Below are 288,358 nucleotides of genomic sequence, written 5' to 3' on the forward strand. Positions count from 1 at the left end.
TCTACATATAGTTAATAATATAGATTCTAAATGTATTTATACTCACTCAGTGTGAAACCTGGGCCTGTTTCGATAAACACAAAAGGGATATCCTAGCAGGAATGGTGGAAAGACACACACGAAGCTCTTCCTCAACAGTTCTCAGTCTCTCCCTGTTTTTAGTTTTTATCGCAGTCAAGCTTGAGAAGCCCAGCTCACATAGATATGTGGTCGAAAATGGGAGCAATGTCAGAATAGCTTTGTTGGCCAGAATGGGGAACTCCTTGGCAACAGATAACCAAAAACTGTCCAAAGGAAGATCAGCAAACTTTAGCTTTAAACCGCGATCTTGCTTCAGTTCAATGAGTTCCTCTTGCTCCTTTAAAGTCATGTCCTTTCCAGCAACGGATAATGAGCTGTATGGGTCCCTAACCCAGTCAAGGCATTCTGTGAAGGTTGAAGAGAAATAAAACAATAACTTCTCCTCAAGAGTTTTCAAATGTCTGCCAATCACCTCGCACATTGCAGCAGTGTTGTCATCATGCAGTTTCTCGGTGAGCGGGAACATCTGAAGGTTGCCACCCTGCACATGTTGCTGCCAGAGCTGCACCTTTAAACGGAATCCGTTCATTTTATCAGTGCTTGTAAGCAGGTTTTCATTTCGGCCTTGCATCCGTGTGTTTAGTTCATTCAGATATTGAAATATATCAGCCAGGTATGCCAGCTTTGCACACCACTGATCACTTGCAAGCAGCTTTGAATAATCGGACCTCTCGTTTGTCAGAAATATTTTAAGTTCCTCTCGCAACTCATACACACGGGCCAGCACTTTGCCGCGTGACAGCCACCTGACCTCCGTGTGGAGCAATAAGATTTTATGTTCCGCTCCCATTTCTGTACACAAAGACGCAAATAAGCGACATCTCAAAGGTCGCGTCTTCACAAAGTTCACTATGCGCACAACATCATCCAACACAGGAGCTAGATCTGCTGGTAAGGTCTTTGCATCGAGGGCCTCACGGTGCAAGAAACAGTGGGTAACAAGAACATCTGGGTTTCTTTCTTTAACCCTACTTACAAAGCCTTTGATGCGCCCGACCATGGCTGCGGCTCCATCAGTGCAGACACCTGTGCAGTTTTCCCACGTAAGCCCACTTTTATCAAGATATTCCGATGTGACCTGGAATATTACCTCTCCTGTTGATTTTTCTGGCAGTGCCTTGCAAAATAGGAAGTTTTCTGTAATGGCTTCTCCATCCACAAAACGCACATTGGCCAACAGCTGACAATGTCCACTGATATCCGTCGACTCATCAAGTTGCAAGGCAAATTTCTTACTGATGCGCACTTTTTCCAAAACAACTGTTTCAATGTCCGCAGACATGTCATCAATCCGTCTGGCAATTGTGTTATCAGAGAGAGGCACTTTAGCTATCTCTTTGGCTGCGTCAGGGCCAAGCATCTAATTTACAATAGCTTTACAAGCTGGCAGTATTAATGTTTCTGCCACAGTGTGGGACTTTTTTGATTTAGCTATGAGTTCAGCAACAATGTAGCTAGCTTTGAGGGCTCTCTCATTTACCTTTGTGCTTTTTCTCAAAAAAGTTGCCCCTTTCTCATTGTTTGTACGTAAGCGTACAAAATACTCCATTGGCTTGTCTTGAACGGAAGGGTGTTTCGTTTGGAGATGGCGTTTAAGCTTGCTTGGCACCATGGCGCTATTGGATAGCTTCTCACCACACACCAAGCACAGTGGTGTTGGTGCTGTCGCATCCCCAGTGAAAGTAAATCCAAATGAAAGATAGCTTTCACTGTATTGCCTTGAGCTCACCGTCTTGTCTTTTTTCTTTTGTCGACCTCTCTTACTAGGGCCTTCATCTGGGATAGAATTGTGTCCAGGGTCCTGTTCGGCATTTGCCTTTTCCATTGTCAAATACTTCTCCATCACTGCTGAGATAGTGTGCGCAGCCACACACTAAAATAGAAGAGTATTACATTATATCTGGCACACTTAAAAGACCTCTGCCAGGCATATTTCACTCTTGAGGGCATGACTGCTGAAGACCGGCAAAATATAATTTATTATTCCACACATACAGCTCTCACGGAGTTCACTCTTGGGGGTTTTAAATCCGCTTCTTATCACCATCAGAGCTGCTTTTTAAGCCCTCAAGAGTGAAATATGCCTGGCAGAGGTCCTTTCAATAAATTATTTATTTTAAAAAAAGGGAAATAATAAGGATAACCCCCTCATATATTCAATCCCATGTAACCTCATACATACAGTCCCATGTATTCTTATATATATTTATATATATATATATATATATGTATATATATATGTGTATATATATATGTATATATATATATATATATATATGTATGTATATATATATATACAGTCCCATGTAAACTCATACATACAGTCCCACGTATATGAGCACATAATTATCAGCACCATATACTGTGGTGATATGCACTGTACAGCGCCACAATATATGGTGCTGATAATTATGTGGCTCATATACTGCAATATAAAGGGGTACAATGAGAAATACTATGGCCATGAGGCCAGAGTACAAGTGCCAGCTCATATACTCAGCATATGAGCTGGTACTTGTAGTACTCCAGCCTCATGACCATAGTATTTCTCATTGTACATTTCTCATTGTTATATGCATGTCCAGATTTGTGCCCCCATACTGTCCAGATCTGTGCCCCCATAGGGGGCACAAATCTGGATAGTATGGGGGCACAAATCTGGATAGTATGGGGGCACAAATCTGGACAGAATGGGGCCACAGATCTGGACATATGGGGGCACAAATTTGGACAGGATGGGGGCACAAGTCTGGACAGTATGGGGCCACAAATCTGGACAGTATGGGGGCACAAATCTGGACAGTATGGGGGCACAAATCTGGACATTATGTTATGGGGGCACAGATCGGTGCCCCCATAATGTCCAGATTTGTGCCCCCATATGTCCAGATTTGTGCCCCCATACTATATATATATATATATATATATATATATATATATGTATATATGTCAGTTTTGCTGTTGCCCCTGCCCTGGCCGCTGCTCCCTCCCCCTCCCCTATCATGTATGGCTGTAGTACAGTGTATGCCCCTCCACCCGGTCCCCGTGGACCCTTTAAGATGAATTACTACCGACGTCTGACGTGTCCAACCACACACGCCACCCGAACTGAGTCACCGGCACTACGAGCGGCGGCGGCAGCATGTCACACGCTCAGAGCCAGACTGTGACGTCAGCCGCTGCTGGCGCTTCCCTGATGCGGAAGTGCCAGCGGCGGTCAGACCGCTGAAGGAAGGGACTCAGGCAAGGGGGCACCATAGTTTGGGGAACGTTCCCCGCGGCACACCCGACCATGTGTCGCGGCACACTAGTGTGCCGCGGCACACTGGTTGAAAAACACTGCTCTGTAGTAAGCTCGGTTCTGATCCCATATCTCTGTAGTAAGCTCTGTTCTGCTCCCTTATCTTTGTAGTAAGCTTGGTTCTTCTCCCATATCTCTGCAGTAAGCTCGGTTCTGCTCCATATCTCTGTAGCAAGCTCAGTTCTGCTCCCATATATCTGTAGTAAGCTCAGTTCTGCTCCTTATCTCTGTAGAAAGCTCTGTTCTGCTCCTGTATCTCTCTAGTAAGCTCTTTTCTGCTTCTTTATCTCTGTAGTAAGCCTCTTTCAGTGCCTATATTTTGCTCCAATATCTCTGTAGTAAGTGCGGTTTTGCTCCCATGTCTCTCTAGTAAGCTCGGTTCTGTTCCCATAGCACTCTAGTTAGCTCGGTTCTGCTCCCTTATTTTTGTAGTAATCTCGGTTCTGGTCTGATATCTCTGTGGTAAGCTCGGTTCTGGTGTTATGTCTCCCTAGTAAGCTTGGTTCTGCTCCCTTATCCCTGTAGTAAGCTTGGTTCTGGTCTGATATCTCTGTAGTAAGCTTGGTTCTCTCACTTATCTCTATAGTAAGCTTGGTTCTGCTCCCATATCTCTCTAGTAAGCTCTGTTCTGCTCCCATATCGCTCTAGTAAACTTGGTTCAGCTCCCTTATCTCTGCAATAAGCTCTGTTCTGCTCTCATACCTCTTTAGTAATCTCCTTTCAGTTCCTATATTTCTTTACTAAGCTCGGTTCTTCTCCCATATCTCTGTAGTAAGCTCTCTTCTGTTCCCATATCTCAGTTCTGCTGCCATATCTCTGTGGTAAGATCGGTTCTGCTCCCATATCTCTGTAGTAAGCTCCTTTCAGTTTCCATATCTCTGTAGTAAGCTCGGTTCTGCTCCCAGATCTCTGTAGTAAGTCAGTTCTGCTCCCATATCTCTCTAGTAAGCTCAGTTCTGCTCCCATAGCTCTATAGTAAGCTCGGTTCTGCTCCTATATCTCTGTAGTAAGTTCGGTCCTGCTCCCTTATTTCTGTAGTAAGCTCGGTTCTGCTCCCTTATCTCTGTAGTAAGCTCTGTTCTGCTCCCTTATCACTGTAGTAAGCTCGGTTCTGCTCCCACATCTCTACAGTAAGCTCCTTTCAGTTCCCTTATCTGCATAGTAATCTTGGTTCCGTTCTCATGTCTATGTAGTCAGCTTGCTTCTGTTACAGTATCTTTGAAGGCAGTAAACTTGGTTCTGCTCCCATATCTATACAGAAAGCTCTGTTCTGTTGCCTTATCTATGTACCAGCCTGTATTTAAAGCTTGTTATGCTGCTTTAATGCAGCGGCCAGAGATAAGCAGGGCAGAGGTGGGCCATCGCCTTGTAATTGCCCCCCTAGCTGAAAAGTAACAGCCAGCCCCTGGACCTTAATAACAATAATAATAAAAATAATCTCTTATTATATAGCGCCAACATATTCCACAGCGCTTTAAAGTTTTTGCACACATTATCATTGCTGTCCCCAATGGGGCTTACAATCTAAATTCCCTATCAGTATGTCTTTGGAATGTAGGAGGAAACCGTAGAACCCGAAGGAAACCCACGCAAACACGGGGAGAACATACAAACTCCTTGCAGATGTTGTCCTTTGTGTGTTTTGTACCCAGGACTCCAGCGCTGCAATGCTAACCACTGAGCCACCGTGCCCTTGTGACAAGCCGACTTGTTGATTCCAATGTTTTTCCTGGAAGTCCACCTCTTGGCTTTTGAATGGGTGCACAGACTTCATTTCATATTCTTCAAACTGTCATGGCAATTTTCTTGGCTGACAGAACGCTATCGATGAGCTGGATTATGCCGTTTCTCTTCTCTTGGGAAATCTTCTTCATGGCTGCTTCTTGATTCCAACCAGTGACTTTTCTCTTAGGAATAATAATAATAATAATTTTATTTATATAGCGCCAACATATTCCGCAGCGCTTTACAAATTATAGAGGGGACTTGTACACACAATAGACATCACAGCATAACAGAAATCACAGTTCAAAATAGATACCAGTAGGAATGAGGGCCCTGCTCGCAAGCTTGCAAACTATGAGGAAAAGGGGAGACACGAGAGGTGGATGGTAACAATTGCTTTCATTGTTCGGACCAGCCATAGTGTAAGGCTCGGGTGTTAATGTAAAGCTGCATGAACCAGTTAACAGCCTAAGTATGTAACAGTACAGACACAGAGGCTATTAACTGTATAAAGCGTATGAGAACATGATGCGAGGAACCTGATTATGGTTTAAGTTTTTTTTTTGTTTGTTTGTTTGTTTTTTGAATGGGCCACACAGGGATAGTTAGGTTAATGCGCTGAGGCGGTAGGCCAATCTGAACAAATGAGTTTTTAGGGTACGCTTAAAACTGTGGGGATTGGGGATTAATCGTATTAACCTGGGTAGTGCATTCCAAAGAATCGGCGCAGCACGTGTAAAGTCTTGGAGACGGGAGTGGGAGGTTCTGATTATTGAGGATGCTAACCTCAGGTCATTAGCGGAGCGGAGGGCACGGGTAGGGTGGTAGACTGAGACCAGAGAAGAGATGTAGGGGTGGTGCTGAGCCATGGAGTGCTTTGTGGATGAGGGTAGTAGTTTTGTACTGGATTCTGGAGTGGATGGGTAGCCAGTGTAATGACTGGCACAAGGTAGAGGCATCGGTGTAACGGTTGGTGAGGAATATGATCCTGGCAGCAGCATTCAGTACAGATTGGAGCGGGGAGAGTTTGGTAAGAGGGAGGCCGATTAGTAGAGAGTTACAATAGTCCAAACGAGAATGAATGAGTGAAACAGTAAGAGTTTTTGCAGAGTCGAAAGTAAGTAAAGGGCGAATTCTAGAAATGTTTTTGAGATGCAGATAAGAAGAGCGAGCCAGTGATCGGATGTGGGGGGTGAATGAAAGCTCGGAATCAAGGATGACCCCAAGGCAGTGGGCATGTTGCTTTGGAATCAACCTAATAACACACTGAGCTGTCAGGGAAGGTGAGAACAGGTTGTATTTTGTAATATATAGGAAGAAAAAGTTTTTTCCACCACCAGGAACAAAACAGTAAGGCTAGGTTCACATTGCGTTAGGGCAATCCGTTTAGCGCTAGCGGATTGCGCTAACGCAATGTTTTTGTAGGGGCCGCGTTTAGTGGTCACGCTAACGTCCCCGCTCTCGCAGATCCCTGATCTGCGAGAGCGGGGAACGGACCTCGCGCGCGCCATGGACGCTACAAGCAGCGTCCGAGGCGCGCTACAAAAGAACGGCACATCGCTAGCGCGAGCCGAAAAAGGCACGCGCTAGCAATGCGCTGCAGGCGAAATTTACATTGCTGTCAATGGGTGCGCTAACGGACCCGTTGCACGGCGTTAATTGCGACATTTTCGCCGTGCAACGCTGTCCGTTAGCGATCACCCACTAACGCAATGTGAACCTAGCCTAACAATGCAGTGACATGGCAAGAATCGTTATAGCTAATTACATGCAAAATAGTAGCAAGTAATATTTATGTATGAGATAGCTGAAATGATTGTCTATAAAATGATGGTAGTCTCATGTTCGAAGCAGTAGTGGATGGTGATAAATGGAGCCTGAAAGTCACAAGTTCAAAACATTGTTAGCCTTTTGCTTGTCATTGTTAATCTGTAGGTTAATAGCATTTGGGGACATGATAGGTTCCTTTTAAGATCAGGAAAGTGTGGCTATAATCACCACTGTCATACCTTATTAGCTATAAGGGAGGACATTGTGAAGACAATATTTAATAAGAGAGGATAGTGTGGCGGCCATGTACCATAAGGGAAACAATGTGGGTGTTGTATTTTGTGCCGGGAGCAGAGTGAAGGGTAATTATTTTATCAGGAGCACCGTGTAAGGCAGATAATTTTATTCTGTAGCATTATATGACACTTCTCTTTTTAAGGGCGCCATGTTGGAATATGCAGCAGAAAAACAGAGTAGATGGAAGTCTGCAGAGAGGAGCTGTAGATTTTAAAAGTCATCACGGCATGCGAAGAAGATGAAGAAAAAGAGAAAGGCTGCAATTAAAGAAGACGTCATCAATTCGATACCTGAATGTAAGTATTTTTTTGTGATACTGCCTATGTCTCATAAGTACTATGGTTCCTGTATGGTCCGCAGTCTGATGATGGCTGGTAACAACAACTCCCAATATCTCCTTACCATTGATAAAGATACTGTCAGGACTGAATAACTGTGCAAACCAAGCACAGGTGCTCAAAGCATCAAGGCGGGGCTAAATATATGAGTGCACTTTTTCACTTGCTTGTTTTCCCTCTCTTTCCACCAGCTCTGGCTTCATCATGGAGCTAGTAAAGGGCAAAAATAGAGAAAACAAGCAGGTGGGAAGTTGCACTTAAATGTTTGGCCGCTCTATGACGTATTAAGTGCCTATATTTTGTTTGAACAGTCATTCAGTCCTGACAGAGACCTTTTAAAGGACATACTGAAAGTTGTAGGTTTATGCAAAACAAATATATATGGGGCTTACCTGATATTACAATTGATTACTGTACTGAGCTTGACGTTGTATCAATGTTCCGATGGTGGTTCTGGTGACGTATTCATGTTCTGATGATGGTTCTTGTGATGCATTCCTGTACTGATAGTGGTTCTGGAGCTGTGATCCTGTACTATTATTGGTTCTGATCCTGTACAAATATAGCAATCCATATCTTGTCAGATAACGTGACACATCGCTATGTTAATAAAGTATTGTGCCATTTAACAAGTTAAGGATTGCTACATATGCATTTATGTTAAGAGAATAAATGTTAAAATCAAGCACTGTGACATTCTAAATATAGTGTGCAATATGCTCACTATCAGGATTCCGTTCTGCTTAGACTACTTTCACACTAGTGTCATACGACGCACGTTGCAATGCATCGTTTTGGAAAAAAAGCGCATCCTGCAAAATTGCTTGCAGGATGCGTTTTTCTCCATAGACTTGCATTAGCGACGCATTGCGACGGATTGCCACACGTTGCAACCGTCGTGCGACGGATGCGTCGTGTTGCGTCGGACCGTCGGCACAAAAAAAGTTACGTGTAACGTTTTTTGGTGCGTCGTGTCCGCCATTTCCGACCGCGCATGCGCGGCCGGAACTCCGCCCCCGCCTCCCCGGACATCACAATGTAAAACTGCATCCACTGCCCCCGTTGTGTTTTTCTTTCACAGTTTGTGTCGGAACGTCGCCACGTCGCATTGCGACGTGCGTCATACAACGCTAGTGTGAAAGTAGCCTTACCTGTTCCACCGGTCACCATGTGACCAGTCATGTAATTTTCATACTTACGGTCACCTATTGACGAGCTTCTCTCAATGAATCACGGCCTGTAGTTTTCCATTGAACAATGAGTATGAGTAGATTTTTGCCCTGGAACCTAGGAAAACCTAGATCCGCCTCTGAATAACATCTTGATGTATTTCAGTCATTATGTAGTGTAAGGTGGAAGGTGATCTTAGTGATGATTGGTATCTACTATGACATGGTCACAGTAATGGGGTAATATTGGTCTTTTTGATAATATGTTTTTTATTCAGTATCTGTTAAAAGCAGTCATTATGTAGTGTAGTGAAAGGTGTATTGTGATATTATTGTTAATATCTTTTTAATTTTGAAAAACACATTGTCTTTGTACAGTGTGATTTTTATGTAGAGATAATGGTCATGTGTACTTACCATGTAGTTGGAATGGTAATGGACTTTGTGTAGTGGTATTAATTGGGTCTTGTATAGTAGTAGTTTTAGTAATATTGGTCTATGTATAGCGTGTTTTAGGGTTTACAGTGGTACACAATAATTTTATATGTATAGATCTTCTTTTACGTAGTGGGAGGGGGATTGTATGGGGAGCCATGTTCATTGGGGTTTGGGCCCCGGATCTTTTAGGACCTGTGGTGCATTGACCAATGTTACAGCCAGGGGGCGCTGTGTGTGCACTTCAAGATGCACTTGGAGGCATAGTTGTGATGAAACAGTGACTGGCAGTGTTGTGAATGGCCGATATGTATCGCAAAGGTGGGTGGGCCCTGTGATAGAAGCCTGGGTATGTTTTGCTCAAGCAGATCTACTGCTGAGGGATTTGTTTACATTGGGAAAGCTTCCAGGTGATTGGAGAGATGGGTGGGACCAGTCACCTACAAACCCACCCAAAGAGGCGTGTCTGAACACGTAAGGCTACGTTCACATTTGCGTTGTGCGCCGCAGCGTCGGCGCCACAACGCACAACGCAAACAAAAACGCAGCAAAACGCATGCACAACGCTGCGTTTTGCGCCGCATGCATCCTTTTTTTGATTGATTTTGGACGCAGCAAAAATGCAACTTGCTGCGTCCTCTGCGCCCAGACGCGGGCGCCGCAGGGACGCATGCGGCGCAAAACGCAAGTGCGACGCATGTCCATGCGCCCCATGTTAAATATAGGGGCGCATGACGCATGCGGCGACGCTGCGGTGCAGACCGCAAATGTGAACGTAGACTTAGATGGTTTTGTGTGTAAGGACCTGTGGTGATGTCACGCTCACATGACTGGCCATGTGACAGGTACCTGGGTGTGGTTACACCTATGTAAAGGAGGTGTGTGTAGCACATGGTGTGAGTGTTTGGGAGTCTGCAAGTGTGGACAGACTTCCATGTGTTCTGGCTGGACACTGCAGAGTGGCCTGTGTGTTGGACAGTTCCAAGTGGGGACAGACGTCCTGAACAGCACACAGAGACCATATTTAGGCTGGAGAGCCTGCGTGCTGGACATGGCACAGCCTGTGTGCCTACAGGTCTGAGAGAGAGCGGAGCTCTACAATGGACATTGAGGATTCATCTGTCTAATGTAAGACTGTTTATCGTTTGTTCATCTTTCTATGGTTTATGGAGTTTAATAAACCGGATTTGACCATATTTGTGAGAGGTACAGTGCCTGAGTGCTTAAATCCTATGCCAAGCGAGTGTCCCCCAACACACTCAGGTAGCGTATCACCGCAGACCCTAGCAGCACCCCTGGGCCCTCGTTCTGTTCCTTCTGTTATTGAACGGGCTACCTAGGCACGAATATAGTAGCATTGAAATTACAGCTCGTATTGCAAAAACACAAGTCCACATTCAATCATGTTAACTGAAAATAAAAAACATATAGTTTTTTGAAGATGAGGAGGAAAAATCAAAAGCGAAGAGGAGCCCACTGGGACGCTTTCGCTCAAAGGCTCACAAAAATCTGTAGTTGGTTACTATTAATTTTCTCATTGGACCGCAAACTGATTTGTTTCCAAAAATATAGAAAATGGGTCCTAACATCTCAGATGGAGATCAGAACAGGATACAAACATTGTCAGTTCTTACAAGAAAAAAAAAGAGCAGCAGTCCATTTATGGTCAAGGACTGGTGAAGGGGCTACTTAAAACACTAGAAAAATCCTCCTGCCCTTAATGGCTAAAAATCCCTCCAGCTAAGATGATAATTAGAAGCAGAGAACATTGTCAGTACTTGTTTATGTGTTCAGAATATACTATGATTAAGAAAAGCCGGCAAGAGAGATGCCTTACAGCAAGAAAAATGAGACAATTGACAAGGATGTGAAAAACGGTAGTTCCCAAGTCAACGGCTTCTATTGACTGTATTTACAAAAATCATGAGAAATTCAACCTGAGAAAGAAAAGCGCAAATTAAAGCCAAATGTGAAGTTAAATGATCAGCAACGTAAGGTCAGTGGATGGAATCAATTTAAAAATCACTCTGGCCAAAGTGACTGCATTATGACTACACCAAAGAGAAGATTCTTGTATCCTTGGATGGAACTGAAGATGTGTGTCGGACCTCTGAGAATTTACAGACTGACCCTGTCAGCGCTGACAGGGTCGCTTACAGAGAAATGGTAACAGCTACATTTATTTCCAGGAGAAATAAAAGGTGGGACTGCACAATGCAGATTTCTAAGGAAAAACGAAGAATTGTTATTCTATGGGAATTATGTTCCATAAAACAGATGTCAGAAAAACTAAGCTTGATTTTACACATCAGATAGTTGTCAGAGAAATAGACTGATAACTATCTCTACTATTTCTTTTGACTCTTTCATATATTAGCATTCGACTTAGGCGGGGGGATTCATGCATTTTTGACAGGGAGAGAAGAGAAAGCCACTTATAGGCAGGAGAAAGCGATGGAGACAATAGGACGAGGCATTGAAATTCCAATTGTCTTATCGAAAGTGTTAAGAGGCCACCATACGCATCACAACGCCGTCTGGCCTCATTAGAATTGGTTGGTTTGGCCAACTTTTAACTAATAGGGAAAATAAGCCATTGCTTAAATCAGATTTTTATGTTAAATGTATTTTTTTTTAGAAATGTTTGGCAAATTTTCTTTTTATGATACAATCTGTATTAAAAGTAAAAATTATAAGTCTTGCAATTTTTATACTATCCACAGGTTGTTTTTTTTTAAGACTTTAACTTCCATTGTTATAGAAATCAATACATGTACATTAGCCACAAAAAAATAGATCCCCAACCCTATCTGTTCTATTGAAGCATCTAATGAGCGTATGCAAAGGTCATTATGAAGGTAGGGAGCTATGATGTCACCTATAGTGACAGGTGGATCCTGTGTTATCAGCTGTATATAGAGTGTTAACTATCTTGCCTCTGCAGATAAGGAGACTGCTGAAAACTCTTCTTGAAAAGACAGAAGGTATAAGGCTACTTTCACACACAGCGTATTTGCTGCGTATTTTTACGCGCGTGTATTTTGCTGCTGCTTTACCTGCGTTTTTTTACGCAGGCAAAAAACGCAGCTGCTTTCACACACAGCGTTTTTTGCTGCGTTTTTTGCAGCTGCGTTTTTTTCAGCATTGTGTACTGAAAATAAAGTTTGTTTGAAAAAAAAAAAAAAGGGGAAAAAAAAGACTCATTGAGGTCATTTCCTGTCTTTATGACTCAGAATACAATACACACTGGAGTTAACATCATGTCGATTCTGCCAGCTGCAATGGCCTTGAGCCAAAGACGCCTCAGCAAGCGGAACAGACATCAGCTGGGGTTTACTAACCCCACTGTCACTAACCCCAGGTTACTAGGGCAGGCGTCAGTCAGACGCCCCCCCTCGTAACCCTGTACGGTAAGGGTATGTTCACACGATCCTGATTTCAATCCTTTTTTTTCAGGACAAAAACCGCAGCTCTTGGCAGAAAACGCAGGTGCGTTTTTGGTGCGTTTTTGATGCGGTTTTTGATGCGGTTTTTAGTGCGGTTTTTTATGCAGTTTTCTCTGCAGATTGTCTGTGTTTGACACAAATAAAGCTTTAACTGCAGTGGGGAAAAAAAAAAAAGAAATGATGTCATTTCCTTGTCCAACCCTTTTCTTCTTCCATCCTCCATTTTGGGACTAAACACCAAAATGAGTGGACGTGTTTTGAATGACAGCGCTCCGCAGAGTGCTGAGCGTAGGCCAGATCACAGCCCGCGGATCCAGCTCTATCCAGCTATTTAAGTCTACGTTCACATTTGCGGTCTGCGCCGCAGCGTCGCTGCATGCGTCATGCGCCCCTATATTTAACATGGGGGCGCATGGACATGCGTCGCACTTGCGTTTTGCGCCGCATGCGTCACTGCAGCGCACGCATCCGGACGCAGCAAGTTGCATTTTTGCTGCGTCCAAAATCAATCAAAAAAGGACGCATGCGGCGCACAACGCAAATGTGAACATAGCCTAAGTGCCACGTATTTAAGTGCCACGTATTTCTTTGCCACGTATCACGTATTTCAGTGCCACGTATTTCAGTGCCACGTGCCACGTATTTCAGTGCCACGTGCCACGTATTTTAGTGCCACGTGCCACGTATTTTAGTGCCACGTGCCACGTATTTCAGTGCCACGTGCCACGTATTTCAGTGCCACGTGCCACGTATTTCAGTGACACGTGCCACGTATCAAAGTGCCACGTATCACGTATTTCTGTGCCACGTATTTAAGTGACACGTATCACGTATAAGTGCCACGTGTCACGTATTTAATTGCCACGTATTTAAGTGCCACGTATCAAGATTTTCCATGGAGAACAGACACATCCAGAGATATGTCTGCTCTCCACGGCTGCAGCAACACACTGACAGGAGCCATAGTTCCTGTCGGTGTGTCACTGCGCATGCGCGAGCGAGTTTACCGGCGGTCATTGACCCCGGCACTCTCGCTTAACGGCAGTGCTGCGTGGGAAAGTTCAACGCAGCTGTACTGCTGTTAACCGAGACGCCGGAGCCATTGAACTCCGGAACAGTACGCGATACACTGCTAGGAGCTTCGCTCCTGGCAGTGTATCGCCGGAGAGCAGGGGATCGGCGTGGGACACTCGTTTTATGGATTCTGCGGACAGGGAGTATGAATTTGGTTTATTATTTTTGGATTTTTTCCTGGAGGATCGAGGGCTTCGCCTTCAAGTGTGCTGTTGGTGAGTATATACTCTGTTATGTGTTGTATGTACTGTACTATGTGTCATGTATGTGTATTGTGTGTAGGTGTTTTGTGTAACTTTACAATTGTGCTAAGTCGCCGGACACAGGGACAACTCTCCCATCCTAATACCGGATGGGAGTAGTAGTCCCATACGGCGACTTAGCACAATGGTGGCACTAGCGTCGCATGGGGACACACACACACACACACACACACACACACACACACACACACACACACACCAAATCGATCAGCAGCCCCACGTTTATGCTCATTCTGTTGAAGGACTCCATGCTGCTTCACTGGGGGGCGGGGGCTTCCCTCTTCCTGTCCGACGTCACGTCCGGTCCTGGGTGTCAACCCTTCCATACAAAGACGCCGACACCCAGGACAAAGGCGCTGTGTGTGGACGGTAATATGGGGCCCTATGGGGATACGCAGACACGCCGCTGCGTAAAGAATTGACATGTCAATTCTTTTTACGCCGGCGTGTTTGCAGACAAAAGCGCCGCGTTTTTTTGCGGTGTGTCTGAACGGCAAAGTGAATTTCTCATTCACTTTGCCGGCAGACGAAAATGACATTGCGCATTTTTGAAAAGCGCCCGCAAAATAGCGCTCAAAAATGCGCTATGTCTGAAAGTAGCCTAAGTCTAAAATAACCTCAGTGGCCAGTGTGAAAAGTGCAAGATTACTAATTTTGGGGTTTTTTTATGTAAAAATTTTAGGAATGAGCAGACTCGTGGAAGTTCGGGTTCTGCTGCTTCTGCCGAACTTAAGAAAAAACGTTTGGTTCGAATACCAGAACTTGACCCGAACTTCAACCTGGACCCAAATCCCATATCAGTCAATGGGGACCTGAACTTTGGTGCTGTGAAATAGTTGTAGTTAGGGCTAGGGGGTTGCAAAATGAAGCAAATAGAGGTAAGAGCAGGTCAATTGCCCTGCAAACAAATGGCAGAGGTCCAAGTGGAGGAGAGAAGCAGTGCCTTGCATGTGTATTTTACTGAACTCTTTAAATAAATAACTTAAAAAAAATGATGTGGGGTCCCCCCTATTTTTATAGCCAGCCAAAAGAAAGCAAACAGCTGGTTTTATTATGCTGGGAAGGGGCTAATATCCATGGACCTTCCCAGCTTATTAATATCCGCACACAGCTGTCTTTTGCCTTTGCTGGTTGTTAAAAATGGTGAGACCGAAAAAATGATGTCTGTCCTCCCTATTTATAATAACCAGCTAAGGCAAAGCAGACAGCTGCAGGGTGTTATTAATAGACTGGGAAGGGCAATGGATATTGGCCCCTTCCCAGCCTAATAAGACCAGCCCTCAGCCACTTCAGAAATGGTGCATCCATTAGATGCATCTATTCTGGCTCTTAGCCTCAGCTCTTCCCAATTGTCCTGGTGTGGTTGCAATTGGGGTAATGATTTTAGGGTTGATGTCAGCTCTGTAATGTCTGCTGACATCACTCCCAGGGGTTAGTAAGATAGAAGCGTCTGTCAGACACCAATATTGCTAACCTCGTAGTCAAAAGAAATAGACACACAGAAAAGTCCTTTATTTGTAAAAATCACTCCCCTACAAGTTCCCCCTTTTACACATTTATTAAAAAAAATCCAAAGGGTCTGCCGCAATCCAAATAGAGTTCCCACAACAATCCCTGTCTTCTGTGTCCAGTCTACGGAACCCAGTTCAGAGAACGCACCTCCATAGACTGGTGCAACATCCACTGCCGGGTCTGGTGTTGCACTTCGCAAAACCCAGTCGCTGTGAACTGAAGTGTTGTCAGTAAAGTTACCTCAGCTCACAGCAGCCAGTTCTCACAAGGGCAGCGCAAGTGCCGGACTGATGAGCAGTGACGTCACCGATTATCAGTCCGGCACTCGCGCTGCCCTTGTGAGAATCAGCTACTGTGAACTGATGTAAACTTACTAACATCACCTCAGTTCACACCTTCAGGTTAACGGAGTTCACAGCCACTGGATTTCTCAGCAGCTGTGAGGCCTGGAACCCTTAAGGGAGACTTTAAGCATACTGGAGTTCCCAGTTGCTGGAACACTTGGAGGCTGTGAACTCTAATAACCTTAGTTAGTTATACTTGGCATGGCTATGATGGGGCAGACGTGCCCACAGCCTTAAAGCTTGTTGATTGGATGCACTGCAGCCTTTCAACAAGCTTTATTAGTCTGCTGAACCCAAAGAGTAAGGCTTCTTTCACACTAGCGTCGTACTCGGCCCGTCGCAGAGCGTCGGGCCGACGTACCGACGCTAGCGTTGTTTGCGCCGCACAACGGGTGCAGTGGATGCTGTTTTTCCAGGCATCCGCTGCCCCATTGTGATGTGCGGGGAGGTGGGGGCGGAGTTCCGGCCGCGCATGCGCAGTCGGAAATGGCTGTCCGTCGGCAGCAAAAAACTTTACATGTAACATTTTTTGCAGCCGACGGTCCGCCACAACATGGCGCAACCGTCGCAATGTTAGTCAATGGTGAAAAAACGCATCCTGCAAGCACTTTTGCAGGATGCGTTTTTTCGCCAAAATGACGCATTGTGACGTATTGCAAAAAACGCTAGTGTGAAAGTAGCCTAACACGGACGTAAAGTAAGTCCTTGTTCGGAGTTCGTACCAGACGCTAGGTGTCCGGAACAGTCCTGGATCGCTCATCCCTTAATATAATGTATTTTTTTAAATATTTTTTTTTTCACATGTCACACAATCACCTGTCAGCTCAGTATTGTGAGAGGGACAATGTATATGATGCTTATAAATGTCTGCTCTGCAAAGGGACTGGTTTTGTATTTAAAATTCGCTATCAAGAAATGAAGGAAATTCCATTCTCCAATTGTTTGTTATTGCAGATATGAAATGTATACAGACGAGAAGTTGGCTGGCGCTCTGGCTGCAGTTAACAGCTTACAGTTCTTATTAATTGTAGACAGTGGACTTAGGTTTCATATAACTGGTCCGAGTGAAAAATAAGCAATTATATAATGAGCTTAATTATTTACTTGCTTTTATTGTGCCTGCTTGTTTAATTAATTGTACTTATTGTTTCAGTAAAGGCATACAGTAGGTTTACTGCTCTCGTGCCTCACAAAAAGGTAAAACCATTTTTGGGCACATTCCGGTCTAATAAGTCCAAAACTGTATAGATTCTCCTGCTCTGTAATTTAAAAAAATATATATATTTTTTAAAGGAAAGTTCCGCTTCATCCGTTTTCTGTCAGCACTGTAGGTGTTGGAACTTCTTTTATTTACTTCCCAGTATGCATTGCTCAAGCCATTGTCCAATGGCTTGCCTGTTTTGAACTGAAACCTGGACTCTCTATTAAGCCTATATTCAGTTTGATGGACAAAAAGATGGAGCAGTGACAAAGAGACACCACAACTACCTGTAAAGAGATAAAGCCCCATGTCCTCTAGAAAGATGACCCCCAACACTTCTTACAGAGAGAAAAAGAACAGCCCCCAATTTCTGTAGAGAGATAAAGATCCGCCCCCACTTACTGTAGAGAAATAAAAACCTGCCACCACTTCCTGTCAAGAGATAATGCCCCACCCCCACTTCCTGTACAGGGAAGAGATCCACAAGAATTTCCTGTACTCCATCTGTGTTGCTTGAAACTAATTACATTTGACAACTGGAGGTAAGCAGAAAGTTAGAAGGGAGAAACTTAGTGGATGGCACCTTGGAATTATTTTATTAATACATGACAACGTACCGTATAGTAAGATATAATGCCCTCAATTATAACAGCAAAAGTAATAGCGCCACTCATAAAGAGTCTTGTGTGTAGCGTGGGATGTCAGCAGTTTGGCCAAGTAAAAATGCCCATTGAGAGCTCCCGTTAAGGTAATAATGCCCCCTTAGTGCCAATCATAAAGTAATAATGCCACCTTTATGCCTCTGCCCATAATCTATGTGAGTCCACATGTCCCCCCCCCCCCCCCGCACACAGACCAGGCCACTACAGGTGGTGCAAGGCAGTGACGCTGTGACGCTCATATCCTAATGGCCGCAAGCCTGCAGGTCAGAGACTGGTAGGGCAGATCCCTACTCTACCACAGGATACAACTGAATTGGCAGTATGTTAACGCTGGTGCAATAAAAGTGGCGCTCGCGCAGAGATCTGGGGTGCCCAGACTGAAGTCCTGAGCATATTGTAGTGCAGCCGTGTCCTCGCTGTGCAGTGAAAAAGGCAGTGACACGGCAAAAGTTCAAAATAAAGTCTCGTTTAATGTACAGCGTACTCACAAACAGAAAGTAAAGCAGATCCTCCGGATCGCAGTCAGGAAAACTGAGACAGTCCATGCCCGATTGCAAAGGTTACAGCACAGCCGTGTATGCTGAGGTTGCCAGGTTTTTTCACTCTGCTTGGCCCTGTGTTGCCTCACACAGGTAGGGCTCCGCAGAGCTGTCTGCTCTGCCTGCTTGCAAAACAAAACTGACACACCCAACCCCCTACTGTAGGGGCTTTAACTTGAATCTGTGGCCATGGGCCTCATGGAAAACTCAGAGCCGGGGAGGAAACGGACCAACCCCACTAATTTTTTGTAGTCCGTTTAAAAAATAAAAGTCCATGTCAGGTTTTACCTAAATCTGCATTGGACAAATAGCTTGCACAAAGCTACACTTACTTTTATTCTGCATTGCAATCACAGTTATGCCTATGACTGCAATGCACTCCTACGACCTCCATATGCTTCTTTGTACTTCCTGGGGGACACATAGCGACCCTCGCATATAACACCGGTCACTGCCTCACAATATGCACTGTCCCGGATGTTTGAGACTAGTGACACCATTTCTACTTTCATATTTTTTCTTGTACGTGTAAGAATTTTGCACTTCAGATCAACCACCACATTGACCCCTTGATAGAATGATCTAATGCTTGTACTTGTGAATAAAGAAGTTCCAATTGAAATCGATTTGCAGGTCCAGCGGCCATGTCAGTATTTCATGGTTGCCAGTTGAAACTCTCTGAACCACCTCTTACCTGCCGGAATCCGTGGCTCCTTTTCTGATTTGTTGGCCTGGAGCTACATCATCGTTGTGGTGTTATACCATGCCTGTTAATCAAAGGAGATATCTGGGATGCTGGCAGGTAGGAAGAGGTTTTCATGGCTCCTTTCCCCTGGACTTTGGTCCTGCAAATTGATTTGCTCACCTCTTATTTCAGATATATCATATCTATATTTCCTCATATATCAGTGAAAATGTATTTTATTTTAAGAAGCAGATTGTCGTGTAAATTGGTCTAAAACTACAGTCTTTTGCTCTTCTATCTCTTCTGCAGAACAATTTGTGCTAATATTGTACAGACTGGACATTTGCCGAGCTTTCCGTTAGAGCACAATTCTTTTCCCACCACACCCGGATAAGTACACGACTACAAAATGTTCTGCTTATGAACATTTCGATTTTATTTTGTGCTTTTTTGGATGTTTTTTTCCTGACTTTCGAACTCCACTGACAAACAAAGCTGCACTTAATGACAATATATTACCCCACGTCATAATCTCAATGGATGAGATATATGAGATATTTGGTGTTTTTCTCATTTTCAGCTTTAATTGACTTTGAGGATCTTCGTTCTTTTGTGAGAACGACTCCTCGATTCTTACATATTGTTAGGAGCAGTCTACAATTACTAACACGATTAATATGCTGTGCCTTAAAGCAGGGGTGGATAACATTTTATGGTACACTGGATACAAATTGGGCCCATCCCTTTTGAGTGAAAGATGGAAAAAGCAAGGTGTTAAGACTATGCATTGCACGGGCGTGCTGTACAAGTTTTTGAACTGCCTTATTATTGGCCCTATTATGGCTTAGAGAATGCTACTGAAATTCAGATTGATATGTCTTTAGTTTACTCTCCCACAACATCTGAAAGTTTCCCCAAAACTAGGAGCTGTCCTAGAAGAGCAGTAAAGTTTGCAAGATGCACTATTGTGGCACCCCAGGAGTTCGGGTACCACAGTAGTGCTGCCTTCCTCTCGGGGAGGGTAGTGCTATGTCTGGAGACAAGCGGGATTCCCTTTGGTAGGTTATCACACACACAACACCTTCCAAATCCAGGCCAGGAGGGGGAGCTGTTTTAGGGCAGCTTCCCTGGATAAAGATCCTGGTTTGGAGGCGGAGTGAGTTCAGTTAGTGCAGACAGTCTGTGTGCGAGGACAGACATGGATGGAGCACAGGGGAAATACAGGACTCCAGGAGGCCACGAGTAGGCCCCAGGGAGTCAGTGCGCAGAGAATCCGGGAACCGGGAGCCCGAGGCTTATGTGGATTATAATACACAGAGCAGAACCAGAGGGCATTGAATTACACGGACTTTGCCCTGTGGCACAGCAGCACTTTGGAGCTTGGAGTCACCATGAAGGACCCCAGTAGGCACGGCTCAAGCTGCCTGCCATACAGGTACCTGTCACAGGACAGGAGAATGAATAAGGACCTTGTTTGAGACACTTAGTGGCAGCAGGAACCTCAGAGACAGTAGCGCAGAGTGGAAGGCCCCTACCTGACCTACCCAAGTGACCCCGCTTGTCTCTGGACTGCCCAGACTCCTAACAACCTGTTGCTGGTACCCTGGACTGTGGCCAGTCACCCACAAGTAAACCAGGTAAAGACTTATCACTTGTCTCCTCCATTTATTCACCGGCTACACCATCTATGCCACATACACCATAGGACCCCTGGGGACCCCACTTCACCTGTGGGAAGTGTAACATCTGGGCTGCCGCAAGATCCCCCAGGGGACCCCTTTAATGCAGCATTGGTACTGACCAAACTCCACAGCAAACCTTTAACATTTAACCCCTTTTAACGTTGATGCCCAGGACCTGGTACCGAGTACCCTACTGCCCTGTGTGCACGTCACTGTCCTGACTACTTACATATCTGCATTTCTACAGTTGCTTTCCTCCCAGGCTCCTCTTCCCACAATATCATAATACTGCGTGTGGTGACAGGATGTTGTCTGCAGCAATGCCCAGGAGTGAAGATGAAGGCAATCTGTAGGAATTATAGGGATGAGCATCTGCAAATTTTGATACTTGTCTATGAGAGATCTTGTCTGGGTTCTGTGTCTGTTTAGATACTTCAGTTTGCTTTGGGGCCTGTATTTCTTTAGGGGTCTTGTTTTTGAAGTCATACATGCAGAAATACATTCAGCAACTGTGTGGTTTGTCTCTCTGTGCATTGCATTCTGTTTGTAGATCTTTTGCTGCCTGACCTTGGACCTCGTTCTGACCATCCATCTGTTTAACCCCTTCTGCTATGATCTGCTATCCTCCTGGTATTCTGACCTTGGAACATTACCTGACTACTAGGGTTGAGCGAAACGGGTCGATCATTTTCAAAAGTCGCCGACTTTTGGCTAAGTCGGCGTCTCATGAAACCCGATCCGACCCCTGTGCTTGTCGGCCATGCGGTACGCGACTTTCGCGCCAAAGTCGCGTTTCAATGACGCGAAAAGCGCCATTTCTCAGCCAATGAAGGTGAACGCAGAGTGTGGGCAGCGTGATGACATAGATCCTGGTCCCCACCATCTTAGAGAAGGGCATTGCAGTGATTGGCTTGCTGTCTGCGGCGTCACAGGGGCTATAAAGGGGCGTTCCCGCCGACCGCCATCTTACTGCTGCTGATCTGAGCTTAGGGAGAGGTTGCTGCCGCTTCGTCAGAAGCAGGGAGAGCGTTAGGCAGGGTCCACTAACCACCAAACCGCTTGTGCTGCAGCGATTTCCACTGTCCAACACCACCTTCGGTGTGCAGGGACTGTGGAAGCTATTTTTTTTTTTTTTTCCCCTCAGCGCTGTAGCTCATTGGGCTGCCCTAGAAGGCTCCGTGATAGCTGTATTGCTGTGTGTACGCCACTGTGGAAACCAACTGCTTTTTTCAAAGCACATATCCTCTTGTTCCTTCCTTTCTGCACAGCTATCTTTTTTGTTTGTCCACACTTTTTATTTAATTTGTGCATCAGTCCACTCCTATTGCTGCCTGCCATACCTGGCTTACATTACTGCAGGGAGATAGTAATTGTAGGACAGTTTTTTTTTTTTTTTTTTTTTTTTTTTGTGGGAGATTAAGATTGGCATTTCTGCTACAGTGCCATCCCTGTGTGTGCCATCTCTCACTGAGTGGGCCATAGAAAGCCTATTTATTTTTTCCGTGATTTGTGTTCTAAAATCTACCTCAACACAAAAACACTACATCAATCAGTGGGAGAAAAATATTGGCCTCAGTCAGGGCTTGTGTGCCACTGCTGTGTGTGCTATCTCTCATTCAGTGGGCTATAGCAAGCCTATTTTTTTTTTTTTTTTTTAATATTATTTGGTTTCTAAAGTCTCCCTGAAAAAAAAAAAAAACCTAAAAAAACAGTGGGAGAGTAATATTGCCCTTTCAGCTTGTGTGCCAGTCTTGACTCCTGGGTGTGCCACCTCTCTCCCTCTCATTCAGTGGGCCATAGAAAGCCTATTTATTTTTTTTTTAAAATATTATTGGGTTTCTAAAGTCTCCCTGAAAAAACAAAAAATACATAAAAAAACAGTGGGAGAGTAATATTGCCCTTTCAGCTTGTGTGCCAGTCTTGACTCCTGGGTGTGCCACCTCTCTCCCTTTCATTCAGTGGGCCATAGAAAGCCTATTTATTTTTTCCGTGATTTGTGTTCTAAATTCTACCTCAACACAAAAACACTACATCAATCAGTGGGAGAAAAATATTGGCCTCAGTCAGGGCTTGTGTGCCACTGCTGTGTGTGCTATCTCTCATTCAGTGGGCTATAGCAAGCCTATTTTTTTTTTTTTTTTTTTTTTTTTTAATATTATTTGGTTTCTAAAGTCTCCCTGAAAAAAAAAAAAAAACCTAAAAAAACAGTGGGAGAGTAATATTGCCCTTTCAGCTTGTGTGCCAGTCTTGACTCCTGGGTGTGCCACCTCTCTCCCTCTCATTCAGTGGGCCATAGAAAGCCTATTTATTTTTTTTTTTTAATATTATTTGGTTTCTAATTCTCCCTGAAAAAAAAAAAAAAACCTAAAAAAACAGTGGGAGAATAATATTGCCCTTTCAGCTTGTGTGCCAGTCTTGACTCCTGGGTGTGCCACCTCTCTCCCTCTCATTCAGCGGGCCATAGAAAGCCTATTTATTTTTTTTTAAAAATATTATTGGGTTTCTAAAGTCTCCCTGAAAAAACAAAAAATACATAAAAAAACAGTGGGAGAGTAATATTGCCCTTTCAGCTTGTGTGCCAGTCTTGACTCCTGGGTGTGCCACCTCTCTCCCTTTCATTCAGTGGGCCATAGAAAGCCTATTTATTTTTTTTTTTAAATATTATTGGGTTTCTAAAGTCTCCCTGAAAAAAAAAAAAAAACCTAAAAAAACAGTGGGAGAGTAATATTGCCCTTTCAGCTTGTGTGCCAGTCTTGACTCCTGGGTGTGCCACCTCTCTCCCTCTCATTCAGTGGGCCATAGAAAGCCTATTTATTTTTTTTTTAAAATATTATTGGGTTTCTAAAGTCTCCCTGAAAAAAAAAAAAAAAACCTAAAAAAACAGTGGGAGAGTAATATTGCCCTTTCAGCTTGTGTGCCAGTCTTGACTCCTGGGTGTGCCACCTCTCTCCCTCTCATTCAGTGGGCCATAGAAAGCCTATTTATTTTTTTTTTTAAATATTATTGGGTTTCTAAAGTCTCCCTGAAAAAACAAAAAATACATAAAAAAACAGTGGGAGAGTAATATTGCCCTTTCAGCTTGTGTGCCAGTCTTGACTCCTGGGTGTGCCACCTCTCTCCCTTTCATTCAGTGGGCCATAGAAAGCCTATTTATTTTTTCCGTGATTTGTGTTCTAAATTCTACCTCAACACAAAAACACTACATCAATCAGTGGGAGAAAAATATTGGCCTCAGTCAGGGCTTGTGTGCCACTGCTGTGTGTGCTATCTCTCATTCAGTGGGCTATAGCAAGCCTATTTTTTTTTTTTTTTTTTATATTATTTGGTTTCTAAAGTCTCCCTGAAAAAAAAAAAAAAACCTAAAAAAACAGTGGGAGAGTAATATTGCCCTTTCAGCTTGTGTGCCAGTCTTGACTCCTGGGTGTGCCACCTCTCTCCCTCTCATTCAGTGGGCCATAGAAAGCCTATTTATTTTTTTTTTTAAATATTATTGGGTTTCTAAAGTCTCCCTGAAAAAACAAAAAATACATAAAAAAACAGTGGGAGAGTAATATTGCCCTTTCAGCTTGTGTGCCAGTCTTGACTCCTGGGTGTGCCACCTCTCTCCCTTTCATTCAGTGGGCCATAGAAAGCCTATTTATTTTTTCCGTGATTTGTGTTCTAAATTCTACCTCAACACAAAAACACTACATCAATCAGTGGGAGAAAAATATTGGCCTCAGTCAGGGCTTGTGTGCCACTGCTGTGTGTGCTATCTCTCATTCAGTGGGCTATAGCAAGCCTATTTTTTTTTTTTTTTTTTATATTATTTGGTTTCTAAAGTCTCCCTGAAAAAAAAAAAAAAACCTAAAAAAACAGTGGGAGAGTAATATTGCCCTTTCAGCTTGTGTGCCAGTCTTGACTCCTGGGTGTGCCACCTCTCTCCCTCTCATTCAGTGGGCCATAGAAAGCCTATTTATTTTTTTTTTAAAATATTATTGGGTTTCTAAAGTCTCCCTGAAAAAACAAAAAATACATAAAAAAACAGTGGGAGAGTAATATTGCCCTTTCAGCTTGTGTGCCAGTCTTGACTCCTGGGTGTGCCACCTCTCTCCCTCTCATTCAGTGGGCCATAGAAAGCCTATTTATTTTTTTTTTTTAATATTATTTGGTTTCTAATTCTCCCTGAAAAAAAAAAAAAAACCTAAAAAAACAGTGGGAGAATAATATTGCCCTTTCAGCTTGTGTGCCAGTCTTGACTCCTGGGTGTGCCACCTCTCTCCCTCTCATTCAGCGGGCCATAGAAAGCCTATTTATTTTTTTTTAAAAATATTATTGGGTTTCTAAAGTCTCCCTGAAAAAACAAAAAATACATAAAAAAACAGTGGGAGAGTAATATTGCCCTTTCAGCTTGTGTGCCAGTCTTGACTCCTGGGTGTGCCACCTCTCTCCCTCTCATTCAGTGGGCCATAGAAAGCCTATTTATTTTTTTTTTAAAATATTATTGGGTTTCTAAAGTCTCCCTGAAAAAACAAAAAATACATAAAAAAACAGTGGGAGAGTAATATTGCCCTCTCAGCTTGTGTGCCAGTCTTGACTCCTGGGTGTGCCACCTCTCTCTCTCTAATTGTGGGCCATAGAAAGCCTTTTTTTTTTTTTTTTTTAATATTATTTGGTTTCTAAAGTCTCCCTGAGAAAAAAAAAAAAATAAATTAGGTGGGAGATTAATATTGACATTAGTGCTTGAGTGACAGTCCTGCGTGTGTGTCATCTCTGTGATTTTGTGCCACAGAAAACAGAGTGTGTAACATTGTGCCTGATTTTCCTTGTGGTCTCACCAACCTGTTAAGGGATATTGAAATCATACTGAAGTTATAGCTCACCGTGTAAGTTGTTTGACAGCAACAAATAAAGTTACTTTGGTTAAGATTTTAAAACAATGAGGAAGTCTGGTGCAAGAGGTCGTCGTGGGCGTTCATTGTCAGCTGGTAATGATGGTAGTGGTAGAGGAGCATCAGGTGGTCGTGGGGATAAAAATATTCCACCTAAGTCTGGAGCTGTGGAGCCAGTTTCGTCGTCAGGCTACACAAGGCCTCGAACGCTCTCTTTTCTGGGAGTAGGAAAACCGCTTTTAAAGGCGGAGCAGCAACAGCAAGTTTTGGCTTACATTGCAGACTCAGCCTCTAGCTCTTTTGCCTCCTCTTCCGAAACTGGTAAATGTAAAAGCAGCGCGTCGCTTGTGGATGTTCACGGTCAGGGACAAGTCGCTTCCTTGTCCTCCTCAGCAAAAACTACAACAAGAGAGAAGGATGCAGCAGGCGACACAACGGGTCACTCCATGGAGCTCTTTACACATACCGTCCCTGGCTTAGAAAGTGAAACATTTAACAGGCCATGCCCATTACAAGTATATTCTGACATGGAGTGCACTGATGCACAGCCACAGCCAGAGTACTATGCTGCTCCTTTGACTCAGACCACCACATTGCCCTCTCAGGGTACAGATCCACAATCAGACCCTGATGAGACTATGTTGCCCCGCCACGAACGCTATACCACCGACCGACACAGTGACACAGACGAAGTTGCACACGAGCTCGAAGAGGAGGTAATAGATGACCCAGTTATTGACCCCGATTGGCAGCCATTGGGGGAACAGGGTGCAGGCGGCAGTAGTTCAGAAGCGGAGGTGGAGGAGGGGCCGCAGCAGGCATCAACATCGCAACAGGTTACATCTGCCGGGCCCGTATCTGGCCCAAAACGCGTGTCAAAGCCAAAACCTGTTGGAGCACAGCGTTGCCATCCGGTTAAAGCTCAGTCTGCAATCCCTGAAAAGGGATCCGAGTCTAGGAAGAGTGCAGTCTGGCATTTTTTTAAACAACATCCAACTGATCAGCGCAAAGTCATCTGTCAAAAATGTTCAACTAGCTTAAGCAGAGGTCAGAATCTGAAAAGTCTAAATACTAGTTGCATGCATAGACACTTAACCACCATGCATTTTCAAGCCTGGACTAACTACCAAACGTCCCTCAAGGTTGTAGCACCCTCGGCCAATGAAGCTAGTCAGCAACGCAACATCCCTTCCGTCACTGTAAGGCCACCATTTTCCGCACCACAGGCAGTATCTGTGCAGGTTTCTTTGCCAGCCAAAAGCAGTCAGGGTCAGGGAATCACCAGTTTTGTAGGAGGAAATATTGCATCTAGGGCACCGGCGGAAACAATACCGTCTCCAACCGTCTCTCAGTCTGCCATGTACACCGGCACACCCGAAAGTTCCACGATCTCCAGCTCTCCAGTCCAGCTCACCCTACATGAGACTCTGGTTAGAAAAAGGAAGTACTTATCCTCGCATCCGCGTACACAGGGTTTTAACGCCCACATAGCTAGACTAATCTCGTTAGAGATGATGCCCTACCGGTTAGTTGAAAGCGAAGCTTTCAAAGCCCTGATGGAGTACGCTGAACCACGATACGAGCTACCCAGTCGACACTTTTTTTCCAGAAAAGCCATCCCAGCCCTGCACCAGCATGTTAAACAGCGCATCGTCCATGCACTCAGGCAATCTGTGAGTACAAAGGTGCACCTGACTACAGATGCATGGACCAGTAGGCATGGCCAGGGACGTTATGTGTCCATCACGGCACACTGGGTGAATGTGGTGGATGCAGGGTCCACAGGCGACATCAATTTAGGGACAGTTGTGCCTAGCCCACGGTCTAGGAAACAGTTGGCTGTAGGCGTTCGCACCCCCTCCTCCTCCTCCTCCTCGTCCTCCTGCAGAAGCTACAGCTCTTCCACAGAACGCAGTCTGCCAACCACTCCATCGGCAGATGACACTGTTGCACACCAGTTGTCCCATTATGGGCCAGCTACTGCCAAGCGTCAGCAGGCTGTATTGGCTATGAAGTGCTTGGGCGACAATAGACACACCGCGGAAGTTCTGTCCGAGTTCTTGCAACAAGAAACGCAGTCGTGGCTGGGCACAGTAGATCTTGAGGCAGGCAAGGTAGTGAGTGATAACGGAAGGAATTTCATGGCTGCCATCTCCCTTTCCCAACTGAAACACATTCCTTGCCTGGCTCACACCTTAAACCTGGTGGTGCAGTGCTTATTGAAAACTTATCCTGGGTTCTCCGACCTGCTCCTCAAAGTGCGTGCACTTTGCTCACATATCCGACGTTCGCCTGTACACGCCAGCCGTATGCAGACCTATCAGCGGTCTTTGAACCTTCCCCAGCATCGCCTAATCATAGACGTTGCAACAAGGTGGAACTCAACACTGCACATGCTTCAGAGACTGTGCGAACAGAGGCGTGCTGTTATTTATTTGTGGGAGGATACACGGGCAGGCAGTAGGATGGCAGACATGGAGTTGTCAGGTGTGCAGTGGTCTAAGATACAAGACATGTGTCAAGTCCTTCAGTGCTTTGAGGAATGCACACGGCTGGTTAGTGCAGACAACGCCGTAATAAGCATGAGCATCCCCCTAATGCGTCTGCTGATGCAAAGTTTGACGCACATAAAGGAGCAGGCGTCTGCACCAGAGGAAGAGGAAAGCCTTGATGACAGTCAGCCATTGTCTGGTCAGGGCAGTGTACAGGACGAGGTAGCGGGCGAAGAGGAGGTGGAGGACGAGGAGGATGATGGGGATGAGTATATTTTTAATGCCGAACCTTTCCCGGGGGCACAGGAATTTGGTTGCGTGTCACGGCCGGGTTCTGGTTTTTTGAGGGACACAAGTGACGTAGATTTGCCTGCAACTGCCCCTCAACCAATCACAACCGGAGATTTGACAACTGGAACTTTGGCCCACATGGCGGATTATGCCTTACGTATCCTAAAAAGGGACACACGCATTACGAAAATGATGAACGATGACGATTACTGGTTGGCCTGCCTCCTTGATCCACGCTATAAAGGCAAATTGCAAAATATTATGCCACATGAGAACTTGGAACTAATATTAGCAACCAAACAATCAACTCTTGTTGACCGTTTGCTTCAGGCATTCCCAGCACACAGCGCACGTGATCGTTCTCACACGAGCTCCAGGGGGCAGCAGACTAGGAGTGTTAGGGGTGCACACATCAGAAGTGGCATTGGACAGAGGGGTTTTCTGACCAGGTTGTGGAGTGATTTTGCTATGACCGCAGACAGGACAGGTACTGCTGCATCAATTGAAAGTGACAGGAGACAACATTTGTCCAGTATGGTTACTAACTATTTTTCATCCCTTATCGATGTTCTCCCTCAACCGTCATTCCCATTTGATTACTGGGCCTCCAAATTAGACACCTGGCCAGAATTGGCAGAATATGCATTGCAGGAGCTTGCTTGCCCGGCAGCAAGTGTCCTATCAGAAAGAGTATTCAGTGCTGCAGGTTCAATATTAACCGAAAAAAGGACTCGTCTGGCTACCCAAAATGTTGACGATCTAACATTCATTAAAATGAACCACAACTGGATTTCGAAATCTTTTGCCCCACCTTGCCCGGCCGACACCTAGCTTTCCTATGAAAAGCTCTTGCCTGTGAATTACTTTTCTAATGTCTAATTTGCTGCAGCTGATTGTACAGCATACGACATGTTTACACCTCCCTAAATGGCAAAACTCCCCACACGGGGCCGTGGTATCGCGACTTGGCGCAAGCACCCGTGAGACTGCTGTTTGTCTGAAGAGGTGGGTGTGCTCGCTTTTGGTTGACGGCATTGCTACTGGGTCCCTCATAGTACAATGTAGTGTCTCTGGCGGTGGTGGTGCGCACCCAACGTCAGACACACCGTTGTAACATGAGGGGCCCTGGGGCGGTCCCGCCGGCCTCAAGAGAGTTCCCCCCTACCCCAGCTCAAAATGTGCTCTACCACGTGCAAAATTATGTCGCACAGCTCCACCAATCTTTAGTCTATTCGCTGACATCATTCAATGTCTGGCACTGACAATACAAATTTGTAGACATCTATGATGCAACTTAAAGTAGTCTGTGTCTGTGTCCTATATTGGCACCATTAAATAGTTACTGCCAAATTACTATGTCAGAAACTCAGTAGATGAGCCCACCCCTGTACCTAAGTATGCCACCTTTTTTTTTTGTTTTGGTTGTTTTGCGAGACATTAACATCTATTTATATTTTGGGAGTACTGGGACAGACACTCCTTGCACTACTCCTCCACTCACCACCAAGCTGCCTGTGTATCCATGTAACCGCTGTAAAACTGCCATGAGCCTATTGTTTGTTATTTTAGGCCTTTGATAGCCTGTCTGCGGCCCCTACTTGCAATACTCCTCCACTGACCACCAAGCTGCCTGCCCGTGTATCCATGTAACCGCTGTGAAACTGCCATGAGCCTATTGTTTGTTATGTTAGGCCTTTGATAGCCTGTCTGCGGTCCCTACTTTAAATACTCCTCCACTGACCAGACCACTGCTGCCCGTGTACCCCTGGAACCAATTATAAAGTGCCTACAGCCAGCCCATTTTCTTATGTTAGGCCTTTGAAGCCTGTCTGCGGTCCCTACTTTAAATACTCCTCCACTGACCACCAAGCTGCCTGCCCGTGTATCCATGTAACCGCTGTAAAACTGCCATGAGCCTATTGTTTGTTATTTTAGGCCTTTGATAGCCTGTCTGCGGCCCCTACTTGCAATACTCCTCCACTGACCACAATGCTGCCTGGAGTGCCTGCCTGTGTATCCATGTAACCGATGTAAAACTGCCATGACTGCCTACTGTTTGTTATTTTAGGCCTTTGATAGCCTGTCTGCAGCCCCTACTTGCAATACTCCTCCACTGACCACCAAGCTGCCTGCCCGTGTATCCATGTAACCGCTGTGAAACTGCCATGAGCCTATTGTTTGTTATGTTAGGCCTTTGATAGCCTGTCTGCGGTCCCTACTTTAAATACTCCTCCACTGACCAGACCACTGCTGCCCGTGTACCCCTGGAACCAATTATAAAGTGCCTACAGCCAGCCCATTTTCTTATGTTAGGCCTTTGAAGCCTGTCTGCGGTCCCTACTTTAAATACTCCTCCACTGACCACCAAGCTGCCTGCCCGTGTATCCATGTAACCGCTGTAAAACTGCCATGAGCCTATTGTTTGTTATTTTAGGCCTTTGATAGCCTGTCTGCGGCCCCTACTTGCAATACTCCTCCACTGACCACAATGCTGCCTGGAGTGCCTGCCTGTGTATCCATGTAACCGATGTAAAACTGCCATGACTGCCTACTGTTTGTTATTTTAGGCCTTTGATAGCCTGTCTGCAGCCCCTACTTGCAATACTCCTCCACTGACCACACCAATGCTGCCCGTGTACCCCTGGAACCTATTTAAAAGTTCATAGAGCCTAGTTATATATTTTATTTACTATTAATAAGGCCATGATGGACTACGCTGTACCACGCTACAAGCTAACCAGTCGACACTTCTTTTGCGAGAAAAGCCATCCCAACCCTCCACCAGCATGTAGAAGACCGCATTGTCCATGCACTCTGGCAATCTGTGAGTACAAAGGTGCACCTGACAACAGACGCATGGACCTGTAGGCATGGCCACGGAAGATTACGTGTCCATTACGGCGCAATGGGTTAATGTGGTGGATGCATGGTCCACAGGGGACAGCCTACTAAGTCTGTCTGCAGTCCCTAATTCAAATTGTCCTCCACTGTCTAAATCGGAACTTCCACCTTCTGGCTTTCGGCCTATAGTATCAGAAATTAAACTGCATTTGGCCTTCAACTTTGGTTAGGGCCTACTAACGGCTTCTGCCCCTCCCTGGTGTTGCCCTCAACTAAATAAAGCTGAGCTTCAACCTTCCGGCTCTCATTATGTGGTTTAAAAAAAAAAAATGGTGGTTAGGGCCTACTAACGGCTTCTGCCCCTCCCTGGTGTTGCCCTCAACTAAATAAAGCTGAGCTTCAACCTTCTGCTCCAAATTACCATTTTAAAAAATGCAATAGGCTTTTCAGGCCTACTAAAGGTGTCTGTCTGTGTGCCCCTCCCTGGTGTTGTCCTCAACTAAATAAAGCTGAGCTTCAACCTTCCGGCTCTCATTATGTGGTTTTAAAAAAAAAAATGGTGGTTAGGGCCTACTAACGGCTTCTGCCCCTCCCTGGTGTTGTCCTCAACTAAATAAAGCTGAGCTTCAACCTTCCGGCTCTCATTATGTGGTTTTAAAAAAAAAATGGTGGTTAGGGCCTACTAACGGCTTCTGCCCCTCCCTGGTGTTGCCCTCAACTAAATAAAGCTGAGCTTCAACCTTCTGCTCCAAATTACCATTTTGAAAAATGCAATAGGCTTTTCAGGCCTACAAAAGGTGTCTGTCTGTGTGCCCCTCCCTGGTGTTGTCCTCAACTAAATAAAGCTGAGCTTCAACCTTCCGGCTCTCATTATGTGGTTTTAAAAAAAAAATGGTGGTTAGGGCCTACTAACGGCTTCTGCCCCTCCCTGGTGTTGCCCTCAACTAAATAAAGCTGAGCTTCAACCTTCTGCTCCAAATTACCATTTTGAAAAATGCAATAGGCTTTTCAGGCCTACTAAAGGTGTCTGTCTGTGTGCCCCTCCCTGGTGTTGTCCTCAACTAAATAAAGCTGAGCTTCAACCTTCCGGCTCTCATTATGTGGTTTTAAAAAAAAAAATGGTGGTTAGGGCCTACTAACGGCTTCTGCCCCTCCCTGGTGTTGTCCTCAACTAAATAAAGCTGAGCTTCAACCTTCCGGCTCTCATTATGTGGTTTTAAAAAAAAAAATGGTGGTTAGGGCCTACTAACGGCTTCTGCCCCTCCCTGGTGTTGTCCTCAACTAAATAAAGCTGAGCTTCAACCTTCCGGCTCTCATTATGTGGTTTTAAAAAAAAAATGGTGGTTAGGGCCTACTAACGGCTTCTGCCCCTCCCTGGTGTTGCCCTCAACTAAATAAAGCTGAGCTTCAACCTTCTGCTCCAAATTACCATTTTGAAAAATGCAATAGGCTTTTCAGGCCTACAAAAGGTGTCTGTCTGTGTGCCCCTCCCTGGTGTTGTCCTCAACTAAATAAAGCTGAGCTTCAACCTTCCGGCTCTCATTATGTGGTTTTAAAAAAAAAAATGGTGGTTAGGGCCTACTAACGGCTTCTGCCCCTCCCTGGTGTTGTCCTCAACTAAATAAAGCTGAGCTTCAACCTTCCGGCTCTCATTATGTGGTTTTAAAAAAAAAATGGTGGTTAGGGCCTACTAACGGCTTCTGCCCCTCCCTGGTGTTGTCCTCAACTAAATAAAGCTGAGCTTCAACCTTCCGGCTCTCATTATGTGGTTTTAAAAAAAAAATGGTGGTTAGGGCCTACTAACGGCTTCTGCCCCTCCCTGGTGTTGCCCTCAACTAAATAAAGCTGAGCTTCAACCTTCTGCTCCAAATTACCATTTTGAAAAATGCAATAGGCTTTTCAGGCCTACTAAAGGTGTCTGTCTGTGTGCCCCTCCCTGGTGTTGTCCTCAACTAAATAAAGCTGAGCTTCAACCTTCCGGCTCTCATTATGTGGTTTTAAAAAAAAAAATGGTGGTTAGGGCCTACTAACGGCTTCTGCCCCTCCCTGGTGTTGTCCTCAACTAAATAAAGCTGAGCTTCAACCTTCCGGCTCTCATTATGTGGTTTTAAAAAAAAAAATGGTGGTTAGGGCCTACTAACGGCTTCTGCCCCTCCCTGGTGTTGTCCTCAACTAAATAAAGCTGAGCTTCAACCTTCCGGCTCTCATTATGTGGTTTTAAAAAAAAAATGGTGGTTAGGGCCTACTAACGGCTTCTGCCCCTCCCTGGTGTTGCCCTCAACTAAATAAAGCTGAGCTTCAACCTTCTGCTCCAAATTACCATTTTGAAAAATGCAATAGGCTTTTCAGGCCTACAAAAGGTGTCTGTCTGTGTGCCCCTCCCTGGTGTTGTCCTCAACTAAATAAAGCTGAGCTTCAACCTTCCGGCTCTCATTATGTGGTTTTAAAAAAAAAAATGGTGGTTAGGGCCTACTAACGGCTTCTGCCCCTCCCTGGTGTTGTCCTCAACTAAATAAAGCTGAGCTTCAACCTTCCGGCTCTCATTATGTGGTTTTAAAAAAAAAATGGTGGTTAGGGCCTACTAACGGCTTCTGCCCCTCCCTGGTGTTGTCCTCAACTAAATAAAGCTGAGCTTCAACCTTCCGGCTCTCATTATGTGGTTTTAAAAAAAAAATGGTGGTTAGGGCCTACTAACGGCTTCTGCCCCTCCCTGGTGTTGCCCTCAACTAAATAAAGCTGAGCTTCAACCTTCTGCTCCAAATTACCATTTTGAAAAATGCAATAGGCTTTTCAGGCCTACTAAAGGTGTCTGTCTGTGTGCCCCTCCCTGGTGTTGTCCTCAACTAAATAAAGCTGAGCTTCAACCTTCCGGCTCTCATTATGTGGTTTTAAAAAAAAAAATGGTGGTTAGGGCCTACTAACGGCTTCTGCCCCTCCCTGGTGTTGTCCTCAACTAAATAAAGCTGAGCTTCAACCTTCCGGCTCTCATTATGTGGTTTTAAAAAAAAAATGGTGGTTAGGGCCTACTAACGGCTTCTGCCCCTCCCTGGTGTTGCCCTCAACTAAATAAAGCTGAGCTTCAACCTTCTGCTCCAAATTACCATTTTGAAAAATGCAATAGGCTTTTCAGGCCTACTAAAGGTGTCTGTCTGTGTGCCCCTCCCTGGTGTTGTCCTCAACTAAATAAAGCTGAGCTTCAACCTTCCGGCTCTCATTATGTGGTTTAAAAAAAAAAAATGGTGGTTAGGGCCTACTAACGGCTTCTGCCCCTCCCTGGTGTTGCCCTCAAGTAAATAAAGCTGAGCTTCAACCTTCTGCTCCAAATTACCATTTTAAAAAATGCAATAGGCTTTTCAGGCCTACTAAAGGTGTCTGTCTGTGTGCCCCTCCCTGGTGTTGTCCTCAACTAAATAAAGCTGAGCTTCAACCTTCCGGCTCTCATTATGTGGTTTTAAAAAAAAAAATGGTGGTTAGGGCCTACTAACGGCTTCTGCCCCTCCCTGGTGTTGCCCTCAACTAAATAAAGCTGAGCTTCAACCTTCTGCTCCAAATTACCATTTTAAAAAATGCAATAGGCTTTTCAGGCCTACTAAAGGTGTCTGTCTGTGTGCCCCTCCCTGGTGTTGTCCTCAACTAAATAAAGCTGAGCTTCAACCTTCCGGCTCTCATTATGTGGTTTAAAAAAAAAAAATGGTGGTTAGGGCCTACTAACGGCTTCTGCCCCTCCCTGGTGTTGCCCTCAACTAAATAAAGCTGAGCTTCAACCTTCTGCTCCAAATTACCATTTTAAAAAATGCAATAGGCTTTTCAGGCCTACTAAAGGTGTCTGTCTGTGTGCCCCTCCCTGGTGTTGTCCTCAACTAAATAAAGCTGAGCTTCAACCTTCCGGCTCTCATTATGTGGTTTTAAAAAAAAAAATGGTGGTTAGGGCCTACTAACGGCTTCTGCCCCTCCCTGGTGTTGTCCTCAACTAAATAAAGCTGAGCTTCAACCTTCCGGCTCTCATTATGTGGTTTTAAAAAAAAAAATGGTGGTTAGGGCCTACTAACGGCTTCTGCCCCTCCCTGGTGTTGTCCTCAACTAAATAAAGCTGAGCTTCAACCTTCCGGCTCTCATTATGTGGTTTTAAAAAAAAAATGGTGGTTAGGGCCTACTAACGGCTTCTGCCCCTCCCTGGTGTTGCCCTCAACTAAATAAAGCTGAGCTTCAACCTTCTGCTCCAAATTACCATTTTAAAAAATGCAATAGGCTTTTCCGGCCTACTAAAGGTGTCTGCCCCTCCCTGGTGTTGTCCTCAACTGAACAAAGCTGAGCTTCAACCTTCCGGCTCTCATTATGTGGTTTTAAAAAAAAAATGGTGGTTAGGGCCTACTAACGGCTTCTGCCCCTCCCTGGTGTTGCCCTCAACTAAATAAAGCTGAGCTTCAACCTTCTGCTCCAAATTACCATTTTGAAAAATGCAATAGGCTTTTCAGGCCTACTAAAGGTGTCTGTCTGTGTGCCCCTCCCTGGTGTTGTCCTCAACTAAATAAAGCTGAGCTTCAACCTTCCGGCTCTCATTATGTGGTTTAAAAAAAAAAAATGGTGGTTAGGGCCTACTAACGGCTTCTGCCCCTCCCTGGTGTTGCCCTCAAGTAAATAAAGCTGAGCTTCAACCTTCTGCTCCAAATTACCATTTTAAAAAATGCAATAGGCTTTTCAGGCCTACTAAAGGTGTCTGTCTGTGTGCCCCTCCCTGGTGTTGTCCTCAACTAAATAAAGCTGAGCTTCAACCTTCCGGCTCTCATTATGTGGTTTAAAAAAAAAAAATGGTGGTTAGGGCCTACTAACGGCTTCTGCCCCTCCCTGGTGTTGCCCTCAACTAAATAAAGCTGAGCTTCAACCTTCTGCTCCAAATTACCATTTTAAAAAATGCAATAGGCTTTTCAGGCCTACTAAAGGTGTCTGTCTGTGTGCCCCTCCCTGGTGTTGTCCTCAACTAAATAAAGCTGAGCTTCAACCTTCCGGCTCTCATTATGTGGTTTTAAAAAAAAAAATGGTGGTTAGGGCCTACTAACGGCTTCTGCCCCTCCCTGGTGTTGTCCTCAACTAAATAAAGCTGAGCTTCAACCTTCCGGCTCTCATTATGTGGTTTTAAAAAAAAAAATGGTGGTTAGGGCCTACTAACGGCTTCTGCCCCTCCCTGGTGTTGTCCTCAACTAAATAAAGCTGAGCTTCAACCTTCCGGCTCTCATTATGTGGTTTTAAAAAAAAAATGGTGGTTAGGGCCTACTAACGGCTTCTGCCCCTCCCTGGTGTTGCCCTCAACTAAATAAAGCTGAGCTTCAACCTTCTGCTCCAAATTACCATTTTAAAAAATGCAATAGGCTTTTCCGGCCTACTAAAGGTGTCTGCCCCTCCCTGGTGTTGTCCTCAACTGAACAAAGCTGAGCTTCAACCTTCCGGCTCTCATTATGTGGTTTTAAAAAAAAAATGGTGGTTAGGGCCTACTAACGGCTTCTGCCCCTCCCTGGTGTTGCCCTCAACTAAATAAAGCTGAGCTTCAACCTTCTGCTCCAAATTACCATTTTGAAAAATGCAATAGGCTTTTCAGGCCTACTAAAGGTGTCTGTCTGTGTGCCCCTCCCTGGTGTTGTCCTCAACTAAATAAAGCTGAGCTTCAACCTTCCGGCTCTCATTATGTGGTTTAAAAAAAAAAAATGGTGGTTAGGGCCTACTAACGGCTTCTGCCCCTCCCTGGTGTTGCCCTCAAGTAAATAAAGCTGAGCTTCAACCTTCTGCTCCAAATTACCATTTTAAAAAATGCAATAGGCTTTTCAGGCCTACTAAAGGTGTCTGTCTGTGTGCCCCTCCCTGGTGTTGTCCTCAACTAAATAAAGCTGAGCTTCAACCTTCCGGCTCTCATTATGTGGTTTTAAAAAAAAAAATGGTGGTTAGGGCCTACTAACGGCTTCTGCCCCTCCCTGGTGTTGCCCTCAACTAAATAAAGCTGAGCTTCAACCTTCTGCTCCAAATTACCATTTTAAAAAATGCAATAGGCTTTTCAGGCCTACTAAAGGTGTCTGTCTGTGTGCCCCTCCCTGGTGTTGTCCTCAACTAAATAAAGCTGAGCTTCAACCTTCCGGCTCTCATTATGTGGTTTAAAAAAAAAAAATGGTGGTTAGGGCCTACTAACGGCTTCTGCCCCTCCCTGGTGTTGCCCTCAACTAAATAAAGCTGAGCTTCAACCTTCTGCTCCAAATTACCATTTTAAAAAATGCAATAGGCTTTTCCGGCCTACTAAAGGTGTCTGCCCCTCCCTGGTGTTGTCCTCAACTGAACAAAGCTGAGCTTCAACCTTCCGGCTCTCATTATGTGGTTTTAAAAAAAAAATGGTGGTTAGGGCCTACTAACGGCTTCTGCCCCTCCCTGGTGTTGCCCTCAACTAAATAAAGCTGAGCTTCAACCTTCTGCTCCAAATTACCATTTTGAAAAATGCAATAGGCTTTTCAGGCCTACTAAAGGTGTCTGTCTGTGTGCCCCTCCCTGGTGTTGTCCTCAACTAAATAAAGCTGAGCTTCAACCTTCCGGCTCTCATTATGTGGTTTAAAAAAAAAAAATGGTGGTTAGGGCCTACTAACGGCTTCTGCCCCTCCCTGGTGTTGCCCTCAAGTAAATAAAGCTGAGCTTCAACCTTCTGCTCCAAATTACCATTTTAAAAAATGCAATAGGCTTTTCCGGCCTACTAAAGGTGTCTGCCCCTCCCTGGTGTTGTCCTCAACTGAACAAAGCTGAGCTTCCACATTCTGGCTTTCGCCCTATACTATCAGATATTAAACTGCATTTGGCCTACTAGTGTGGTTAGGCCCTTGAAACAGTGTCTGCTGCTCTTGGGTTTGCTACTCCACTGAACAAAGCAATGCCGCCTGTTTAGTCCTGTTACCAATTTTGAACTGCATGTAGCCTACTTTATTCTTTGGCCCTATATCTGTTTCCTCCTCATCCTGCCCATTGCCCAGCCACTGCTAAATGAGTCTGCTGGTACATTGACCTAGACCACTACATTCCCCTTGTACTCTACACAGCCAGAATCTGTCCCTGCTGAAAGTAAGGTTCCCCTTCCCGCATGTTATACCACCTTACACAGGGACAAAGAGGAAGGTGCAGATGAAAGTGCAGGTTCCTTCATCAGGTGGGGGGGCATACTCGTTGGCGACGTCACTGGCACAGGGCCCCTCAGAGTACGCAAAAGTGTCGCTGCTGGTGGGAGGCGCCCCCGCCATGCAAACACACCGCCGTACTTTGAGGGGCCCTGTGCCAGTGGCAATGCGAACGAGTGGGCCCCCCCTGCTTGCTCAGGATCACAGCACTTGCAACTTTTAAATACTTACCTTTCCCTGCAACACCGCCGTGACGTAGTCCGCATTTCCTGGGCCCACGAAAAACTTGAGCCAGCCCTACTCCCCCCACAACTTTCCCCCAATTCCCTATGCCCAACTATTATTATACAGTTAATTAAGATTGGCAAGCTTCAGAAACAAGAATGGATGTTTTTGGCATTAAAATGGGCACTGTAGGTGTTTTCCTGGCCTCCACTCACTGCCGACTATGCTTCCCCATTGACTTGCATTGGGTTTCGTGTTTCGGTCGATCCCCGACTTTTAGCGATAATCGGCCGACTGCACTCGACTCGACTCTGGACAAAATCGGGTTTCCCAAAACCCTACTCGATCTTAAAAAAATGAAAGTCGCTCAACCCTACTGACTACTCCTTTGTCTCTTCTTTCTGTTTATAACGTACTCTCCTGGCTTCTGACTTTAGACTCCTTGACTATCCTGATTCACTTGTCACTGACGTCACACTTGTCATGTCACTGCATTGTTACTGTTATGCTCTTATAAATTTGAATTTTAGTTGTTAGTATTTTGTTAGTAATTTGTATATCCAACTTTGTTTTTCAACATTGCCTGAATCTTTCTGGGTATGCTCTCGATCAGATCCAAGCATGTCTTTACTGAAATCTGATCCCAGGTCTCGTCTACACGTTCCCAAAGTTGGTGGTCGACTCACTTGAGTATGTGTACAGCTTTTTCTTCAACTCTACCCACAAGTATTTGATTGGGTTGAGGCCTGGGGTCTGTGGGGGCCAATGCAGCACCTCTATTTCATTGTCATTAAACCATTTCTTTGCAAATCTTGACGTATGCTTCTGGTTGTTGTCTTGTTGGAACACTATGTTGTCCTTTTCATACCCATAGTACTCGAGTGTGCGAAGTAACTCATTTTGTAGGATGCTAGTGTGGCGCCCCAGGGTCCTGGTCGTCACAGTAATGTCGCTTTCCTCACGGGGAGAATGATGTTACGTTTGGAGGCAAGAAAGGATAACTGTAACCAGGTACCACAAACATGCAACACATTCACACTCCAGGCCACCAGGGGGAGCTTTTGATCCTATTTACTAGGTGACTCCTCATATATATATATATAACTGGTAGTCTGTAGGGAAAGGTAGTCAGTTCCAGACATCAGTCTGAGGAGGACAGAGGGTTTACGGAGCTGTGCATGCCACAGAGCTGCAGCTCCCAGAAAGAGACATTTAGAAGGCAGAATTGATTGCAGTGAGCATGCAGGAAAGAAAGCACAGGAGAGGATACCAGAAGGGGACCAGCCCCGAGCAGGCTGCCTCCTTCTGAGGCGCAGAAATCCGGTAGCTAGAACACCGAGGTTGTAAGGACCTCCACACTTTACATCAGAGACCGGCAGGACAGCTGAACTTCAAGTTCCTTGTCCGACCTAACACTCAGGAGGCACGGTGACACCCCACAGAGCCGGGTCATCTAAGAGACCCTATAAACAGGCTCAAGTCACCAGTCATACGGGTTTTGTCCTAATCTATCCGGGGGACAGAGAGAAAGATAACATCTGTGAGGACCTTATGTGAAGCTTCTAGCAGTAAGGGACTACACCACTACAGCACAAAGGAAGGCTTTTATGCTCCACCTGGATAAGGGGACTCTGGACTTGCCTCCAAACCAGCCAGAACCTACCTGCTCTGTGATCCCGTGCCCTGGACTGTGGCTGCTGAAGTTTTCAGTAAACAAGGTAAAGAGACTGCAAACCTGTGTCCTCGTTCCTTACTGCTCCTCTCACCATTCTACCATCTACACACTGGGAAGCCCTGGGACATACTTCACCCGTGGGGAGCTATACCATCTAGCTGCCCCTTAAAGCAGCGTCGGTCCCCACTGACCGAATACCACAGGTGGCGTCACGAACATAAATTTTATTCCCTTTAAAGACCTGTCCCTTTTACATGGGTGCCATGGGCCACGGACCGGGTCGCCACCTTGACATCCTCCTGTGAACACCGGACCCGAGTACCCCACGGCCCTGGCGGGCGACTCACTCACATGCAGCCCAGCATTGAAACCACCATCGATCATTCAGCGCCTTTGGCTATTGAACCACCTCATATCATCAGACTTCCTCCACCGAACTTGACAGTTCTTTTAATTTATCGACACACTAGCCCCTTTTTTCCTTTGTTTCTTCCAGACCCATTTGCACCCTTCAGAGCCTAGTCAATTGACTTTCATGTCATCACTCAAAATCACCTGTTTCCAATCTTCTACTGTCCAATTTTCAGGCTTTTTTGCAAACTCGAGCCGATGTTACTTATGACGATATTGAAGTCAAGGCTTCTTCACCTTATTTCATGTAACCATTTCAGACTTGTGTAACGTGCGTCGCACCATGCTTTAATGGACATCTGTGATCTCACTATTGCAAGGCATACAAGCCACCTCCAAAGCCATATTTATCATGCCAGAACTGATTGACCTTGTGATGACCTGACTTGTTGACTCCGATATTTTGCTTGGACGTCAACCTCTTGGCTTTTGATTGGATGGACGGACTTCTTTTCATATTCTTCCAACTGTCATGGCACTCATATGGGTGTATTGGAATATTATGCTTAAAAGAACTAAAGCTAATCTCACAAAGAGCAAGCTCTTATTTAGTGAAAGGTCAAAACAAAAAAGGTCTCAAGTGCAGCACCAAAATCGGCATCTGTAAAGAGCTGAAACTGCAAACTTTGTGGCATTTAGTTGCCTCTACATTATAGAGTATGTTCACACACTGTTTTTTTATGTGTTCTTACAGTAAAATATATTCATACCAACCTGATCTCTTGAACTAGGTGGTTCCCTAGTCTATGCCTGCCCCCTAGGATAACCCCAGAGGGTGGAGACACTGGGGTCACATACCTTGCTATGCTCCTATCTTAAACCTTATCTTAAACCTTATGTGTCCCCTACCCCACCCCAGGAGGTGTGACGCCGAAATGTATAGGATTACACTGACCTGGCAGACAAGGGAAGACAGACATGGATGAAAGAGAACAACAATCATACAAATATACTCACAAAACAGCAGAGTGCAACACAGGGGAGGAATAGGTGGGAGAAACCAAATAGGAGATGATTATAAGCATGCAAACCAACTCCACGCAGAAATCTCCTGAACAACTCTCCAACCATTTGAACTTCTCCTCCATCACCTAACCAGTAAGTAACTATCACTGGAAATTTCCAAGTGTGAGTGATAAGTGTATATATACCAGAAGGGAGTGGCCAACACAGAACAGCTGAGGTAATTCAGGATGGATAGCTTCAGGAGATCAACTGAACTGATGCATTCTTGCAATGACAGAGCAAAGAAAACCTGCACTGTTTAATATTATGGTTAAGCAGTTCTAATCAGTGCAGGATGTTGTGTGGCCATAAGGTGCTATCTTCTGGCTCCTCTCTGTCGCAGTATCACTGAGACAGTATCCCCCTCCTCATAACCAGGTTTATCTGGATGTGCAGAGTGAAAAGACCGGACCAACCTGATTGCATGAACGTCAGATGCTGGTACCCACATTCTCTCTTCAGGACCGTAACCTTTCCAATATACCAAATATTGAGATCGTTGTACAAAGCGAGAATCAATATTTTTTGCTAACTGGAATTCCAGATTCCCATCAACGATGACTGGGGAAGCTGGTGGTGGAGATGGTTCAGAGGAAGCAATGTATTTTTTAAAGTGATAGGTGAAAAACTTAAAAGTAGGTGGTAGAGCAAGGGGAAACGCACCTGGATTAACGGCGGCAACTATTTTAGAAGAACAAAGATGGAACCTTCAACATAATGTTCTTCGAGGACAAATACACCCATTCCCCAACACACAGGTATGACACACCAAGGGTCTCCAATCGGCCATACTCTTTTATTTGGACCCGATCTTCTGCAAATTATGAAAGAGGTTGTCCACTACAATGTGTAGTGGGCAGATCGATATAAACTTTGGAAATAAGGTTTTCTTCAAATACCTTGCATTTCCAAATGTGCCTGTAAGCGGAGCTATTGTTGTCCGTTCATCGCATATCATGGTACACCCGGCTGCAGCTACCTCATATGTCCAGTGATGTCATGTCAACTCCTGGAACTGCAAGCTGACTCAGCATCACTGAGGAGGGACCCAGTCTCTCTGAATTACTAGGCTGAGTTTTGCCGCACGTCACAGCCCAGCATCCCACGGGCTTGCTGCATTGTGATAATAAGAGCAGTGCAGAGTGTGGCTCCCACAGCCCAGTCACTCAGGGAGACTGGGTCCAGCCTCGGTAATTCTAGAGTCAGCTTCCAGTTCCAAAAGTTGACATGACATCACCAGACATCTGAGGCAGCTGCAGCCATCATGTGATGGGGATGAGTGGACAGCAATAGCGCCGCTCACAGGTACATTTGGAAATGCAAGGTATTTGAAGAAAACCTTATTTTCACGGTTTATATTGATCTGCCCACTACACATTGTAGTGGACAACCTCTTTAAGAACACCTTGCCATACTGATGTAATAGACGAAGAAAACTGTTCCTCCTCAGGTACTCCTGAAGAATGATTCCTATTGAAGGAGAAGAATTGAGGATGAAAACCTTATGCCCTGAAGAACAGGGATTTACCAGTAGATTCATGACAACGGTTATTCACCGCAAAGTCAGCTAGAGGTAAATAAGAAACCCAATCCTGATTCTCGGACACAAACCACCTAAGACATGTCTCAAGATTCTGATTCACTCGTTCAATTAGACTGAGGATGAAAAGCAGATGAGAATGAAAGCTGAATCCCACATCGAGCACAAAATGCTTTTCAAAATTTGCAAATAAATCAAACCCTTGGTCAGAAACAATATGAGAAGGAATCCCATGTAACTTCACGATTTCTTTAATTAAAATGTGTGCCAAAGTCTTGGCATTTGGTAAAGCAGGTAGTGCAATGAAATGAGTCATCTTGCTGAATCTGTCCACCACCACCAATATTACAGTGTTACCTGCTGATACGGGTAGATCATTGATAAAATCTACAGATAAATGAGTCTATGGTCTACAGGGAATCGCCAAAGGTTGAAGAGCCCAGTACCGATGAGTATATGGGGTCTTAGAACGCACACAAGTACTACAGGCAGCTACATACTCCCGAACATCCTAGTGCACCCCAGACCACCAAAAACGAAGAGTAAGAAGATCTGTGGTTGCTTTTCTACAAGGATGTCCAGCCAAGACCGATTCATGATGTTCACTCAAAATTTTAAGACAGGGGTTAACAGTAACCGTTTAAATGAAGGATAGGCAGAAGGGGCATCCCCCTGAGCCTCTACGACCTCCTTCTCCAGATCAGAATATATAGTAGCAATAACTACCACTTTCTGAATATAGGAACCAGCTCACAATTACCTTCCTCCCCGGAAAACAATGACATAAAGCATCCGCCTTACCATTTTTCTCCCCTGACCTATAAATCACAGAAAAATTGAATTTGATAAAGAATAATGACCATCTTACCTGTCTAGGCATCAGATGTTTTGAAGATTCCAAATACAAAAGATTTTTATGATCAGTGATTACCATGATCAGATGAACTGCTCCTTCCAAAATATGACGCCACTCCTCAAAGGCTCATTTTATTGCCAAGAGTTCCATATTTTCAATGTCATAGTTTCTCTCAGCAGACGACGGTTTCTTGGAAAGTATGCACACAGATGCCATTTACTTGGAGATGAACCCTGCGACAATACAGCCCCTACCCCACCTCTGACACGTCAACCTCTACAATGAATGACTGACACATAAGAATCGATGGCGAAGCAAAACATCTCTTTAAAGTAGAAAATGCCTCACTGGCCGGACTGGACCATTTTGAAAAGTCTGTGCCTTTCCTGGTCATATACATCAGTGGTTTAGCCACTATCGAAAAGTTCTTGATGAACTTACGATAGTAATTGGCAGACCCTAAAAAGCTCTGTAAAGCGTTTAAGTCTTCAGGACGATCACAATCCAGTACAGCCCAGACTTTTGCCAGATCCATGTAAAAATTGGTGCATGATAAGAAATAACTCAGAAAAGGGATCTCCTGAACCGATAACATACATTTCTCTGGTTTGACATACAATTTATTGTCCCTGAGTATTTGTAAGACATGAATGACATGTATCTGATGTGACTCAATATGTCATCCAGATAGACTACCACAAATCCACCTGCCAGATGACAAAAAATGTAATTTACAAAGTTTTGAAAGATGGTGGGAGCATTAGTCAAACCAAATGGCATGAAAAGGTTTTCGTAGTGTCGCTCTGGTGTTTTAAAATCTGTTTTAAAAGCAGTATTCCACTCATCACCCTCCCTTATACGGATGAGATTATATACCCCCGTGAGGTCCAGTTTAGAAAACCACTTTGCCCCGACAATTTGATTAAAGCTGTCCGGAATGAGAGGGAGAGGAAATGACCTCGAACCGTGACTTGATTTAGTTCCCCATCTTTTTTAGTCCCCATGGCCTGCCTGTCCGGGCCTGAAACATTATACAACCTGCTCTTAGGCAATTTGTCCCCAGCAATTAAATAAATCATAAGAAGGATTAGGTGGAAGTTCTTGACACCCCTGTTCCGAGAATACATCCTCAAAATCATAAAGGCATTCCGGCAGATACCAGGTGTGAATCCTGGCTAAACGGGTGCCCCAAGCAGTGTTTTTGACAGTACTCGCTCCACCTTATTATTCCCCGAGTCTGCCAATCCACCACGTGATTGTGCAACTTAAGATAAGGTAGTCCCAGAACCAAAGAAGAGGGCAACCCTATAGCACATAAGAATCGATTGATTCCAAGTGGATAGTATCTACCTGCAGATGTATCTCTCAAATGAGCTTAGTAAAATACCCATGGCTCAAGGGTACTGAATCTTTAGTGATTATAGGTATAGGTCTAGACAATCTAAGTGGATTGAGACCCTGGTCCTGAACAAATCGGGAGTCAATCAGATTAAACTCCACCCAACTGTCCAAAGAGGTTAAAATAACCACCAAACTTTTGCCAAAATAGATCTTGGACGGTAAAAAGAATTGTGAACTACTCACAGAGGAAATATGTACACCTAGGTTGCTAACCTCCCTGCAATCCGGGCTCCTTAGTTTTTCCGTTGGCTGTTTGCGGTTATGTATGGATGGACAGGTATCCACAAAATGACTCTTTTTTGCACAAAACTCCAGAAGGACCGATAAAAATGAGTCATCCCCCCAACTGCATGGGTTCCTCAGTAGGTTCAATTGACCCCTGACCCCCACAAAATTGAGGCATCTCTTTATGTCTCTGATGTACACAGCGATCCACATGGCTAGCTATAGACATGGCCACCTCCAGGGAAACCGGGGTCTCATACAGAGCAAAGGCATCCTTTGCACACTCAAAAAGCCCCTGACAGAACTGACTACTGAGCCCGGGGTCATTCCACCTAGTAACTGTGAACCACCAGCAATACTCCTCCTCTGGCTGGTCTCCCTGCTGAAGCTGACATTGTTTAGACTCCGCCACAGAGACGTGGTCGGGGTCATCAGAAATAAGACCACGAGTGTGCAAAAATTCCTTGACCGTCTGAAGCGAGTGAGAGTCAGATGGGAGATAAAATTGCGAAGCATGATGGTCACCTTGAAGAAGAGAGATTACAATCCCAACCCTTTGCTCCTCGGTACCTGAGGAAAGAGGATGCAACCTAAAATAAAGTTTGCAGGCCTCCTTGAATGCCATGAACGTATCCAAATCCCCAGAGAACCTATTCCGATCTTGGGCTTTTTCAGGGGTTGCCCAGGAGCTGAGGCTCTAAGCATGGAGTTAATGGGCACTGCAAAGCCACTGAGGACGAGTCCGCCACCTCTACACTGAGTTGTTGTAGCTGCTCTGCCATAATGGATCAAAACAGGTATGGCCAGTGATAATGTCATGAAGTTTTTAGGGACGGTGGGCATCTACCTGATCCCTCGAACTAGGAGGCACCCTAGTCTATCCCTGTCCCCCGGATTACCCAGAAGGTGGAGACGCCAGGGTCACATACCTTGCTATTCTCCTATCTTTAATCATATCTGTTCCCTCCTCACCCCAGGAGTTGTGAGGTTGAAGTGTATAGGATTATGCAGCGCCCCAGAGTCCTGGTCGTTGCAGTACTGGTGCTCCGCCGCTAAGGGGGGCTATGGTACGTCTGATGGCACTGAAGGAGTTCTTCTGACCAGGTATCACAGACACCAATACACTTCACAGTCTGGCCTCCAGGGGGAGCTAAGGGTTCTATGTATTAGGCCACTCCTCACAATCTGGTAAAACTGGGGGTTAGGCAGGAAGTTAGTTCAGAAAGCTGACTGGGTTGGAACCAGGCAACACCTTGTGGCAGAGGGTGTTGTAGGGGAAGATTCAGAGGGGTCCCTGTCAGGGGTGGGATCCTGACAGAGGCCTAGCAACCAGAGAGAACGTTACGGGACCGCGTCTGCACGATATAGCGGCGGTACCCCAAGAAAGGACAAGAAGCGAGGTATATTGTGCTGAGTGAGAAACGAGATCAACGCAACAAGGAGAATACCAGTAGGAGTCGTGCTGTAAGATGAGGCAACATCCTACTGAGGCGCATAACCGGTGGCCGGAACGCCGAGGAAGTATAGAGCTCCAAGCCAAACTTCAAACCTACGGCAGGACAGTCAGTTATAGGCGGGCTGTCTCACCCAATTGACCTAGGAAGACACAGGGGGGTAACAACAGGAGTGGGGCGACGCTAGAGTCCCGGAAGAGCTCCGAGCCTCCCCGTCATACGGGTGCGTCCTAACCATAAGATCTGGGGGACGTGGAAGAACATCAGAATCGAGTTGTGAGGGAACACGAGAAACAGACACAACAGTTGTGAGGACTATCCCGTGGTGCTCAGCAGGGAAGGACTACAACACACAAGCGCTAGAAGGTAGGCACAGATTTCCACCTGCAAAGGGAGCTCTGGATGTGCCATCGGACCGGCCAGGCTTGCGCAGCCCGGTTAACCGTATTCTGGATTGAGGATCCTGAAGCCTTCAGTAAAGAGGTAAAGAGACTGCAACCTGGTGTCCTCGTTATTTACTGCAACCTGCACCGCACCACCACGACATCATCACCATCACGCACACCTATCATTGTACGCCCCTCAGCAGGGTCACGGACCGGGTCTAGCCACCGTGACAACCCCAGAACAGAGACTCAGAGGCCCAGTACCGGGTACCCCTCGGCCCTGCGACAGTGGGGGCGCTACAACTTGGCGTCACGAACAGGATCTACTTAAGCTTGAAGAATCAGGTCATGTGTGCCTTGGAACTGTGATTTATTGTACTTGGACTGTGACTTATTGCAAAGGCTGTGCATTGCCATTTGCCGCCCAAAACCGCCGCCATTACAGCGCTGAGGAGAGCGCAGGAGAAGAAGAGGGGCGTGGAGTAGGCGTGGACCAGCTGAAGAGCGCGAAAGACAATGGCCGCCCAGTCTAAATATTTCTGCACCGTGAGGACGTGTCCGTCAGCAGCCGAGATCCGCCTCCTGATTCTCAATGGTGGGCGGAGACAGAGAAAACGAAACCGCCCACGAAGGAGAGAGCGGGAAAAAGACCAGGAAGCGACCCACGAGGAGGACGCCATGGCCAGCAGCTCGGGACCCGAATGTGGGGTTGAAGCAGAAGTCTCCCCCAACTACCCGGATGAGCACCGCAGCCAATTCTCCACAGACAGCGCTGACCTCTTGCAGGCTGAGATGGGGGACTTGATCCACCAGCTCCTCCAGCTGAACGTGAAGGCCCAGGCTCCGCACCAGGTAGTGCCGGAAGGAAGTCCTCGGGCATCGGATCCTGTACCGCTACCGGAGTTGCTGCTGAGGCCCTCGCCAACACAGCCAGCGGAACCCGCCGCGGAGGAGGAGCCTGCACCGACTGGTGAGTCCGCCGACCCCGTCCCGCTGGCAGAGGGCTTGCTAGTAGGTCCCGTCGCGGCACCCCCTCTCCCTGGGACCCATAGACTCCAGCGCCTGTTGCCGTGGGAGGAGGCAATGGGTATGGAACGCTTCCTGAAAGCCCCGATCCCGCCAACTACCCTGCTGTGTGAGGCCCATGTGGAGCGCACGGTATGCCGCTGGGTGAACCCAGGATCCGACCTCATGGGGTTCCCCGGGGTGAAGACACGGGAAGGGGAGATGGTGCAGGCCCTGAGCTGGGAGGAATACCAGACCCAGCTGGAACAGCAGTGGGAGGAGAAGGAAAAGGCGTACCAGGCCGGGCTGGAGACCCACCATCAAAAAGACCTGCCAGTCAAGGACCGGGCCCGCAAGGACCCCACCGCTCACCAGGCCCCGCGCAGGCAGGGCACTATTGTCGCCTTCAAGCTCCGCGGGGGCTGGGGCTTTATCAAAGAGCCGGGCCTATACGCCGAAGTCTTCGTCAACCGGCGGGATGTGGAGTCGCATCTCAGAGAGGGCCACCCAGACCGGGATCTCTACCCGGGGGACGAAGTTACTTATACCAGGCACCTTGGGGAAAAGGGGTGGTTCACCCTGAATGTCCATAAGAAACAGAACCCCGTGACATCCCCGACTAAGGTGCCAGTGAAGCTGTCCCCCATAGCGAAGGTGCCCCCTTGTAGTCAGCCCTTGATTATCACCAAGACCACCGTGGTCACTCCAACGTGCACCATTATCAAAACCACGAACTGCAGCATCGTCACCTCAACCACCGTTGTGGCCAAGGAAGCGCCTCCGCAGGTGGTCAGTGCCCCTGCTGCCCCAGAACTGAAAACAGTGGGTACGCAGACCCCCAGATGGGACAACACTCCCCCTTATGCAGTACCAGGCGGCGGGCAATATCCACAGGGGTTGCCTCCGCCGGTGCTGCCTCCTGAGTGGTTCAAGTAAATGTCCTAATCTGCTGAACATGTAAATAGTTAACTGTTTCTACTGTTTTTGCTGCTAAAACCCGTCTAGGGTTATTCTTAAAGGGATCCCTTTGTTGACCCGGGATCCCTATTGCTTTTTGTTTGTCACCCACTTTTGCTCCAGTTATTAAGAGACTGCCGAATCATGGACGGTGAATGATTCACAAACTGATGCTGTAAATAGTTTGTGCCTTTTTAAGGGTGCTCTCTACTGGTTTTACATAAAGAAAGGACTCTTTGCGAAGACACTGGTCGCAGAACCAGCACCGGAGTCCTTGCTGCGAACAGACTTGCAGCTTGAGAAGTTGCACTACCTCATAGAGACTTGGTCCCCTCTTAAAGGGGATGTTCACCAAAAGCACTTAAAGAATGATGATGTTTTGAAAGAAAGTACCAATAATGCTGATATGTAAAAGTTATATGTAGCTAACTAGTTGATTGTGAGAAATGTTTAATGATGTTGATAAAAGAATGAGGACAGAAAGTGAACCCGTACGGGGTTAGTCAGTGAGTCCTCCTCACAGTCCGCCATACAGTCCGCCATACAGAGATGGCTCAGTAATCCTGAACCGAAAGATGGATGATAAGTTCTATACCGTGTATAGTGGTAGAAAGGCAGTAGGCCCGGGCAGAAAGGGGCGGTCCTGTAACAGAAAGGAGAGGCAGTAGGCCTGGAGCAGTTAGGACAGGCGGTCCTGCAGATGTAAAGAAGGAGAATGCAGAAAAGTTAATTAGCCTTATAATGTTTTATAAGAAGGTCTTTAGTGGATTCAGCGAGTACGTCCTTAAAGGCAATGTTAAATTATTGTTCAAAAATTTGCACTTAGTAGAATACCCGGTTGGGTAAAAGAAGTTATTTATAGTATGTTACTTAAATATTTAACCATGTTTGTAATGTTCAAGTGTCCTCACCTCCCATAAAGGGAAGCTCTGTTAAAAAGTTTACTTGTACTTGCATTTTCAAAATTGTATGTCTTTTTGCTGACATGTATTGTTGTTTTCTTCCCAGTCCATGAGTACTGGATTTAACCGGGGGGGAGTGCAGCGCCCCAGAGTCCTGGTTGTTGCAGTACTGGTGCTCCGCCGCTAAGGGGGGCTATGGTATGTCTGATGGCACTGAAGGAGTTCTTCTGACCAGGTATCACAGACACCAATACACTTCACAGTCTGGCCTCCAGGGGGAGCTAAGGGTTCTATGTATTAGGCCACTCCTCACAATCTGGTAAAACTGGGGGTTAGGCAGGAAGTTAGTTCAGAAAGCTGACTGGGTTGGAACCAGGCAACACCTTGTGGCAGAGGGTGTTGTAGGGGAAGATTCAGAGGGGTCCCTGTCAGGGGTGGGATCCTGACAGAGGCCTAGCGACCAGAGAGAACGTTACGGGACCGCGTCTGCACGATATAGCGGCGGTACCCCAAGAAAGGACAAGAAGCGAGGTATATTGTGCTGAGTGAGAAACGAGATCAACGCAACAAGGAGAATACCAGTAGGAGTCGTGCTGTAAGACGAGGCAACATCCTACTGAGGCGCATAACCGGTGGCCGGAACACCGCGGAAGTATAGAGCTCCAAGCCAAACTTCAAACCTACGGCAGGACAGTCAGTTATAGGTGGGCTGTCTCACCCAATTGACCTAGGAAGACACAGGGGGGTAACAACAGGAGTGGGGCGACGCTAGAGTCCCGGAAGAGCTCCGAGCCTCCCCGTCATACGGGTGCGTCCTAACCATAAGATCTGGGGGACGTGGAAGAACATCAGAATCGAGTTGTGAGGGAACACGAGAAACAGACACAACAGTTGTGAGGACTATCCCGTGGTGCTTAGCAGGGAAGGACTACAACACACAAGCGCTAGAAGGTAGGCACAGATTTCCACCTGCAAAGGGAGCTCTGGATGTGCCATCGGACCAGCCAGGCTTGCGCAGCCCGGTTAACCGTATTCTGGATTGAGGATCCTGAAGCCTTCAGTAAAGAGGTAAAGAGACTGCAACCTGGTGTCCTCGTTATTTACTGCAACCTGCACCGCACCACCACGACATCATCACCATCACGCACACCTATCATTGTACACCCCTCAGCAGGGTCACGGACCGGGTCTAGCCACCGTGACAACCCCAGAACAGAGACTCAGAGGCCCAGTACCGGGTACCCCTCGGCCCTGTGACAGTGGGGGCGCTACAATTACACTATCCAGACAGACAAGGGAAGACAGACAGGTGAATAAAATAATACAACAATCATACAAATATACTCACGAAACAACAGAGTGGAACTCAGGAGAGGGATAAGTAGAAGAAACCAAATAGGAGAAGATGAGGATAAGCATGCAAACTGTCTCCACACAGAAATCTCCTACAACTTTCCAACCGCCTAATCCAAACACTGAATTTCTCCTTTAACACCTAACCAGGAAGAACGATCACTGGCAATTCACAAGTTCCAGTGGCGAATATATATACCAGAGGGGAGTGGCCAATACAGAACAGCTTAGGCAATTCAGGATGGGAAGCTCCAGGAGACCAACTGAACTGATTAACGCATGCAATGATAGAGCTAGGAAAACCGACACTGTTTAATAGGATGGTGAAGCAGTTTTAATCAGTACAGGATTTTGTGCGACCAGAGGCTGCGATCTTCTGGCCCCTCTCTGTCACGGTATCCCTGTCACAATTACTGTGTGAGTATGTGTGTATGTATGCCACCTGTTGGATTTAGCAATCCTAAGGCTGCTGTCACACATCAGTCTTTTACCGTCAGTCTCAATCCGGCGACTTTTGAAAAAAACGGATACGGCGAATGTTGCCGCCGGATCCGTTTTTTCTCATAGACTTGTATTAGCGATGGATTGCGATGGATGGCCTCATATTTAATTTGTCGTTTGCCGGATCCGTCAAAAATTGTTTATCTGGCAGCCTGGGAAAACGGACATTACTAGAATGGAAGCCTATGGCGCCGGATCCGTCAAATGACGGAATCCGGCAACGGATTCCATTTTTTTAACTGAGCATGCTCCGATTTTTTTAGGATCCAATTAGTTGGAACAGCTAGTTGGATCTGGCGAAATAACGAATCCGTCACATCAGTTTTTCACAATCTGCGACCGATCCGTTTTTTTCAATATTCGACGGATTGTGACTGATGGCAAAAAGCTGATGTGTGAAAGCAGCCTAAAAGTCAATATCTATTCTTTATTGAGCCTTGGCACATGACTTCATTTAAGAAGCCTAACCAGACACTCCATATACAGACACATGCTCCTGGGTGTTTGCCCCTCATCAGTGTAAAGCAGGAGATCTTATTTAACTAGGTGAGTGGCCTATACAGGCAAGGTATGGCCAAGACCCTTTGTTGTCAATGTCTGCCCCTGCAGTACAGCCTACACCAGACATAGATGTCTAAACAACAGTATGTCAGTCACAAAAGCCCTCAACAGTATCTTCCAAGGATGGGCTGAACACTGCAAGAAAAAATACCAGCTTGGCCACGAGTGTGTAGATTCACCTTGGCATAGATCAGGATTTTTCCAGCAGTCTAGTCTCCAGTCCACTTACAGATCAAAAGTCGTTGTAATCAGCATTCTGCTTTCCCCTGATGGATTTGCTGCCCAATATTGGAGACTATGAATTTCTATGTACTACACACGGTGATTTAGATAATAAAATCTCAGGAAACACTACTTTACCAATTCTCTTATGTATTTCTGTGTGTTCGCCCAAATTGACCCCAGATTTTGGAACACCATACAAGCAGCTCTAACAGATCTACAGTACATCAATGCACAAATATTTTATAGGAAGAACACAAATGTTTTATTAATTATTTTTATGTTTTTATAATTAAAAGCAGAACATTACAGAATAAATGTAATGTGATTTATTTATAACTCAACATAAATGAGAATGATTTGACTCCAGCTGGAGAAAAACAGGCTTGGACTGAAACACATCAGGCGCCTGGATTTGTGAACAATTGATACTGTGTAGGGATCACATTTTCAAGATGTAAGATAACCTTTGGTGAACTTCAATAATATACTGATTCCTTTACAAGTGAAAGTGTTTGAAGACTAAAGAGAGAAAGTCCCATTCTGGGATCAAAACACGCTATATAACTTGTATAGAATTTCTCTACAAGTGTGAAAAAGTGGGTGCATGACTAAGTCATAATTTACTTCCCAAAAATCAATTACAAAATAAATGTACACGAGTCACTGAGCTTAGCCTTCATTTTCGAAACTCCTGTGGAAAAATGAAAGCTGAGCTCAAATTGATTGAGCAACAAGACCAATTTTACTGTTAAATCGCTTAAATAAATGAGATCCACTGCACCCTAACATAAATCCAAATCTCTTATGTCTATATACGATGTGTTATAATTATAAACAAAAAAATATAGAATTCAAAAGGAATTGTCTGTACATTTTGTATCTGTGCTGGTATATGTATGGTATGTACGTAATGTTTGTAGGTGTCTGCAAGAGGGACGTCCATCAGAGATTTGCTGGTAATACACCAAAACCCTAATATGTTCCAACACGTTCCCTTAACATCAAAGCAGAAAAGCATTGAAGACAATTAATGAGAGTTTCTAAACCCTTTTAACAATTGACTGTTTTGGGGACGCAAACTTATTAACTGGCTATAACATGTTACTGCTTACAACAAATATTCCAAGGAGAAACGATTATTAGACAAATGAAAAAAATGAATATAAAAAAAATTCTAAATATGTAAAACATTTTTTTATAATGTCTCTTGAAAGTGAGTGTCAACCCCCAAATTGCATGTTAATTTAGCTGTGCTGTGCTATAGGGGACTTGCCTCACGTGCCTCTGTAGTGCCCCCACTGCCGCAGGTCCGAGGGGTACCCGGTACCGGGCCTCTGAGTCTCTGCTCTAGGGTTGTCACGGTGGCTAGACCCGGTCCGTGACCCTGCTGAGGGGCGCCCAATGAAAGGTGTGGATGGTGGTGCTAGTGCGGTGCAGTGCTGGTCACAGTAAATAACGAGGACACCAGGTTGCAGTCTCTTTACCTCTTTACTGAAGGCTTGGAGGGACTCAATCCAGAGTACTGTTAACAGGGCTGGCTGAGACCGGCCGGTCCAACGGCACATCCGGAGGTCCCTTTTCAGGTGGGAATCAGTGTCTACCTTCTAGCGCCTGTGTGTTGTAGTCCTTCCCTGCTGAGCACCCCAGGATAGTCCTCACAACTTATTCTGTCTGTCTCTGATGTTCGTTCTCTCCGTCCCCCAGATGATATGGCTAGGACGCACCCGTATGACGGGGTAGGCCTGGAGTTCTTCCGGGACTCTAGAGTCGTCCCTCTCCCACAGCTGCCTCTGTTGTCTGCTTAGGTGTTTAAGTGAGACAGCCAACCTATAATTGGCTGCCCTGCCGTGGTTTGAAGTAATGCTTAAAGTCCCTTACTTTCTCGGCGTTCCGGCCACCGACTGTTTGCGCCTCAGAAGGATGTTGCCTCGATCTTACAGCACGACTCCTTCTGGTCCTATCGCCTTTTTGCTGTATTCCTGTTTCTTCTCACTCAGCACAATAGACCTCGCTTCTTGTCCTTTCTTAGGGAATCTGTCAGGATCCCATCCCTGACAGGTCCTCTCTCTAGCTCTTCCCAGTTACTTCTCCCTGTCTTCCTGTCCAACCCCCAGTTTTACCAGAGTGTGAGGAGTGGCCTACTAGATAGAACCACTCCCCCTGGTGGCCGGAGTGTGAAGTGTAGTGTGAGTGTTACCTGGTCAGGTGAACTCCTTTAGTACAGTCAGACGTAACATCACTCCCCTTAGTGGCAGAGCGACATTACTGCAACGACCAGGACTCTGGGGCGCTGCACTTCCTCTCCCTTGGACACTGTCCACACGATTACCTGCGGCACCTCATTGTTATTAATATGTAGCGTAATGTTTTTGTACTGTGATGTCTTGTATCTGCCATGTACTGTGTATATGTTTAGGATAGATAAGAATGTTAGTTTAGTCACAGGCAGCAAGGGGTTATTCAGTGGGGAGGGGTCAGAACAGAGCAGTACAGAGCAGGGAGACATAGGAAAGGGACTTCCTGTTTAGAATCAGACGCCTGGGCAGTCTGCCCAAGGGCAGAATGCATACAGTGAGACAGTTACAGGTTGTGGGGGTAAAGCTGCGGACAGCAGTAAGGGACCCCAGGCTGTAAAATAGCGCAGTCAGGCACCAGCTCAACAGGACCATCCCCAGGAAGGACAATGGACTGACAGGGAGCTGGTGATGCTGAAGGTACAGATGGGACATGAACTTTCCAACGATGCTGCCTGGATGGCAGAGGAAAGGAAAGAGCAGACAGGACAGAGTCTGGCTAAAGGTACAGCCGTGAACGCCGAGAGTAAAGAGAGAGACATTACAGAGATACTGGAGTCTGCCCAGAAGGCAGAGGAAGGGAAAGGAAGACAGGGAACGTCGCCCTATGTGAAATGTGCTGCCAATGTGAAGGATGCCTTGCTGCATTCATCCAGGAAGATGGTGGCCAGTGGCGCAAAAATTGGAGAGGTGCTGCCCTTTGTAGGCGTCCTGAAGAGAAATGGGCGCCAAAGTGGAGGAGGCCACTTTCTCCTATGACCAAGGCCCGCCTGAAATGGGTACGGATGAAGAAGAAGCTTCAGCCTCTCCAGCAAAGCATGAGGAAATGGGTGGAGTAGCCAGAAGTAACTTCACCCACGATCAGGTGGAGCCCAGAAGAGCAAGGCAGGCGTTCCCAGAAGAGGGACACCATTACCCAGAAAGTTACCTATTGAGAGCAGAGACACCACAGATGCAGAGGAGCTGGCGCCGGAAGGGATGATAGAGAAGCTGGAAGTCGAGGAGAGAGGGACCGTCATGGCTCTGATTCCAAGTTCATGCAGATGCAGTGGAGGACAGTCGCAGCTGACCACAGCTCTGGTGAGTGAGAGGCCTGCGCCTACCTCAGATCCCACACCGCCTTCTGCCAAGTTACCTTCCCCAGCCCCTACATCCTCCCGCGACGTCTATCTGGATGAGCCTCAGATTTCCACAGCAGTAGAGGCCCGTTGAGTGAGGGGAGTGATTGAGGAGAAGTGGTGGGAGCGCCGAATCATAAAGGAAACTGTGCCCGTTGTCGGGTCACAGGAGTGGGAGGCTCCAAGTTTGCTTAGTCGGCCATTGCCGAAGGAAAGAAGTAGGAGGATGTTATGATCTGGTGACCTAGGAGCAGCATGAGATGTACTCTAGAGAAGGTGGTACCTGTACTGACCGCAGACCCTGAACTTAACACCGCAACTAGAAGTAGCCGTGGAATGTACCTATCACTCCCTAGACATCTCGACACAGCCGGAGGACTAATTACCCCTAGAGATAGAAAAGGGAAAACTATCTTGCCTCAGAGAAAATCCCCAAAGGATAGACAGCCCCCCACAAATATTGACTGTGAGAGGAGAGGGAAAAAACATACACAGACTGAAATCAGAATTTAGCAAAGGAGGCCAGTTCTAGCTAAATAGAAAGGATAGGACAGAGTACTATGCGGTCAGTATTAAAACACTAGAAAATATCCACCACAGAAAATACAAAATCTCCACATCTAACTAAAGATATGGAGGGTATATCTGCATCTCCAGAGATACCAGCTTGGCTAAACAAATCCTTATACAGACCAAGCTGGTCAAGACAAAAACATGGAAAAGAACTGAACAATAAGGCCCACAGCATGTGGACTGCAAAAATCAAGGCCTGAACTTATCTTTGTTGAAAAGAACAGCAAAGCAGGAGAGACCAGGCGGGGATGTGAATCCTCCAGGAACAATGGACAACTGGCACTGACTAAAGGGTCAAGCAAGACTAAATAGCCCAGACAGAATTGCAAAAAGTGGACACACCTGATGAATGCTGCGATCCAGAGACAGCAGCGCTACCACTTATAACCACCGGAGGGAGCCCAAGAGCAGAATTCACAACAGTACCCCCCCCTTGAGGAGGGGTCACCGAACCCTCACCAGAGCCCCCAGGCCGATCCGGACGAGCCAAATGAAAGGCACGAACCAAATCCTCAGCATGAACATCGGAGGCAACAACCCAAGAATTATCCTCCTGGCCATAACCCTTCCATTTGACAAGATACTGAAGCTTCCGCCTCGAAAAACGAGAATCCAAAATCTTCTCAACCACATACTGCAACTCCCCATCAATCAACACCGGGGCAGGAGGATCAACAGAGGGAACAACGGGCACCACATATTTCCGCAACAAAGATCTATGAAAAATATTATGGATGGAAAAAGAGGCTGGAAGGGCCAAACGAAAAGACACTGGATTGATAATCTCAGAAATCCTATAAGGGCCAATAAACCGAGGCTTGAACTTAGGGGAAGAAACCTTCATAGGAACATGACGGGAAGACAACCAGACCAAATCCCCAACCCGAAGCCGGGAACCAACACACCGACGACGGTTAGCAAAACGCTGAGCCCCCTCCTGAGACAACACCAAATTGTCAACAACATGAGCCCAAATTTGCTGCAACCTGTCAACCACAGAGTCCACCCCAGGACAATCAGAAGGCTCAACCTGCCCTGAAGAAAAACGAGGATGAAAACCAGAGTTACAAAAGAAGGGTGAAACCAAGGTAGCAGAACTAGCCCGATTATTAAGGGCAAACTCGGCCAATGGCAAGAAAGCCACCCAATCATACTGATCAGCAGACCCAAAGCATCTCAAATAAGTTTCCAAAGTCTGATTAGTTCGCTCGGTTTGGCCATTTGTCTGAGGATGAAATGCGGAAGAAAAAGACAAATCAATGCCCAGCCTAGCACAAAAGGCCCGCCAAAACCTAGAAACAAACTGGGAACCTCTATCGGACACAATATTCTCCGGAATGCCATGCAAACGAACCACATGCTGAAAAAACAACGGAACCAAATCAGAAGAGGAAGGCAATTTAGGCAAAGGTACCAAATGAACCATCTTAGAAAACCAGTCACAAACCACCCAGATAAGCGACATCCTCTGGGAAACCGGAAGATCCGAAATAAAATCCATAGAAATATGCGTCCAAGGCCTCTCAGGGACCGGCAAAGGCAAAAGCAACCCACTAGCGCGGGAACAGCAAGGCTTGGACCGCGCACAAGTCCCACAGGACTGCACAAAAGAACGCACATCCCGTGACAAAGAAGGCCACCAAAAGGACCTACCAACCAAATCTCTGGTACCAAAAATCCCAGGATGACCAGCTAACACAGAACAATGAACCTCAGAAATCACTTTACTAGTCCATCTGTCAGGAACAAACAGTTTCCCCACTGGACAGCGGTCAGGTTTATCAGCCTGAAATTCCTGAAGAACCCGTCGTAAATCAGGGGAGATGGCAGAAAGAATCACCCCTTCCTTCAGAATGCCGACCGGCTCAAGGACCCCAGGAGAATCAGGCAAAAAGCTCCTAGAGAGGGCATCAGCCTTAACATTCTTAGAACCCGGAAGATACGAGACCACAAAATCAAAACGGGAGAAAAACAGGGACCATCGGGCCTGTCTAGGATTCAGCCGTTTGGCAGACTCGAGGTAAATCAGATTCTTATGATCGGTCAAGACCACAATACGGTGCTTGGCCCCCTCAAGCCAATGTCGCCACTCCTCAAATGCCCACTTCATAGCCAACAACTCACGATTGCCGACATCATAATTGCGTTCCGCAGGCGAAAACTTTCGAGAAAAGAAGGCACACGGTTTCATCAAGGAACCATCAGAATTCCTCTGAGACAAAACGGCCCCTGCCCCAATCTCAGAAGCGTCAACCTCAACCTGAAAAGGAAGAGAAACATCCGGCTGACGCAACACAGGGGCAGAAGTAAATCGGCGTTTAAGCTCCTGAAAGACAGAAACAGCCGCAGAGGACCAATTCGTCACATTAGCGCCTTTCTCGTCAAATCGGTCAGGGGTTTAACCACACTGGAAAAGTTGGCAATGAAACGGCGATAAAAATTAGCAAAGCCCAAAAATTTCTGAAGGCTCTTCACGGATGTGGGCTGGATCCAATCATGAATGGCCTGAACCTTAACCGGATCCATTTCTATAGATGAGGGAGAAAAAATGAAGCCCAAAAAAGAAACCTTCTGTACTCCAAAGAGGCACTTAGACCCCTTCACAAACAAGGCATTATCACGAAGGATCTGAAATACCATCCTGACTTGTTTCACATGAACTCCCAATCATCTGAAAAAATCAAAATATCATCCAAATATACAATCATGAATTTATCAAGATAATTCCGAAATATATCATGCATGAAGGACTGAAACACAGATGGAGCATTAGAGAGTCCGAATGGCATCACAAGGTATTCAAAATGGCCTTCGGGCGTATTAAACGCAGTTTTCCATTCGTCACCCTGCTTAATACGAACAAGATTATATGCCCCTCGAAGGTCAATCTTAGTAAACCAACTAGCCCCCTTAATCCTAGCAAACAGATCAGAAAGCAAAGGCAAAGGGTATTGGAATTTGACCGTGATTTTATTCAAGAGGTGATAAACAATACAGGGTCTCAAGGAGCCATCCTTCTTGGCAACAAAAAAAAAACCTGCTCCCAATGGTGAAGAAGATGGCCGAATATGCCCTTTCTTCAAAGATTCCTTAACATAGCTCCACATGGCGGTATGTTCTGGCACAGACAGGTTAAAAAGTTGGCCCTTAGGGAACTTACAGCCTGAAATCAAGTCAATAGCACAATCACAGTCCCTATGCGGTGGAAGGGAACTGGAATTGGGCTCATTGAATACATCCTGGAAATCTGACAAAAACTCAGGAATTTCAGAAGAGGGGGAGGAGGCAATTGACATCAAAGGAACGTCACCATGAACCCCCTGACAACCCCAACTAGTCACAGACATAGATTTCCAATCTAATACCGGATTATGCACCTGTAACCATGGGAAACCCAGCACAATAGCATCATGCAAATTATGCAACACCAGAAAACGACAATCTTCCTGATGGGCTGGCGCCATGCACATGGTCAGCTGTGTCCAAAACTGAGGTTTATTTTTAGCCAACGGTGTAGCATCAATGCCCCTCATAGGAATAGGACTCTGCAAAGGCTTCAAGGGGAAACCACAACGTCTGGCAAATTCCAAGTCCATCAAGTTTAGAGCGGCGCCTGAATCCACAAATGCCATGACAGAAAATGACGACAATGAGCAGATCAGGGTCACAGATAACAGAAATTTAGGTTGTACAGTACTGATGGTAACAGAACTAGCGATTCTCTTGGTACGCTTAGGGCAATCAGAAATAACATGAGCAGAATCGCCGCAGTAAAAACACAACCTATTCTGACGTCTGAATCCTTGTCGTTCAGCTCTAGACACAATCCTATCACACTGCATAGGCTCAGGACTCCGCTCGGAAGACAATGCCATAGTGTGCACAACTCTGTGCTCGCGCAAGCGCCGATCAATCTGAATGGCCAGCGACATAGAATCACTCAGACCAGCAGGCGTGGGGAACCCCACCATAACATCTTTAACGGATTCAGAAAGACCCTTTCTGAAAATTTCCGCCAAGGCATCCTCATTCCATTTAGTCAGCACAGACCATTTTCTAAATTTCTGGCAATATGATTCTGCCGCTTCTTGAGCCTGACACAGGGCCAACAAGGTCTTCTCACCATGATCCACTGAATTAGGTTCATCATACAATAACCCAAGCGCCTGGAAAAAGGTGTCCACATTAAGCAAAGCCGGATTCCCAGGTTCCAGGGCAAATGCCCAATCCTGGGGGTCACCACGCAGCAGAGATATAACAATTTTAACCTGCTGGATGGGATCACCAGAGGAACGGGGTTTCAGAGCAAAAAACAGTTTACAGTTATTTTTAAAGTTAAAAAATTTGGACCTGATCCCAAAAAACAAATCAGGAGTTGGAATTCTAGGCTCTAAAACCGGAGTCTGAACGATATAATTGAAAATACCCTGTACTCTAGCTATAAGTTGATCCACACGAGAAGCCAATCCCTGAACATCCATGCCAGCGCCAAACTCCTGAGCCACCCAGAGGTAAAGAGGGAAAAAAAAACAACAGACTACAGAAAAAAAAATGGCTCAGCACTTTCCTTCCCTTCTTCTGAGATGCGGTTAACTCATTGTTGGCCAGTTGTACTGTTATGATCTGGTGGCCTAGGAGCAGCATGAGACGTACTCTAGAGAAGGTGGTACCTGTACTGACCGCAGACCCTGAACTTAACACCGCAACTAGAAGTAGCCGTGGAATGTACCTGTCACTCCCTAGACATCTCGACACAGCCGGAGGACTAATTACCCCTAGAGATAGAAACGGGAAAACTATCTTGCCTCAGAGAAAATCCCCAAAGGATAGACAGCCCCCCACAAATATTGACTGTGAGAGGAGAGGGAAAAAACATACACAGACTGAAATCAGAATTTAGCAAAGGAGGCCACTTCTAGCTAAATAGAAAGGATAGGACAGAGTACTATGCGGTCAGTATTAAAACACTAGAAAATATCCACCACAGAAAATACAAAATCTCCACATCTAACTAAAGATATGGAGGGTATATCTGCATCTCCAGAGATACCAGCTTGGCTAAACAAATACTTATACAGACCAAGCTGGACAAGACAAAAACATGGAAAAGAACTGAACAATAAGGCCCACAGCATGTGGACTGCAAAAATCAAGGCCAGAACTTATCTTTGTTGAAAAGAACAGCAAAGCAGGAGAGACCAGGCAGGGATGTGAATCCTCCAGGAACAATGGACAACTGGCACTGACTAAAGGGTCAAGCAAGACTAAATAGCCCAGTCAGAATTGCAAAAAGTGGACAAACCTGATGAATGCTGCGATCCAGAGATAGCAGCGCTACCACTTATAACCACCGGAGGGAGCCCAAGAGCAGAATTCACAACAGGAGGAACAGTGATGAGTCATCCTCCAGTGGATCTTCAGGCCACACATGTGGTGCAGGGCCCAAATGTGGCCCATTATTCCCATCAGCGGCCGTGCATAGACTGATGCGGCCTTGTTTAATTGTGTTATGCCGCTTGCATCTGAAGAATAAAGAAGACTGTTCCACGTCTCTGAAAGGACAGTGATCCCTATGTGACGCCAGGACTAGGTGTCAGAGGTGACCAGTACAGTCACGAGCAAGGAACTTTTTGTTTGTGTCCTTTCCCCCTCCTCCAAGTTTTAGTTGCGCATGTTGCACAACCCTTGCTGGATTACGGGGCTGAAACCCTACAAGGCTTAATCACTATGGACTATGTGTGTGGCTGCATTAAGAACTGAACTGTTTTTAACCTTGAACTTTACCCTACTTTGAACCCTTGACTGTCCCCTGTTAAAAGCAGCCAACCGGTGCTTAATGGGCCCGTGATCTAGTAAAAGGAGGGAGGGGAGAGATCTGTGCAGGAGGACCCGAGGAGCGAGCTGGGTCAGGACTATATGGACTGTTGTTAGGTTGGCCACAGAGCCAGTGTGTTGGTTGTAATGTATTTCCTGCGTTTGGATACCCGGAGCAGGAAAGGACTAGCTTAAGGGTCTAAATAGTTGCTGCTGTATATGGGTCCTAGGAGCAAAGGGACTGGGGTCAGTCAGACCCACATAAAAGGAACTTGGATTTTGTGGTGTCAGGGCACCAGCCAGGTGAAGCAGAGGTCACAGTTGGCCCAAAAGAAGTGGTAAGAAAAAAAAGAACTGTATTAACTTAACTGATGTTTACGAATGCTAACCAGTTTTAAGTTTACAGGTGCCGCCATGGTCGGAGATTACCATTTTTTAGCAAGGAGGAGTGTAAGGAGGTGGCGAGGAATTTCACGTGCCTCCTCTCCCCTGGACACTGTCCACACAATTACCTGTGGCACCTCATTGTTATTAATGTGTAGTGTAATGTTTATGTACTGTGATGTCTTGTGTCTGCCATGTACTGTGTATATGTTTAGGATAGATAAGATTGTTAGTTTAGTCACAGGCAGCAAGGGGTTATTCAGTGGGGAGGGGTCAGAGCAGAGCAGTACAGAGCAGGGAGACATAGGAAAGGGACTTCCTGTTTAGAATCAGACGCCCGGGCAGTCTGTCCAAGGGCAGGACGCATACAGTGAGACAGTTATAGGCCATGGGGGTAAAGCCTCAGATGGCAGTAAGGGACCCCAGGCTGGAGAATAGTGCAGTCAGGCACCAGCTCAACAGGATCATCCCCAGGAAGGACAAGGGTCTGACAGGGAGCTGGTGATGCTGAAGGTACAGATGGAACACGAACTGTCCAAAGATGCTGCCCGAATGGCAGACGAAAGGAAAGCGCAGACAGGACAGAGTCTGGCTAGACGTACGGCCGTGAACACTGAGAGTAAAGAGAGAGAAATGACAGAGATACTAGAGTCTGCCCGGAAGGCAGAGGAAGGGAAAGGACAGGAAACTTTGCCCTGTGTGAACTGTGTTGCCAATGTGAAGGATGTCTTGCTGTTTAATAAAGTTCAACTGTTAGAAAGGAACGGTGATTTTGTGGTGTTTCGTGGAACCTGGGAGCCAGAAGCTGGAGTAACAGAGACTGAGGGAATTTCAGCAACAGAAGTGAGTACTCTACTGTACCCTTCCCTCCATGTGCAGGGTGCCAGGGTTCTCACTGACTGTGGCTTATAAGACTTACCCACGACTACCACCCCGTGCCACCTTGTTACATTAGTACTACACATTAGTCTTACTGTGCCTGCAAAATTACCTTTAATGCAAATTTGGGGTGTTTGGTGCACACTTGGTGTAGCCAAGGGCTCAGTGGAGTACACTTGGTATAGCCAAGGGCTCAGTGGAGTACACTTGGTGTAGCCAAGGGTTCAGTGGTGTACACTTGGTGTAGCCAAGAGCTCAGCGGTGCACACTTGGTGCAGCCAATAGATCAGTTCATCATTACACCCCTTTAATGTGAATTTTGGGGAACCCCTCTTCTTCTTAGTTCGCAAATAGATGAACAGTGCTCCAACCAGGTGTAGTAATATCAAAATAAAGAATTTATTCAGCCATGGTGCAGCAACGTTTCGACCAAAATCTGGTCTTTTTTTTTTGGTCTTTTTTCTTTCCCCTCTTCTTATTGACAGTACTAACCTGCCCAAAGTGAGTGCTTCCTGAACTTATTCCATGTGTCCGCTCATGCGCACTGACACTGCTTGTGCCACGCAGCACGCACACATTGTCAATGAGGGGGCGTATATAGTGTGAGCAGGAGCGTTCTTCTCCATGGCTCCTCTGTGAATCGTTCACTACTTTGATATATCCGTAAGTATAGCGACGGAGCCAGGGAGGAGAACACACGTGTGTGCAGGTGGGCTGAGGCAGTGTCAGTGTGTACGAACAGACACACATGTCAACATCAAGTAGCAACAGCTCTGAAAAAGTGAGCACTGTCAATCAAAAGAGGGGGAAGTCCCCAAAATGCAAATTAGGGGGTGTAATGGTGATCTAAGCCCTTGGCCATGCTAAAAAGTGCATTTGCCTTTCAATTAAAAATATTTTTCTTATTTTTCTCAGGCCCTTTACCACAACAGTGTACAGTGGTAATATAATTTTTATATGGACTAAGTCCTCTATATCACTGTGCAGCTAGTTTAATATGCATTTTGGGGGTGACTTTTAATTTTTAAAGTAAAGTGCTAACTCATTGGTGAAAATCCTCTATGTGTGAATTCCTATATTGCAGGTCCAGCTGTTTTTTTCTGAAGCAATCCCAGTGGTAAGACTTTCAGGTGCCCATTTGGCCCCACAAGATGCCATTATTTTGCCATGGTAGCCAAGAGCTGTCACTGCTATATTGGTACTCCTTTGAAACTGGTCTTCACAGGAGACCATCATTTTCCCAATAAATACCAATTCTATAACATTTCAGTATATAGGAGAAGTGATCACAGGTCCTCTTAGGAGATTAAAGAATAAAATACAAGTTTAAAATGTTTTTTTAAATATTTAAAAGTTTGAATGATCCACTTTCCCCTCTTCCAAATAAAAAAAAATGTCTCTTCCGTAAAATTCCAACCCATCAAAATATAGAATCAATTAAACTATACGTTAAACGCCATTAAGAGAAAAAAATTGAACTATCACAATGTCTGTTTTTGATCATTGTACGTCTCTCGAAAAATGCACTAAAAATAATGAAAATTGAATATGTACCCCAAAATGGTATCTATTAAAGTGTCAGCCCAAAAAAAGTCACAAAGGTCCAAAAAGTAAAATAGTTGACAATATACAAACAAGGGGTTCTTTGGGAACTATTGGTGTGGATAAGGGCTTGGTTCACCATTTTACCCATTTCCAGTTCCTAAGTGATTCAGTGTGCAACAAGCAGCTGCTACAGACAGAACAGGGGTACCAGGAGGCACACACTGTCACAGTGGTAACTCACATACATTCCCACTGTTGTGCTACTCACTTTGTTTGCTGCTCTGCTTATTCTCATGCAGGGATTGGATTCCACAGCCAATCACCATCAGCAGGTGCTATATCAGGCAGCACCACCCTCCACGCCTTGACTGAGCTTAGGTTCCACTTTCTGTTAGCATCTAGTTCCCGTTCAAGGTGTTTTGTTGTTTATCCCTCCCATTAGCGACCCGGCTTGCTTCCTCGTTTATGCTGATCTCTCTGCCCTTGACCTTGGCTATGAATTTTGAACCCGTGCTGCCTGCCCTGACTTCAGACCGTCTGACTATATGTCTGCCTTGCCCATCTGTACCCCGTACACAAATCTCTGACCCTCCAGTTAGCTGCTGCAGTCCTAACGGCTGCCCTGGAGTGGTACCTGGTGTCTACCAGTGGCCCAGCCTATCCTCACCATCAGAGGCTCTAGTGAATACTCGGTAGACACTTAGTCATGCCCCTCCAGGGTAAGACCATCCTGTGATGCAGTGGGTCCACACACACCAATGTTGCAATAAGGCTACTTTCACACTAGCGTTAACTGCATTCCGTCACAATGCGTCGTTTTGCCGAAAAAACGCATCCTGCAAAAGTGTTTGCAGGATGCGTTTTTTCACCATTGATTTACATTAAGCGACGCATTGTGACGGATTGCCACACGTCGGATGCGTCGTGCAGTGGCGGACCGTCGGGAGCAAAAAACGCTACATGTAACGTTTTTTGCTCACGACGGTCCGCTTTTTCCGACCGCGCATGCGCGGCCGGAACTCCGCCCCCACCTCCCCGCACCTCACAATGGGGCAGCGGATGTGCTGGAAAAATGCATCCGCTGCCCCCGTTGTGCGGCGGAGACAACGCTAGCGTCGGGAACGTCGGCCCGACGCACAGCGATGGGCCGAACCCGACGCTAGTGTGAAAGTAGCCTAAGCTCAGGCCATGGACCACGCTGACAAGGCGGAATCTAGATACCCAAAGTCTTTTATGCAAGTCCTGTATGAGGAGGTATGTTTGTAACTAGAGTATGAAGACCTGCTGATACAGGCTATTTATGTGATGGCAACTCAGGTGCAGGATTTTGTCCACCTCTTTGTCTGCTGGAGTTGCTAAGTTTCAGCTTCCACTCCCGTCCCACTTTGATGGAGACCCCAAGGAAAGCTGCAGCCTCATAAATCAATGACCGATCCATTTCACTCTCCACACTCATCTTTTTAATTTAGATTAAACCAAGATTGCATTCATGGTCTCTCTGCTGTCTGGATAAGACCCTGGCTTGGGCAAAACGCATTTGGGAGCATGGTAGTTCCGAGACTCGTGATGGTGGGAGATTCTTGAAGATTTTCCAGTGGTATTCGAGGAACTTGGCCACACCTTGTCTTCCACCTCGCCCCTGCTGACTCTAAGACAGGGCATTGATACAGTGGCTCAGTATACCTTACACTTCCTCAACCTGGAACGAAGAGGCCCTGGTGGCAACTTTCTAGCAGGGTTTGTCTGGTTGAATTAATGATCTAACATCCTCTCTGGATGTCCTTATACACCTCGCTACTAGGATTGATTTTGGTTTCCATGGCAAGCTCTGAAACAGGCTCAAGTGTCTCTTTTCGGGGAACCTCTCAAATCGGTTCCAACCTTTCAGTTCCCCTTACTGTCTCGAGCTCCACCTCCTGCTATAGAGCCATTGCAAATAGAGTGACCAAGCTCTCTGTACAAGAGTTACAGCTAAGTTATTGTGACAATGTGTGCCAAGAGTGTGTCACGTCCTCCTGGGAGACCTGAGGTTAGTAAATCATTACATATTGGGAATCACAAGTCTTCCATTTAGCCTGTGCGTTTTGTTTCCTTTTTATATAGATTTTGTTTCCTTCGGTGCTGAAGAGGTTAACGATCCTTTCTATGCTGGTTCGGATCATGCAGCTCCATCTCACAGCTGCTCCTGACCTGCTCATTTCCTCTCTCTATAAAAATCTGGCCAGACCTTTTCATCCTTGCCACCGAGCGCCTAGCCATGTCAAGGGTGCACTGAAGCCCCCTTACTTTTACATGTCAAAAAAACTAATTTTACATAAAATAAAACAGATAAAATCTGTATCACAATTATTAATTGATTGATTTTTATAGGAATTAGTCCCCTATATGAATATATAAATGGTTTAATTTGAGTATTAGCGGTTGACTGACTCCCTTTAAGGGATTTGTGATGCTAGTTGGAGCGCCCCCACTGCCGCAGGGCCGAGGGGTACCTGGTACCGGGCCTCTCTGTCTCTGATGTTCGTTCTGGGGTTGTCACGGTGGCTAGACCCGGCCCGTGACCCTGCTGAGGGGCGTCCAATGAAGGTGGAGAGGATGTGATTGTGGTGTGGTGCCGGTCGCAGTAAATAACAAGGACACCAGGTTGCAGTCTCTTTACCTCTTTACTGAAGGCTTCAGGATCCTCAGTCCGGAATACGGTTAACCGGGCTGCGTGAGTCCAGCCGGTCCGATGGCACCTCCAGAGTTCCCTTTGCAGGTGGAAATCTGTGCCTACCTTCTAGCGCTTGTGTGTTGTAGTCCTTCCCTGCTGTGCTTACGGGATAGTCCTCACAACTGTTGTGTCTGTTTCTGAAGTTCCCTCACAACTCGATTATGATGTTCTGTTTCGTCCCCCCAGATGATATGGCTAGGACGCACCCGTATGACGGGTAGGCTTGGAGGTCTTCCGGGACCCTAGAGTCGCCCCTCTCCAAATGTTGCCCCCTATGTCTTCTTAGGTGATTTGAGTGAGACAGCCCACCTATAACTGACTGTCCTGCCGTAGGTTTGAAGTAAGGCCTGGAGCTCAATACTTCCTCGGCGTTTCCGGCCACCGGCTACGCGCCTCAGTAGGATGTTGCCTCGTCTTACAGCACGACTCCTACTGGTGTTTCTCCTTGTTGCGTTGATCTCGTTTCTCACTCAGCACAATAAACCTCGCTTCTTGTCCTTTCTTGGGGTACCTGTCATGATTCTCAATGGCGAGAGAACATAGCCCAGCATATATGAGAACTAGCTCTTGGAAGATGGAAACTATACTGGCCATGAACTAAACCTGCCGCACAACTAGAAGTGGCCGGGTAGCATGCCTACGTTTTTTTATCCCTAGATGCCCAGCGCCAGCCGGAGAACTACCTAATCCTAGCAGAGGAAAAGACAGTCCTGGCTCACCTCTAGAGAAATTTTCCCAAAAGGCAGACAGAGGCCCCCACATATATTGGCGGTGATTTAAGATGAAATGACAAACGTAGTATGAAAATAGGTTTAGCAAAATCGAGGTCCGCTTACTAGATAGCATGAAGACAGAAAGGGCACTTTCATGGTCAGCAGAAAACCCTATCAAAACACCATCCAGAAATTACTTTAAGACTCTAGCATTAACTCATAACACCAGAGTGGCAATTTCCGCTCACAAGAGCTTTCCAGACACAGTAACGAAACAGCAGCTGTGAACAGGAACAAAATGCAAAAACACACAAGGACAAAAGTCCAACTTAGCTGGGAGTTGTCTAGTAGCAGGAACATGCACAGAAAGGCTACTGATTACATTGTTGACCGGCATGAAACTGACAGAGGAGCAAGGTTATATAGCGACTCCCACATCCTGATAGGAGCAGGTGAACAGAGGGGATGATGCACACAAGTTAAATTCCACAAGTGGCCACCGGGGGAGCCCAGAATCCAATTTCACAACAGTACCCCCCCCTCAAGGAGGGGGCACCGAACCCTCACCAGAACCACCAGGGCGATCAGGATGAGCCCTATGAAAGGCACGGACAAGATCGGAGGCATGAACATCAGAGGCAGTGACCCAAGAATTATCCTCCTGACCGTATCCCTTCCATTTGACCAGATACTGGAGTTTCCGTCTGGAAACACGAGAGTCCAAGATCTTTTCCACAACGTACTCCAACTCACCCTCAACCAACACCGGAGCAGGAGGCTCAACGGAAGGCACAGCTGGTACCTCATACCTGCGCAACAATGACCGATGAAAAACATTATGAATCGAAAAGGATGCAGGGAGGTCCAAACGGAAGGACACAGGGTTAAGAATCTCCAATATCTTGTACGGGCCGATGAACCGAGGCTTAAACTTAGGAGAAGAAACCCTCATAGGGACAAAACGAGAAGACAACCACACCAAGTCCCCAACACAAAGCCGAGGACCAACACGACGACGGCGGTTGGCAAAAAGCTGAGTCTTCTCCTGGGACAACTTCAAATTGTCCACCACCTGCCCCCAAATCTGATGCAACCTCTCCACCACAGCATCCACTCCAGGACAATCCGAAGATTCCACTTGACCGGAGGAAAATCGAGGATGAAACCCCGAATTACAGAAAAACGGGGACACCAAGGTGGCAGAGCTGGCCCGATTATTGAGGGCGAACTCCGCCAAAGGCAAAAAAGCAACCCAATCATCCTGATCCGCAGACACAAAACACCTCAAATATGTCTCCAAGGTCTGATTAGTCCGCTCGGTCTGGCCATTAGTCTGAGGATGGAAAGCAGACGAAAAAGACAAATCTATGCCCATCCTAGCACAGAATGCCCGCCAAAATCTAGACACGAATTGGGTCCCTCTGTCAGAAACGATATTCTCCGGAATACCATGCAAACGAACAACATTTTGAAAAAACAGAGGAACCAACTCGGAAGAAGAAGGCAACTTAGGCAAGGGAACCAGATGGACCATCTTAGAGAAACGGTCACACACCACCCAGATGACAGACATCTTCTGAGAAACAGGCAGATCCGAAATAAAATCCATCGAAATGTGCGTCCAAGGCCTCTTCGGGATAGGCAAGGGTAACAACAATCCACTAGCCCGAGAACAACAAGGCTTGGCCCGAGCACAAACGTCACAAGACTGCACAAAGCCTCGCACATCTCGAGACAGGGAAGGCCACCAGAAGGACCTTGCCACCAAATCCCTGGTACCAAAGATTCCAGGATGACCTGCCAACGCAGAAGAATGAACCTCAGAGATGACTCTACTGGTCCAATCATCAGGAACAAACAGTCTACCAGGTGGGCAACGATCAGGTCTATCCGCCTGAAACTCCTGCAAGGCCCGCCGCAGGTCTGGAGAAACGGCAGACAATATCACTCCATCTTTAAGGATACCTGTGGGCTCAGAATTACCAGGGGAGTCAGGCTCAAAACTCCTAGAAAGGGCATCCGCCTTAACATTCTTAGAACCCGGTAGGTAAGACACCACAAAATTAAACCGAGAGAAAAACAACGACCAGCGCGCTTGTCTAGGATTCAGGCGCCTGGCAGACTCAAGGTAAATTAAATTTTTGTGGTCAGTCAATACCACCACCTGATGTCTGGCCCCCTCAAGCCAGTGACGCCACTCCTCAAAAGCCCACTTCATGGCCAAAAGCTCCCGATTCCCAATATCATAATTCCGCTCAGCGGGCGAAAATTTACGGGAAAAAAAAGCACAAGGTCTCATCACGGAGCAGTCGGAACTTCTCTGCGACAACACCGCCCCAGCTCCGATTTCAGAAGCGTCGACCTCAACCTGAAAAGGAAGAGCAACATCAGGCTGACGCAACACTGGGGCGGAAGAAAAGCGGCGCTTGAGCTCCCGAAAGGCCTCCACAGCATCAGGGGACCAATCAGCAACATCAGCACCCTTCTTAGTCAAATCAGTCAATGGTTTTACAACATCAGAAAAACCAGCAATAAATCGACGATAAAAGTTAGCAAAGCCCAAAAATTTCTGAAGACTCTTAAGAGAAGAGGGTTGCGTCCAATCACCAATAGCCTGAACCTTGACAGGATCCATCTCGATGGAAGAGGGGGAAAAAATGTATCCCAAGAAGGAAATCTTCTGAACCCCAAAAACACACTTAGAACCCTTCACACACAAGGAATTAGACCGCAAAACCTGAAAAACCCTCCTGACCTGCTGGACATGAGAGTCCCAGTCATCCGAAAAAATCAGAATATCATCCAGATACACAATCATAAATTTATCCAAATAATCGCGGAAAATGTCATGCATAAAGGACTGGAAGACTGAAGGGGCATTTGAAAGACCAAAAGGCATCACCAAATACTCAAAATGGCCCTCGGGCGTATTAAATGCGGTTTTCCACTCATCCCCCTGCTTGATTCGCACCAAATTATACGCCCCACGGAGATCAATCTTAGAGAACCACTTGGCCCCCTTTATACGAGCAAACAAATCAGTAAGCAGTGGTAACGGATATTGATATTTAACCGTGATTTTATTCAAAAGTCGATAATCAATACACGGCCTCAAAGAGCCGTCTTTCTTAGACACAAAGAAAAAACCGGCTCCTAAGGGAGATGACGAAGGACGAATATGTCCCTTTTCCAAGGACTCCTTTATATATTCTCGCATAGCAGCGTGTTCAGGCACAGACAGATTAAATAAACGACCCTTAGGGTATTTACTACCCGGGATCAAGTCTATGGCACAATTGCACTCCCGGTGCGGAGGTAGTGAACCAACCTTGGGTTCTTCAAAAACGTCACGAAAGTCAGACAAGAATTCAGGAATCTCAGAGGGAATAGATGATGAAATGGAAACCAAAGGTACGTCCCCATGAGTTCCTTTACATCCCCAGCTTAACACAGACATAGCTCTCCAGTCGAGGACTGGGTTATGAGATTGCAGCCATGGCAATCCCAGCACCAAAACATCATGTAGATTATACAGCACCAGAAAGCGAATAACCTCCTGGTGATCCGGATTAACACGCATAGTCACTTGTGTCCAGTATTGTGGTTTATTACTAGCCAATGGGGTGGAGTCAATCCCTTTCAGAGGTATCGGAGCCTCCAATGGCTCCAAATCATACCCACAGCGTTTGGCAAAGGACCAATCCATAAGACTCAAAGCAGCGCCAGAGTCGACATAGGCGTCCGCGGTAATAGATGACAAAGAACAAATCAGGGTCACAGATAGAATAAACTTAGACTGTAAAGTGCTAATTGAAACAGACTTGTCAGGCTTCTTAGTACGCTTAAAGCATGCTGATATAACATGAGTTGAATCACCACAATAGAAGCACAACCCATTTTTTCGTCTAAAATTCTGCCGCTCGCTTCTGGACAGAATTCTATCACATTGCATATTTTCTGGCGTTTTCTCAGTAGACACCGCCAAATGGTGCACAGGTTTGCGCTCCCGCAGACGCCTATCGATCTGAATAGCCATCGTCATGGACTCATTCAGACTCGCAGGCACAGGGAACCCCACCATAACATCCTTAATGGCATCAGAGAGACCTTCTCTGAAAATCGCCGCCAGGGCGCACTCATTCCACTGAGTAAGCACAGACCATTTGCGGAATTTTTGGCAGTATATTTCAGCTTCATCTTGCCCCTGAGACAAGGACATCAAGGCCTTTTCCGCCTGAAGCTCTAAATGAGGTTCCTCATAAAGCAACCCCAAGGCCAGAAAAAACGCATCCACATTGAGCAACGCAGGATCCCCTGGTGCCAATGCAAAAGCCCAGTCTTGAGGGTCGCCCCGGAGCAAGGAAATTACAATCCTGACCTGCTGTGCAGGGTCTCCGGCAGAGCGAGACTTCAGGGACAAAAACAATTTGCAATTATTTTTAAAATTTTGAAAGTGAGATCTATTCCCCGAGAAGAATTCAGGCAAAGGAATTCTAGGCTCAGACATAGGTGCATGAACAACAAAATCTTGCAAATTTTGTACCTTTGTGGCGAGATTATTCAAACCTGTAGCTACACTCTGAAGATCCATTTGAAACAGGTGAACACAGAGCCATTCAAGGATTAGAAGGAGAGGAAGAGAGGAAGGCTGCAGTATAGGCAGACTAGCAAGTGATTCAATTAAGAGCACACTCAGAACTAGAGGGAAAAAAAAAAAAAAAAATTGTAGAAGACTTCTTTTTTCTCTCCTTTCTCAGCCAGTAATTTAACCCTTTTTTGGGCCGGTCAAACTGTCATGATTCTCAATGGCGAGAGAACATAGCCCAGCATATATGAGAACTAGCTCTTGGAAGATGGAAACTATACTGACCATGAACTAAACCTGCCGCACAACTAGAAGTGGCCGGGTAGCATGCCTACGTTTTTTTATCCCTAGATGCCCAGCGCCAGCCGGAGAACTACCTAATCCTAGCAGAGGAAAAGACAGTCCTGGCTCACCTCTAGAGAAATTTTCCCAAAAGGCAGACAGAGGCCCCCACATATATTGGCGGTGATTTAAGATGAAATGACAAACGTAGTATGAAAATAGGTTTAGCAAAATCGAGGTCCGCTTACTAGATAGCATGAAGACAGAAAGGGCACTTTCATGGTCAGCAGAAAACCCTATCAAAACACCATCCAGAAATTACTTTAAGACTCTAGCATTAACTCATAACACCAGAGTGGCAATTTCCGCTCACAAGAGCTTTCCAGACACAGTAACGAAACAGCAGCTGTGAACAGGAACAAAATGCAAAAACACACAAGGACAAAAGTCCAACTTAGCTGGGAGTTGTCTAGTAGCAGGAACATGCACAGAAAGGCTACTGATTACATTGTTGACCGGCATGAAACTGACAGAGGAGCAAGGTTATATAGCGACTCCCACATCCTGATAGGAGCAGGTGAACAGAGGGGATGATGCACACAAGTTAAATTCCACAAGTGGCCACCGGGGGAGCCCAGAATCCAATTTCACAACAGGTACCGCCGCGATGAAGTGCAGGCGCGGTCCCGTAACGTTCTTTCTGTTCGCTAGGCCTCTGTCAGGATCCCACCCCTGACAGGGACCCCCCTGACTCTTCCCCTGCAACACCCTCTGCCACAGGATGTTGCCTGGTTCCAACCCAGTAAGCTTCTGACTAACTTCCTATCTAACCCCCAGTTTTTCCAGATTGTGAGGAGTGGCCTAATACATAGCACCCTTTTCTCCCCCTGGAGGCCAGACTGTGAAGTGTATTGGTGTCTGTGATACCTGGTCAGGTGAACTCCTTCAGTGCCATCAGACGTACCATAGCCCCCCTTAGCGGCGGAGCATCAGTACTGCAACGACCAGGACTCTGGGGCGCTGCACTCCCCCCAGTTAAACCCAGTACTCCTGGACTGGGAAGAAAACAACAATACATGTCAGCAAAAAGACATACAATTTTGAAATGCAATAACAAGTAAACTTGAACAAGGCTTCCCTTTATGGGAGGTGAGGACACTTGAACGTTACAAACATGGTTAAATATTTTAAATAACATACTATAAATAACTTCTCTTACCCAACCGGGTATTCTACTTAGTGCAATTTCTGAACAATAATTTAACGTTGCCTTTAAGGAAGCATTTCTTACAATTAACTAGCTTTCTACATATAACTTTGACATGTAAGCATTATTCGACTTTAAGTGCTATTGGTGAACGTCCCCTTTAAGAAGGGACCAAGTCTCTCGGAGGTAGTGCAACTTCTCAAGCTGCAAGTTCGTATACAGCAAGGACTCCGGTGCTGTTTCCAAGAACAGTTTCTTCGCAAAGAGTCCTTTTCTTTGTAAAACCAGTAGAGGGCACCTTTAAGAAGGTGCAAACTATTTACAATAAGTTTGTAATCATGCAGTGTTCATGATCCAGCAGTTCTTTTCAACAATGATGAACAAGAGACGAAAACAAAAGCAAAAAGACAAAAATAGGGATCCCGGGTAAACTAAGGGATCCCTTTGAGAGTTAACCCTAATCGGGTTGTAGCAGCAAGAAGACACATAAAAGGACGGACAGTTAACTATATACAGTTTGCAAAGCACTTTAAAGCTTCATAGTAAATTGCAAGACATCAGCCAGTAGTGGACATCTCCTGACCGTGGCGGCTTTGGTCCCTGGTCTCCGGCTGATGCGGCGTCAGTATCGGTGGTTGGTCTCTCGGGTGCAGTCAGGTCACCCGGTGTCTGGATTCGAAGGCTAACCTTGGCTGCAAGCTCGGTAGCTGCAACAAGGCGTACGGTGGCGATAGTAGCAAGATCTGTCAAGTCTGGTTCAATCATGGTCGAGGCAACAGGTGACACCCCCTCAGGCCCACATCATTGGACGTTCCGAGCGCACCATCCTTGTGCACTCCGGTGGCGGGTGTAGGTCACCTGATCCCCCCTTTGCAATAGTGGGTCACCATATCTGTTGCTGAAAGGAGTCTTCACGTTGCAACTGGTAACGAAGACGTCAGTCGGTAGTCCCGGTTCCTGTATGGAGCCCCAACCCCGCTTTGGGTGAAAGGCCAGCACAGTTCCCCGCTTTACCACGTCTTTCCTGCCGTGCGCAGGCTTTGGGTGTTTCACCTTTGGCGCGTCAGTTTGTTCTGTCTCTTTTCGGTTTTTCCAATGTAGGATCAGGCATTGTTTATATTGTTCCCAAGTGAGCACAGCAAGGGTGAGGCCTTCCTCCCGAGCTCCATCTGGCCCAATCCGGGGGGTATTCCACTGAAAGATCACCCCCTCTGAGCTCACATCTAGGGGTTCCCCCATCTTGATCGGTAGCGGAGGCACCAGCTTCCCCATCGTGTCGGGGGTTAGCACCACCAGCTCCGCTGAGAGGAACTGGTCATTGTTGGGGTGAGGAGCGGTCGCGGGAGCGGTCAGGAGAGCAGGATCGGTCGCGGGAGCAGGATCGGTCAGGAGAGCAGGATCAGTCGGGGGAGCAGAATCGGCCGGGGGAGTAGGGGCACCTTCCATACCTGCGCCTGATGTGATTCCACCGATGTCGATCCGTTCTGCTGACAAGGACACTGGAATCGGCTGCAGCCCGGACCGCGGCTCCTCCAAGGTGGTCTCTCGATGTGGCTCCGCTCTCCACGGCTCCACACTTGCTGGCTCCGTGGTCAGGATAGGTAGGCTCGGCTCCTCCGCCGGCGGCTCCAAGGAGTTCAGATCCTTCAGCTGCGGTGGATGCGGGTCCGCCTCTGGTGGGTGAGGGCAAGCCGGGATCACTTTGCCATCGCTCGGGCACCCGCTGATCATCTTCGCTGTCTTGAGATCGGCAGCCGTGCATGCACCTGACTCCGCCATTTCTCCAAGGTCGAGCTCCCTCTTCACCTCGTTCCCGCCGTTGCAAATCAGGGGGCGGTTCTCCTCTGCTGCTGGGCAGGTCGTCATCTCGCAGCAGAAGTCGGAGGGGGCGGTCGCTGCTTTTGGCGCCGCTTTGGTAGTCTCCTCCCATGACACGCCCTTCTTCTTCCTCTGCGCTCTCCTTAGCGCTGTAATGGTGGCGGTTTTGGCGGGAACTTTTGGCGGCAAGTGGCAATACACAGTCTTTGCAATAAGTCACAGTCCAAGTATAATAAATCACAGTTCCAAGGCACACATGACCTGATTCTTCAGGCTTAAGTAGGTCCTGTTTGTGACGCCAAGTTGGAGCGCCCCCACTGCTGCAGGGCCGATGGGTACCCGGTACCGGGCCTCTCTGTCTCTGATGTTCGTTCTGGGGTTGTCACGGTGGCTAGACCTGGCCCGTGACCCTGCTGAGGGGCGTCCAATGAAGGTGGAGAGGATGTGATTGTGGTGTGGTGCCGGTCGCAGTAAATAACAAGGACACCAGGTTGCAGTCTCTTTACCTCTTTACTGAAGGCTTCAGGATTCTCAGTCCGGAATACGGTTAACCGGGCTGCGTGAGTCCAGCCAGTCCGATGGCACCTCCAGAGTTCCCTTTGCAGGTGGAAATCTGTGCCTATCTTCTAGCGCTTGTGTGTTGTAGTCCTTCCCTGCTGTGCTTACGGGATAGTCCTCACAACTGTTGTGTCTGTTTCTGAAGTTCCCTCACAACTCGATTATGATGTTCTGTTTTGTCCCTCCAGATGATATGGCTAGGACGCACCCGTATGACGGGTAGGCTTGGAGGTCTTCCGGGACCCTAGAGTCGCCCCTCTCCAAATGTTGCCCCATATGTCTTCTTAGGTGATTTGAGTGAGACAGCCCGCCTATAACTGACTGTCCTGCCGTAGGTTTGAAGTAAGGCCTGGAGCTCAATACTTCCTCGGCGTTTCTGGCCACCGGCTACGAGCCTCAGTAGGATGTTGCCTCGTCTTACAGCACGAATCCTACTGGTGTTTCTCCTTGTTGTGTTGATCTCGTTTCTCACTCAGCACAATAAACCTCGCTTCTTGTCCTTTCTTGGGGTACCGCCGCGATGAAGTGCAGGCGCGGTCCCGTAACGTTCTTTCTGTTCGCTAGGCCTCTGTCAGGATCCCACCCCTGACAGGGACCCCCCTGACTCTTCCCCTGCAACACCCTCTGCCACAGGATGTTGCCTGGTTCCAACCAGGTCAGCTTCTCACTAACTTCCTATCTAACCCCCAGTTTTACCAGATTGTGAGGAGTGGCCTAATACATAGCACCCTTAGCTCCCCCTGGATGCCAGACTGTGAAGTGTATTGGTGTCTGTGATACCTGGTCAGGTGAACTCCTTCAGTGCCATCAGACGTACCATAGCCCCCCTTAGCGGCGGAGCATCAGTACTGCAACGACCAGAACTCTGGGGCGCTGCACTAGTCACTACTCACGGACAAGCCTAGAGGCTGGATAATCAAAAAGTCCTTTGTCAGAAGCCAGGAGGGTATGTCAAAGACAGAGGGGTGATACGAAAGAATAGTTAGGTCACAGTCCAGGTCTCAAAAGCCAAGAGCGTACATCATAGACAGAGGGGTGAGTCAAAAAAATAGTCTGGTCATGGTCCAGGGGTCTGAATACCAGAAAGACAACAGATCAAGCAAACGGTCAAAGCAAATGGATTGTCAGAACGAAGTCCAAGGTCTGGCAGCAGTAGATCAAAGCACAGAGCAACAAGGCAAACATACACCAGTGAGCAAGAAGTCTGAATTGGCACTATTCGGGGCAGAGAGCTGGCTAAATAGAACAAGAGACACATAGATGAAGCTCAGGCAACACCCAAACTCCGATTGGACAGCTAAACTGTCAATCAAGACAAAGCTCAGCAAGCCCCATCATCCAATTGGGCAGCTGAGCTGTCCATCAAATATTGACAACTCAGCATGCCCCTGCTCTAGATTCGATGACAGACAGTTACTCACTGCATCCAGACAAAGAGAAAGAAGGAATCGTTACAGGATTACTACATGATTGCACATATTTTGGACTGCTCAGAGTATGACAACATTTTTAAATATAGCTGGTATTATGTACGTAAGCAAATAATAGGAGAGGTACTGTATGTCTTAATGGGGATTTGAGGGTCTGTAAATGTAAGGAGAGATCAATTAAGTGGAAAAATAAGTGCCCCTCCTAAAATTCTGGGTCACCTAGCAGAGTTCTGTGCAGGACTGCTTAAATTAAAAATTTTCTATTTTTCTAATTTGGCACTAAGTATTCTATGTTATGATTGAAAGGAGATTTTTTCAAATGATAAAGTATATGGCAAGTAGAGACCAAGAAAAAGACGAGTGTAGGGATCATTGTAGTATGCGGCTGCATGTATTTCTATGCAGCCGCGCGCTCCGGTCCGGAATGCCAGTGGCAGTGCTGGGACATGATGCGAGAGACTCGCACGAGTTTCTCACATTGAACTCACAAGTGTGACCCTGGCCTAAGAGATGTGTTGTTACTAGTGATGAGCGAGTATACTCGTTGCTCGAGATTTCCCGAGCACGCTCGGGTGTCCTCCAAGTATTTTTTAGTGCTCAGAGCTTCAGTTTTCATTGCTGCAGCTGAATGATTTACATCTGTTAGCCAGCATAAGTACATGTGGGGGTTGCCTGGTTGCTAGGGAACCCCCACATGTAATCAAGCTGGCTAACAGATGTAAATCATTCAGCTGAGGCGATGAAAACTAAATCTCCGAGCACTAAAAAATACTCAGAGGACCCCTGAGCTTGCTCGAGAAATCTCGAGTACCGAGTACACTCGCTCATCACTAATAATTAATATTCCTTTCATTTCTGGGCTCTGGGTACACTAGAAGTACCTTCAAAATATTCAGCGGCTGAAGAATCTCAATCATTTTGAAACCAAGGAATCTCAATCATAAAAGAATGTTGGAACTTCAGCTGAAGGATAAAGATCCAAAGGTCAGAAGGTTGGCTGAATATCATTTTGCAGCTGATCTGGAGGTCTGAAGTTTTAGATAGTAGCCTGCAGTCTCGGTTCGTTAATGCTAGAGGTGGTAAGAGAAGAGAAGGGACAGATCTTTGTGTGGTTTGGGGGTTTGGTTTCTGACCTTAATAAAAGCGTCACTCATTATGTCAGAACTAGTTGGATAGAGCTAAATTTTAGGATAAGAACACAGGGCTGTGATCAGAGACTACAATAGAATAATGCTGCATATCATGGACCATGATAAAAAGAGGATCAGATAGAAAATGTGTGATGTACATGAGAGTAATAGGAAAAGTCCATTGTTTAAGGTGAAGGTGATGCCATGGATCACAAAGAGTCCACATCTAAGTACAAATATAAGTTCACCAACAACCTAAGAAGTCACAAAGGCCTTTTCAAGTGCCTCTTTTCTTTTCATTGATGTATGTGAACCTGCCTCAGAACAACTTATGTATAATCAAGGTGAGATAGGTTTAGCACCGAATGTATTATTGGTACTTATCCTTTCCGCAAAGGTCATGCATAGTGTTGCCTTTTCTTTGCCAACGAGCATGAAGAACCACCAACCCAATGACAGGGAGCATGTCAAGGGTAGGAACCATGACTAACGGAGGAGATGTAAGGTCAAGAAAGAGCAAGGTGCAACAGGGTTATCAACTAGTCCAAAACATACTGTTCTACAGTCAAATTGGTTCAGAGACGAAAACAGTTGAAACAAACTAATTTTGTGGTGCTGAAAACTAATCTGATCTTTATAGTCGCTGATTTGTTCTAATCTTCAAGATCCGGAGAAGGTTGTAATTACTTATGACACCTTTCATGCAGGCTTATAAATTGCATATTTATTATTTCAGCATCATTATTGCATTGTCAGAAGCTTGTCTATTGCATCATCTATTTAGTCTATTGAGCCTTCAGTAAAACTGCATGCGCATGCTCAGAGCAAGAAAAAATGTATGGGCCGAGAGCCATCAAAGCGCATCTGCTCGCCCAAGCACTGCAATCACCAAAAATCTGCCCAATGGCCACTTAAAAGGTCATTGAGGGTCTATGCAGGAGTACAAAAGACAAGCAAAAAGGAGTCGTCACTGAATGAGGACTTCATTTTGTAGTGCAATTTCTGTAACTGTTTTCAATTCGCAATAGTCTTTAGACAGGTTTTACTTATTGGTGCTATGTTTCCTCTAAATATTAGAAAACTGGCATAGCAAAATATTCTGCTTCTTTGTATTTGCAAAAATAATAGTGTTTCAATGTACTGAAACTTTTATGCATTAATTATATGTAACAGTAAATGGAAACTCTTTGATATCATAGAAACAAGAGCCAACTCAAATTATTCATTGTCAGATTTGAATTCAGGAGGTAGAAATCCTTAAGAAATGGCTCATTTCATAACTGAACCTGAGAACTTTTAAAAATATGTAATCCAGTGAAATCAGAAAAATATTAAACGGCCTTAAAAGTGCCAAAACTAAAGTGAAAAAATAAACGGCAAGACATTTCTTTTTGTATCTCAAAGATATATGGATCGTCCTCCCACAATGGTACCCCAAGATTGCTAGGCTGGGCTTTGATGATGGAAGCCCATCTTTCTTGTGAACTAGTCCTGGATTATTAGAATCTATAATATTTTGAATTAGATTGACACTGATGGCTTACATCTGGATGTGGATTGTCCAATAGGTAGATCCTTTGGCTTTAAGACCAGGACAAGGTCTACTGGTAACCATGGTGGGTTTTTTAGATTGATCTCCGTATTTCAGTAAGCACCAAACTAATCATATCCTGACACAGCATTATTATCCGTGCTGGTACAACAGCCAACTGGTTCCGCAAACATATTTTTAAAGTGCTTTTTTTTACTTCAATGTATGTATTTGGGTCTAAAAACCATTTCTACTATTGAGCTTCATTAAAAGTTTTGCACAGTTTGGCTTTTTGTCCCCCTCCAAATTCAACTTTGATGTGGTCTATAGTCATAAGTCAGCTCAGAAAAAGACTAATAAGAGTTACAAGCTTCCTGTCAGACTGACATAGTGCTGTCTGATGGTTTCTCGTTAACTCATTCTGCAGCCAGCAATATACAGTGCAACTCAGAAGCTATATGAGATGGAAGGTGCAAAAATTTTTAATAAACCCCAAGTGAAAAAAAATATTTTTAGCCCCAATTACATATAGTTAAGTAAAAAAAAAAGTCCCCAGAGGGGCACAACCCAATTAAAGTCAGTATTCTCCTTTTTTTCTTTGTGTTTTTTCTTGTTTATTTTACTTTCATAAATTGCACATTCCTCTGTTTTGTCCTAAGTGGTTTTGTTCTCCGCCTGCCCTGTCCTGCCTGGAGAGATGGCAGACCGTCTGACTTAAGGTGCTCCTCGCTGGTCATTTCAAGTTATGGTAGCCCTGGCTAGACGGCATATATCAAAGTGATCCGCTGGTGAAATTAGTAACGGGGCAAATCCAGAACCAGTAGTGCCTGTAGCAGACAAATGGGTACAGATAACACCCTGTAAAGTGTGAGCTCATAATGTGCTCTCTTTAATAAACTTTATTGGATAATCTTAAAGAATGCTGTAGAACATTAAAAGCGGAAATAGTATGTTTGTTACTAGGCAGCAATGTAAAATATTTTTAACCTCGGAGAAATTAGAACCATTTTTCTTGGCCCAACATTCTTTCACACAGGCCACGTAACACACAGCAGCATTACATCCAGAATAGTTCCAGGAAACGTTGGACATGTCACAATTTTTCTACTGTAAAAGTTACCCATAAATTATTATTATTTTTTTTAAAGTTTGCTACCAGTCTGCTTCAGCTGTGGCCTGAGTAATCAGCATGTGATAATATACATGGATAATATCGAAGAAATTAGGACGTCACCGTTTCCTAAAAGTAAGAGTCCTGTATTCCATGTTCCGGGACACTTTGCGGTGAGCGGGAGAGGAGTGGACGACACAACGCTTCTATGGGTCAAGGACAATAGGTAGGGTTGCTCTTTTTCCTGAATATTTATCAAGAAAATCATAAGAGGTGTAAATATTATTATATCATTTTAAGAGATTCCAAAATAAATTACATTTATTAACAGTTTCATGTGCTAAACCAAACATACTATACTATACATCTACTATATAATTGTCTAAGGGTACTTCTGTCTGTCCTTCTGTCTGTCTGTCTGTCTGTCGCGGCTATTCGTTCGCTGATTGGTCTCGCCAGCTGCCTGTCATGGCTGCCGCGACCAATCAGCGACGCGCACAGTCCGGAAAAAAATGGCCGCTCCTTACTCCCCACACTCACTGCCCGACGCCCGCATACACCCCTCCGGTCACCACTCACACAGGCTTAATGCCGGCGGTAACGGACCGCATTATGCCGCGGGTAACGCACTCCGTTACCGCCGCTATTAACCCTGTGTGTCCCCAACTTTGTACTATTGACGCTGCCTATGCGGCATCAATAGTACAAAATGTAATGTTAAAAATAATAAATAAAAAAAAAACCCTGCTATACTCACCCTCTGTAGTCCGCTGAGCCGCTCGCGCCGCCCGCCATCTTCCGTTGCAGGTTGCGGTGGCAAAGATGGTATGGCAGAAGGACCTGCCATGACGTCACGGTCATGTGATCGCGACGTCATCACAAGTCCTGCACGCCTGCGCGGAAAGGACCTGACGTGACGTCACGGTCATGTGACCGCTACACGGTCATGTGACCGCGACGTCATCACAGGTCCTGCACTCAGACCAACCCTGGGACCGGAAGCTGCCGTGGACTACAAGGGGCCCTCGGAAAGGTGAGTATATGTTTATTTTTTATTTTTTAACCTGTGACAAACGTGGCTGGGCAATATACTACGTGACTGGCCAATATACTACGTGGCTCTGTGCTGTATACTACTTCGCTGTGCAATATACTACGTGGCTCTGTGCTGTATACTACGTCACTGGGCAATATACTACGTCGCTGGGCAATATACTACGTAATTGGGCAATATACTACGTCGCTGGGCAATATACTACGTCGCTGGGCAATATACTACGTGGCTGGGCAATATACTACGTGACTGGCCAATATACTACGTGGCTCTGTGCTGTATACTACTTCGCTGTGCAATATACTACGTGGTTCTGTGCTGTATACTACGGCGCTGAGCAATATACTACGTCGCTGGGCAATATACTACGTCGCTGGGCAATATACTACGTGGCTAGGCAAAATACTAAATACCACGTGGCTCGGCAATATACTAAGTGGCTGGACAATATAATACGTGGCTGAGCAATATACTACGTGACTGGGCAATATACTACGTTGCTGGGCAAAATACTAAATACTACGTGGCTGGGCAATATACTACGTGGCTCGGCAATATACTACGTGACTGGGCAATATACTACGTGGCTCGGCAATATACTACGTGACTGGGCAATATACTACGTGGCTGGGCACTATACTACGTGGCTCGGCAATATACTACGTGGCTGGGCAATATACTACGTGGACATGCATATTCTAGAATACCCAATGCGTTAGAATCGGGCCACCATCTAGTACATACTATAAAAGAGTTGAAAGGTCCAAATATCACTAAACACCAATGACCACCATGGGACTGACTCATTCATCGATAGCAGGGTTCTGATCTCTATATCCAGCCTCTGCAATTAAGATAAAAGATTAAAACTCTGGGTATCTCAGTAGCTAAATTTTCAGCCTAATGAATGGTTACTGTAGGCAGCCAGCATGTATTATGTCCATCTGAAGGGTTTACATAATTGTTACATTAGCACAGAAAGCACTGCTGGAAGAAGCAATTACAATCCCATAGATCACATAGCAGACGATTACATTATTGCGTGGTATGTGTCTCCGTCTCTGGTTACTTATGTGACACATACTGAATTGATAGGATCATGCTGGGAATTCAATGCAACTTTTATAAATGTCGCTGAACATGTTGCAATAATCATCCTCTCTGCAATATTGCTCATTATTACTAGTACTAGATGGTGGCCCGATTCTAACACATCAGGTATTCTAGAATATGCATGTCCACGTAGTATATTGCCCAGCCACGTAGTATATTGCCCAGCCACGTAGTATATTGCCCAGCCACGTAGTATATTGCCCAGTCACGTAGTATATTGCACAGTCACGTAGTATATTGCCGAGCCACGAAGTATATTGCCCAGTCACGTAGTAAATTGCCGAGCCACGTAGTATATTGCCCAGCCACGTAGTATTTAGTATTTTGCCCAGCCACGTAGTATATTGACCAGTCACGTAGTATATTGCCCAGCCACGTATTATATTGCCCAGCCACGTAGTATATTGCCGAGCCACGTAGTATTTAGTATTTTGCCCAGCCACGTAGTATATTGCCCAGCGACGTAGTATATTGCCCAGCGACGTAGTATATTGCCCAGCCACGTAGTATATTGCCCAGCGACGTAGTATATTGCCCAGCGATGTAGTATATTGCCCTGCGACGTAGTATATTGCCCAGTTATGTAGTATATTGCCCAGCGATGTAGTATACAAGAGACAGGAGAAGTGGAGGGCACATTATATATGTCATATACAGGTCATATCAAAAGAGGAAGAGAGACATACACAAAACCAGGGATCACCAAAAAAGGTAGATAAATATAGTAAATTACAAATTTTATTGTAGTCACACAAGGCACACCAAACAATTAAAAACATTTAAAAACCAAAGCTGGTACATACCCCAACAAGGGGGATGCCCCCCAAGACCACAGAAAGGCTTATTCCACAATGTATATGCATATAAGATACAAAAGGTATATTCAAATAACAATATGTGGTTTATATGGACATAAAAAATATATGCGGCTGCTCCAAAGAATTTGCGATGTAGTATACAGCACAGAGCCACGTAGTATATTGCACAGCGAAGTAGTATACAGCACAGAGCCACGTAGTATATTGGCCAGTCACGTAGTATATTGCCCAGCCACGTAGTATATTGCCCAGCGACGTAGTATATTGCCCAGCGACGTAGTATATTGCACAGCGAAGTAGTATACAGCACAGAGCCACGTAGTATATTGGCCAGTCACGTAGTATATTGCCCAGCCACGTTTGTCACAGGTTAAAAAATAAACATATACTCACCTTTCCGAGGGCCCCTTGTAGTCCACGGCAGCTTCCGGTCCCAGGGTTGGTCTGAGCGCAGGACCTGTGATGACGTCGCGGTCACATGACCGTGTAACGGTCACATGACCGTGACGTCACGTCAGGTCCTTTCCGCGCAGGCGCGCAGGACTTGTGATGACGTCGCGGTCACATGACCGTGACATCATGGCAGGTCCTTCTGCCATACCATCTTTGCCACCGCAACCTGCAACGGAAGATGGCGGGCGGCGCGAGCGGCTCAGCGGACTACAGAGGGTGAGTATAGCAGGGTTTTTTTTTTATTTATTATTTTTAACATTACATTTTGTACTATTGATGCCGCATAGGCAGCGTCAATAGTACAAAGTTGGGGACACACAGGGTTAATAGCGGCGGTAACGGAGTGCGTTACCCGCGGCATAACGCGGTCTGTTACCGCCGGCATTAACCCTGTGTGAGCGGTGACCGGAGGGGTGTATGCGGGCGCCGGGCAGTGAGTGCGGGGAGTAAGGAGCGGCCATTTTTTTCCGGACTGTGCGCGTCGCTGATTGGTCGCGGCAGCCATGACAGGCAGCTGGCGAGACCAATCAGCGAACGAATAACCGCGACAGACAGACAAACAGACAGAAGGACAGACGGAAGTACCCTTAGACAATTATATAGTAGATTACAGGTAACCATCTGTCTACCTGTTTTATTTATTATCTATATAGCACTATGATGTAACTTAAATGTCGCCAGAAGCCAATTGATGAATTTCTATAAACAAGCATCCAAGCAAAAAGCATCTGTACATCCACAAATAAAAAAGCCACTTTATTACTAAAAAAACACAAAATCCACAATCACACACTTTATACATATACCGGTATATATATATATATATATATATATATATATATATATATATATATATATATATATATATATATATATATATATATAAAAGGTACACAACTGAAGAAATAAAGAAACACATGTGAAACGAACCAGGATATGTGTTAAACCTTAGATTTCTTAAAGTAATCCCCCCCTCCCCTTTACATCACATTTTATTCTCTCGAGCAGTTTCGTCACCATTGATGGCTTCCACTGAGAAGGTACTGTATGTCTTGTCTAGAGTTCATTTGTGGAATCACTGGCCATCAGAAGTGTTTGCAACTATCAGGTTTGTTTTGCAGAGATAGTGATGGTATAGAGTTCCAGGTCTAAGCCCTATTCCACATCTGTTCTAAGCTAGCATATGGCAAGAACCACTCAACTAAGTAAAGAGAAGTGACAGTCCATTATTAGTTTTAGACATGAAGGTCTGTCAATCTGGAAATTTGCTAGAACCTTGAAGGTATCCTCAACTGTAGTCATGAAAACCATCAATTGTTGTGATGAAACTGGTTCTCATGAGGACCGCCCCCAGAAAGTAAGACAATGAATTTCCTCTCATGTGGAGGATAAGTTCATCAGTTACCAGTATCAGAAACTTCAAATTGACAGCACCTCAGATAAAAGCCTTCATAAATAATGCACAGACATCAACTAGCAAGCATATCTCAAGATCAACAGTTCAGAGGAGTCATCGAGAATCAGGCCTTTATTGTCGAATTTCTGCAAAGCCACGACTGAGGACCACAAACGAGAATTGACTTTTTTGGGCCAAACAACACGTTAAATGAGTGGAAATCTGTACTGAGGTAATATTTGTGAGACACAGAAACAGTCAGCAGATGGTTTCTAAAAGTGGTGCCCGCCATGAAGCATGGAGAGGGAGGTGTAATGGCATGCAGGCACTTGGCTAATTACACTTTTGGTGATTTATTCTATATTTAGGTCAAATTTACCCAACATGGCTACCACATCATTGTTCAATGACATGCCATCACATATGATTTGGACTTTGTGGGACCATCATTTGAATTGCAATTGGCCAATGACTTAGAAGAGAACAAAACCATGTCAGGGCAATGTGACCAAGAAGAAGACGGATGGTGGATGCTTCAAATTTCATGACCTTCAAAATACCCACCAACCTCAACCCTATTGAAGTTTGGGATGAATAGGATACAGAGTGAAGAGAAAGCAGCCAACAAGTGCTCAGCACCTCTGGGGACTCCTTCAAGACTGTTGGAAGCTAGTCCACGTGACCACCCGATAAAGATGTTTGAGAAAATGACAAAGGGGCTGTAAATTTGTCATCAGTGTAAATGAAGGGTACTTTGAGGGAATCAAGGCTTCTGTTTTTGTTTCAGACTTGTTTCTTTACTCCTTATTTCCATATGTGTTCCTTTGTGGTTTTGCTGCCTATAGTCTGAATTTACAATATGCACCTTCCAATGAGAACAAGGAAAACCAATGCATAAATAGGAGCGTCCAAACTTTTGACTGGTATAGTATATACAGTAAATGTGTATACACAAGTATACACAACTACCAGTACAAAACACATATAAATATAAAAGAATACACAAAACAAGGTACCAACCTACAATCTTGTTGGAAAGCAAAGTACAAGACAGTAATGAGATAAAGTGTATAGATAAAGGCTTTGTCTCCACGAGCAGTGAAGTTGTAAAAGAGGTTCTGAAATATGAAAGTGGATACATTATAATCACATCTATAAAAATCCTATAAAGTTCACATAACAGTAATTTTATGGATATAAGAAGTTGACTAGTGCCAGATGGATTGTGAATGTGCTGCACACATAGTGGATTTTAGAAGTGACATTTTGTATATATATATTGGCTGGTGGCCAAGTTCCTCAACATTGGAGGAATTGTATATATAAGGAAATTTTCTGCTTAATGCTTTTGTAAATGATGTTTCCATAACTATAGACTTGCTAAGCCTGGTCATGTAATTCTTCCCTGTCTGGAGCTGTTGCATAGATATGTTCCCCAGTTGTACCGCGAGTTATATTTTTTCACCAATAACATGTATATTTTTCTCCTCATTTTTACTGACAAAACTCTTGTGTTTGCTGCAGGGGTGGATTAAGGGTAGCCAGGGCCCCGGGCTGTTCAGACTCTGTGGGCCCCCGGTCCCCCGGTCATGTGACGGGGTCATCATATACCTGAACCAGATTATTCCAGAAACATTGTTGCTGAGTGAAACGCCACTTCTCACCTATCACACATTAACAGTTCCCATCACCAGATCACACATATAACCGGCAGCTTTTGTTTTGGCCAAAAGATTTTTCAAGCCGCCACCATAACACGGTAGACACTTTTGGCCGTGCCCTACTCTATTGTAACCTATTAAATATTTGTTAAAATATGCAATACAATTTAGGTATGTTTTTATTTATTTTTCAATTTTTTAAATGATCAATAATATCACATACAAGGAACAAATACAACACCATGACCAGACCACATATTACCACCACATAGTGACCAAATAATGGCACATACAAGGGACAAATACCGCAACACCATGACCAGACCACATATTACCACCAGTGACCGAATAATATCACATACAAAAAAAGAAATACCACAGCACCATGACCAGACCACATATTACCACCACAAAGTGACCAAATTGCACATACAAGGGACAAATACCGCAACACCATGACCAGACTACATATTACCACCACATAGTGACTGAATACTACAATACTGATCAGTAATAAAAAAAACACAATACTATCACCATAAGTGCCAGTATTCACAGGAGATCTGTACTTAGTATGCAGTGTCTGTGTACAGGTAATACAGTGATCACCGCTTATACATAGGACTTCTGTATTTAGTATACAGTTTATAGTGTCAGTGTATAGGTAACACACTGACTCACCAGTGACGTCTCTAGGTGAAGTCCTTCATCTTTCATCCAGCACAGACCACCATCACTTCATCCAGCCAGGACTCGTCTCTGCAGGAAATAACAGTTATCTCGAGCTCCGCTTGCAGAACACATTATTTAATTTTTCACAACTTCTACATTACACCACATGAAGAAAAAAAGGCGACATAGAGTCACTCTGCACAGTAACAGGACCGCCCCCACATTTAAAACAGTATAATCAAAAAATAAAATAAATACATCACTGCAGTAATAATATCCCTTAATTAGCCCCTATGGTAATAATAATATCCCATAGGGGCACGGACCGGGTCTAGCCACCGCGACGACCCCAGAACTGAGACAGAGAGGCCCGGTACCGAGTACCCCGCGGCCCTGCGTCTGGGGGCGCTCCAATAATATCCCCCATCCTGACCCCGTGTATCTCATTCCTGGCTCCAGCCATATGTTCTCGCATCCTGCCCTCATGAGTATCCATCCTGCCCCAAATGATCTCCCAATCCTGCCGCTTCTGTCTCCTTCATATCCATCCTGCCCCATGATCCTGCATGATCTGTCTCCAATCCTGCCCCATGTATTTCATTCTGCCCCGTGCCTCCAATCATGCCTCGTATCTACATTCTGCCCATGTCTCCAATCCTGCCCAATCTGTCTCCAGTCCTGCCCCCAGTGTGTCCAGCATCTCTGCCCCAGTGTCCAGCATCTCTGCCCCCAATGTGTCCAGCATCTCTGCCCCCAATGTGTCCAGCATCTCTGCCCCAATGTGTCCAGCATCTCTGCCCCCAATGTGTCCAGCATCTCTGTCCCCAATGTGTCCAGCATCTCTGCCCCCAATGTGTCCAGCATCTCTGTCCCCAATGTGTCCAGCATCTCTGCCCCCTGTGTCCAGCATCTCTGCCCCCAGTGTCCAGCATCTCTGCCCCCAGTGTCCAGCATCTCTGCCCCCAATGTGTCCAGCATCTCTGCCTCCAATGTGTCCAGCATCTCTGCCTCCAATGTGTCCAGCATCTCTGCCTCCAATGTGTCCAGCATCTCTGCCCCCAATGTCCAGCATCTCTGCCCCCAGTTTCCAGCATCTCTGCCCCCAGTTTCCAGCATTCCGACCCGGGTCACCCGGATTGCTGCTCTCAATAAAAAAAAGCAAAAAACGAGTTCTTCTCACCTGATTGCGCTACTGCGGCGAAGCTCCCTCCTTGAAGCTGAAGCGCGCACTCGCCGGCGATTGACAATGACATCAGACGCCAGCGACGTGCGGGCTGCGGCTGACGTCAGCTGCCAGCCTCCGATTGGCTGGCGGCCGTTAACTATTGATGCGCGGGCCCGCATGTTAATAGCGTTAAACTGCCACAGCGCCGGTAGGGGCCCGGTGAGCAGATGAGACGGGGGCCCCCTCTGCCCACCGGGCCAAAACGTCAGTCAGGGCAGTAATGCCCTGATGGCAGCGGTCAATCTGAGCGGTAGCCCAGGGCCCCCCCACACCACTGGGCCCTGGGCTACTGCCCAGATTGACCTCATTATAATCCGCCCCTGGTTACCCTAGTCATTTTGGGGGCCCGATAGTCCCCTACTCAGTATGAGGGCCCCCACAGCACCCTACTCAGATTGAGGGTCCCTCACAGTTTCCAAGTCAATATGGGGCTCTCACAGTCCACCACAGTCACTTAGTAAAATATCCCCACCTGCTCACTCCCCACTTAGTATTATGGCCACCACCAGAAATCCACTTCAGTATAATGCCTCCACCGCCCCTAACTCAGTGTTAAAGCCCTCATCAGCCCCCCACTCAGTATTATGACCTCTCTCAGTCAGCATTATGGCCTCCATCAGCCATCCACTCAGTATTATTGCCCCCAACAGTTCCTTACTCAGTATAATTGCCCCCATTTATGATTTGCCTCCACCAGCCCCCCATTTAGCATGATTGACCTCTACCAGCCCCTCATTCAGTATAATTTGCCACCAACAGCCACCTATTCAGTAAAATTGACCCTCACCAGCCCCCATTTAGAATGATGGCTTCAACAATTACTGGCATTAAAAATTAGGAATTTGGCAGGATGGAGGAGTGTAAGTGATGTTTTGGGAGGATTGGGAGGCAGAAGCAGTGATGGGTGGAGAAGAGGGTTGGGAAGGAGGTGAAAGAGGCTGGTGGTAGTGGGCAGGGAGAGGAGGCGCGGATGAAGTAGATGGGAAGTGGTATGGGTCAGGATTATCATATTGGTGGGAAGCTACAGGTGTACTAGAGGTGGCAGCAGCAGAGGGGGGGGGAGTACAGGAAACGCTATATCCTCACCAGCAGATACATGCAATGGAATCGGGCAGGATGCTCCAGAGCTCGCGGATGGGACAGAGGGATCCGATGAGTGGGAAGGTGCAGAGGGGTCGGCACTGTCAATGTGTCCCTCGGTGGCGGCTTCCTGAGTGATCGCCCCAGAAGGGTTCAACTGTGCTGCAGGCTCCCTAGTGCTCCCGACGGTGCTGTGGAACAAAAGAGAAAAACAAACAATTAATATACTGTAATTGCATGGCCCTGGCTGTAAGAGCAAAAGAGGTTTAGACATGTTAAACATTGGTTATTACATGTGGTGGGTAAGGCTACTTTCACACTAGCGTTAACTGCATTCCGTCACAATGCATCGTTTTGACGAAAAAACGCATCCTGCAAAAGTGTTTGCAGATCATTAGAAAAAATACCAGTTAAATCAAAATATCCAACTATTTAGAATTACTCTTCCACAAATTACATAAACAGGAGAACCAAGAGTTTACTAAATAAACTATTTATTAAATCCAAAGAATTTTAACAATTTAAGAATGGATATAACATATCAAGTACATACAATGTGAACCACCCAGGTGGATGAATTTTGACCAAAGGTCCAAGGAAAACCAGATTAAGCAGGCTCTTGCAACATACATGTGAGAACAGCAACGACTCAGTGTGATTTTTAAAGAAGACTAACACTTCATACTCAGTACTCATTCAATGAGCCGCCCGTTACAGAATATGAGTAACCTTGAATACAATAGCCTGTTTACATATCAAAATAAAGGTGATAATTACCCATTACTAGTTTCCAGTTCTCCCGGGGACCTCGATCACCCCAACGCGCGTTTCGCGTGCTTGTGACAGCCTCGCTTCCTCAGGGGGCGTGGCTAAATCTAAATCCCAGTCCCTACTTTATACAAAGCCGTTCCGGTCAGATGACCAAACGGCAGCCTATCTGTGCCTATTCATAGTGCGCTTGCGCTGTTTAAGCGTCTAGCTGCCATGGTTACTGCAGGTTTATACTATCAATAGTGTGTAAGCACACATCAATGTGTGTTTGAGGGGATTCGGCGTCATAACGCCCTAGTAACCCATAGCGCCGACCCGCCGTGACTGTATAATCATTGCACATCTCCTACTGCTGCACATACGCAGCTATCTCCCTGCTCCGTCAATATTCTTCCTGGAGCCCCGCCCCCCGGGTCACGTGAGTGAGCCGGCGCCAGGCCCACAACACGCCCCCGTAGAGACAGAGAATCCACCACGCAAAGAGAACGGCAGCAGGTTGGTTGTACTCAGAGATGCGAATTGTGCTGATGTGCTGCCAATGCTGGCACATTACCCGTCACAATTATCAACTCTTGTGATCAAAGGAGACGGCAATGAGTAGTTTAACTATAAAGTGCTATATAGTGCTTACTAATATTGGAAAAGTGCTGATAGTGCCAAACAGCACTTATCCCAATAACTTCCTACTGGTGCAAATATATTATCTATCATAATTATCAGCTAATAAGTTCAGTAACCATACAAAAACACAACAGCAACAGACAGTTCAGTAAAAAAAGTGCTACATAGTGCTTCCTAATGTGAAAAAAGTGCTGATAGTGCTAAATATACCTTTCACAGTAATAAGCTAATATATCCAATCTAATATTATTATAATAATGTATCATTTCAATAGTGCCCAATATTAACCCACGTGACATTTTACAATTCTATTAAGAGTACTATCAATGATATCATCCATAAATAAAAAGCGAATAATTGAATACACATGGAATATAATCACTAAGAAATATATTTTTTCTTCTTTTTATGAGCACAGAGTATGACTCGGAGGCAATAGTCACCATATACTCATTTCTTATCACACAGTCTGTATAATGGCTTTATTTGTTGTGCATCTCCATCCGGTCCTTTTGTTCCATATGGTGCCATGTTCTTATTTTCTATCTTTTGGAAGTTGAAAGGATGCCTCATAATGTGCTTATTTTCTTTTGCGATAATTCATTCATAGTGTATCAATCACAGCTACTAAAAAAGGAGTGACAAAATCAATAACTCACAATTAAAAAACACATAGACTAAGACAAGATTTAAAATCTGGATGGAGTATAATGGGATGGAGAGGGCAATTTATGGGAAGGGATAACCGTGGTTGTTATAAATAGGAAGAGAAACCATGTGTCTCATTCAACCCCTTAGGGGTAAGGGTCCCCAGTGTGGTAATCCACCTACATTCCCTTTGTGCTAGTAGGCGGTGTATATCACCTCCTCTAATCCCACACTGGATATGGTCAATGCCTCTAACCTGGAGCATCCCAGGGTTACATTTGTGATATTCTTTAAAGTGGCGTGGGATAGTTTTTAATTTTAGAATATCCTTTTCTGTTACTGCCGCCATAATGTCCCTGACATGCTCCCGTGTACGGGTACCAAGTCGTCTAGACGTTAATCCAATGTAGATTTTGGGGCAACTACATACTGCATAATAGATGACCTGAGTCGTATTACACGTAATGTGATGTTTTATGTGGTAATTCTTTCCTTCCACTGACTCAAACTCAGATGTTCGACTGATATTTTTACATGAGATGCAGTCACCACATGGAAAGCATCCCATGGGTGGGCCTCTCGAGCCAAATATATTTTTTGGGGTTGAGGGAACGTAGTGACTGGATACTAAAATATCTTTGAGATTTCTACTCCTTCTAGAAGTCATCATTGGACGTTCTGTCAGGAGTCTTGAAAGAGTTGGATCCGTCATAAGTACTTTCCAGTGTTTCTGGAGACATTCTCTCATGGTGGTCCATTCCCCGTTGAATGTGGAAATAAACCGAATTACACTGTCCTGTTTTGGTTTTTCTCTATTTTGAGGATACAGTAAGGCCTCACGAGTTTGAGACTTTGCCCTTAGATATCCTTTTTTGATGCATCGATTGCTGTAACCCCTGGATTTAAATCTCTCTTGAAGGTCATCAGCTTGTTTCTCAAATGTGGTTTCAGAGGAACAGATTCTTCTCATCCTGAGGTACTGCCCAACCGGGATGGCCCTGATCGTACTACCTGGATGACCTGATTTGGCATGTAGCAGGGAATTAACAGAGGTGGACTTCCTGTAAACATCAGTCTGCAGGTAACGATGTTCATCCACTACAATTTTAACATCCAGGAAGTCCACCTCCGACTTACTCATTTGATACGTTAATTTGATATTAAATCTATTGCAATTTAAATCCTGCATAAATTCCTGCAACTCATGTTCGGACCCCTGCCAAATTATCAGCAGGTCATCAATATACCTCAGCCAGCACTGCACATGGTCTGCGGCCCCGGCACCCCCACCGCCAAACACCTCCCTCTCCCAATATCCTAAAAAGAGGTTGGCGAACGAGGGCGCACAGGCCGCACCCATGGCAGTGCCGCGCCGCTGCAGGTAAAAAATATCTCTGAAAACGAAAAAGTTTTTTGTAAGGATAAAGGTAAGTAGTTCCAGTATGAAGTCACACATCAGGCCATCCCGGTTACCAGACCCCAGGAAGAAACGCACCGCCTCCAGGCCATCCTTATGCTGTATACATGTATATAATGATTCAATGTCAGCGGTGACAAGAATCATATCCTCCTCTAGCTGGATCCCATTGATCCTACTCAGCACGTCCGATGTGTCACGGGCATAGGAGGGAAGAGTTTCGACTAAAGGTTTAAGGTAAAAATCCACAAATTTACAAATCGGGTCGCTCAAACCTCCCATGCCCGAGACAATCGGGCGGCCGGGGGGATCAATGGGATTCTTGTGTACCTTTGGAACAAAATATAAAGTAGGCACTTTTGGAAACTTGGTCATCAGTCCGTCATAGATTTTTTTGGGGATCAATCCTTTATCCAAAGCCTGCTCAAGAATGTCCTCCAATTCACGAGAGAACTCATTCATTGGATTGCATTCCAATTTAAGGTATGTCTCCCTATCTTTTAGATGTCTCATTGCCTCTTTTTCATAGAGGACTTTTGGCCATAGAACAATGTTTCCCCCCTTGTCCGCCGGTTTTATAACAATGTCATCATAATCCTTAAGTTGTTGTAAGGCTTTTCTTTGTTTTGCCGTGAGATTGTCATGTTGACGTCTGATAGCGATTTTTTCAAAATCTTGTTTTACCAATCTGGTAAAAATCTCTACTGCCGGACTTAGGGACAAGGGGGGAAACCTTGTTGATTTAGGGTAACAATTTTTAGGGAACCTACCCATAGTGCCCGAGGCTTGCTCCTCCAAAAGATCCTCCAATGCCTGCTGTGCCTCCCTTTCAATTTGGTCATCATTAGATATAGACCCATCCTTTTCAAAAAGTTTTTTTAAGATCAATTTTCTTGAGAAGAGATAGAGGTCTTTGGTAGCTGTAAATAGATCAAAATTATTGGTGGGAGAGAATGTTAGCCCTTTTTGAAGAACATTAATTTGATCATTATTAAGAATATGATGAGATAAATTAATCACCTCTAATCCCTTCTTATCCTTTTTAGTTTGTTGGATATTCTGGGCATTCTTAGATTTACCATTTTTTCTCTCATAATTAAGACCTATAATCTGGTTTTCCTTGGACCTTTGGTCAAAATTCATCCACCTGGGTGGTTCACATTGTATGTACTTGATATGTTATATAGATTCTTAAATTGTTAAAATTCTTTGGATTTAATAAATAGTTTATTTAGTAAACTCTTGGTTCTCCTGTTTATGAAAAGTGTTTGCAGGATGCGTTTTTTCACCATTGATTAACATGAAGCGACGCATTGTGACGGATTGCCACACGTCGCACCCGTCGTGCGACGGATGCGTCGTGCAGTGGCGGACCGTCGGGAGCAAAAAACGCTACATGTAACGTTTTTTTGCTCACGACGGTCCGCTTTTTCCGACCGCGCATGCGCGGCCGGAACTCCGCCCCCACCTCCCCGCACCTCACAATGGGGCAGCGCATGCGCTGGAAAAATGCATCCACTGCCCCCGTTGTGCGGCGGAGACAATGCTAGCGTCGGGAACGTCGGCCCGACGCACAGCGACGGGCCGAGCCCGACGCTAGTGTGAAAGTAGCCTAATATTTACCTTCGTGTCACCATTGTTGACCTGAGGAACGACAGGGCTTGGGCATACTTGTATTTGCTCCTGCGTCCTCCAGATCCACTCGGGGCCCACATCTCTTTGTTGAACTCCTTCTTAAAGCGATCCCGCCACCTTTGTGAAAATCACAATCCTCTCACCTGTTAAAAAAGGAGGACCACAAATTGGTTAGAAACAATACTTAGAATGCATCAACAAAACTGAACTGTGGATACTTACGTTCTTGATTCTGGGCCCGATCATCGAGGTCCTCCCACTTCGCTATAAGCTCTTGGCAGACTTGCTCCCAGAGTCGCCGTGTCACTGTGATATCAGCATGGCGGCGGTCACCCATGTTCCACAGCGGCTCCCTGTCTCGGATAAGATCGATGAGGAGGTCAATATCGAGGCCGACCTCCTCACCGTCAGAATCAGGAGCACACTGTGAAGCCTGTTATAAAAAAGGGAAAAAAATGTAAACAAAATTGTACACAACATAAAGAATAAACCTCAAAAAAAAAAAAACATATATGCTTACACGATGACGGACGCCATGACTCACACGCCGACGACCCTGGGAGCCACTGGGAGGACCTCTGGATTGAGCACCAGAATCCGAACTCTAGAAGAAAAAAAAAACATAACAATTATGTGCTTGTATGTAGCCTTTTTATGTGTTGTGTGCCATGTGATATCTATAATGATCCTTTTTTATGTGTTGTGTGATGTCTGAATTTATCAGTTTGTATGTGTTGTGTTCTATCTGTAAGTATCTTGTGTTGTGTGTAGTGTGAGGTTGTGGTTCCGCGATACATGAAAGAAACATACCAATTGTGATCCCGCTCCACCCCTTCCCTCTTCTTCTGGGAGCACCTCTTGGACTGCGGCAGCAGCTTCAGCAGCTTCCTACAAAGAAGAAAAATGGCAAAATACATTAATATATACACATACTAATAATCTTTATATAGCGCTAACATATTCCGCAGCGCTTTACAGGTTGGGGAATCTAAATTCCCTATCCGTATGTCTTTGGAATGTGGGAGGAAACCCACGCAAACACAGAGAGAACATACAAACTCTTTGCAGATGTTGTCCTTGGTGGGATTTGAACTCAGGACTCCAGTGCTGCAGGGCGGCTGTGCTAACCACTGCACCACCATGCTGCCCGCACACATACACAAAAGAGAGAGAGAGAGAGGGAGAGAGAGCAAAATTATGTAAAAAACATATATTTACCTCAGTGCTCTGCCGATGGGAGGGAGGGCTCCCAGAGGAAGACCTGGCTGCTCTGGTATGGCTTGGCTGGCTGGGCTCTGTAGCAGGTTTATAGCTGGCTGGGCTCTGTGGCAGGCTCCGCTCTCTCAGGCTTGGCTGGCTGGGCTCTGTGGCAGGTTTATAGCTGGCTGGGCTCTGTGGCAGGCTCCGCTCTCTCAGGCTTGGCTGGCTGGGCTCTGTGGCAGGTTTATAGCTGGCTGGGCTCTGTGGCAGGCTCCGCTCTCTCAGAGCTTGGCTGGCTGGGCTCTGTGGCAGGTTTATAGCTGGCTGGGCTCTGTGGCAGGCTCCGCTCTCTCAGAGCTTGGCTGGCTGGGCTCTGTGGCAGGCTCCGCTCTCTCAGGCTTGGCTGGCTGGGCTCTGTGGCAGGCTCCGCTCTCTCAGGCTTGGCTGGCTGGGCCCTGTGGCAGGTTTATAGCTGGCTGGGCTCTGTGGCAGGCTCCGCTCTCTCAGGCTTGGCTGGCTGGGCTCTGTGGCAGGCTCCGCTCTCTCAGGCTTGGCTGGCTGGGCTCTGTGGCAGGCTCCGCTCTCTCAGGCTTGGCTGGCTGGGCTCTGTGGCAGGCTCCGCTCTCTCAGGCTTGGCTGGCTGGGCTCTGTGGCAGGCTCCGCTCTCTCAGGCTTGGCTGGCTGGGCTCTGTGGCAGGCTCCGCTCTCTCAGGCTTGGCTGGCTGGGCTCTGTGGCAGGCTCCGCTCTCTCAGGCTTGGCTGGCTGGGCTCTGTGGCAGGCTCCGCTCTCTCAGGCTTGGCTGGCTGGGCTCTGTGGCAGGCTCCGCTCTCTCAGGCTTGGCTGGCTGGGCTCTGTGGCAGGCTCCGCTCTCTCAGGCTTGGCTGGCTGGGCTCTGTGGCAGGCTCCGCTCTCTCAGGCTTGGCTGGCTGGGCTCTGTGGCAGGCTCCGCTCTCTCAGGCTTGGCTGGCTGGGCTCTGTGGCAGGCTCCGCTCTCTCAGGCTTGGCTGGCTGGGCTCTGTGGCAGGCTCCGCTCTCTCAGGCTTGGCTGGCTGGGCTCTGTGGCTGGCTCCGCTCTCTCAGGCTTGGCTGGCTGGGCTCTGAGGCAGGCTCTGCTCTCTCAGGCTTGGCTGGCTGGGCTCTGTGGCAAGCTCCGCTCTCTCAGAGCTTGGCTGGCTGGGCTCTTTGGCAGGCTATAGCTGGCTCCGCTCTCTGGCTCTTTTGTCAGGTTCTTCAATCTTGGCAGGGTGTGGCAGGGTGTGGGCTCTCTGGCTGACAGTATGGCTGGAAATGAGTGAGGGCCTCAATGGCATTGCTTTATATATGTGTCCTGGGGGCAGGCCAATAGTTTCTGAGCATGATCAGTGTAAAAAGCCGGATCAGGCCACCGGATCTGCCTTTTCCCAGATCCGGCGCAATCCGGCGTCCATAGACATGCATTGTAGGTTATCCGGTTATTTCGCCGCAGACAAAAAATGTTACAGTAGACGTTTTTCCAGACGCCGGAATTGGAATTTTAGCCGGATCCGGAAAAAAACGGAAGGAACAATCCGGCGCGATCCGGCGCTAATACAAGTCAATGGGGATAAAAACGGTTCCGGTTTTTATTTTTCCCGGTTCCGTTTTTTCTCTATAGAGCCGGATTTAGCCTGAAACAAGAAGACGGATGTGTGAAAGTAGCCTTATGATTTCTACATCCTGAGATACTGCTGAAATTGTGATTATGAGGGAGGAGAGGGGCCGGTGGCAAGCAATGCTGGCTATGGGTGGTACGCTCCTGCCTCCAAATTGTTCTTATACCTCCCCCAGCCGTTCTATACATTGAGGCTTTTACTGTACTAGTTATGAGGTTTAAGTCTGATATATATCAGAGCTGGAACAACGGCAACTGATGTAGCAGAGATGGAACAGTGTTGACTGATGTAACAGAGCTGGAACAGTGTTGACTCATATAGACACAGCTGGAACAGCATTGATCAATGTAGCAGAGCTGGAATGGCATTCAGTGATGTAGCAGACAAGTCTGAGTGTCAGAGCTGGATCAGTAGCATTAGTGGACACCCCAGCACCTAATAGTCCCTGATCTGACAGGTTGAGATCACAGGAGCCGGTAGAATTGCTGCACAGGAACAGAGAGATTCTGCTGAAGGGAAAAGCGGATCCAGCACATGGCACAGGAGCCAAGAGGGGTAACAGGAGGACTCCCAATTGTTGCCATATTTGCACTATAATTTTCAACTTTCCTAACTAGTTTTGAAAATTACCAAGTGGGCATGATTTAGTGGGGATGGGTGTCGTTGCCGTCTTTCTGACATACAAAGTTTAATAAGATGTTTATCTATACATGTACTCTTGTACACATGAAACGTAGAGCAAAAACCAGTGGGAAATAAAAGTTACAGTGGCTGTTTGTGAGGGAGCACAACTGTAACACAGCTTTCCCACTGCATTAATGCAAAAGTGGAAGAATAAATAGGAAAATTACTCTGCTGATCTGGTTTAAAAAAACAAGGAGGGAAAAGGAATAAAGGTGAGGAGGAAAGACGTTCGAGACAAGTCTGGGGGGAGCAGACTACATTAGTGTTGCACAGCTAATCTGCTATGGAAAGTGAGGAATACATTGGCCATAACAAGTGAATGATGAAACAATCGTAGGCATGATGAAAGTCCAGCAGCTCTCCACCTGTGCGCAGCACTGAGGCTCCTGTAACACTGTGTGAGGCTAGTTTCACACAATTGTATTTCTGGAAAAGACGGAAAGCATTTAGACCAATGTTATTAAATGGGGCAGTGCAAATGAGCGTTTTTCTTCACGGACTGAATCTGTGTGGGAAAAAGTCGCGGCATGCACTAGTTTCTATCACATGTCGGATAAGACACGTCTAATCAAGGCTATGTGTTCAAACCCCCCCCCCCCTTCCCCAGATAATTCGTATAGAATCTGTTTTTTTTAGACACATTGAGATTCTGTCACACAGAAAACTGTAAATGACCTTGTACATTATTAATAGCTGCTGTGATACAAAAACGGATTGCACATGGATGACAAGTGAAGAAAAAAATATCCTGGATGAAACTTTGATGATTTTTTTATACGCTTGTCTGACCGTAGCGTTAGAAGTAGGCCAGTGTCACACTTGCGAGTGCAATGCAAGAAACTCGTGCATCAATACTCGGCACTGCCGCCAGCACTCAGCTTCATGTATTTCTATGCAGCTGAACACTCTGGACCCGAGTGCTGGCGGCAGATGCGAGAGACTTGAGCGAGTTTTTCGCATTGCACTCACAAGTGTGACACCAGGAGTAAGATCAGGCTTAGGAGGACATAATCCCACTTGCTATATTCTCCTGCCTGTCTGTAACTATTGACAGATTTGTCTCGACAACAGGCAGTGGACAGCAAGTTGCTCAGAAATAAGACAACTAGTGGCCGTGACTTTAGAGTCATTTTTCACAACATTTTTGGTAATTAATGTTTGTTTCACTTTTGATAGTGTCTACATTGGTGACCTAACAAGAAAAAGTTTGTTGAAACGACAACCATTTAAGGGTCCTCTCTAAGAACTAGATTGTCCAAAGTCATCAACCCCTGTCACGACTTTATACTGGAATCTTAGATTTCAGTATAATTTTATTAAATCATTCTATGAAATAAGGTCACCTATTATTTTAGGAGCATTTTCAGTCTTTTTCTACCACTTACAGTATGAACATATAAGTATTACAGGTCTTCCTACAATTGTTAGTGCCACCTTCCTTGCAGACTGCACAGTTCTCCCCTTCTGAAAATGTCACTTGACGGAGAAGCATTTCACCAGACCTGTCCACTTCAAAAAACACAGCTTTCCAGCTTCATTTGAGGGTTTTCTCTGAATTTGACAAGGTTGATCTCCTCCCTCGAACTAAAGCTCTGTCCAATAATACTTACAAGGATAGACATACCGCATGTGAAGTCGGTGCGGCTGCATTGGGGTCCAGAGGTGGAGGGGGCCCCTGCAGGGTGGCTAATAATGATGGCAATCTGGCCTGTTTTTCTGGCCCCGAAGCTCTGGGGGGCCCCTGACCAGATTGCCCTCGTGTGCGTCCCTTAGTATATAGTGTACTTACTTATAATTTATAACACAGTCCCCTAGTATATAGTGTACTCACGTTATGTATCCTTAGTAGTGATGAGCGAGTGTACTCGTTGCTTGGGTTTTCCCGAGCACGTTCGGGTGACCTCTGAGTACTTATGACCTCTCGGAGATTTAGTTTTCATCGCGACAGCTGAATGATTTACAGCTAGTAGCCTGCCTAAGTACATGTAGGGGTTGCCTGTTTGCTAGGGAATCCCCACATGTAATCAAGCAGGCTAATAGATGTAAATCATTCAGCTGCCAGGATGAAAACCAAATCTCCGAGCAGTCATAAATACTTGGAGGTCACCCGAGCGTGCTCGGGAAAACCCGAGCAACGAGTACACTCGCTCATCACGTACTCTCCTCTTTAGTATATGATGCTGTGCCTTATTATATAGCTTCCTCTGCTGTTATGTACAGTGCTGTCTCTTACATAGCGTATTCTTATTATTTTTGTTATTCACAGCGCACTCTTTTATTACATAGTCCACTCTCTTGTTAGATATAAAATGACTGCTGATGGGGGAGCCGGTGACCAGACTACCAGTCCATCAGCTCCTCTATTAGAAAAGAAGCTTTAAAAGGGATGACAATATAGACTGCTCAAAAAAATAAAGGGAACACTTAAACAACAGAATATAACTCCAAGTAAATCAAACTTCTGTGAAATAAAACTGTCCACTTAGGGAGCAACAGTGTTTGACAATCAATTTCACATGCTGTTGTGCAAATGGAATAGACAACAGATGGAAATTATTGGCAATTGTCAAGTCACACTCAATAAAGGAGTGGTTCTGCAGTTGGGGACCACAGACCACATCTCAGTACCAATGCTTTCTGGCTGATGTTTTGGTCACTTTTGAATGTTGGTTGTGCTTTCACACTCGTGGTAGCATGAGATGGACTCTACAACCCACACAAGTGGCTCAGGTAGTGCAGCTCATCCAGGATGGCACATCAATGCGAGCTGTGGCAAGGTTTGCTGTGTCTGTCAGCGTAGTGTCCAGAGGCTGGAGGCGCTACCAGGAGACAGGCCAGTACACCAGGAGATGTGGATGGGGCCGTAGGAGGGCAACAACCCAGAGGCAGGACCGCTACCTCAGCCTTTGTGCAAGGAGGAACAAGAGGAGCACTGCCAGAGCCTTGCAAAATGACCTCCAGCAGGCCACAAATGTGCATGTGTCTGAATAAACGGTTAGAAACCGACTCCATGAGGATGGTCTGAGTGCGCGACGTCCACAGATGGGGGTTGTGTTTCCAGCGCCCCAGAGTCCTGGTCGTTGCAGTATTGTCGCTCTTGCACAAGGGGGAGTGATGGTACGTCTGATGGCACTAAAGGAGTTCACCTGACCAGGTATCACAGTCACACACTACACTTCACACTCCGGCCGCCAGGGGGAGCAAAAGGTTCTATGTATTAGGCCACTCCTCACACTCTGGTAAAACTGGGAGTCGGATAGGAAGTTAGGGAGAAGCTGACTTGGTTTTGCCCAGGTAACATCTATTGAGAGGAGAGCGTTGCTTGGGAAGACTCAGGGAGGTCTCAGTCAGGGGTGGGATCCTGACAGTGGCCTAGCAGGAGACAGAACGTTACGGAGCTGCGCCTGCACTTCCTTGCGGCAGCATCCTAAGAAAGGACAAGAAGCAAAGTATTTTGTGGAGAAGTGAGAAACGAGATCACAGCACAAAGGAGATAGAACCAGGAGGAGTCGTGCCCCAAGATCGGCAACATCCTTCTGAGGCGCGTAGCCGGCGGCCGGAACGCCGAGGGAGTAATAGGCTCTACGCATTACTCTGAACTACGGCAGGGCAGTTAACTCTAGGTTGGCTGTCTCACCTTTACACCTAATGAAGACAACGGAGGCAATTGTGGGAGAGGGGCGTCTCTAGGGTCCCTATAAAATAACTCCAGGCCTACCCCGTCATACGGGTACGTCCTATCCATATCATCTGGGGGACGGAGAGAGAGAACAGAAACATACATGACAGTTGTGAGGACTATCCCGTGGTGCTCAGCAGGGAGGTACTACAACACACAGGCGCTAGTAGGAAGGCTACTGATTTCCACCTGCAAAGGGAACTCTGGATGTGCCTTTGGACCGGCCGGTCTCAGCCAGCCCTGTTAGCAGTGCTCTGGATTGTGGATGCCGAAGCCTTCAGTAAAAAGGTAAAGAGACTGCAACCCTGTGTCCTCGTCATTTACTGCGACCTACACCATCACCGTCTACTCATCAAGGGAAGCCCTGGGGACATACTTCACCTGTGGGAAGTTACACCATCTAGCTGCCATTCCATCACCCCAGTGGACCCCTAGCAGTGTCAGTCACCCTGACCGAATACCACAGGTGGCGTCACGAACACTTGACAAACTCTCACCTACACCTTTAATTGGGCACCCCTTAGCAGGGCCACGGGCCGGGTCGGGCCACCGTGACATCCCCAGAACCGAGACAGAAGGGACCCGGTACCGAGTACCCCACTGCCCTGCGTTTGGGGGCCGCTCCATGTTCACAACCCAACACCGTGCAGGACGATTGGCATTTGCCACAGAACAACAGGGTTGGCAAATTCGCCACTGACTCCCTGTGCTCTTCACAGATGAAAGCAGGTTCACACTGAGCACATGTGGCAGAAGTGACAGAGTCTGGAGACGCCGTGGAGAGCTATCTGCTGCTTGCAACATCCTTCAACATGACCGGTTTGGCAGTGGGTCAGTAATTTTGTGGGGTGGCATTTCTTTGGAGGGCCTCACAGCCCTCCATGTGCTCGCCAGAGGTAGCCTGACTGCTATTAGGTACCGAGATGAGATCCTCAGACCCCTTGTGAGACTATATGCTGGTGCTGTTGGCCCTGGGTTCCTTCTAATGCAGGACAATGCAAGACCTCATGTGGCTGGAGTGTGTCAGCAGTTCCTGCAAGATGAAGGCATTGAAGCTATGGACTGGCCCGCCCGTTCTCCAGACCTGAATCCGATTGAACACATCTGGAAAATCATGTCTCGCACCATCCACCAACGTCATGTTGCACCACAGACTGGCCAGGAGTTGGTGAATTCTTTAGTCCAGGTCTGGGAGGAGATCCCTCAGGAGACCATCTGCCGCCTCATCAGGAGCATCCCCAGGCGTTGTAGGGAGGTCATACAGGCACATGGAGGCAACACACACTACTGAGCATCATTTCCTTGTCTTGAGGCATTTCCACTGAAGTTGGAACAGCCTGTAATTTGATTTTCCACTTTGATTTTGAGTATCATTCCAAATCCAGACCTCGGTGTGCCGCCCGTGTGCCGACTGGGTACCACACGGACCGTGCAGGAGACAGCGCTAGAGTTAAGCGCTGTCCCCTGCATCTGGTGCTGAAGCCAGAGTTCATTCCTTCCCAGCAGCGTTCTATGAGGTGGAGCCGCATATTCATCACTGTAATAAGCGGCACCACGTGACCGCTCATACAGAAAGAGGCTGCGGCGCTGAGAGGAAGCATCGAGGGAGCCGGGTGAGTATTTTATTTCCAGCGGGCGGGCGCACAGGGGGTGGGAGGGGGGTGGTGACAAGGATATTTATTTTAAACACAAAAAAAATAACAAAACAATGATTTTTCATTCCTTCTCTCCAGCGAACGCTGCTGGGAAAAAGGAATGAATTCCGGCTTCAGCACCAGATGCAGGGGACAGCGCTTAACTCTAGCGCTGTCTCCTGCACGGTCCGTGTGGTACCCAGTCGGCACACGGGTGCCACACTGATGTGCCACGTGAGCACACGGACACGGATAACTCCGGTACCGATTTTTCCGGTACCGGAATTATCTGGACATGTGGGACAGGCCTTACTATGGTTGATAGAAGGCATCCTGAAGAGGGGCTTCCATCTAATCTGTCCATATGCTACCAGACATATATCTGAATCAAAAGTCCTCTTGAACTAAATCATCTCCCAGGTGTTCTGTTATTGTCATTTACTCTGGAATAAAAACTGCATTTCCAATATTCTAACGTCCTGTGGGCGTCTGAGTCTCTGAGGCACATCTTGAAGGAGAAGGCAGCTGCTGGAAATAGCATCAGTGTCCAGCCATTCTCCTTTATCCCAGTATTGTCCCTGCCTATGAACTCATCTCTCTTCTCCACGTATGTAGTACAAGTTATGTTTTGGCGATGAGACATTTTGGCATCTGGCGCATTTCTGCAGGTTAGAATTTACTTCACTTGTGTACATTATTATCCTTTTTGGAAACATAAATCAAGTCTATTGGCTATGACACGTATTAAACTTGTAAAATGTTTTTTCAGAGTTTAAAGCCAGAGAATTCCGTATGAGTACATGAAGAAGGATGAGCCTCGAATTGTGTGCATGCCAAATCGCTCAAGAATTGGCATATGTATAACAGGCATTGGCAAATTCTCCAGACATACAGCTCCTGCGAGCACTACAGTGTGAAAGCACCCTGAGATCTGTCCGTCTGGACTTAAAGGGGATGTCCAGTGAAAATAAGTTATCACCTACCTAGAGGGTAGGAAAAAAACGTATTGATTGGTGGGGATCCAACCACTTGACCCTGCACATTTAACTCCCATTAGGAAGGAGCGCCAGTGCTCGACCTTAGTAGAGAAAAGGAATATAAACAATCCAGGGCTAACAAGCACATCACAAAAGTAAGAAGATAAATAATAATTAGAATAAATTTTATTATATAAAAAGTTCCCTCAACTTTCCAAACATGGAAAAATTTGTATATAGAAAAAATAATGTGGATACAAACAAATTGTACATGAAAAACATAAAAAAAATGTTAGCTGGTCATTAGCGTATAAGAAAATAAAAACAATAGCAAAAATATAATATTTAGCAAGTAGTAAATAGCTGCATACAAAGATTTACCAATTTAGCTTATCTCGGATCGAGTTATCTCGAGGAAAACAATGCGATCAGCAGTCCGAAATCGGACATACCCTATCTGACCGCCATCAGTCCTGACCATCACTTGGCTGGTGCCCCCATACACTTTAGACCTTCGATATCGGCTGTTTCAGACGGTATAAGTCTAAGTGTATGGCCAGCTTAATAGTCAGTAACCAAATGTAAAGCAAGCAGATAAGGCAGACTGGGTCTAAATAAAAGTAACCTTCAGGAGTCCTGAAAATAACACTAAAGTGCCATTACTGGTGCCATGCAATATAATGTAAGCACTGTCTGTGACTATGACGGGTGGAAACGACTTTGAAATGAAACTGTTCAGCAGGCACTGCAATAGCGATGGTGGGATTCTTAAAATGAGCTATGCAACAATCCCAGGAAAATTTGTCTCTAAACAGGAATAACAGGAACTCCTTATCTCAGGGCTATACACAGTCTCTGATATTAATCTGTTGCGTCACACTCGATAAATCTGCACTGTCAGTGGAACAGCACATTCTGCCCTAACTGAAAGGCTGGAGCTATCTCCTTTGAATCAACCATACACAAGAGCGCTCATCTCATGTGTTCTCCATGGTGAGAGAGGGGAAGGCCACTGCCAAGAGCTTATCTCCCAAACAGCATTGACATTCCAACTGCCCGATCCTTCACCTATTACCATCTGGTGGAGTAGGGTCGAGAGGCACACATACACTTCAGATGACAATGCCAATCCTATCAAAATCAGTGCATTTGGACGGTTTTCATGTAATGTGTATGGAGGCCTTTAATTATGTAATTGGTCCACGAAGTGTCAACTGGATAAGTTCATTTTTTTCTGCCCCATTTGACTTTGTGCACCCAGGTCTCAACTCTCGGAGAAATGTTACAAGACTCAATCCATCTTGTAGTCTAAGGGGTCAAATGTTGGAGAGTGACATGCCAGGATAAGGAGATCTATAAGCCATGCAATGCTCCTCTGTGAAATTAAATATGTATATTGCCTGTGAAATTAAATATGTATTTTGCCCTTTCAAAGAGGAAGAGGACTTGAACTCTAGCACCACCTATTGGAAGTAAAAATTGGAAGTCCATATCGGGCTTTTTAAAAGACCCTTGCCTCGTGACATTGAATAAATGCCAAATCAGAATCTCTCTGTGCAGACACGAGTTTCGTGGGTGTTTGCCCCTCCTTAGTGCAAAGCATGGGGCCCTAGTCAAAGGCCTCTTAGGCTACGTTCACATTTGCGTTGTGCGCCGCAGCGTCGGCGCCGCAGCGCACAACGCAAACAAAAACGCGGCAAAACGCACGCTAAAACGCTGCGTTTTGCGCCGCATGCGTCGTTTTTGCCCGCAAGTTGGACGCAAAAAAAATGCAACTTGAAGCGTTTCTTGCGTCCAACGCTTGCGGCCATGCGGCGCAAAACGCAGCACAACGCATGTCCATGCGCCCCCATGTTAAGTATAGGGGCGCATGACGCATGCGGCGCCCGACGCTGCGGCGCTGACCGCAAATGTGAACGTAGCCTTATACAACCAAATTAGATCTCTTGCTTTGCACTGAGGAGAGGCAGACATCCCAAAACACATCTCTGCAAATAGAGATTCTGTTTTAGCTTTTATTATCAGTTATATAACAAGGCTTGTTATTGACTAGATAATGACTTTTAGGATTGCTGCTTCCAATAGGTGGCACTAGAGTTCAAGTCCTCTTCCTGTCTGATGAGGCAATTTGCATAGCGATGTTGTAGAAATGGCAATGACATTTTTCTGGAATGCGTCCTTTGTAGCACTAAATGTGGATAGGGAGACAATTTGTCTTCTTGCTGACTCTTCTCTCACTCAGCCATTAACTCTTCTTCCCTGCAATCTGCAAATGATTCCAGCTCATTCTCTGGTGCACCAACTGCACACAGGACCAGAGTGCCAATTACTCACTGGAGGACCACACTGAGCTCTGCCCGCTTCCAGTTCTTTCTCCAAAGCTTCCCCCAAAACATTGCTTAAGTATGTCCTTCTCAACTATACAATTTCTATGTGCTACACCTTCAGTTGCCGTCTTGTATGTTGCATAATTTCCCACTGTTGCTGGTAGTTTACCAAAGTTGGGCTTTTGTGACTGATAAACTAGAAAGAAATCTTCATCAATGGTAATTCTATTTTCTGATGCTAGTTTCACATTAGCGTTTATGTGCGCAGCGTATTATCTGCATGCGCAAATGCGGCGCCCCAGGGTCCTGGTTGTCGCAGTGGTATTGCTTTCCTCTCGGGGAGATGATGCTACGTTTGGAGGCAAAGAAGGATAACTGCATCCAGGTAACACAATGCATGCAACATGTTCACACTCAGACCACCAGGGGGAGCTTCTGCTCCTATTTATTAGGTCACTCCCCATATATATATAACTGGTAGTCTGTAGGGAAGGTTAGAACGTTGCAGACAGTAGTCTGAGGTGGACAGAAGGTTAAAGAAGCTGTGCATGCCCTCAGAGCTGCAGCTCCCCGAAAGAGACATTGAAGTTAGAATTGTATTGCAGCGAGCGTGTAAAGGAGAGGAAGCAAAGGAGAGGATACCAGAAGGGGACCAGGCCTGCACAGGCTGCCTCCTTCTGAGGCACAGGATCCCGGTAGCCAGAACACCGAGGGAGTAAGGACCTTTATGCTTTACTTCAGAGACCGGCAGGACAGCTAGTTTCACGTTACCTGTCCGCCCCTACACCCAGGAGGCACGGTGGCACCCCTTAGAGGCTGGGGCATGATAGAGTCCCTATAACCCGTATCAAGCCACCAGTCATACGGGTTTGTCCTATCCTACGGGACAGAGAAAGACAGAACATCTACAACAGTTGTGAGGACCTTATGAGAAGCTTAGCAGTAAGGGACTACAACACCACGGCGCTAGAGGAAGGCTTTTATTTCCACCTGGACAAGGGGACTCTGGACTTGCCTCCAAACCGGCCGGACTCTGCCTGCCCTGTGATCTGGTGCCCTGGACTGTGGATGCTGAAGTCTTCAGTAAAGGTAAAGAGACTGCAACCTTGTGTCCTAGTTATTCTCTGCGCCTCTCACCATACCACCATCTACACACCGGGAAGCCCTGGGGAAATACTTCACCTGTGGGAAGGTATACCATCTAGCTGCCATAACTTCACCCCAGTGGACCCCTTAAAGCATCGTCGGTCACCCTGACCGAATACCACAGGTGGCGTCACAAACACAAACTTTATCCCTTTAAAGACCTTTCCCTTTTACACGGACGTCCCAGGCCCACGGACCGGGACAGCCACCGTGACATTCCCCTGTGAACCGCAGGACCCGGTACCGAGTACCCCACGGCCCCATGGGGGCGATCCATCATGCTTACCCCTGCTCATCATCTTGCGCATGACGCAAACAAAAACGCTGCGTATCGAACGCATGCGTGCGCATGTTCTTGCGTACCAATGCGTTCCCCTAGACCGTAATGCGTTTTTTACGCAATCATCTGCAATCATCTGAATGTGGATTATTGTGTAATATTTGTTGCCTCAAAAAATGCAACATGTTGCGTTCGACGGACACTGCCGCACAACGCGAAATGACGCATACGTACGCATGACGCATGCGGATGTATGCGGATCATACCCTGCGCACAGAAACGCTAATGTGAACCCGGCCTTATTTATTATTTTAGTGTAAGAGACCCTTCTTCCTATCCTAGTTCTGTTTTTTGGGGGACTGCTGTCTCTTCAAGTTTTCAGATAAGGCGATGGATTCTCTATTGGCCAACTTGTAAATGTACAAGCCTTCAACTTGTTTTGGTGAACAGTTTGAATAGCCCCTCGAACTTCCTAGGGTTTTTGCGTGAGTACAGGTAGACATACTGGCTTGTTGATCTAATTCATAGACAGCCGATTCTCCATTTCCATTGTCATTTTACACCTCTCTCACAGATCTGTTGAACGCGTTGGCGCAGGTTCTCAATTGCAATAGCTGCACTTTTGATATTTGATCTTTCGAAGCGCCTTGACAGAAGGGGGCTGAGATGTTGAGCTAAGTTTAGCACTTTTCTCTGGTATGCCGCCACCCTTGTCAGTATTGTCCATTCTTCATCTGCTCTGATAGTTGGCATTCTTATGTGGGGATGGCAATTTCCATTTCTTCTGGACATCAGCAGGAAGGTTGAGTAACCCATGACAGTGGATTGTGTTATACTCACATACTAGTCCATATACATAATCTGATCACCTTATTTTGTTTCCCGGTGCTTAACTGCAGTAGTTTTGGTTCAGATGCCTCACAACTGCCTTACGGATGGTAATATGTCTGGTAGAGCCAACACAACTCTTCATTCAATCTTCATTGTCTCTTTTTTCGAAGCAGACCATATTATGTGGAACACCAGTATGGAAAAATAAAATTCTTTCACCCAGCTTAGCCTGGAGACTGTACTCTTTGATCCCATGTTAGTACTGTCACGGCATACGTGGCAAAATGGTCAATGATGACTACATTTTGCCGTGCAGAGATTCTTCCACTGTGATGTCCATCAGCACATATTCTACAGCTTTATCTCAATCTTGACAAATTCTTACATTTCCTACAAACAGAATCTAGCTGGCCCAAAGTGTCCTTTATTCTTATGCATGCAGATCTGATCTTTTTTCGCTTATTAGTAGAAACTGTCTATGCAATGTAGAGGACATTGAGTGCTTCTAATCAACTCACCTAATGCACTTTTCAACACTTTTGTTTAGACTGATGTTGCCGATCCTGGGCGATTAGTTGTTGCAGCTGGGCAAAAGTGGATCTTCAGTCCTATAATTGTCATTGGCCAAAGTTCAGTTGTAAGTTCGCTTCTTTTATTTGTTTTGATTAGAAGTTTTCAGGCTCAGACCAAGTTCGCATACACTAAAAATACAATATCAATAACACAGAACCTCATCGAAATTCCATAACGCCTGAAAGACACAAGTCTATTTCGTGTGAGACCGCTGGCATATCCTTGACTTGAAATTGTATATAGTCGTGAGACTGTTACTTGTTTTCTTTGGAGGCCGCAGGGCCAATGAGAAAATGAAGTGTATTCTAATTGAGAATCTGTAACCACAAACTTGAGTGCCATGTAAATACATTTAGGTTTTAGGAAATGACAAGTTTATTGTGCAAGAACTCTTCAGAAAAGTTATAATTGCTGCAAATGTTTACCCTGTGTCTGCCTGCCTTAGTGGCTGTGTCATCCTGCTTCCTGCGCTGAAGATCCACAAAACATTAACTCCTTTGTGATATATGATTATGGTGCTGGTATTATGTACTTAGTGGGCAGCCATCTTGGCCAACTCTCCCATACTGGAGAGCTTGTTCAGGTGAGCTCTCCCGTGTTCTCTATGAGAGAGCCACCACTAGACATGTCTGACGGCGTCTTATCTCCGGGAGAAAAAAAAGAATCGTCAGTCTGAACTTCGATATCCTTAACTCCCTCAATGGACTCAATGGTCCAGACCCCTTAAACATTAGTGTCGATATCGGCAAGTTCAGCTGACAGTACTCTATAGTATATGAAAGGCTTTAGAATAACCCTTCATTACCCACCGATCCAGCACTATTCCTCCTTTGCAAGCAGCTAACATAGCATCAGTAGTTGCAGCCATTAGATGCCGCACTAATTGCCGAGCCATCATGACAGTGCACCAATCCTTGAGTCTGCTGTTATTGCTGGCCTATAGGAAACTGCTTTGCTATATTCTCAGAAAGCTAACATTACTAAATTAAACTTTATAGTACTTGAAGGAATTGCTATTCTACGTAATTGGGGAAATTGATCACATCCTATCTGCCAGATATTTCTTACAAAAAAGTAGGAAATTCTGGTGCTCTGCAGACTTAGTAATTTTAATTCTATCGGCTCTTTTGAAATGTGGATAGGAAAGTGACCGTGGTGAGCCTGATGCCAAATTTAGGAATTACGGACAAAAAGTTTCCATTTCCACTCAACGGTAGAGAATGTCATACAGTGCAGAAAGTTCTACAGTAATCCTGTGTCACGCACCATATTAGTCGTTTTATTTATCTTTTGTATGTCTCCTTTAGTTTGTTCCCAACCCTTGTTAATAACTCTTTCATCTTAGAACTTGAAAATTGTGAACTGATTCACACATGGCTACTCAATACTATTTAGTTTTAAAATTTGAGTTAGAGTAATAGCTGCCAGGGGCGTAACGCGCTTGCAGAGGGTGCGACCGGGCCCATTCTGGAGTGGGGCCCGCCGATGCCAGAGCCTTCTTGAGTTGGATTTGCTTCCAAGGACGCAGATTCAGCTGAAGTGTATTGCAGCGCAGAGACAGTATGGCTCCCAGCGCTGCCATACACGCCGCTGGCCAATCAGAGGTCGGCAGCTGACATAGGCGTACTGGTCATTGGTGTCACATGGCAGTGATGTCATGTGTCGCCATAACAGGCATATGCCAATGTCAGCGGCCGGCCTCTGTACTTGCTACAGAAGAGGACGCCTCACCTCGAGAGAGCGGAGGAAGGTGAATAGACTGTTATTTTTTTTCGTTTGGGTTTTTTTTATACGAGGCAGAACGGGGAACATATATACCAGAAAGGGATCCAGGATGGGTGACATATACCAGGATGGGAGACATATATGCTAAGAAGGGTTACATATATACTAGGATGGGAGATATATACTAAGAAGGGGGACATATATACCAGGATGGGAGACATATATACCAGGAAGGGGGACATATATACCAGGTTGGGAGACATGCTGTATATTCCAGGAAGAGGGACATATATACCAGGATGGGAGACATACTGTATATACCAGGAAGGGGGACATATATACCAGGATGGGAGATATATACTAAGAAGGGGGACATATATACCAGGATGGGAGACATATATACCAGGAAGGGGGACATATATACCAGGAAGGGGGACATATATACCAGGATGGGAGACATACCATATATACCAGGAAGAGGGACATATATACCAGGATGGGAGATATATGCTAAGAAGGGGGACATATATACCAGGAAGGGGGACATACATACCAGGATGGGAGACATATATACCAGGAAGGGGGACATATATACCAGGATGGGAGACGTACTGTATATACCAGGAAGGGGAACATATATACCAGGATGGGAGACATATATACCAGGAAGGGGGACATATATACCAGGAAGGGGGACATATATACCAGGATGGGAGACATACTGTATATACCAGGAAAGGGGGACATACATACCAGGATGGGAGACATATATACCAGGAAGGGGGACATATATACCAGGAAGGGGGACATATATACCAGGAAGGGGGACATATATACCAGGTTGGGAGACATGCTGTATATTCCAGGAAGAGGGACATATATACCAGGATGGGAGACATACTGTATATACCAGGAAGGGGGACATATATACCAGGAAGGGGGACATATATACCAGGATGGGAGATATATACTAAGAAGGGGGACATATATACCAGGATGGGAGACATATATACCAGGAAGGGGGACATATATACCAGGAAGGGGGACATATATACCAGGATGGGAGACATACCATATATACCAGGAAGAGGGACATATATACCAGGATGGGAGATATATGCTAAGAAGGGGGACATATATACCAGGAAGGGGGACATACATACCAGGATGGGAGACATATATACCAGGAAGGGGGACATATATACCAGGATGGGAGACGTACTGTATATACCAGGAAGGGGAACATATATACCAGGATGGGAGACATATATACCAGGAAGGGGGACATATATACCAGGAAGGGGGACATATATACCAGGATGGGAGACATACTGTATATACCAGGAAAGGGGGACATACATACCAGGATGGGAGACATATATACCAGGAAGGGGGACATATATACCAGGAAGGGGGACATATATACCAGGAAGGGGGACATATATACCAGGTTGGGAGACATGCTGTATATTCCAGGAAGAGGGACATATATACCAGGATGGGAGACATACTGTATATACCAGGAAGGGGGACATATATACCAGGATGGGAGACATACTGTATATACCAGGAAGGGGGACATATATACCAGGATGGGAGATATATAATAAGAAGGGGAACATATATACCAGGATGGGAGACATATATACCAGGAAGGGGGACATATATACCAGGAAGGGGGACATATATACCAGGATGGGAGACATACCATATATACCAGGAAGGGGGACATATATACCAGGATGGGAGATATATACTAAGAAGGGGGACATATATACCAGGATGGGAGACATATATACCAGGAAGGGGGACATACATACCAGGATGGGAGACATATATACCAGGAAGGGGGACATATATACCAGGATGGGAGACATACTGTATATACCAGGAAGGGGGACATATATACCAGGATGGGAGACATACTGTATATACCAGGAAGGGGGACATATATACCAGGATGGGAGACATATATACCAAGAAGGGGGACAATTTATACCAAGATGGGAGACAGATATACTAAGAAGGGGGACATACACTCACCGGCCACTTTATTAGGTACACCATGCTAGTAACGGGTTGGACCCCCTTTTGCCTTCAGAACTGCCTCAATTCTTCGTGGCATAGATTCAACAAGGTGCTGGAAGCATTCCTCAGAGATTTTGGTCCATATTGACATGATGGCATCACACAGTTGCCGCAGATTTGTCGGCTGCACATCCCAAAGATGCTCCATACAAGGCAGGATGGATCCATGCTTTCATGTTGTTTACGCCAAATTCTGACCCTACCATCCGAATGTCGCAGCAGAAATCGAGACTCATCAGACCAAGCAACGTTTTTCCAATCTTCTACTGTCCAATTTCGATGAGCTTGTACAAATTGTAGCCTGTTTCCTGTTCTTAGCTGAAAGGAGTGGTACCCGGTGTGGTCTTCTGCTGCTGTAGCCCATCTGCCTCAAAGTTCGACGCACTGTGCGTTCAGAGATGCTCTTAGGCCTACCTTGGTTGTAACGGGTGGCGATTTGAGTCACTGTTGCCTTTCTATCAGCTCGAACCAGTCTGCCCATTCTCCTCTGACCTCTGGCATCAACAAGGCATTTCCGCCCACAGAACTGCCGCTCACTGGATTTTTTTTCTTTTTCGGACCATTCTCTGTAAATCCTAGAGATGGTTGTGCGTGAAAATCCCAGTAGATCAGCAGTTTCTGAAATACTCAGACCAGCCCTTCTGGCACCAACAACCATGCCACGTTCAAAGGCACTCAAATCACCTTTCTTCCCCATACTGATGCTCGGTTTGAACTGCAGGAGATTGTCTTGACCATGTCTACATGCCTAAATGCACTGAGTTGCCGCCATGTGATTGGCTGATTAGAAATTAAGTGTTAACAAGAAGTTGGACAGGTGTACCTAATAAAGTGGCCGGTGAGTGTATATACTAAGATGGGAGATGAATGAGTCGCCCTCCAGGGCAATGAGGATACTCGATACTGGGTCCAGTCGCTCTTAAAGGGGATGTCACGGTGGCTGCGACCCCGTCCGTGGCCCTGGGACTCAACAAAAAGGGGAAAGTCTTTAAAGGGTTTAATAAAGTCTGTTCGTGACACCACCTGTGGCTCTCGGTCAGAGGGGACCGACGCTGCTTAAAGGGGTCCTCTGGTGGTGTTGTTGGAGCAAGATGGTGACGCTTCCCACAGGTGAAGCGGGGTCCCCAGGGCTCCCAAGGTGTATGGCAGGGATGGTGGGTTGCCAGTAAGTAATAGAAGACACAGGGTTGCAGTCTTTACCTGGTTTACTGGAGTTGTAGTAGGCCTCAGTCCAGGGTCCCGGCAACAGGTACAGAAGGAGACCAGGCAGCCCGGAAACAAGAAGAAGTCCCCTTGGCAGGTCAGGTTGGGATCCTTCCTCTATGCGCTGGGTTTCTCGTACCTTGCTACCTGTGGTTTGCTGGCAAAGTACTCCTTTCTCTCTTCTGTCCTGGGACAGAACCTGCACGGCAAGCAGCTTGAGCTGTACTCTTGGAGGTCTCTGACACGGTGACTCCAGGCTCTAACTGCTGCTTTGCCTCAGGTATGGTAGGGGCAGTATACTTACAGTCCTATGCCCTCCGGCTCTGCTGTGGACCTTACAGCTATCCACAACCTCTGGCTCCCGGTGCCCAGTTTCTGCGCTCTGGCTCTTAGGGGCCTAATTGTCACTTTCTTGAGCCCTCAATCTCTCCTCTGCTCCTTTCCTGTCTGCTCCAGACTGAACTGAACTCTCTGGTCTCTCTGGACCAACTGTCTGACTCCTCCTCCAGACCAGGATCTTTATTCAGGGAAGTTGCCCTGAAACCGGGTTTTGAGCTCCACCTCCTGGCCTGGATTCTGAAGGTGTTGTGTGTGAGATTACCTGCCAAAAGGATCCCTCTTGTCTCCAGGCATAGCACTACCCTCCCCGAGAGGAAGGTAGCATTACTGTGGTACCCGAACTCCTGGGGTGCCACAAATATACCAGGAAGCTGCCCAGGATTCGGAACATAAATACTTAGAAGGTGGACATATATACCAGGAAGGGGCCCAAGATTCCAAGAAGGGGGACATATATACCAGGATGGGAGACATATACAATGGGGAATGTAAGTATTTGATACACTGCTGATTTTGCAAGTTTTGACACCTAGAAAGAATGGAGAGGTCTGCAATTTTTATCGTAGGTACACTTCACCTGTGAGAAACAATCTAAAAATAAGAATCAGAAAATCACATTATATTATTTTTAAATACTTATATTGCATTTTATTGCATGAAATAAGTATTTGATCACCTACCAACCAGCAAGAATTCTGTCTCTCACAGACCTGTTAGGTTTTCTTTCAGATGCCTCCTACTCGGCACTCATTACCTGTATTAATTGCACCTGTTTGAACTTGTTACTTGTATAAAAGACACCTGTCCACACACTCAATCACACTCCAACCTCTCCACCATGCCCAACACCAAAGCGCTGCCTAAAGACACTAAGGACAAAATTGTAGACCTTCACAAGGCTGGAATGGGCTATAGGACAATTGGCAAGCAGCTTGGTGAGAAGGCAACAACAATTATTAGAAAATGAAAGAAACACAAGATGACTGTCAATCTTCCTTGGTTTGGGGCTCCATACAAGATCTCGCCTTGTGGGGTAAGGATGATTCTGAGAAAGTTCAGGAATCAGTCCAGAACTACATGAGAGGATCTGGTCAATGACCTGAAGGAAGCTGGGACCACATTCTCAAACATTACTGTTAGTAACACACTACGCCGACATAGTTACATTCCTGCAAGGCACACAAGGTCCCCCTGCTCACGCCAGCATATGTCCAGGCCCGTTTAAAGTTCATCAGTGACCATCTGGATGATCCAAAGGGGGCATGGGAGAAGATCATGTGGTCAGATGAGACCAAAATAGAACTTTTTGGTATTAACTCCAATCGCCGTGTTTGGAGGAAGAAGAAGGAGGAGTGCAAACCCAAGAACACCGTCAGTACCGTGAAGCATGGTGGGGAAACATCGTATTTTAGGGGTGCTTTTCTGCAAGGGGGACAGTACGACTGCACCATATTGAAGGGAGGATGGATGGGGTCATGTATCGGGAGATTTGGCCAACAATCTCCTTCCTTCAGTAAGAGCATTGAAGATGGGTCGTGGCTGGGTCTTCCAGCATGTCAATGACCTGAAACCCACAGCCAGGGCAACTAAGGAGTGGTTCCGTAAGAAGTATTTCATGGTCCTGGAGTGACCTAGCCAGTCTCCAGATCTGAACCCAAAAGAGAGGGAGCTGAAACTCAATGTTGCTTGGCGACAGCCCAGAAACCTGAAAGATCTGAAGATCTGTATGGATGAGTGGGCCAAAATCCCTGCTGCAGTGTGTGCAAACTTGGTCAAGAACTACAGGAAACGTCTGACCTCTGTAATTGCAAATAAAGATTTCTGTACCAAATATTAAGTTCTGTTTTTCTGTTGTATAAAATATTTATTTCATGCAATAAAATGCAAATTAATTATGTAATAATCATACAATGTGATTTAGTTTTTTTTATTTTTAGATTCTGTCTCTCACAGGTGAAGTGTACCTATGATTAAAATTACAGACCTCTCCATTCTTTGTAGGTGGGAAAACTTGCAAAATCAGCAGTGTACCAAATACTTATTTACCCCACTGTATATACCTGGAAGGGGCCCAGGATGCGAGATGTTTTGATTTAGAATGCTACAAGGACCCATACATCAGAGCAACATGCACCATTGGACTCTAGCTACACCACTGATTGTTGCACACAGGGGCGGATTATCAGAGGGTCAATATGGGCGGTAGCCCAGGGCCCAGTGGTGTGGGGGGGCCTGGGCTACCGCACAGATTGACCCTCTGATAATCCGCCCGAGTACTGTGAATGCCCGCCGGCGCCGGCATTTATGTGCCCCTGGACCCGGTGGGCAGAGAGAGGGGGCCCGCATCGGGCCCCTTCTCATCTGCTCACCGGGCCCCTTCCGGCGCTGCGGCGGTTTCCTATTGACGTGCGGGTGTGCAGCCGCACGTCAATAGTTAACAACAGCCGCCAGCCAATTGGAGGCTGTCAGCTGAAGTCGGCCGCAGCGCACACGTTGCCGGCGTCTGACGTCATTGTCAGTCGCCGGCGAGTGTGCGCTGCTGGAAGGAGCTCGCTGCCTGGATCGCTGGTCAGGTGAGGAGATGTTTGTTTTTGTTTTGTTTTTGTTTTTTTATAAGCTAACGGTGGACACACTGGGGGCAATGCTGGAGACACTGGGGCAGATTGCTGGAGACACTGGGGCAGATTGCTGGACACACTGGGGGCAATGCTGGACACACTGGGGGCAATGCTGGAGACACTAGGGCAGATTGCTGGAGACACTGGGGGAAATGCTGGACACACTGGGGGCAATGCTGGAGACACTGGGGCAGATTGCTGGAGACACTGGGGCAATGCTGGAGACACTGGGGGCAATGCTGGAGACTCTGGGGCATATTGCTGGAGACACTGGGGGCAATGCTGGAGACACTGGGGGCAATGCTGGAGACACTGGGGCAGATTGCTGGACACACTGGGGGCAATGCTGGAGACACTGGGGGCAATGCTGGAGACACTGGGGCAGATTGCTGGACACACTGGGGGCAATGCTGGAGACACTTGGGCAGATTGCTGGAGACACTGGGGCAGATTGCTGGAGACACTGGGGGCAATGCTGGATACACTGGGGGCAATGCTGGAGACACTGGGGCAGATTGCTGGAGACACTGGGGCAATGCTGGAGACACTGGGGCAATGCTGGAGACACTGGGGGCAATGCTGGAGACACTGGGGCAATGCTGGAGACACTGGGGCAGATTGCTGGACACACTGGGGGCAATGCTGGAGACACTGGGGGCAATGCTGGAGATACTGGGGCAGATTGCTGGACACACTGGGGGCAATGCTGGACACACTGGGGGCAATGCTGGAGACACTTGGGCAGATTGCTGGAGACACTGGGGCAGATTGCTGGAGACACTGGGGGCAATGCTGGAGACACTGGGTCAGATTGCTGGAGACATGGGGCAATGCTGGAGACACTGGGGCAATGCTGGAGACACTGGGGCAGATTGCTGGAGACACTGGGGGCAATGCTGGAGACACTGGGGGCAATGCTGGAGACACTGGGGCAGATTGCTGGACACACTGGGGGCAATGCTGGAGACACTGGGGGCAATGCTGGAGACACGGGGGCAGATTGCTGGACACACTGGGGGCAATGCTGGAGACACGGGCAGATTGCTGGACACACTGGGGGCAATGCTGGAGACACTGGGGCAATGTTGGAGACACTGGGGCAGATTGCTAGAGACACTGGGGCAGATTGCTGGACACACTGGGGCAATGCTGGAGGACACACTGGGGCAGATGGCTGGAGACACTGGGGCAGATTGCTGGAGACACTGGGGCAGATTGCTGGACACACTGGGGCAATGCTGGAGGACACACTGGGGAAGATTGCTGGAGACACTGGGGCAATGTTGGAGACACTGGGGCAGATTGCTAGAGACACTGGGGCAGATTGCTGGACACACTGGGGCAATGCTGGAGGACACACTGGGGCAGATGGCTGGAGACACTGGGGCAGATTGCTGGAGACACTGGGGCAGATTGCTGGACACACTGGGGCAATGCTGGAGGACACACTGGGGCAGATTGCTGGAGACACTGGGGCAATGCTGGAGGACACACTGGGGCAGATTGCTGGAGACACTGGGGCAATGCTGGAGACACTGGGGCAGATTGCTGGAGACACTGGGGCAGATTGCTGGACACACTGGGGCAATGCTGGAGGACACACTGGGGCAATGCTGGAGGACACACTGGGGCAGATTGCTGGAGACACTGGGGCAATGCTGGAGACACTGGGGCAGATTGCTGGACACACTGGGGGCAATGCTGGAGGACACACTGGGGGCAATGCTGGAGGACACACTGGGGGCAATGCTGGAGACACTGGGGCAATGCTGGAGACACTGGGGCAATGCTGGAGACACTGGAGCAATGCTGGAGACACTGGGGCAGATTGCCGGACAGACTGATGGCAATGCTGGACATACTGGGGCAGATTGCTGGACACACTGGGGGTAATATGCTGGAGACACTGGGGCCAGATTGCTGGACACACTGGGGGCAATGCTGGATACTCTGGGGCAATATGCTGGACATACTGGGGCAGATTGTTGAACACACTGTCTGGGGGAAATGCTGGAGACACTGGGGCAATGCTGGAGACACTGGGGCAATGCTGGAGACACTGGGGCAATGCTGGACACACTGTGGGCAATGCTGGACACACTGTGGGCAATGCTGGACAATTGGACATACTGGGGCAGATTGCTGGACACACTGGTGGTAATATGCTGGACACACTGGGGCAATGCTGGACATACTGGTGGTAATATGCTGGACACACTGGGGCAGATTGCTGGACACACTGGGGCAGATTGCTGGACACACTGTCTGGGGGCAATGCTGGACACACTGGGGGCAATATGCTGGAGTCAGACACTGGGGCAGATTGCTGGAGACACTGTCTGGGGGCAATGCTGGACACACTGGGGCAGATTGCTGGACATACTGGGGCAGATTGCTGGACACACTGGGGGTAATATGCTGGACACACTGGGGCAGATTGCTGGACACACTGGGGGCAGGACTGGAGGCATGGGCAGAATGTAGACACGGGGCATGGTTGGAGACACGGGGCAGAATGAAAGACATGGGGCAGGATTGGATCATGGGGCAGGATGGATATGATGGAGACAGATGGGGCAGGATGGGGACATCACATGGGGTAGAATGGATACTCATGAGTGCAGGATGGGAGAACATATGGCTGGAGCCAGGAATGAGACACTCGGGGCCAGGGTGTGGGAATATTATTACCATAGGGGCTAATTAAGGGATATTATTACTGCAGTGATGTATTTATTTTATTTTTTGAGGACACTGTTTTAAATGGGGGGGGTGGTCCTGTTACTGTGCAGAGTGACACTATATCGCCTTTTTTTCTCCATCTGGTGTAATGTAGAAGTTGTGAAAAATTAAGTAATGTGTTCTGCAAGCAGAGCTCGAGATAACTGTGTTATTTCCTGCAGAAAGGAGTCCTGGCTGGAAGAAATGATGGCAGTCTGTGCTGGATGAAAGATGAAGGACTTCACCTAGAGATGTCACTGGTGAGTCAGTGTTACCTATACACTGACACTATACACTGTATACTATATACAGAGGTCCTGTGTACAATGTCACCAGTGATCACTGTATTACCTATACATTATATACAGAGCTCCTGTGTATAATACCACCAGTGATCTCTGTATTACCTCTACACAGACACTGCATACTAAGTACAGATCTCCTGTGAATACTGGCACTTATGGTGATAATATTGTGTTTTGTTTTGTTTTTTATTACTGATCAGTATTGTAGTATTCAGTCACTATGTGGTGGTAATATGTGGTCTGGAAATGGTGTTGTGGTATTTGTCCCTTGTATGCGCTATTTGGTCACCAAGTGGTGGTAATATGTGGTCTTGACATGGTGCAGTGGTATTTGTTCCTTGTATGTGATATTATTCGATCACTGTGGTTGTAATTTGTGGTCTGGTCATGGCGCGGTGGTATTTGTTCCTTGTATGTGATATTATTGGTCAAAATATACCTAAATTGTATTGCAGATTTTAACAAATATTTAATAGGTTACAGTAGAGTAGGGCCCGGCCATTTTTCTGGAATAATCTGGTTCGGGTATAGCATGACCCCCGTCACATGACCCCCATCACATGACCCCCGTCACATGACCAGGGGGGGGGGGCACAGTGTCTGAACAGCCCGGGGCCCTGGCTACCCTTAATCCACCCCTGGTTGCACATGGTGCCTGAGGGCAGCAGCATTATAAATGGCACATGATGGATGACCTATTGCTGATTTTGCAGGAGCTTCAAGCGGGAGTCTCATAGTCAGTAAAATGATGGTCTACGAATGCAGCACATTATAAAAATGATTGTTCGCTTGCAACCTAATGAAATGTGTAGACATACCGCATCTGTTTTGCATCCTGTACACATAGTCATTAAGTATTTGCTTATAAAGCTATTCAAGCCTTGCCAACAGGAATTCCATGGTGTAGCCACGTTGCAGATCAGAAGATATTGGTAAACAACTGACCTAAATACATACTCATGAGAAGCAATACCCTTAAGCTGTGGTCTCTGACGTGTGGTTCTCCAGCTGTTGCAAATCTACAATTTCCATTGAGCCAGGAAAATCTGCCACTCGTCAGAGACCACTGCCATTAAAGGTCTAGACAGTTCTAAGTCAAATTGTGCCTTACAACGGTTGTCCAGAACAATCCACTTCAAGGTGTTTTTAATTGCCAATCTGGCTCCGATCCCAATCTTGTCATTCTTCACATGAACACTCCCTTAAGTTAATGTTATGCTTGGGGAGACATCCAAAGTGTTGCCTTCTCTTTGGGCTTTGTGCTAGAGGTGACAAACCAGCTGATGAAGGAGGCAGATCTTCATGGGAAGTGTAGTCCATGGCACAGGAGGAAATAAACAGGTGCATGGCAGTGACAGCAAGAGACTCAATAAGAAAGCTGCAGAAAGGAAAGCAAAACACTTAAAGGGAACCTGTCATCCCCCCCCCCCCCCCCCCAAGTAGTTTCAAACTGAAAGAGCCACCTTGTGCAGCAGTAATGCTGCATTCTGACAAGGTGGCTCTTTTGGTTCTGGGTGCTGTAACTTGAGAAATAATCAGTTTTATAATTTGTCTGAAATACCTGCTCCTCAGTCAAGTAGGCCGGCGTTTCCCCCCTGCTGCAGACGCCACACAGCCGTCACTCACATCTTCTTGGCGCCAGGCGCTGCCTCCTCCTCACCGCTGTTTTGAAAATAGCCGGCGCCTGCGCTCTTTTCCCCTGCCTGGTGCAGGCGCAGTGAGCGCTGCCCGTCTTTCCTCATATGCAGTCCAGCTGACTGCGCCTGTGCGGCCGCCCTGCCTGTGAATCCCAGCCCTGCAATGTGAATAAATCATAAGTCACTGCGGGGCTGGGAATCACAGGCAGGGCGGCCACACAGGCGCAGTCAGCTGAACTGCATATGAGGAAAGACGGCCAGCGCTCACTGCGCCTGCACCAGGCAGGGAAAAGAGCGCAGGCGCCGGCTATTTTGAAAACAGCGGTGAGGAGGACACGGCGCCCGGCGCCAAGAAGATGTGAGTAAAGGTACGGATGAATGACCTCGGGAAGACCAAAACATCCCACACCGCGGAGACACCATCACGTGTTTCTCAACGCAGTGATCCAGAACACTGCCCCCATCCCTTATGGGAAATATGCAAATGCATGTAGAAAAGCTGCGGAGACACCATCACGTGTTTCTCAACGCAAGCAGTGAATAGCCAGGTCTTTCCCCGGGAAAGAACAACCACAGGAAGGGCAGCATCCAATAAAGGAAAACATCCAATACAGGAAAACCACCTATGCCAAGCATGGTATCCATCCACAGACAGCTGTTTCGGGGTTTGAGATGTGAGTGACAGCTGTGTGCTGTCTGAAGCAGGGGGGGAAATGCCGGCCTCCTTGACTGAAGACCAGGTATTTGGGACAAATTACAAAACGGATTATTTCTCTAGTTACAGCAACCAGAACTAAAAGAGCCACCTTGTCAGAATGCAGCATTACTGCTGCACAAGGTGGCTCTCTTAGTTTGAAACGACTGGGGGGGGGGGGTGACAGGTTCCCTTTAAGAGGGATTTATGGCTGAACATGTAACATACATAGGTGATGTAGTCTGTACTATATACAGCCAGCATCTGCCCTCAACAGCAGCAATTAGAGATAGCTCCAGTCACTGCTCTTTAAAGAGTACCTACATTTTTACATTTTTTTTTTAGAATTTTGTCCAGCATAGAAAGCTATGAAAGTGCAAGTCACTTGATTAGGGAATTTATCTTCATTTATGGAAAAAATTGCTTGTGCATGTAAGTGGTTTCCAAACCCTGGCCTTTCCCCAGTCTATGTCCCTGCCTTTAGTTGCATTGATATCAGAATATGCTGATTTCGAGTACAGATAATGGCAGTGAGGGATCAGCCCCTGTGTCTCATGAACTCTGGGGGTACGCTGCTGCAGGAGATTATTCTGATAAGCACAACACTCAGAGGAGAACACAGGTGCTGACCCATCATTGCCATTATCTGCAGCTCTGCAAGCAGTATAATGCCCCCAACATAGCCCTTCACACATTATAATGGCCCCCCACATATTTTTCCACAGTTTAATGGCCCCCCACATAGCCCTCCACACAGTATAATGCCACCCCACATAGCCTTCCAAACAGTATAATGGCCCCCACATATTCCTCCACACAGTAAAATGGCACCCCACATAGCCTTCCAAGCAGTATAATGGCCCCCACATAGGCCTGCACACAGTATAATGGCCCATGCATAGCCTTCCAAACAGTATAATGGCTGCTATGTAGCCCTCCAAACAGTATAATTGTTGTCCACATACCCCTCCAGAGTATAATGGCCCCCACACAGTCATCCAAACAGTATAATGTCCCCCCAAAACAGCCCTCCAAACAGTATTCTGTCCTCCACACACAGCCCTCCAAACAGTTTAACGTCCCCCACACACAGCTCTCCAAACAATAGTGTCCCCCACACACAGCACTCCAAATAGTATAATGTCCCCGCACACAGCCCTTCAAACAGGATAACATCCCCCACACACAGCCATCCAAACAGTATAATGTCCCCCCACACACTGTCCTCCAAACAGTATAATGTCCCCCACACAAAGCCCTCCAAACACTATATTGTCCCCCATAGACAGCCCTCCAAAAGTATAATGCCCCCACACACAGCCCTCCAAACAGTATAATGGCTCCTAGACAGCATAATCACCCCAGTGAGTACAATATACTCATTGATTAAAAAAATATTACTAAATAAAAAAGAATACTACTCACCTCTCCATATTCCAGCACTGCTCTGGTCTCTGCAATGTGTGGTCTGAAGCTCAGCACAGTGGGCATAATGGAGTGATGCCCACTGTGTTCACACGTCAGAGCTTAGATGCACAGGTAGTATGATGGCATAGGGAACTGACGTCTCCCTGTTTCATCATTAGTTTCAATTATATCTGCATACAAAATGCAGACAGTTGAAAATGAGATGTTGGTGGGGAGCCTGGTGCCAGGACCAGGTCCCTCTCCTGACTGGCGGGCACCGTAGAGTTCGCATGGTCTCCTGCTATTAGCGGTATGCCACTTTCTCAGCCACTACATCATTCTGTTCTCAGATTTCATAGCAAGGGGGCAGCACGGTGGTTCAGTGGTTAGTACTGCAGCCTTCAAGCGCTTGAGTCCTGGGTTCAAATCCCACCAAGGACAACATCTGCAAGGAGTTTGTATGTTCTCCCCCGGGTACTCCGGTTTCCTCCCACATTCCATAGATATAATGATAGGGAATGTAGATTGCAAGCCCCATCGGGGGCAGCGATAAATGTGTGCAAACTGTAAAGCGCTGCAGAATATGTTAGTGCTATATAAAAATAAAGATTATTATTATTAAAACCTGCTGACAGATTCCCTTTAAAGAGCTGGGTGGCCGATGTACACTGAAATGATGGTTTTAAGTGGAGTCTAATGGAAGGACTGTCACAGGTTTGCTATGAATGCTTGATACTGCTGTAGACAAGTCAGACCGACATACTTCTGTGCTCTGTCGGGCTAACGGAACTCTGGGGCAACGTTTAGAATTTACATTTAATGAGGTCATGCTGGACTTTCACATTTATGGCCTATCCTTAGGATAGACCATCAAATAACTGATCGGTTGTGGTATGACACCTGGCATCTCCACTGATCAGCTATTTTGGGTGTCGGCAGTGACCAGAAGCGCTCAGTTGTGAAGCTGCACAGCACTGCTTTATTAATTGTATAGTGGCCATGGACAGTTTCGGCAAATCCGCACCCTATTCGGATCAATAATAATAATAATAATAATAATCTTTATTTATATAGCGCCAACATATTCCGCAGCGCTTTACAGTTTAGATGAGATGAATTGTAGGACCCAGCTGTGGCCACTATACATTTGACCAAGTTGCACAGCTCCGCACTTCCATCCACAGGGATGCTGGTGTTGCAACCCTACCGATCAGATATTGCTCACTTTAAAGACAATGAGTGAACAAGTCTCAGGCAACCCCTTTAAATGTAGGGCAAAAATCCATTGTCATCTTAGCTATATTGGATCGATGTTAATGTTTAGAAAAATTGTTCTCATGGTATTGTAGTTTTTCATTTCAACTGTTAGATTTATGGAGAAAAATCATTGCCTTTCCTCCATCAATCCAGCCAAGCTGACAAGCAAATAACCTTTTTGAGATTGCGAATGCTATAACAATGCAATAACTGGCAATGTACAGTTTGGATGAAATGTCATCAGATGTAAATCCTGAAATGTGGCAGAAAGTTAAGTTCCCAGTCCTTTATAATTCTAAGCATGAGTGCCTCACATTGTCCATTCCTACCAATGTACGAGTCTTTGGCCAACTCCCAGCTTCCACTCCCACGCACTCGATCACATTCCTGTCTGCCGTAGACTAGAAGAGCCCTCTGCTCTGTATCCATCTCACTATTTTCTCACAAAACAATGTCAGGCTAAATCGTGCAGTATAAAGACCTCACAGTTACATGACAAGGAGATTAAATGATAGAAGGGTTGAGACATGTTTTGATGGCGACCAGTCTGATAATCCCCAGCTGGGTTCTCTCCATTGCTGAACATGTCAGATAGGCTACATGTATATACTGAATGGTGTTGGGCCTCCTTTGGTCTTCAGGACTGCAGCAATTCATTTTGGCACAGATCTCACTCCTTGAAATCATTCTGTAGACATATTGGTCCATGTGAACAAGAAAGCTTTTTACAGTTACAGCAAATTGGATAGAGATTGTTAGGCCCGCGTCTGAATCCTCTCCGCCTATGTCACTAGGTGGTACCGCACTTTCCCTGCATTGGTGCTGGGTAACGCAGGTGAAGACCTGTATAACATTTGTGTGGCTTACCTGTTTTTCTTATCTTTCAGGTGACATCGGGGGCTTACGGAGCGTCCTCCAGACGCAGGGCAGCGGGGTACTCGGTACCGGGTCTCTCGATTCTGGGGATGTCACGGTGGCCTGACCCGGTCCATGGTCCTGCTAAGGGGCGCCCAATTAAAGATGTAGGTGACGGTGTAGGTCGCAGTAAATAACGAGGACACAGGGTTGCAGTCTCTTTACCTCTTTACTGAAGGCTTCGGCATCCGCAATCCAGAGCACTGTTAACAAGGCTGGCTGAGACCGGCCGGTCCGAAGGCACATCCAGAGTTCCCTTTGCAGGTGGAAATCAGTAGCCTACCTACTAGCGCCTGGGTGTTGTAGTACTTCCCTGCTGAGCACCACGGGATAGTCCTCACAACTCTCGTGTATGTTTCTGTTCTTTCTCTCTCCGTCCCCCAGATGATATGGATAGGACGCACCCGTATGACGGGGTAGGCCTGGAGTTATTTTATAGGGACCCTAGAAACGCCCCTCTCCCACAATTGCCTCCGTTGTCTTCATTAGGTGTAAAAGGTGAGACAGCCAACCTAGAGTTAACTGCCCTGCCATAGTTTCAAGTAATGCGTAGAGTCTATTACTTCCTCGGCGTTCCGGCCGCCGGCTACGCGCCTCAGAAGGATGTTGCCGATCTCGGGGCACGACTCCTTCTGGCTCTATCGCCTTTGTGCTGTGATCTCGTTTCTCACTTCTCCACAATATCCTTCGCTTCGTGTCCTTTCTTAAGATGCCGCCGCAATGAGGTGCAGGCACGGCTCCGTAACGATCTGTCCTGTGCTAGGCCACTGTCAGGATCCCACCCCTGACAGGGACCCCCCTGAATCTTCCCAAGCAACGCTCCTCTCACTAGATGTTACCTGGGCAAAACCCAGTCAGCTTCTCCTAACTTCCTATCCAACCCCCAGTTTTACCAGAGTGTGAGGAGTGGCCTAATACATAGAACCTTTTGCTCCCCCTGGTGGCCAGAGTGTGAAGTGTAATGTGTGACTGTGATACCTGGTCAGGTGAACTCTTTTAGTGCAATCAGACGGACCATCACTCCCCTTAGTGGCAGAGCGACGTTACTGCAACGACCAGGTCTCTGGGGCGCTGCACGTATCTACAGCATTACAGAATGCTGTAGATAAGCCCCTGATGGCGGTGGCCTTAGTTTATAGGCCATTTTTGGTGTGACAGATTCCCTTTAAACTTTCAGCATCTTGCCGAAAGTTGCAGGTTATGGTTTTATCTGAGCCTAGTGGACATCCTTTCTGTTACCTAATCTCACGTCCTATATTCCGTTATTGATCCCAGACTGACTTTACCCTTTCTCTTTACCCTGTCTTTGACTCTGTCCTCCTTGATTTCATGTTGGTTACCTCTAGATTTTGACTCTGTTTCCAGTTTTGTTCTGTTACAGCCCTCTCTGATTTTGACCTGGTTAAGTAAAACCTTTTCTGCCAGATCACTCAATCAGCCAGCAGCCTTTTTATGTCAGTTAGGGCAATGCCCCAGTGGGCATTGCGTAAATGAAGATCCCTGTATAGGGATTACTTGCCAGGGTTTCACTGAGAACTGTTAAGTGGGATGTCTTGTGCAAAGTCTGTCGGTAGAAGCCCTTTTAAGAGCTGACAGGGTTCCACAAAAAAGGATCATAAAGGTACTGACAAGCTCTATACTGAATGTTCTACCTAACAATGCACTATAAGATTAAGATCTGGGGAATACAAAGGCTGGGGAAGCAAGGAAAACCGGCTAAAGGTACCTTCACACTAAGCGACTTTGCAGCGAGAACGACGACGATCCGTGACGTTGCAGCGTCCTGGATAGCGATCTCATTGTGTTTGACACGCAGCAGCGATCTGGATCCTGCTGTGATATCGCTGGTCGGAGCTAGAAGTCCAGAACTTTCTTTCGTCGCTGATCACCCGCTGTCATCGCTGGATCGGTGTGTGTGACACCGATCCAGCGATGTGTTCACTTGTAACCAGGGTAAATATCGGGTTACTAAGCGCAGGGCCGCGCTTAGTAACCCGATATTTACCCTGGTTACCATTGTAAAAGTAAAAAAACCCAAAAAAACACTACATACTCATTTTCTGATGTCTGTCACGTCCCCCACCGGCGGCTTCCCTGCACTGAATGTGTCAGCGCCGGCAGCTGCAGTGACGTCACCGCTGTGCTCTGCTTTACGGCCGGCCGGCGCTGACACACTCAGTGCAGGGAAGCCGCCGGCGGGGGACGTGACAGACATCAGAAGGTGAGTATGTAGTGGTTTTTTTTTTTTTACTTTTACAATGGTAACCAGGGTAAATATCGGGTTACTAAGCACGGCCCTGCACTTAGTAACCCGATGTTTACCCTGGTTACCCGGGTGCTGCAGGGGGACTTCGGCATCTTTGAAGACAGTTTTAACGATGCCGAAGTTGTTCCCCTGATCGTTGGTCGCTGGAGAGAGCTGTCTGCGTGACAGCTCCCCAGCGACCTAAACAGCGACACTGCAGCGATCAGCTCGTTGTCTATATCGCTGCAGCGTCGCTGAGTGTGACGGTACCTTAATGCATTCTTGGAACCAATCTGTGATTATACTACCCTTGTTGGTTCATTGTCTCACTAAAAATAATCTTCTGACGTAGGGCAAAAAGCTTCCATGAAGAGTTAAAGGGAACCTGTCACCCCCAAAATCGAAGGTGAGCTAAGCCCACCGGCATCAGGGGCTTATCTACAGCTTTCTGTAATGTTGTAGATAAGCCCCCGATGTATCCTGAAAGATGAGAAAAAGAGGTTATATTGTACTCACCCAGGGGCGGTCCCACTGCGGTTCTGGTCCGATGGGCGTCGCGGTCCGGTCTGGGGCCTCCCATCTTCATAGGATGACGTCCTCTTCTTGTCCTGATGCCACAGTTCCGGCGCAGGCATACTTTGTCTGCCCTGTTGAGGGCAGAGCAAAGTACTGCAGTGAGCCAGAACCGTAGCGGGACCGCCCCTGGGTGAGTATAATCTAACCTCTTTTTCTCATCTTTCAGGATACATCGGGGGCTTATCTACAGCAATACAGAATGCTGTAGATAAGCTCCTGATGCCGGTGGGCTTAGCTCACCTTCGATTTTGGGGGTGACAGGTTCCCTTTAACCTTGGTTGGCTACAATGCTTCAGTAAGTCCTACATTTCAAAAGTCTATCTACTGGTATCAAAACCAAGACTGTGCCACGAAAATATTCCCCACACTCTTACTGCACTTACACCACCCTTTACTGTTGACTAGTGTTGAGCATTCCGATACCGCAAGTATCGGGTATCGGCCGATATTTGCTGTATCGGAATTCCGATACCGGTATTCCGATACTTTTGTGGTATCGGGTATCGGTATCGAAACAACATTAATGTGTAAAATAAAGAATTAAAATAAAAATATTGCTATACTCACCTCTCCGACGCAGCCTGCACCTTACCGAGGGAACCGGCAGCGTTGTTTGCTTAAAATTCGCGCTTTAACTTCCTTACGCGAAGTCCCGGCTTGTGATTGGTCGCGCGCCGCCCATGTGGCCGGGACGCAACCAATCACAGCAAGCCGTGACGTATTTCAGGTCCTTCAGGATTTTAAAATTACGTTCCGGCGTTGTGATTGGTTGCGTCGCGGTCACATGGGCGACGCAACCAATCACAAGCCGTGACGTCACGGGAGGCAGGAGACGCGCGCATTTTAAAATGCGCGCGTGTCCAGCCTCCCGTGACGTCACGGCTTGTGATTGGTTGCGTCGCCCATGTGACCGCGACGCAACCAATCACAGCAAGCCGTGACGTAATTTCAGGTCCTTCAGGATTTTAAAATTACGTTCCGGCGTTGTGATTGGTTGCGTCCCGGCCACATGGGCGGCGCGCGACCAATCACAAGCCGGGACTTCGCGTAAGGAAGTTAAAGCGCGAATTTTAAGCAAACAACGCTGCCGGTTCCCTCAGTAAGGTGCAGGCTGCGTCGGAGAGGTGAGTATAGCAATATTTTTTATTTTAATTCTTTATTTTACACATTAATATGGTTCCCAGGGCCTGAAGGAGAGTTTCCTCTCCTTCAGACCCTGGGAACCATCAGGGATACCGTCCGATACATGAGTCCCATTGACTTGTATTGGTATCGGGTATCGGTATCGGATTGGATCCGATACTTTGCCGGTATCGGCCGATACTTTCCGATACCGATACTTTCAAGTATCGGACGGTATCGCTCAACACTACTGTTGACACCTTACAGGAAATTTTCATTCATTCCTGCTTCTTACTCCCATCAGGGTGATCCAACAGAGCTCTGGACTCACCTGACCAGGCAATATTTTTCCAGTGCTTAATGACCCATTTGTTGTGATCTTTTCCCAGTGGGGCTGTGTCTTTCTGTTTGCCTTTTGACTAACATCCGCACTATTCTGTACCTCCCACTCCCAGGTTCAAGACTTCTCCCGAGTTGCACCAATCCTCTGGAATGCTCTACCCCAAGAAATTAGGACTAACCACAACTTAAACAGTTTTAGGCTTTCCCTAAAAACACATCTATCACATTCCCTAATAAAAGTCCTTTTTATATATATAGCCCATTCACGATTTTCTGAACGTAATTCTCCATCAAACTCCACCGCACCCAAAAAGCACTACAAATATCGGCTGGTGACTATCTCAGGCAGTCTTTATCCCCCATTCCGTCAAGATGGCTGGACCATCAATGTAAATAAGCCGGACTACAGCTACCCTACACCTGGTACCCTGGACTGAGGACTGCTACCATCAGTAAACCAGGAAAAAGACTTTGCAGCTTGTGTCCTCGTTCTTTGTGCATTCATCGGCTTACACCATCTTGCCATACACTTGGGAAGCCCTGGGGACCCCGCTTCACCTGTGGGAAGAGTCACCATCTTGCTGCATACCATCACCCCAGAAGACCCCTTTAAGCTGTGTCTGTCCCAACTGACCGAACACCACAGGTGGCGTCAAGAACAATAGACTTTATTCATAAAACCCCAAAAAGACATTCCCCTTAACTGGGCGCCCAGGGCCACGGACCGGGTCGCAGCCACCGTGACATCCCCTTTAAGAGCAACCAGACCCTGTACCGAGTACCCCGCTGCCCTGGCGGGCGCTCCAATCACAGAGCAGGTGCATTTATACTGAGACTTTATTACACACAGGTGGATTATATTTATCATCATTAGGCATTTAGGACAACATTGGATCATTCGCTTGATCCACAATGAACTTCTGGAGTGAGTTTGCTGCACTGAAATTAAAGGGGCCGAATAATATTGCACGCCCCACTTTTCAGTTTTTGAATTTCCAAAAAAATGTAAAATAACCAATAAATTTCGTTCAACTTCACAATTGTGTTCCACTTGTTGATTCTTCACCAAAAATTTACATTTGGTATCTTTATGTTTGAAGCATGATATGTGGGAAAAGGTTGAAAAGCTTCAGAGAGCCAAAAACTTTCGCAAGGCACTGTATACATTGGACAAAGCCGTGGACTCCCTTTAGTGTTCATCAGGGCTACAGGTCTGACTGACATTATCTTGATACATGCCCATTATTTTAAACCTTTCCTTTATTCATGGCTTAATTAATTATGATGTCATTAGATATGCATCTATTCCCTTGAATGTTGACAAGTATCTGCCATTACTACCTCTTCAGGTTCGGATTTCCATCACAGTCCAACCTGAAAGGGGTTGTCCACCTCAAGGACCACCCCATCTTGATCAAAATGTTTGGCCCTCATACGGTAAAATAATAAAGCCTACACTCACCTCTCGTGCTGGCACCATTCTGGCTGTGTCGGCACTCGTTCTCCCCGGGGATCTTGTGCGGAGTTGTGACATGTAGCCCCGGTGCCAAATCAGTGCTGGCGTCACTATCTCCGCCTTTGGACAAATCGATCATGAAGAGGAAGTATGGACTGTTGCTGATCCCTGGCTTTCTCTTCATGTTCAAGTTGTCCGAAGGTGGGGAGAGTGATGCCAGCGCTGATTGGGCGCCAGCGTCACAACACCGCACAAGAGCCCCAGGGAGAGCAAGTGCTGACACAGCCGGAATGGTGCCAACACGGGAGGTGAGTGTAGTTTTTATTTGTTTATCGGGGCCAAGCGAGGGGTATAATAAGAAGTCCAAGTAGTGGACAACTTCTTTAAGGAGTGCACCACTCCCCTGTCACCTGGCTTCCTGCCTGTCAAGGGCATTGTTGGTTTCATGATTGAAAGTTTGGAGCAGGAGCACAGCTGCACCACTGACGCGAACTGCGTTTTCTCCAATGCTGCTAACTTTGTGCAGGACACTGAGGATGGCCAGATCCAGCTAACTTCACAGCAACGCTTTCAAGCTCTATAGCAAGGAGCTGCCAATCACTGTGTGCCTTGCCTAGGAGACCGGTCACTTCTGGTAATCTGAGGGGTGGAAGGTAATTTAAGCTACAAGCAATAAGCTATAGAATTAAAATCCATCTTTTTTATGAAAACAGAGAGGATTCTTAGCAAGAGGCAAATTGCAAAGGTGCTTGTTTCTATGACCCCTATAAGGTACCCATTCACATCAAAATAAAAGTTGATACAAACATAACTATTTCACCCATAATGAATGTTTGTTCAGGTAAAATTTTACAATCATTTTAGCCAACTGATCACTGATCTTCATCTGAAATAATGTTCGTCAACGAAAGATCTGCTGCACCAAGTAATAGTCTTAAAGCAGGGGAAACACAATATTGTCCGGTGCGAGGGCCACATTGCCATATTCAGTGATTTCCAAGGGCCACAATACAACGAAAAGGGGTATTACCTTTTAAGGAATTTATGGCATTTCAAAAGTATATGCCATAAACGTCTCAGGGATGCGGATTCCTCTACACAGACTCCCACATATCTGTAGGATGGGGGTGTTCTTCACCCCCAATCAGCACTGTAGAGAGGAGACTTTGCACACAATTAACTCTCTACATTGAGGACAATGGCTGTCCGCATTTCTGCAGTGCTAAACGCGAGTCAAGGAACCCTAATTTCTTCATGTATGGGGGGACCCAGATCTGGTTACAAAGTGATTTATCCATGTTGCCCTTTCATGCTCTTGAGCAATGTGCTGCTTTTCTTCCCTCTGACATGGAAACTACTGTATACATAAGGTTGGGGGGCTGCAAAAAAATGTCATGGCAGAATGCATGTGGCATGTGGCACAAAGGGCCGCAAGTTGTGCACCCCTAATTGAGTCCCCTATAAACATTAGACTATGGGTTCGTCTTACAATCTAATGTGTATTGAAGCCCTGGAGATTTGATTGTTGTAGGAGTTAAGGATTTGGCATGTTCAATTTCGGACTACCAATCTTTTTTTAAATAAGCCACGACTAGACATGTCTAGCTTACAGATCACAGGAGCGTCCAGCCAAAAGAGTACTTATATGTATGGGACGGGCTGGCGGATGAACGATCTAGTCTAAAGTGTATGAAGGGCCTTATTCCCATCTCAGCCTTACATGGCTGAGACAGGAAGTACTATGGCCAGTTCCACCACCACTAGTAGAGCTTTGGAATCTGCCAGGAATGTCTATGCTACGCTGGTTCTGTGACTCCCAAAGAAATGTTTGAGAGTGACGGCACCTGTGTGGATCGGTCACTCTCAGCTCCAACTTCTTCCCATCTCAGCCATGAAACGTTGAGATAACAATAACCCTCAGATTATTTTGTGCAGTAAATCTAAAAGCAGAACATAAAGAAAAGCAACAAGTAATATAACATTAATCACTGGAGAACCAGCAGCCATTAAGCTCTCGATGACAACCAGAATTTCTCAATGGGCTCTACCAGAATTTCTTCATTCCAACACTGGTCACAAGATAAAATAAACACCTCCAAGGCTCCGTCTGTTTCCACCATTGTCTTCTACTCTTCTGTTGCTGGTTACAGTTAATATTTCTACAGTTTTACACTTCTGTTGGAAATCAAAGATGTCAGAAGATAGAGGTTGAATCCTGTCACACGATTTCCTTCCATTAAAAAAACTGTTATTTGATTTGCTGCTTCTTTTTCCTTTTCAATTTCAAATGAATAAAATACTCCTCCTTTTACCTTCCCCCAAGCCATATATACAGAGGTGTATCTAGCCTTTCCTGCACCCGGGGCAAAGGATCAGTTTGGCGCCCCCCCCCCCCAACCTCCCCCATTTGAACCTTAACTCTATTGAAACTGTATGACCAAGCCAAGGTACGTTCCTGAATCCCCATTATGTTAAAATAGATACCAATACAAGTAAAATTAATTGAGACATCAGTAGGTTGTGTTTTTGAATATCCATATTGAATCAGGAGCCCCATATAATCCTGCATAAAGGTTAATAATGGCCCCATAAGATGCTCCATAGACACATTTGCCCAATATAGTGCTCCACAAACGTTGATTATGACCCCATAAGATGCTCCATAAATGTATTTGCGCCATATAATGCTGCACACACAAACGTTAATTATGGCCCCATAAGATGCTCCATAAATATATTTGCCCCATATAGTGCTGCAGAAACATTGATTATGCCCCATAAGATGCTCCATAAATATGTTTGCCCCATATAGTGCTGCAGAAACGTTGATTATGCCAAATAAGATGCTCCATAAATATATTTGCGCCATATAATGCTGCACAAACGTTAATTATGGCCCCATAAGATGCTCCATAAATATATTTGCCCCATATAGTGCTGCAGAAACGTTGATTATGCCCCATAAGATGCTCCATAAATATGTTTGCCCCATATAGTGCTGCAGAAACGTTGATTATTCCCTATAAGATGCTCCATAGAGACATTTGCCCCATATAGTGCTGCAGAAACATTGATTATGCCCCATAAGATGCTCCATAAATATGTTTGCCCCATATAGTGCTGCAGAAACGTTGATTATGCCAAATAAGATGCTCCATAAATATATTTGCCCCATATAGTGCTGCAGAAACGTTGATTATGCCCCATAAGATGCTCCATAAATATGTTTGCCCCATATAGTGCTGCAGAAATGTTGATTATGCCCCATAAGATGCTCCATAGAGACATTTGCCCCATATAGTGCTGCAGAAACATTGATTATGCCCCATAAGATGCTCCATACAGACACTTGCCCAATTTGCTGTTGCTGCGATAAAAAAAAATAAATCACATACTCACCTCTCCGTCGCTCAGGCCCCCGGCACTTTCAATATTCACCTGCTCCTCGTTTCGGTGCCGCTCCATCTTCAGCACTGACATTCAGGCAGAGGGCGCGCACTAACTACGTCACCGCGCCCTCTGACCTCAGCGTCACTGCTGAAGACGGAGCGACGCCGGAACGAGGAGCAGGTGAATATCGCGCAGCCCTCCCCTTCCCGTTATACTCACCTGCTCCTGGAGCAGTGCAGTCCCTGCTTCCCCGGGGCGGTGCTGCAGCTTCTCCCTGTACTGAGCGGTCACCGTTATCGCTCATTACAGTAATGAATATGCGGCTCCACCCCTATGGGAGGTGGAGCCGCATATTCATTACTGTAATGAGCGGTACCATGTGACCGCTCAGTACAGGAAGAAGCTGGGGCGCCGGGGAACCGGAGACCTGCAGGGACCGCGCCCCCAGGAGTGGGTGAGTATCTTAGTGTGGGGGTGGCAGAATGCCGCCAACGAGGAGCCTCCTTGTACCGCCACATCATCAGGCGGCCCGCTGGCGCCCCCCTGTCGGGTGCACCCGGGGCACATGCCCCGGCTGCCCCCCCTGGATACGCCACTGCATACATATGTGCTTGCAGATGAAAACATAGCAAAATCCAGAATGGAGTAAGAGAAACATATTATAGAGAAACTCTCCATACACTAATGATGAGCAATAAAGAACATGTTGGAGCTAAGATCCCTAACCGATAAATCAAAAAAAGTATGTATGTTAAGTAACTATAATGAAAATAATACACTGTTTAAGACCAGAGAATAACAATGCAACCATGGGGCGACCACACAGGCATAGAATAATTAGAACAGAGACCATTAACATCAAATAACATAACAACCATACTAAATGCCCTGAATTTAGACATATGGGAATTAAGAGAAGCCTCACAGGATATACTAATAAATGTGAACTAAGATCTATGTAGGCTCTTTTATATACAGTATATACCATGTGGATCCACCAAAGTTCCATGTCTCATCAACAAGAGAGACACATAACACCATACATCCAAAAGAGGCTATTTGTATAAAAGTCAGTCAGTGCTGACATGAAGACAATTCAAAAACCTCTTACCCATGTCTCAGTTATCTTAGGTGCCTGTGCGTCGCCCGAGGCCCCGACGCACGTTTCACTATCGCTTCCTCGGGGGGCTGTGTGTCTGTGCTAGATGGAGGCTTTAAATTGTCTTCATGCAGCACTGACTGACTTTTATACAAATAGCCTCTTTTTGATGTATGGTGTTATGTGTCTCTCTTGTTGATCAGACATGGAACTTTGGTTTATCCACATGGTATATATATATATATATATATATATATATATATATATATATATATATATATGTGTATATATATATATATATATATATAATTGTCTAAGGGTACTTCCGTCTGTCCTTCTGTCTGTCACCGTTATTCGTTCGCTGATTGGTCTCGGCAGCTGCCTGTCATGGCTGCCGCGACCAATCAGCGACGCGCACAGTCCAGAAAAAAATGGCCGCTTACTCCCCGCACTCACTGCCGGCGCCCGCATACACCGCTCACACAGGGTTAATGCCGGCGGTAACGGACCGCGTTATGCCGCGGGTAACGCACTCCGTTACCGCTGCTATTAACCCTGTGTGTCCCCAACTTTGTACTATTGACGCTGCCTATGCGGCATCAATAGTACAAAATGTAATGTTAAAAATAATAAATAAAAAAAAAAACCTGCTATACTCACCCTCCGCCGCCTTTCTCGCTCCTCGCCACGCTCCCCGGACCGCTCCATTACAAGCGTCAGCTTGCGGTCCGGTCCCGTCCCAGGGCTGGTGTGCGGCAAGGACCTGCCGTGACGTCACGGTCATGTGACCGCGACGTCTTCATAGGTCCTGCTCCCACCAGCCCTGGCACTTGCAATGGAACTCGGCTTCAGGAAAATGGCCGCCGCGATCTCGATCTGCGCACGCGCATCATCCAGCGGCCATTTTCCTGAAGCCGACCACTACCATCTGCACAGGATCCCAGGAAGAGAAGAGGCGAGACGCAGAGGAGCAGCGACAAGAATGGTGAGTATGATACACTACAAGGGGCCCTCGGATCGTTAGGTGAGTATGTTTATTTTTTATTTTTTGGCCCTATACGTGCCTCGGTAATATACTACGTCACTGGGCAATATCCTACGTGGCTCTGCTGTATACTACGTGGCTGTGCTGTATACTATGTAGCTGGGCAATATACTACGTCGCTGGGCAATATACTACGTGACTGGGCAATATACTACGTAAATGGGCATTATACTACATGGACATGCATACTCTAGAATACCCGATGCGTTAGAATCGGGCCACCATCTAGTATATATATATATATATATATATATATATATATATATTCAGGGCATTTAGTACGGCTGTTATGTTATTTGATGTTATTGGTCCCTGTTCTAACTATTCTATGCCTGTGTGGTTGCACCATGGTTGCATTGTTATTCTCTGGTCTTAAGCAGTGTGTTATTTTCATTATATGTGTGATGTCATTTGTTTGGACAATTTTAAATGATTTTCTTGCCCTGATTTGCTGTGTTAAATAAAGTTCTTTTTGCACTTTGGTACAAACAGGGTTGAGATTTAATTTTGTTACTTAACATACATACGTTTTTTTATTTATCGGTTAGGCATCTAAGCTCCCACAGGTTCTTGCAGGTCTATGAAAGCTTAATCGATTGACACCTTTCTATCTTCTATCTGCTGTTGCAGTCCCGAGGACATTCATATGCAAATGAGTTGTTAAATTCTCTGGGCGTGACAGAGCACTTCCTGGCTTCTGCCATCAAGGTAGCTTGATTTCCTTTAGCTAGTACCTGATGTCAACACAAGCAGTAAAATTTATTAATCAAGCAATAGAGGCTGGTGCTCAGTGGTTGTGATGACCAGAGCACTTAACACCTAATTTGCATATGAATTAAAATGCTGATTCATCAGAAACAGGAATGCAGCAACAGATATAAAGGTAAAACTGGATTTACCATTAAAAGTCCTGCATGCCCATATATATAATTTAAGGAAGGGGTTTATCAGACTGACATTTGCTTTAACCTTTTCAATCTTCACCTGTTCTTTGGTTCTATGTTTTCTCATATTATAACTAAAGCTGAGAAATATTTAAAGAAATCTTGCCTGTGCATCTTTAGAGCTCAGCCATAACCACCCTCCTCAAATACACTTTCCTCTATGTGGCTCTAAGACAACTGTCACGCGGCTGCAATGCAGCGGTGCAGGCTCCACTAGATGGCAGTAGAGTGAAAGCAGGACTGCACCTAAATAGAGCTGACCTGCATTGCAGCACTGAGGCCACCACAGGTGGTGGCAGAATAATCAAACAAGCCGGGTCAAATCCTAAACTGTAGCGCAGCACCAAAGGAATAAGCAAACTCAAGGTCAGAGACAAGCCAGGGAGTCAGTAATGGTCAGGAGCGGATAAGCCAAAAGACAAAAGGCAGAAGCAGGTCAGGATACAAGCCAAGTCAAAACCAGGGAGTCAGCACACTAAAGGGAAGCACGGAGTCAAGACGGGAATAGGGGAAAACAGAGACATGGGTTTAGACAGCAAACACAGCAGGACAAATCAGAGCAATCAGAGTCAGCTACAGCAGCACTAGGCAAAAACTATAACAGACATTGCCTGCAGGAAGCAGCGGTGATAAATAGCCAACCTGAACCCAGACAGAAGCTGAGAAAGGTTAACTCTTGACATGACCAGACCGGGAAAAAGGGAAAACAGAACTGAAAACCTGGTCTGGATCATGACAACAACTTTCTGCAGCAGGAGCCTCTCCCCTCTGCTCTGTCTGTGATAAAACAGGAGATTGCTATGCTCCACCCCTCAGTTTAAGAGGAGTGAGTTCCTGGAAAATTGAACTGGTCAGCAGGAGACTAACCCCTTTGTTCTCAGCAGGATTTCTTCAACACTTTTTCAGGATCATGCAGAAAATGCTCTGTAAGGCCCCATACACACGTTCAGGAATTGATGCAGAAAATTCCTGGGAAAATCCTGACATTTCTGCCGGTTTTCTGCATGAAAACCGCATGCGTTTTTTAATGCGTTTTTTGCGCGGTTTTGACGCGTTTTTGACGCGTTTTTGTCGCGGTTTTTCCCAAACATTTCCCAATGCATTAGACAGTGGAAAAACCGCGAAAAAACCGCAAAATTAATGAGCATGTCCGGATTTTTACCGCAATGCGTTTTTCATGCGGAAAAACGCACATCATGTGCACAGAAATTGCGGATTTCATTAAAAATGATAGGATGCTTAATGTATGCAGATTATTTGCGGTTTTATAGCGTTTTTATAGCGCAAAAACGCTAAAAAACCGCAAATAATCTGCACTGTGTGAACATAGCCTAATACTTCTTGTTTGTTTAAAATATTTATTTCCATTTTTTTAATGGGGTCGAGGAGGATTTACTTGTTAATTTTTATATTTTGATTATATGGTGTCTAGGGATATTTCATGAGTGTGTATCTGGAGTAGGGGTGCTACCTGGTTTATGCTCCCAATTCCTGGAAGTCTTATTACCCATGTTACTGTTATACAGTATATAAAATATTAATTGAATAACTGTGGTAAAATGTCAGGCCAAAACGCAGCTCACAGAAGTTCTGCCAGGGACATGAGCTGTATAATATTTGGGGTCGTTGTCGTCTCTTATTTCCTTTCCACACATTCTATGGTTACCATAGATTACGATGATCATTGTGGACAGGATTTCACTCCTGATTTTTTTTGGGGGGAGGCAACCAAAAAAATCACAGACAGCCAACATTTTTCCAAACTCATTTAAAAGCCATAATGAATAATTACGAATCTGAGTGATTCATGTCTACAACACAAAATAGCAAAAGGAGCACATTAGTAGTGTGAACCATAAAATGATGAGATTTAGGACAGTTTCGCCCATCCATAAAACATGGACTATGCTCAGAATAGAAAGTACTGTAATTAAGGAGATGTTGTTTCCAAATCGTGTCAGATGTATGCACCTTTAGATCTGTATTTAGAAAAAAAGAGTTAATATGCTATACTCAACAATGTAAAGGATTTCAGCAGACTTCATTTCAAACAAGTAAAATTACAGCGTGGTAACATGTAGAACACTACAGAGAATGCACAACAGACGTTTCGCATTGAGTAGGAGTTTCTTCCTGGTCCCTCATCTCAGGACCAAGAAGAAGCTCCTGCTTGGTGCGAAACATCTGTATATATTGGAAACTTATCTATTTACTCATCCTTGCTGAGCAAGTGCATGGGGCATAATGGTTTTTCGTTGGTCCCAGTATTAACCTTTTCTACTCGGACTATTTATGTCTGTATATCACAGTTTAAACTGGCCTATTTATGTCATCCAAGGCATTTTTTGTGATAAACTGATAGCACCATTTAATATTTGCTATTTTGTGCATTGTCTGAAATATTTCCCCCTTTAGCCACTAGGGCCATTGTTTCTTTTTTTTTTTCTTCAGGGAAGCAAAATTCTGCTTCCTCCATGTCTCCGTTTGGCACTGCAAGAGTGAGTGACATGTCAGACTGATGGTAGCAACGTTTGTGGAAATGTTTACGTCTCTGGAGGAATGTCTTACTTCATTAGCGCCTCTATTGTTGTTAGAATGGCATATCACAATGTCACTTCCTCTACACAACTTCTAACAATTGTAAGGAAGCGAAGGAAGAAAGAAAAGAATTCAAAACAGTTTTCCAGATAATCAGCACATATGCATATAATAGTCATGTAATCTATTAAAAAAGGAGTAAGACCAAGTGGCATGTTAGGGGGGTTAAAGCAAAGGGGGCAGATGACCGAGCTGCCAAGAGTGCAAAATGTCGTCCCCTCTTGCAGGTACGGACTGGGGATGAAATTCAGCCCTGGCATTTGAAATCACACAGGCCCATGTTGTCCCCGACCTGATGAACCAGATGGGATATGTTACTAATATTACCCTGGATGGAGGAAAGGAAGATTTTCTACAAGACCAATATTTCTAATGATACCTGTGGTCTGCTGGGGTAAGTGACGGAATCAGCGACTTTGTGCTCCGTCACAACTGTTAACAGTATGGGTATCTTGAGAACACCGATTCTTTTAACAACGTAGCAGACAAGGCACCCCATGACCAGACAGGCCCTTCTGGCATTTGCCAGAATTGCCAGATGGCCAGTCCGGCCCTGCCCTCTTGTCACGGAAAGACTAGGTGGGCAAGAGCTAATAACCCGGGCCCCTGCAATTTCCCTCAGACTAGGGAAATCCTGACTGACCCTCTACCTAGAGTTTACACTGATGGTGTGCATGTCTAGGCCTCGACCCTCGCTCTGTCTCCTGTTTCAACCCTAGGCTGAAACCACGGCCCACCACCCAGTGAAAAGATAATACACCAATACCCACAGTTAGCACAGACAAGGATAACGAAAAATATACACCACGCAGCAGTCACTCAGGAATACACTATAAATGCGCAGGGCAAAATAAATACAAATATAGGAAGGAGTAAATAAGACAAAGGGAAATACACCACCAGCAACGATACTCCAACTACTAGCTCACCACTCCAGACCGAGATAACCACGCACAAGACAGAAGCTATAATCGGCGACGCCCAATGTTCAGAAGAACTATTTAAAGGCAGTGGGCGTGGCCCAGCTTCCAATCCGAGCACCAGCTAAATTAACCCCGGACCAGCTAGATAAAATCTAGCCGATGCCACTGAGCACATAGTGGACAAAAGTGGAATTACCGCTGTCTGTCGAACGCCCTGGTATGAACAGCGTCCGACATGACAGTACCCCGCCTTCTACGAGGGACCTCAGGGCCCTCACGGCTTATAGGACCCGGCTTGTCCGGATGACGGCGGTGAAACATACTGACCAGCCGGTCCGCATGAACGTCCGAGGCTGGTACCCAGGACCTTTCCTCAGGCCCATAACCACGCCAGTGTACCAAGTACTGTAAAGTGCGGCACACTACACGAGAGTCAACCACCTTGGAGACTTCGAATTCCAAATTACCATCCACCAAGACTGGAGAAGGCATTGGTGTCGTGTCCACAAGACCCACCACCTTCTTTAACAACGATCTGTGGAACACGTTGTGTATCTTATACACCGTAGGAAGCTCCAATCAGTACGCCACAGGGTTAATGACGGCGGCGACCCTAAATGGACCAATAAACCTTGGACCCAATTTAAGGGATGGTATCTTGAGACTTATGTTTTTTGTGGATAACCACACCCAGTCATCCACACTCAGGTCCGGACCTGGCACACACCTACTGTCAGCCACACGTTTGTACCTAGCACCCACACTCAACAGGCGCTGTTTAACTCTCCTCCAGACTGATGACAATTGTGCTCCTAACTGGTCTTCCTCCGGAACGCCGGAAGAGCCCCTCTGACTTAAAGTACAAAATTGAGGATGTAGTCCGTAAACACAAAAAAACGGAGACTCCCCAGACGACTCCTGGCGGTGATTATTGATGGCAAACTCAGCCAAAGTAAGGAACGTAGACCACTCCTCCTGGTTATCAGAGACAAAGCAGCGTAAGTACTGTTCCAAATTTTGGTTCATACGCCCAGTCTGACCATTTGACTGAGGATGAAACGCCGAAGAATGAGACAACTTGATCCCCAGCCGTGAGCAAAATGCTTTCTAAAATTTTGCCACAAACTGAGTACCCCTATCAGACACGATGTCAGACGGAACCCCATGAAGTCTGACCACCTCCTGCACAAATACCTGAGCCAGAGTCTTAGCGTTAGGCAATGAAGGCAAAGACACAAAGTGTGACATTTTGAAAACCGATCAACAATCACCAAGATGACTGTGTTCCCAGCTGAGGAGGGCAAATCAGTGATGAAATCCATGGAGATTTCCGTCCATGGCTTACTAGGTACCTTAAGAGGAAGTAGTGTGCCAACAGGACGGGAGCGGGGCGTCTTAGCCCTAGCGCACGTGGTACAAGCTGACACGTATGAGACCACGTCCTGTCGGATCTTGGGCCACCAAAACCGACGTGATACCAACTCCAAGGTACCTCTAACCCCTGGGTGGCCAACCAGGACAGCATCATGATGCTCCGCCAAAACCTTTAAGCGGAGATGAAGCGGTACAAAAGATTTGTTGATGGGAAGCTCAGATGGTACCTCCTCCTGAGCCTCGGCAATCTCAGCCTCAACCTCGGTAGTGAGAGCCGAAACCACAACACCCTTTTGGAGGATGGGTACTGGATCCTCCCTAGGTTCTCACCCCGGAAAACACATGGACAGAGCATCCGCCTTAGTGTTTTTAGACCCGGGTCTGTAAGTGACAACAAAATTGAACCGCGTGAAAAACAATGCCCAGCGAGCCTGCCTGGGGGACAGACGCTTGGCTGACTCCAAATACAGCAGATTCTTATGATCGGTAATAACAGTAACCTGATGAACCGACCCCTCCAAGATGTGTCGCCATTCCTCAAGGGCCAACTTGATTGCCAACAACTCCCTGTTGCCGATATCATAGTTACGTTTGGCGGACGACAGTTTCTTGGAAAAATAGGCGCATGGACGCAAATCACTCAAAGATGAGCCTTGTGATAGTACCGCCCCCACACCAACCTCAGACGAATCAACTTCCACAACAAAAGGTTTTGATACGTCTGGCTGCACAAGAATGGGGGCTGAAACAAAACTGTTCTTAAGAAATTCAAATGCGCGCACAGCAGCCTCAGGCCAAACGGAGAAATTGGTACCCTTTTTAGTCATGTCAGTTAGCGGTTTAGCAATGATGGAAAAATCCTTGATAAATTTCCTATAGTAGTTAGAAAACCCAAGGAGCCGCTGAAGTGCTTTCAGGTTATCAGGCCGTTCCCAAAGCAGCACCGCTTGCACCTTAGCGGCGTCCATTTTAAAACCAGAAGCAGACACAATATAACCTAAGAAAGGCAACTCTTGAACAGAAAATACACATTTCTCAAGTTTAGCATACAGCTTATTCTCTCTGAGAAGCTGCAACACCTGGCTGACATGATCTAAATGAGCATCACGGTCGCAAGAATATATGAGAATGTCATCTAGGTACACGATAAGGAATTTCCCCAAAACATGCGAAAACACCTCATTAATGAAATGTTGGAACACTGCAGGTGCGTTAGTCAACCCAAATGGCATCACCAAATTTTCAAAATGACCCTCAGGGGTATTAAAAGCCGTCTTCCCCTCATCACCTTGACGGACTCTTATGAGGTTGTACGCCCCCCTGAGGTCAAGCTTGGTAAACCACTTAGCACCTGCCACCTGGTTGAACAAATCCGGTATCAGTGGCATAGGATATGGATCACGAACCATAATCTGGTTCAACTCCCTGCAATCCAAACACGGGCGTAATCCGCCATCTTTCTTCTTCACGAAGAAGAACCCTGCTGCCACAGGCCAGGATGAAGGCCTGATGTGCCCTTTGCTCAAGCTTTCAGCAATGTAATCCTTTAACGCTTGTCTCTCCGGACCGGAGATGTTAAACATCCTTGCTTTAGGCAACTTGGCCCCTGGTTTAAACCTGATAGTACAGTCATAGGGACGATGTGGTGGCAACTCTGAACAACCCTTCTCAGAGAACACATCCACAAAATCCAGAAGTGACTCCGGAACGCTTGAAGTCACCGCAGCCACACATGTGGCCAGGCAATTCTCCTGGCAGAACTCGCTCCACTGAATTATTCAAGCAAATAAGGTAGCACACTGTAGCGCTGAAACATGCAAACATGAAACATGAAAATTTTTTAACTGCATTACTGCACTAGAAATATGAAAAATGAGAGCGTTTAGCGCATAAAAAAGGCCAATTTGATGTGTACCTGGTAGCCACTTTACGGCATCTCTCTTATACCAGGTCCTACGCTTTCCTTTCCTCACTGAGAATAAACGTCTCCATCTGAATGGGTGCCTATGAAAACCTCTTGTGAGACTACCATTCTCTCTCTCTGTGGAGGGGTAATGGACCTGCTGTAATTAAAACACCAGTGACTAGGAGGCGGAGTGCTCGGTCAGAAAGCTAAATAATACATTTGAAAAAACTGACCGTCACATCCATACATAGACTAAGTGTGAACAGGTGCTAAACCTAGAGTCGCCAACTCCTATACATTCAAGCAAATAAGGCAGCACACTGTAGCGCTGAAACATGCAAACATGAAACATGAAAATGTTTTAACTGCATTACTGCACTAGAAATATGAAAAATGAGAGCGTTAAAAATTTTTCATGTTTCATGTTTGCATGTTTCAGCGCTACAGTGTGAAAAGATAAATACACCAATACCCACAGTTAGCACAGACAAGGATAACGGAAAATATACACCACGCCGCAGTCACTCAGGAATACACTATAAATGCGCAGGGCAAAATAAATACAAATATAGGAAGGAGTAAATAAGACAACGGGAAATACACCACCAGATACGACACTCCAATTCCTAGCTCACCACTCCAGACCGAGATAACAACGCACCAGACAGAAGCTATAATCGGCGACGCCCAATGTTCAGAAGAACTATTTAAAGGCAGTGGGCATGGCCCAGCTTCCAATCCGAGCACCAGCTAAATTAACCCCGGACCAGCTAGATAAAATCTAGCCAACGCCACTGAGCACATAGTGGACAAAAGCGGAATTACCGCTGTCTGTCGAACGCCCTGGTATGAACAGCGTCCGACATGACACTCTATGCTCCTCCAATCACTAAGTGACTGGTGACTGCAAGCGGCACCTCTTCTTACAGCAGCACTGTTAGTGCCTGCCCATAGTTGGTTATGCATAGCGCAGCAGGTGAAATGTCATTGGTTGGTGCACTCTGCATAGGCAGCAACCAAAATGACAACGCTCTGCTGAACTCTGTATAGTCAGCGTCAAAAATGACAAAGCTCTGCATGATAACGTAAGCTTTATCATTAGTGATGAGCGAATGTAAATCATGCAGCTGAGGCAAGGAAAACTAAATATCCGAGCACTTACAAATACTCGGAGACCACCCGAGCGTGCTCAGGAAAACCCGAGCAACGAGTACTCGCTCATCACTATTTATCATCTCAGTTGCTGCCTTGCAGTGTGCAGCAGCCGATAACAAGCTCATCCTGACTCCTTTGCTCTGCATAGGCAGCAGCTAAGTAATGAAGAGAGTATTGACTCATGCATAGTGCAATCAACCAAGTCAATACTGTTTTAATTAATTACAATGAGCACAACCTCTCCACTTACACTGGAGGCACAGGAACTTTCCAGCAATCATTTCCTAGGAATGTTGGTAAGATAACCCCTTTAAAGAGTTATTCCCATCTTCACAGATTTATATTGTCAAATAGAGCTTGTAAAATAAAGCACTTTTATCTTTTACTACATATTAAAAATTCCAGCCGTTCTTGAGATATTAACCCTTTTTGCTTGTTTACAACTAGTTGCCTAGGAGACCGGCCACTGCTGCTGTTTAGCTTGTAAGCACTGGGCTGAATCTGGGTGTGATTAGGAGGTAATGTCACACTTCAGTGATGATAGCCAGTTTCAAAACAGTACTTATAAGCGCATTAGACAAGAGCTTGTAAGCACTGCAAAAGCCGTGTAGCTGCAGTGGTCTGTCTCCAATGCAATGAGCTGTAAGAAAAGAAAAGTTTTAATATCTCAAGAACGGGTTACAAAGTTTAATATGCAGTAAATTGCAAAATTGCTTGTTTTTACAAGGACTATCCAACAACACCAACTTATGAAGAAGGGAATAGCCCTTTAAATATATGTATGAATATTTATGTCTACTATCAGAAGTTTCTGGATCTTAATTTGTCACTTCATCTTTGTGAGTTATGATAAAGAAAAAACACTTATAAAACACTTAAATTACAAACTTTCACATCATCAAGAATGAAAGACAGAGGATAGGAAAGGGAACTATGCGGTCAGTATTAAAAACTACAAAAACCACGCAGAGTGTGCAAAAAGACCTCCACACCGACTCACGGTGTGGAGGTGCAGCTCTGCACCCCCAGAGCTTCCAGAGCAAGGAAATATCATAATAGCAAGCTGGACTAGAAACATAGCATGTACTGAGAAATATATTCAAAAACCAATGAACAGCAAATGAACTAGCAGGGACTTAGCTTCTGCTGGAGTAGACAGGTCATCTGAGAAATCCAAGAGAGATCTGAACCAGTACTGAGACATTGACAGCTGGCATGAACTAACGACCTGAGCAGAGTTAAATAGGGAAGCCAGCAGAAGCAATAAGCAAGGGCAGCTAAGAAAGCCAACCTCAAAGATCAGCAGTTCCACTCAAAGCCACCAGAGGGTGTCCAAGGACCGAACTCACCAAAGTACCATTCACGACCACAGGAGGTAGCCCGAGAACGGAATTCACAACAGTACCCCCCCCTTGAGGAGGGGTCACCGAACCCTCACCAGAGCCCCCAGGCCGATCAGGACGAGCCAAATGAAAGGCACGAACCAAATCGGCAGTGTGGACATCGGAGGCAACAACCCAGGAATTATCCTCCTGACCATAACCCTTCCATTTAACCAGGTACTGAAGCTTCCGTCTCGAAATACGAGAATCCAAAATCTTCTCCACCACATACTCCAACTCCCCCTCAACCAACACCGGAGCAGGAGGATCAACGGAAGGAACCATAGGCGCCACATATCTCCGCAACAACGACCTATGGAACACATTATGGATGGCAAAAGAAGCTGGAAGGGCCAAACGAAACGACACAGGATTGATAATTTCAGAAATCTTATAAGGACCAATGAAACGAGGCTTAAACTTAGGAGAAGAAACTTTCATAGGGACATAACGAGAAGACAACCAAACCAAATCCCCAACACGAAGTCGGGGACCAACACAGCGACGGCGGTTAGCAAAACGTTGCGCCTTCTCCTGAGACAACGTCAAATTGTCCACCACGTGAGTCCAAATTTGCTGTAACCTGTCCACCACAGAATCCACACCAGGACAGTCAGAAGGCTCAACCTGCCCTGAAGAAAAACGAGGATGAAAACCTGAATTACAAAAAAAAGGCGAAACCAAAGTGGCCGAACTAGCCCGATTATTAAGGGCGAACTCGGCCAATGGCAAGAAGGTCACCCAATCATCCTGATCAGCAGAAACAAAGCATCTCAGATAGGTTTCCAAGGTCTGATTGGTTCGTTCGGTTTAGCCATTTGTCTGAGGATGGAACGCTGAAGAAAAAGACAAATCAATGCCCATCTTAGCACAAAAGGACCGCCAAAACCTAGAAACAAACTGGGAACCTCTGTCAGACACAATGTTCTCCGGAATGCCATGCAAACGAACCACATGCTGAAAAAATAATGGAACCAAATCAGAGGAGGAAGGCAATTTAGGCAACGGTACCAAATGGACCATCTTAGAAAACCGATCACAAACCACCCAGATGACGGACATCCTTTGAGAGACAGGAAGATCAGAAATAAAATCCATGGAAATATGCGTCCAGGGCCTCTTCGGGACAGGCAAAGGCAAAAGCAACCCACTGGCACGAGAACAGCAAGGCTTGGCCCGAGCACAAGTCCCACAGGACTGCACAAAAGAACGCACATCCCGTGACAAGGAAGGCCACCAAAAGGACCTAGCAACCAAATCTCTGGTACCAAAAATCCCAGGATGACCAGCCAATACTGAACAATGAACCTCAGAAATAACTTTACTAGTCCATCTATCAGGGACAAACAGTTTGTCCACTGGACAGCGGTCAGGTCTATCAGCCTGAAACTCCTGCAGCACCTGCCGCAAATCAGGGGAGATGGCAGACAGAATCACCCCCTCTTTGAGAATACCAGCCGGCTCAGGGACTCCCGGAGAATCAGGTAAAAAACTCCTAGAAAGGGCATCAGCCTTCACATTCTTAGATCCCGGAAGGTATGAGACCACAAAATCGAACCGGGAGAAAAACAGCGACCATCGAGCCTGTCTAGGATTCAACCGCTTGGCAGACTCGAGGTAAGTCAGATTCTTGTGATCAGTCAAGACCACCACGCGGTGTTTGGCTCCCTCAAGCCAATGTCGCCACTCCTCGAATGCCCACTTCATAGCCAACAACTCCCGATTGCCGACATCATAATTACGCTCAGCAGGCGAAAACTTTCTAGAAAAGAAAGCACATGGCTTCATCAAAGAGCCATCAGAACTTCTCTGAGACAAAACAGCCCCTGCCCCAATCTCAGAAGCATCAACCTCGACCTGAAAAGGGAGCGAAACATCTGGCTGACGCAACACAGGGGCCTAAGTAAAGCGACGTTTAAGCTCCTGAAAAGCCTCAACGGCCGCAGGGGACCAATTCACCACATCAGCGCCTTTCTTCGTCAAATCAGTCAAAGGCTTAACCACACTAGAAAAATTAGCGATGAAACGACGGTAAAAATTAGCAAAGCCCAGAAACTTCTGAAGACTCTTCACAGATGTAGGTTGAGTCCAATCATAAATGGCCTGAACTTTAACAGGGTCCATCTCGATAGTAGAAGGGGAAAAAATGAAGCCCAAAAAGGAAACCTTCTGAACTCCAAAGAGGCATTTAGACCCCTTCACAAACAACGCACTAGCACGAAGGACCTGGAATACCATTCTGACCTGCCTCACATGAGACTCCCAATCATCCGAAAAGACCAAAATATCATCCAAATATACAATCATGAACCTATCCAGATACTTCCGGAAGATGTCGTGCATAAAGGACTGAAACACAGATGGAGCATTAGAAAGCCCGAATGGCATCACCAGGTACTCAAAATGGCCCTCGGGCGTATTAAGTGCTGTTTTCCATTCATCGCCCTGTTTATTACGCACAAGATTATACGCCCCTCGAAGGTCAATCTTGGTAAACCAACTAGCCCCCTTAATCCGAGCAAACAAATCAGACAACAGAGGCAAAGGGTACTGAAATTTGACTGTGATTTTATTGAGAAGGCGGTAATCTATACAGGGTCTCAGAGAGCCATCCTTCTTGGCCACAAAAAAGAACCCTGCTCCCAACGGTGATGAAGACGGGCGAATATGCCCTTTCTCCTAGGACTCCTTTACATAACTCCGCATAGCGGCATGTTCTGGTACAGATAAATTGAAAAGTCGGCCCTTAGGGAACTTACTACCAGGAATCAAATTAATAGCGCCATCACAGTCCCTATGAGGAGGTAGGGCACTGGACTTGGGCTCATCAAATACATCCTGGTAATCCGACAAAAACTCAGGGACTTCAGAAGGAGTGGAAGAAGAAATTGACATCAAAGGAACATCACTATGTATCCCTTGACAACCCCAACTAGACACAGACATTGATTTCCAATCCAGTACTGGATTATGAACCTGTAACCATGGCAAACCCAACACGACAACATCATGCAAATTATGCAACACCAAAAAGCGAATATCTTCCTGATGTGCGCGAGCCATGCACATGGTCAGCTGAGTCCATTACTGAGGTTTATTCTTGGCTAATGGCGTAGCATCAATCCCCCTTAAGGGAATAGGACTCTGCAAAGGCTCCAAGGAAAAAACACAGCGCCTGGCAAACTCCAAGTCCATCAAGTTCAGGGCAGCGCCTGAATCCACAAATGCCATAACAGAATAGGATGACAATGAGCAAATCAGAGTAACAGACAAGAGAAATTTAGGCTGTACAGTACTAACGGTGACAGACCCAGCGAACCTCCTAGTGCGCTTAGGACAATCAGAGATAGCATGAGAGGAGTCACCACAGTAAAAACACAGCCCATTCTGACATCTGTGTTCTTGTCGTTCAGCTCTGGTCAGAGTCCTATCACATTGCATAGGCTCAGGCCTCTGCTCAGAGGACACCGCCAAATGGTGCACAACTTTGCGCTCGCGCAAACGCCGATCAATCTGAATGGCCAAAGACATTGATTCATTCAGACCAGCAGGCGTGGGGAACCCCACCATAACATCTTTAAGGGCTTCAGAAAGACCCTTTCTGAAAATTGCTTGCAGGGCACACTCATTCCATTGTGTAAGCACAGACCACTTTCTAAACTTCTGGCAATATACTTCTGCTTCATCCTGACCCTGACATAGAGCCAGCAAGATCTTTTCTGCCTGATCCACAGAATTTGGTTCGTCATAAAGCAATCCAAGCGCCAGGAAGTATGAGTATGAGTTGGAGTATCGTTGCTGGTGGTGTATTTCCCTTTGTCTTATTTACTCCTTCCTATATTTGTATTTACTTTGCCCTGTGCATTTTTAGTGTATTCCTGAGTGACTGCGGCGTGGTGTATATTTTCCGTTATCCTTGTCTGTGCTAACTGTGGGTATTGGTGTATTATCTTTTCACTGGGTGGTGGGCGGTGGTTTCAGCCTAGGGTTGAAACAGGAGACAGGGTGAGGTTCGAGACCTAGACATGCACACCATCAGTGTAAACTCTAGGTAGAGGGTCAGTCAGGATTTCCCTAGTCTGAGGGAAATTGCAGGGGCCCGGGTTATTAGCTCTTGCCCACCTAGTCTTCCCTGTTATGGTTCTCAATGGCAAGAGAACATAGCCCAGCAAACATAAGAACTAGCTCTTGGAAGGATGGAAACTAAACTGACCATGAACTAAACCTGCCGCACAACTAACAGTAGCCGGGTAGCGTAGCCTGCGTATTCCCCGAAAGGCAGACAGAGGCCCCCACAAATATTGGCGGTGATTTTAGATGAAATGACAAACGTAGTATGAAAATAGGTTTAGCAAAATTGAGGTCCGCTTACTAGATAGCAGGAAGACAGAAAGGGCACTTTCATGGTCAGCTGAAAACCCTATCAAAATACCATCCTGAAATTACTTTAAGACTCTAGTATTAACTCATAACATCAGAGTGGCAATTTCAGATCACAAGAGCTTTCCAGACACAGAAACGAAACTACAGCTGTGAACTGGAACAAAATGCAAAAACAAACAAGGACTAAGTCCAACTTAGCTGGGAGTTGTCTAGCAGCAGGAACATGCACAGAAAGGCTTCTGATTACAATGTTGACCGGCATGGAAGTGACAGAGGAGCAAGGCTAAATAGCGACTCCCACATCCTGATGGAAACAGGTGAACAGAGAGGATGATGCACACCAGTTCAATTCCACCAGTGGCCACCGGGGGAGCCCAAAATCCAATTTCACAACAGTACCCCCCCCTCAAGGAGGGGGCACCGAACCCTCACCAGAACCACCAGGGCGATCAGGATGAGCCCTATGAAAGGCACGGACCAAATCGGAGGCATGAACATCAGAGGCAGTCACCCAAGAATTATCCTCCTGACCGTATCCCTTCCACTTGACCAGATACTGGAGTTTCCGTCTGGAAACACGGGAGTCCAAGATTTTTTCCACAACGTACTCCAACTCGCCCTCAACCAACACCGGAGCAGGAGGCTCAACGGAAGGCACAACCGGTACCTCATACCTGCGCAATAATGACCGATGAAAAACATTATGAATAGAAAAAGATGCAGGGAGGTCCAAACGGAAGGACACAGGGTTAAGAATCTCCAATATCTTGTACGGGCCGATGAACCGAGGCTTAAACTTGGGAGAAGAAACCCTCATAGGGACAAAACGAGAAGACAACCACACCAAGTCCCCAACACAAAGCCGAGGACCAACCCGACGCCGGCGGTTGGCAAAAAGCTGAGTCTTCTCCTGGGACAACTTCAAATTGTCCACTACCTGCCCCCAAATCTGATGCAACCTCTCCACCACAGCATCCACTCCAGGACAATCCGAAGATTCCACCTGACCAGAAGAAAATCGAGGATGAAACCCCGAATTACAGAAAAAGGGAGACACCAAGGTGGCAGAGCTGGCCCGATTATTGAGGGCAAACTCCGCTAAAGGCAAAAAAGCAACCCAATCATCCTGATCTGCAGACACAAAACACCTCAAATATGTCTCCAAGGTCTGATTCGTCCGCTCGGTCTGGCCATTAGTCTGAGGATGGAAAGCAGACGAGAAAGACAAATCTATGCCCATCCTAGCACAGAATGCTCGCCAAAATCTAGACACGAATTGGGTACCTCTGTCAGAAACGATATTCTCCGGAATACCATGCAAACGGACCACATTTTGAAAAAACAGAGGAACCAACTCGGAAGAAGAAGGCAACTTAGGCAGGGGAACCAAATGGACCATCTTAGAGAAACGATCACACACCACCCAGATGACAGACATCTTCTGAGAAACAGGAAGATCCGAAATAAAATCCATCGAGATGTGCGTCCAGGGCCTCTTCGGGATAGGCAAGGGCAACAACAATCCACTAGCCCGAGAACAACAAGGCTTGGCCCGAGCACAAACGTCACAAGACTGCACGAAGCCTCGCACATCTCGAGACAGGGAAGGCCACCAGAAGGACCTTGCCACCAAATCCCTGGTACCAAAGATTCCAGGATGACCTGCCAACGCAGAAGAATGAACCTCAGAAATGACTTTACTGGTCCAATCATCAGGAACAAACAGTCTACCAGGTGGGCAACGATCAGGTCTATCCGCCTGAAACTCCTGCAAGGCCCGCCGCAGGTCTGGAGAAACGGCAGACAATATCACTCCATCCTTAAGGATACCTGTAGGTTCAGAATTACCAGGGGAGTCAGGCTCAAAACTCCTAGAAAGGGCATCCGCCTTAACATTCTTAGAACCCGGCAGGTAGGACACCACAAAATTAAACCGAGAGAAAAACAACGACCAGCGCGCCTGTCTAGGATTCAGGCGTCTGGCGGACTCAAGATAAATTAGATTTTTGTGGTCAGTCAATACCACCACCTGATGTCTAGCCCCCTCAAGCCAATGACGCCACTCCTCAAAAGCCCACTTCATGGCCAAAAGCTCCCGATTCCCAACATCATAATTCCGCTCGGCGGGCGAAAATTTACGCGAGAAAAAAGCACAAGGTCTCATCACGGAGCAATCGGAACTTCTCTGCGACAAAACCGCCCCAGCTCCGATTTCAGAAGGGTCGACCTCAACCTGAAAAGGAAGAGCAACATCAGGCTGACGCAACACAGGGGCGGAAGAAAAGCGGCGCTTAAGCTCCCGAAAGGCCTCCACAGCAGCAGGGGACCAATCAGCAACATCAGCACCCTTCTTAGTCAAATCAGTCAATGGTTTAACAACATCAGAAAAACCAGCAATAAATCGACGATAAAAGTTAGCAAAGCCCAAAAATTTCTGAAGACTCTTAAGAGAAGAGGGTTGCGTCCAATCACAAATAGCCTGAACCTTGACAGGATCCATCTCGATGGAAGAGGGGGAAAAAATATATCCCAAAAAGGAAATCTTTTGAACCCCAAAAACGCACTTAGAACCCTTCACACACAAGGAATTAGACCGCAAAACCTGAAAAACCCTCCTGACCTGCTGGACATGAGAGTCCCAGTCATCCGAAAAAATCAAAATATCATCCAGATACACAATCATAAATTTATCCAAATAATCACGGAAAATGTCATGCATAAAGGACTGAAAGACTGAAGGGGCATTTGAAAGACCAAAAGGCATCACCAAATACTCAAAGTGGCCCTCGGGCGTATTAAATGCGGTTTTCCACTCATCCCCCTGCTTAATTCGCACCAAATTATACGCCCCACGAAGATCTATCTTAGAGAACCACTTGGCCCCCTTTATGCGAGCAAACAAATCAGTCAGCAGTGGCAACGGATATTGATATTTAACCGTGATTTTATTCAAAAGCCGATAATCAATGCACGGCCTCAAAGAGCCATCTTTCTTAGCCACAAAGAAAAAACCGGCTCCTAAGGGAGATGACGAAGGACGAATATGTCCCTTTTCCAAGGACTCCTTTATATATTCTCGCATAGCAGCATGTTCAGGCACAGACAGATTAAATAAACGACCCTTAGGGTATTTACTACCCGGAATCAAATCTATGGCACAATCGCACTCCCGGTGCGGAGGTAATGAACCAAGCTTAGGTTCTTCAAAAACGTCACGATATTCAGTCAAGAATTCAGGAATCTCAGAGGGAATAGATGATGAAATGGAAACCACAGGTACGTCCCCATGCGTCCCCTTACATCCCCAGCTTAACACAGACATAGCTTTCCAGTCAAGGACTGGGTTATGAGATTGCAGCCATGGCAATCCAAGCACCAACACATCATGTAGGTTATACAGCACAAGAAAGCGAATAATCTCCTGGTGATCCGGATTAATCCGCATAGTTACTTGTGTCCAGTATTGTGGTTTATTGCTAGCCAATGGGGTGGAGTCAATCCCCTTCAGGGGTATAGGAGTTTCAAGAGGCTCCAAATCATACCCACAGCGTTTGTCAAAGGACCAATCCATAAGACTCAAAGCGGCGCCAGAGTCGACATAGGCATCCGCGGTAATAGATGATAAAGAACAAATCAGGGTCACAGATAGAATAAACTTAGACTGTAAAGTGCCAATTGAAACAGACTTATCAAGCTTCTTAGTACGCTTAGAGCATGCTGATATAACATGAGTTGAATCACCGCAATAGAAGCACAACCCATTTTTTCGTCTAAAATTCTGCCGTTCACTTCTGGACAGAATTCTATCACATTGCATATTCTCTGGCGTCTTCTCAGTAGACACCGCCAAATGGTGCACAGGTTTGCGCTCCCGCAGACGCCTATCGATCTGGATAGCCATTGTCATGGACTCATTCAGACCCGCAGGCACAGGGAACCCCACCATAACATCCTTAATGGCATCAGAGAGACCCTCTCTGAAATTCGCCGCCAGGGCGCACTCATTCCACTGAGTAAGCACAGCCCATTTACGGAATTTCTGGCAGTATATTTCAGCTTCGTCTTGCCCCTGAGATAGGGACATCAAGGCCTTTTCCGCCTGAAGTTCTAACTGAGGTTCCTCATAAAGCAACCCCAAGGCCAGAAAAAACGCATCCACATTGAGCAACGCAGGATCCCCTGGAGCCAATGCAAAAGCCCAATCCTGAGGGTCGCCCCGGAGCAAAGAAATCACAATCCTGACCTGCTGAGCAGGATCTCCAGCAGAGCGAGATTTCAGGGACAAAAACAACTTGCAATTATTTTTGAAATTTTGAAAGCAAGATCTATTCCCCGAGAAAAATTCAGGCAAAGGAATTCTAGGTTCAGATATAGGAACATGAACAACAAAATCTTGTAAGTTTTGAACTTTCGTGGTTAGATTATTCAAACCTGCAGCTAAACTCTGAATATCCATTTTAAACAGGTGAACACAGAGCCATTCCAGGATTAGAAGGAGAGAGAGAGAGAAAGGCTGCAATATAGGCAGACTTGCAAGAGATTCAATTACAAGCACACTCAGAACTGAGAAAAAAAAAAAAAAAAAATCTTCAGCAGACTTCTCTTTTCTCTCCTTTCTCTGTCAATTAATTTAACCCTTTTTGGCCGGTCAAACTGTTATGGTTCTCAATGGCAAGAGAACATAGCCCAGCAAACATAAGAACTAGCTCTTGGAAGGATGGAAACTAAACTGACCATGAACTAAACCTGCCGCACAACTAACAGTAGCCGGGTAGCGTAGCCTGCGTATTCCCCGAAAGGCAGACAGAGGCCCCCACAAATATTGGCGGTGATTTTAGATGAAATGACAAACGTAGTATGAAAATAGGTTTAGCAAAATTGAGGTCCGCTTACTAGATAGCAGGAAGACAGAAAGGGCACTTTCATGGTCAGCTGAAAACCCTATCAAAATACCATCCTGAAATTACTTTAAGACTCTAGTATTAACTCATAACATCAGAGTGGCAATTTCAGATCACAAGAGCTTTCCAGACACAGAAACGAAACTACAGCTGTGAACTGGAACAAAATGCAAAAACAAACAAGGACTAAGTCCAACTTAGCTGGGAGTTGTCTAGCAGCAGGAACATGCACAGAAAGGCTTCTGATTACAATGTTGACCGGCATGGAAGTGACAGAGGAGCAAGGCTAAATAGCGACTCCCACATCCTGATGGAAACAGGTGAACAGAGAGGATGATGCACACCAGTTCAATTCCACCAGTGGCCACCAGGGGAGCCCAAAATCCAATTTCACAACACTTCCCGTGACATTATAATCGGCCTTTAAAACAAAAACAAAAAAAAAAAAAGGGGTTTCCTTTTTTTTTCTTTTGTCATGGATCCCATGACTTCCGTAACCCGGCAGTTGAGGGCGCTGTTCCTACAGGTCACTGAGTTGAGGGGGGCAGTGCAGCAACAAGGACTAGCAGTATCTAATGTGCAAGCTGGAGCGACAGGTAGAGTTGCTGAGCCTAAGTTTCCTTTGCCTGAAAAATTTGCTGGGGAACGCAGTAAATTTGTTTCTTTTCGTGAAGCTTGCAAACTATATTTCTGTATGCTCCCGATCTCCTCGGGTAATGAGGCTCAGCGTGTGGGCCTGGTGTTGTCATTGTTAAGCGGGGATCCCCAAGCATGGGCGTTTTCTTTGCCAGCTGATTCTGCTGCATTTGACTCTGTGGAGAGTTTTTTTTCCTTTCTGGGAAATATTTACGATGAGCCTGACAGAATGGCTCTAGCAGAATCTAAGATACGCACTATTCGCCAGGGGGAGCGAGTTGCAGAGGATTACTGTTCTGAATTTCGTCGCTGGGCGATCGATACACAGTGGAATGATCCAGCGCTGCGGAGTCAGTTTATTCATGGGGTTTCTGGAAGGGTTAACAAAGCCCTTCTGATGTACGAGACTCCTGCTTCTCTAGATTCCGCTGGGAGTCTGGTTGTCCGCATTGATTGCCGTTTGCGTCAGGGGGAGCATGAGACGCTGCCTATGGGAGAGGGTTTAGGTTCACGTGAGGTTGCTGCAGGTGAGCCCACGGAGCCTATGCAAATCACAGGGGTGTCACATGTGAAGCGTCGAGCCCCTGAGCTCAGGAAGCAGGGAGCCTGTTTTTACTGCGGTAAAACTGGTCATTTTATTAACATCTGTCCTCTGCTGTCTAAGAAAAACGCAACGGTGGAAAACTTCTAAGCTCAGAGGGTGTGGAGGAGACCAATCTGAGCTTATGTATATCCTCCATGGTGGTTTCTCAATGCATGCTCCCTGCTAAGGTATTTATCGCTGGCAGTGAGCTGCCAATTACTGTTTCTGTGGATAGTGGTTCAGCCACAAATCTCATTGATGAGGAGTTTGCGCGCACGGCAGGTTTTAGGATTGAAAAACTTCCTCATCCTATCCGCGTGGTCACCATCAATGCTGCTCCTCTTTCACAGGGGGAGATTACTGAATTTGTGGCTGAGGTGAAACTCCACATTGGGGTTTTACATTCCGAGCAGGTTACATGTAAGGTGCTCAGGAATCTTCCTGCTCAGGTGGTTTTGGGTTTTCCATGGTTGTCTATGCACAACCCTGTAATTGACTAGAAAACTCAGGACATAATTCAGTGGAGCGAGTTCTGCCAGGAGAATTGCCTGGCCACATGTGTGTCTGCTGTGACTTCAAGAGTTCCGGAGTCACTTCTGGATTTTGTGGATGTGTTCTCTGAGAAGGGTTGTTCAGAGTTGCCGCCACATCGCCCCTATGACTGTACTATCAGGTTTAAACCAGGGGCCAAATTGCCTAAAGCAAGGATGTTTAACATCTCCGGTCTGGAGAGACAAGCGTTAAAGGATTACATTGCTGAAAGTTTGAGCAAAGGGCACATCAGGCCTTCATCCTCGCCTGTGGCAGCAGGGTTCTTCTTCGTGAAGAAGAAAGATGGCGGATTACGCCCGTGTTTGGATTTCAGGGAGTTGAACCAGATTATGGTTCGTGATCCATATCCTATGCCACTGATACCGGATTTGTTCAACCAGGTGGCAGGTGCTAAGTGGTTTACCAAGCTTGACCTCAGGGGGGCGTACAACCTCATAAGAGTCCGTCAAGGTGATGAGTGGAAGACGGCTTTTAATACCCCTGAGGGTCATTTTGAAAATTTGGTGATGCCATTTGGGTTGACAAACGCACCTGCAGTGTTTCAACATTTCATAAATGATGTGTTCTCGCATGTTTTGGGGAAATTCGTTATTGTGTACCTAGATGACATCCTCATATATTCTTGCGACCGTGATACTCATTTAGATCATGTCAGGCAGGTGTTACAGCTTCTCAGAGAGGATAAGCTATATGCTAAACTGGAGAAATGTGTATTTTCGGTACAGGAGTTGCCTTTCTTGGGCTATATTGTGTCTGCTTCATGGTTTAAAATGGACGCCGCTAAGGTGCAAGCGGTGTTGCATTGGGAACGGCCTGATAACCTAAAAGCACTTCAGCGGTTCCTTGGGTTTTCTAACTACTATAGGAAGTTTATCAAGGATTTTTCTATCATTGCTAAACCGCTAACTGACATAACTAAAAAGAGTACCAATTTCTCCGTTTGGCCTGAGGCTGCTGTGTGCGCATTCGAATCTCTTAAAAGCAGGTTTGTTTCGGTCCCCATTCTGGTGCAGCCAGATGTATCGAAACCTTTTGTTGTAGAAGTCGATGCGTCTGAGGTTGGTGTGGGGGCGGTGCTGTCGCAGTACTCATCCTTGAGCGGTTTGCGTCCATGCGCCTATTTTTCCAAGAAACTGTCGCTCGCCGAACGTAACTACGATATCGGCAACAGAGAGTTGTTGGCAATCAAATTGGCCTTTGAGGAATGGCGACACTTCTTGGAGGGGTCGGTTCATCAGGTTACTGTTATTACCGACCATAAGAATTTGCTTTATTTGGAGTCTGCCAAGCGTCTGTCTCCTAGGCAGTCTCGCTGGGCATTGTTTTTCACGCAGTTCAACTTTGTTGTCACTTACAGACCTGGTTCTAAAAACACTAAGGCGGATGCTTTGTCCAGGTGTTTTCCGGGGGGAGAGCCTCGGGAAGATCCAGTACCCATCCTCCAAAAGGGTGTTGTGGTTTTCGGCTCTCACTACCGAGGTTGAGGCTGAGATTGCCGAGGCCCAGGAGGAGGTACCATCTGAGCTTCCCGTCAACAAAACGTTTGTACCGCTTCATCTCCGCTTAAAGGTTTTGGCAGAGCATCATGATGCTGTCCTGGCTGGCCATCCAGGGGTTAGAGGTACCTTGGAGTTAGTGTCACGTCGGTTTTGGTGGCCCAAGATCCGACAGGACGTGGTCTCATACGTGTCAGCTTGCACCACGTGCGCCAGGACTAAGACGCCTCGCTCCCGTCCTGTTGGCACACTACTTCCTCTCGAGGTACCTAGTAAGCCATGGACGGAAATCTCCATGGATTTTATCACTGACTTGCCCTCCTCAGCTGGGAACACAGTCATCTTGGTGATTGTTGATCGGTTTTCAAAATGTCACACTTTGTGTCTTTGCCTTCGTTGCCTTACGCTAAGACTCTGGCTCAGGTATTTGTGCAGGAGGTGGTCAGACTTCATGGGGTTCCGTCTGACATCGTTTCTGATAGGGGGTCTCAGTTTGTGGCAAAATTTTGGAAAGCATTTTGTTCACGGCTGGGGATCAAGTTGTCTCATTCTTCGGCGTTTCATCCTCAGTCAAATGGTCAGACTGAGCGTATGAACCAAAATTTGGAACAGTACTTACGCTGCTTTGTTTCGGATAACCAGGAGGAGTGGTCAAAGTTTCTTCCTTTGGCTGAGTTTGCCATCAATAATCACCGCCAGGAGTCGTCTGGGGAGTCTCCGTTTTTTTGTGTTTACGTACTTCATCCTCAATTTTGTACTTTGAGTCAGGGGGGTTCTTCCGGCATCCCGGAGGAAGACCAGTTAGGAGCACAATTATCATCAGTCTGGAGGAGAGTTAAACAGCGCCTGTTGAGTGTGGGTGCTAGGTACAAACGTGTGGCTGACAGTAGGCGTGTGCCAGGTCCGGACCTGAGTGTGGATGACTGGGTGTGGTTATCCACAAAAAACATAAGACTCAAAATACCATCCCTTAAATTGGGTCCACGGTTTATTGGTCCATTTAGGGTCACCGCCATCATTAACCCAGTAGCGTACCGATTGGAGCTTCCTACGGTGTATAAGATACACAACGTGTTCCACAGGTCTCTTTTAAAGAAGGTGGTGGGTTCCGTGGACGCGGCGCCTATGCCACCTCCAGTCTTGGTGGATGGTAATTTGGAATTTGAAGTCTCCAAGGTGGTTGAGTCTCGTGTAGTGCGCCGCACTTTACAGTACTTGGTACACTGGCGTGGTTATGGGCCTGAGGAGAGGTCCTGGGTACCAGCCTCGGACGTTCATGTGGATCGGCTGGTCAGGTTTTTTCACCGCCGCCATCCGGACAAGCCGGGTCCTATAAGCCGTGAGGGCCCTGGGGTCCCTCTTAGAAGGCAGGGTACTGTTATGTCGGACGCTGTTCAGACCAGGTCGTTCGACAGACAGCGGTAATTCCGCTTTTGACCACTATGCGCTCATTGGCGTCGGCTAGATTTTATCTAGCTGGTCCGGGGTTAATTTACCTGGTGCTCAGATTGGAAGCTGGGCCATGTCCACTGCCTTTATATAGTTCTCCTGAACATTGGGCGTCACCGATTATAGCTTCTGTCTTGTGCGTTGTTATCTCGGTCTGGAGTGGTGAGCTAGTAGTTGGAGTATCGTTGCTGGTGGTGTATTTCCCTTTGTCTTATTTACTCCTTCCTATATTTGTATTTACTTTGCCCTGCGCATTTTTTGTGTATTCCTGAGTGACTGCGGCGTGGTGTATATTTTCCGTTATCCTTGTCTGTGCTAACTGTGGGTATTGGTGTATTATCTTTTCACTGGGTGGTGGGCGGTGGTTTCAGCCTAGGGTTGAAACAGGAGAGAGGGTGAGGTTCGAGGCCTAGACATGCACACCATCAGTGTAAACTCTAGGTAGAGGGTCAGTCAGGATTTCCCTAGTCTGAGGGAAATTGCAGGGGCCCGGGTTATTAGCTCTTGCCCACCTAGTCTTCCCATGACAGAAGGAGATGTCTTTATCGCCAATAGAAGGTGCAGGGTGGACCCTAGCAGTTGCTGCGGGGGCCGAAGAGACGCCATCCCCAGAGTGGAGTGTACTGGTCATCCTTGATCAAATGGAAGTGGATGTGAAGGCTCTGGGCCCTGAACGTGTGCAAGCGATAGAAGCTATGCTTTTGGAAAATCAGGCCGCATTCGCCCGTCACGCCGAGGATTTCGGCTGTTCTGAAGCCATCACGCATGAGATACCGACTGGGGAAGCTCGTCTAATTCGAGAACGATACTGGCAGATTTTGCCCAAGATGTACCAAGAGGTGAAGACATTACTGAGGCAGATGCTGGATTCAGGAGTAGTGCAGAGTAATCAGAGCCCTTGGGCAGCCCCGGTGGTGCTCGCAAGAAAAAGGATGGGACCATCCGGTTCTGTGTAGATTGCAAGAAACTCAATGCCTGCACTGTTCGAGACTTGTATCAGTTACCCCGCATCGAGAAATCATTGACAGCGTTGGGGAAAGCCAAGTACTTCTCCACCTTGGACCTAGCAAGTGGATACTGGCAAGTAGTCATGGCAGAGAAAGACAAAGAAAAAAACACCTTCATCCTCCCTATGAGACTGTTTGAGTTTAACCGGATGCCCTTCGGGCTCTCCATTGTTCCGGGCACATTTCAACGGCTAATGGAAAAGTGTTTGGGAGACTTAAATTTTGAGGCGACCCTGATCTATCTGGATGACATCATTGTTTTCGGCCTCATTTGAAGAACACCTTGCCTGGCTTGGTCAGGTACTCGGAAGACTGCGGGCTCATAACCTGAAGTTGAAGCCAAAGAAGTGCCACCTCTTCAAGAGAGAGATCGAGTATCTGGGCCACATAGTGTCACAAGATTGAGTTCTACCCTCACCAGAAAAAGTAGCTGCTATCCAGAAGTGGCCAGTCCCTTGAACAGTGAGAGAACTCCAGGCCTTTCTGGGGCTTGCCGGGTACTTTGCGAAGGTGGCAGGTCCTCTTAATCAGCTGCTGAGGGGGACCGCCGAAGTGCCAAAGACCCAATATATCCCTTGGGCCCAGAGACAAGATGAGGCCTTCCAGGCTATAAAGAATGTCCTTACTTCAGCCCCGATTTTGGCCTACGCAGATTTCGATCAACCGTTCCTGTTGTACACAGACGGTAGCCTTTATGGACTCGGTGCAGTACTTTCTCAGATACAGGAGGGACATGAGAGAGTCATTGTGTATGCCAGCAGGTCCCTGCGAGACAGCGAAAGAAACCCCCACAATTACATCTCTTTCCGGTTAGAGCTCCTGGCCCTGGTGTGGGCCATGACAGAGAAGTTTGTGGGCTTCCTGACAGGGACCAAGATTCAAGTTCAAACAGACAATGATCCCCTGGCCCACCTTGAGAATGCTAAATTGGGGGCCTTAGAACAACGGTGGGTGGCTCGTCTAACCAAGTTTGACTTTACCATCCGTTATCGCTCTGCTACCGAAAACGCAAATGCTGACGGGCTGTCAAGAGTGACTGTGGAGACTCCAGTGGGGGATCTCGATGAACAACTCGAAGAGGAGGAAACCCCAGACTTTCGTAAGTTTAAGCCCCCAGTGTTTGCGGCCCAGTCAAGAAGTGAGGCCTGCACACTACCCTGGTCCTTGGGGAGAACCAATGAAGAATGGGGGCATGTTCAGGATGAAGACGAAGGGCTGAGACAGATGAAATGGTGGGTAACTCAGAAGCGGAAGTGGGATAGACTGGAAGTCCGAGAATCAGTGTTACATCGTAAGAGACAACAGCCAAAAGATATAGAAGTAAGGTGGCAGGGATCATCCCAGGAAGAATGGCTCAAGAAGTAGCTAAAGAAGTCCACGAATTTGGAGCTCACTTTGGACCCACAAAGACTACAGCGGTACGTGTATTGCCCCCGGTTGGAGTCTGTGATGGAAGAGGTTTGCCGGCAATGTTGAGTATGCGACCTCATTAAGAGTATCGAACAGAGGGCACCCATCCAGACCATACAAACTAATGAACCACTAGAAGTCTTGATGATCGACTAGCTCCTTGTGGGACCCTCGGCCCATGGGGCTACAGTACTGTTCGGGGATGACGGATCATTTCTCCAAGTTCGCAGTAGTCACCCCGACTAGAGATCAGACTGCGGAGTTGGCGGCGCGAGCGATCTGTCAAAACTTCATCCGGGTTTATGGGTGCCCAAAGCGCATCCACTCCGACCAAGGCGCATGTTTCCAAGGCTAGGTGATGGAAAAACTGTATCATATGTATGGCATCGAGCGGTCCCGGACCACCCCTTACCATCCCCAAGGCAACGGAGCATGTAAACGCTTCAACCGAACCCTATTTCAAATGCTGAGGATGTTGGAGGAGGATAAGAAGGCATGTTGGCAGACTACCTGCCAGAGTTGGTCTGGACCTACAACAATCGGGTCCACTCCACCATGGGTTATACCCCTATCTACTGCTGTTTGGAAGAGCTGGACGAGAGATAATTGAGCTGAATTTGGAACAGCCAGAGGAGCTGATGGAGCGAACTGTCACTTCATGGGTGAAAGAGCATCGGCAACGATTACAAACGATACGGCGGTTGGCAGGTCAGCAGCTGCAGAAAAAAGAACATACTGGCCGTAAGCCAACACAAGAGATACCGCTCCAACCCGGAGACCGAGTATTAGAGAGAAACACCGCAAGGGAAAACTAAGTGAGAGATGGGAAGTGCAGCCTTACAAAGTAATCGAGCGAGTGTACGCTGATGGCCCGGTCTACAAGGTGCAGATTGAGAGTGGGGAATTCGCCTCTAGAGTATTTCACAGAAATATGCTGCGGCCCTGCCGGATTGAGGTCTGTTCTGCGCCATTGACGCCTGAAGGCGCTACTCCACTTCCTGAATCTGTCATGCCTGATTGTGAAATCGATGATGAGTGGTGGACCGTCCCTGAAAGAGTACGGGGCCCTCGGCCATACAGAGACTGTAATCCCATGGATGTACCAATACCGCCATGTGAGAACGAGACCCAACAAGAGCCCACTATGACTCCTGCAGCAAGTGTTCCTCTGGAAGATAGTCAAGCCTTGCCTGACAGACAAGAGCTCCGGAGATCCCAGAGGTCTACTGCAGGGGTTCCACCAGTCTGATATGTAGAACAGTGTACTCTGTCTGTTTTTTCCAACTTTGTTGCCTCCTCTATAGGTGCTGTTTCCGGATTGTGTGTTCCTTCATTACACTGTGACCTTGATTCTGTGATGGCCGAGGACGACCTTCATTAAGTAGGGAGGCATGTAGGGGGGGTGCTGTTATGGACAGTAGGAACACACTGCCACTTTAAGAGACAGCACCCCTTGTCTGGTGTGATGAAATGTTCTGCTTCCCCCTGCAATAGACTGTGTAAAATGAACTGCCCTGTGCTAAGGGGAGGAGTTGAGCCTTAGGAGTGTGTGAGCAGATCAAAAGTGGCTGCAGAGAACGTTGGTGCTAAGCTTGTACCTGTAAAAGAGGTCCCATAGCCTGGGATGGAGTGGACTCGTGAAATTGGACAGATTCTTCGGGTGTAGCAAAGGTGGCTGTCCTGTGCTAGTTTGAGAAGCCACGAAGATACCGAGAAAGGGATTTACATTTTCCAGGAGCACCTCCAGGACCTAGAAGCTAGGAGAGGACCACATTTCACGGAGCTGGCAGAGAGCCGTGCGCACCACCGTACTAGACTGTTGGGGGCCCCAGGGACTGGATCTGAGTCCCCAACATCACCGTGAGTTTGTTCCTGTTTTGTGCACATGTCAGGGCCTAGTGTAGGCTTCAATAGACAGAACACGGCAGCCATGTGGCCTGCTTAGTAGAGGCCAGGAAGGCTATATGTAGAGTAGCATCATTCTTTGTTTATTGTTTGCATTTGCTTGTGTGACGTATGTGGATTCTGTAATAGTTAGAGAACCGTGCTATTTGACGGCCCAGCTAAAGAATACAACTCTTGTAAATTATCTTTTGCCATTGCATACCCCTGTTTGCACTTTCCTCATCCACTTCATTCCTTGCCTTCCAATAAATTTACCCTTTGTTGTTTGCACCTCATGTTGTGTACGGTAGTCTCCCTGCACCGTGGTGGTCCCCTGGCCATCGCTTCACGGCATCTGTATCTCATAAAAATATATTACAGTACTCGTGTCCCCCTTTGTGACCCCCTCACAGTAGAAATGTTCTCCTCTGTGGCCCCATACATTAATAATGTTCCCCTTGGTGACCTCCATGCAGTAATAATGTCGCCCATTGTGGACCCCATATAGTAATAATGAGTTCAGGCAGCGCTTGCTCTGAGTATGTGAGCGCTGTCAGTCAACATCTGATGGAGTGCTAAAAATGCAACTTGGGCAGCGTAGATAGATAGATAGATAGATAGATAGATAGATAGATAGATAGATAGATAGATTAGATAGATATATAGATTAGATAGATTAGATAGATAGATAGATAGATAGATAGATAGATAGATAATGTGTGACGATAGTCACAACCTACGGCCAGGCCGTGAATCAGCACAGTCCAGGCTTGGATTGGCCCAAAGGAGAACAGGAGAATCCTCCGGTGAGCCCCTATGCAAGAGAGGGCCACTACCCTCTTATATGAGCAGTACTTGGCACAATATACTTGGATCACTATGTACAAAGGCAGCATTTTATTCATTTAACAATCAATCTGCCCAGTTCAGTGCTTTATAAATTTGTGATTGAGGATATCACATTTGCATGTAGCTGAAAAGGGGGCCCTCGAGTTGGATACTGGTGGGCCCTTGGCACCCCAGTCCGACACTGGCTCAGTCAGACGTTCCAGGGTCAGTACCAAAAGATCACATAGTAAACCAAGGGAAAATACGAAGTTGTAAGTCAGGTCACATGCCAGGGTCAGAATACCAGAGAAATAGTGGATAAGCAAATGGGCAATAACAAATGGGTAGTCACAGTCAGAACACAGTCCTAAGGTCGGCAGCAAAATATCTGATGCAAAGGGGCAATAATAAACGGGTAGTCTGAACACGGTCCAAATCTCTGCACCTCCCAGTCAGATACTGTAGGTCAACCGAGCTGTTAATTAAAGCACCAACAGCTCAGAACGCCCCAGCACATGATAGAATGACAGAGCTGTCCATCACAGAGTCCCAAACACTCTGAGCAGAGGAATCGTGATATAATAGATAGATCGATAATAGATAGATGATATATATATATAGAGGAAGATAGATGGATAGATAGATAGATATGGGATAGAAAGAAAATAGATAGATAATAGGTAGATAAGTAGATAGATAGCTAATAGATAAATGATAGATATATAGATAATAGATAGATATGTAATAAATAGATAATAGATGATAGATAGATAATTGTTGTGAATTCTGTTTGTGGGCTCCCCCGGTGGTGTTTTATGGTATTGCCACTTATTTGCCTTCTTCTATCCTTGATCACCTGTTGACACCCATTAGGGGAGTTTCCTATTTTAGGCTGCTTGGCTGCTGGTCCGATGCCGGCCAACAATGTATCAGTAGCATTCTGTTGCATTCTCCTGCCTCAAGTTCCAGTTCAGCTAAGTTGAATTTTGTTCCTAGTTAATGTTATTTTTTGTCCAGCTATCTGCAATGTGACTCTCTGCAGCTGGAAGCTCTCGTGGACTGAAATTGCCACTCCAGTGGCATGAGTTGTCACTGGAGTTTTAAAGTAATTTCAGGATGGTGTTTTAGAGTAGTGTTTTGAAGTTGACCGTGAAGTAACTCTTTCCTGTACTTCTGCTATCTAGTAAGCGGACCTCACTGTGCTAAATCTGCTGTTCATCCTACGTATGTCTTTTCCTCTTGACTCACCGTCAATATTTGTGGGGGCCTGCTATCTCCTTTTGGGGTTCATCTCTGGAGGTAAGGCAGGCCTGTATATTCCTCTGATAGGGGTAGTTAGATCTCCGGCTGGCGCGTGGTGTCTAGGGCATCGTAGGAAACACTCCCCGGCTACTTCCAGTGTTGTGTCAGGTTCAGGTCACGGTCACTTTAGTTTCCATCACCCGAGAGCTAGTCCGTTTGTTATTTTTGATTTCCCTGCCATTGGGAAAATCATAACAGTTTGGCCGGCCCGTGTGTTAAAACTATGCACTAAAGCAGGAAAGGATATGAAAAGGTTTTTTTTTTTCCTTCTGTGTTTGGAAAGTGCACCTTAGTGCTTATTTGTACTCCTTGCTTAAACTGCAGTCTTCAGCCTTTTTTTTTTTTTCCTCTCCTCTTAATCTTTGAATGGCTTTGGTTACACCTGTTTGAATCATGGATCCACAGAGTTTGGTTGCAGGTCTGAATAACCTGGCTTCAAAGGTCCAGAACTTACAAGATTTTGTTATACGTGCTCCAATGTCTGAACCTGAGATCCCTATGCCTGAATTTTTTACCGGAGACAGATCCCGTTTTTTGAATTTCAGAGAGAATTGTAAATTGTTTTTGTCTCTGAAATCTCACTCTGCTGGTGATCCTGCGCAACAGGTTAAAATTGTTATTTCTCTGTTGCGGGGTGACCCACAAAGTTGGGCATTTGCATTGTCGCCAGGGGATCCTGCGTTATTAAATGTAGATGCGTTTTTTTCTGGCTTTGGGGTTGCTTTATGAAGAACCTAATTTAGAGATTTTGGCTGAGAAAGCCTTGATAGCTCTTTCCCAAGGGCAAGATGAAGCTGAGATATACTGCCAGAAATTTCGTAAATGGTCGGTACTTACTAAATGGAATGAGTGCGCTCTAGCAGCTAATTTCAGAGAAGGTCTCTCTGATGCCGTGAAGGATGTCATGGTGGGGTTCCCTGTGCCTACAGGTCTGAATGATGCCATGAAATTGGCTATCCAGATTGATCGGCGTTTACGGGAGCGCAAATCTGTGCACCATATGGCGGTATCTTCTGAGCAAAAATCTGTGCACCATATGGCGGTATCTTTTGAGCAAAAACCTGTGCACCATATGGCGGTATCTTCTGAGCAAAAACCTGTGCACCATATGGCGGTATCTTCTGAGCAAAAACCTGTGCATCATTTGGCGGTGACCTCTGAAAAGGCACCAGAGCATATGCAATGCGATAGTGTATTGTCTAGAGGCGAACGACAGAATTACAGGCGCAAAAATGGGTTGTGCTTCTATTGTGGAGATCCAGCTCATGTTATATCAGCATGCTCTAAACGCATAAAGAAGGTTGATAAAAAGGTTGATAAATCTTTTTCTATGGGTACCTTGCAGTCTAAATTTCTTTTGTCCATGACATTGATTTGTACTTTATCATCTGTTACTGTGGATGCTTATGTGGATTCTGGCGCCGCTCTGAGTCTCATGGATTGGTCCTTTGCCAAGCGTTGTGGGTTTGATTTAGAGCCTCTGGAGGTTTCTATTCCCTTAAAGGGTATTGATTCTACACCTTTGGCTAGCAATAAACCACAATATTGGACACAAGTGACTATGCATCTTTCCCCAGACCATCAGGAGATTATTCGTTTCCTTGTGTTATATAATCTACATGACGTATTAGTACTTGGATTACCATGGTTACAAATTCATAATCCAGTCTTGGACTGGAGATCAATGTCTGTGCTGAGCTGGGGATGTCGGGGGATTCATGGGGATGCACCTTTGGTTCCCATTTCTTCATCTACTCCCTCTGAGATCCCAGCATTTCTGTCAGATTTTTATGATGTCTTTCAGGAGCCTAAAACTGATTCTCTCCCCCCTCACAGAGAGTGTGACTGCGCTATTGAGTTGATTCCCGGTAGTAAATTTCCTAAGGGTCGCTTGTTTAATTTGTCTGTACCTGAACATACTGCTATGCGGGAGTATATCAGAGAATCTTTAGAAAAGGGTCATATTCGCCCCTCTTTGTCTCCATTGGGGGCAGGGTTTTTCTTTGTGGGTAAAAAGGATGGTTCATTGAGACCTTGTATCGACTATCGACTTCTGAATAAGATTACTGTTAAATACCAGTACCCGTTACCTTTACTGACTGATCTTTTTGCTCGCATAAAGGGGGCGAAGTGGTTCACTAAGATCGATCTACGTGGTGCGTATAATTTGGTGCGGATTAAGCAGGGGGATGAGTGGAAGACCGCATTTAATACGCCTGAAGGCCATTTTGAGTATTTGGTAATGCCTTTCGGTCTCGCGAATGCCCCTTCCGTTTTTCAGTCCTTTATGCACGATATTTTCCGTGAATATCTGGATAAATTTATGATTGTGTATTTGGATGATATTTTGATTTTTTCGGAGGACTGGGAATCTCATGTTCAACAGGTCAGGAGAGTTTTTCAGGTTTTACGAGCTAATTCTCTATTTGTGAAGGGCTCAAAGTGTATTTTTGGGGTTCAGAGAATTTCCTTTCTGGGATATATTTTTTCCCCTTCATCTATGGAGATGGACCCTGTTAAGGTTCAGGCTATTTGTGATTGGATACAACCTACTTCTCTAAAGAGTCTTCAGAAATTCTTGGGATTTGCTAATTTCTATCGCCGATTCATAGCGGGTTTTTCTGCCATTGCTAAACCTTTGACTGATTTGACCAAGAAGGGTGCTAGACACCAGGTGGTGGTCTTGACTGACCACAAAAATCTAATTTATCTTGAGTCAGCCAGGCGTCTGAATCCTAGACAGGCGCGCTGGTCGTTGTTTTTCTCTCGATTTAACTTTGTGGTCTCATATCTGCCTGGGTCTAAGAATGTGAGGGCGGATGCCCTCTCTAGGAGTTTTGAGCCTGACTCGCCTGGTGATTCCGAACCTACTGGCATCCTGAAGGATGGGGTGATATTGTCAGCTGTCTCCCCAGACCTGCGGCGCTCTTTGCAGGAGTTTCAGGTGGATAGGCCTGATCGCTGTCCGCCTGGTAGACTGTTTGTCCCTGATGACTGGACCAGTAGAGTTATTTCGGAGGTTCACTCTTCCGCGTTGGCAGGTCATCCTGGAATTTTTGGCACCAGGGATCTGGTGTCTAGGTCCTTCTGGTGGCCTTCCTTGTCTCGAGATGTACGTATTTTTGTGCAGTCTTGTGATGTTTGTGCTCGGGCTAAGCCCTGCTGTTCCCGGGCCAGCGGGTTGTTGTTGCCCTTGCCTATTCCTAAGAGGCCTTGGACGCAAATCTCTATGGACTTTATTTCTGACCTTCCTGTTTCTCGTAGGATGTCCGTCATCTGGGTGGTGTGTGACCGTTTTTCCAAGATGGTTCACTTGGTACCTTTGCCCAAATTGCCCTCCTCCTCTGAGCTGGTCCCTCTATTTTTTCAGAATGTTGTGCGTTTGCATGGTATTCCTGAGAATATAGTGTCTGACAGGGGTACTCAGTTTGTGTCTAGATTTTGGCGGGCGTTCTGTGCCAGGATGGGCATCGACTTGTCTTTTTCGTCTGCATTCCATCCTCAGACTAATGGCCAGACTGAGCGTACTAATCAGACCTTGGAGACTTACTTGAGGTGTTTTGTGTCCGCTGATCAGGACGATTGGCTTGATTTTTTGCCATTGGCAGAGTTTGCCCTTAACAATCGGGCCAGTTCTGCCACTTTGGTTTCTCCATTTTTTTGTAATTCAGGGTTTCACCCTCGCTTTTCGTCCGGTCAATTGGAGTCTTCGGATTGTCCTGGAGTAGATGCTGTGGTTGATAGAATGCATCAGATTTGGGGACAGGTTGTGGACAATCTGAAGTTGTCCCAGGATAAGACTCAACAGTTCACTAATCGTCATCGGCGTGTCGGTCCTCGTCTTTGTGTTGGGGACCTGGTTTGGTTGTCTTCTCGATTTGTTCCTATGAAGGTCTCGTCTCCTAAGTTTAAGCCTCGGTTTATCGGCCCTTATAGGATTCTGGAGGTTCTCAATCCTGTGTCCTTTCGTTTGGACCTCCCAGCATCTTTTACTATTCATAATGTTTTTCATCGGTCATTATTGCGGAGGTATGAGGTGCCGGTTGTTCCGTCTGCTGATCCTCCTGCTCCTGTGCTGGTTGAGGGTGAGTTGGAGTATGTGGTAGAAAAGATCTTGGACTCCCGTGTTTCCAGACGGAAACTTCAGTATCTGGTTAAGTGGAAAGGCTATGGTCAGGAGGATAATTCTTGGGTGACAGCATCTGATGTTCATGCTCCTGATTTGGTTCGTGCATTCCATAGTGCTCATCCAGATCGCCCTGGTGGTTCTGGTGAGGGTTCGGTGCCCCCTCCTTAAGGGGGGGGTACTGTTGTGAATTCTGTTTGTGGGCTCCCCCGGTGGTGTTTTATGGTATTGCCACTTATTTGCCTTCTTCTATCCTTGATCACCTGTTGACACCCATTAGGGGAGTTTCCTATTTTAGGCTGCTTGGCTGCTGGTCCGATGCCGGCCAACAATGTATCAGTAGCATTCTGTTGCATTCTCCTGCCTCAAGTTCCAGTTCAGCTAAGTTGAATTTTGTTCCTAGTTAATGTTATTTTTTGTCCAGCTATCTGCAATGTGACTCTCTGCAGCTGGAAGCTCTCGTGGACTGAAATTGCCACTCCAGTGGCATGAGTTGTCACTGGAGTTTTAAAGTAATTTCAGGATGGTGTTTTAGAGTAGTGTTTTGAAGTTGACCGTGAAGTAACTCTTTCCTGTACTTCTGCTATCTAGTAAGCGGACCTCACTGTGCTAAATCTGCTGTTCATCCTACGTATGTCTTTTCCTCTTGACTCACCGTCAATATTTGTGGGGGCCTGCTATCTCCTTTTGGGGTTCATCTCTGGAGGTAAGGCAGGCCTGTATATTCCTCTGATAGGGGTAGTTAGATCTCCGGCTGGCGCGTGGTGTCTAGGGCATCGTAGGAAACACTCCCCGGCTACTTCCAGTGTTGTGTCAGGTTCAGGTCACGGTCACTTTAGTTTCCATCACCCGAGAGCTAGTCCGTTTGTTATTTTTGATTTCCCTGCCATTGGGAAAATCATAACAGATAATAGATTGATAACAGATAGAAAGATAATAGATAGATAAATAATAGATAGACGATAAATAGATAGATAACAGATGGATAGAGAGAGAGATAGATGGATAGATAGATAATAGATATGGGATAGATAGATACTAGATAGATGATAGATTGTTTGAAAAAGTGTTTTTTTATGTTCGTCACACTTAAATGTTTCAGATAACCAAACACATTTAAACAAGTACCGTATATACTCGAGTATAAGCCGACCCAAGTATAAGCCGGCCCCCCTAATTTTGCCACAAAAAACTGGGAAACTTAATGACTCGAGTATAAGCCTAGGGTGGGAAATGCAGCACCTACCGGTAAATGTCAAAAGTAAAAATAGATACCAATAAAAGTAAAATTAATTGAGACATCAGTAGGTTAAGTGTTTTTGAATATCCATATTGAATCAGGAGCCCCAGATAATGCGCCATAAAGTTTATGATGGCCCCATAAGATGCTCCACATTAAAATATGCCCCATATAATCCTGCATAAAGGTTAATAATGGCCCCATAAGATGCTCCATAGACACATTTGCCCAATATAATGCTGCATAAATGTTGATTATGGCCCCATAAGATGCTCCATACAGACACTTGCCCCATATAATGCTCCACAAACGTTAATTATGGCCCCATAAGAAGCTCCATAAAGATATTTGCCCCATATAGTGCTGCACAAACTTTATGGCCCCATAAGATACTCCATACAGACATTTGCCCCATATAATGCTGCACAAACGTTAATTATGGCCCCATAAGATGCTCCATAAAGATATTTGCCCCACATAGTGCTGCACAAACGTTATGGCCCCATAAGATGCTCCATACAGACATTTGCCCCATATAGTACTGCACAAATGTTGATTATGGCCCCATAAGATGCTCCATACAAACACTTGCCCCATATAGTGCTGCACAAACATTATGGCCCCATAAGATGCTCCATACAGACACTTGCCCCATTTGCTGTTGCTGCGATAAAAAAAAAATCACATACTCACCTCTCCGTCGCTCAGGCCCCTGGCACTTTCAATATTCACCTGACTTCATTCCGGCACCACTCCATCTTCAGCATCTTCTGCACTGACATTCAGGCAGAGGGCACGCACTAACCATGTCACCGCGCCCTCTGACCTGAGCATCACTGCAGAAGATGCTGAAGATGGAGCAGCGCCCGGAACGGGGAGCAGGTGAATATCGCACAGCGCAGTGCTCCCCGTTATACTCAGCTGCTCCTGGCACGGTCCCTGGTTCCCCGGCGCCGCAGCTTCTTCCTGTACTGAGCAGTCACCGTTACCGCTCATTACAGTAATGAATATGTGGCTCCACCCCTATGGGAGGTGGAGCCGCATATTCATTACTGTAATGAGCGATACCATGTGACCGCTCAGTACAGGAAGAAGCGGTGGTGCCGGGGAGCCAGGGACCCTAAGGGACCGCACCAGGAGCAGGTGAGTATCACTAGACAGCCCCCGCTCCCCCTTCCCTGCCGACCCCTGGGTATGACTCGAGTATAAGCCGAGATGGGGGCTTATACTCAAATATATATATACGGTAAACGCAAATTGCAGTTTTTAAATGAAGGTTTTTATTATTAAGGGAAAAGGAAATCCAAACCTACAGGGCCCAGTGTGGAAAAGTGATTACCTCCCTCTTAAAATATAAAATAACTGTGGTTTATGACATCTTTGGGAAGCTGAGTTCAAATTCTCTAGCCACACCCAGGCCTGTCTGCTTTACGTGTACTGGCTACTAAAAGTGGGGGGTCACCACGTCATATTTTTCATTTATTTATTTATCTATCTACAGTTGAAACCAGAAGTTTTCATACACTATATAAAAAGACACATATACTGTACATGTTTTTCTCAATATCTGACATGAAATCAGAATAAACCTTTTCCTTTTTAGGTCAATTAGGATTACCATAATTATTAATATTTGCCAAATACCAGAATAATGAGAGAGAGAGCGCATGTTTTAAGGCATTTCTATTACTTACTGGAAAGCCAAAAGTTTACATACATTTCATTAGTATTTGGTACCATTGCCCTTAAACTGAATGACTTGGGTCACACATTTGGGATTTCCTTCCACAAGCATCTCACAATAGTTGGTTGGAATTTGGGCCCATTTTTCCTGACAAAACTGGTGTAACTGATCCAGGTTTGTAGGTCACCTTGCTCGCACCGGCCTTTTCAGCTTTGCCCACAAATTTTCAATAGGATTGAGATGAGGACTTTGTGATGGCCACTCCAAAACATTGACTTTGTTATCCTTAAGCCACTTTGTTACCATTTTGGCAGTGTGCTTCGGGTCATTGTCCATTTGGAAGACTCATTTCCGCCCAAGCTTTAACTTCCTGGCTGATGTCATGAGATGTTGTTCCAGTATTGCCACATAATCTTCTTTTCTCATGATGCTATCTGTTTTGTGAGGTGCGCCAGGCCCTCCTGCAGTAAAACAACCCCACAGCATGATGCAGCTACCTCCATGTTTTTTTTTTTGTATTTAAAGATAATTTTTTTTTACAGTTACAAGGTACTGCAATGGGCGCGGCGTGTGCCCCGTCTTATGCTAATCTATTTTTGGGGTACTGGGAAAGAACCATCTTCCAGGGCGACGGGGCACATGCCGCGGACCAGGTGGTGGGCTGGTTTCGTTACATCGATGATGTACTTATGATCTGGAACGGTGACGAGACCAGCCTGACCCAGTTCATGCAGTACCTTAATCAAAATTGTTTTAATTTGAAGTTTACCTATTGCTGGCACAAAACTCGGATTAATTTTTTGGATATCACTCTTTGTGTTGCCGCAGATGGCTCTATTGAGACGGACCTCTATCGCAAAGAGACGGCCGTCAATTCTTTACTTCATGCCTCTTCAGCACATAACTACTCAACTATTAAGGCCATCCCAGTTGGTCAGTTCTTGAGGAATAGGCGTGTCTGCTCCACCGAGGCCCGCTTTGAGGGACAGTCCGCGACTCTTTCGGACAGATTCAAGGCCAGGGGGTACAGTCGTCGGTGCATCAAGGCAGGTTATAGACGGGCGAAACAGACCCGGAGAGAGGATCTGTTGGTACCATCTAAAAAGACCAACAAAGCACGGGATCCTGAGATACGGTTTATTTCCACAGCAAATTGCCGGTGGGATCGGATCCGTGATATTTTGACCAAACATTGGTCGGTCTTAATGACGGATAATGTTCTGGCGAAACATTTGTCTCCAGCCCCATGTATGGTACAGCGCAGGGGAAGAAATCTTAAAGACAGTCTGGTGAAAAGCCATTATGTGGCAAAATGTGATACCTTCTTGGCGAAAATAAATCCCAGACTGGGTTGCTTCCCCTGCGGGTCATGTGTCGCGTGTCCTAATATCCTTAGATGTGGGACCTTTTTATCATCTGATGGGAGCAGGGAATATACAATTCGTGATTATATTTCATGCAATTCCACCCATGTGGTATATTACGCTACATGTCCCTGCTCCCTGATTTATATCGGTCTCACATCTAGGGAACTGAAGGTTAGGACGCGCGAGCATGTTCGTGACATTCTGGCTGCAAAAGAAACAAAGGATATATCAACTTTGAAAACCCTACCTAGGCATTTCCGCATGTACCACGGGTCTGATCCCACCGGTCTAAAAGTGAGGGGAATTGATAGGATTCATGGCGGCATCAGGGGTGGCAATCTGAAGCAACTGCTTGCACAATGTGAATGCAGGTGGATTGCCACCCTTGACACCATGTCCCCCAAGGGACTTAATGAACAATTGAGTTTTGTTCCATTTTTATGACACGCCTTTCCCACCTCTTATGTGCGATTGCTGTTCCACCACGACTTCGTCCTCATTGGTAATACTTTTGTGCTGTCCCAGCACTCAGTACAATTCTGACTATTGTTGTTTATCCTCTTTCCAGATGATTCCTTTCTGTGTTTTTAAGTTTTATTCTAATAAGTTTGTTCTCTTGTCTTTAGTTTTTATTAGTATGGGACGCTGCCGCAATGTGACCTGTTATGCGATCTCTCACCGGATTCGCCTGAGACCTTCTATGAATGAAACCGGATTTCAACTTTATTATTTTGTTATTTTTTATTTTCATTTTATTTTATTTATTTTCTTTATTATTTGATGTGTTTATTATTTTTCTTCGTTATTATTATTATATTAGATATCGTTCTTGTATTATTTTTTTCGTATTATTCAATTACTCATATATATTTATATATTCATATTCATATATATATTCATTATTGATTATTTGTCTTATTATATCTTTATATTTTTTTCTATTATTATTCATGCATACTATTTATTAGTATTATATATTTACTATTTTATTTTTATTTTTTTATTTTTTTTTTTTAAATTTTTTAATTTTTTTAATTTTTTTTTTTTTTTTTTTTATTCCTGCTGTGTTGCATTTATATGTATGTGTACACGTCTGTAATTACTTATGTATTCACATATGAATTTATGTTTAGTTTTTGTATATCACTTATCATGTTTTCTGATGGGCCCCTGTCATGGTGCACACTGTTATGTTTTCACCAAGTATGAGTTTCTATTTAGTATAGCAGGAGGGGTTGTATGATCTCCATTAATGACATTTTAATCGTGCTTATGCACGTTATATCTCACCATTATAATATAGCGATTCCCATGGTTATCCATGGGTGGGTTTTGGATTTATTTATGTAGGCAGTCACTTTGTTTACAGCACTTTAAGCACTTTTCTTGTGGTCCCCGATATGGTGATCTGGGGAGTTAAACTATGTAATTCACAGCAGGCTTAGTAGTATTATTTACTTTGCGGTGATTCGTGCTTCTGATGGTCTCTGGTCAAAGACTTTCTTTTATTTACTCACATGTTACTTTGTAACATACTGGATATCATTTAGAAAATGGCGGCCGCCATGGACTTCGGTGGGAGGGTCTCAGGCTGTGCGCACACGTGCTCTAGAGTCTATGCACCTGACTTCCTGGGCGGTTATCATTAGATGCCGCACACACACCATGTGACGTCACTGAGCGGTTTTCCGCCCCCTGTGTGTGCGGCTCTGACGACCGCCGGGTATGATGGATCTGGACCTTGGACACATGTGCGCCGATGCGCTTGATGAGACTTCCTGTATGCGCCCTATTTTAACCGGTGAGAGAGTGAGCTAGCAACAAACCCCTTTTTGAGAAAGCGACCGCGAAACGTGCGTCAAGGGGGTGGTGTGTGGAGCGTGGTGAGACATCTCAGACCTAATGGGTAAGCTGCTTTATATGATATGAGGTGATGAGTCCTGTAGGCACTATGGCACTTTAGCTAGTGATATAACCTGCACTGTTGCAACTTTTTTTTTTTTTTTTTTTTTTCATACTATGGCTCCCACAATAGCAGTCCTTGTGATATGATGTGATAGGTGTTGTCATCCGCTCCGCCACTATTATAGTGTTTCCTCCTCCACTAATCCTGTTATTTATATGTATTGTATTTATATTTGATTACTCAGTTTGAATTATATATTTTGATAATATAAATAAAATTATACAATTTTTAAATAAAATGCGTATTGGGACTTGTATACTCCGTTCTGTTGTTTTGTATTTATTGGGGAGTTTCCTAGACTGTCCTATTGTTTCGGACAGAAATATTGGGGGAGATATAACAATCCTTGTCTCTCGGCCACGCATATGTATTAATTTTTGTGAGTTTTGTATTGACTCCATGTTTCACAGTTGGGATGGTGCTCTTAGGCTTCCTGGCGTCTCCTTTTTTCCTCCAAACATAACAACGGTCATTATATCCAAAAAGTTCAATTTTAGTTTCATAAAACCACAGAACATGTCTCCAAAAATTAAGGTCTGTGTTCCTGTGTGCATTTGCAAACATTAATCTGGCTTTTTTGTGTTTCTTTTGGAATAATGGCTAAAGGGAAGAGTGGCCTTTTAGCCCATATTGATACAGTACTTGTTTCACTGTGGATAATGACACAATCCTACCAGCTTCTGCCATCATCTTCACAAGGTCTTTTGCTTTTGTCCTTGGGTTGATATGCACATGTTGGACCAAAGCACGATCATCTCTGGGACACAGAACCCATCTCATTCCTGAGCACTATGATGGCTGTACATTCCTATCTTGTTTGTACTTGCATATAATTGTTTGTATAGATAAACAATTATACCTTCGGGTACCTTGAAATTATACCCAAGGATGACTCAGACTTGTGCAAGTCCACAATTCTCTTCCTGATATCTTGGCTGATTTCTTGAGACTTTCCCATGATACTACAAAAAGAAGCACTGTGTTTCAGGTGTGCATTAAAATACATCCACAGATGTGTCTCTAATTAATTTAGATGTTGCAAAAAAAACCCATGAGAAGCTTCCAAACACATGACCTCATCCTATGGGCAGTCGAGAATTTTTTAAACGCATTGTAATCCCCACGTGTATTCAAGCTGTCTAGCAGCGGCAAGTCATGCAGCTGTGTTGACATAAACTAAATCCCAGAGCACGCTAAAATACACAGAGACCACCCGAGCATGCTCAGAAAAACTCGAGTAAAGAGCATACTCGCTCGTCGCTACTTTTGACCTAAAACGGGAAAGGCTTATTCTGATTTCTTGTCAGATATTGAGAAAAACATGCAGATGTGTCTTTTTATACAGTGTATGGAAACTTCTTGTTTTAACTGTATCTATATCTTTGCACATCTTTAACACTAAAAAATCTGTAATTTCGAACTGCGTTCTATTCCGGTACGTGTCATATGGATGGTACACACGTTCACATGGACAGCCAAAAGAAAACCACACAGATAGTAAAAATGGACTGTCTCAGCTTACATTTTTTTAAATGGACATGTAAAGGGAGCCTAAGGCTAATTTCCCACGGTTTAAAAAAAACAGTGGATTCTATGCTGCGAAAATCAACTGCGTTTTACAGTGACAGCAAAGTGCACGAGATTCCTTAAAATGCTGCAAAATGTGTCCGGTGCTATGGGTTTGACATCTGAGGCCTTTCAGTTTATGCTGTGAATATAAATGCAGTTTCATCCTTTGCTACGCAGATGATAAAATATGCACCTTCACCACATTTTTTCAAAAAGATATCCGTAGCGGTCCATACAGCTGCTGGTATCACTGTGAAACCTTCGCTGCCTGAGATCTGCAGCAAATACGTTCCATGGGACTAAAAGGTATCTACCAACATTAGACATTACCCTCTATCCTATCCTCTTGAACATTGGGGGTTCAACCACTGGGACTCCCACTGATCCCTAAGAGCCCCCCCCCCCCTGTGTTTGGATGCCAGGGCTCCATTTGAAGACAGCATCATAAGGTTAAGAAGAAACTTTCCAGGAGCGCTGGTGGCTGGGAGATTTCTGGAGGCTTCAGCTTGTGCGCTCGAGATTTTTCAACTCTTTTGGGAGCCTCCCATACATTTCAGGATATTTGGCAAGTATAAGGAATAATACTATCCTAGACTTCTTGATTAATAATTGTAGAGCAAGGGTCCTGTATGCTACTCCTGTACAGGGAGCTCTCTTCTGTGTCTGCTACTAGTACGTCAGCTGGATTATGGATAATAATTTATTTTTAATTACCTAAATGAAAATGTAATATTATTATTACATTCATCTGACATGTTACAGAGGTAAACTCAGATTTAATGTAGCTCAGCCAGATCTACTTAATTGTGGCTTATTTATTTTGCTCTTTAAGGAATAAAGTAATCAATTCCTCCTAATCTTCTTACTCTGAGATGTTAAGTTGTAGAATGTCAGCTGTGTAATAGCAACGCAGGTAAAAATTAAAGTGGAGTTCCAGCATCACTACTAGTCATGAGCGAGTATACTCGTTACTCGAGTTTCTCCAAGCATGCTCGGGTGGTCTCCGAATATTTTGAGGTGCTCGGAGATTTTGTTTTCTTCGCCGAAGCTGCATGATTTGCGACTGCTAGACAGCCTGAATACATGTGGGGATTGCCTGTTTGTTAGGGAATTCCCACATGCATTCAGCCTGTCTATCAGCCACAAATCATGCAGCTGTGGCGACAAAAACTAAATCTCCGAGGACGCCAAAATATTCAGAGACCACCCGAGCATGCTCGGGGAAACCCGAGTAACGAGTATACTCGCTCATCACTAGTCACCACCATAGTGAGATCATCTTAGTTCAGTAAGTGTGTAATTTATATGAAAATGTTTTTCTGAAGATCCTCTTCACATTCCCCGTTAGGTCTCCTCACATACAGTGCCTACAAATAGTATTCAACCCCCTGCAGATTTAGCAGGTTTACACATTTGGAATTAACTTGGCATTGTGACATTTGGACTGTAGATCAGCCTGGAAGTGTGAAATGCACTGCAGCAAAAAAGAATGTTATTTCTTTGTTTATTTTTTTTTTTAATTGTGAAAAGTCTTTTCAGAGGGTCATTTATTATTCAACCCCTCAACCCACCAGAATTCTGTTTGGTTCCCCTAAAGTATTAAGAAGTAGTTCAGGCACAAAGAACAATGAGCTTCACATGTTTGGATTAATTATCTCTTTTTCCAGCCTTTTATGACTATTTAAGACCCTCCACAAACTTGTGAACAGCACTCAAACATGGTCAACATGGGAAAGACAAAGGAGCATTCCAAGGCCATCAGAGACAAGATCGTGGAGGGTCACAAGGCTGGCAAAGGGGTACAAAACCCTTTCCAAGGAGTTGGGCCTACCTGTCTCCACTGTTGGGAGCATCATCCGGAAGTGGAAGGCTTATGGAACTACTGTTAGCCTTCCACGGCCTGGACAGCCTTTGAAAGTTTCCTCCCGTGCCGAGGCCAGGCTTGTCCGAAGAGTCAAGGCTAACCCAAGGACAACAAGGAAGGAGCTCCGGGAAGATCTCATGGCAGTGGGGACATTGGTTTCAGTCAATACCATAAGTAACGTACTCCACCGCAATGGTCTCTGTTCCAGACGAGCCCGTAAGGTACCTTTACTTTCAAAGCGTCATGTCAAGGCTCGTCTACAGTTTGCTCATGATCACTTGGAGGACTCTGAGACTGACTGGTTCAAGGTTCTCTGGTCTGATGAGACCAAGATCGAGATCTTTGGTGCCAACCACACACGTGACGTTTGGAGACTGGATGGCACTGCATACGACCTCAAGAATACCATCCCTACAGTCAAGCATGGTGGTGGCAGCATCATGCTGTGGGGCTGTTTCTCAGCCAAGGGGCCTGGCCATCTGGTCCGCATCCATGGGAAGATGGATAGCACGGCCTACCTGGAGATTTTGGCCAAGAACCTCCGCTCCTCCATCAAGGATTTTAAGATGGGTCGTCATTTCATCTTCCAACAAGACAACGACCCAAAGCACACAGCCAAGAAAACCAAGGCCTGGTTCAAGAGGCAAAAAATCAAGGTGTTGCAGTGGCCTAGTCAGTCTCCTGACCTTAACACAATTGAAAACTTGTGGAAGTAGCTCAAGATTAAAGTCCACATGAGACACCCAAAGAACCTAGATAACTTGGAGAAGATCTGCATGGAGGAGTGGGCCAAGATAACTCCAGAGACCTGTGCCGGCCTGATCAGGTCTTATAAAAGACGATTATTAGCTGTAATTGCAAACAAAGGTTATTCCACAAAATATTAAACCTAGGGGTTGAATAATAATTGACCCACACTTTTATGTTTAAAATTTATAAAATTTTAACTGAGCAACAAAACTTTTTGGTTTGTAAGATTTATGCATCTGTTAATAAATCCTGCTCTTGTTTGAAGTTTGAAGGCTCTAACTTATTTGCATCTTATTAAACCTGCTAAATCTGCAGGGGGTTGAATACTACTTTTAGGCACTGTACTTGTTTTAGTTAGTAACTAAACTCCTCATATTACATCATTGTGGAGCATCTTTTTTTTAGCCCTCCATATTGTGCAGCCCCTCAGTTATTTCTCCTGTATATATAGAATTTGACAACTACGTCCATGAGTGTTGTCTGCAGCGCTGACGTCTTGATTGACGTCACAAGCTGCTCAGACCCACTATAGACATGATATCAGCGCTGCAGACAATAATGGACACCAGGAGCATTAAAGACTAAGAGTTAGCATTAGACCAGGGGAGGGTGAGTAAAGAGCAGTTTGAAAAAAAAAACGTAGTTGGGGACAGACCATTTTCCCGAAATCTCTAAAATGCTCAGTTGGAATCCATTGGATGTGTTCTAAAATGCTGACATTTCAATGAAAGTTTATTTTATAGTAAAGGATAATTTTATTTTCATGCCTTATTTGATTTTTTATTATTTCAACATTTTTTTTTATTTTATTTTAACATGCTAGCGATTAGATTCAGTTTCTTCAGTTGCACTAGAGAGAGATCATCTGTTCCCTTTATAGCACGTACCGAGCACCAAGCTTACAAAGCGCGTGTAAAAGAATTGCACCGGACTGATAAAACTTCCAAAAATGTAACATGTTTCTTAGTATTATGTGATGAATATGAGCGAGGAGCTGATAAAAGTAGTCATTTCCTGCAAGGTCCTGCAAGTCAACGATCCCTCCCGTCTGAAACAAAAGCTTCATTCTATTTTGAAATACAAGATCGACTGTGAAAATATCGCTCAACGCCAAATTTTTTTTCTTCAACGACGGCTGCAAAAACACGACTTGGATTAGGGCTTTCAGTGGGCACTTTTGTTTCGAAGTAGACATGTCAATACCCCCGGTGACATTCCGGCTCGTGTAAACATGAAGTCATCTGGAGCATTGAACAATGTGATGAATGCCAGACCAACACCCACAGGGTGAGGCCCATTGGACTTCAAAGTAAACGTTCTGTCTTTTGCAGGATGTCTGACGTTCTCGGTAAAAAAATTTCTATGGTAACCAGAATCAACAGTATGAGAAATGTCTTAATGGACAGATAATCTGTCATATGAGCCCTTAAACTTTTCCCTTTTTTTTTTTTCTTTTTTTTTAGCAGAACGTCTGCTCTTTTTTTAACTCTCGTTTTTGGAGAGAACAATAAGTCAAATCAAAGAGAAATACGGATGTCCTATTTAAAGTCTTGGGGCAAATGAAAGTCCAGATGTTCTTCTGACTTCCTTCCTTAGATCCTTCCAAGTCTTTACAATAATTGATAAACCAAGTGTTACTTGCTAGCAGTGTTAGTGTGGTCTCTTAGCTAAAACAAAAAATCAACAGAAGCTTTACTCATGGAAATGGGTGAAGGAAATCTGGCAAACACTGACAGATTAAAAGTGCCCCTTCATTTTAGAGTTAATATTGGCAGAAAAAAAGATTTTTTAGGAGCATTTCTTCTAATATATTTTTGGAGCACACTTTGCCGAATTTATGTAACACAAGCCTGAAAAAAAAGGCATAATCCTATCCAATTCTTTCTTTTATACTCGAAAAATCAATCCTGCCTCTGACACATCAGTGCCCTATAGGATAGATATAAATATGGATGTGGAGCTCCTTAAAATATAGTGAGAACCATCAGATAAACATCAGTCAACCGATTATAATATGCAAAAGATGGAACAGTCCCACCCATATGTGACGTCAGGAATCAACTTCCCCTACCCATCGTAGCAGAGTAGTGGTCCTATTGGAGCAACACTTTTTTGGACTATTGGATATTTGAGATGTGCAGCTCCCTTTTTTTCTTGCTTCGTCAGGGGATGCTTCTGTTAATGGTGCGGTACATCACCACCATGACTGATGACTGACCCAGGTTGCCACAGATCGCGCTTGTCAGGGGCAGGATTGTTTTATTCCATTCATAATAATTGCTATAATAGGATATTTTCCCCTCTGGTAAGATATGGGACGTAAAATCCTAGCCCTCTGCAGTATATGTTATATGATATTTTAAGTGAAAATATTAAAAGTTATATTTAATAAATCTGGAGGAAAAAGCCAATTTTTCTCATGTTATAAAAAAAATATATTTTTGGACTCCAAATATGTAAATCAGAAAAAATCTCCTTATCAACACCTCTCCCTTCCAGTAATCTGTCAAGGCGTCTTTCAAGCTCTTTTAGTGAATTCACCATGACTTCTTCCTCTGGCAGAGTTACAGAGGTTTACTGCTCTTACAGTAAAGAATTTGTACTGTAAAGTGGCGTATACAACTTCTGTCCAAGTATACAGTAAGGGATGCCACCCAGTTCTAATCCCGGGTGTAAATAGATCATAGGAAAAATGGCTGCACAGCAGACATGGGCAAAGTAATACGAGCAACAGAGATATAATTGAAGCAATCATTAACAATTATAGTTCAAAGATTAAAGTACATAGAAAATGTAGAATATACTAGAATATTCCAGGAAGTGCCTCCTTATTTGACTCATTGAACCACAGTCTATGATGTTTTGGCTTACCGTTAATTAAGGTGTAACCTTGATTATAATTTGTATTTATTAGATTTATATTTCATGTCCTAAGAAGTATTGTGCCCTACTGCAAGAATCCCCGTAACAAAAAAGTGAGATTTCGGCAGGGATTTCTAATATTGTCTTATACGCCTACGCCGCTATAGTCACCCTGTACCATAGGACGCCAATTGTCATAGGCACAAAAGGACGGTGTAAACCTCCCAAACGTGAATGATAAAAAAGAGGGACACACACTGTGTTTGCGCCTCAACAATTTTATTTTATTCTAAGCCAGTACCTTAACTGTTGTGAATTCTGCTTTTGTGTTCCCTCCGGTGGTAGTAGGTGGTAATGCAGTTGTCCCTGGGTTGCAGTCCTGGTCAGGTGTGTCTGCTGATTGCAGTTCTGACTGGGGTATTTAGGTGTGCAGGATTCATTAGTCCTTGCCAGTTGTCAATTGTTGTTGGGAGGTGTTGGACCTCTGCCTGGTTCCTCCTGTCATTCTGCCAAATCAGCAAAGATAAGTGTCTGGCTGTGGCGTCGTCCTTAGAGCAAAGTCCTGAGCCAATGCAGTGTGATAGGATTTTGTCTAGAACGGAACGACAAGGATTCAGACGTCAGAATAGGTTGTGTTATTATTGTGGCGACGCTTCTCATGTCATTTCAGTCTGCCCTAAGCGGACAAAAAGGATCGCTAGTTCATTTACTATCAGTACTGTACAACCTAAATTTCTGTTATCGGTGTCCTTGATCTGCTCATTGTCATCATTTTCTGTCATGGCGTTTGTGGATTCAGGCGCCGCCTTGAACTAAATGGATTTTGAGTTTGCCAGGCGTTGTGGTTTTCCCTTGCAGCCTTTGCAGAACCCTATTCCTTTAAGGGGGATTGATGCTACACCTTTGGCTAAAAATAAGCCCCAGTTTTGGACACAGGTGACCATGCACATGGCGCCAGCCCATCAGGAAGATTGTCGATTTCTGGTGTTGCATAATTTGCATGATGTTATCGTGCTGGGTTTCCCGTGGTTGCAGGTACATAATCCTGTATTGGATTGGAAATCTATGTCTGTGACTAGTAGGGGTTGTCAGGGGGTTCATAATGATGTTCCTTTGATGTCAATCTCCTCTTCTTCCTCTTCTGAAATTCCAGAGTTTTTGTATGATTTTCAGGATGTATTCGATGAGCCCAAGTCCAGTTCCCTTCCACCGCACAGGGACTGTGATTGTGCGATTGACTTGATTCCAGGCAGTAAGTTTCCTAAGGGCCGACTTTTCAACCTGTCTGTGCCTGAACATACCGCCATGCGGAGTTATGTTAAGGAGTCTTTGGAGAAAGGGCATATTCGGCCATCTTCTTCACCGTTGGGAACAGGTTTTTTTTTGTTGCTAAGAAGGATGGCTCCTTGAGACCTTGTATTGATTATCGCCTCTTGAATAAGATCACGGTCAAGTTTCAATACCCTTTACCTTTGCTTTCCGATTTGTTTGCTAGGATTAAGGGGGCTAGTTGGTTTACGAAGATTGACCTTCGGGGGGCAAATAATCTTTTTCGTATTAAGCAGGGTGATGAATGGAAAACTGCGTTTAATACGCCCGAATGCCATTTTGAATACCTTGTGATGCCATTCGGGCTCACTAACGCTCCATCTGTTTTTCAATCCTTCATGCATGATATCTTCCGGACTTATATTGATAAATTCTTGACTGTATATTTGGACGATATTTTGATTTTTTCCGATGATTGGAAGTCTCATGTGGAACAGGTCAGGATGGTATTTCAGATCCTTCGTGACAATGCTTTGTTTGTGAAGGGGTCTAAGTGTCTCTTTGGGGTGCAGAAGGTTTCTTTTTTGGGCTTTATTTTTTCTCCCTCATCTATGGAGATAAATCCGGTTAAGGTTCAGGCCATTCATGATTGGATTCAACCCACATCCGTGAAGAGCCTTCAGAAATTTTGGGGTTTTGCAAATTTTTATCGCCGGTTCATTGCTAACTTCTCCAGCGTGGTTAAACCCTTGACTGATTTGACGAAAAAAGGCGCTGATGTGGCGAATTGGTCCTCTGCGGCTGTCTCTGCCTTTCAGGAGCTTAAACGCCGATTTACTTCTGCTCCGGTGTTGCGCCAACCAGATGTTTCTCTTCCGTTTCAGGTTGAGATTGATGCTTCTGAGATTGGGGCAGGGGCCGTTTTGTCTCAGAGGGATTCTGTTGGTTCTTTGATGAAACCATGTGCCTTCTTCTCCCGCAAGTTTTCGCCTGCTGAACGCAATTATGATGTCGGCAATCGGGAGTTGTTGGCTATGAAGTGGGCGTTTGAGGAGTGGCGTCATTGGCTTGATTGGAGTTAAGCACCGTTTTGTGGTCCTGACCGATCATAAGAATTTGATTTACCTCGAGTCTGCCAAACGGCTGAGTCCTAGACAGGCTCGATGGTCCTTGTTTTTTTCCCGTTTTGATTTCGTGGTTTCGTATCTTCCGGGTTCTAAGAATATTAAGGCTGATGCCCTTTCTAGGAGTTTTTTGCCTGATTCTCCTGAGGTCCTTGAACCGGTCGGCATTCTGAAAGAAGGGGTGGTCCTTTCTGGCATTTCCCCTGATTTACGGCGGGTTCTTCAGGAATTTCAGGCTGATAGACCTGACCGCTGTCCTGTGGGGAAATTGTTTGTTCCTGACAGATGGACTAGTAGAGTGATTTCTTAGGTTCACTGTTCTGTGTTGGCTGGTCATCCTGGTATTTTTGGTACCAGAGATTTGGTTGGTAGGTCCTTTTGGTGGCCTTCGTTGTCACGTGATGTGCGTTCTTTTGTGCAGTCCTGTGGGACTTGTGCGCGGGCCAAGCCTTGTTGTTCCCGTGCTAGTGGGTTACTTTTGCCATTGCCGGTCCCTGAGAGGCCCTGGACGCATATTTCTATGGATTTTATTTCTGATTTTCCGGTTTCCCAGAGGATGTCGGTTATCTGGGTTGTTTGTGACCGGTTTTCTAAGATGGTTCATTTGGTGCCTTTGCCTAAATTGCCTTCCTCTTCAGAGTTGGTTCCGTTGTTTTTTCAGCATGTGGTTCGTTTGCATGGTATTCCGGAGAATATTGTGTCCGACAGAGGTTCCCAGTTTGGTTCTAGGTTTTGGCGGGCCTTTTGTGCTAGGCTGGGCATTGATTTGTCTTTTTCTTCTGCATTTCATCCTCAGACAAATGGCCAGACCGAGCGAACTTGCAGCGCCCCAGAGTCCTGGTCGTTGCAGTACTGTGGCTCCGCCACTAAGGGGAGCCATGGTGCGTTCGATGGCACTGAAGGAGTTCCTCCAATCAGGTATCACAGACACCAATATGTTTCACAGCTGGGCCTCCGGGGGGAGCTAAGGGTGCTATTCATTAGGCCACTCCCCACCATAGTGGGTAAACTGGGGGTCAGGCAGGAAGTTGGTAAGAGAAAGCTGACTGGATCGAACGAAGCAACACCTAGTGAGAGAGGGTGTTGTGGAGGAAGAGACAGTAGGGTCTCTGCCAGGGGTGGGATCCTGGCAGAGGCTTGGCATTGAAAGAACGTAACGGGACCGTGCCTGCTCAGAATAGCGGCGGTGCCCTAAGAAAGGATTAGAAGCGAGATAGATTGTGCTGAGTGAGAAACGAAATCAAGCAGAAGGAGAATACCAGCAGGGGTTTTGTTGAAAGAGGCAGCACCTTGCTGAGGCGCATTACCGGTGGCCGGAACGCCGAGGGAGTGGAATAATATACAGCTTTAAGCCATACTCCAAACAGCGGCAGGACAGTCAGTCTCAGGCGGGCTGTCTACCACATATCACCTATGAAGTCTTGGGGGGCAATTGCGGGAGAGGGGCGTCTCTAGGGTCCCGGAAGAACTCCAGGCCTACCTGACAAACGGGTGCCGTTCTTACTGTAACATCAGGAAGGGACGGAAGATTAGCAGAAGATCAGTTAATCGAGTTGTGAGGGAACTTAAGAAACAGACACAACAGTTGTGGGGTACTTTCCGTAAGCACAGCAGGGAAGGACTACAACACAAAGCGCTAAGAAGGAAGGCACTGATTTCCACCTGTGAGGAGAACTCTGGAGGTGCCATCGGACCGACCGGACTTGCGCAGCCTGGTGAACCGTATTCTGGACTGCGGACTGAGAGATCTCCAGTAAAGAGGTAAAGAGACTGCAACCTGGTGTCCTCGTTATTTACCGTGACCTGCACCCCACAACTGCACCGCTACACCACCGTTACTGCACCATCATCATCACTATTTGCAACGGACGTCCCCCACTGACAGACAGGGCCACGGACCGGGTCTAGCCACCGTGACAACCCCAGGACTGAGATCCCAGAGGCCCGGCTCCGGGTACCCCTCGGCCCTGCGGCGGTGTGGGGGCGCTCCGCAACTTGGCGTCACGAACAGGATCTACTTAAGCCTGAAGAATCAGGTCATGTGTGCCTAGAGACTGTGATTTACTGTACTTGTACTTTATTGAGAGACTGTGTGCTACCACTGACCAATAGAAGTTCCCGCCAAAAGCCGCCGCCATTGCTACTTTGGAGAAGAAGGAGGGCGTGCTGTTGTGAAATTGGATTCTGGGCTCCCCCGGTGGCCACTTGTGGAATTGAACTTGTGTGCATCATCCCCTCTATTCACCTGCTCCTATCAGTATGTGGGAGTCGCTATATAACCTGTTGTGAATTCGGTTTGTGGGCTCCCCCGGTGGTCTGTTATGGTAGTGTCTCTTATGTGCCTTCCTCCATCTCTGATTACCTGTCGCCACCCTCTTGGGGAGTTTCCTATTTAAGGCTGCTTGGCTGTTAGTCACATGCCGGCCAACAATGTGCTAGTAGCATTCTGTTGCATTCACCTGCCTCAAGTTCCAGTTCAGCTAAGTTGAATTTTGTTTCTTGTTTTGCTATTTTTGTCCAGCTATCTGCAATGTGACTCTTCAGTGCTGGAAGCTCTTGTGGACAGAAAATTACTACTCCAGTGGCATGAGTTGTCACTGGAGTTTAAAGTAATTTCTGGATGGTGTTTTTGAATAGTGATTTTTAGGTCGACCGTGAAGTAACTCTTTCCTGTCCTTCTGCTATCTAGTAAGCGGACCTCACTGTGCTAAATCTGCTGTTCATCCTACGTATGTCATTTCCTCTGAACTCACCGTCAATATCTGTGGGGGCCTACTATCATCTTTTGGGGTTCCTCACTGGAGGTAAGGCAGGCCTGTATATTCCTCTTATAGGGGTAGTTAGATCTCCGGCTGGCGCGTGGTGTCTAGGGCATCGTAGGTACATCCCCCGGCTACTGTAAGTTTTGGGTAAGGTTCAGGTCACGGTCGACCTTAGTTTCCATCACCCGAGAGCTAGTCCGTTTTGTATTTTTTTCCCATGGTCATTGGGGTAACCATAACAGTTTGGCCGGCCAGTAAAAAATCTATGTGTTAAAATATGCACTAAAGTAGGAAGGAGAAGAAAAGGTTTTTTTTTTTTCTGTGTTTGAAAGTGCACCTTAGTTTGATCATTTGTATTCCTTGCTTAAACTGCAGTCTTCAGCCTTTTTTTTTCTCCTCTCCTCTTAACCTCTGAATGCTTGGGTTACACCCATTTGAAACATGGATCCACAGAGTTTAGTTGCGGGTTTGAATAACCTTGCGACAAAAGTACAGAACCTACAAGATTTTGTTATACGTGCTCCAATGTCTGAACCTAAGATTCCTCTGCCTGAATACTTTACCGGAGACAGATCCCGGTTTTTGAGTTTCAGAGAAAATTGCAAATTGTTTTTGTCTCTGAGATCTCACTCTGCTGGTGATCAGACTCAACAAGTTAAAATTGTTATCTCTCTACTGCGCGGCGACCCACAAAGTTGGGCATTTGCATTATCGCCAGGGGATCCTGCGTTGTTAAATGTAGATGCGTTTTTTCAGGCTTTGGGGTTGCTTTATGAAGAACCTAATTTGGAGATTTTGGCTGAGAAAGCCTTGATAGCTCTTTCCCAAGGGCAAGATGAAGCTGAGATATACTGCCAGAAATTCCGTTTTTCAGTCCTTTATGCACGATATTTTCCGTGAATATCTGGATAAGTTTATGATTGTGTATTTGGATGATATTCTTGTTTTTTCGGAGGACTGGGAATCTCACGTTCAACAGGTCAGGAGAGTTTTTCAGGTTTTGCGAGCTAATTCTCTTTTTGTAAAGGGCTCAAAGTGTAGTTTTGGAGTTCAGAGAATTTCCTTTTTGGGATATATTTTTTCCCCTTCATCTATGGAGATGGACCCTGTCAAGGTCCAGGCTATTTGTGATTGGATGCAACCTACTTCTTTGAAGAGTCTGCAAAAGTTCTTGGGTTTTGCTAATTTCTATCGCCGATTTATAGCGGGTTTTTCTGCCATTGCTAAACCTTTGACTGATTTGACCAAAAAGGGTGCTGATGTTGCTAATTGGTCCTCTGCGGCTGTGGAGGCCTTTCAAGAGCTTAAGCGCCGCTTTTCTTCCGCTCCTGTGTTGCGCCAACCTGATGTGTTACTTCCGTTCCAGGTTGAGGTGGATGCTTCGGAGATCGGAGCAGGTGCAGTTTTGTCGCAGAAAGATCCTGACTGCTCAGTAATGAGACCATGTGCGTTTTTCTCCCGAAAATTTTCGCCCGCTGAGCGAAATTATGATGTGGGAAATCGGGAACTTCTGGCCATGAAGTGGGCGTTTGAGGAGTGGCGTCATTGGCTTGAGGGTGCTAGACACCAGGTGGTGGTCCTCACTGACCACAAGAATCTAATTTATCTTGAGTCGGCCAGGCGTCTGAATCCTAGACAGGCGCGCTGGTCGTTGTTTTTCTCCCGATTTAACTTTGTGGTGTCATATCTGCCTGGGTCCAAGAATGTGAAGGCGGATGCCCTCTCTAGGAGTTTTGAGCCTGACTCGCCTGGTGATTCCGAACCTACCGGCATCCTGAAGGATGGGGTGATATTGTCAGCTGTCTCCCCAGACCTGCGGCGTTCTTTGCAGGAGTTTCAGGTGGATAGGCCTGATCGCTGTCCGCCTGGTAGACTGTTTGTCCCTGATGATTGGACCAGTAGAGTTATCTCGGAGGTTCATTCTTCCGCGTTGACAGGTCATCCTGGAATTTTTGGCACCAGGGATTTGGTGTCTAGGTCCTTCTGGTGGCCTTCTTTGTCTCGAGATGTGCGCATGTTTGTGCAGTCTTGTGATGTTTGTGCTCGGGCCAAGCCCTGCTGTTCTAGGGCCAGTGGGTTGTTGTTGCCCTTGCCTATTCCTAAGAGGCCTTGGACGCACATCTCTATGGACTTTATTTCTGACCTTCCGGTTTCTCGTAGGATGTCTGTCATCTGGGTGATTTGTGACCGTTTTTCCAAGATGGTTCATTTGGTACCTTTACCCAAATTGCCCTCCTCCTCTGAGTTGGTTCCTCTATTTTTTCAGAATGTGGTGCGTTTGCATGGTATTCCTGAGAATATAGTGTCTGACAGGGGTACTCAGTTTGTGTCTAGATTTTGGCGGACGTTCTGTGCCAGGATGGGTATCGATTTGTCTTTTTCGTCTGCATTCCATCCTCAGACTAATGGCCAGACTGAGCGTACTAATCAGACCTTGGAGACTTACTTGAGGTGTTTTGTGTCCGCTGATCAGGATGATTGGCTTGACTTTTTGCCATTGGCAGAGTTTGCCCTTAACAATCGGGCTAGTTCTGCCACTTTGGTTTCTCCATTTTTTTGTAATTCAGGGTTTCACCCTCGGTTTTCGTCCGGTCAATTGGAGTCTTCGGATTGTCCTGGAGTGGATGCTGTGGTTGATAGGATGCATCAGATTTGGGGACAGGTTGTGGACAATCTGAAGTTGTCCCAGGAGAAGACTCAACAGTTCACTAATCGTCATCGGCGTATTGGTCCTCGTCTTTGTGTTGGGGACCTGGTGTGGCTGTCTTCTCGATTTGTTCCTATGAAGGTCTCGTCTCCTAAGTTTAAGCCTCGGTTTATCGGCCCTTATAGGATTCTGGAGGTTCTTAATCCTGTGTCCTTTCGTTTGGACCTCCCAGCATCTTTTAATATCCATAATGTTTTCCATCGGTCATTATTGCGGAGGTATGAGGTACCGGTTGTTCCTTCTGCTGATCCACCTGCTCCTGTGTTGGTTGAGGGTGAATTGGAGTATGTGGTGGAAAAGATCTTGGACTCCCGTGTTTCCAGACGGAAACTTCAGTATCTGGTTAAGTGGAAAGGTTATGGCCAGGAGGATAATTCTTGGGTGACAGCATCCGATGTTCATGCTCCCGATTTGGTTCGTGCATTTCATAGTGCTCATCCAGGTCGCCCTGGTGGTTCTGGTGAGGGTTCGGTGCCCCCTCCTTAAGGGGGGGGTACTGTTGTGAATTCGGTTTGTGGGCTCCCCCGGTGGTCTGTTATGGTAGTGTCTCTTATGTGCCTTCCTCCATCTCTGATTACCTGTCGCCACCCTCTTGGGGAGTTTCCTATTTAAGGCTGCTTGGCTGTTAGTCACATGCCGGCCAACAATGTGCTAGTAGCATTCTGTTGCATTCACCTGCCTCAAGTTCCAGTTCAGCTAAGTTGAATTTTGTTTCTTGTTTTGCTATTTTTGTCCAGCTATCTGCAATGTGACTCTTCAGTGCTGGAAGCTCTTGTGGACAGAAAATTACTACTCCAGTGGCATGAGTTGTCACTGGAGTTTAAAGTAATTTCTGGATGGTGTTTTTGAATAGTGATTTTTAGGTCGACCGTGAAGTAACTCTTTCCTGTCCTTCTGCTATCTAGTAAGCGGACCTCACTGTGCTAAATCTGCTGTTCATCCTACGTATGTCATTTCCTCTGAACTCACCGTCAATATCTGTGGGGGCCTACTATCATCTTTTGGGGTTCCTCACTGGAGGTAAGGCAGGCCTGTATATTCCTCTTATAGGGGTAGTTAGATCTCCGGCTGGCGCGTGGTGTCTAGGGCATCGTAGGTACATCCCCCGGCTACTGTAAGTTTTGGGTAAGGTTCAGGTCACGGTCGACCTTAGTTTCCATCACCCGAGAGCTAGTCCGTTTTGTATTTTTTTCCCATGGTCATTGGGGTAACCATAACAATAACCTTGCTCCTCTGTCAGTTTCTTGCCGGTCAACAATGTAATCAGAAGCCTTTCTGTGCTTGTTCCTGCTACTAGACAACTCCCAGCTAAGTTGGACTTTTGTCCTTGTGTGTTTTTGCATTTTGTTCCTGTTCACAGCTGCTGTTTCGTTACTGTGTCTGGAAAGCTCTTGTGATCGGAAATTGCCACTCTGGTGTTATGAGTTAATGCTAGAGTCTTAAAGGAATTTCTGGATGGTGTTTTGATAGGGTTTTCTGCTGACCATGAAAGTGTCCTTTCTGTCTTCCTGCTATCTAGAAAGCGGACCTCGATTTTGCTAAACCTATTTTCATACTACGTTTGTCATTTCATCTAAAATCACCGCCAATATATGTGGGGGCCTCTGTCTGCCTTTTGGGAAAATTTCTCTAGAGGTGAGCCAGGACTGTCTTTTCCACTGCTAGGATTAGGTAGTTCTCCGGCTGGCGCTGGGCATCTAGGGTTAAAAGACGTAGGCATGCTACCCGGCCACTTCTAGTTGTGCGGCAGGTTTAGTTCATGGTCAGTATAGTTTCCATCTTCCAAGAGCTAGTTCTCATATATGCTGGGCTATGTTCTCTCGCCATTGAGAATCATGACAGTTTGACCGGCCCAAAAAAGGGTTAAATTACTGGCTGAGAAAGGAGAGAAAAAAGAAGTCTGCTACAATTTTTTTTTTTTTTTTTTTCCTCTAGTTCTGAGTGTGCTCTTAATTGAATCACTTGCTAGTCTGCCTATACTGCAGCCTTCCTCTCTTTCTCTCCTTCTAATCCTTGAATGGCTCTGTGTTCACCTGTTTCAAATGGATCTTCAGAGTGTAGCTACAGGTTTGAATAATCTCGCCACAAAGGTACAAAATTTGCAAGATTTTGTTGTTCATGCACCTATGTCTGAGCCTAGCATTCCTTTGCCTGAATTCTTCTCGGGGAATAGATCTCACTTTCAAAATTTTAAAAATAATTGCAAATTGTTTTTGTCCCTGAAGTCTCGCTCTGCCGGAGACCCTGCACAGCAGGTCAGGATTGTAATTTCCTTGCTCCGGGGCGACCCTCAAGACTGGGCTTTTGCATTGGCACCAGGGGATCCTGCGTTGCTCAATGTGGATGCGTTTTTTCTGGCCTTGGGGTTGCTTTATGAGGAACCTCATTTAGAGCTTCAGGCGGAAAAGGCCTTGATGTCCTTGTCTCAGGGGCAAGATGAAGCTGAAATATACTGCCAAAAATTCCGCAAATGGTCTGTGCTTACTCAGTGGAATGAGTGCGCCCTGGCGGCGATTTTCAGAGAAGGTCTCTCTGATGCCATTAAGGATGTTATGGTGGGGTTCCCTGTGCCTGCGAGTCTGAATGAGTCCATGACGATGGCAATTCAGATCGATAGGCGTCTGCGGGAGCGCAAACCTGTGCACCATTTGGCGGTGTCTACTGAGAAAACGCCAGAAAATATGCAATGTGATAGAATTCTGTCCAGAAGCGAGCGGCAGAATTTTAGACGAAAAAATGGGTTGTGCTTCTATTGTGGTGATTCAACTCATGTTATATCAGCATGCTTTAAGCGTACTAAGAAGCCTGACAAGTCTGTTTCAATTAGCACTTTACAGTCTAAGTTTATTCTATCTGTGACCCTGATTTGTTCTTTGTCATCTATTACCGCGGACGCCTATGTCGACTCTGGCGCTGCTTTGAGTCTTATGGATTGGTCCTTTGCCAAACGCTGTGGGTATGATTTGGAGCCACTGGAGGCTCCGATACCTCTGAAAGGGATTGACTCCACCCCATTGGCTAGTAATAAACCACAATACTGGACACAAGTGACTATGCGTGTTAATCCGGATCACCAGGAGGTTATTCGCTTTCTGGTGCTGTATAATCTACATGATGTTTTGGTGCTGGGATTGCCATGGCTGCAATCTCATAACCCAGTCCTCGACTGGAGAGCTATGTCTGTGTTAAGCTGGGGATGTAAAGGAACTCATGGGGACGTACCTTTGGTTTCCATTTCATCATCTGCTCCCTCTGAGATTCCTGAATTCTTGTCTGACTATCGTGACGTTTTTGAAGAACCTAAGCTTGGTACATTACCTCCGCACCGGGAGTGCGATTGTGCCATAGACTTGATTCCGGGTAGTAAATACCCTAAGGGTCGTTTATTTAATCTGTCTGTGCCTGAACACGCTGCTATGCGAGAATATATAAAGGAGTCCTTGGAAAAGGGACATATTCGTCCTTCGTCATCTCCCTTAGGAGCCGGTTTTTTCTTTGTGTCTAAGAAAGACGGCTCTTTGAGGCCGTGTATTGATTATCGACTTTTGAATAAAATCACGGTTAAATATCAATATCCGTTACCACTGCTTACTGATTTGTTTGCTCGTATAAAGGGGGCCAAGTGGTTCTCTAAGATTGATCTCCGTGGGGCGTATAATTTGGTGCGAATCAAGCAGGGGGATGAGTGGAAAACCGCATTTAATACGCCCGAGGGCCATTTTGAGTATTTGGTGATGCCTTTTGGTCTTTCAAATGCCCCTTCAGTCTTTCAGTCCTTTATGCATGACATTTTCCGTGATTATTTGGATAAATTTATGATCGTGTATCTGGATGATATTCTGATTTTTTCGGATGACTGGGACTCTCATGTCCAGCAGGTCAGGAGGGTTTTTCAGGTTTTGCGGTCTAATTCCTTGTGTGTGAAGGGTTCTAAGTGTGTTTTTGGGGTTCAAAAGATTTCTTTCTTGGGATACATTTTTTCCCCCTCTTCCATCGAGATGGATCCTGTCAAGGTTCAGGCTATTGGTGATTGGACGCAACCCTCTTCTCTTAAGAGTCTTCAGAAATTTTTGGGCTTTGCTAACTTTTATCGTCGATTTATTGCTGGTTTTTCTGATGTTGTAAAACCATTGACTGATTTGACTAAGAAGGGTGCTGATGTTGCTGATTGGTCCCCTGATGCTGTGGAGGCCTTTCGGGAGCTCAAGCGCCGCTTTTCTTCCGCCCCAGTGTTGCGTCAGCCTGATGTTGCTCTTCCTTTTCAGGTTGAGGTCGACGCTTCTGAAATCGGAGCTGGGGCGGTGTTGTCGCAGAGAAGTTCCGACTGCTCCGTGATGAGACCTTGTGCTTTTTTTTCCCGTAAATTTTCGCCCGCCGAGCGGAATTATGATATTGGGAATCGGGAGCTTTTGGCCATGAAGTGGGCTTTTGAGGAGTGGCGTCACTGGCTTGAGGGGGCCAGACATCAGGTGGTGGTATTGACTGACCACAAAAATTTAATTTACCTTGAGTCTGCCAGGCGCCTGAATCCTAGACAGGCGCGCTGGTCGTTGTTTTTCTCTCGGTTTAATTTTGTGGTGTCGTACCTACCGGGTTCTAAGAATGTTAAGGCGGATGCCCTTTCTAGGAGTTTTGAGCCTGACTCCCCTGGTAATTCTGAGCCCACAGGTATCCTTAAAGATGGAGTGATATTGTCTGCCGTTTCTCCAGACCTGCGGCGGGCCTTGCAGGAGTTTCAGGCGGATAGACCTGATCGTTGCCCACCTGGTAGACTGTTTGTTCCTGATGATTGGACCAGTAGAGTCATCTCTGAGGTTCATTCTTCTGCGTTGGCAGGTCATCCTGGAATCTTTGGTACCAGGGATTTGGTGGCAAGGTCCTTCTGGTGGCCTTCCCTGTCACGAGATGTGCGAGGCTTTGTGCAGTCTTGTGACGTTTGTGCTCGGGCCAAGCCTTGTTGTTCTCGGGCTAGTGGATTGTTGTTGCCCTTGCCTATCCCGAAGAGGCCTTGGACGCACATCTCGATGGATTTTATTTCGGATCTGCCTGTTTCTCAGAAGATGTCTGTCATCTGGGTGGTGTGTGACCGTTTCTCTAAGATGGTCCATCTGGTTCCCTTGCCTAAGTTGCCTTCTTCTTCCGAGTTGGTTTTTTCAAAATGTTGTTCGTTTGCATGGTATTCCTGAGAATATCGTTTCTGACAGAGGGACCCAATTCGTGTCTAGATTTTGGCGGGCATTCTGTGCTAGGATGGGCATAGATTTGTCTTTTTCGTCTGCTTTCCATCCTCAGACTAATGGCCAGACCGAGCGGACTAATCAGACCTTGGAGACATATTTGAGGTGTTTTGTGTCTGCGGATCAGGATGATTGGGTTGCTTTTTTGCCTTTGGCGGAGTTCGCCCTCAATAATCGGGCCAGCTCTGCCACCTTGGTGTCCCCGTTTTTCTGTAATTTGGGGTTTCATCCTCGATTTTCCTCCGGTCAAGTGGAATCTTCGGATTGTCCTGGAGTGGATGCTGTGGTGGAGAGGTTGCATCAGATTTGGGGGCAGGTGGTGGACAATTTGAAGTTGTCCCAGGAGAAGACTCAGCTTTTTGCCAACCGCCGTCGTCGTGTTGGTCCTCGGCTTTGTGTTGGGGACTTGGTGTGGTTGTCTTCTCGTTTTGTCCCTATGAGGGTTTCTTCTCCTAAGTTTAAGCCTCGGTTCATCGGCCCGTACAAGATATTGGAGATTCTTAACCCTGTGTCCTTCCGTTTGGACCTCCCTGCATCCTTTTCGATTCATAATGTTTTTCATCGGTCATTGTTGCGCAGGTATGAGGTACCGGTTGTGCCTTCCGTTGAGCCTCCTGCTCCGGTGTTGGTTGAGGGTGAGTTGGAGTACGTTGTGGAAAAGATCTTAGACTCTCGTGTTTCCAGACGGAGACTCCAGTATCTGGTCAAATGGAAGGGATACGGTCAGGAGGATAATTCTTGGGTCACTGCCTCTGATGTTCATGCCTCCGATCTTGTCCGTGCCTTTCATAGGGCTCATCCTGATCGCCCTGGTGGTTCTGGTGAGGGTTCGGTGCCCCCTCCTTGAGGGGGGGGGTACTGTTGTGAAATTGGATTCTGGGCTCCCCCGGTGGCCACTTGTGGAATTGAACTTGTGTGCATCATCCCCTCTGTTCACCTGCTCCTATCAGTATGTGGGAGTCGCTATATAACCTTGCTCCTCTGTCAGTTTCTTGCCGGTCAACAATGTAATCAGAAGCCTTTCTGTGCTTGTTCCTGCTACTAGACAACTCCCAGCTAAGTTGGACTTTTGTCCTTGTGTGTTTTTGCATTTTGTTCCTGTTCACAGCTGCTGTTTCGTTACTGTGTCTGGAAAGCTCTTGTGATCGGAAATTGCCACTCTGGTGTTATGAGTTAATGCTAGAGTCTTAAAGGAATTTCTGGATGGTGTTTTGATAGGGTTTTCTGCTGACCATGAAAGTGTCCTTTCTGTCTTCCTGCTATCTAGAAAGCGGACCTCGATTTTGCTAAACCTATTTTCATACTACGTTTGTCATTTCATCTAAAATCACCGCCAATATATGTGGGGGCCTCTGTCTGCCTTTTGGGAAAATTTCTCTAGAGGTGAGCCAGGACTGTCTTTTCCACTGCTAGGATTAGGTAGTTCTCCGGCTGGCGCTGGCCATCTAGGGTTAAAAGACGTAGGCATGCTACCCGGCCACTTCTAGTTGTGCGGCAGGTTTAGTTCATGGTCAGTATAGTTTCCATCTTCCAAGAGCTAGTTCTCATATATGCTGGGCTATGTTCTCTCGCCATTGAGAATCATGACAGCGTGCTATGGGAGGAGACTACCAGAATGGCGCGAGAAATGGATACCGCCCTCTGCGCTTCGGGCTGCAAGGAGATGACCTGCCCCAAAGCAGAAGACAACCTCCTGATTTGCAACGGCGGGAAGCAGGAGATGGAGAAGCCCGACCTCGGAGAAATGGCGGAGTCAGGTGCATGCACTGCCACCGACTATCAGGCAGCGATGATGAACAGCAAGTGCCTGAGCGAGGAAGATGCGACTCCGGCTTGCCCCTCTTCACCGGAGACGGACTTATGTCCCCTGCAGCCGGAGGGCCTGAAACTCCTGGAGCAGATAGCAGAGCTGAGTCCACCAACCCTGACCTTGGAGTCCGTGGAGGAGGAACCACAGCGAGCGGAGCAGCGTTCGGGGGCCGCATCGGAAGAGCCGCGGTCCGAGCAGCAGCCGACTCCAGCGTTCTTGTCGGCGGACCGGATCGACATCGGTGGAACCACATCAGGCGTAGGTACGGAAGACGCCCCTGCTCCCCCTCCCGAGTCCGCTTCCACGACCCACCTCCATCTCAGTAAAGGTCGACCCTTCTCGGCAGGGTTAATGGTGTTATCCCCTGGTGACCTGGGGAGGATGGTGCCACCGCTGTCGACTAGAGTGGGAGAGCCCGTGGATGTGAGTCTAGATGGAGTAGTTCTTCGGTGGGACAGCCCCTGGGTTGGGACAGATGGATCCCAGGAGAACGGGTCCACTCTTGCGGTGCTTACGTGGGAACAATATAGACAGTGCTTGATTCTACAGTGGAAAGGCCGGAAAGAGGCCGAGCCGATGGGTCCATCGAAAATACAACAATCCCCTCCGGCATGGGATGACAGAGACGTGATAAGGCGGGGCACTGTGTTGGCCTACCATGCAAGAAGGGGGTGGGGCCTCATACACGAGCCAGGATTGGATACTGACGTTTTTGTTGCGCACTGTAACGTGAGGGCTCCCTGCTGTGGCCGAAGTGGAGAACCATTGCAGAAGGGGGATCAGGTGACCTACAGCCGCCACCAGAACCCGCTCGGGTGGTATGCACGGAATGTTCGGCGGTGTATGTTTGGAGCCGCGACCCTTACCACCTCGGACCTGGTCCCAGGAGCACCCGACCTTGTCACCATCGCGACAGTGCGCCTGGTAGCGGCCACCGAGTTGGCCAGTCGAGTTCATCTGCACGTTCGAACCGCGGACACTGGCACCACAGTGGCCGGGGGGCAGGAGCCCAAGCCACCTGAGCAAGAGTAAACCTCGGAAACCTGAAAATGTAAATAGTTACTGTTTGTTCTTTAAGTTGCTGCTAAACCCGTCCAGGGTAAACTTTAAAAAGGTGACCCCTTTGTTGACCCGGGGTCACTATTGTTGTTTTCTTGAAGTTTTGCACAAAGTTACACAAACTGCGAAATCATGGACTGTGCATGATTTGAACTTTCTTGTAAATAGTTTGCACCTTCTTAAAGGTGCTTCCTACTGGTTTTGTTTAAAGACATTTTGCGAAGATACCATTCCGGAGCCTTTGCATGGACTGGTAGGCTGAGAAGAAGAGCTACCTCAGAAAGACTTGATCTCCTCTTAAAGGGGAGGTTAGAATTGAACTTGAAAGTGATACTGTTTTAGAACAGTAATGTCGAGATAATGCTTTGAAGGAAATGTAACTGTTTTTCATGGAAAAGTTATGTGTGTTTAATTTGTTTAAAATGTGAAACCTAGATAATGTTCTTTGAAGAGAAAGATGCAGAAAGCCCGTAGGGGTAGATGTAGAGTTCCGTTTAACTGAAAGTAAAGAAGTAATAACGAAGGTGAGGATAGAAGGTAAACCCTGCGTCCCCATAGAAAGTTAGTTCGTTACTAAGGACAGAAAGTAGACCCATAGGGGTTAGTGAGTGAGTCCTTATAGGAGCCAAGCAGAGTGGGCTCCATGCTCTCAAATTGAAAGGAATGTTATGTCTATACTATGTATAGTAGAGAAAGGCAGTAGGCCCTGGCTGAACGGGGCGGTCCTGTAAAAGAAAGGAGAGGCAGTAGGTCTGGTGCCATAGGGACAGGCGGTCCTGCAGGTTCAAAGTAGGAGAATGTGAAGTTACCTTGCCCTGTAATGTGATTATAGGAAGGCCTTTGATAAACTAAGAGTGTATGTTTCTTAAAGGCAATGTTAATTTATTGTTCCAGCATTTGCACTTAGTAGAATACCCGGTTGGGTAATGAGAGTTAATTGTAGCCTGTTGCTATGATATTTGATTATGTTTTGTAACGTTAAAGTGTCCTCACCTCCCATAAAGGGAAGCCTGTTCAAGTATGCTTATTGTTTTGCACTCAACAAATTTGTATGTCTTTTTGCTAACCTGTATTGTTGTTTTCTTCCCAGTCCCGGAGTACTGTGTTTAACCAGGGGGGAGTGCAGCGCCCCAGAGTCCTGGTCGTTGCAGTACTGTGGCTCCGCCACTAAGGGGAGCCATGGTGCGTTCGATGGCACTGAAGGAGTTCCTCCAATCAGGTATCACAGACACCAATATGTTTCACAGCTGGGCCTCCGGGGGGAGCTAAGGGTGCTATTCATTAGGCCACTCCCCACCATAGTGGGTAAACTGGGGGTCAGGCAGGAAGTTGGTAAGAGAAAGCTGACTGGATCGAACGAAGCAACACCTAGTGAGAGAGGGTGTTGTGGAGGAAGAGACAGTAGGGTCTCTGCCAGGGGTGGGATCCTGGCAGAGGCTTGGCATTGAAAGAACGTAACGGGACCGTGCCTGCTCAGAATAGCGGCGGTGCCCTAAGAAAGGATTAGAAGCGAGATAGATTGTGCTGAGTGAGAAACGAAATCAAGCAGAAGGAGAATACCAGCAGGGGTTTTGTTGAAAGAGGCAGCACCTTGCTGAGGCGCATTACCGGTGGCCGGAACGCCGAGGGAGTGGAATAATATACAGCTTTAAGCCATACTCCAAACAGCGGCAGGACAGTCAGTCTCAGGCGGGCTGTCTACCACATATCACCTATGAAGTCTTGGGGGGCAATTGCGGGAGAGGGGCGTCTCTAGGGTCCCGGAAGAACTCCAGGCCTACCTGACAAACGGGTGCCGTTCTTACTGTAACATCAGGAAGGGACGGAAGATTAGCAGAAGATCAGTTAATCGAGTTGTGAGGGAACTTAAGAAACAGACACAACAGTTGTGGGGTACTTTCCGTAAGCACAGCAGGGAAGGACTACAACACAAAGCGCTAAGAAGGAAGGCACTGATTTCCACCTGTGAGGAGAACTCTGGAGGTGCCATCGGACCGACCGGACTTGCGCAGCCTGGTGAACCGTATTCTGGACTGCGGACTGAGAGATCTCCAGTAAAGAGGTAAAGAGACTGCAACCTGGTGTCCTCGTTATTTACCGCGACCTGCACCCCACAACTGCACCGCTACACCACCGTTACTGCACCATCATCATCACTATTTGCAACGGACGTCCCCCACTGACAGACAGGGCCACGGACCGGGTCTAGCCACCGTGACAACCCCAGGACTGAGATCCCAGAGGCCCGGCTCCGGGTACCCCTCGGCCCTGCGGCGGTGTGGGGGCGCTCCGCAAACTAATCAGACTTTGGAGACTTATTTGAGATGCTTTGTGTCTGCCGATCAGGATGATTGGGTGGCCTTTTTGCCATTGGCCGAGTTTGCCCTTAATAATCGGGCTAGTTCGGCTACTTTGGTTTCGCCTTTTTTTTGTAATTTTGGTTTTCATCCTCGTTTTTCTTCTGGGCAGGTTGAGCCTTCTGACTGTCCTGGTGTGGATTCTGTGGTTGACAGGTTGCAGCAGATTTGGGCTCATGTGGTGGACAATTTGGTGTTGTCTCAGGAGGAGGCTCAACGTTTTGCTAACCGTCGTCGGTGTGTTGGTTCCCGGCTTCGGGTTGGGGATTTGGTTTGGTTGTCTTCCCGTCATGTTCCTATGAAGGTCTCTTCCCCTAAGTTTAAGCCTCGGTTTATTGGTCCTTATAGGATTTCTGAGATTATTAATCTGGTGTCTTTTCGATTGGCGCTTCCGGCCTCTTTTGCTATCCATAATGTCTTCCATAGATCTTTATTGCGAAAATATGTGGTGCCCGTTGTTCCCTCTGTTGATCCTCCGGCCCCTGTTTTGGTTGATGGGGAGTTGGAGTATGTGGTTGAGAAGATTTTGGATTCTCGTTTTTCGAGGCGGAGGCTTCAGTACCTTGTCAAATGGAAGGGTTATGGCCAGGAGGATAATTCTTGGGTTTTTGCTTCTGATGTCCATTCTTCTGATCTGGTCCGTGCCTTTCATCTGGCTCGTCCTGATCAGCCTGGGGGCGCTGGTGAGGGTTCGGTGACCCCTCCTCAAGGGGAGGGTACTGTTGTGAATTCTGCTTTTGGGTTCCCTCCGGTGGTAGTAGGTGGTAATGCAGTTGTCCCTGGGTTGCAGTCCTGGTCAGGTGTGTCTGCTGATTGCAGTTCTGACTGGGGTATTTAGGTGTGCAGGATTCATTAGTCCTTGCCAGTTGTCAATTGTTGTTGGGAGGTGTTGGACCTCTGCCTGGTTCCTCCTGTCATTCTGCCAAATCAGCAAAGATAAGTGTCTGTTTTTTTTTTCCTGTGGCACACATGCTGTGTGCTTCACAATTCAGTGCTATTCTTTGTGTTTTCTTGTCCAGCTTAGATTGTGTCAGTATTTTCTCAGTCTTGCTGGGATCTCTGGAGTGGCAGATATACATTCCATGTCTTTAGTTAGATTGTGGAACTTTTTGTATTATCTGTTGTGGATATTTTTGGAAGGGTTTTAATACTGACCGCCTAGTAATCTGTCCTATCTTTTCCTATTTAGCTAGAGTGGCCTCTTTTGCTAAATCCTGATTTCTACCTGCGTGTGTCTATTCTTCTCCTTCTCACAGTCATTATTCGTGGGGGGCTGCCTATCCTTTGGGGGTCTGCTCTGAGGCAAGATAGCATTCCTATTTCCATCTATAGGGGTATTTAGTCCTCCGGCTGTGTCGAGGTGTCTAGGGTTTGTTAGGCACACCCCACGGCTACTTCTAGTTGCGGTGTTAGTTCAGGATTTGCGGTCAGTACAGGTTCCACCGACTCCAGAGAAAGTTTTCATGCGGCTCCAAGGTCACCAGATCATAACACTTAACCTCACCAAATCCTGGGTCCACAAAGAAATATTGCTCCTTGTTAAGCCCATTGGTGTTCCTACACACTAGTATACCAACAAAACACAGTATGATACCCCCATAGTGTCCCCTTAAAGTATGATGCCCCCACAATACATTCTATACACAATGCTCACACAGTTTCCCCACAACTATCCACACAGTATGAAGTCTCCAGTATTCACCACACACAGCATGAAGCACCAATAGTCACCCCCATGCACAGTGTGACGCCCCCAAAGCCACCCACACAGTATGAAGCCCCTAGTGTACACAAGACTGTATAATACTCTCACAGCCTTCAGATACATTATGATGCCCTCCCAGCCCTCCACACATAGAATGATGCCCCTCGTGTCCACCCCACACAGTATGATTCCTCAGCACAAGCATCGCACCTGCCTGTGTCCTGCTTCTGGAACGCCCGCCAGGGCTGTGGGGTACTCGGTACCGGGTCCGGTACTTAAAGGGATGTGTCACGGCGGCAGTGACCTGGTCTGTGACCCTGGGTGCCCATGTTAAGGGAAAAGTCTTTAAAGGGGTTTGTGAAATAAAGTTTGTTTGTGACTCCACCTGTGGTATTTGGTCAGGGGTGACTGACCCTGCTTAAAGGGGTCCTCTGGGGTGATGTTATGGCAGCAGGGATGGTATAGCTTCCCACATGTGAAGCTGGATCCCCAGGGCTCCCGATGTAGTAGGGACAGGTGGTAGGTGGTGTAGAAAGAAACGGAGGACACAGGTTTGCAGTCTCTTTACCTTTTTACTGAAGGTTCAGGCAGCCACAGTCTAGGGTACCGAATCACTGGTGCCGGCTTGGAAGCGAATCTGGAATCCCCCTTACCAGGTAGGGTTGGAAGCCTTCCTACTAGCGCTGTGGTGTTGTAGTCCCTTGTTGCTTTAGGCCTCACACAAGGTCTTCATGTGTTCCTTCTCTGTCCCCCTTTTAGGTAGGACAATACCTGTATGACAGGTAACTCGAGCCTTTTTACAGGATCTCTACCACGATCCGAGCTCTATGTGTTACTGTGTCTTCAGGTGTGTGGTGGACGGGTAACTTGCAATCAGCTGTCCCGCCGGTTTCTGCTGTGAGATGTAGAATACCGCACAACCTCGGTCTTCCAGGTACCGGTTTCATGCTCTACAGCGTGGAAGAAGCTCAGTCGCAGCTTCTCCCCAACTCTTCACTTCGCCTGTGCTTCTTCTCTCCTTCATGCTCTCCACAATCTGTTCTGCTTTCCTTTCTCTCTCTTTCTATTCAGGAGCTTCAGCACCCTCATGGCTGCACGGCCCCTTTCGTCCTCTCTCCTCTGTCTCTCTGACAGACTGACTGACTTTCCCTCCAGATCAGAATATATATGTAGGGGAGCCACCCACAAGCTGGATCAGAGCTCCCCCTTCTGGCCTGGAGTGTGAACATGTTGCATGCTTGTGAATACCTGATAAAAGGAATCCTTCATCGCTTCCAAGCGTGACATCACTCTCCCAGTGAGGAAAACAACGCCACTGTGACAACCAGGAACCTGGGGTGTCACACTTTTCTGGTAAGTTGATATCTGATGCCATTCACATGACCTGAAGGTCTTTGCAGGTCGTTCAGTCGGTATCCAGCCTGAATCATGTCATTGGGATCTCATAGTTACCTGCTTCACCGTTGTATTCAACTATATCTGTATCCTGGAGACACAGATACGATTGAAGTCAGGACATACTGTAAGTTCAACCTCTCGGGACAGCAGGACAGCTGCATTAATTCGGGACTTTGCTACAGAAAATGTAACATTGGAAGGCATGGTGTAGGAGGGGAGCTAGAAATGTATGACTTTCTGGGTGGATCCCATCAACTCTCAAGTTTTTGAAGAGTAAATCACAGATAGGTGTAACAAGCCACAGGATGATTTATTAAACACTTTTGATGAGCAAACGTGTTGGGATAAGGTGTTATCTGAGCATGCTTGGGTGCTAACCGAGTGTTTTCGGCGTGCTCGAATAATATGTTCGAGTCCCCGCAGCTACATGTTTTGCGGCTGTTCAACAGTCGCAACTCATACAGGGAGAGAGAGAGAGACTGACTCCAGAATGGAAAATGCAGCTACGGGGCATGCTCAATGTAAAAAAAGGAATCGGTAGCCGGATTCACTCATTTCACCTCACATTTCATCCGTTTTGCACAGGGTCCGTCGCTGGACGTTTTTTCGCCGGACAGAAAAAACATTCCTCTGTACGTTTTGTCCAGCCGCCGGAAAACACATTTTCGACGATCCGGCGAAAAACGGATGAAACGTGGGGCCATCCGTCACAATCCGGCGCTAGTACAAGTCAATGAGGAAAAAACTGATCCGGTGGCAAGTTTTGCTGGATCCGTTTTTTTCAAAATTCGCCGGATTGCGCCTGACAGCAAAAACCAGAAGTGTGAAAGGGGCCTTAGGGATACTACCCTGGCCATTCGAAAATGCAACATTCCTGTTCACCACACCTCAATGGAGATTCCTCCCAATCTCACTCATAGACACGAATGTATGGAGTGAGTAAAATACTTAGTAGGTCATTTCCAATCCTCATATTGCCACTTAAGGTTTCTGATGAGAGAAAGGGAATTTGTATATGGAAAAAGAGTTTAATTATTAGGTACCTATGACATGCGCTTATGTAAAAGGGTCTGTCGTAAAGATTACACCACCTTTATACTATTGTGGTTTATTAGTCCTTACAAATCTGAGATCTAAATTGCCAAGGAGTTAGATAAAGTAACAACAAATCAATATAGAGATATGTCCAAGAATGGTAAACTATTAACTACTGTACCAGGTAAACATCGGAGGATTAACCAATGTTTTCACTTGATGGGAGGTTGTGACTTATGTAATTGTAAAGTGGAACGTCATCATTAGGTTTCCATTGCAAGAAGTTGAGAAGTTTATCGAGCTATAAACCTGTATACAATAACAAAGTCACGGTTTACAATGACAAAATGGAAATACCGACCCAAGCTGTGATGGCCCATACTAAGGATAAGTTCTACAACTTTCCTTGCACATGCGCCATAATGTGAACAAAGCCTAAGTAAACACATTAATCTACCTATCACTTCTGACTCTGTTCTAAGTATATTTATTAAATAGGAAGAGGGTAATAAGAGACTGAGACCCCTGGAAATTTATTAAGACACATGAGCAGAAATATGCAAATTTCCCAAAATGTATCTTCTTGAATCATTCTGATTCGATTCTGCCCCAAAAATCTTTATTATCCTCTGAGGTCTCTCCAGATCCGAAAACAAACAAAGAGCCGGGAAGGGGTTAAAAAGTAAAACAAGAATCTACTCACCTGTACTACCCCACTCCTCACCTGGCGGCAGCTCTCCGCTCTATCTTCCCCTTGCTTCAGAACAGTCTTCTATCCAGTTTTTGCTCTGAACAGATGTCTGTCCAGCCTCTGAAGACTTCCATTGAAGGAGAACTCACCACCTCTCTTGGCAGCTTGTTCCACTCGTTGATCACCCTCACTGTCAAAAAGTTTTTTTCTATAGATGTATCTCAAATTGCAAAAAAACAGCAAAAAACACGTCAAATTCTTTCCATACTCCTTTTATCCAAAAATAGATTATAATTCTATCTTTACATTCTTATTTGGAATCAGTTCATAAGCTGTAAATCACCACTATCACCACAGTGAAGCAGGTCCACAGAAGACACAGAGTCCACAGGAGCGGACTTTCTGACCGTCAAGCAGTGTCCCTGCCTCCATACTTGCTCTTTAGAGGTTATTGGATTGTCTACACTGGATTCTGTGGATCCGCTTCACCGTGGTGATTATGATGATGCACTGCTTATAAATTGATTCTGTAAAAGAATGTAATGATAGAAATATGAGCTATTTTTGGATGAAAGAAACATGGAAAGAATTTGTGTCTTATGCTGTCTTTTTTTTGCAACCAGGAAAAAGTGGCCAGTTTTGCCCTTATTTTATTCCTGCTGCACTCCTGAGTGTTCCAGTTTTTGTTTTGTGTAAATCCTTCTTATGGTTGCAGAGATACAACCTTTTTTATTTAGTGTTGATTTTTATGATCTTTATAAGGGGGCATGGCCGACAGGTTAATTATGCAGAACATCATAAAGACACGCCCCAGAGGATCCTGTGAGTTACACCCTGGTAAAGACTATAGCACTAAAAAAGGCTCACATCTCTGGAACCAAAGGTCGAAATTCAAGAAAACAAAAATCAAATTATTCAAGGGAGCAACTGGATTAAAATAAATGCAAAAACTAGTGACTTTTGACCTGGTGACAGGTCTTCACTAAATATTAAATGTGTGGTTTAGGACTTAGATATTTGTGGGGTTGCAGGTTATCAGACTGATCTCATAGGTCATGAATATGAGGTTGGTAGCAGTCCTGCGCTGGGCACCTCCACCAATCAGCTGTTCGCAGCTTATGGGGATGTACAGAGCCAGGACACCACAGCTCCATTCACTGTGTAGTGGCCATTCTCAGGTACTACATCTCAGCTTCTTGGAATATCTGTGAATTGCCACTACCCAGTGTATGGAGTTGCACTGTTATGAATCTGTACACTTAATACATCTTCTGCAAGAGTTGCAAACAACTCCTGGACCCCCATTGATGTAATTTTGAAGACCTATACTAATAATAGGTCATCAATATCTCAGTCCTGGATGACCCTATTTACGTCATCTGATTTAGTGGCTGCGACATTTATTTAACAATTAGGTTGTAAGAAGGAATGAAACATCCTGAGAAACAAGGCAAAGTCTGCGCACTGATGCTAGAGTGCAACTGGGTGCGGCAGAGGCAATGTCAGTACCTGCCTGAATTTGGCAGAGCAAGCTAGACAACAAACTGGCAAATAGCAAGTGTGAGGGAATTCTTGTAAATGGTAAATCATTGTTACTAGTATGAATCATGAAATGTATCTGAATACAAAAGTAAGAGGGCGGGGGGGGGGGTTAACTGCTTAAGTGCTGTTCTAGTTACATTGTTCCATCATCCTTTGTCTACATGGCACCCTTCCTGTTATAGAAACCCCACCTTAGGGGCAGCTAACAAGACCTGAGTCCAGGAATAATCCATGTTTTGGAATCTAAAGAAGTTAGGATCCATATAATTAATTATGGTGCTTGAACCTCCTAGGTTCAAGCAACATATTGTAATCCGATTTCTTATATTTATGGTGCTTGAACCTCCTAGGTTCAAGCAACATATTGTAATCCGATTTCTTATATTTTCTTATTATTATTATTATTATTATTATTCTTCTCCGCGTTTTCCGCAATTAATGCGGCCCGAACCGCTCGGCGCAGAGACCCCGTTCAGGCGGCGTTTCGAAGGCCTCGGTGGGGACAGGTGTGCTATGACTTTTATAGTCGATCCGATATGTAGATTTTATTTAAATCGCATTTTAAAAAAAAAATTTCCCATAGGAAATAATGGCGAACTTTCCATTACCCCCAACTTGACCTTCCAAAGATGGCAGCTATGCAAATGTACGGTTTCCATTTTAGGACATGATCATTTATCACAGTCAAACATCAGAATAAAGTGAATATGACACCCTCTCGTCCCGTGTGTGAAAAGTAAGTGCACCCCCAGACCCGTGTGTGAAAAGTAAGTGCACCCCCGGTCCCCTGTGTGAAAAGTAAGTGCCCCCCCGGTCCCGTGTGTGAAAAGTAAGTGCCCCCCGGCCCCGTGTGTGAAAAGTAAGTGCACCCCCGGTCCCGTGGGTGAAAAGTAAGTGCACCCCCGATCCCCTGTGTGAAAAGTAAGGGCCCCCCCGGCCCCTTATGTGAAAAGTAAGTGCCCCCCCGGCCCCGTGTGTGAAAAGTAAGTGCCCCCCCGGCCCCGTGTGTGAAAAGTAAGTGCCCCCCCGGCCCCGTGTGTGAAAAGTAAGTGCACCCCCGGTCCCGTGTGTGAAAAGTAAGTGCACCCCCGGTCCCCTGTGTGAAAAGTAAGTGCACCCCCGGTCCCCTGTGTGAAAAGTAAGTGCACCCCCGGTCCCCTGTGTGAAAAGTAAGTGCACCCCCGGTCCCCTGTGTGAAAAGTAAGTGCCCCCCGGCCCCGTGTGTGAAAAGTAAGTGCCCCCCCGGCCCCGTGTGTGAAAAGTAAGTGCCCCCCCGGCCCCGTGTGTGAAAAGTAAGTGCCCCTCCGGCCCCGTGTGTGAAAAGTAAGTGCCCCCCGACCCCGTGTGTGAAAAGTAAGTGCACCCCCGGTCCCCTGTGTGAAAAGTAAGTGCCCCCCCAAACCCGTGTGTGAAAAGTAAGTGCACCCCCGGTCCCCTGTGTGAAAAGTAAGTGCACCCCCGGTCCCCTGTGTTGTGAAAAGTAAGTGCACCCCCGGTCCCCTGTTTGAAAAGTAAGTGCACCCCCGGTCCCCTGTGTGAAAAGTAAGTGCCCCCCGGCCCCGTGTGTGAAAAGTAAGTGCCCCCCCGGCCCCGTGTGTGAAAAGTAAGTGCCCCCCGGCCCCGTGTGTGAAAAGTAAGTGCACCCCCGGTCCCGTGGGTGAAAAGTAAGTGCACCCCCGATCCCCTGTGTGAAAAGTAAGTGCCCCCCCGGTCCCCTGTGTGAAAAGTAAGTGCACCCCCGGTCCCCTGTGTGAAAAGTAAGTGCCCCCCGGCCCCGTGTGTGAAAAGTAAATGCACCCCCGGCCCCGTGTGTGAAAAGTAAATGCACCCCCGATCCCGTGTGTGAAAAGTAAGTGCACCCCCGGCCCCGTGTGTGAAAAGTAAGTGCACCCCCGGCCCCGTGTGAAAAGTAAGTGCACCCCCGGTCCCCTGTGTGAAAAGTAAGTGCACCCCGGTCCCCTGTGTGAAAAGTAAGTGCACCCCCGGTCCCCTGTGTGAAAAGTAAGTGCACCCCCGGTCCCATGTGTGAAAAGTAAGTGCACCCCCGGTCCCCTGTGTGAAAAGCAAGTGCCCCCCGGCCCCGTGTGTGAAAAGTAAGTGCCCCCCCGGCCCCGTGTGTGAAAAGTAAGTGCCCCCCCGGTCCCGTGGGTGAAAAGTAAGTGCACCCCCGGCCCCGTGTGTGAAAAGTAAGTGCACCCCCGGCCCCATGTGAAAAGTAAGTGCACCCCCGGTCCCCTGTGTCAAAAGTAAGTGCCCCCCGGCCCCGTGTGTCAAAAGTAAGTGCGCCCCCGGCCCCGTGTGCAAAAGTAAGTGCCCCCCCGGCCCCGTGTGTCAAAAGTAAGTGCCCCCCGGCCCCGTGTGTCAAAAGTAAGTGCGCCCCCGGCCCCGTGTGCAAAAGCAAGTGCCCCCCCGGCCCCGTGTGTGAAAAGTAAGTGCCCCCCGGCCCCGTGTGTGAAAAGTAAGTGCCCCCCCGGCCCCGTGTGCAAAAGTAAGTGCCCCCCCGGCCCCGTGTGCAAAAGTAAGTGACCCACAACTCTGACCTGTATAAAGGAGTCTGTATATAGGGGTATGTCTGTATATAGGAGTGGTGTCTGTATTTAGAGGGATGTCTGTATATAGGAGTGGTGTCTGTATAAAAGGGAATGTCTGTATATAGGAGTGGTGTCTGTATATAGGGGATTGTCTGTATATAGGAGTGGTGTCTGTATATAGAGGGATGTCTGTATATAGGAGTGGTGTCTGTATATAGAGGGATGTCTGTATATAGGAGTGATGTCTGTATATAGGGGGATGTCTGTATATAGGAGTGGTGTCTGTATATAGAGGGTTGTCTGTATATAAGAGTGGTGTCTGTATATAGAGGGATGTCTGTATATAGGAGTGGTGTCTGTATATAGAGGGATGTCTGTATATAGGAGTGGTGTCTGTATATAGAGGGATGTCTGTATATAAGAGTGGTGTCTGTATATAGAGGGATGTCTGTATATAGTAGTGGTGTCTGTATATAGGAGGGATGTCTGTATATAGGAGTGGTGTCTGTATATAGAGGGATGTCTGTATATAAGAGTGGTGTCTGTATATAGAGGGATGTCTGTATATAGGAGTGGTGTCTGTATACAGAGGGATGTCTGTATAAAGGAGTGGTGTCTGTATATAGGGGGATGTCTGTATATAGGATTGGTGTCTGTATATACAGGGATGTCTGTATATAGGAGTGGTGTCTGTATATAGAGGGATGTCTGTATATAGGAGTGGTGTCTGTATATAGAGGGATGTCTGTATATAGGATTGGTGTCTGTATATACAGGGATGTCTGTATATAGGAGTGGTGTCTGTATATAGGGGGATGTCTGTATATAGGAGTGGTGTCTGTATATAGAGGGATGTCTGTATATAGGAGTGGTGTCTGTATATAGAGGGATGTCTGTATATAGGAGTGGTGTCTGTATACAGAGGGATGTCTGTATATGGGAGTGGTGTCTGTATATAGGGGGATGTCTGTATATAGGAGTGTTGTCTGTATATAGGGGGATGTCTGTATATAGGAGTTGTGTCTGTATATAGAGGGATGTCTGTATATAGGAGAGATGTCTGTATATAGAGGGATGTCTGTATATAGGAGTGGTGTCTGTATATAGAGGGATGTCTGTATATAGGAGTGGTGTCTGTATATAGAGGGATGTCTGTATATAGGAGTGGTGTCTGTATATAGAGGGATGTCAGTATATAGGAGTGGTGTCTGTATATAGGGGGATGTCTGTATATAGGAGTGGTGTCTGTATACAGAGGGATGTCTGTATATAGGAGTGGTGTCTGTATATAGGGGGATGTCTGTATATTGGAGTGGTGTCTGTATATAGGGGGATGTCTGTATATAGGAGTGGTGTCTGTATATAGGGGGATGTCTGTATATAGGAGTGTTGTCTGTATATAGAGGGATGTCTGTATATAGGAGAAGTGTCTGTATATAGAGGGATGTCTGTATATAGGAGTGGTGTCTGTATATAGGGGGATGTCTGTATATAGGAGTTGCGTCTGTATATAGAGGGATGTCTGTATATAGGAGTGGTGTCTGTATATAGAGGGATGTCTGTTTAAAGGAGTGGTGTCTGTATACAGAGGGATGTCTGTATATAGGAGTGGTGTCTATATAGGGGGATGTCTGTATATAGGAGTGGTGTCTGTATATAGAGGGATGTCTGTATATAGGAGTGGTGTCTGTATACAGAGGGATGTCTGTATATAGGAGAGGTGTCTGTATACAGAGGGATGTCTGTATATAGGAGTGGTGTCTGTATATAGGGGGATGTCTGTATATAGGAGTGGTGTCTGTATATAGAGGGATGTCTGTATATAGGAGTGGTGTCTGTATACAGAGGGATGTCTGTATATAGGAGAGGTGTCTGTATATAGAGGGATGTCTGTATATAGGAGTGGTGTCTATATAGGGGGATGTCTGTATATAGGAGTGGTGTCTGTATATAGAGGGATGTCTGTATATAGGAGTGGTGTCTGTATATAGAGGGATGTCTATATATAGGAGTGGTGTCTGTATATAGAGGGATGTCTGTATATAGGAGTGGTGTCTGTATATAGGGGGATGTCTGTATATAGGAGTGGTGTCTGTATATAGGGGGATGTCTGTATATAGGAGTGGTGTCTGTATATAGGGGGATGTCTGTATATAGGAGTGGTGTCTGTATATAGAGGGATGTCTGTATATAAGAGTGGTGTCTGTATATAGGGGGATGTCTGTATATAGGAGTGGTGTCTGTATATAGAGGGATATCTGTATAAAGGAGAGATGTCTGTATATAGGAGTGGTGTCTGTACATAGAGGGATGTCTGTATATAGGAGAGATGTCTGTATATAGAGGGATGTCTGTATATAGGAGTGGTGTCTGTACATAGAGGGATGTCTGTATATAGGAGTGGTGTCTGTATATAGAGGGATGTCTGTATATAGTAGTGGTGTCTGTATATAGAGGGATGTCTGTATATAGTAGTGGTGTCTGTATACAGAGGGATGTCTGTATATAGGAGTGGTGTCTGTATATAGAGGGATGTCTGTATATAAGAGTGGTGTCTGTATATAGGGGGATGTCTGTATATATGAGTGGTGTCTGTATATAGAGGGATGTCTGTATATAGGAGTGGTGTCTGTATATAGAGGGATGTCTCTATATAGGAGTGGTGTCTGTATACAGAGGGATGTCGGTATATAGGAGTGGTGTCTGTATATAGGGGGATGTCTGTATATAGGAGTGTTGTCTGTATATAGGGGGATGTCTGTATATAGGAGTGGTGTCTGTATATAGAGGGATTTCTGTATATAGGAGTGGTGTCTGTATATAGAGCGATGTCTGTATATAGGAGTGGTGTCTGTATATAGAGGGATGTCTGTATATAGGAGTGGTGTCTGTATATAGAGGCATGTCTGTATATAGCAGTGGTGTCTGTATAAAGAGTGATGTCTGTATATAGGAGTGGTGTCTGTATATAGAGAGATGTCTGCATATAGGAGTGGTGTCTGTATATAGAGGGATGTCTGTATATAGGAGTGGTGTCTGTATATAGAGGGATGTCTGTATATAGGAGTGGTGTCTGTATATAGAGGGATGTCTGTATATAGGAGTGGTGTCTGTATACAGAGGGATGTCTGTATATAGGAGTGGTGTCCGTATATAGAGGGATGTCTGTATATAGGGGGATGTCTGTATATAGGAGTGGTGTCTGTATATAGGGGGATGTCTGTATATAGGAGTGGTGTCTGTATATAGAGGGATGTCTCTATATAGGAGAGATGTCTGTATATACAGGGATGTCTGTATATAGGAGTGGTGTCTGTATATAGAGGGATGCCTGTATATAGGAGTGGTGTCTGTATATAGAGGGATGTCTGTCTATAGGAGTGGTGTCTGTATATAGAGGGATGTCTGTATATAGGAGTGGTGTCTGTATACAGAGGAATGTCTGTATATAGGAGTGATGTCTGTATATAGGGGGATGTCTGTATATAGGAGTGGTGTCTGTATATAGAGGGATGTCTGTATATAGGAGAGATATCTGTATATAGAGGGATGTCTGTATATAGGAGTGGTGTCTGTATATAGAGGGATGTCTGTATATAGGAGTGGTGTCTGTATATAGAGGGATGTCTGTATATAGGATTTGTGTCTGTATACAGAGGGATGTCTGTATATAGGAGTGGCGTCTCTATATAGGGGGATGTCTGAATATAGAAGATATGTCTGTATATAGAGGGATGTCTGTATATAGGAGTGGTGTCTGTATATAGAGGGATGTCTGTATATAGGAGTGGTGTCTGTATATAGGGGGATGTCTGTATATAGGAGTGGTGTCTGTATATAGGGGGATGTCTGTATATAGAGGGATGTCTGTATATAGGAGTGGTGTCTGTATATAGAGGGATGTCTGTATATAGGAGTGGTGTCTGTATATAGGGCAATGTCTGTATATAGGAGTGGTGTCTGTATATAGAGGGATGTCTGTATATAGGAGAGATGTCTGTATATAGAGGGATGTCTGTATATAGGAGTGGTGTCTGTATATAGAGGGATGTCTGTATATAGGAGAGATGTCTGTATATAGGGGGATGTCTGTATATAGGAGTGGTGTCTGTATATAGAGGGATGTCTGTATATAGGAGTGGTGTCTGTATATAGGGGGATGTCTGTATATAGGAGTGGTGTCTGTATATAGAGGGATGTCTGTATATAGGAGTGGTGTCTGTATATAGGGGGATGTCTGTATATAGGAGTGGTGTCTGTATATAGAGGGATGTCTGTATATAGGAGTGGTGTCTGTATATAGAGGGATGTCTGTATATAGGAGTGGTGTCTGTATACAGAGGGATGTCTGTGTATAGGAGTGGTGTCTGTATATAGAGGGATGTCTGTATATAGGAGTGGTGTCTGTATATAGAGGGATGTCTATATATAGGAGTGGTGTCTGTATATAGAGGGATGTCGTTATATAGGAGTAGTGTCTGTATATAGAGGGATGTCTGTATATAGGAGTGGTGTCTGTATATAGAGGGATGTCTGTATATAGGAGTGCTGTCTGTATATAGGGGGATGTCTGTATTTAGGAGTGGTGTCTGTATATAGAGGGATGTCTGTATATAGGAGAGATGTCTGTATATAGAGGGATGTCTGTTTATAGGAGTGGTGTCTGTATATAGAGGGATGTCTGTATATAGGAGAGATGTCTGTATATAGAGGGATGTCTGTATATAGGAGAGATGTCTGTATATAGAGGGATGTCTGTATATAGGAGTGGTGTCTGTATATAGAGGGATGTCTGTATATAGGAGTGGTGTCTGTATACAGAGGGATGTCTGTATATAGGAGTGGTGTCTCTATATAGGGGGATGTCTGAATATAGAAGATATGTCTGTATATAGAGGGATGTCTGTATATAGGAGTGGTGTCTGTATATAGAGGGATGTCTGTATATAGGAGTGGTGTCTGTATATAGGAGTGGTGTCTGTATACAGAGGGATGTCTGTATATAGGAGTGGTGTCTGTATATAGGGGGATGTCTGTATATAGGAGTGGTGTCTGTATATATGGGGATGTCTGTATATAGGAGTGGTGTCTGTATATAGGGGGATGTCTGTATATAGGAGTGGTGTCTGTATATAGAGGGATGTCTGTATATAGGAGTGGTGTCTGTATATAGGGGGATGTCTGTATATAGGAGTGGTGTCTGTATATAGAGGGATGTCTGTATATAGGAGAGATGTCTGTATATAGAGGGATGTCTGTATATAGGAGTGGTGTCTGTATATAGAGGGATGTCTGTATATAGGAGAGATGTCTGTATATAGATGGATGTCTGTATATAGGAGTGGTGTCTGTATATAGGGGGATGTCTCTATATAGGAGTGGTGTCTGCATATAGGGGGATGTCTGTATATAGGAGTGGTGTCTGTATATAGGGGGATGTCTGTATATAGGAGTGGTGTCTGTATATAGAGGGATGTCTGTATATAGGAGAGGTGTCTGCATATAGGAGTGGTGTCTGTATATAGGAGTGGTGTCTATATAGGGGATGTCTGTATATAGGAGTGGTGTCTGTATATAGAGGGATGTCTGTATATAGGAGAGATGTCTGTATATAGAGGGATGTCTGTATATAGGAGTGGTGTCTCTATATTGGGGGATGTCTGTATATAGTAGAGATGTCTGTATATAGGGGGATGTCTGTATATAGGGGGATGTCTGAATATAGGAGTGGTGTCTGTATATAGGGGGATGTCTGTATATTGGAGTGGTGTCTGTATATAGAGGGATGTCTTTATATAGAAGTGGTGTCTGTATTTAGGGGGATTTCTGTATATTGTAGTGCTGTCTGTATTTAGGGGTATGTCTGTATATAGGAGTGGTATCTGTATACAGAGGGATCTCTGTATATGGTAGTGGTGTCTGTATATAGAGGGATGTCTGTATATAGGAGTGGTGTCTGTATATAGGAGTGATGTTTGTATATAAGAGGATGTGGCCAAAGTGGCTACCAAGGATTCCTGCATGCCAAAATGGCTACCAAGGGGCCAAAGTTGCTAACAAGGGGCCCCGCACATCAAAGTGGCTACCAAGGGGCCAAATTGGATACCCAGGGGCAGGGCCCTGCATGCCAGACTTGCTCCTGAGGTTCATTGGCAGCTGGCAGCACTGTTCAAGCACCATGTATTTCCTTCAGGAAATGCCCATCTAGTTTATTATTATTATTATTATTCTTCTTCTCCGCGTTTTCCGCAATTAATGCGGCCCGAACCGCTCGGCGCAGAGACCCCGTTCAGGCGGCGTTTCGAAGGCCTCGGTGGGGACAGGTGTGCTATGACTTTTATAGTCGATCCGATATGTAGATTTTATTTAAATCGCATTTTAAAAAAAAAATTTCCCATAGGAAATAATGGCGAACTTTCCATTACCCCCAACTTGACCTTCCAAAGATGGCAGCTATGCAAATGTACGGTGTCCATTTTCGGACATGATCATTTATCAAAGTCAAACATCAGAATAAAGTGACTATGACACCCTCTCGTCCCGTGTGTGAAAAGTAAGTGCCCCCCCGGCCCCGTGTGTGAAAAGTAAGTGTCCCCCGGCCCCGTGTGTGAAAAGTAAGTGCCCCCCGGCCCCGTGTGCGAAAAGTAAGTGCGCCCCCGGCCCCGTGTGTGAAAAGTAAGCGCGCCCCCGGCACCGTGTGTGAAAAGTAATGGCGCCCCCGGCCCCGTGTGCAAAAGTAATGGCGCCCCCGGCCCCGTGTGCAAAAGTAATGGCGCCCCCGGCCCCGTGTGCAAAAGTAATGGCGCCCCCGGCCCCGTGTGCAAAAGTAATGGCGCCCCCGGCCCCGTGTGCAAAAGTAATGGCGCCCCCGGCCCCGTGTGCAAAAGTAATGGCGCCCCCGGCCCCGTGTGCAAAAGTAATGGCGCCCCCGGCCCCGTGTGCAAAGTAATGGCGCCCCCGGCCCCGTGTGCAAAAGTAATGGCGCCCCCGGCCCCGTGTGCAAAAGTAAGCGCGCCCCCGGCCCCGTGTGCAAAAGTAATGGCGCCCCCGGCCCCGTGTGCAAAAGTAATGGCGCCCCCGGCCCCGTGTGCAAAAGTAAGCGCGCCCTTGGCCCCGTGTGCAAAAGTAAGCGCGCCCCCGGCCCCGTGTGCAAAAGTAAGCGCGCCCCCGGCCCCGTGTGCAAAAGTAAGCGCGCCCCCGGCCCCGTGTGCAAAAGTAATGACGCCCCCGGCCCCGTGTGCAAAAGTAATGGCGCCCCCGGCCCCGTGTGCAAAAGTAAGCGCGCCCCCGGCCCCGTGTGCAAAAGTAAGCGCGCCCCCGGCCCCGTGTGCAAAAGTAATGGCGCCCCCGGCCCCGTGTGCAAAAGTAATGGCGCCCCCGGCCCCGTGTGCAAAAGTAATGGCGCCCCCGTCCCCGTGTGCAAAAGTAATGGCGCCCCCGGCCCCGTGTGGAAATGTAAGCGCGCCCCCGGCCCCGTGTGCAAAAGTAATGGCGCCCCCGGCCCCGTGTGCAAAAGTAATGGCGCCCCCGGCCCCGTGTGCAAAAGTAATGGCGCCCCCGGCCCCGTGTGCAAAAGTAATGGCGCCCCCGGCCCCGTGTGCAAAAGTAATGGCGCCCCCGGCCCCGTGTGCAAAAGTAATGGCGCCCCCGGCCCCGTGTGCAAAAGTAATGGCGCCCCCGGCCCCGTGTGCAAAAGTAATGGCGCCCCCGGCCCCGTGTGCAAAAGTAATGGCGCCCCCGGCCCCGTGTGCAAAAGTAATGGGGCCCCCGGCCCCGTGTGCAAAAGTAATGGCGCCCCCGGCTCCGTGTGCAAAAGTAATGGCGCCCCCGTGTGCAAAAGTAAGCGCGCCCCCGTCCCCGTGTGCAAAAGTAATGGCGCCCCCGTCCCCGTGTGCAAAAGTAATGGCGCCCCCGTCCCCGTGTGCAAAAGTAATGGCGCCCCCGGCCCCGTGTGCAAAAGTAATGGCGCCCCCGGCCCCGTGTGCAAAAGTAATGGCGCCCCCGGCCCCGTGTGCAAAAGTAATGGCAACCCCGGCCCCGTGTGCAAAAGTAATGGCGCCCCCGGCCCCGTGTGCAAAAGTAATGGCGCCCCCGGCCCCGTGTGCAAAAGTAATGGCGCCCCCCGGCCCCGTGTGCAAAAGTAAGCGCGCCCCCGGCCCCGTGTGCAAAAGTAATGGCGCCCTTGGCCCCGTGTGCAAAAGTAAGCGCGCCCCCGGCCCCGTGTGCAAAAGTAAGCGCGCCCCCGGCCCCGTGTGCAAAATTAAGTGCGCCCCGGTCCCGGGTGTGCAAAAGTAAGTGCTCCCCTGGTGTGTGAAGTGCTGCTGTAAAGCTGGCAGCGCTGTTCAAGCACCATGTATTTCCTTCAGGAAATGCCCATCTAGTTTTTATTATTCTTCTTCATCTCCGCGTTTTCCGCAATTAATGCGGCCCGAACCGCTCGGCGCAGAGACCCCGTTCAGGTGGCGTTTCGAAGGCCTCGGTGGGGACAGGTGTGCTATGACTTTTATAGTCGATCCGATATGTAGATTTTATTTAAATCACATTTAAAAAAAAAAAATTCCCATAGGAAATAATGGCGAACTTTCCATTACCCCCAACTTGACCTTCCAAAGATGGCAGCTATGCAAATGTACGGTGTCCATTTTAGGACATGATCATTTATCAAAGTCAAACATCAGAATAAAGTGATTATGACACCCTCTCGTCCCGTGTGTGAAAAGTAAGTGCCCCCCGGCCCTGTGTGTGAAAAGTAAGTGCCCCCCGGCCCCGTGTGTGAAAAGTAAGTGCCCCCCGGCCCCGTGTGTGAAAAGTAAGTGCCCCCCGGCCCCGTGTGTGAAAAGTAAGTGCCCCCCGGCCCCGTGTGTGAAAAGTAAGTGCCCCCCGGCCCCGTGTGTGAAAAGTAAGTGCCCCCCTGCCCCGTGTGTCAAAAGTAAGGGCCCCCCGGCCCCGTGTGTCAAAAGTAAGTGCCCCCCCGGCCCCGTGTGTGAAAAGCAAGTGCCCCCCGGCCCCTTGTGTGAAAAGTAAATGCCCCCCCGGCCCCGTGTGCAAAAGTAAGTGCGCCCCTGGCCCCGTGTGCAAAAGTAAGTGCGCCCCCGGCCCCGTGTGCAAAAGTAAGTGCGCCCCCGGCCCCGTGTGCAAAAGTAAGTGCGACCCCGGCCCCATGTGCAAAAGTAAGTGCGCCCCCGGCCCCGTGTGTAAAAAGTAAGTGCCTCCCCTGCCCCATGTGTGAAAAGTAAGTGCCCCCCCGGCCACGTGTGTGAAAAGTAAGTGCCCCCCGGCCCTGTGTGTGAAAAGTAAGTGCCCCCCGGCCCCGTGTGTGAAAAGTAAGTGCCCCCCCAGGCCCCGTATGTGAAAAGTAAGTGCCCCCCGGCCCCGTGTGTGAAAAGTAAGTGCCCCCCGGCCCCGTGTGTGAAAAGTAAGTGCCCCCCGGCCCCGTGTGTGAAAAGTAAGTGCCCCCCCGGCCCCGTGTGTGAAAAGTAAGTGCCCCCCGGCCCCATGTGGGAAAAGTAAGTTCCGCCCCGTGTGTGAAAAGTAAGTGCCCCCCGAACCCGTGTGTGAAAAGTAAGTGCCCCCCCGGCCCCGTGTGTGAAAAGTAAGTGACCCACAACTCTGACCTGTATATAGGAGTCTGTTATAGGGGGATGTCTGTATATAGGAGTGGTGTCTGTATTTAGAGGAATGTCTGTATATAGGAGTGGTGTCTGTATATAGGGGGATGTCGGTATATAGGGGTGGTGTCTGTATATAGGGGATTGTCTGTATATTGGAGTGGTGTCTGTATATAGAGGGATGTCTGTATATAGGAGTGGTGTCTGTATATAGAGGGATGTCTATATATAGGAGTGATGTCTGTATATAGGGGGATGTCTGTATATAGGAGTGGTGTCTGTATATAGAGGGATGTCTGTATATAGGAGTGGTGTCTGTATATAGAGGGATGTCTGTATATAGGAGTGGTGTCTGTATACAGAGGGATGTCTGTATATAAGAGTGGTGTCTGAATATAGAGGGATGTCTGTATATAGGAGTGGTGTCTGTATATAGAGGGATGTCTGTATATAGGAGTGGTGTCTGTATACAGAGGGATGTCTGTATATAGGAGTGGTGTCTGTATACAGGGGGATGTCTGTATATAGGAGTGGTGTCTGTATATAGAGGGATGTCTGTATATAGGAGTGGTGTCTGTATATAGGGGGATGTCTGTATATAGGAGTGGTGTCTGTATATAGGGGGATGTCTGTATATAGGAGTGGTGTCTGTATATAGGGGGATGTCTGTATATAGGAGTGGTGTCTGTATATAGGGGGATATCTGTATATAGGAGTGGTGTCTGTATATAGAGGGATATCTGTATAAAGGAGAGATGTCTGTATATAGAGGGATGTCTGTATATAGGAGTGGTGTCTGTATATAGAGGGATGTCTGTATATAGGAGTTATGTCTGTATATAGAGGGATATCTGTATATAGGAGTGGTGTCTGTATACAGAGGGATGTCTGTATATAGGAGTGGTGTCTGTATATAGGGGGATGTCTGTATATAGGAGTGTTGTCTGTATATAGGGGGATGTCTGTATATAGGAGTGGTGTCTGTATATAGAGGGATGTCTGTATATAGGAGAGATGTCTGTATATACAGGGATGTCTGTATATAGGAGTGGTGTCTGTATATAGAGGGATGTCTGTATATAGTAGTGGTGTCTGTATATAGAGGGATGTCTGTATATAGGAGTGGTGTCTCTATATATAGAGGGATGTCTGTATATAGGAGTGGTGTCTGTATACAGAGGGATGTCTGTATATAGGAGTGGTGTCTGTATATAGAGGGATGTCTGTATGTAGGAGTGGTGTCTGTATATAGAGAGATGTCTGTATATAGGAGTGGTGTCTGTATATAGGGGATTGTCTGTATATAGGAGTGGTGTCTGTATATAGAGGGATGTCTGTATATAGGAGTGGTGTCTGTATATAGAGGGATGTCTGTATATAGGAGTGGTGTCTGTATATAGGGGGATGTCTGCATATAGGAGTGGTGTCTGTATATAGAGGGATGTCTGTATATAGGAGTGGTGTCTGTATATAGAGGGATGTCTGCATATAGGAGTGGTGTCTATATAGAGGGATGTCTGCATATAGGAGTGGTGTCTGTATACAGAGGGATGTCTGTATATAGATGTGGTGTCTGTATGTAGAGGGATGTCTGTATATAGGAGTGGTGTCTGTATACAGAGGGATGTCTGTATATAGGAGTGGTGTCTGTATATAGAGGGATGTATGTATATAGGAGTGGTGTCTGTATATAGAGGGATGTCTGTATATAGGAGTGGTGTCTGTATATAGGGGATTGTCTGTATATAGGAGTGGTGTCTGTATATAGAGGGATGTCTGTATATAGGAGTGGTGTCTGTATATAGAGGGATGTCTGTATATAGGAGTGGTGTCTGTATATAGGGGGATGTCTGTATATAGGAGTGGTGTCTGTATATAGAGGGATGTCTGTATATAGGAGTGGTGTCTGTATACAGAGGGATGTCTGTATATAGGAGTGGTGTCTGTATATAGGGGGATGTCTGTATATAGGTGTGGTGTCTGTATATAGGGGGATGTCTGTATATAGGAGTGGTGTCTGTATATAGAGGGATGTCTCTATATAGGAGAGATGTCTGTATATACAGGGATGTCTGTATATAGGAGTGGTGTCTGTATATAGAGGGATGTCTGTATATAGGAGTGGTGTCTGTATATAGAGGGATGTCTGTATATAGGAGTGGTGTCTGTATATAGAGGGATGTCTGTATATAGGAGTGGTGTCTGTATACAGAGGGATGTCTGTATATAGGAGTGGTGTCTGTATATAGGGGGATGTCTGTATATAGTAGTGGTGTCTGTATATAGAGGGATGTCTGTATATAGGATTGGTGTCTGTATATAGAGGGATGTCTGTATATAGGAGTGGTGTCTGTATACAGAGGGATGTCTGTATATAAGAGTGGTGTCTGTATATAGGGGGATGTCTGTATATAGGAGTGGTGTCTGTATATAGGGGGATATCTGTATATAGGAGTGGTGTCTGTATATAGAGGGATGTCTGTATATAGGAGTGGTGTCTGTATATAGAGGGATGTCTGTATATAGGAGTGGTGTCTGTATATAGAGGGATGTTTGTATATAGGAGTGGTGTCTGTATATAGAGGGATGTCTGTATATAGGAGTGGTGTCTGTATATAGAGGGATGTCTGTATATAGGAGTGGTGTCTGTATATAGGGGGATGTCTGTATTTAGGAGTGGTGTCTGTATATAGATGGATATCTGTATATAGTAGAGATGTCTGTATATAGAGGGATGTCTGTATATAGGAGTGTTGTCTGTATATAGAGGGATGTCTGTATATAGGAGAGATGTCTGTATATAGAGGGATGTCTGTATATAGGAGTGGTGCCTGTATATAGAGGGATGTCTGTATATAGGAGTGGTGTCTGTATATAGAGCGATGTCTGTATATAGGAGTTGTGTCTGTATACAGAGGGATGTCTGTATATAGGAGTGGTGTCTCTATATAGGGGGATGTCTGAATATACAAGATATGTCTGTATATAGAGGGATGTCTGTATATAGTGTATATAGGAGTGGTGTCTGTATATAGAGGGATGTCTGTATATAGGAGTGGTGTCTGTATATAGAGGGATGTATGTATATAGGAGTGGTGTCTGTATACAGAGGGATGTCTGTATATAGGAGTGGTGTCTGTATATAGGGGGATGTCTGTATATAGGAGTGGTGTCTGTATATAGAGGGATGTCTGTATATAGGATTGGTGTCTGTATATAGAGGGATGTTTGTATATAGGAGTGATGTCTGTATACAGAGGGATGTCTGTATATAGGGGGATGTCTGTATATAGGAGTGGTGTCTGTATATAGGGGGATATCTGTATATAGGAGTGGTGTCTGTATATAGAGGGATGTCTGTATATAGGAGTGGTGTCTGTATATAGAGGGATGTCTGTATATAGGAGTGGTGTCTGTATATAGAGGGATGTTTGTATATAGGAGTGGTGTCTGTATATAGAGGGATGTCTGTATATAGGAGTGGTGTCTGTATATAGAGGGATGTCTGTATATAGGAGTGGTGTCTGTATATAGGGGGATGTCTGTATTTAGGAGTGGTGTCTGTATATAGATGGATATCTGTATATAGGAGAGATGTCTGTATATAGAGGGATGTCTGTATATAGGAGAGATGTCTGTATATAGAGGGATGTCTGTATATAGGAGTGGTGCCTGTATATAGAGGGATGTCTGTATATAGGAGTGGTGTCTGTATATAGAGGGATGTCTGTATATAGGAGTTGTGTCTGTATACAGAGGGATGTCTGTATATAGGAGTGGTGTCTCTATATAGGGGGATGTCTGAATATAGAAGATATGTCTGTATATAGAGGGATGTCTGTATATAGGAGTGGTGTCTGTATATAGAGGGATGTCTGTATATAGGAGTGGTGTCTGTATATAGAGGGATGTCTGTATATAGGAGTGGTGTCTGTATACAGAGGGATGTCTGTATATAGGAGTGGTGTCTGTATATAGGGGGATGTCTGTATATAGGAGTGGTGTCTGTATATAGGGGGATGTGTGTATATAGGAGTGGTGTCTGTATATAGAGGGATGTCTGTATGTAGGAGTTGTGTCTGTATATAGGAGTGATGTCTGTATATAAGATGATGTGGCCAAAGGGGCTACCAAGGATTCCTGCTTGCCAAAATGGCTACCAAGGGGCCAAAGTTGCTAACAAGGGGCCCCGCACATCAAAGTGGCTACCAAGGGGCCAAATTGGATACCCAGGGTCAGGGCCCTGCATGCCAGACTTGCTCCTGAGGTTCATTGGCAGCTGGCAGCGCTGTTCAAGCACCATGTATTTCCTTCAGGAAATGCCCATCTAGTTATTAATGTCATTCCAACTTGCACAACTGATAAAGGTAGTAACTCCTGATGGAAAACTAGGAAAGAGAAGAGCGCTGCCCTTTTCATTGTTTTGTTATAAGATTTTATTCCATAAATTGCTCCATTCTGGGTTTTTTTTTCACTTTAAAGATATTGAATAATTACAATATTTTGATGGTACTTTCAATTGTGCCCTGTTTTAGAGCCTGTGCACATACGTCAGATAACAGTACCGACCCTGTGGATTAAATTAAATTTCTACGTTCTCCAAATTGTATCATTTCTCCTTGCGGAGAGTGACATGTTAAGCATGTCGAGATGAGGAGACTTAAAGCCACAATGCTCCTCTGGGAAATATGCAAATTGTCTCTTCAGAGAGGAAGAGGACTAGAACTCTAGTGCCACCTATTGGAAGTAGCAATCCTAACAGTCAATGTCGACCATTTAACGAGCTTGTCACGTGACTTAGTATAAAACCAGATCTCCACTTTGCACTGACGAGGGGCAGTGCCCCGAAACAGTGTCTGTAAATTGAGATTATGGTTTGGCTTTTATCCTGGATTCTCTAGGCAGGTATTCCCAGGACCTCTTCCATGCTTGACTGCCAAGGAGTGTCTCCTCCGTCCGCATTGGTGGGGAGTGGTCCTTGACTGTTGTCCAGTGTTGTCTAGGTCGGAAAACTTGAACAGCATCACCCAGGTCTTCGGTGTTTGATCGTCGACTAGTGCAGCCTAGACCTTGATCTGCATGGCTCTGGTCTTTGGTGCTAGACCATCGTCGTCTAGGTTTGGGGCCTAGCTGGTATCTCATCTGCTGGAGCTGCGGCGAGACAATCTGCCACCTCTTTTGGTGCCAAATCTCCTCTAACTTATATTCTATATAATTGCTTGTATATTGCAGGAGGAGCCAACAATAATTTCCAAAGTAAAAGTCAAGGAAATGTTGGGGGTAAGTAGCGCAAAAAAGTTCACACATCGTAGCTATGAATAAGGTAACAGTGATTTATACTGTATGTAATGTGTTGATAGACATTTTTAGTCATATTTAAATTATTTGGTTGGGTGTCCCAAGGTCAGTTTTTTTCCTCAGGTTTCAGTATACTGACCCTTACAATGTAAGGCCCCATTCATACGTCTGTTTAAAAGAAAAGTACACATCAGACAGTCCATTTTTACTATCCGTTTGTTTTTTTGTTGGCTGTCCATGTATCTGTATGTATGTACCATCTGTGTGACATCCGTGTGCCGTCCGTATGCCATCAGTATGACATGCGTGGGGCATCCATATGCTGTCCGTGTGGTATCCATATGCCCTCCGACCTCTGTGCACGTGTGTAGCGTCTGTGTGACTTCCATATGATGTCCGTGTGCCATCCATGTTCTATCCGTGTGTACGTGCGTAACGTCCGTGTGAAAGCCATATGCCGTCCGTGTGCCATCCGTGTGTACATGTGTAATGTCCATTTGACACCTGCAGTATATGTCGTCCGTGTGAGATGCGTGTGTTGTACATGTGACATGTACCAGGATAAAATGCATTCAAGAGATTTCTGTTTTTTTATGTGATAACCCCTTAACCCCTGGATGTGTTTTCGTTTTTCGCTCCCCTTCTTTCCAGAGCCATCATTTTTTTATTTTGTGGCCAATATGGCCATGTGAGGGCTTGTTTTTTGCGGGACAAGTTGTACTTTTGAAAAAAACCATTTGTGTTAACATATCGTGTACTGGAAAACAGGAAGCAAATTCCAAGTGCTGTGAAATTGCAAAAAAAAACTGCAATCCCACAGTTGTTTGTTTTACCATGTTCACTAAATACTAAAACTGAACTGCCATTATAATTTTCCAGGTCATTACGAGTTCATAGACACCAAACATGTCTAGGTTCTTTTTTATCTAAGTGGTGAAAACAAATTCCATCGTTTGTTAAAAAAAAAAATTTGAACCATTTTCCTTTTTCAAATAACTTTATTGAAAATGATATCAATAAAATAGGATACATGTGGAAAGGGAAGAATTCAGTATTATTGAATTGTTAAACAGGCTTGAGGAAACAATACAGTGGGAATAAAGGGAAGGAAAAGAAAAAGGGGGTAAAACACTATTGTTTATACATCTTATATTGGACCATTTTCCAATACCCATAGTGTCTCCATTTTTCGTAATTCTGGCGTTTTGACTTTTTTTCTCCTTCTGCCAATCGGGTTAATTCTTTTTTTATATTGATAGATCGGACGATTCTGAACATGGTGATACCAAATATATGTATGGTATGTTTGATTTTTTTTTAATTGTTTTATTTTGAATGAGGCGAAAGAAGGGTGATTTGAATTTTTATATTTTTTTAACTTTTTAAATATTTTTAAAAACATTTTTTTTTTACTTTTGGCATGCTTCAATAGTCTCCATGGGAGACTAGGAGGTGCCATAATCCGATCGGCTCTGCTACATACAGGCGATGATCAAGTCAGATCACCTGTATGTAGCAGAATTGCTCACTTTCTATGAGCGCTGACCATCAGGCGGCGCTCATAGCAATCCGACAGTGACAACCATAGAAGTCTGCTGGAGACCCCTGGTTGTCACGCCAACCCATCGGTGACCCGCGACAGGCGGGATTTCGATCACACTTCCCAACCTAAAAATACCAGCCCACAGCCACCCTAGAATTGGGGCATCACATAAGATGGTGTTTTTTAAACACTACATCACATGAGCTTCTCCAATTCTGGCACTTTGCCTTTGCTCTTCCCGATTGCCCTGGTGCATTGACATTTAGGGTAATGGTAATTGGGGTTAATGTCAGCTGTGAAGTGACAGCTGACATTAAGCCCTGGGCTTAGTAATGGAGAGGTGTCTATCAGACAGCCCCTTCACTAACCAAGTAATAAAAATGAAACACACACAAAAATACTTTATTGAAATAAACACTCCCCCACACTTTTCCTGCTTCTCTACTTTATTAAAAAAGAAAAAAATCCCACCTAGGTCTGACATAGTCCCGCGAATCTGACATAGTTCAACAAATCTGTCAAAGTCCTGCAAATCCAAAGTACAAAGCCTATGGATTCTCGTTCTGACACTCTTTAGGCTTTGCAAACAACCACTTCTGGGTCACGCAGTGCTGCACAAGGCCTAGCGACTCTGAAGAGCGGTGACCTCGGTAATGTTACTGCTCTTCACAGTCACCTCGTCACGCACAGTGCAGCGTGACCTGGAACGCCTGAAGAGCGGTATTGTTACTAACTTCACCTCTCTTCAGAGTCTCTGGGTCTCGTGCGGACGAATATCTATTTATTTATATTTTATCTATCTGTTATCTTTGCACATATTTTGTCACAGTTCCACCCCTCAGTGTGTCTGGTATGCAGTTATTGACAGCCCAGCCATCCAATCTACTGCTTGACAACTCAGTCATCCAGTCTGGTAAAGGTACATGCTGAGCTGTCAGTGTGTTGATTGTCAGTTTGATTATCCAATCTGAGACTGGCAGGCACTGTCTGTCTCCAGGTGTTCATTATTCCAGGTGTTTGCCTGGCTATTTAACTGAGCTGTTTTTCCCAGACCTCGGCCAGACGTACATTCAGCTAGTGAGATTTTTTCTCTCTGTGCCTTGATTTCTGTGTGCTTGATCTTTCATTACCAGGTCTTGGACCTCGTTCTGACCATCCATCTGTTTAACCCCTTCTGCTCTGATCTGTTATCCTCCTGGTATTCTGACCTTGGAAATTTACCTGTCCACGCTTCTGTCTCTTCCTTTTGTTTATGATATACCCTCCTGGCTTCTGACCTTGGCCTCCTTGACTATTCTGACTCACACCTTGGCCATGAAAAATGACTAGTGTCACATCTTTATCACAAAAAAACAGGAATTTCCTGAATGCATTTATTACACGGACAGCACATGGATATCACATGGATATCATCTGTGTACTGTACGTACTTTTCCAGACCCATTGACTTGTATTGGCCCTTGTCATGCCATCCGTGTGAAAACAGACATGTGAAGATCACCATAGGATTTAATAGGTACATGTGGACGCGTGTCTCCCACTGACCAACACAGACAGAAAAGGGCCCTTTTGCAAGAATATTATATGGTCCATTTGAAGTCCATCATAATGCCCGATTACACCTGCTCTGGAAGTTAAAATGAGCCCCTTTACCTCTTGGGCCTCTGTGTAGCTACACAGGTTGCACCAATGATATGTCCACCCCTGGTGTCTCCAGTATGTGTAAAAACAGATGCCAGACGTACCGGAGACAAGTAAATGTGAAGGGGCTAAGCCAGTAAACCAATTAAATGCACTCCACTATGTCCACAGTCTTTAAAACACATCCAGATATCCTTCTGAAAACTGTAAGTTCTGCCCAGGAAGAAGCCATTAGCGAAACCAAGGGTCATGCAGAAACTTGCACACTGTTTTTTTACCAGTGATTTCATACTATTATGACTTTATCATAATTGGAATTTGTGAGTATAATTTAAAAGACACACACATTTTGGATAAATGAACATGCCTTGGCTGCCCTTTGTTTTGTTGTTATTCAAGGACACTTCTGCGGAAGATCTTTTGACTCAACAACAGTAACACGGCTGAGCAGCACCCTTTTTACATTTATACATTGATGCTGTGTGTGTATTAGAGAAGAGGGATACAGGATATATCTTGGTGTGTTTTAAGGAACATGGATGCGGTAAAGTGCCTGTGAAGAAACCAGATTGTATCTTAATTTCCCAGACAACCATGTTTTTCTAAACCATAAAGAACTGACTTTTTATCTGTATATTGGCTTGTGAATTTAAGTGTTTATGGCTGGTGGGTCAAGAAGACAGACTTGCCCACTGATATACTATCTAACATACTGTGTAAGGCCATGTGCACACGTTCAGGATTGTTAGCGTTTTTTTTCGCGTTTTTTCGCTATAAAAACGTGATAAAAACGCGAAAAAAAACGCTTACATAAGCCTCCTATTATTTACAGGGTATTCCGCATTTTTTGTGCAAATGTTGCGATTTTTTCCGCGAAAAAATCGCATAGCGGAAAAAAAAGCAACATGTTCATTAAAAATGCGGAATTGCAGGGATTCCGCACACCTAGGAGTCCATTGATCTGCTTACTTCCCGCACGGGGCTGTGCACACCATGCGGGAAGTAAGCAGATTATATGCGGTTGGTACCCAGGGTGGAGGAGAGGAGACTCTCCTCCACGCACTGGGCACCATATAAGTGGTCAAAAAATAAGAAATAAAATAATAAACAGTCCTATACTCACCCTCGATGTATTCCCGCCTCCTCGCACGCTGCCGTTCGGTTCCTGTAGCTGGTGTGCGCTGAAGGACCTCGCCGAATGACGTCACTGTCCTGTGATTGGTCGTGAGCGGTCATGTGACCGCTCACGTGACCGTGACGTCACGGGAGGTCCTGTGCGCACAGACCAGCTAGAAGAGGAGCCGGACGGCCGCTGAGGAGATGTCTGGGTGAGTATAAGCATTTTTTTTATTTTTTTAATTATTTTTAAACATTCTATCTTTTAGTATAGATGCTGCATAAGCTGCATCTATAGTAAAAAGTTGGTCACACTTGTCAAACGCTATGTTTGACAAGTGTGACCAACCTGTCAGTCAGTTTTCCAAGCGATGCTACAGATCGCTTGGAAAACTTTAGCATTCTGCAAGCTAATTACGCTTGCAGAATGCTAAAAAAACGCGAAAAAAACGGAAAAAAAACGCAAAAAAAAAATGCGGATTTCTTGCAGAAAATTTCCGGTTTTCTTCAGGAATTTTCTGCAAGAAATCCGCAACGTGTGCACATACCCTTAGTCTGTAATAGTGACTGTACATAGGGTGTGTTAAGCTTTGCTTATTGATGTGTGCTGATATGCTAATAGTGTGTTAGGTGTCGAGTTCCCGCAGCTGCACAGGGGGAATCTCGAACCACCTCCGCTGCGGTCTCCCATTCTCCTCCAGCCGCAGTGGAATCTGCTCAGCGGAGACGTCGGTCCCAGAGTCTGGCTCAGGCAGATACTATGTGCTTGGTTACTGCTGCTCTTCCAGTCTCAGTCATTGTAGCCAGTACTGGTCTGCGGCGAACAGACGTCTCTGGGACTAAGTCCTGCTTTTTCCCTTCTGAGCATGCCCAAGGGCAAGGGTCCTGTAGCAGCTCCCATTGGTCCTCTAAGAAGGTCCTGAAGTTGCTGCAGATATAAAAGGTTCACATGGTCGCACGGCCATGCGCTAGTCTCATTTGTATTTTGTTGCTTGTCGCCAGTCATATTCTGCCACTCAGGCTACACATGGAAAGTGTCCTTTAGCCGTGGGAATTCATATAGGCAGGCAGCTAGCGTCAGTGGGGGCCAGGGCCGTATTTGCCACTATGCACCCGAGGGCACGTGCCTAGGGCGGGGACGATGCGGGGGGCGGCACCAGAGCAAGCGAGCAAGGTTTTTTGTTTTTTTTTTTCCCCACCCCCCGACCGCCCCAACCCCCCCCCCCCGGGACCAGCATATGCGCATATTCATGAGCCTTAATGAAGCGGTATCACGTGACCGCTCACGCAGGAAGAAGGAGCTGCGAGCCTGCGCCTGTGCGCCGGGAGTCGGGACAGAGAGCCGGAGGGATGTCGCCGTCGGCGCGCCCGCTTGGTGTGAGACAGCTGACAGGTGAGTATGAGGGACAGAGGACAGGGGGGATTGAAGGAGGACGGTAAGCCGCCCGTGCCATGGGAGAAGGAGCGGGGAGCGGAGGGCGGAGGGGGGAGGGGGGAGTGATGAGCCATGCATGGGGGGGGAGGGGGGAGGGGGGAGTGATGAGCCATGCATGGGGGGGGGAGGGGGGAGTGATGAGCCATGCATGGGGGGGGAGGGGGGAGTGATGAGCCATGCATGGGGGGGGGAGGAGGGGGGAGTGATGAGCCATGCATGGGGAGGGGGGAGGAGGGGGGAGTGATGAGCCATGCATGGGGGGGAGGGGGGAGTGATGAGCCATGCATGGGGGGGGGGAGGGGGGAGTGATGAGCCATGCATGGGGGGGGAGGGGGGAGTGATGAGCCATGCATAGGGGGAATATGAGTCGTGCATACAAGAGGTGGGGGGGGTTATGAGCCATGCATACAGCCAGGGGGGCGGATATGAGCCATGCATACAGGGGGGGGGAATTATGAGCCATGCATAGGGGGATATGAGGCATGCATACGGGGGGGTGGATATCAGCCATGCATACAGGGGGGAATTATGAGCCATGCATACAGGAGGTGGGGGGGAATTATGAGCCATGCATATGGGGATATGAGCCATGCATACGTGGGGGGGATATGAGCCATGCATATGGGATGGGAGGGCGGCATTATACACTATTGAGCATCATATGGGGTCATTATACAGTATGGAGCATCATGTGGGGTCATTATACAGTATGGAGCATCATGTGGGGTCATTATACAGTATGGAGCATCATGTGCGGTCATTATACAGTATGGAGCATCATGTGCGGTCATTATACAGTATGGAGCATCATGTGCGGTCATTATACAGTGTATGGAGCATCATGTGCGGTCATTATACAGTGTATGGAGCATCATGTGCGGTCATTATACAGTGTATGGAGCATCATGTGCGGCCATTATGCAGTATGGAGCATCATGTGCGGCCATTATACAGTATGGAGCATCATGTGCGGTCATTATACAGTATGGAGCATCATGTGCGGTCATTATACAGTATGGAGCATCATGTGCGGTCATTATACAGTATGGAGCATCATGTGCGGTCATTATACAGTATGGAGCATCATGTGCGGTCATTATACAGTGTATGGAGCATCATGTGCGGTCATTATACAGTGTATGGAGCATCATGTGCGGTCATTATACAGTGTATGGAGCATCATGTGCGGTCATTATACAGTGTATGAAGCATCATGTGCGGTCATTATACAGTATGGAGCATCATGTGCGGCCATTATACAGTATGGAGCATCATGTGTGGCCATATTTTTTTGGTTATAATTATTGTATATGAAACAGTTGTGATCAGCAGTGCTAAATGGGTGTGGTTGGGACTTGGATATGGGTGTGACTAGTTGTGAAATGGGTGTGGTCAGAGGCGTGGCCTAAAATTTGCCGCGGCGCACGTAGTGCGCCGCAACCTTTATACCTCTTTCCCTTCAAGAGTTGGGAGGTATGGTACCGCATTTGCCAGATCACAGCAAGTGCCACAAATCCCATAGGGAATGAATGAAGCCAAGCGCAGTGTTGCCGTAAGTGATCCGTTGTAAGTGATCCGTTACGTGGCAGATGCAAAAAAAACTGCCCGATCTGCTGCAAAAGGCTATTTTCACAACAGCGATTCTTGCCAAAGTCACTGCCGATAGTGTCATACTCACCAATGGGGGGGCAGCGCTAAAAGTGCCTAGGGCAGCAGAAACTCTAAATACGGCCCTGGTGAGGGCAATTAGTTGCTTGGCCTAGCATCTGGTTCCTTCATGTGTGCGGTTGGCACAGAAGTGTTCCAGAGCAGGCACAACCCTAGTTAGGGTCTTTAGTCCAACTTATTATTCCACGACCCTGTGAAGCAACAGGGGTCGTGCTATACTAACCGAGTGATGGAACTCGCATCTAATTTGACATTATACCGCCATATAGGGCCGCCATTCCTCTTGCAGCAGGCTTCTCTCCTGCACGGTGATTCATATCATTACTCGGTGCGTTCCGCCAGCTGTAACATAGTGCATTATATTCTGGAACCAGCTTGGTGACTTGGAAAGCAGAGAGGGAAGTGTGGTGCCCCAGGGTCCTGGTCGTCACAGTTGTATTGCTTTCCTCCGGGGAGAGTGATGCTATGTTTGTAGGCAAGGAAGGATAACTGCATCCAGGTATCACAAACATGCAACACTTCACACTCCAGGCGACCAGGGGGAGCTTCTGATCCTATTTACTAAGTAACTCCCCATATATATAACTGGTAGTCTGTAGGGAAAGTTAGTCAGTCCTTGAGGGAAGCTGTTCCTGGCAGGAGCGAATTCCTGTCAGAGGACAGAGGAGAGGGTTCACGGAGCTGTGCATGCCCTAAAAGCTGCAGCTCCCAGAAAGAGACATTTTGAAGGCCAAATTTTTTGCAGCGAGCGTGCAGGAGAAGGAGCACAGGAGAGAATATCAGAAGGGGACCAGCCCCGAGCAGGCTGCCTCCTTCTGAGGCACAGAGACCGGTAGTCGGAACACCGAGGTTGTAAGGACCTCTATGACTTACACCAGAGACCGGCAGGACAGCTGAAATCTACATTACCTGTTTGACCTAACACCCAGGAGGCACGGTGACAACCTTAGAGGCTGGGGCGTGCTAGAGTCCCTATAAACCACCTCAAGTCACCAGTCATACGCAGGGCCGGACTGGCCATAGGGCACTTCTGGCAAATGCCAGAAGGGCCGGTGCCAGTGGTGGGCCGCTCAATCCGCCGCCCCCGCCGTCGCATTCAACTATACCGGCGTATAGACGCCGGTACAGTTGAATGCAATGATGGAGGAGAGAGCGTCTACAGACGCTCCTCTCCCATCATTCCCCGCTCTGCCTCTGACACTGCGGGTGCGCGATGATGTCATATCATCGCGCACCTGCTGTGTCCCGGGCAGACTGCAGCTGCTGAGACAGGAGCAGGAACCAGGAAGCAACGCTGGGCACGAGGAGAGGTGAGGAGAGTTTTTTTTTTTTCTGGACTGTGGGGCCATTCTCGGAGGAGGTGAGGGGAGGAAGAGAAGAGATGTGGGCTGTATATAGTTCTCTGTGGGCTGTGCTCTGTGCTGTATACTGCTGTGGGCTGTATATAGTTCTCTGTGGGCTGTGCTCTGTGCTGTATACTACTGTGGGCTGTATATAGCTCTCTGTGGGCTGTGCTCTGTGCTGTATACTGCTGTGGGCTGTGCTCTGTGCTGTATACTACTGTGGGCTGTATATAGTACTCTGTGGGCTGTGCTCTGTGCTGTATACTACTGTGGGCTGTATATAGTTCTCTGTGGGCTGTGCTCTGTGCTGTATACTACTGTGGGCTGTATATAGTTCTCTGTGGGCTGTGCTCTGTGCTGTATACTGCTGTGGGCTGTATATAGTTCTCTGTGGGCTGTGCTCTGTGCTGTATACTACTGTGGGCTGTATATAGTACTCTATGGGCTGTGCTCTGTGCTGTATACTACTGTGGGCTGTATATAGTTCTCTGTGGGCTGTGCTCTGTGCTGTATACTGCTGTGGGCTGTATATAGTTCTCTGTGGGCTGTGCTCTGTGCTGTATACTACTGTGGGCTGTATATAGTTCTCTGTGGGCTGTGCTCTGTGCTGTATACTGCTGTGGGCTGTATATAGTTCTCTGTGGGCTGTGCTCTGTGCTGTATACTGCTGTGGGCTGTATATAGTTCTCTGTGGGCTGTGCTCTGTGCTGTATACTACTGTGGGCTGTATATAGCTCTCTGTGGGCTGTGCTCTGTGCTGTATACTGCTGTGGGCTGTGCTCTGTGCTGTATACTACTGTGGGCTGTATATAGTACTCTGTGGGCTGTGCTCTGTGCTGTATACTACTGTGGGCTGTATATAGTACTCTGTGGGCTGTGCTCTGTGCTGTATACTACTGTGGGCTGTATATAGTTCTCTGTGGGCTGTGCTCTGTGCTGTATACTACTGTGGGCTGTATATAGTTATCTGTGGGCTGTGCTCTGTGCTGTATGCTACTGTGGGCTGTATATAGTTCTCTGTGGGCTGTGCTCTGTGCTGTATACTACTGTGTGCTGTATATAGTTCTCTGTGGGCTGTGCTGTATATAGTACTCTGTGGGCTGTGCTGTATATAGTACTCTGTGGGCTGTGCTGTATATAGTACTCTGTGGGCTGTGCTGTATATAGTACTCTGTGGGCTGTGCTGTATATAGTACTCTGTGGGCTGTGCTGTATATAGTACTCTCTGGGCTGTGCTGTATATAGTACTCTCTGGGCTGTGCTGTATATAGTACTCTCTGGGCTGTGCTTTATATAGTACTCTGGGCTGTGCTGTATATAGTACTCTGGGCTGTGCTTTATATAGTTCTCTGTGGGCTGTGCTGTATATAGTTCTCTGTGGGCTGTGCTGTATATAGTTCTCTGTGGGCTGTGCTGTATATATTACTTTGTGGGCTGTGCTGTATATATTACTTTGTGGGCTGTGCTGTATATATTACTCTGTGGGCTGTGCTGTATACTACTGTGTGGACTGTGCTGTATACTTCTACGTGGGCTGTGCTGTATACTACTGTGTGGTCTGTGCTGTATACTACTGTGTGGTCTGTGCTGAATACTGCTGTGTGGGCTGTGTTATCTACTACGCGAGCTGTGCTATAGTATGCAGGCTGTGCTGTATACTATGCGGTTTGTGCTATATAATATGCGGGCTTTGCTATATACTATGGGGAGTATATTATATTCTATGGGGGAGGCCATGTTATGTACTATGTGGCTGTGTTATATACTATTGTGGGGGTATATTATATTCTATGGGGGAGGCTGCGTTATATACTATGGGGGGCTGCATTATATTCTATGGGGGGCTACATTATATATTATGGGGAGGTGGGCTGTATTATATTCTATGGGGGTTACATACTCTGGGGTGGCTGCATTATACTCTGTGGGGTGGCTGCATTATACTCTGGGGTGGCTGCATTATACTCTGGGGTGGCTGCATTATACTCTGGGGTGGCTGCATTATACTATATGTGGGCTGCATTATACTGTATCGAGGACTATGGGGAATACGTTAAACTATATGAAGAACTATGGGGTGCATTATACTATGGGAAGTGAATTGTACTACATGGATGACTGTGGCGGTGCATTATACTATATGGAGCACTATGAGGATTGTATTATGCTATATGGAGGACTATGAGGATTGTATTATGCTATATGGAGGACTATGAGGAGTGTATTATACTATGTGGAGGACTGAGCAGTGTATTTTAATATATGGAGGACTATAGGGAGTGTATTATACTATATGGAGGACTATGGAGCACATTATAATATATGGAGGACTATGGGGTGTATTTTACTAAACAAGTAAAATGCTGCATATTCGGATTGTTTTTGCTGGAACAAAAAGCCTTGTTGTCAGCAGCACATTGCCAGTGTAAACTGTAGATGTGCTGCTGAAAACATGATACTGTATGGTGATCTATTAGTGATCGTTCTGTCTCATCATTATTCCTCAGCTGGTGGAAACAAGCGTTGAACAACTTCAGTATTGTCGATCAAACTCGTTTAGCGGCCTGAACTCAGCGCACGTAAATACAACAGAAAGGCTTCTGTGTGATGTGCAATATGTTAGCATTTGGGGACCCATTTTAAACTTTGCCTAGGGCCCCACTTTGCCTAAAACCGGCCCTGCCTACAAGTGTACAAAGATATTATACAGTCACCATGTGACAAGTGGGCCTGTGTAACTTCAAATGCCAGGGCTGAATTTTAGTCCCAGTCCGGCCCTGGTCATACGGTATGTCCTATCCAATCCGGGGGACAGAGAGAGATAACATCTGTGAGGACCTTATGAGAAGCTTAGCAGTAAGGGACTACACCACCACGGTGCTAGAGGAAAGGCATTTATTCTCCACCTGGACAAGGGGACTCTGGACTTGCCTCCAAACCGGCCAGACTCTGCCTGCCCTGTGATCTGGTGCTCTGGACTGTGGATGCTGAAGTCTTTAGTAAAATTAAAGAGACTGCAACCTTGTGTCCTCGTTCTTGTCTGCGCCACTCACCATTCACCCTCTATACACCGGGAAGCCCTGGGGATATACTTCAACACTTCACCTGTGGGAAGGTATACCATCTAGCTGCCATAACATCACCCCAGCGGACCCCTTAAAGCAGCGTCAGTCACCCTGACCGAATACCACAGGTGGCGTCACGAACATAATCTCTATCCCTTTAAAGACCTTTCCCTTTTATACGGACGTCCCAGGGCCATTGGTCGGGTCAGCCACCATGACATTTCCCTGTAAAGTACTGGACCCGGTACCGAGTACCCCACTGCCCTGACGGGGCGCTCCAGAAAGACTGTACAAATAGATTGAATGGTCAAATAGTGCTACTTGATCCCATCACCATTGTTTACCTTATCTTGATGTTAAACTGAAGGACCCTGGGTAATTCTAAAAATAGCTTACATGCCTCGGGTATTAAAGAGACTTCTTTTCTTCTGGTAGGGGACTCTTCAGGATCTTAGCCGAGGGTCTGTCGGACCCGGCTGAAGAACACAGGACTGCTCTCGGATATCTCCCTATGCTTGTCGTTACCTCCTCTCTGCCTGTATACCACAGATGGAGTAGCGACCCTGGGAGCTCTGACATAACATCTACCATTATCTCGGCGAGTCAGTGGAAGGGTGAGGCCCTGTAATGTGCACCATCTTGGGGTAATTGCTGAGATTGTTCTGTTTGCTATTGTGTGTTGTGGTTCAATAAAGTATTGCCACACTGTTTTACCTTAACCCTGTGTTGTCTGTGTAGTGTATATTGCCCACCGGGAGGTAGAGCGGGCGTTCAGTGCTATTAGCCCCGGTCCATGCAGTCTTGCTAAAGACAGCCGGGCCAGCAGACGAGAGCACCCACTAACCCCGTTCCTCCACAGTGCCTTTATTTGTTTTGGTTTTTCAATATGAAGAGTATATGGACTTTTTTCCTCAACTGTCTACAGACTCTCCATATGTGTTCCATAAGGGAGTGCTCGAATAGCTTCCTTCTTTTCAATATTAGCCAATGTGCACAGACATAAAGTCTCTGAGGAAAAAATTGCAACATACAGTATTGTTATCCGTTTTACAATTTTCAGATGTGATTGCAAGAATTACATTTTGGGAACCTAGCTTTTGTCATCCATGTGCTCTCATATTTTTTTTTCACCAGCACAGTCACACATTACATGCTTTAGGGCTATTCACATGACAAGATTTTTTTTCTGCTGACCAATGGTCTGCATTACAAATTAAGATTTGTCCTACTTTAGTCAGTTTTTTTACTGTAGTCAAGCCATTATTTAAAAAGTATTCAAAACTTCCCCCTTCACCTGCCCAGCATTGCACTTTTAATTGTGTCAGCATCCTATATGGAAGGCAATTTGAGGTCCATAACACTATATGGAGGACTATGTAGGACCATTTTTGGGTATGAAAGACAATGTGGGGCAATTATTCTGTATGGAAAGTATGTGGGGCCCATTATACTATACAGAGGACTACATAGGACCCATTATTCTTTAAGGAGGACTATATGGGGCCCATTATACTGTATGGAGGACTATGTGGAGCCCATTATACTGTTAGGAGGACTATATGGGGCCCATTATACTGTATGGAAGACCATGTGGGGCCCATTATACTCCATTAAGGACTATGTGAAGCCTATTATACTGTGGGGAGGGCTGTATAGGAATCAAAGTTGGGGTATCATACTGTGTTCGGGTCATCATACTTTGCCCGAGGGAATAGAAGGATAGTGGTAAAATAGGGTCTTTATACCATGTGTGTGGAGGGTACTGTGGAGGAATTCGCTGTGATCAAATCATACTGTGTTTGGGGGCACATTTGTTGGCATCATACTTTATGGTGCAATGGTCAATGGACCAATGAAATATGAGGAAAATTACTTTGTAAGGGCTTCAAAGTTGTGAGATATGCTTTTCTGTGACCCCCACTGAATATTACGTTTTTTGGGGTGCATTTTTTAAGGGGGGTTCCCAATTAGAACTTCTGCTATTGAGCCCCATGATTTTTATGTAGGAAATACCCAAAACTCCAGTCATGTGATCTGACTCTTAAGATCTATTAATTAAAATGCACTTTGCTCTGGTTCATCGTTGTGTTTGATGATAAGGAAAAATGTCCTCAATTGTCATTTTTTAAAATAAATATCAAAGTTGGCCCGTGAGTTTGTCCAAGTTTTTAAATTTGGCCCTCTGCGTAGTTAAGTTTAACATCCCTGCCTTAGTGTAAATTTCATTGGGAGTCACTGAGCAATATGTTGGGACTCAGTGATAGAGGATCATGTATGACAGCTGCTTCCAGCTTTTACTGAATAGCTGAGCGGTTTTCCTACCCTGGAGACAACAGCCATATTATACAGTAAGTCTGGAACTAGTGTCTGAGCTGAACACACGTCATGGAGAGTAAATCAGCAAACAATCAAATGGGCACAGACACAGAGAAAGAGAAAAATACAGCGCTCCTAAAAACAGGACTGAGATGAGCAATAAAATGTAATAAAATATAAGAATAATAACAAATGTTTCGCTGCAAATTTCATTTCAGATAACTTCCTGATGTGTAACCCAAAAATGAATTCTGTTTTATATTGAAAAAAACAGTATTATGAAATACAGGTCGCCTGAAAGCAATAGATGAGCTGCTAACACATTGGTTGCTGCTCCATGTGACGTAACTCCTGTGTCTGCTCAGTGTCCACGCTCCACTTACAGCGCTTATATAATACACTGCAATAAAGGGACAAAAAAAATGAAATATTCACAAATATGTGTATTGCCATAGTTAGACCCAAACGCTTGGGTCTGTAACAGAACCACAGGAAAAGTTTTTGATGGCGTGTGCAGGCAGTTTGGTACAAGGGAGATGTGTATTTTCTCTGCTCCGTTGAGCCATTCCAGGTGTTTTGGATATATGTGGATAATCATCTGTAATGTCCAGGTACGGTATAAAGGGGCAGACAGTCCACATTCTGATGGCTCTCTTCTCCTGAGAAACTGCTGTGAGGGAAGCAGTTGTTAGTTTGGGGATGCTGTGCATTAGGCCCAGCTCTGGAGAGTCAGGACTTTCATGTATAGTTAGCGGCCAGCAAGCACGGGATTTTATATTTTATCATTTGTGTCTTGCTTTTGCTTAATTATGCACAGAGCCAGTAGAACTGGCTGCAACCAGTTACATCAACTTGCCTGGTATGAGCTGTGTTTGAAGTGCCTGACCTGGGAGATGGCGATCCCGTGAACTAATCCCCTAACCCGACACAGGTATTATGCTCTAGATGCCAATCTTCAACTCAGATTAACAACTTTTATAAAATACATTGTTACTGTTGACTTTAAGATCACTGCATGTATGTTCCTGCCAGAGGCGTGGCTAAAGACTCATGAACGCTGGTACAAAAGATCAACTTAGGTCCCCTTCTCTGTCTCCACCACCATCAAAACTAAAACCTCACCATCACTGGATATACCACGTTTGGTAGCTTGGCTCACTCAGCTGCACGCGGAGGTAGTCAATGAAACACTGCACCTTTAAGGATGCACTTGGTTTAGTACAGCATAAACCAAGGTCTTAAACACAAAAATAAATACAGCCTTTGGGCAAAACAGCAAAACAAAATGGTAGCACGTCGTGCAGTCCTTGCACTAGTGGGGGTCAGCCCACTCAGGGTTAATAATGTCCTTACACAAACACTATGTGTACAAACATTCTCCTGGAGTCTTCCTCTCCAGGCCCTCAACAGCCCAGACTAACTCTGGAGCTCAACTAATTAAAGCCAGACCATGTGACTCTCCATCATGTGACTGATCACATGATTCTGACATCACACAGGTCCTGTAAGGACACTGCAGGGGAGATAAGTGGACCCCCTCCCTCCCGCTCTATGGAGGTCCACTAAAACCAGCCCAATTCTGGTTTTACATCACCGACGCTATCATGCGCAGTGACACATATCTCCCCTCCATCACTTCACCTGTGACTCTGTCACACAGGATAGAGAGTGGCCAAAAGACCGTGGTCTCTGGTTTCACGAACTCCTGCACTGGTTAGAAGTACTTCACCATCGTATTAAAGAATGCAGGTTTTTTCATTGCTAGCCGTGCAAGGGTTAATCTGTTCAGGTGAATCTCCTGGTGCTTTCCTACTTGGATTCTCTCAGCTGTTCAGTATTGGCTACTCCCCTCTACTATATATGCTTGCATATGGCACTTAGGAATTGCCAGTGTTAGTTCTTACTGCCTGGTTCTGGAGTTCGTGTTTGGAATTAGTGTTTGGAGATTGTTGCTTGCATTATTTGTCTTTGTGCACATCCTCATCCTCTCTTATTTGGTTTCTCCATTCTTTAACTCCCCTGTGTCCCACTAATTTGTTTAGTGTGTGTATTTTGTATGATTGGTATTTTCATTTATCCATGCCCATCTTCTCTAGTTCGTTTTATTAGTGTATTTCTACACAAATCAGGGTAGATATAGGAGCATAGCAAGGAAAGAGAACCTGGCGTCTCCACCTCGAGGAGTAATCCAGTGACAGGTATAGTCTAGGTCGCCCCTAGTTCTAGGAACCTGGTTAGCAGCCAAAGACCCAACACATAGTGACATTAACACTGGCCGATACCTTTTTCATCCATTATGGATCTGGTGACTGCTCTTGCAGGGCAACTGCAGTAACTCAACCTACCGTATATGTGGCAGATTTACACACCAATGACTTATAACACCCTAACACCTCAGGTTTAGGGTCCGTGGTTATTGGGCAACCCCTCATGGAGCCCAAAATTGCGCTTCCTGATTTTCTGGGGATCACCATAAGTTTGTTTTTTTTCATGGTGGCCTGTAAACTCCATAATAAATTACGTCCTCACTTCTCAGGTACCAAGGAGCAATGGGTGGGGATCGTAATCTCTCTCCTCCAGAGTGACTCCGAAGCCTTAGCATTTTCTCTCCCGTCAGACTCAGTTTTTTCGGACAGTTGAGGATTTTTTTCTGGGTCATATATATGTGTTGTGAACTCTATTTTTAGGCTCCCTCTAGTGGTCACAAGCGGTACTGTGTAGTGTTGTCTTCTGCAGGTTGGCTGCATCAGCTGGTTCGTTATCCTTGGTTCGTTTCCTATTTAACTCACCTGGATACTCAGTTCCTTGCCTGCTATCAATGTATTCAGTGCTCTTCAGATTCCTTGTGATTACCTTGCTCCCAGCCTCTCCAAGACAAGCTAAGTTTTTGTCCGTTCATTTTTTGATTATCAGCATTCATCATGTTTCTTGTCCAGCTTGCTAAGATGTGATCTCTGTCATGGTTCCCAATGGCAAGGGAACGTAAAAAACACATAAGTAACGAACGAGCTCTCGGGTGATGGAAACTCGAGTTGACCGTGAGCTAAATCTACCACACAACTAACAGTAGCCAGGGAGCATACCTACGGCTTCCTATATGCCACGCGCCAGCCGGAGGACTAACTACGCCTGGTAGAGGAAGAAACAGACCTGGCTTACCTCTAGGGAAATACCCCAAAAGATGATAGCAGCCCCCCACATGTAATAACGGTGAATTAAGAGGAAGAGACATACACAGTATGAAAGTAGATTTAGCAAAGAGAGGTCCACTTACTAGATAGCAGAAGGATACAAAAGAGGACTTCACGGTCAACTGAAAACCCTTTCAAAAACCATCCTGAAATTACTTTAAGACTCCTGTGTCAACTCATGACACAGGAGTGGCAATTTCAGCCTGCAAGAGCTTCCAGCTACAGAGAATTACAAAAACTGCAAACTGGACAAAAGGTACAAAACAAAAGGACAAAGTCCACTTAGCTGATCAGCAGACTAGTAGCAGGAACATGCAACCGAAGGCTCTGGTTACAATGATGACCGGCAAGGAAATGACTGGAGAGCAAGGCTAAATAGGAAACTCCCAAACACTGATGGAAGCAGGTGAACAGAAGAAGCAAAGTGCAAACAAGTCACCAGTACCACCAGCAACCACCAGGGGAGCCCAAAAAGCGGATACACAACAGATCTCCTCGCTTGCTGGTTGCTCTAGGGGACTGAGTTTCTCCCCCCCACACCGTTAGTTGGTGCGGGGGTTCTTGAAATCTCAGTGTGGATATTTTGTTAGGGTTTTTTACTGACCGCACAGACCCCTTACTATTTTCTGCTATCTAGTATTAGTGGGCCTCATTTGCTGAATCTGTTTTCACCCCTGTGTATGTGCCTTCCTCTTACCTCACCGTTATTATTTGTTGGGGGCTTCTATATCTTTGGGGATTATTTCTCTGGAGGCAAGAGAGGTCTTTCTTTCTCTCTAGGGGTAGTTAGTTCCTCAGGCTGGCTCGAGACGTCTAGGATTTTTTAGGCACGTTCACCGGCTACTTCTAGTGTGTTTGGATAGGTTCAGATTTGCGGTTAGTCCAGTTTGCCACCTCCCTAGAGCTTGTCCTATGTTTGTTACTTAGCTGGAGTAATTCGTGATCCTCAACCACTAAGGATCATAACATATATGATGACCATGACCGCGTCTCTCTGGCTGAATCTACACTACGTCATCTTCAGCAGGGAGACCGGCCAACGGAGGAATATTGTTCTGAGTTCTGCAGGTGGTCCATAGATACTAAGTAGAATGACCCTGCACTTCGTAGTCAGTTCTGTCAGGGGCTTTCTGTGAGGGTAAAGGATGCCTTTGCTCTGTATGAGACATTAGGTTCCCTGGGGTGGGCATATCTCTGGCTTTTCGTGTGCACTGTCGGCATCGTCAGAGACATCAAGAGACGCTCCAAATTTTTGGTGGCCTGAGGTTGACTTGTTTTGTTGGTTCTCCTGTAGTTTGGCTTAAAGGGGGAGTGTGTTTTTTCTTTGGTGGGAAGGGTCATTTTGTAGGTACCTGTTCTTCCATACCTAACTGCAAACAGCCGCCAGAAAACGAAGGAGCCCGTGTTACGTAGAGGTTATGTTTTTTAAGGATCCTCTGAAGGAAGCGCCCTGAAACTTATTTATTCACAATATCACACGGAGGAAATTTTTTTCTGGGAGAGGAAAATCATCTTCATGTTATTATAGACAGATAGCACACCAGTGGAAGGATCACCCTTGTTTGCAAACTTTTCCCAGTGTGGTGCCTCCTTGAACAACTATACCAGGTGAGCAAGATTCAAGTTGTACTTTTCTCACCAAGTAAGAGTGACTCATCTACTACACTTAGGTAGCGCTTTCCCTCTCTTTCCCCTCATCCTCTTTCACAGGACCTCATTCACTATTAAAACCTTGTAATACCTTTGGGTTGACTAATGCTCCTGTCATCTTCCCGCACTTTGTAATTGACATTTTTAATCACCTGGCAGGTAGATTGTGGTGATTTAGCTTGATGACATATTGATTTAATCAATTGACCTCAAGTCATATCAGGTACATGTCAGTCAGGTCTTACAGATACTCAGAGACAATAAACTATTTGTCAAATGTATTCTCAGTTCAGGAGATCCCTTTTCTGGGCTATTACTTATTGTCCTCCGGTTTTCGTATGGATCTGGTAAAAGTCCGGGAGGTACTGGATTGAGAGCGTCCTGAGGACTTAAAGGCTTTACAAAGGTTTTTAGGTTTTGCCAATTATTACCAAAAGTTCATCAAAAAATAGTGGCCAAACCTGTGACTGATATGACCAGGAAACGGACAACCTTTTCCAAATGGTCCAGTCCAGCCGGTGAGGCATTTGATACCTTAATAATAATAATAGTAATTTTAATTTTTATATAGCTCTAACATATTCTGCAGCGCTTTACAGTTTGCACACACTATCATCGCTGTCCCCAATGGGGCTCACAATCTAAATTCCTATCAGTATGTCTTAATGAAATGTTTTGCTTCTGTGACGATTCTAAAACATCTTGACTGCACTCAACCATTCATTATAGAAGTGGGAGATGAAGTAGGTGCTGTATTGTCGCAGGGCGCATCTCCAAGTAAATGAAGTCCATGTGCTTGCCGTTCAAAGAAACTGTCATCCGATGAGAAAAACTATGATATTGGTAATAGGGCACTCTTGGATTTGGAATCTGCCAAGTGTCTGACACCTGGACAGGCAAGCAAGATGATCATTGTTCTTCACCAAATTCAAATATTTTGTGACATATAGGCCAGGAAATAAGAACATTAACACGGATGCCTTATTTCGTTGTTTTCCTGGGGATGGAAATAATTGTGAACTGGGTCCTATACTACAGAAAGTGGTAGTTATTGCAACTATATGTTCTGATCTGGAGAAGGAGGTGATAGAGACTCAAGGAGAGGCCCTTGCTGCCTGTCCTTTAGTTTAACTGTTCCTGTGAATCTCCATCTTAAAGGGAACCTGCGCCTGCCCAAGGCAGGAGAAAAGAGCGCAGGCGCTGGCTCATTTCAAAACAGCAATGAGGAGGCGGCACTCGGCGCCAAGACGATTTGAGTGACGGCTGTGTGGCGTCTGCAGCAGGGGGGGAAACTCCTGCCTCCTTGACTGAAGAAAGGTATTTGGGACAAATTACAAAACGGATTATTTCTGCAGTTACAGCACCAATAACTAAAAGAGCCACCTTGTCAGAATGCATCATTACTGCTGCACAAGGTGGCTCTTTTAGTTTCAAATGCCTGGGGGGGGGGAGGGGGGTGACAGGTTCCCTTTAAAGTTTTAAGCAAACATCATGATTCGGTCTTGGCCAGACATCCTAGTAGTAAAACCACAATAGATCTCCTTACTCTGCATTTTTGGTGGTCTGGGGTGCATCAGGATGTTCGGAAGCATACAGTGGGTATTGAAAATATTCACACCTCTTTAAATTTTTCACTCTTTGTTTCATTGCAGCCATTTGGTAAATTCAAAAAAGTTCATTTTTTTCTCATTAATCTACACTCTTGACTGAAAAAAAACAGAAATTAAGTAAGTTTTGCAAATTTATTAAAAAAGAAAAACTGAAATATCACATGGTCATAAGTATTCAGACCCTTTGCTCAGTATTGAGTCGAAGCACCCTTTTGAGCTAGTACAGCCATGGGTATTCTTGGGAATGATGCAACAAGTTTTTCTCACCTGGATTTGGGGATCCTCTGCCATTCTTCCTTGCAGATCCTTTCCAGTTCCGTCAGGTTCGATGGTGAATGTTGGTGGACCGCCATTTTCAGGTCTCTCTAGAGAGACTCAATTGCATTTAGGTCAGGGCTCTGACTGGGCCAGTCAAGAATGGTCACAGAGTTGTTCTGAAGTCACTCCTTTGTTATTTTAGCTGTTTGCTTAGGGTCATTGTCTTGTTGGAAGGTGAACCTTCGGCCAAGTCTGAGGTTCAGAGCACTCTGGAAGAGGTTTTCATTCAGGATATCTCTGGAGTTGGCCGCATTCATGTTTCCTTCAATAACAACCAGTCGTCTTGTCCCTGCAGCTGAAAAGCACCCCATAGCATGATGCTGCCACCACCATGTTTCACTGTTGGGGTTGTATTTGGCAGGTGATGAGCAGTGCCTGCTTTTCTCCACACATACCACTTAGAATTATCACCGAAAAGGTCTATATTCACATCATCAGACCAGAAAATCTTATTTCTCATATTTGGGAGTCCTTCATGTTTTTTTTTAGCAAACTCTATGCGGGCTTTCATATGTCTTGCACTGAGGAGAGGCTTCCATAAAGGCCCGACTGGTGGTGGGCTGCAGTGATAGTTGACTTTGTGGATCTTTCTCCCATCTCCCAACCACATCTCTGGAGCTCAGCCACAGTGATCTTGGGGTTCTTCTTTACCTCTCTCAGCAAGGGCATTCCTTCAAGATTGCTTAGTTTGGCTGGACTGCCAGGTCTAGAAAAACTTCTGGTGGTCCCAAACTTCTTCCATTTAAGGATTGTGGAGGCCACTGTGTTCTTAGGAACCTTGAGTACTGAAGAAATTCTGTTGTAACCTTGGCCAGATCTGTGCCTTGCCACAATTCTGCCTCTTAGCTCCTTGTCCAGTTCTTTTGACCTCATGATTCTCATTTGGTCTGACATGCACTGTCAGCTGTGAGGTATTTTAGAGACAGGTGTATACATTTCCAAATCAAGTCCTATCAGTTTAATTAAACACAGCTGGCATACAATGAAGGAGTAGATCCATCTCAAAAAGTATCACAAGGAAATGGACAGCATGTGACTTAAATATGAGTGTCTGAGCAAAGCGTCTGAATACTTATGACCATGTGATATTACAGTTTTTCTTTTTTATTAAATTTGCAAACAATTCTACATTTCTGCTTTTTTCAGTCAAGATGGGGTGCAGAGTGTATATTAATATGAAAAAAATGAACTTTTTTTAATTTTCCAAAAGGCTGCAATGAAACAAACAGTGAAAAATTTAAAGGGGTCTGAATACTTTCTGTACCCACTGTATGTCTGTAGCTACCTGCAGTGTTTGTTCGCATTCTAAGACCCATCATACTCATCTGTCTGGGGTCTTCAACCATTGGCAATTTCCAGTAGACCTTGGACTCATTTGCCAGTAGATTTCGTCAGGGATCTACTCAAATCTGCAGGTAATACAGTAATATTGGTGGTGGTAAAAAGATTCGGCAAGATATCTCATTTCATTGCACTACCTGCTTTACCTAACGCCAAGACCTTGGCATTCATTTTCATCAAAGAAATCATGAAGTTACATGGGATTCCTACTGATATGGTTTCTGACCGGGGAGTGCAATTTATTTCCAAAGTTTGTAAAGCATTTTCTGTTTTTTTGAGGGACCATCTGTAATTTTCTTCAGCCTTTCATCCACAGTGTAATGTGCAAACTGAACATGTAAACCAGAATCTTGAAGTGCATCTTAGGGGTTTTGTGTCTGAGAATCAGGAAAATTGGGTTACTTACCTCTAGCTGAATTCACAGTGAATAAACGATGGAATGAGTCTACTGGCAAGTCCCTGCTCTTCGGGTCATATGGATTTCATCCTCAGTTCTGCTCTTTTAATAGGAATCATTCTCCAGGAGTCCCTGAAGAGGAACGGTTTTCAAAATCTATTACATCCTTGTGGCAAGGAGTTCTTGATAATTTGAAGATGGGATCTAAATATAAGAGTGTGGCTGATCAGATTGGTGGGTCCAAACCTGTGTGTTGGTTATTTGGTGTGGTTGTCCTCATTAAGTTGAATGTTCCCTCTTGGAAATTGGTTCCCAGGTTCATCGATCCCTATAAGATTGTGGCCGTCATCAAGCCAGTAACATTTTTCCCTAGCTATGCCAGCTACTTTTCAGATTCATAATGTGTTTCACTGGTCTGTGCTCAGAAAATACATTGCATTCTCTGAACCTTTCCCACCACGACCTTCCCCGTTCATTGTTGATGGGAATTTGGAATTTCAAATAGCTAAGATTATCGATTCTTGCTTGATTCGTTGATTTCTTCAATACCTGGTACACTGGAACAGTTACAGTCCTGAAGAGAGAATGTTCTTTCCAGCATCTGATGTCTATGCGTTCAGGTTGATGCATTTTTTCACACAGCACACCCTGATAAACTGGGCCCAGAAGCACCGGATGTGCCTTTTAGAAGAGGGGTACTGTCACGTGAATACCGCAAGAGAGAGGGGTTAGAAGACCTCGGTGTCATAGCAAGGAACCTGAACCCGGCATCTCGACCTTCAGGAGTAATCCAGGGGACAGGGATAGACCAGGATGCTTCTAGTTCCAGGACCTGGTTAGTGCCCAAAGTCCCAACATATTGTGACATTCACCTTGTATATACTTGTTTATACACCATATTTTTGCTCTGTAAAGTTTAAAGGGTTATTAAAAAAAAATAGGATAGAAGATAACTGGAAAATTGCTGGGACCACATCGATCCCAAAATCAGAGCTCCAGAACCCCAAGATCAGGGCTCTGCAGCCCCTTCCTGAGCAGAGGTGGACATGCACAGACTCTTTTCCTTTCATTGTTTATGGGACTGCAGGTACAGAGCTTGACTTTTTCCAGGAGTGCCATAAACAATTACTCAATTCAAGGCTGGTGATGTGCTCCACTCCGGACTTGGGTATCTATTTTGGGATCTCTGGGTTTCTCAGCATTTGGACTCCAAGCGATCAACAAGTGAAAACATGATTTTTTGGGGGAGTTAATAACCCTTTTAACATTCCATAATACTCTGCGTGGCCCTACTGAAACTCTTTATGTCTATTGTTTCATATGGAGGAATATGTTCTGTTTTTTTTTTTTTGTACATACGGTAGTCTTTATTTTTGGGTAATGTTCTATAGCTTCATATGAATCAGCCATTAAAAAATGTGGGTACTCCATCTTGTGCCATATTACGGAAATATTCTAGGAAAACATTCCTCCATAATGCCTTGCTGTATATGCCACAAATTGAAACACTGCTGTGGCAATTTTTCCATTGTATTGCGCCTTCTTACGGTGGTGATTTATCCAATTTTACAAGCCCCAAAATTAGTTCACATCCCATTTCCTTAAATTAATCTGAATCCCAGAGTAGACCTCCAAATTAGTCAAAAGCACACACTTGATTTTATCATTCAATATATTTTTATTAAGCAATTAAAGCACTTTTTGTAATATCTGAAAACATTACATAATGAACAGATAAAAGAGACAAACAAAGAATCAATCAATCCCTTTCCCCTTCCCAAATATTATTTCAGCACTAATATGATGAACCAACTATATTCATGTTATAACATATAACTTGCTTACATTTCTTAAATGTGGAGGGGGAAAGACTAATGTCATTAGGAAGTGTCATAGAAAAGATATTAAGGAAAGACGAAAACAGAAGAAAGAAAGAAATTGGACATTGAAGGCCGCACTCCCCCACAACCCTCATTTGCTAAGGGGTCTGAGAACACATATCTTGTGTTAACCAATACTGTGACTCTTTAAATTGGATCCATGGGTGCCATACTGCAAACCATCCAATACTCGTCCTGTCATCAAACACCCTCATCTCTTCCATTCGCTGCAGGACATTCATCGCTTCCACTCAATCTATCTTTTTTGCCAAGACCGAGGATCTCCAAAGTCTAGGTATAATTTGAACCATCGCTATCATAAAATATGGTAATAGATCTTTCTTGATTTTGGATATGGCCCCTGGAAAAATGGATAATAATGCTATTTCTGGAGACGCTTCCACCTGAGTTTTAGTGATATGGTTATATAGTAGAAATATTTTACTCCATAAGGATCTAATCCCTCGGCAGTCCCACCACACATGCAACATTGACCCAACTGCATTATTACATCTCCAACACATGTCCGAAACCACCGGGTACATCTTATGTAATTTAACAGGTGTTCTATACCATTGTGTCAATACTTTGTAGTTTAGCTCCTGAATCCTGCAGGAAACTGACAGCCCATGTGTGAGAGCAAATGACTTAGTCCACATCTTAGCTGTGATTTCTCTATTCAATTCCCTTTGCCACTGGATAGTACATTTGAGTGGCTCATCCCCCCGACACTATCAGACCATATATCAAAGATATAGTGTATGCTGGTCCCTGCGGAAGGAAGCATAACTGTTCCAAAGAGGTAGACACATGGGGTAGCCCCTACTCCAGAGCCAGGGATCTAATGTAACTTTGAAGTTGAAAGTATTGTAGCCAATATCCCGAAGCTTGACTCCTGTCTCCCAAGATGTCTTCCATGGACTTGATACCTATCTGACTAGTCACATCTTTAACATGTGAAATAAATCCCTGGATAGCAGGGGGTATTATAGAAGCTGATCCTTGTAACACAGTAGGGAGTTGGGGGTTATCAATTAGAGGAGTCAGCGGTCCAGGTATATTTGCCAGCAAAAAAAGCTTTGCAAAATGCCTCCAAGCAAGTACTATAATATATAGTGTGGGAGACATATCGATCTTCTTCAAACTAATATCATATGGCAACCAGAACACCCCTTGATATAAATTTGGAGATAATTCATGTTCAATGTCTACCCAAAGTTTAGATTATGAAAAATTTCCAATACTTGCCGCATGATATGCCTGTAAGTCCGGAAGACCTGTCCCTCCACTGTCTTTGTGCCTAATTCATTGCTCGTGACTCACGCGCGAACCGTCATTATGCCAAACTAATTTCCTCATTATTTTGCACAAGCTATCGAAAAAACGTTTTTCTATATCCCACAAACTAGTCTGGAAAAAATACAGTATTTTAGGCAAAATGTCAATTTTAAGGGCATTTATTCTTCCAAACCAGGAGAGCGGAAGATTCTGCCAGGTATCAATCTCTTTTTCCAAGGCGCGTTTAAGAGGGGGGAAATTATGGTCAAATATTTTCTGGGGATCTGCAGGAATACTAATACCTAAATATTTAATGTAATGCTGACTCCAGCGAAAAGAGAAATCAGATTTAAACTGGTCTACCTCATATCCAGATAAAGTGATATTGAGCAGTTCTGATTTCTGGAGGTTCACCTTAAAATTGCTCAATTTACTGAATCTGTCAAATTCTTTCAGTATAGATGGGAGACTAATTCCAGGAGAGGTACCATACATTAAGAGATCATCTGCGAACGGAGCTAACTTATGTTCTGTACGCCCCACTCAGTGACGCTGCTACCATGAGGCGAGTTGAGCTCTTTGGCTCAGGCGGCAGAAGAGAGGGGGCGGCAGATTCTGTAGTAACTGGATTTGCGCTGCTAGGTTTTTTTGGTTTTTTTTACAAAACTCCGGGGTCAAGTGCCCGCCCCCCCGCCTCCCTCCCTGAAGACGTAATACTCACCTTCCTCCAGCGGTGGCTGCAACTGCGTCTCAGCGCCGGCAGCGCGTCCTGTCTTCAGCGGTCACATGGTACCGCTCATAAAGGTCATGAATATGTGCATATTCATGACCTTAATTAGCGCTATCATGTGACCGCTGAAGACAGGAAGGAAGACGCTGCAGCGATGCCAGGAAGTTCTGTGCCACGCGGTGAGAGGTGAGTATGACAGGGAAAAAGGACGGGGAGCCATGAACGCAGGGGAGAAGGATGGGGAGCCAAGCACACAGGGGAGAAGGATGGGGGAGCCATGAACGCAGGGGAAAAGGATGGGGGAGCCAAGCACGCAGGGGAGAAGGATGGGGGAGCCATGAACGCAGGGGAGAAGGATGGGGGAGCCATGAACGCAGGGGGGAAGGATGGGGGAGCCAAGCACGCAGGGGAGAAGGATGGGGGAGCCATGAACGCAGGGGAGAAGGATGGGGGAGCCATGAACGCAGGGGAGAAGGATGGGGGAGCCATGAATGCAGGGGAGAAGGATGGGGGAGCCATGAACGCAGGGGAGAAGGATGGGGGAGCCATGAACGCAGGGGAGATGGATGGGGGAGCCATGAACGCATGGGAGAAGGATGGGGGAGCCATGAACGCAGGGGAGAAGGATGGGGGAGCCATGAATGCAGGGGAGAAGGATGGGGGAGCCAAGCACACAGGGGAGAAGGATGGGGGAGCCATGAACGCAGGGGAGGATGGGGGAGCCATGAACGCAGGGGAGAAGGATGGGGGAGCCATGAACGCATGGGAGAAGGATGGGGGAGCCATGAACGCATGGGAGAAGGATGGGGGAGCCATGAACACAGGGGAGAAGGATGGGGGAGCCATGAATGCAGGGAAGGATGGGGGAGCCATGAACGCAGGGGAGAAGGATGGGGGAGCCATGAACGCAGGGAAGAAGGATGGGGGGAGCCATGAAAGCAGGGGAGAAGGATGGGGGAGCCATGAACGCAGGGGAGAAGGATGGGGGAGCCATGAACGCAGGGGAGAAGGATGGAGGAGCCATGAACGCAGGGGAGAAGGATGGGGGAGCCAAGCACGCAGGGGAGAAGGATGGGGGAGCTATGCACGCAGGGGAGAAGGATGGGGGAGCCATGCACACAGGGTGGGAGGATGGAGTATAAATATGGTGGAGTATAAATACTAGGCCCTATAGGGGGGACACAGTGTGAGAGGACAGTGTGAAGAGGGGGCCGGTATAGAAAGGAGAGGTCAGTGTGAAGAACATGTACCATAAGAGGGACAGTGTGGGGGTCATATTTTGTGCAGACAATATAGTGAGGGCAATTTTTTATTCAGGAGCATTATAATGACACTTGTATCTTTAAGGGCGTCTTGTGGAGACTTTCTGCAAAAGAGCGGAGAAGATGGAAGTCTGCAGAGACGGCTGTGGCTGAGAAAACTCATCATGGGGTCTGGACAAGATGAAGAAAAGAACAACGGCTCCAGAGTCAATGCCATCTATAAGGTACCTGGATGTAAATGTTATTTGTGATGCTAACTCTCATGTTTTTATTTATATTAGGAGCATTAAAGGGGATGTCCAGGTTTGTGATGAGTCTGCAGTCATTCTTTGTGACTGCAGACTTCTGACTTCTCACAGTGCGCACTGCACGCTGTTAGGATTCTCTCATGCTGGGGATTTACATACATGCAGTCATGTGCTGACTAGACATGTGTGGCCTCACTCAATGAAAACGAACTGAGCGAGGCCGGGCACGTCTGGTCGGAATGTGGTCAGAAGTATACAAATCACATGCTTGTGCTGACATGACCGTCCACCGGCAAGGGAGAATGCTAAAAGTGTGCAGTGCATGCGTTGTGAGAATTCAGAAGCTGCGATGTCAGGATTCAGCTCTGCAGGTTCCAGTAGTCGTCAGATGGACACTTCACTCATATGTGATTTTCATACTCATGGTCCTGTGACAACGAGCTTCTCTTCTGCTTCTCTCAGTTTTTCACTGAACATTGAGAGCATTAGGGAGAGCGGCTCGTGGGCACATGACTGAGTGTGCAAATCGCATATGTCCTTGGCAGAGGGGGGGGCACCAAAATGAGTTCTTGTCCCTGGTGCCAGAAACCCTAGATACACCTCTGCTGGTATGCTACTGCGAGCGGTGATTATCGGGTCCGGTGGAGGGATGTGTGTGCACAGGCAGTGAGGCAGGGACTGTGTGTGTGTGGGGGGGTGGGGGTGGGGGGGCGCCATTTTTCCGTTCGCCTCAGGCAGCAGAGAGGCTAGGTTCACCCCTGGCCCCACTTGTATCCCCTGTTGAGTCCTTATCAGTCCCCCGGCTTCCCAAATGTAGGAATCCAAGTAAAATAACACGCAATACAAAAGGTTCGTGTGTTATTGACAGGGATAGCCCTCTGGAGCGCTTCTGCCTCACAGGGACTCACCCCCTCCTTTTTATATAGGAAAAGAGATAAGGATTACAGACATGCGTACAAGGGCTCATATTCTCTAACAAAAGAATATCTATTCTGCTGGTCACGTCCAACTTCTGGAATGTAGGTCAAAGGTCACAATAACAAGAAGGAATGCTTCCATAAAAGGAAATGTCTATTTGGCTCAAGTCTTCCTCATATTAAGCCAGACGTCTCTGTAAAGGTAGGGAAGACAAAATGGATTCTTCAGTCTGATCTCTACAATTCCCCCCTTTGACATATTCCTTTTATGATCTATCACGAATCCCCCTTTAACATATCCATATTTTAGATTACCACAGGGCCAAAGACAAAGCCTTTATTTTTGGTATTACACATGTACACGCTTGTATTCAATAAGAGAATCAAATCTACTATCAATTCTTCCGTTTAACTCTCACAACCTTTTCTTTGTTTTGCAATAAGTATACTAAAATATAAAAACAAAAATTAGTACAGTAATATTAATTAGAATCACTAGAGGATAACATAAGAATGAAGAAGAAAATTTATACTCTTGCATCTATTACACAAAATTTATCTGCGCATACTGAGATACTCTTGAGCACAATCTGGAATAGTACGTATATGACTACAATAATCATAACTATATGTATTATGCTCTGCATGATCCCAGCAACCCACCCACCAATCCCTCTGAACCAGTTGGCTGGGTTGAGAAAAGAGGAAGTATCAGACCACCAGCTATCCTTATTCTGGTCATTGTCTTTATCATACTGATCTCTGAGTCGTTGTACATCCTTTAATTTAAATGTCATGTACTAATTTTCTATGATGTTGTACGAATCTATTGTTCAAAGGGGTTAAAGAATTCAGTTTATCCCATGCCTCCGTTGAGGTTAATACTATTAACATCAATGTTATGAGTTTTATACTGCTCTTTTGCAATGGCTTGCATGTATCCATGATGCCTTTCCTTCAAGCTTGACTGATGTAGGTGTTGTCAACAGGACTTGGAAGGGTCCGTCAAACCTTGGTTCAAGAGCCTTTCTGGTGTGTCTTTTTACATAGACTTGATCACCTGGTTCCAACTTGTGACTCCCTTCAGTGTTGTCAGGATCTGGAAGGGAAGCAAAAACTTGTGCATGCACCTTAGTTAATTGTTTCTGAAGATTTTGCACATAAGAAGTCAATGACTCAATATTTAACACAAGTTGCTGTGGAAAATAACATCCTAAATTGGCAGTCCTGCCAAACAAAATTTCATATGGAGACAGTTTAGTCTTACCCCTTGGGGTATTGCGTATTGAGTAAAGGGCCAGTGGAAGGCATTCTGTCCAAGGCTTTCCTGTTTCAGCCATGGCTTTCTGTATTTTTAATTTTAAAGTTCCATTCATGCGTTCCACCTTACCAGAACTTTGAGGATGATACGGAGTGTGTAACTGACTTTCAACACCCAACATTTTCAATACATTTTGAAATATTTCTCCAGTGAAATGAGTACCCCTATCTGACTCGATCACTTCAGGGAGACCGTAACGGGGTATCAGTTCGGCAACTAGCTTTACAGCAGTGTTTTTAGCTGAAGCCTTCCGAACTGGATAGGCCTCTGGCCACCCTGAGAACATGTCCACACACACCAACACATACTCATACCCATTACTTTTTGGCAGCTGGATAAAGTCTATTTGTAATCGCTGAAACGGATAGAGAGGTCGGACGTGGTGCTTCATAGGGGTCTTTGTTGTCTGTCCGGGATTATGTGTTAGGCATATAACGCATGCAGCACAATAGTCTCTTGTATAGTTGCCAAAACCTGGAGCCAACCAGACTTGCTTTGCCAGTAGTGTCATTGCATTTGCAGACACATGAGTAGGGTGGTGCAGTCCACCAACTACAATCGGGTACCAGGCTCTAGGTAGACATATTAGTCCATCTTTCTTCCAAATTCCTGCTTGTTCTTCTGCCCCTTCCTTTTTCCACCTGTCCCTCTCCTCTTCTCCTGCATCTTCCTGTGCTTGTCTCAGTCTATCTTCAGTATTTTCTGTGGGGTTTACAGTATGAACCTGCTGTAAGGGTTTGACTGCCGCTGCTTTGGCTGCTTTATCAGCCCTATCATTTCCCCTAGATTCCCTAGTGTCGAGTCTCACATGTGCAGCTACCTTAATTACTGCTACTTCTTTTGTTTCTTGTGCAGCCTCTAAGATCTGTTTGATCAGAGAAGCATGTTTTACAGGTTGGCCTGACGCTGTCATGTAACCTCTAGCTCTCCAGATTACTCCAAAATCAAACACAATACCATGTGCATACCTAGAATCAGTGTATATATTAGCTGTCTGATTCTCAGCTATTTTTAGCGCTTCAATCAATGCTGTTAGTTCTGCTTCTTGTGCAGACTGTTTCGGTGGAAGTGGCTCTGCTTTGAGAGTTTCAGATTCTGACACAACTGCATACCCTGTATGGAAGTTACCTGTGTCATCTGCAAACCTACTACCATCTATAAACAGCTCTAAATCTGGATTTTGAAGTGGTGTTTCGGATACATTGGGTAAGCCTACCGTTTCTTGTAAAATGAGCTCTGTACAATCATGTGTGTCTGTAGGGAAAAAATTTGCGTGTGGATCAGTGTCCTTATTCCCCCCTTCAGACTCGAGAGGTAGCAGTGTAGCTAAATTGAGAGTCTGAAGCCTTGCAAATGTGATAGTAGAGGGGAGCAGCAAAGAACACTGTAGCCGCAAATGTCTGGCCATGGAAATGTGTTTTGGCTGGACCTGGTTTAATATCCCATAAACATCATGCGTAGTTTGAACTGTGAGTGGATGCTCTAGGACAATTTCTGATGCTTTGTCCAACAATAGTGAGACAGCAACAACCACACGTACACAGGTTGGCGCTGCCCTGGCTACTGGATCTAACCTTGCTGAAAGATATGCAATTGGTCTTTGTTTCCCTGCATGCTTCTGGGTAAGAACTCCTGTAGCATGGGAATCAACTTCTGCAGCCATAAGCTGAAATGGTTTGGTGTAGTCTGGTAGCCCTAACGCTGGAGCTGAAACAAGAGCATCTTTTAATTGTTGAAACGAAATCTGACCTTCTTTTGTCAACAAATAAGGTTCACTTTTTACACAGTCATACAGTGATTGCATTAGTTGACTGGCATGTATAATCCATTGTCTACAATGAGACACTATTCCTAAAAATGCTCGTAGCTGTTTATGATTTCTAGGCTCATTCATCTGTCTTATTGCTTCAGTTCTTTGAGGTGTAAGATGCTTTTTACCTTGAGAAATGCAATGACCTAGAAAGACCACTTTGATCTGACAAACTTGTAGCTTTTGTCTATTCACTTTACACCCTTCCTTTCCTAGAAAACATAGTAAACTCACAGTAGACCTTTCTGCGGTTTCTAGATCTGGGCAGCAAAGTAGTAGGTCATCCACATACTGCAAAATTACTACCTGTGATTCAGGTTCAAACCTTTGAAGAACTGTTTGTAGGGCATTTGAATAAAGAGTAGGGGAGTGTATCATTCCCTGTGGAAGGCGTGTCCACGCCAACTGTTTGCCCTTAAATGTAAATGCAAACAAATGCCAACTATCTTGGTGTAAAGGAACCGAGAAAAATGCATTTGAAAGATCTATTACAGTAAACACTTGAGAACTGGCTGGTATCTGTGATAGTAACGTATGAGGATTGGGTACAACTGGGGTGATTGGATCTAGAACTTTGTTTATTTCTCTTAGATCATGTACCATACGATATTTGGGCATAGAACCCTTATCAAGAGTTCTCTTCTTGACTGGATACAGAGGAGTGTTAGCAGGTGATTGTATCTCTACCAGAACTCCTTTCTCTCTATATCCCTCTATCTGTTTTGTAATCGCTAGTTCCTGCTGGGCACTCACAGGGTATTGTCTGAGCTGTGGGAGAACAGTTCCTGGTTGCACAGATAATTTTACAGGAGAGATATGCAATAATCCCACATCAGTGTCACCCTGTGCCCACAGTGTTTCTGGGACCGTTGAGAGGTCTAGATCTGTGGTGTACTCTTTTTCTTCAGCATAATCCTCAAAAGCCTGAATTCTGACATATTGTTCTAATGATTCTGCATTATCAGGGATAGTCAACATAACTGTGCCATCTTCCCTAAAATTGATGTTAGCTTCTAATTTCTTTAGTACATCAGTTCCTAACAGACATGTTGGGGCACCTCTGGCATACAAAAATCTGGATGCAAAACATTTAGGTCCTAATGAGACCTCTAGGGGCACAGTATATGGCAGTGTTCGAATTACCCCATCATAACCCTCAGCAAAAGTTGTTTGTTCTGAAATATCTTCCGGATTTGGAAGAAAATCTTGATTCAAAATTGAGGAAGTTGCACCTGTATCTATCAAAAATGGAATCTCTCTCCCCCCCACATTCACCTGTATCATAGGTCTTCTAGCTGGTAGGGAAGTTTGTAACACATCGAGTCAATCTGAATCTGGTATGGGACCATCTATGATGGTAGATTTCTGCTGATTGGCCGTTTGGAGAGGGTTATTTCTGGGAACAAATTTGCCTGACTTTATATCTGCCAACTTCTTCCTGCACTCTCTTTGGAAATGACCTGGCTTTTTACAGTAGTGGCAAGGAAAATTGTGTCTCACTCTTCCTCCTGTATTAGCTTGTGCTATTCTAACAGGCTTGCGATTCTCTCTCATATCCATGGCTATTCCTAAACATCGTTGTTTCACAATATTTGGTTGTTCAATTGTTCTCCAATCTGGAGTAGAGGATTTAAATTTTTCTCTGATTTTCGGATCTAGCCCCTCTATTAATTGTTTTGTAAAAAGTCTCCTTACTGAAGCATCAGTCATATCCAATCCTTCATCCCTAAAGCTATTTTCTAGTTCCTGACTATATTCTTCAATACTTTGCCCAAATTTCTGCATAATCACACCTGTAGACCCCCTTTCCCTCTGTTTTCCCCTCATGAAAATTATTAATGCCTCTGTGAACTGGGTACCTGATGCTTCTGTCTGTAAGGCACCCCCTTCTGCCACTGGTCTATTGGGCTGTAAGTGTGTCAATAATTCCTGAAAAAGTCCGGGGGACATTTTCATTCTACATAATTCTTCCCCGTCCGCCCAGACCCCAGCATGAGTCTGCATGATTTGTTGTATATACTGCGCAAATCTAACTGGAAACTGGATAGGATCTGGTGCATTATGTAAGAGTGACATACCCTCAGCAGGGGACCAAGGAAAGTATTGTCTGGTCTGATGATATCTGGTGTTCATTACTCCTCCTTCACCAGCTTCTCTAAAAGGTCTAGGTACTACCCTAACAGGGGCAAATACAGCGCCATATCTAGGTGTACCACAGGCTAGACAATCATTTCTCCAATCTGGATTTTGTTGTCCACAGTGTGAACATTCCCATCCTCCTACCCCACCAAGATTGGGATACAAGGCTGGAAATTGTTTTCCTCCTTCTGCTCTTCCAGATGGTACAAATGATTGTGCTTTTGGATCTAGGTAAGGTGGTGGGATTATGTCACAACTTTTTCCCTTCCCCATGATCCATTTGGAAGTGTCTGGATCATACTTCCAATTCTCCTCTTTAGCTGTTTTTGAGACCTCTATCATACAGTGTATGATTTCTTCCCACCCATTGTCTTTGATAATTCCACCTCGTTCTTTACTCAGTCTTTCCCATTCTGTACTGAACATAAGTGCTTCTGAAATTCCCAATCTTTCTCTCACTCTTCTAATCTGACTTCTGACTATCTTTCCACATCTTTCCTGTATGATATCTGCTGCTTCCACTTGTCCTAAGAAAGTTTTGGTCTGTTTATTTCTCATTTTAGCTATTTCTACCCCAGGTGACGTTTGGACAATCACTGTGGTGATGTCTCGTTGCCTTCTCTCCTAGGGAGCTAAAATATCCTTTCAATATTTGCTATTTCTACCCCAGGTGACGTTTGGACAACCACTTCCTCTGTTGGTGGCGTCTCGTTGCCTTCTCTCCTAGGGAGCTAAAATATTGAAGGGCTCGTCTGCTCCGTTTCTTCTAATATGCAGGACGTACTTAAGTGCTATTATGCACGCAAACAGACAGACCCAGCAACATCATACAGATCACAAAACTTTCTGTGTCAGTTAGCATACTTGTCCCAGGCTCATGGACCCGCGTCCTGGGCTCATTCTATCACACCTTATCCAGGGAATGTAGAAACAAGTTCTATAGGAGAGTCAAGCATGGGCAGAGGTCTCCCAGAAGGACGCTACCTCATAACCCAGTTAGGCTGACTTCACCAATAACCTTGTTCTAACAATCGTGGCTTATTGTTCTACGCACTTCTATTCTTCTTTCACAACATGTCACAACCTTCACACTGCTCACACACTGTTCACACACTGCCAGGGACTAGACTCATAAATCTATACAATATGGTAACCCGAGTTCTATAGGTATCTACTCCCTACTAGACTAACCCAGCATGACACGGCTCATAGAGATCTTTCGGATAATACAGGGCAGATAAAAGAGAACTAATAATGTCTCTTACCTGGCCAGGTATTTTTTCATTTGCCGTCCATTATCCCAGATCTCCGTTGTCCGTATCCGCAGGTGAATCTTGAGTAAATACTCTCGTCTCGGGTCCCTGTTCGAGCGCCAGGTAATGTTGAGTCCTTATCAGTCCCCCGGCTTCCCAAATGTAGGAATCCAAGTAAAATAACACGCAATACAAAAGGTTCGTGTGTTATTGACAGGGATAGCCCTCTGGAGCGCTTCTGCCTCACAGGGACTCACCCCCTCCTTTTTATATAGGAAAAGAGATAAGGATTACAGACATGCGTACAAGGGCTCATATTCTCTAACAAAAGAATATCTATTCTGCTGGTCACGTCCAACTTCTGGAATGTAGGTCAAAGGTCACAATAACAAGAAGGAATGCTTCCATAAAAGGAAATGTCTATTTGGCTCAAGTCTTCCTCATATTAAGCCAGACGTCTCTGTAAAGGTAGGGAAGACAAAATGGATTCTTCAGTCTGATCTCTACACCCCTTTATAGATGAATTTTGTCTAAGCGCATTTGCCAATAATTCCATTACTAAGATATACAAATATGGAGATAACGGGCAACCCTGTCTAGTCCCATTCCTTAATGAAAACGGAGCTGACAGGCGCCCATTTATCCTTACCCTAGCAGAAGGATCATAATATAAGGCCATGATCCAATTTCTCATTCTTTGCTGCATACCAATCGCCTCTAATGTGGCTTCCAAGAAGCCCCAATTTACCCTGTCAAATGCCTTCTCGGCACAATGGGATCTTCTTAATTCTGGACCTCGAGATCAGGAACATGGTTTTTATACTATTGTCCCTTGCTTCCCTAAGCGGCACAAACCCCACCTGCTCTCTATGGATCATGCTTGGAATATGGGGAGTTAATCTTAGGTCTATCATTTTAGGATATAGCCTAATATCTACATTAATCAACGATATCGTGCAGAAACTAGAACATACTGAGGGGTCCTTGCCCTCCTTAGGTATCACTGTAATATACACTTGTGTAGAATGAAGCGGGAAATGACAAGTCTGCGATATATTATTGAAAGCTTTTAACATTAACGGGGAGCATAATTCCTGACAGGTTTTATAAAACCCGGGTGTAAACCCATCCGGCCCCGGACTTTTTCCTACCTTCAAATTCTGAATAGCCTCTTTCAATTCTATATCGGAGAAGTGTTGTTCTAAAGAATGCGTCACCTCCTCTTGAAGAGCACCCGGAGAGTATCTCTCTAAGTATTCCACTAGATTCTGTTTTGCGACTGAAGTAGACGCATTATTTTGTTGGGGTAGATTATATAGACTAGCATAATATGTTTTAAACTCCTACAAAATTTCAGATGTGGAATGAACTAAAGTTCCAGATGATGAATTTATATTAATAATAATAATAATTTTTATTTATATAGCGCCAACATATTCCGCAGCGCTTTACAAATTATACAGGGGATTTGTACAGGCAATAGACATTACAGCATAACAGAAATCACAGTTCAAAACAGATACCAGGAGGAATGAGGGCCCTGCTCGCAAGCTTACAATCTATGAGGAAAAGGGGAGACACAAGAGGTGGATGGTGACAATTGCTTTAGTTATTTGGACCAGCCATAGTGTAAGGCTCGGGTGTTCATGTAAAGCTGCATGAACCAGTTGACAGCCTAAGTATGTAGCAGTACAGACACAGAGTGCTATTAACTGCATAAAGTGTTTATATTAAGAATTGGGGTCTGCAATCCCAGAATGAATCGCCCTCGCCAATAAGCGTCCACATTTGTCCCCAAATTCAAAGTAATTTTTACGGATCTTGTCTCTCATACATAGAGTTTTTTGTTCCAAAATAGATAGAGCTTGTTGTCTTAGAGACAAATTCTCTGCTTTAAGTATATCATTGGATGCCGCTTTATTAGCTGCTTCCTTGGTACCCAGCAAAACAAGAGTATCTTTCAAAGTTTGAGCCCTTTCTCTCTTTAGTCTAGATCCATGAGTTATGAAGATTCCCCTTAATATACATTTTAGGGCCTCCCACTTGATAGGTTCTGGTGTGGGGTCATTAGAGTGATCTACTGGAAAGTTGTTAACAGCTCTCTTAATATCTGCCATACATCTCTTAATATCTGCCATACATAAAAGCACATACTTGATTTTAAAGCAAATTAAAAACCCCAGCCCATGCCTCAAAATAAATTCAGACACGAGACCAGATGAAACCCCAAACCAGACCCCAAAATGAATTCTGACATCAGACATGGCCCCAAGAATCATTCAGGCCCCAGAATTGACTTCAGACCTTCAGATCAGACCACTGCCTTTAACTATTCTGACATATGTCAAATTAACTAACAAAGTAAACATTGTTTATAGTGAGATATGGCTTTTTTTTTACATGGGAAGTTATGATTTTTTTTTTTTTCTTTCTTCTATCTCCCCATATAAGGACTTTTGTAGAAGAAATCATTTACAGATGTTCTTGAACCAATGGATTGCAGAATTTCTATAAATAAAATATTGTTCCTTGTGATTATGTTGTGGCGAACGTTAAGTTGAAAATTGCAACTAAACATACACAAACTCTAAATAGCAAACAACTGGTTTAGATTTCCAGTTCTTTCACTATGGAAGGGCACCCAGTGGCCGAAGGCCTTTATGGGTCTAATAATAATAATAATAATAATCTTTATTTATATAGCGCCAACATATTCTGCAGCGCTTTACAGTTTAACAGTTTCAAACACAACAGTCATAAGTAACAACGTTAACAATACAATAATTAAAGCGAAATAAGAGGACCCTGCTCGTGAGAGCTTACAATCTACCATGAGGTGGGGGAGATACAAAGTACAGGTGTGTATTTACAATGATGTACATACAATGATGGTCCAGCCATCTTGAGGGATAGATGGAGCTGGTGAATGGGCTTCACACGCACACTTACACATAAAATGACGTGTCCTCTGAAATAGGCAGTCCCATAAGGTGCAGCTGTCTTTTTGAATACAATTATCAGAAAGGAACATTTTACCCAAACATGGAGAACAGAGGGACACCATTACATGGGGAACTCAAAATCTATTATGGCTTATGAAAAACAGCCCTATATTTATACAATATGGTCCAATAGCGTAACTAGCAAGGAGGGCAGCAGCCGCACTGGGCACAGCTGTATGATGGGGCCCATAGATCATCAGGGGTAGTGTTCCCAAAGCCCACTAAGTACATGACTGTCTGATGTAGTCTAAGGCACACTTACATGCTGCAACGGGGAAGAAGGGGACGCTACTGGCCACAGGGGTTATAATGGTCCACCTGCCATCCTGCGTACATTAAAGTAAGATCTTTAGAGGAAACTGCTGCCTCCTGAGACTTGTATAATCTCATTCACACTTTTACTGCTGTTAACTGGTTCATGCAGCTTTACATGAACACCCAAGCCTTACACTATGGCTGGTCCAAATAACTAAAGCAATTGTTACCATCCACCTCTCGTGTCTCCCCTTTTCCTCATAGTTTGTAAGCTTGCGAGCAGCAGGGCCCTCATTCCTCCTGGTATCTATTTTGAACTGTGATTTCTGTTATGCTGTAAAGTCTATTGTCTGTACAAGTCCCCTCTATAAGTTGTAAAGCGCTGCGGAATATGTTGGCGCTATATAAATAAAAATTATTATTATTATTATTATTATTATTATTACTCAAGAGCAGACAGAAAACAGGGATCCAGTTGTTCATTAATCCATGCCACCAACTTATTTTACGTTCTTTCCATCTCACCTATCTCAAAACAAGACAGAAGAGGGAAACATCCTGCTGACAGTGATGCATTGTGGAAATTTGTTTACCACAAAAAAGGCTTTTTTTTACACTTGCAAGATAAAAACCTTTCTCAACGCGCAAAATAGTGGTGAGGTCAGCTTTTCGCCATTATGGTTTCTTCTTGTGGTCTGATCCTATTACTTGACTTCATGTTTAAATAGTTCAAAACACCAAACTCCAGTAAAATACCAATACTGTTATAAAAATTCCTTGACCACCACTAAGGGTGTATGTAAACTCCGGTCATGGTTCTTAATAAAACCAATAGAATTAAAAGGTGTGACAAAGTCACTGGCAAGGTGCTGGAGAGAAGGTTAAGTAACCATTTTGTTGACGGGCTGGGTTTTTGTGGACAACCATAGAGAGGGTGGGAGTGTAGTCTGGGGCTTAAATAGTTGGCCTCCAAAGGCTGTCAATGTTCAGTAGGGCTGGAGAGAGGAGCTCCAGTGTTTTGTGTGCAGCAAAACTGAACCTGTGGATGCTAAGTTCTCTGGAGCCTGCAAATCCCCGCAATTTATAGACCGTATACGATTTTGTTTTTCCTGTTTTGCCCAAAGGGCTGTGTTTATTTTCACTTCACGTTGGTTTATGCTGCCTGTATAATAAACCAATGTAAGATTTAAAGAGACAGTCTCCCATTTCTACCTCTGTGTAGCGCTGAGTTAGCTAATCTACAACAGATGGTGTTTCAAATGCAGGCAACGTTTCAGGAACACCTAGCTGTGGACAAATTGCATGTCCTGGGTAAAGTCGGCCATAAGCCAGGAGACAACAGACAGCATGGAGGATCTGATTAAGCATCTTGTGAAAGCACAGCAGCAGCAACTGCAGACCCATCAGGAGACAAGTAAGCTGCTTAGGCTTCTTTCACACTTCCGTCGGTACGGGGCCGTCTTGAAGCGACGGCGCGACGTACCGACGGAAGAGTTTGCTTTTTACATTTCCGTCTGCGTTGCCGAGCAGGAAAGATCGTGAGAGCGATATTTCCTGCTGGGCATGCACAGTGTGAAACACTGGATGCGACGTACGGAAAAACGTTCCCTTGAACGTTTTTCCGAGACAACGGTCCGCCAAAACCCGACGCATCCAGTGGACGATGCATGCAACGTAGGGCCATACGTCGCTAATGCAAGTCTATGGAGAAAAAAACGCATCCTGCGGGCAACTTTGCAGGATGCGTTTTTTCTCCAAAACGGCGCATTGCGACATTGGCCAAACGACGGAAGTGTGAAAGAAGCCTTATGCAACAGATGCAACAACAGTAGCAGCTCCAACAACAGCAGCAGTACCAACAAGACCAATTCAGACAACAGCAGCAGCAGATTTAGTTGCTTGCTGAGGCGGTTCGTGGGAGGCCGAGAGCCCATTCCCTAAGTCCAGGTGACCACACATAGGTCTGGAAGAAGGTAAGATGAGTGATGCAGAAAATGACACCGTGCGATGATGTAGAGGCATTTTTGACTTTTTACAAACGGGTTGCAAAGTGGGAGAAACTGGCCCCAGAGCAGTGGGCAGAGGTGCTCCCCCCATATCTAACTGGCAAGCCCCTGAAGGCTTATTATGACTTGGCCTTACAAGATGCCTGAGAATATGCCAAATTAAAAACTGAGATATTGGCACACTCATAGGTCACTATGAGCACAAGCACAAAGGAGTGTATTATGGTGATAAACCACCTCTCTCTCAAATATTTGACTTACTGCATTTGGTACCTAAAAGGTTGCAGTCAGAGTCCTCCGCTCCATCCCAGATGGTCGAGCGGGTTGTTATGGACAGATTTATTCACTCCTTTCCTAGGCCAGTGCAGACCTGGGTTGCCCAGGGAGACCCCTGAAATGCAGAAGCACTAGTGGGCCTCTTAGAAAGGTACCATGTAGTCTTGAGGTCTTTAAGGTAGCAGGGAAGTGGTGCGTCTCCATACAGGGGTACCCAGTGGGAGCCCGAGTCCCAAAAGAGGAGTAGTAGAACCACCACTCGGGGGAAGTCCGAGATCCCAGGAGTTGCTAAGGTGTTGCCAAAGGCTGCTGATAAAGACCTGGTCTGCTGGAGACGCCACGGTTCTGGACACATTGTCATATGTCCTCTGAGCAGATGGACTGCAGCCTAGGCAGGCACTGTTCGTACTATGTCTATCCCTCTGCAGTTTGGACTATCAGCCTGTGGATAGGTGGGAGTGCTCATTAACTTATACAGGAGTCGATTCACCCAGGAAGAATCCCCATTGTAATAGGAGGGTGAGTTCACACTGTGTGTCCTTGGTGGCGACAAGGATAACAAAGTGACCCATGAGGATGAGATTACTGAGTTGGGAGTTTATGGGGGGGGGCATTTTGGGACTGTTCAAATTGAGGATCTGATGTTAAAAGGGACATGTGACAATGTGACTGTGTTAAATGGGGTTGCCTAAGAGCTAGGGGCAGATACCAGGTTCCCTTATTTTGCAGGTAATGAGAAGCTACCTTTTCAGGTCACTAAATAGTGAGGGGAAGTGTTAGAGCATCTGTTAGTTCCGGGACCTATAGATGTAGGCTACAAGACCTAGATCATTGTCTTGGGGGGCATCTTGGCATAGATAAAGCACAAGAGTTGGTCCTTCAAAGGTTCTACAGGCCTGCGTGTCACCAGGAGATTGTTACTTATTGTCGATGCTGTCCTACATGCCAGTTAACTGCTCCAGTTTCCCACTTCCGCAGTCCCCCTTGTTCCTTTACCCATTATAGAGGTCCCATTTGACCGGATTGCCATGGACCTTGTAGGGCCCTTGTTATAGAAATCCTAATCTTGTATCAATTCTTGATAGCTTAACATAATATAAGAATCTTCTATAAAGACTATATTCATTATTTTTGCTGACTTTTTTATGTAGCGATGTATTCTTCAAGAACGTTTTGTGTGGGATACTCAAGAGTGATTCCTACTCCCAAGACATGTGGATGGTTATTAAAAACAATGTACTCATTAAAAAATATAATTAACCTGTGAGAAAAGGTTTCTCTTATCTTGTAGTAATGGAAATGTTTCAAATGTATGTAACTCGTATAGCGACGTCCTTCAATGTTGATTATAAAACTAGATGTAACCCCAGATGAGTCAGACACTCTGCCTTATCCTTTCTGAGGTGATTTTTGAGCTGTCTCATCATATATGATAAATAAACCTGGGTGTTGATTTGATCTCAGTTGTGTCTGGCCATTTCATTCCATAGAAAGGAGATTTTTCCTAATAGCCCCCAGTTAAGTCCGCCAGAGGCCAGTAATAAATCTTGGTCCTCCAGGAGTATAGCCTGAGAACTAGTCCATATGTTCTCTTGGACAGACATGCACAGGAAGATACTGACAAACCAAGGAACACCGTTCATGTCCAAGGTAATGAGAGAGTTATGTAAGGCCTCCAGATTACCCAACTCAGGACATCTGTGTGCCATCCGCAGATGGACGGCCTCGTGGAAAGGTTCATCAAGACCTTGAAGTCTATGCTTAAGAAGGTCATGGAGAAGGATGACCGGGACTGCCTATTACCGTACCTACTGTTCTCCATTAGAGAAGTCCCACATGCCTCTACGGGGATGATAGATTGCTCCCTGACACTCCAAGGGTTAAATGCATTTAAAGTATGTTATAAAAGGATTACACCCACTGGGGCTTCAGTTAGTTGAGACAGGGTTAATTGTAATAGCCAGCCCAGTTTGTTAGGGGGAACTGAGAGTTAGTAGTAGGTCCAGGAAGTGACAGGCCCAGTCAGTGTGATGGACTCAGACTACATTGGGTGAAAGGTATTGCAATCCAAATATACTGCTAGTGGTGGAGAAGACTCCCTAGGGCTAGAGAAGACAGTGAGAGGGACAATCAACCTATACCGAGAACCAGGGCTGAAGTTGTACCCGGTACCTGTGGGAAATATAACAACCCATTGGGCCTTATCCACTGCATCTGCCTGTAAATACTGCAATTCAACAAGTAAAAGTTTGGTGGTTTTTATGAATCTCATGTCTCCTGGATTAATTGCTGCCCAGGTTCCAGAAGAAGTAGAAGTTAGGAGCAAAAAAAGCACCAATAGCATCTTATCTGAGAATAACAATTATGTAAATTAAAATTATGCTAACCTGATAAGGTTATGTGACACAAAACCATTAATATGCATGAAAACAGCTGCTGCAGAACAACAGGTGGGAAAAAAAGGAGCAAAATGTGGTTTATTTGCGCTGCTGGTAGGCAATGAAGATCCAAATGGAAGTATAATAATAAAGGATTTTTTATTTCAGGTTTTTCAGTCAATGCATTTCAAAGTCATTCCAGACTTCTTCCTCAGGACAAAAACCGTATATCATATATATGGTTTGTGTGGAGCATTTTGTCTGTCCTGTTTTGCCGGAAGGGCTGCCTGTATAATAAGTCAACGGAAGAATTAAAGAGACAGTGTTCCCGTTTCTACCTCCGTGTACCGCTGAGTGAGCTGATCTACAACAAAGGTATAAATAAAAGTAAATATGAAATGAATTCAAGTATATTTAAGGAATAGCCTCTCCACCCATTCGTTGCCAGCATTAAATAGACTGACTGACCTGTATTACGTTAGGGAGCGAGCGTTTTGTAGCATAAGATAAACTTTGCAGCAGTGCTCAAATACTTACAACGCATGAACATGCCGTCCTCCCCTGAACCCCTAGCTACCCCTGTATGGACATATACACTCCAATTAATTATGAAAAAGTAAATGGTAGGCTGCACTGCATGAGAAGTGGGACAGTTCCCATACATATTGGACTGCTTCTTACCGGCTCCACTGAAGTACTGGAATCCCAAACGTCTCAAGGTTCACAACAAGTTCATTTCCTATTTAGGATTCATATGGGTCGATGGGTACAGGAAGACGCTAATTATTTTCAAGAGGGAAGGAGCTAGTTTTAGTTTTTGCAAGTGACCCCTGTTCTTGGGAAAGTTCCCGAATTCACCAAATACTAGATACATATGGAACACATGTATCATATAACTGGTATATAAGGAGACCCTCACACAACATAATGGTAAAGTATATTTATTCATGAATAATCACATCCACTTGCATAATATTTTATATCTATATCAAAATGTATGATTACAATACTCATCATCTACACGTTTAGTGGTATTAGTGATAAGAAGCGGACGTCACATGACTGATGCTTCATACAGGTAGATCAAGTGATGGCCCAGGTCCCGGATCGTTATTACTGACGGATACACTTATATATGAGTACTGGCCTATCAATAGGAGGCAGGAACGATTCATTGCAAGTAGGAGAATTTCTCTCGATATTCCGCATTCTCAGACCTAAAGAAAAAGCGATATGTCAGTATAAATGAGATTGTGTCGTCAAGACTTATCAGAGTTCTAAGACGTATTTTCTGCTTACTGTCATAGATTGGGGACATGTGTGGTTTTCATGTATAGGCTAAAAACCGAAAAGACCTGCATGTTACTGCTGATGGTTTATTGCAATGTGTCTAGTTTAGTCCATCCTCCATGGTCAGCACCAGCACCTAGCAATCCAGGGTAGTTATAGAATCCTAGAATGTAAAAGTTGCAAGGGACCTCCAGGCTCCTCGTGTCCAACTCCCTGCTCAATGCAGGATTCATTAAACCATCCCAGGCAGATGTCTGTCCAGCCTCTGTATGAAGACTTCCATTAAAGGAGAACTCACCGCCTCTCGTGGCAGCCTGTTCCACTCATTGATCACCCTCACTGTCAAAAAGATTCTTCTAATATCTAATCTGTATCTTCATTGCCCATTTTTGCTGAATTTTCTTCTGTTCTGCTAAACTGTCTCCAAACATTGCAGGTGCTGGCTGTGTTATACCATTGGCACCTGAGTCTAACTGAGCAGTTTAACCATTTAGATGCCACTATCAATCGTGACCTCAGGATTTAGAAGGTTGGAAACCTGGGGGGAGGTTTCCCTTCCGATGGAGCAAATAAGAATTAAAAAAAAAGAAAAGAAAAAGAATGAAAAATACTTGAAAAATTAATTATACCTGGACCATAAACAAAATCTAAAAAATAATTATTTTGTTTTATCAACATGTGCGTAACTATCTCAAAGAATAAAATATCAAAATATTTACCCCGTATGGTAAACACCAAAAAAAGGCATTTTGGCAAAATTGCTGTTTTTTGTTTTTCGCCTCCCAAAAAAAGCATAAAAAGAGCTCAAAAAGTCATATGGACTTCTAAATTACAATGATTAAAACAGCAGCTCATACTGCAAAAATCAAGACCTCATAAACTCTATCGACCATAAAAATAAAAAGTTATAGCTCTAAGAAAGCAAGGAGGAAAAATTGAAAGCAAAGGTCCAAAAAATGATGGAGCCATCCTCTGTGAGCCTAGACCTAGTCTCTAGGCTAATTACTCTTATTTTCACTGATACAATGTAGCAAATCCTCAGTACAAGAAAATTCTGTAAATCTATCAGCCGATGTGCCGCTTGCAGTAACCAGGTTGCCATATATAGCAATCTGTAGTGGTGGAGGTAGTTGTCAATCAGAGATCAGGACCACCCACTGGACTCTTAAGCACAAGATGAGCAGGAATTCAGACTATGCTATTTTCCATTACATATTGTAATTCTAAGTTCAAAAAGTGTACTTACGTCTTCATTTGAAGGAGTGACTTTCTGTTCCCCCGCGTCCGAATCCTGAACAACAAATATATATTTACTGCCACGTATAAACATACAGGAATTAGAGATGAAAAAATCGATTGGATAGTAGTTTATGTCAATTTTTTTGGAATTTTATGAACCTCAGCTATCCGAACAATTGAGGTTCGCTTTGCTCAAATCAACTAAAATGGCCACCATTATTTTACACAATGCAGAAGATTACATAAGCCAGGAATGTGGTTGGGCTGACTTAACCAGTTAAATCATTACATGGTCTAGCATAGTAAATCACCATTGACTCTCATAGCCTGTTTAAAAGCTGAGGCAGGAAATGCAGCAGCCATTATTTGGAGGTCAGTAATAGAGATACTGAAAAAACATAAAAACACTGAAATGGCTTTCTAGGAAACCTAATCTTTTCAGGGAAATTAAAGTCTTCGAAGTACTTTTCATTTGTGTCAAAATGATTTTCTACAAAATGGAAGATTTGGCAAAGCAGGCGAGCTTGAATTTCTAAAGTTTCACTCATCTCTACAAGTATTCACAACTATATACTGAAATTCTCACCTTTTGGTCCAAATAAGGCACTATAACATGGCTGGTTGCAATAGGGTTTTCCTTCATGCTGAACGAGAAATTGTGCAAATTAGTACATGTGATAAAAATAATAAACAAGTGCTAAAATATAGTATTTGATATTCAGCCTATTTTAGGTATTCCAGAGCTCTGAAGTGGTGGGCCTTACAATGAAAGGGTATTTTCACATGGAAATTTAAAGAATCCACTGCTGACTTTATTGCAGTTCCACTGGGACCCTGCATCAAAATCTTCATGAACATGTCCTGCAAAGGAAGTGTGAAAATCCACAGAAAGAATTGGCGTGCTGTGGATTGGAAATACCAAGTTACATGTGGAATATATTTGCCATGTGTGGATAGTTTTGGTAAAATCATGTTGCGCTGCTGAAACTATGCAGAGACCTGATTTTGGGATAGCTGGGGAACCTTGGTTAGATATCTCGCGACTGGCAAGTTGTCCTCAATCCGACGGCTGAGGGATAACTTATTTTTTGGGGGAGGATAACACTAAAACAGATCACAATATTAACGGGGGTCAAATACCATTCCCATAAAATGTTATAGCGTGCTGTACCTCAGCATGACTCCCAGGACTCAGAGTCTTGTTGCACTTCTCGCATCGTAGGCATGGCCTGTGCCAGTCTTTATTAAGAGATGTCACCCGTTCAGCTGCAACAAAGCAAAAAAGGCATGTTAGGAATTTGCTGCTTACATTGCATGACTGCAAAATACACCACAAGCCTGTATCTAACCATGGAGTAGACTGACGTCCTCCTGTTATAACGTGCTTATACACAAAAGCAAGAAAAATACACTAGAAATATCTGTAAACTTGGAAAGGAATGCATTGTTGAAACAGAGCTACATTTCCAGCATAGTAGGGTCATAAATAACCCATATGGCGGCCGGCAACCGCCAGAAAACTGATCACTGGAGCACTAGAGATGGGGAGACTTTGGTGTAACAGACACGTTGACATGATGTTGTGTGGTTTTGTAGCTTCCTGTCACTGAGAACAAATCATCATTGTCCATTACTAGTCTCTACACGTAACCGCAGAGATACTACATAGACCGGATTATGTCTCTGCACACTTCTGGCCTGAATGAAAGCATATTTCATGCACACATGATCCTTTTCATGGTGAATTACAGAACAGTTGTCCGTCTGGCTGGGTTTACAGGATCACTTTAACCCCCACCACCAGACGGATGTCTAAATTATTATGTCAGCTCTGTATATAGTTGCATGGAGGATAACAAAAAGAAATGTCCCATGCAGTGGTGTAGCGTTCGTTGCCAACGTCCAGTGCAAGGTAAATATTGTGCCCCCTAACTAAAAAGCAATAATGCCACCCCTCCCTCAGCTTATACTCATCGGTCCTACTCTTGTCAGCACATAGAGGGAGCGGAGCCCAGGCTACCCAATGTCGTGACAACATCAAGCAACCTGCGCTGAAACGTTGACATCTTTGTTGGCTGCGGTAAATCTTTGACCTGTTGCTCGACAGGATCCAACTGCAGCAGTGTTATATTGACGCTGATACTTTTCCAAGTGATGCTCACTCTGGAATCCGGGGCACCTGGCCAAAAGTCTAGAGCACATGTACCGCCTCGAATCTTCAGCAGTGCACTGGAGCCTGAGACAACCAACCCTGCGCCCACTTTCCCTTACGGACACCTTGTTAGGACTTTTACTTCCTTTAGATCAGGGGTGGGGAACCTCAGGCCCCAGTGCCATTTACGGCCCTCGATGACCTTTTATCAGGCCCCGGAGCAGATTCTCAGGGACCACATACTTGGGCAGGGAGGTGTATTTTGATTACAACCAGCTCGTTAATTTTTTCTTGCTCTGTTAGCACACACATGCAGTGTTCACTACTGAACACTGAAGGGCATGCAATGAAAGATTACATCCTTAAACCAGTCTCAGAGTCAGGAAGCACTTTGTAGGCGGAGTTTGCACGGCCCCCGAAGGATTATATAAATATCCAAATGGCCCTTGGCAGAAAAAAGATTCCCCACCCCTGCTCTAGATAGTCAAGTTCGATCACATTCTCAACTCTCTCCACTGATCCCAGCCTAGCAAACTAAACCTCTGCTAATATCAAGAGTGGGGTTTCTATTCACAGATTACTCCACTGGTAGAACAATGGTGGTCTGTGGGCACATGAACCCTCAAGTCCGGGATCCTGTGAAGCTCACTGATCTGGAAGCTAGTGCCATTCTTGACCCAGCATAGGCAATCTATTTCTGGAAGTAGAGAGACACCCATTATGTCCATAAGTAGGGCATGTCTCGTAGACAGTGAGGTGCTGTCACAACTGTATGGGGACAAAGGGTCTTCTGAACCATTGTCATACTACTAATTATAGGTCCACATAAATGGAAGCAAATGATTGACTTGCCATATCATTGAGCTATGCTCGTTAGGGGCCGATTATTTGCCCATGCACTTTTATACTCTGGATAACCAGGATCAGAGAAAATAGCAGAATGACTCACAAGGATCCATTTAATTTCAATTACATTATATTCTGGCATGGAAACTGTTTGGGGGCAATATACTACAATACAATCCAATGTATCTTGCATTTGCCATATGTTATTCTAGTCATTGTTAATATTTTTTACAAGATGCATTTACTCTTCTCAGCCCGGCTTTGACCTGTCATCAGGTTCTCAATGTGATTGGAAAACATCAACACCATGTTAACGCCTATTTCAGATTAGTCAGATTAGTACCACTGGTACCCCAAGGGGAATTCTGGTTTCATAAAACAAAAAACTAAAATAAAGGAGTTTACCAAGAAGTACATTATTGACCCCAATAGCTTTCATTGATATTAGGCAAACAGCTTTACTTACTGCCCCCCCTTTTTTCCAGTCCTGGTGTCTCAATCTTTGTTATCAGACTGCAGCAGTGACATCATGATTTCAGTGCACATGACCACTGCAGTCAATCACTCGAATAAGCGGTGATGTCAAGGTAGATGGCACAAGACTGTGAAGACTGCTCATTCATGATGGCCATATAGGTCCCGTTACAACTCTGAACTTGTGCTATCATCCCATCTAGAAGAAGTGTAACTGCACTTTTGCAACAATTCACACTCTACCAATCGCTCAAATAAATGGGCAGAAACTCTGCTCTTCGAGGCTGAAGAGAGGATCATAGACCAGTCCATTAACTTTGAGAGAAGCATTTGGCTGAGTGCTTGTGCTCTTTTTTTTCCTGATTGATGGGAATACTTTGCAGTTCATTCCCTACTTAAAAAAAACACTTACCCATTTTACACATTTTATCGACTGAACTCAAAATACCCAGGACAAGAGACAGAAACCATTAACTATAGAGTCGAGAATCTCTCGAGAGATGGTGATTACATCTGACCTCTTCTATTAGCTAAAACCACAAGCCACAATGGGTAAAGCTCTCAGTGGTGGAGAAATTCATGACACTATAGTACAAGAGCTGATCTAATCTTCTTTCTTCAGGAGCGCACTGCTCTCATGTTTGCCAGGGGATTGTGTGCTTCTGAAGATTGTCAGTTCGGATTGGCTGCATAGTTGTGCCTCTTGTCCAAACTGTGCGTTCTTTGATGCAGTTTGCAGAAGCAGTTTAGCTTTTCAGCATCAGAGGAGTGCTGGGGTACTTAAACTTGGGCACACTCCTTGCTTAGATAGCAGATGCTCTCATGGATTGCAGAGGTGGACGGTAACTATGCAACCAGCAGTAAACTACAGAATTAAAAAGCCCTCCATTCTTGAGAACAGAGAGAATTTTTAATAAGAGGTACATTCCAAAGTTGCTTGTTTTTACAAACATTTCACTGTACTAACCATGTAGGAAACTGATACCATGGATCTCCACACTGCAGGCACAGACAGAAAAGGGCCTCTGTACAAGAATGATATATGGGCCCTTGGCAGTCCAATGCGCAATTCCACCTGCTTTGGAGGTAACAGCACCCCCCTTACCTCTTGGGCCCCTGCACGGCTGCACAGATTGCACTCATGGCATGGCCACTAATGGATCTCATTGATCTTATTGGTGCTACATCATACACTAGAATAAAAAAATTCAGAACACAATTGAAGGAATCTCTGCAGGTTCCATAAAGCGGAACTTGGGATCTCGTCCCTGCGGGACATGGAAGCAAGGTGCACAAGCAGAAATAAGGATACAGCAAGTAAAATTGGAAAGTCTTTATGTGACAACACAGCATGGTATCTTGATTATCGAGATGTCTATTTTCACTAAGCCAGGAGGCATAGACTGTTATCTATATGTTGACTTTCGAATTTATGTGTTTCTTTCTTCCCTTGGTCAAGAGTCTGAAATGTTGACTTTTCTTGTAGGTTAAATTGATATTTGTAAATTGATGAATGGTTGTTATTTACCTAATATCAGCTCCTACAGTTTATTGTCTGCTATTTTTGCAAGACAGTGATGCAGGGCCATTGAACAATGGATGTTCGCTTAATATGTTGAGTGACCAATCTGTGTTGGTCCTGTGGCTTGCTGACTTGCAAAACAGAGGAGTAAAAACTATGCAAATTGATTAGTCAAACAAAGCGAGTTAATCTCATCACATCTTCCTCTTGACCTATGGATGTGACTTGACCGACAACAATTGTGAGCTATAGAAAGGGGATATGCTTCCAGTTCATGGCGCCATCATGAGGGACACAGATTTTACATTCCACAGGATGCCAGATTATAGGACCATGACCCCAGCTGAAAGAATACAGGTCTGCTCCATTGATCATCACTGAACCCATGGATACGTTTGGGGTGGTCAGGATTGGGACCCACCGGTCACCTGGCTCCATGGAGATGTTAGAAGCCAGGTATTAACTCTCTGGTCACCTGGCCCTGTACCTAAATGAACTGTCAGCTTCCTAAGCTTGTCATTACCTCCTCTCTGTGTGTGCCAGTGGTGTGGGTAGTCAGCCTTGATAGCTCTGAAATCACAGCTGCTCCTATCCTGGCAGGTCAGCGGAAGGGTGAGACTCTAATTTGCACCATCTTGGGTCTTGCTGGGACTGTTCTATGTGTTATTTGCCTGTTTTGTGGTTCAATAAAGCATTGCTACACTGTTTTACCCTCACCCTGCGTTGTCCGAGTAGTATTATGCCCACTGTAAAAGGAGGGTGGGGGTTTGATGGGATGAGCCCTTGTCCATGTGGTTTCGGCAAGCGGACTAAAGCACCCTCTGACCCCCCCTTGTCTCCACACTTTATTAATTCAATAAAAAGTTTTTTGGGCATTGTTATGACAGACCATTTAGGTGTAGTTGGAATATAGAAGGTGCATAAGAATTAATATACCGAAATTGCAATGTAATGCTTTGTTTCTCCTGCAGAGGTGATGTCTCACAATGGCAGTCCATTTCCATAATCCCTGTTAAGGCAAATGGCTGAAATAGTGATAGTTCGTTAACTCTGGTGGACTTGGCCCCCTATGTTTTGCATGGCCGGCCATCTATTTGAATAGCAGCAGATAATACTTCATATCCTCTGTAGTGGCTGTAACTTGCCTACTCTCACCAGTCGTTTCATTATAAATGGTTGCTGATCAGCATCTAGCAGGCAGACTAAGAATAAAGGAGGTGATTTGTGCAATTCCCTAACTTCCATTTCCGAGTTTTCATAAGATGTGATGAGTGATTCTCAAGTGCCTCAATATTATAATATTTGTGATCAAGAGATTAACTTCGGATCAAGTTTGTCATTCTCATAAATAGGTTCCCATTCAGCCATCGTGTATTATTTTGTATTATTTACTTTGGCCCAAAAAGCTACTTTTTATCAAGGTGTTAGCAATCCTCCTTAGATCAACAGCACGCTATGCAATGCAAATACTAATGAAGAAACACAAATACGGGACATTTCATGGCAAATACCCCAGTAAATTATAACAAAGGCGGCCTGAACGAAATTAAGGGCTACATGCTTCCTAATGAAATTCTGGCCTCTTCACCAAAACTGCAAAATATCAGGAAATACTGTTTTTGGAGGCATTAAGGTCAATGGAAACAGGATGGTATTTCGGGCTATTGTTCGGCAGCTGATGTCTACCGGTTGTTGTTTGCCAGCTGTACAAGCCTTGACTTACGGATAATACTCTGCTAAAAATAATCACCAGCATCCTTCCATGTAAATGGAAAGAAGGATTGGCCTATGCAACACCTAAAAGTGGCTGTTTCTTTTACTTTGATGGCCTGTACTTCAAATAACTAGTTGGTGGGGTGTAAACTGGCAGATTTCCCCCTTCTACACATGCACTAAAGGTACCGTCACACTCAGCAACTTTGCAAAGAGAACGACAACAATCAGTGACGTTGCAGCATCCTGGATAGCGATCTCGTTGTGTTTGACACGCAGCAGCGATCTGGATCCCGCTGTGCCATCGCTGGTCGGAGCTAGAAGTCCAGAACTTTATTTCGCCAGGTCGGCGTGTATCGTCGTGTTTGACATCAAAAGCAACGACGCTAACAATGGATGTAATGGAGCTATCAACCAGCGAGAACGAGAAGTGAGTCACCGTTACGTCACTGGATTGCTCCTGCATCGTTCTGGAGTTGCTTTGTTTGACGTCTCTACAGCGACCTAAACAGCGACGCTCCAGCGATCTAGTTTAGGTCGGCTCGTTGTCTATATCGCCGCACGACTATCAGGAAAGACCATTACCAGGAACTTTAGATTACAGAAAATTGTGCCATGCAAACCAGTTGCCGATCACCTGACGAATAATGATCTTTTGGTGTGGATAAAAAATCATGGCTCTCGGCAGCATGTTGTCCTGTCTAAACAGGACATGTGCTGCCGAGAAAAGTTACAGTCTATGTATATAGAAAGATCTATGAAAGATCTAAAGATCGTGTTTTTGCGTCTGTTTAAAACAGCTGGTGTCTGCTGGACACCCAGCTTTACAATGGTTTGAAAAAGGTCTTAAGCGTATTCACTGCCTTTTCTTGGTTCCTGTAAACCTACCCCAAAAAAAAGATAAAAAGAAATAGTGCATCTCGAACTGTGATGCAATCCTGCAATGCTCGGTGGTGAAAAGTCTCCAACGTCCTCAAACTCAGGAAGACAGTCAACGTTTAGCTTATATGCTAGTAGACTACAGGAAGCCCATTTTATTTCATTAATTTAATTTATTTAACGGCCTTCAGCTCGATCTCAAGCCATGGTGACCTGATGGATGAATGATTGGTAGAGAGATCGATCTTGTGCAAACCTACATAGGTCCACCAGGATGCTCTCTGCCATTATCTTGATTGTATCAAGCCATCGGGTTACCGGTCTTCCTCTTCGCCTTGTTCCTTCTATGATAATGTCCTTCTCCAGAGATTGCTCTCTTCATATAATGTGTCCAAAGTAGGCAATTCATACCTTGGTGATCCTTGCCTTGAGTGACATGTCTGGCTTGATTTGCTCCAAAATTGATGTGTTTGTTCTTCTGGCCATCCATGATAACATCCTTCTCCAGCACCACATTTCGAAGGTGTCAATTCTTCTTCCGTCTTGTTTGTCATCCTAGTTTCACATCCATATGTTACTACAGAAAAGACCAGACTATGTACGAGCCGTGTCTTCGTCGCCAGTGAAATGTTCCTTCATTTGAAGACCTTGTCCAGTGACTCCGTTGTTGATTTGCCCATAACTATTCTCCTAATGACTTCTGGTGTTACTGCTGCATCTTGAGTGATTATTGACCCAAGGCCATTATGGAATGGAGGCCATTATCATGGCAAATTGAAACAGAAAGTTACAAGTTAACACCTTCTTGTGGCAGAAGATGCAAGGGTGTGCAGATTATAGCTCTGTATTTACGACGAGCACTGCGCCTGATACTTGCAGTGGGGCCACTACAGCCAGAATTGTTGCTTTTGTGGCCTGACTAGGCAACACTATACCAGGCCCTCTTCGCAGCTTTTGATGAAGGTTGACCTTCTGTAAGGCCTTGACATGATGGATTAGCTAGTGGGACTTAGAGTGTATCTAGACACAAAAGATTGATATGCTCCAGCCTTTAAGGATTATTTTCATCTTCATAGATGAATATAGTGGGATAGTCCTTGTAAATACAAGTAATTTTGCAATTTACTGCTTGTCAAAATTTTCAACAGTTCTTGAGATATTAACACTTTTCTTTTGTTTACAGCTCGTTGCCTTGGAAACGGACCTCCACTGCTGGATAAAAGAACATGCACAGTGATTACCACCTCTTTTCTATTGCGCCTGTAAGCACTGTTTTCATGCTGACCAGGATCGCTAGAGCGCACCACAACCTCCTAATCTCAGTCAGCTTCAGCGCAGTGCTTACAAGCTAGACAGCAGCAGTGGTCGGTCTCCTAGGCAATGAGCTGTAAGATATGTATCAATATCTCCAGAACGGCTACAAATTTTAATAAGCAGTAAATTGCAATAGTGCTTGTTTTTACAAGCTCTATCTGACAATACCCAGCCATGGATATGGGAACACCTTTTAAGTATAAATGTTTGATAGATGTGGGTCCATCCCTATGTAAAAAAAAACAGGTCCCATCTCGCATCACCATTATTGAAGTGTTGGACTGACATGCGCATATCTCTTCGTTCACTTTCAGTAAATAACACAAATAGCAAAGCAGCAAGCACCTATGGACATGCCATAAATGTCTTAGATGGGAATACTTCATTAAGCAAGTCAGGAGATGATGACACTGGTCATGAACCTTGGACAATGAACTCCAATAAAGGCTAGGGTTTTATGAGCCTCATACAATTATGTTATTAAATCTACATATTTGATAATGTATCTGCAGGTATTCAGTCAGGATGATAACACCCAGGAGTAGTATTTTGGGTGTTATTTGGGAAATCTCCAATAGCAACTTAAATTGGAACTGTAAGCTGTTGACAGACTTTACGTAAATCAATAGTCCCATGGAATATAAAAAACTTTGTAATGTATCTAATCACAAAATTCTTTCTCCACTTATGAGCCACTTCTTCCCCTCCCTCTGCCTCTTGAACTTACCATACACCTTGAAAAAATTAAAAAAAAGTCTCAACTACATCTTGCTCAAGTCAAGACAGACTGCCAGCTCCGTGCGGTGTCAGGTTGTAACTTCTGTTATACTCTATGGAGAGGGGATGAGGGAGGAGAGCGAGACACAGAAAGATTGTGCTGAGCTTTCTAATAAGTCTTTTACCCCCACTTCAGAGCTGGATTCACATCTACATTGCTCCTTACTGAAGAAATGAGTACAGTAAGGAATAAAGAGTAGGAATCCATTCCTGTGTGCCGTACTGAGACAATCACGTATCACTCAAAACACCTCCCAGGAGACAGAGCACACAGTTCCTGCCTGAGTACGCTTACACCGGAGTACGAAAGCAATAGAAAGTCAAAGGCCGCTGTGTGCGCTCCCTCAAGCATCTAAGATCTCTTTTGAGCAATTAGTAAGGACCTTAGGACCTGGATCACTGCTAATCTGCTCAGAATAAAAGGGCAAAAAATATATCTAAAAATATCACTAAAAATTACGTTACCCTTTAAAATTGTCATGATTGGGTTCCTCATCATTGTATCCTCAAAGCTGAGCGATCTGGTGAGTACCATGTTACACAATCAATATAACAATGATCTAATCTGTTGGATGATGCTAGAAAACACCAACATTTCCAGGTTGCATCACATAGGAGAACAGTTCTCCTGTTGTACATATTCACATTTCCTGACCCTTCAAATCTACTTCCAGTTTCAGAACCCAGAAAAGGGGAAGTGGTTTTTGCAAATTCACCTTTTTAGTATATTTAACCAATTAACCCCATCATACACATGCTCATTCTGATTGGCTGAACGTTCATGTGTTCTGCACAAACACCTTTGGCTGAGCAGCTTATCTCTGGGAAGAACAGAAGAATCTTATAGCTTTTTTTAATGTCTTTTAGGCCCTAATACAGGGGTGGGGAACCTCAGGCCCCAGGGCCATTTACGGCCCTCGATGACCTTTTATCAGTCCCCTGGGCAGATTCTCAGGGACCGCATTCTTGGGCAGGGAGATGTATTTTGGTTACAACCAGCTCATTAATTTCTTCTTGCTCTGTGAGCACACACATGCAATGTTCACTACTGAACACTGAAGGGCATGCAATGAAAGATTACGTCCTGAAACCAGTGACAGAGTCAGGATGGACTATGTGGGCGGAGCTTGTACGGCCCCTGAAGGATGGTATAAATATCCAAATGGCCCTTGGCAGAAAAAAGATTCCCCACCTATGCCCTAGTACATGGTAGATGAATAACTGAGCTAGTTCATTGAATCTTGCTTAAAAATCATCATTCTCAGCAGCACATTGTCCTGTGTAAAGGCTAGTGCTGCTGAGAATATTCTATGCGCACAGAACGATCATACTAACAATCGTTCTGTGAACATAGAAGAGCCGCTTGTCTAAACAGGCTATTAAACGTCCACCGACTGGCTGGCATGCAGTATAACGCCTATGGTCGGTCACTGTAAATGCACCTGTTCTCCACTCTCCCGGAGATGAACATCCATATGTTTGGGGAAGTCAGAACAGAACAGAACATGTATGCACTCTGTTAGTATAGGAAAAACTGAAAAATACTACTGAAAGACTCCCTATGGCTATGTATACGCAGAATTTTTCATGGAGTTTTTGGAGCAGAAATTTTGTAAATCCTCCTCCAAAGTTCTCAAAAACTTTAAGTTTACACTCAGTTTCTGCTCTGAAAACTCAGCAAAAAGACTCTGCACATAGCCTAAGGCTATACACTCACTAAAATTTTTGGAGCGGAAACTCTCTGAATCCTCAAAAATTCAAAACTCCACAACATCTTAGGCTAGTTTCACATTTGCGGTTGAGTCCGCAGTGTCTTGTCCACAACCACATGCAAAAACGCATGCAAACGCAGCGTTTTTTTTATCCGCATCAGCTTAGGCATGTTTGCATGCGTTTGCACTTTTTATGTGCATGTGTTAGATATTTCCAGGAGGGCATGTCTCAATGGGCATGTCTAAATCAGCTCCTGGACATGCGCATTCCGAAGTACACAAGCGCAGCAAACGCATGCATACGCAAATACATGCATACGCATGCGTTCCCATAGGCAGTAATGCGTTTCTTTAACACACTCATGTGCATGCCTGCGCATATTTAACGGAAATTTGCTGCCTCAAAAATTGCAACATGGTGCGTTAGCCGCGCCCCGCCGCACACCGCGAAAAGACGCATGCGTAAGCGAACGCAGGCAAACACATGCAAACGCATGCACCTGCGTCTACAATGTTAATGATAGGAAATCAAGACGCATGC

General features: G+C 45.6%; 1 protein-coding gene and 1 long non-coding RNA gene across 3 annotated transcripts in view; one reads left to right on the top strand and one right to left on the bottom strand.

Annotated features, from left to right (window-relative positions):
- Positions 1-7,322: 7,322 nt before the first annotated feature.
- LOC143772164 (uncharacterized) lies at positions 7,323-243,010 on the top strand. 2 transcript variants are annotated; one of them, XR_013215101.1, is made up of 3 exons: positions 7,323-7,470; positions 230,445-230,492; positions 242,757-243,010. It is a non-coding gene; the product is annotated as an uncharacterized LOC143772164 (long non-coding RNA). The 2 variants fall into 2 exon arrangements; XR_013215100.1 differs by lacking the exon at positions 7,323-7,470 and adding an exon at positions 82,563-82,751.
- Positions 243,011-274,824: 31,814 nt separating this feature from the next.
- CRIP1 (cysteine rich protein 1) overlaps positions 274,825-288,358 on the bottom strand; it is a 21,342-nt gene continuing 7,808 nt past the window's right edge. Inside the window, exons 2-5 of the mRNA XM_077260632.1 lie at positions 277,600-277,694; positions 277,015-277,072; positions 276,436-276,480; positions 274,825-275,116 (exon numbers count right to left, since the gene is read on the bottom strand). Coding sequence (XP_077116747.1) covers positions 276,440-276,480; positions 277,015-277,072; positions 277,600-277,694 — 194 coding nt within the window. The 3' untranslated portion in view covers positions 274,825-275,116; positions 276,436-276,439. The remainder of the gene's footprint in view (positions 275,117-276,435; positions 276,481-277,014; positions 277,073-277,599; positions 277,695-288,358) is intronic.

Source organism: Ranitomeya variabilis, chromosome 1 (genome assembly GCF_051348905.1).
Source record: "Ranitomeya variabilis isolate aRanVar5 chromosome 1, aRanVar5.hap1, whole genome shotgun sequence".
NCBI lineage: Eukaryota > Metazoa > Chordata > Amphibia > Anura > Dendrobatidae > Ranitomeya > Ranitomeya variabilis.